The sequence below is a fragment of the Furipterus horrens genome, unplaced genomic scaffold, assembly GCF_987537825.1.
Source record: "Furipterus horrens unplaced genomic scaffold, mFurHor1.1.pri manual_scaffold_2, whole genome shotgun sequence".
In the NCBI taxonomy this organism is placed as follows: domain Eukaryota; kingdom Metazoa; phylum Chordata; class Mammalia; order Chiroptera; family Furipteridae; genus Furipterus; species Furipterus horrens.
In genome coordinates, this window is record NW_028327172.1 from 170,334,983 (window position 1) to 170,623,340 (window position 288,358).

Here is a 288,358-nt window from a genome sequence, read left to right on the forward strand (position 1 = left end):
CTGTTGCACAGTATTCCATTGTGTAAATGTAGTAGTTTTTTGATCCACTCATCCACTGATGGACACTTAGGTTGTTTCCATCACTTGGCTATTGTGAATAGTGCTGCTATGAATATAGGGGTGCATAGGTTCTTTTGAATTGGTGATTCAGGATTCTTAGGGTATATTCCCAGCAGCAGAATCACTGGGTCAAAAGGCAGTTCCATTTTTAGTTTTTTTGAGGAAATTCCATACTGTTTTCCACAGTGGCTGCACCAGTCTGCGTTCCCACCAACAGTGCTCTAGGATTTCCTTTTCTCCACATCCTTGTTTGTTGACTTGTTAATGATGGAAATTCTGACTGGTGTGAGGTGATATCTCATTGTGGTTTTAATTTGCCTCCCTCTGATGGATAGTGATGTTGAGCATCTTCTCATATGTCTATGGGTTATCCGTATGTCCTCCTTGGAGAAGTGTCTGGTCAGGTCCTTTGCCAGTTTTTTAATTGGATTGTTTGTCTACCTGATGTTGAGTCTGATGAATTCTTTACATATTTTGGAGATCAAACCCTTATCCAATGTATCATTGGCAAATATCTTCTCCCATATGGTCAGTTCCCTTTTCATTTTGATGATGGCTTCTTTAGCTGTGCAGAAGCTTTTTAATTTGATGTAATCTTATTTTTTCCCCTTTATTTCCCTTGCCATAAGAGATGTATGGCAAAAATATTGCTGCATGAGATATCTGAAATTTTACTGCCTATGTTTTCCTTTAGTACTTTTATGGTGTCACGATTTGTATTTAAGTCTTTTATCCATTTTGAGTTTATTCTGGTGTATGGTGTAAGTTGATGGTCTAGTTTCATATTTTTTCATGTACCAGTCCTGTTTCCCCAACACCTTTTATTAAAGAGGCTATTTTTACTTCCTTATATGCTCCTGCCTCCTTTGTCAAATATTAATTGACCATAGAGACACAGGTTTATTTCTGGGGTCTCTTTTCTGTTCCATTGATCTATGTGTCTGTTCTTATGCCAGTACCAGACTGTTTTAATTACAGTTGCTTTTTAGTATAGTTTGATATCAGGTATTGTGACACCTCCAACTTAGTTCTTCTTTCTCAAGATTGCTGAGGCTAGTTAGGGTCTTTTTTTATTCCATATAAATTTTTGAAATATTTGTTCTAGATCTTGAAATATGCCATTTGGTATTTTAATAGAGATTGCACTGAATCTATAAATTGCGTTGGGTAGTATGGACATTTTAATGATGTTAATCCTTCCAATCCATGAACATAGTATATACTTCCATTTATTTGTATCTTCCTTAATTTCTTTCTTCAGGGTTATGTAGTTTTCCAAGTATAGGTCTTTTACCTCTTTGGTTAAATTTATTCCTAGGTACTTTATTATTCTTGTTGCTATAGTGAATAGATTTTTTCCTAGTTTCTATCTCTGATATTTCATTGTTGGTGTACAAAAATGCCTTCAATTTCTGAATATTGACATTATATCCTGCTACTTTGACAAATTCACTTATTAGGTTGAGTAGTTTTTGGTGGGGCCCATAGGGTTTTCTATGTGCACTATCATGTCATCTGCAAATAATGACAGTTTTACTTCCTCCTTTCCAATTTGGATGCATTTTATTTCCTTTTCTTGTCTGATCGCTGTGGCTAGAACTTCTAGTACTATTTTGAACCAGGGTGGTGAAAGTGGACACCCTTGTCTTGTTCCTGATCTTAAGGGGAAACTTTTTAGTTTTTGCCCATTGAGTATGATGTTGGCTGTAGGTTTTTCATATATGGTCTATATTATATTGAGGTATGCTCCCCCTAGTCCCACTTTCCTGAGTGTTTTTTCTTTTTTTATCATAAATGGGTGCTGAATTTTATTAAATATTTTTCAGCATCTATTGAGATGATCATGTGATTTTTGTCCTTCGTTTTGTTTATGTGGTGTATTACATTTATTGATTTGAGACTATTGTACCATTCTTGCATCCCTGGGATGACTTCCACTTGATCATGGTATATGACTTTTTAATGTATTGCTGTGTTCATCAGAGATATTGGCCTCTAGTTTTCTTTCTTTGTTCTATATTTACCTGGTTTTGGAGCTAGGATAATACCGGTTTTGTAAAAAGACTTTGGGAGTCTTCTCTTTTCTTGAATTTTTTTGGAATAGTTTGAGAAGGATAGGAATTAGTTCTTCTTTAAATGGTTGATAAAATTTGTCTGTGAAACCATCTGGTTCAGGACTTTTGTGTGCCAGGAATTTTTTGATTACTGCTTCAATTTCACTAGTTGTTATTGATATATTCAGGATTTGTGCTTCTTCTTGATTCAATATTGAAAGATTGTATGTTTCTAGAAATTTGTCCATTTCACCCAGGTGGTCAAGTTTCTTGGCATATTGTTGTTCATAGTAATTTCTTAGACTCCTTTGTATTTCTGTGGTACTAGTTGTAACTGCTCTTTTTTCATTCCTAATTTTATTTATTTGGGTCCTCTCTCTTTCGTTTTTGATAACTCTGGTCAGAGGTTTGTCAATTTTGTTTACCTTTTCAAAGAACCGGCTCCTGGATTCATTGCTCCTGGATTCATTGACCTTTTTAATTGTTTTTTAAGTCTTTATGTCATTTAAGTCTGCTCTGACATTGATTATTTCCTTCCTTCTACTCACTCTGGGCTTTGTTTTGTTGTTCCTCTAGTTCTTTTAGATGTAAGTTAGGTTATTTATTGGAGATTTTTCTATCTTCTTTAGGTAGGCCTGTATTGCTATGAACTTCCCTCTCAAGACTGCCTCTGCTGTGTCCCATAGGTTTTTGGTTGTGTCATTTTCATTTGTTTCCAGATACTTTTAGATTTCTTCCTTGATCTCATTGTTAACCACTCATTATTTAATAGCATGTTATTCAGTCTCCATGAATTTGAATGTTTTTTGAGTGTTTTTCTTGAGGGTGGTTTCTAATTTCAAGCCATTGTGATCTGAGAAGATGCTTGATTTGAATTCAATTTTCTTGAATTTGTTGAGGCTTGTTTTGTGTCCTACCACGTGGTGTATCTTTGAAAAAGTTCCATGTGTGTTTGAAAAGAATGTGTATTTTGCTTCTTTGGGGTGAAATGTTCTGCAGATTCAATTAAGTCTATTTGAGCTAGAGTGTTGTTCAGTGCCACAATATCCTTGTTAATTTTTTGTTTGGAAGATCTATCCATTGTTGACAGTGTGGTGTTAAAATCCCGTACAGTGACTGCATTGCTGTCGATATCTTTCATGAAATCATCCAAGATTTTCCTATGTATTTACATGCTCCTATGTTTGGTGCATATATGCTTACAAGGGTTATATCCTCTTGTTGGCCTATCCCTTATGTATTATGTAGTGACCTTCTTTGTCTCTTGTTTTGCTCTTTGTTCTGAAGTCTACTTTCTCTAATACAGGTATTGCTACCCCAGCTTTTTTTTTTTAATGTCTTTTTGCCTGAAATGTTTTTTTTCATCTCTTCACTTTCAGCCTGTGTAGATCTTTTGTTCTGAGGTGGGTCTCTTGTAGACAGTATATATGTGGGTTGTGTCTTATTATCTATTTACCTACCCTATGTATTTTGATTGGAACATTTAATCCATTATATTTAAGGTTATTATTGATAGGTACTTATTCACTGCCATGTTTTCCCTTAGTACCTGTTTTCCTCTCTCTCTTTGTTTCTCTCTCTTTCTCTTTTCTTCATCTTTTTAAAGCAGTCCCTTTAGCATCTCTTGCAATGTTGGTTTGGTGAAGATGTACTCTTTTAGCCTTTTTTTTTTTTTTTTTGTCTGAGAAGCTTCTTATTTTGCCTTCCATTTTAACAGATGGCCTTGCTGGGTAGAGTAGTCTTGGTTGTAGGCCTTTGCTTTTTATTACTTGGAACATTTCATGCCATCCCTTCTGCCTTGTAGTGTTTCTGTTGAAAAATCTCCTGATAGCCTTATCAGAGCTCCCTTGTATGTTACTGGCTATTTCTTCCTTGTTGCCTTTAAGATTCTCTCTTTGTTTTTCAATTTTGCCAACTAATTGTGATGTGTCTTGGATTGTGCCTCTTTGGGTTCATCTTGTTTGGGACCCTCTGTGCTTCCTGGATTTGCGTGACTTTTTCCCTCACCTAGTTAGGGAAGATTTCTGTCATTATTTTTTCAAACAGGTTTTGTATCCCTTGCTCTTTTTCTTCTCCTTTTGGTATCCCTATGATACAAATACTATTACATTTTATGTTTCCCTGCAGCTTCCTTAAACTATCTTTGTTCATTTTGAATCTTTTTCATTTTGTTGTTCTGTCTGAGTGTTTTCTTTTCCACCTTGTTCTCCAACTTGCTGATTTGATTTTCTGTTTCATGTAGTCTGCTTTTAATTCCTTCTAGTATATTCTTCATTTTAGGTATTATATTCTTCATTTCCTCTTGGGTCTTATTCATGGTTTCTATTTCCTTTTTCATGCTGGTGTAGGTCCAGTAAGTTCCTTGTAACTTTCCTGCAGTTCTTTGTAGTTATCACTGAGCTCCTTGAGATCCTTATAACCATTATTTTGAACTCTATATCTGATAGGTTGCTTGCTCCAATTTCACTTAGCACTCTTTCTGGGCAGTCCTCCTTTCCTTTCATTTGGGGGTTGTTCTTGGTCTCCCCATTTTAGGTGACTCTTCTTGCTTGTTTCTGTGTATTAGATTGATCTGCTTTGACTCCCTGTCTTTGTGGGGTGGTCTTCTGTGATAGGATACCTGTGGGACTCAGTGGTGTAGTCTTTTTGATATCCTGAGATGGGTGTTCTTTGGATGCCCTTTATGCCATTTATGTGGGTTTCTTTTACGTAGCTGGGTTTTGGTTGTTGTTGGGTCATTCTTTGGTGGGTTATTCCCTCTTGCTGGTTGACTGAGAGTCACAACACCCATCACATCTTGTATGCTGTTGTTCAGGTGTTGCCAGAACAAAGCAAAACAACCCAGGAAACAAAACTCACACTCATAAAAATTATCCCCACCCACAACCACACTATTAACAACAAATGAACAAATGTTAATAAAGGTGGAAAGAGATTAAGGCTACTATAAAAAAGGAAAAATAAATATGAGATGGCTAATGGAGATAAAAATGATTTTGAGAGGGTAGAGGGAAGAGAAATAAGAGTAGGGAATAGAAACAAGGAAAAGAAAGAAAGTAAAATTTACATCGCAAATAAAAAAGGGAGAGAAGAGGGAAAAATGGAGTGAGCACAGGGAAGAGTATAGTATGAGGTTTAAAATTTTTTTTAAATAGTGAAAAAATATGAACAAAATTGAAGAAATATCAGCAACATCAATGACAAATGAGCAAAGATTAATACAAGTGGAAGAGGATAAGAAGGAAAAAAGAAAGAAAAATCTTATGAGTTGTCAAAAGGAAACAACAGTGATTTTGAGAGGACAGAGAGAGAAGAAATAATAAGCATAAGGAATGAAAACCAGGCTAAGAAGGGGAAAAAGTAAAATTTTAAATTACAAAAAAGAAAAAAAAAAGATCAGGAGGAAGGCAAAATGGAGTAGGAGAGGGAAACAGTAAATTTTGAAATACAAAAATAGAGAACATCTAGGAATAAAATCAAAGAAATGCAACAGCAGCCACCATGTCAACAACCAACAAGCAAAGAGTAATAAAGGCAAAGAGAGATTAAGGGTATTATAAGAACAAGAAAAAGAATGTGAGATAACTAATGATAAGAAAAATGGTTTTCAGAGCTGGAGGAAGAAGAAATAGTAAAAGTGTGGAATTGAAATAAGACTTAGAAAGAGAAAAAATAGAATTTAAAACAAAAATAAGAAAAGTAAGGAAGAAGGCAAAGGAGTAAGAGAAGAGTAAAATATGAGATTTGAAATAAACTAATATAAAAAATAGTGAAGTAATAGGAACAAATTTGAAGATAAAGAAAAAATATTAAAGAGCTATGCAGGAGAAGAAATACTACAAATAATGAAGAAGACTGCAATGGAATTCATCTCAGCAGAGTCTAGTGTTTGCTACTATATTTTCTTTCTGGATCCACCCCTGGCAATGTCAGATGGTATCCTAGTCTGGCCCTAGGCAGCCTGTTTGAGACTACAAGCAATCCACAGTCTGTGGCTGTCTCCTTCAGGCTAGGCTGGTCCCCACTGTTCTGCCCTGCCAGCTTTCCAGCAGCACAAGACTCAGGAGTGGTTCATCTGTCAAGAGCACTGCCATCGGGAGGTTGGAATCCCTGGGTCACCCCCTGGGGGCGCTGTTTAGTCTTCAGGGAGGATCGTGGGAATGTTTCCCCTCTTCCTCACCACATGCCTTGGTCTGTCCCAGATTATTTCTACTAATGTATGGTTTCCGGTGAATTAGCTGTCCATTTCCTGTGAGGGGCCAATGTGTGTAAAAGGGGCAGCTCTTTCATGCTTGGTGCTGGCAGCAGTTCTAAGATCTAAGGCTGGGAGGGGCCCTGAAAATGCCTTCTTGCTTCTGTCTCTAATCTCTGTTCTGCTGGTTTCAGTGGATCAGGGCCTGAGGAAACAGTGTAGCTTGTAGTGTCTGAAAAAAGTTCAGAAAGAGTCCTTTCAAGCCTCTCCTTCCTTCCCCTGTGGATATGTGCCAAGCAGGGAGCACCTGAGCCTGGCCACACTGATCTGCAGAGCCTGCAATCTTGTAGGTGGGGGTTGGGCACACCTGCTTGTGAACAGGCCTGCCTGGCTGCAACGAATCTCAGGTGTTCATCTCCTGGCTATCTAGTCCCCATCCTGCTGCTCTCATAGGAGACTCAGGCCCAAGATCTCTACTCTGCACAGGCCCCTGCTCACCAGCCATGCTGCGTTGGGTTCCACAGACACCTTCTGCACTTCCTGTGCAGCAGGACTCAGGGGGACTGAACTGAGCTTTCACTCTGGTTTTTTTGTTGGCAGAGTCACTGAGCATGCACACGTGCAAGCACAGGGTCCCTGCCAAGTCTCGAGTCTTGCCTCAGCTCCTCTTCTAAGAGTCTCTATGTGGCCCTCTAACTGCAGCACTGAGCTTTGGGCTGGTTTTCCACGCTCTACCTTCCCCAGAGGCACAAAGTCTCTCTCAGTCATGGCTGATCACAGACTGCCAGTGCCTCTGACAGGTTTTAGATAAAGAGTTTCTCCCTGGAACTCACCCAAATGGCTCTGCAGCTATGGATGTGCTGCTCGCTGTGTGTGTGTGTGGCCTTAGTCTCCCAGACTTCGCATACCCTTCCAACTCGCTCCTGATTAGGGTTGGTGGTTTCCCTGCGTGGGACTAGGACCCTGTTCTGGGAGGGGAGGGAGCCACTACGCTATGTTTTCTGACTCATCTCTCCTGGTCTGCAGGCTCCTCGCACGGGATATTTCCCCCTGAACTTATAAAATCTCTTACCAGATGGTGCAAAGCACCCTCTGTACTCTTTGGCTTCAAAAATTCGTAACAGCTGAAATTCCGTTAATTGTTCAGGTCACTTGTTGGAAGATCAGTTGAAAATCCATTCTGAGGACACACGCAAGTGAGTTCAGCTTCCACCTACTTGGCTGCCATCTTCAGTTCCTCTCAGGTTATTCTTATATATCTAGAAAGGAAGGGGAGGAAGAGGAAATGAAGCAATTGAGCCCCTGCCATGAAAGCAAATCTGTGTTAGACTTGTTTACATATTCTATAAGTTAGATATTAATAGACCCATTTTCTGATAAATTTGGAGGCTCAGAGACATTAAGTAACTAGGCCAAATCATTGTACTAATAAATAATGGATACCTGAATCTACAGCTTTTGAACACCCATGTTCTAGCCACTATTAATACTTGGAGTTTCTTTCAAGAATCATTTAAACCTTTGACAATACTTAAACTTCAGATAATAAAAATCTTAGAGAATAGGAAAGAAATACTTTGTTTATATTCAGCTTTTAATTTTGTTTTCTATTTACAACATGAGCCATCACTACCACTCATTACTATAGTCTGAGTCCCCATTTCTTCTCCTTGATATGCTTATTGTAATCGGAATCCACAGAAATCATTTTTTTTTCTCTACCTATTAACTTAAGTCTCATTTACAACATCGTCCTATCAGAATTGTGGAGGTTATTAACTTGGACTTTCAAGTCATATTTTTTGCAACATTGCTCAAGGCAACCTTATTTTCTCAGTAGAACAATCATGTATTTTCAGTGAGTGGTCATAAATATTGAAGAGTTAGTTCCTAGCTAATTTAAAAGAATAAAGAGTGAAACATCCTTCAGATTTCATTCTCATCTAATTTTGGTCGAGTAAGCTGTTTGCAATGGTCACATCTGGAAAAATGCCATAAAGAGCTCTAAGGGGAGTGTTTACAGGCTTAGCTGTGTGTGTGTGTATGTGTGTGCACTCCCACATTTGTAAAAGAAATGATAAATTAAAGGATGAGGGCATTAAACTAACCAGAGATAATAAAATGCCAAATTCTTTCTTCATAGTACGATGTGGTAATTGTAGATATGCCACGAACTACCTGAAGCTCTGCAAGCTTCTGAGGGTTTCTGAATTATCAAAGAAGGAATAAAGGTCTTTTTACTTGGTTTTATGGTCATTTATGTTTCCTATGGTCACAAGCCCTGCAAGTTAGAGCTTATGCAGATCTTATAGGTTTAGTAATATTATTCACAAGAAAAATTTAAAATCTAGATGACCTCATCCTACAACTTTTTTTGGATTAAATTGGGGTTTATTAAACCATGAATGAAAGTGTCATCTGACTTATATTTCAGTATTCGAACTTTTCTGCCTTTACCATATTGCTGGGGGTCAAGTGTTATGAATGCCAATTTAAATGTTTCTCTCCTTTAGCTTTTCCCCCATTCTACTGCTATGTACTTAGTGCAAACACTTCTCTGTGTGTATATGTTTGTGTTTGTGTGTTTTAGTTGTAAACAGCTTCCTGCCTGCACATACAGTTCCTTTGCTGGAATTAGCAAAAGGTGCCCTCTCTGGGTGGACAAATTAGAAAAAGTTGCTCTTCCTTCACTTCTTCTCTCAGCTAGGTCCCTTTCTGTGAAACCTGTGTAACTGTGTGCATTTGATTATAACTGTGAAATATTCCTAAGTCATTAACACTTATACCTGAATTAGTAAACAACCTCATAAGTGGTCTCCTTGCCTTCAGCCCTTTGCCATTCCAATGTATTTTCACAAATGCTTTCTTATCGGTCATCTTCAAATTGCTTTGCCTTTGCAAAGTGTCTCCCTATGACTGGTAAGAGGAAGTTCCAGTACTCACCTGAGGTCATGTTTGTGATTATATCAACATTGAGGAATGAAGCAAGTCCTGATGGACTTTTCTGGGAATTGGATTCCAATGCAATTGTGAAAATAAAGAGATTTTATTTTTAAAGTACTGTACAAGATTTCCTCTTGTACTAGTTTCTAAGAAAGTTTTCAAATGTCAAATGACTTGATAGATTCTCTTTTTTTATACCTGACAGCAACCACTGCAGCTTGTTATCCATAACATTCTGCTTCAAGTGCTCTTATTAACTCTCTTGCTGTTTGGATGCTTCATTGTGCTTCCTGCCTCAAGCAGAAGTTGACAGAATTAATGAGGCTGGGACCTGGTGGGTGACTCCAGTGTCCTCAGCTCTGTGGGCTATTGACTTTCCAAAGACCTGGACAGCCCTTGGACAGGGAGCTGGCACTTCCCTTTTTCTAAAACATCGTAAGGTACCTGACACCACCATGGTTTCCTGGAAACATCTAGAAAATCTGATAGAAACCCATCCAAGGCAGGTGTTTTTCCACTGCATTTCAAGTCCATCTCTTTTGTCATGGCAGAAATTTGACTAGAAAAGGGGCAGGGAGGACAAGTTGCTCGTTTGCTGGTTTAGAATGCTGAAGTACACAGTAATGGGGAAAATAAAATTCTGCCTTGGAGCTATTTCAGCTTGTTCTCTGTGACTATTAGATCTTCAGGGTGATTTTATTTATTTATTTTTTAATTCAATCTTTATTGTATTTTTTCCATTACCTTTTAGTCTTCTTATACCCCCTGCCCCCAGCAATCACCACACTGTTGTCCAGGGTGATTTTAAACTTTGCTTTTATGTACCCTGTATTTCTTTCATGAACCCTGGTGAGAGGATAAAATACATAAGATTTTTAAAATTACTCTTTTGCTGAGATAATGCCAAGTAGGCCCAATGAATTTTCCTGAGACAATCTAATCATGTATGTTTAGTTTTAAATCTTGCCTTTTAGTTAGTCTTGGGTCCATTACAGTGTCATGTGGTCATCCTATCTTATTTAGTGAGCTGATGATCAGAGTTCTCAAAAGTGACATTGTACACATAAGAGTGCTAACCTGAATATGTACTTTTACTCCCCTACTCACTTCCTTTCTTTTACCTTCCTTTCCCCCACCCCTTTTATTAAGAATTAGCTTCTTTTACAGGAGTTGGTATCTTACTCATAGGAGTAAAACTTGAATTGTTTGTCATCAATTTTGGTTAGATTCTTTCAAGTATCCAGCACTATAGTATTTAGAACATAGTTGGCTCTCATTAAACACTGGTTGAATAAATTAATCACTTCAGGAATGAATCCTGGCAACCAAGTATAAGAGAAATACTTGCATTTACATACCTCTGCCTTCCATGCCCACCTATTTTTTTGAGGCTGTAATGCTAAAACTGCATTTATCAGAGAAGATTGAGAAGGTTACATTCGAATTGGGAAATCTGAGGCTTCATATCTGAATTTATGATCAGATATGGAAGACTTGAGAACAATGATTTGCTTTCAGATATGCCTTAAGAAGAAGATTGTACATTTGATAGAAGTCAGAAATCTGTATTCTAGTCTTGATTCTGTGACTAAAAATCTATGACTGCTTATCCTCTGGGGCTCTTATTTGTAAAATGAAGACATTAGCATCAACAACCTGTCCTGTCTTCCATCAAAGAATCATGACTTCTTAATCTTTAGTAAAGAACAAGAAGAGACAGGCTTTTAAAATTCTTCTTTATGAAAAATGTCTAGCTTTCTGTAAACAAAAAGGAAGTTACTAACCCAGTATAATCAGGATAGTTCTGAATTGTTCTTCTACATGACATATATGTCTTTTTAGTCACCTGCATTAGAAGAATGTGGTTTTTATCCCTGTACTGTTTGCTAATTATATTGAAAAACTGGGAGGGAGAGAAGAGCAAAAACCCTGTTTCTTGAAATATGTCTTAAGAGGAAAGGAGAAATTAATTTGCTCTGTCCTATTACTCTTACTTTTTTTCAGCTTCATAGTTCTGCTTCAGATACTCAAATGGAATTTCCAGATGGATGTCTTCTCTAACGTATGAAACTTCTTTCCATAAGCAATCTTTACCTCCTTCCCTCCCACATGCAATATGTTTCTTACATATTTGGCCTTTAAATATTTTTTTAAGTTTTAAAAATAATAGCTGATGGTTTCGATTTGTTCTTCAATTAATACCTGACACTGGTGAGGGTGTTTTATTTCTATATCCCAAGTGCCAACACCTTCTCAGTAGAAATCTACTTCTAGAGGTTGACGGATATTTCACTACGTCAGTGGCAGTGACAAATCCAACATACTTGTCCTTAATTTTGATTTGATTCAGACTCCACAGCATTCCTTGGTCCCTCAGCTTTTGTATAACTTGGGTTAGAGAGAGGAGAGACAAGTGTGGCTTGTGCTCCAAGCCATAAAATGGACACATTTCATTCCATTGACTAATGCTGCCCATAACTCTGAAATCAGCACATTCCATCTTTTCTTAAAGGATTAAGGGAAGGAATTTGCTAAATATGTGGGTGATGTTTATCACAGTCCTTCAAAGGACATCTGTCACTGAAGTGAAGGTAGAGAAATGAAGCTAAGTGAAACGTCATGCTATGAGCGTTTCTTAGCAAGATTTACAGTATTCCCTCACTTATCACAGGTATTACATTCCAGACCCCCCCTGCGAAGTAGGAACCTTACATTTATTCTACACTCTTAAACCTTTGTAACTTTAAGAACATATGTATACAGTACCGTAAAATTCCACAATATAGTAAAAAATCTGCAATAAATAATTATATATAATATTTTAAAAAATCCCATGATACAGCGAGGCTGCGGTAAGTGAAACACGATATAGCGAGGGACTACTGTACTCTCTTAGACCCTGGTTTTAAAATCCATTGGCTCCTCTATAGATTCACAATACACCACCATCACCTTGGCCACTCTATCTGCACCAGAACTCCCACCTTTTTCAATCCCACAACCATCACCTTTGGCCATGGTATCATTACTATCTACTCTTCACCTACAATCTCAATATCATATAAGTCTTTTCTTTTTTCAGAGCACTATGACAAAAATTTTATTATGAAAGTCTAAAATAATATCTATTTAGTGCTTATGATGTGTCCGTAGTACTTTATACATGTTAACTCATGTAATCCTCACAACTTTAAGAACTAAGCAATATTTATTAACTGCATTTTTCAGATATAGATATTGAGGCTCATGAGAGTAAAGTAACCTACCTAAAGTCATACAACTTGTGGCAAAACCTAGATTCTAATCTGGGCCTTTTGTTCACTGGGAATACTTGGATTTGAAGTTAAAATGAGTTGTCACACACAAATGCACAAAACCATTATTTGGGACAGTAACTGGTAAACTTGTGCAATTTATATCCCTTGAGTTTGTCAAATTAGGGTAAACTGAGTATCAGGAACAAATGAACTCTAAACTATCAGTGGCTAAGCATTGCACAGGTGTGTGTCTTGCTTACGTAAAGTCAAGGGCAGATTGCCTGATGCTCCTGGGTAAGGTACCATGCTTCAGTGGCTCAGGAACCCCAGTTCTCTGTAGGGTTGCTGATGCAGGGAGGGAATGGATGGAGAACTCACCTACTTTTAAATACCTCAAATGAAGAGGGACACATTTCACATCTGTTCACAGCCATTGGGAGAACCAGGCACAGGGTCCCATCCTAACTGGGATGGAAGCTGGGAAGTGTAGGGAGAGAGGGCACATAGCATATTTGAGAGTACTGCCATCTCTGTTGTATTGCTGGAAAATGCAATCCATTTAAGTAAATAACTTGGTCATAAATTGATATATCCATATTTGGAATGCCAGGAGACCCTGGACAGTCCTGCTTTAGGAATTCAAGTCTTATTGACTTGTGACAGTTCTTTTATCCAGAAGCATATGGACTTGATAAACTCTCATGGAATCTCATAGTACCCCAAGCCTTGGGTTGTTGCATTCCTAAGCTATATTTTATACAACTAACAATAAAGAAAGGGAAAAAGGCATGAAATCTTCAAAATCTTTATATTTTGGTCCATGTCATGTCACTTGCTACTCCTTCATATTTCTAGGAATTAGATAAAGAGGAAGTCCCACCTCTTAGTGCTCAAGTGAAAAGAATTGTAATGGAAACTCATCACTAATGTTTGACATAAAAGAGGGTGATGTCATCTAACCTATAGGAATAAAGAACCAGGTTATATCTATAGAGATTGCTGAAGGATGGACCGCTCGCTGTTCAACAGTCCTGATATGCTGTCATGATCTTTATTATTAAGCTTTTAGAAATAATTCAAGAAAAGAAATTTCACCAACAGAAGGCTAAAAACCTAGAACTGGGGATATTTGATTATGATTTAACATTATTTTGAGTAGAGAATAATAAGCATTGTAAACCTCTCTAATACCTGTATCTTAGAGTTCTAAGGCTTTTCTTCACTGTCTTAAACTAGAGCCTGGCAAAAAGAAAGGAGCTGACTCCAATCTTTGGGTAAATAAAAGGCACTGGAAGTTCTCAGGGTGTATTCTCAGGCTTTGTGGAAAGTAGAGCTACTGTGCTTACACTCTAGCTATCTCCAGGCCAGGCTGCCTGGATTACTGAACGTGCCCTCTAATGAATCTGCCATGTTCTTATGTCTTACATCTCATTCTTATGTGCTCTGCTAAGAAGAGAAGGCATGTGCCTCCAAGCTTTGCTCTAGGCCTAGAGCCACATATCTTGGTTTAAACCCAACAACCTGGAGTACTAGCATTCCTCAAAAAATGATATAGCATGATCTCAGGCTAAATATGCCCTATCTCCTAAACAGAGAAGTCCCTAGTTCCGCCTCCCCAAGTTTCTTTCTTAGAGACAGATTTTGTGAATGCACAGTTCCTCATTATCCCCATTTCCATTTGGTTACCTGGCCAGAACACAAAAATGTTTTCTGTACTGTGAAAACACCTCACGGCAGAAAATTTTTAGGAATGCAAATTATACGTGTGTGGTCATGTACTTAAACAAGCTGGCTATCTTTATCTTAAGGCTGTTCTCTGTAGACATCACATTGTACATGCCTTTCCAGTTACTCCATAATAGCTTTGTTTTCCCTTTTGCCACCTATCTTTTCTTCCAGAATTGCACAAGAATCTCCAGTCCTCTGTCTTGTTTACTCCTAGTTCGTCAAGTCGGGTTATTCTCAAGAGAAGTGCTCTGACTACTGATTATGTCAAGCTCCTCTTTACAGTGCCTGTTGCATGAGCATGCGCGCACACACATTTGTTTACAATATATAAACATTATAAACAATATACTGCTAATAATAGACAGTTCACCAGTCTTTGTTGTAAGTTAGTCTTAAGTTGTTTCAGTACCTATGTTAGAATCACTTGCAAGCTTTAAACACTGTAAAAGGAGCCAGGGAGACCAGAGACATGCCCTGTAGCTGGGAGGGAGGAAAATTTGAAAGTAAGGCCCAGGAACTGGAATAGAGGAAACAGTCTTCCTTAATGTCCAATGAAGCTAAAAAAGAAATAGTTTTTTTTTCCCCTTTAAATTTATTGAGGTATAATGGACAAGTAAAATTATAAGATAGTTAATCTGTACAATGACTATTTGATATCGAACTCATAGAAACCGATTGTAGAAAATTGGTTGTCTTATCTGAAAGCTGCATAATTTTATTAACCAATGTCATCCCAATAAATCAGGGGGTATAGAGAATAAGGAGAGATTGGTTAAAGGTTACAAACTTTCAGTTATAAGATGAATAAGTTCTGAGAATCTAATGTATAACATTAGACTCTAGTTTACAATACTCTATCATAGCATAGAAATAACTTTAATTGTTTCAGAATAGTAGTGTGGGAAGAACTAGTGATGGAAACTTGGGATATCTAAGTAGCTGAGGTTAAAGAAAAAGCTTAATTAAGATTGAGAAATAAAATAATAAACCAGTAAAGCTTGATTTAAAAGTTTAGCTGCTTCAAGCTTGTTTAAATAACAAGACTTGATATTTAATAGTTATATTTTTTGTAAGTAAATTAAGATTTTTATTCTGTCACTCTAGTTGCCTGTTTGTTAGTCAGAACTTGCCTAATCTGAAGCCCAAGGATCAAATCAAAACAAAGCCTCTCACTATAAACTTTAAAGTGGACACAAGGAGCAGTATTGTGCTTGTCTCCTGACTAGGGCTAACTAGGGGCTGGCAGAGCCATAGTCCTGTGCAGTCAGCCCAGGAACCAGCTATTCTATGGCATAATTGAGGCCACAGATAGTCCTGGGTTTCAGCCAGTTACAAAGCCAGGTAGTTTAACAATAGCTGATCAGTTCATGAGAAAGGCCCGTTGGAGGAATTCTTTAGGGAATGATTTGCCACTGTGTATGCAGATATAACATAAATACTGTCAAATATGGTTATTTTATTATCATTATTGTTTCTATGGTCGGCCTTATCTCTGGGTCTGGTTTTGCATTCCTGTTGGTTCACGGGTAGCTCTAAGCTTCAAAAATTACTCTGCAAAAGAAAAAAGTGCCCCCTTTCATTTATTGTTTCATTTCCTTAAAACTGAGTTCTCTTAGTTTATCAACTAGGGATTCTTTTTCTGCAACAGGAAGATTAGTTAACTGACTTGGTCATATTTTCCCATAAATGGCAATGTGAACTCTACTGAGATATATTTTTAGATACTGGATTAGTCTTAGAATGTGAGTTCTGCACTGTGGGAAAGAATGACATGACCCTGCTAAGATTTGAACTCTGCTTTTTGTCACCATGGTTACCATTTGATCATCTTCTCTAGCGTATATGGAATCCTCTGCAGAAGACAGGAGTCAAAATATAAAATATGTTGTTCTTTATATGAATAAATATGAATCATGTATGGACTGTAGTACAAAAATACCTGCTGACAAAAGAGAACAGAAGTATGTTTTGCCAGAAAATGCAAAATTTGGGTTGGTCTTTATAATTTATTATTTAGAAAATAAAAGTTACAGAGCTGCTTAACAAAAGTAAAAATATGATAATAAATGCAATGGTTCAAATATTTCATGGAGTGGGCCATATGGAGCATGTTTTATCTTCATCTTGTTGCTTTTTAAAAATCTTCTATAGCATCTAATCCAATAACTTGTTATCTGAGTGACTATCTGCACAGGTATTCTATTTCCTTAACATTCTTTATTTAAAAAATCAACCTGAAACTGAAATAAGTATAGTATTTATTAAAAGCTATAAAACTGATCTTAAAATATGCTAATTGTAAAACATCTCAAGCATGATCACCATTTTATAAGCAATCATCCAGTCCCTATCTGTTGTGAGCACGAGTCTATGACATTAATGGCAAGATTCTTATTCTCTTTAAACTACTTTTACAGTCATTGAACTTTAGGAAAAGAAAAAAAAATCATTTTAATACATCCCCCAACCAGTAGCAACTTACAAAGAAGCAGTCAAATTTATATCTATACAATTGTTAATGTTGAAGGATTCCTGACAATCATCACCTAACATTCTTCTTCTTTTGCAGAGTAGACCTCACCCCCTTTGTGGTAATCATAACAAAGCTGCATAAGCAAACTTTTTTTTTTTTTTTTTACATTTTAGATTCTTCTTTAAACCTAGTGAGTAGGCAAGAAGCCATTTTGAGAGTGTGATTCTGCTTTCCTGAAAAGATAAGCTTTTAAATTCCCCTTTGTTTCAGAGATTATTGAAGTTCTAGTTGGTAAACAAGTTGAGTAGACTGGCTCCATTCTGCATCATTTGTTTACTGCGGCATTAGCATGCATTCATGCTGGTGGGGCTGTGGCTCATGATGAAGTTTAAATGAATAAGAACCTTGGCTTTTCTCTAAGGAAGGAGTTTGATCTTAGAACACATGTTGTAGGCTGAGCCAGGATTTCCTCCACTGGGTTTAATGGCTTTCATTCAGCAGGCAGTGGTGCTGGACAGTTCCTTCCTAAACAAGCAATGAGTGGCCAAGGACAAGGCCCAGGATTGGGGGATCAGAATAATAATAAAATGATGCTATTGTGGTCTTGGATAATAATGTTCTCCTTTCATTCATCATCAAGTCAAAATTATGTTTTTTCATTTTTATCTGATTCTAATTTATTTTTGGAATCTTGTTCAGTAATTAAAAATTTGAATTTTGGAATTAGGGGTTTTGAAACAGTTCCTGTAGTTTCTGGTCTGACCAGGCATTGGCTTTTCAGTCCATGCTTAGGTTGTCTTAGTATACAGGACACTTAACACACTTGACACATCTCCAAGGCCTGTGATTCCACAATTCCTTTGGGTTTGGTATAGTTGCTCTAGGATCATTGTGTGCATGTATGTATGTGTGTGCATGTATAGAAATATAAAGTGTTACCAGTGCAGGCAGTAACTGAGAAACAATGATATGTAAAGAAAGTATTTCTATTTTGTATTTGTCTATTCTATCAATGAGATTTTTCCAATTACTATTGCAGTGCAACAAACTACCCAAAAATGTAGTAATATAAAACAGCTGTTTTAGTATCCTCATGGATCCTGAGGTTCAGAAATTCAAACTGGGCACAGGGTCAATTTTCTCTGTTGCATGATGTCTGGGGTCTTAGCTAGTAAGATTTGAAGGCTGACGGTGACTCTACTTCTTTGGGCTGGAATCTTTTGGAGGCTTCTTTGTTTATATGCCTGATAGTTGATAAAGGCTGCTGGCTAAGACCCTAACTGGACTGTTTGTTGTAATATATTTATATGGCTTCTCCATCTGTCTTTTAGCATGAGATAATTTGGGCTTCCTCACAGCATGGCAGCCGAGTTCCAACAGTAAATGTCTCAAGGGAGAAAGTTGGGAGTGTATGTTATTTTGGTAACCTAGCTTAGAAGTCACACAATATCACTCCTATCATACTCTATCAGTTTGAGGAAGTTACAAAGTTCTATCTAGGTTTGTGAACTGTCAGGGTCACATTATAAGTAAAGCATGTGGGAGAGAAGTGTTGTGGCTATCTTTGGAAAATAAAATTTGCCATAAAAACCAATCATTTAATTGAAAACTGTCAAAAAATAATGACAGAACCTTCCCGTCAAGATGGAAGCATAGACAGACACGCTGCATCTCCCTCCACAACTAAGAAGGAATACAACTACCTCAAAACTAAAAACAACCAGAAGTTCCCGAAAATCAAACTGCATGGAAGTTCAGCAAACAAAGATGTAAAGAAGAAATACTATCCAGATAGGTAGGAGGGGCAGAGCCGGGGAGGAGAGGATGCGGTGTGGTGGTGGCAGCAGTGATGGCAGTGTCAGGCTGGCAGAAAGTGAAGTCACACATTTTAAAAAGTCAGGAGAAACACCTGAGAAGTGTTCCCAGCTCCTCACCAGACCTCACAGCTCACGGTCTCAGCACCAGGGAAAATCAAGCCTCATTGTTTCTGACTGTGCAGAGCAGTGGGGGTTGGAGGGAAGGCAGATACTGCCAGTCTCAGCAGAGTCTGCTTGTTTAAAGGGTCCCCTTGGTCCTAGAATGTCTGCAGACACACCCACTCTGGGAACGATGGCCAGGGCAACAGCTAGAGGGGTGCCAGACCAGTGTGGAAGTGGGAGAAGTGCCTGGAAATGGGGCGAGTGCTGAGCGGGTGGCATTGTTCCCTCTTGGACCCCTCCCCCACCTACAGCACCACAACGTGGTGAAACAGGTCGCCCGGTACTGATGACTCTCTAAGGCTCCACCGCTTACAATGTAATAGGAGCAACAGCTCTACCTGGGACACGGAGGCAAACAAACACAGGAGCCTGTCAGAATGAGGAAGGAGAGAACTATGACCCAAAAGGGGGAACGGATCAAGGTTCCAGTGGGAGAACTAAGCGACAAGGAGATAACTAACCTAACAGATGAGGAGATAGAAAACCTAACGCATGTGGAATTCAAAACACTGGTGATAAAGATGCTCACGGGCTTGACAGATATGCTTGAGTACAGCAAATGCATAAGAGAAGAAGTGAAGTCTATGCTAAGTGAAATGAGGGAAAATCCACACAAAACCAATGGTGAAGAGAAGGAAACCAGGGTTCAAATCAATGATCTGGAACATAAGGAAGAAAAAAAAACAGTCAACCAGTGCAGAAAGAGGAAGTAAGAATTGAAAAAAATGAAAAAGCTTCCCAAATTTTGCAAAGGAGATGGACATACGGGTCCGGGAAGCACGGAGGGTACTGGGTGAGCTGGACCCAGAGGGGACCACACCAGGACGATTCATGATTGAGATGCCAAAGGTGAAAGATAAACACAGAGTCCTGGGGGCAGCAGGAGAGAGGCAGAGAGTTGCCTACAGGGGGTGCCTATAGGACTATCATCTGATTTCTCAGAGGACACTTTGCAGGCAGGAAGGGACTTGCAAGCAGTATTCAATCTGATGAAAGGCAACGTGCAACCAGGATTACTCTATCCAGCAAAGCTATGATTTGGAATGGAAGGGCAGAGAAAGTACTTCCCAGACAGGGTAAAGCTAAAGGAGTTCATCATCACCAAGTCATTATTATATGAAATGTCAAAGGGACTTACTTAAGAAAAAGAAGATCAAAACTATGAACACTAAAATGACAACAAATTCACAACTATCAACAACTGAATCTAAAAAATAAAAACAAAATCCAACTAAGCCAGTGGTTCTCAACCTTCCTAATGCCACGACCCTTTAATACAGTTCCTCATGTTGTGGTGACCCCCAACCATAAAATTATTTTTGTTGCTACTACATAACTATAATTTTGTTACTGTTATGAATCGTAATGTAAATATTTGATATGCAGGATGTATTTTCATTGTTACAAATTGAACATAATTAAAGCATAATGGTTAATCACAAAACAATATTTAATTATATATGTGTTTGCCAATGGTCTTAGGCGACCCCTGTGAAAGGGTCGTTCGACCCCCAATGCAGTCACAACCCACAGGTTGAAAACTGCTGAACAAAGCAAACTGGAATAGGAACAGAATCATAGGTATGGGGATCATTTGGAGGGTTATCAGCTGGGAGGGGGGAGGGGGAGAAATGGGGAAATGGTATAGGGACTAAGAAGCATAATCAGTTGGTACAAAATAGACAGGGGGATGTTAAGGATAATATAGGAAAGGGTGAAGCCATGCATGATCCATGGACATGAAGTAAGGGGAGGTGGGATTGCTGGAATGAAAGGGAGTGCTGGGAAGAGGGGAGTAAAGGGGAAAAAATTGGAACTACTATAACAACATAATCAATAAAATATACAGTACTTAAACAAACAAAAAGATAACTAGAAGCCCAATGTGGTTGAAAACCACATTTCTTGCTATAAATGAGTTAAAATCTCCTCATCCAGATTAATTATATCTCAAAGTACTATTAAAACTCACAAATCATATCACTGAGAAATTTCACCAGTCTTGAAGAAGTATGGAAAATCAGAAACATTGGCACACTGGGAAATTGGTATTTATCATTTTGTCAACAGGAGGAAAAAGATGGACTCTATAAATGGCAGGCCAGATAAGGTTTTAAAGTATAGTAAATTAAGGGCTAGATTTAATCCAGACCAAGGATGACATATAATTATGTTACAAGAGTGATACCACTTTCTTATCTTATATATTCATGAAAGATATTACTAAATAATCGGTCATAGCATTCTTGACTGTTATGTTTGAACAGGACCTAGAATCATTGTCAAAACTGTGCTCTAGGCTGCCACTAACAATGAACTGTTTTTTGGCACATGAGTTAAAACCTACTCCTTATTTAGAAACAAAAATCAGAGTTTTCTAATCTTAATATCATTTTAATAAAAATAAATCATTTCATACAAATTGCCAATAGACATATGAAAAGATGCTCAACATCACTAATCATCAGAAAAATGCAAATTAAAACCACAATGAGATACCACCTCGCACCTATCAGAATGACTATCATCAATTAATCAACAAACAATAAGTGTTGGCAAGGATATGGAGAAAAGGGAACCCTCTTGTACTCTTAGTGGGAATTTGGAGAATCCACTGTGGAAAACAGTAGAAAAGTTTCTCAAAAATTAAAAATTAAACTACTTATGATTCAGTAGGTATATATCTGAAGAAACCCAAAACAGTAACTTGAAAAGATATTTGCACCCTTATATTAATTGCAGAATTATTTACACTAGTCAAGACGTGGAAGCAATCCAAGTGCTCATCAATAAATAACTGAATAAAAAAGTTGTGGTACCTATACGCAATGAAATATTACTTGGTCATAAGAAAGAACGAAGTCTTACCATTTATGACAGCATAGATGGACCTAGAGGGTATTATACTAAGTGAAAAAGTCAGATGGAGAAAGGCATGTGATTTGCATATATGTGGAATCTAAAGAACAAAACAGAAACAGACTCATAGATACAGAGAATAGACTGATGGTTGTCAGGGGAGAGAGGAGTTGAGAGTCTGGGTAAAAAATGTGAAGTGATTAAGAAGTACAAAATGGTAGTTACCAAATGGTCACAGGGATGTAAAATATAGCATAAGGAATATAGTCAGTAATATTATAATAACTATGTATGGTGCCAGGTTCATACTTGAAATATCAGAGGAATCATTTTGTAAATTATATGATTGTCTAAATACTATGCTGCACACCTGAAGCTAATATAAAATAATATTGAATGTTAACTGTAATTTTTAATAAAAGGTTAAAAATATTCATGTCATACTAATTTTCCTTTTATTTATTTTTATAAAAATTGATAGACTGACAGAGCAAGATACTATAATAGACATGGTATGCTTTGTCCTGTATCAAGGAATTTGACACATTCTTGCTCATGGGAAAATAGGAAACCACTGGTTGAATGCAACAACAGTGGAGGAGACCAGTCATGGCTATAACCTCTCACAACTGGGCTGGCACATCCTGGTCAACAGGTGCGGTCAACATTTTATCAAAACAAAATGAAAATCTTAAAGGTATACTAATCACATTTACGTATGATATGCAGTTGGAGAAGAGCAGATAGGTTACATGAGGAAAAAGGACTCATGGACATGGACAACAGTATGATGATTATAGGGGAAGAAGAGGGTATAAGGGGACTAAACAGTAATGGGAAAATATAATAAAAAAATAAGAAAGCATTAAAAAAGAATTCAACTATATCTTCATTTGTTGTATTCAAGAAGATGAAATTCAACAGGATATATAATCTTACAACAGATTCTCTGAAAAGTTTAGAACATAAAAATTTGACTTTACAACAACACATGTAAAGAATACTTTTGTATTATTAAGAGTAAGAACAAATCAATCATGTGTGTGATCTCAAAAAATATGCCGTGAGTTTAACGTTTGTAAAAGTTCTTCCTAGAACTTTCTAGAGCAATGACTACTGTAGTTCTGTTCTAAAATTCCCTTCTCAGATCACAACAAGGAGCTTCTTACCCAGTGGTGAACATTACAATATAAAGTGGTATAGATAAAGCAAATCATTACCTAGGGCATTTGTTTTCTAGAGAAAACTAAGGATATTCCAGATAAATTTAAATCACAATATGTACAAAGCTGTGTACCAGGAACTTTACTTGTATAATCTAAATGAACTAGTACACTAATCCTCTAAGCTATGTATTATTATGACCATTTTATCTGTGAGGAAACTGAATCACAGTTTTTAAGTAATTTTTCCAAAAGTGTATAGCTATAAAGTGGAAGAGCCAAGATTCTAAAAGAAGGCTGTTTCCCTCAGAGCCCCTATAATATCTGTGATGGTGGTTTACAAAATTCTAGTGTGCACAGGCATCGCATAGGAACTTGTATAATAATGCAGATTTTCAGGTTCAAATATGCTGAGTCAGCAGGTCTTGGGTATTTTCTTTAAAGTACTTGAGCAGAGACTTTGTGATATAAACATGTATGTCCGTATTAGTTTGAATCTGTACCCTTGTTGTGGTTAGTTGTCTTAGTCAGAAATATACACTTCAGGGGAGGTGAGTTAACTAGCATTTAACCAAAAGGCTACAACCCAGAGGCATTCGATTATATTCATTTCGAAATAATACCAGGAAGTTTGATAATTTGTCTAGTGTACATTAGTACTGGGCATTTCTTGGTGAAATTAGTGATTTTCATTATATGTGAATGTTTTAGAAATGTTGTAAGACCCTCTCTGCCCTTGCCCACACAGGATATTAAAGTGTAGCAAACAGGCCCGGTAGTGTACATCCCCAGACATGGCACCCAGAACCTGCTTCCTCAGTGGCCTGTTTCAACTGCTAATTTGGACACTTCTTGATCTCATGACTTGAACTAGATAGTTAACTAAATCTTGCTGTCAGAATGTTGCTTCCTTTGTGCCCAGTGAACTGTCCATGAAGGTTCTATTGGGGCACCTAGAGGGATTGAGAGCTCCAACTCCACTGGATTTTGCCCAGCTGGTGGTATGAGTGTTGCATGTTTGCTGAGAAATGCTGGTGTGTGTGCTAGGATTTAGACTCAGATTTTCTTACAGGGGGTTGTGGAGAGGAAACCCATAACCCTCACCTATGAATAACTGTTGTAGGTGCCTGATGATTACCAAAAATCTCCCGAAAATTGTGCCTAAACAAGTTGGATTAGGTCAGAATCTGAATTATGAGAAACACCTTAGGTGATTCTGTTTTGAAACATATTCAATTAACTTGTATCTCCTTCCCTGTTTAAATGAAGGGCAGTGAATGTAAAAGTGTGTCCAGCACTTCCTTTATAATTTTGATATTTAACCAATTTAAAAAGCCGATTTAATAAAATATATTTATTCTAGGTAATATAAAGTAATAAAGCTTTGACATCCTTAGCATCTGCCTAAAGCCCAGAGCCAGGTTAGATTTTCTGGTAGTGCTTCAGAATAAACCATTGCAAAGATCCCTCATCTATGATCCAATGACCTTTACAAAGTCATAATAATTTCACAAGTAAACACAATTAAATGAGTCATATGCTTAAAAAATTATTTTCCTATCTTAAAGTGGTATCAGGAAGCTAGATATATCTGACAGAAAATAATAGGTTTCAATAAAATGCTGTGCTCATAATTCTATTAGTGTTGTTTATGACTGAAATTATGTTAAGTGTGACTCTTCAAGGCTAGTCTAGAAAAAAAAATATCATGGCCTAACTTTGTTTGTTCAAACTTTCTCATGATGAAAAAACCATAGGAATGGTTGTGTTTTGGAATAAATCTTATAGGAATAGATAAACATCAATTCTTTAAATATTTAAGTCTATTTCTTTATACTCAGACAGTAAGTGCAATGAAAAAATGTGCTTTACACATAATGAGAACTACATAAATGTTTGTTGACAAACTTTTTGATTGACATAGAGGAAACAAAATGCAATAGTAAGTTGAATAGGCAATGGTGTTACAAAATTAGTGTGCAAGGCTTCTGAAAATAATATAGAAGCTTCTGAATCTTAAGAAATTAATGACAGTGAAAAGATTTTAGTGTAGAAGACAAACTCATTAGGGGAAAACACCTCTTCATCTCCAGATGGAAAAATAATAGTTGCTGAAAGCCAGGGAGACCATCTTGTGCCTCGGAATCACTAAGAGAGAAATGGAATCACTAAGTTGATAGCAGGGACTTTAAACAATTTTAAAGTGGCACCCTTTGCGTTTCACAAGGTTACAATAGGTTCCGTTGACTCTATTAAAGCCATTTAGCACAATATCACCACCATTTGCATCTAAGCACTATTTCATAGCAAATGGGGACATGCCTATCTTTGTCCGAGACAGAGCAAAATTTTATGGTGGTTACTAAGTCACCAAGTGTGGATAAATTATATTGTGTGTAGGATTAGTACATATAATGATAATACACTTGAGTTATTTGGCTGTTTCAATCTAAGATTGAATTGAGCTCTGTCATGATTGATTAGCCTAAATATCCTCTGGATTTCTCAAATACAGATGATGGTGACTACATTTTGTTTTGCAATTGTTCCTTCTTTGTGGCCTTTTTAAACAATGTTTACTGCTCCTAGAACTAATGTACATTGAGAAAGACCCTTCACAAAATGGTTAAGGTTGCTGATTTGATATAACAGTCTACTCACGTAGTTGGTATTTTAACACTGATTATACCTCTGATGTTAAATAACAATCATTTTAGTTTACTTGATGAATAAAAGCATGCTGGTTATCTGGTGACATGAAAACCAAACAACACTTTGATTGAATTTTTTATTTAGTAATCAGTTGCTTGGGTTTTTCCCTTCTAAAAGTATAAGTTATATTAAAGAACTTCCTGTTTTGTATGTTGTTGTTCCCCAGAGAGCAGAGCATTAAGAACAAGAATAGCTTAACAACGAAAAGAGACCAGGAAATGAGGAGGTGATGTGGGTATATTATGTCAAGAAAATGGCAGAGATACTGGTTAGATTTCTTGGTTTATAGAAAACAAAATATATTGCTTACTCACACTATTCTATGAAATATTTCATTTTTTAAACAAGTCATGACTGTATTAAAAAGATTTTTCATTTTAAGCATTTTCTCTTTCAAATTATTTCTTTGTTTATGTTATATTTAATAGAAGCTGTGTTTCTAAACAGTATTTATAGAGACTATTTATGTAAACTCCCTACTCTGCCATGGCAGCCTGATTATTCAGATGGCCCCTGTTGTTTCAAAGATTAGGGACTGAGAGCAGTTCTGGAATCAGTCAGCTGTCAAACTCATTGGGACTTTGGAGGTGATCTTGTCCAACCCCATTTCACAGATGATGAAACTGAAGATGAAAGAGGTTGAGCGACTTGGCTCATGCTTTTTATTGCAGACCCTGGGCTACAGCCTGATGTTGTCAGTCCCAATCCAATGACTTAAAAATAAAATAAACTTTCATTTTGAGATTGTTATATATTCATATGAAGTTATAAGAAATAATACAGAGGTCGCTTGTATCCTTTATCCAGTTTCCTCTAGTGGTTACATCTTGACAATCTACAGCACATTATCACAACCAGGATATTGACATTGATGCCATCAAGATACTGACTAGTTTATCACCACAGGTATCCCTCATGCTGCTCTGTTACTGCTTTACCTACAATATTCCTGCCCAACCCACTCTTTAGCCATTGGCAGCCACTCCAATCTGTTTCCCAGTTCTGTAATTTTATCATTTCAAGAATTTTATAAAAATGAATCATACAGTATGCAGCCTTTTGATATTGGCTTTTTTTGTTTCACTCAGCACAGTGTCCTGGGAATTTATCTAGATTGTTGCATGTATCCATTTGTTTCTTCTTATTACTGAGTAGTAGAGGTGTACCACATCCATGCTTTTTTTTTTCAAAGATGATTTCTCTTTCAGTGTTGGGAAATCTAATCCATCTCTACTTCTAAGGTTAAGGAACATAATTATAAAGAAACAGGCAGATTTTGACAATTCTCCTGTTATGTTTGGAGAGACTTAGGAAAGGTAGTTGTCCAGACAGCAGAGATTCAAGCAGTGTAAGAGGTGTTTTGGTGGCGTCTCAACTTCCTTTGTTTCATGCTGAGACTGAGAAGGAGGCTTCCATACTCCAGGAAAGATTTCCTGATGGCTATGCTTAACAGGAGGTTCTACTAAACACCATGTCCACGTGAGGCAGCCTCCTCAGGGGATCAACACCTCAGCTCTTAAACAGGGCAAAACAATTGCAGATCTCATTTCTGTGCCATGAAAGGAATTTTCAGGTGTCAATTGTCATTACTGAAAGTGGAATGGGGTCAGAAGGCACAATTTAGCACCTGTCCACTCTCTAAATGTGCTATGGGTTTTAATGACCTGAAATAGTTGAGATTTGGCACTTGCATGAAACCCTAAAGATAGACGCATTAGAAAAGCAAAATGTTTATAGGTGAAAAATGTGTTTCAATTCTCGAATTAAATTTTAGTTCAAATCACAGTGGGCTGCCTGACATTTGTCCTGTGGACATTTGTAGATACATTCAGCAGTGCAAAAAACTTTCAGAATTTCAAAACTGTATTAGGAGATGGGTGATCACAAGCCACATCCTGCGTCCCTCAGTGTATTTGTGTGTTCTAACCATTTGAAGATGACTTGAGGAGACTAACTATAGTGGGAAGGGAAGAAATGGCTTAGAGGGTATTGGAATTAAAGTATGGAGTGAGGTAGGCACAGTTATTTGAAGAATTATTAAGTAAAAGGATAAAAACTTTGGAAACATAAACAAATAAAGAGGGGAAGGAATATGACATATCTTACAAAGTCTGACACAATTTTTTAAAGTATATTTTATTGATTATGCTGCTATGATTTGGGCCCCCTGGCTGGTTTGGCTCAGTGGATTGAGCGTCGGCCTGCGAGCTAAGTGTTGCTGGTTCGATCTTCCAGTCAGGGCACATCAGAGAAGGAAAACTCTGATTCCAAAAAACCTCCGCTGCCTTGCGGCATACCTCTTCAGGGGAAAGGCTAAGGGAGTAAACCCCGACAGAAAATCCGGAGCCGGAGTCCCTAAGGCGGTTTGACATTGTAGTCAACACCGGCAACTCCTGCGGCGCACCTGAAGCCAAGCTGTATTGACTCCGTCTTTCCCTTGGACCCTTCAGCTGCGAAGAGAGGGGGGGTCTGCTGCATGGGCAACAGCAGACCCTCCATATCACCCTGCCCAGGCTCTGTAGCTTCAGCTTCACTGGAGAGGACACTCCAGCGTCATCGCAAGATGTCGATTCAACACGGGAGGAGACAGATACCGTGTCACTCCCGAGTCGGACTGCACAGCCATTCTCGGCGGTGCAGATAGACTCTTAAGAAGCTACACCATCGTCTCTCAAGACGGACGGCTGCCGACGACGACGACGCTATGATTTGGATGTTGGTACATTTAAAGTTGTCCCAGAGGTTCCTAAGCCTCTTTTCTTTTCTTTCTTTCTTTCTTTCTTTTTTTTGCATTCTTGTATCTTTTTTCTGTTCTGGGTGAATGTTTATTTCTTCTTTTTGTTGCAAATTGTTGATTTGAATCCAGGCTTTCTTCCCATCACTGTCAGTTCATTGTGTATTTTTCTTCATTTCACTTTGTATAACCTTCACTTCTTTCTTTAGTTTTTGGTCATACTTAATTATTTCTCTGAGCATCCTGATCACCAGTGTTTTGAACTCTGCATCTGATAGCTTAGCTATCTCTGTTTCGTTTAGTTATCTTTCTGGGGTTTTGTTCTGTTCTTCATTTGGGCCATATTTCTTTGCCTCCTCAATTTGGCAGCATCCCTGTGTTTGTTTCTGTATATTGGGTAGAGCTGCTTTGATGCCACGTCTTGGTAGTGTGGCCTAATATAGTAGGAGTCCTGTAGGGTCCAGTAGCATAACCTCCCCTATCACCCAAGCTTACTAGAGGTGTGCCCTTCATGTGGGCTGATTACATCCTCCTCTTGTAGTTGAGTCTTGGTTGCTGTTGGCAGATAAGTGGGAGGGATTTACCCAGACCAATCACCTGCAAGGACTGGCTGTGACCATTGACCACCAATCCCCACCTTCTTCTGTGCAGGGGCAGGGCGGTGGTGCTCCAACATGGTCTGCAGCTGTCCACTGGGTGCGCTGGCCCTGGGGTTTTCTGGGTGGTAAAGGCCAAGTTCAGCTCCCACCTGTGTTTTTCATCCTGCCTGAGCTAGAAAGCAATCTGAGAAGGCTGCTAGTTGTGCTGGGCTTGGAGATTCCCAGGCGAAGCCAAGCTATGACTCTAAACTCTCTGCTGGTAGTGCTGGGCCTAGAGCTCATTGAGGCCAGCTGTTGCTTGTTTGATAAGATTTAAGAAGTTGTGAAACTTGAGCCAAGACCAGCCATTCAAATACAAAAGCAACTTGGGTGGGCCCATAAATTGGGTGGGGTGGAGTCTGTGGGGATCTCCAAGATGGGTCCAACAGAGTTAACCAGGTTGATAAAATCCCAGATATGGCACCAGCTTGCTGGCTCTTTGTCGGGAGGGTTTAGAAAAGGGACAATGGCCACTGCTCACCTTGATTCAGACACTTCAATTCCTCCCTGTATGCCACTGGTGCCTTTCAAGCTGCTACCCCAGTGCTGGAGCTCTGAGTAGGTGAGTTTGTGTCTGGATTCTTTATGAGGAACTGCTTGGGGTTCCAGGAGTTTCTTCCACCAACTCAATCCCCACTGGTTTTGCAGCCAGAAATTGTGGGGACTTATTTTCTAGTCACTGGAACCCTGGGCTGGGGGGCCTGTTGTGGGGCTGGGACTGAGATAGCCCTCCCGAATTTTTACCCACCACACATGGGTGAGAGACCAGCTGATTTGATGTCTGTGCCCCTCCTACCCATATCGACAGATGTGGTTTCTTTAATTCCGTTGTTGTTAACTTCCATTCAACTCGATTTCTGATGGTGTTCTATATTTTAGTTGTAATTTTAATGTGGTTGTGCAAAGGGGCGAGCCATGTCTGCCTATGCCGCCATCTTGACCGGATGCAATCTGACACGCTATTTTAAAGAAATGTTCCTTAATGTAAAGTGAGATATGGATGTAATGTGAGCCCTGGGATGTTTGGGAGTGAGAGGATGGAGCTGCGGCAGGTATGGGAGAGGGTTTGGCAAGAGCATGAAGGCCTCATAAGGCTCAGTTGGATAGATCTTAGGCACTACAAGGAACTAGAAGGAAAGTACTGATTCATTTGGATTTTTATTTTCACACCAGTAGTTTTAATTTGAAGTTGCCTATCTGAGACTCAGTAATTTAATGTCCTTTTTAATGCTGATAGATTTTCCTGCCAGTGCTGTAAAATCCATGTGAATCTCAAGGGGTAATCAAGACTGGTTTAAAAATGAACAGTTTGGAGTCATTGCGTCACTTCTGAGGAAAGAAATAATTTATTCTTCAGAAAGCCAGGCTGCTGTATCTCTGCCTACTCTGGTTTCAGCTAGCTGTCCCCATGGTGCGGGCTGCCTTTGAATTCTGTCCACAAACACTTAGGTGTAATATTTATGTAACTTGTTCCTTTTTCCAGCGTCCCTCACTCCAAGAGGTCTATTCTCATGAAGGCAATTACATTCTTTCTAGAGTACAAAGCATTACAACTTGTTGTCTGGGGCAGCCAGGTGTGAAGTTTCAGGTGATATTATTACAAATTCCTCAGTACTTTTCAGGTTATATGGTAAATACAAAGGTGTGATGTGACTTCTCTCTGGGTGTCATAACCAAATCACTCTATCCTGGTCCAGTGGGCCACTTCTGGGCCTGCAACCAAGTATTGTGGAATTGCTGCTGAATATTTACACAATTCCCATCTTCAAGCCTCAGCTTCCCCCCTAAAAAAAAAAGAATTCTCACCTGAGGATGCGATTATTGATTTTGAGAGAGAGAGAAACATCAATGTGAGAAAAACATTGTTAGGTTATGTCCCATAAGTGCCCTGACCAGAGATTGAACCTGTAACCATGGTACGTGCCCTGACCTGGGATTGAACTTGCAGCCTTTTGGTGTATGAGATGACATTCCATGCAGCTGAAAATGGGCAAATGGATTGAGCGCCTGCCTTGCATACAGAAAGGCAGGGGTTCAAATCACAGCGTGGCTGATCTCAACATTTGGGTCTGCTGCATGGGCAACAGCAGACCCTCCATATTACCCTGCCCAGGCTCTGTAGCTTCAGCTTCACTGGAGAGGACACTCCAGCGTCATCGCAAGATGTCGATTCAACATGGGAGGAGACAGATACCGTGTCACTCCCGAGTCGGACTGCACAGCCATTCTCGGCGGTGCAGATAGACTCTTAAGAAGCTACACCATTGTCTCTCGAGACGGACGGCTGCCGACGATGACATTCCAACCAACTGAACCGCTGGCCAGGACAAACTTCAGATTTAGCAATGAAGCTTGTTGTTTATTAAAGCACCCTAGAGAAATTGCTGTTCTCCAGTGCTGCATTCTATAGTCAGGTGGCGGGGTGGAGGTGGGGGTAAATCTTTCCATAAAGGAGATGAAGCAAAAGGGAGTGGAGTGCAGTGAGTGGCTTCCCTAGAGCCATGTCCAGCACCAGCACCTAGTATTGCAGGTGTGAAAAGGAATGGGTGCCAGTTTCCCAAAGAGGTTTGCACATGCCCAGTCTCCCAGGTAGAGACATATGATAGCTAATGGCTAAAGGAGTTTTGAATTGATGGAAACCACTTGCATGAAAGAGGAGCCCCTTTCCCATCCTTGTTAGTACTGATTTTTCAGTTTTTCTTGCTATAAGTGCCTTTTTATAAAGAAAAAGAGCATAAAAGAATAACTAACTTGGAACAAATATTTTGCATCAGTAAAAAAAAAGAAAGAAAGAAAGAAAAAGAGCATAAAAGAAACAGCATAGGGTATAGCTTAAGAACATAAGCTATAATAAATCAGACTGCTTAACTTTGAAACCAAGCTTTGCCACTTACCTGGGCAAATTAGTTAACCATTCAGTGCTCTAGTTTTCTCTCATCTAGAAAGTAAGATAATACCTATTTCACTGGGTTCCTATAAAAATTAAATTTATAAATGTATTCCAATTATATAATTACTGCATAATAAGTCCAAACAATGTGTCAAAACAACAATGATAATTTTACTCTTATTGCTCATGGTTCTAGTAGTTGATTTGGGCCATTTCTATTTAGGGTCTGTTATGTACTTGCTGCGGTAGCTGGTGCTGGCATCATATTGACCTCAGCTAGGGCTGTGGATTGCAACACCCGCATATGGACCCTCCATGTGGCTTGGACTTCCTTACAGCATGAAGACTGGGTTCCAAGAGCAAGTGTTCTGATAGAACTAGGTGGAATGTGTACCATCGTTTATGAATTAGCCTTAGAAATCACATGGGTTTATTTTTTCCCTATGATATTGGATGAAGGAGTTGTAAAGGTTCCTTCCAGTTCAAGGGGAAAGGTCACAGATAGGAGTCATGTCAACATCATTCTGTAAGAAAAGCATATGAGATGAATGAGTTAAGTTACAGCCAATTTGGAAAAACCAATGTGCTGGAGAATGTGGAACACTCAGAATGGTATCTGGTTCATGGTGAATGCTCAGTAAGCATTAAGTATCATTTATTGGATTCTAAGCATTATGGTCCCTAAAATGAGACACTTAACCAATTCTTATCCCAGCCTTATTTCTAAAGTAAGTTTGCAGGAAAGTTATTTTAGCCTGCGGTTTTAGTGATGCTAATGTGCACCTGTGTCTGAGGCACTACAGGGAAGACCTCCTGGGTCTGAGGATGTTGCATTCATTGGAAGTAAGCCTTAAGGAAGAACAAGGAAGAAAAATTCAAGCCAGCCTGGAAAATGTGCCTGGATCATTTCATCATAGCATGGTCACAGCAATGTTGGAAACAAAGTGCATTTCACTCCAGCACGATTCACCCATAAACTCCCCAGGTGACCAGCATAATTAATCTTTATAAGATGCTGGCTATGGTCCCACCCTCTTGTTCATTGAGACCTGTAAGCTTTGTATGAAGTTGAGTAAAATTTTCCTTGGCGCTGGGCAGAATCCCTCTGACAGCGAATGCCCCTGAGGCCAACCATCTCATGGAGATCCTGGGAAGTGTTCTTTTGACTTTGAGTTGACCCTCATTTGAACCTGAATCTCAGAGGCAAGTGGATTAGATAGCTTAATTATGGGAGTACCCATCCAAAATCAGAGCTTTAGGGCTTTTGTTGTAAGCAAGTGAGACATAGGAAAAGGCTTCTTGTGTGCCATCTGCTTCTTTATAAATGAAATAGCACCAACAGCAGTCTTTGGGCCCCAGGCAGTGTTGATTGGAGCAGTTTTCTCCAGATGTGTCTGGATCCTTTAGGACCCCCTTCATGTTTTCCTAACAATATCTCCCAACTTAAAAAATTAAACAGTAGTTTTAGTCCTCTTCTTTAGAGAATATAGAATCAACATGACTCAGAAACAATTGAAAAAGCAATTGAAAACTTTCGAGTGGCCCGAAAAATATCCACTCAAGGGAGGCCTGCAACTGCCTCTGTAGTTATCATTCAGCTATGTGTAAATTTATGTAGGGTATTTATCACTTATATATGTCTCTTCTAAAGATCTTAAAGGAGATTTTAGAATTAGAGTAAGCCTCCTGTTAAATTTTATGGTAACTCAGTAATTCATTTTTGTTAAGTCCTTGTGGATGGATTATATTGCATTGATACTGATATGTAGGGGGAGAATAAAAGCAAAAAGCCTCAACCTCTAGACCTCCAGACTCAGAGTCTCTCATTGGCTTGTTTCATCTGCTGATAGTACAGAAAGGTGTCCTTGGAAGAACTGTCTTTCTGCAGATTGGCTAAGGAAGAAATGAGAGAATCAGTGGAGGTCATAGATATGTGAATCATTTTAATTAACTCATGCTCATAGAGCAGAGGCCAACAAAAGATGAGAGGGAAATAAGGAACAGGACTGAAAAGATAATGAGAGTACATTTATGAAATGGCATTGCCATCTGAAGGCTGATGGCATCTTATTGTCCTAGCTGAAACTGACTGAAATCTCAGGCTGGAATTCTTAACCCAAATCAAAACAAATATTCATTATGTAAACATTTTATAGAATCTGTGTCTTGGTTTGGATTTATCCAAAAGCAACACTGACATAAGGACTTGTGTGCAAGTAGTTTATTTGAGAGGCTGTAAGCACAAGTGACAGAGTAAGAAAAAGTCAATGAAAAGTGTGTTAAGGAGCTGTGGGACTCTGGATCTCAATCCTGCTAGAGATCCTTTGAGGAGCCATGTATAGCATATCTCAGAATCATCCCACATAGGAATAGGAAATCTGGGGCATTTTGTCTTTTATTCCATCTCTGTTGGCTGAGGTTTGATCCTGAGGATATTAATTTCCAAAATTTCTTTCTTTCTTCCCCTCTCCTCCCTCTCTCCCTCCCTCCCTTCCTTGCTGTCTTTTCATCCACTCATCCATCCATTAACCCACTCTTGGCTTCTGTGTTAATTGACTAAATTTTAGTGATAATGTGGAAACCATGCCCAGTAGAACTTCTATCAAATATATCCAAATGATAGATAGATAGAGAGATACATAATACACACACGCACACACACACACACACACACACACACACACACATATATATATGTACATATATACATAATTGTCAATGGAACTGTATTTAGAAATGCATAGTTGGCCCGTCTAGACTTTATCTTATGAAACAGTATTATCTCACCTATCTGAAAGAAGGGGAGGATATATTTTGTACTTCCTTCACTGTCTGGTTCCTGAATAAAAGTTCCAGAGTTTGTTCAAAAAGATAACTAGCTATTCATTCCTGTACTCCATGGACTTTGCTTTTGAAAGAACCAATACACTATTCCTTCTGAAGCTCACCTTGTTCTTTCTGAATTCTTTCAGAACCCAGAGCTCCTAGAAAAGCACATAGCAGACTTAGGGGACTGAGATAGTACATTAAATATTGTTAGATTTGGTCCTCTTGAATAAAACTAGAGAAGTAGGGGTAGAGACCAGGTAGCCTTATATCCTGGGTATTGTCATTTTTTAACATACTGCAGTAATTCAGGGTATAAGAAAATCAAGCAATGGGATTAATGGGCAATTTTAATTCAGAATAGTAAAACTACATATGACAAAGACCTGCTCAACACAAGAAATGAAGGAGGGGCTTTTGCTTACTGTCTTACTTTTCAGGTGTGTATGTAAGAACCAGCATTCAGGAGGACAGATTTCTGGCAAACGTTGATAACTCTTTCCTCATTTGATGATGAATTCAGAAAGAGAAAAACAAGAACAATATAGGCTCTATGGAAAGGATGAGGGAAGGGAAATATTCTGGAGTCTCAGAGAAAGTATATAATGCTGAGAACAGACAGTATATACTAAAGGATATTTAAGGATAAGGAGCCAGAAGTTAAAAAAATAATGGAGATTCTCAATGTCATTCCAGAAGACTCAAACTCTATAAAATAGAAATAGAAACTCATAAGGAGAGATCAGACTGAGAAAGAAAGAAAATGCATGGCTAGAAAAAGTAATATAAGCCCCTCTTTACAAAGGAAACATATGAAATCAGAAATATGTGTCTTTTTTTCATAAAAGTCAACTTAAAAAAGAACTCTTTTGAATCTAAAAACACTAAGTTTATTTAGAAGTTATGCTGTAAATTGCCTGCCCTGTTTTATAAGGACACTGAGTTTATGAATTAGCAAACCATACAAGAGACTTTGTTAGCTAACTAGTTAGCTAGAGGTAGTGTTCACTATTAAGACTCAATTTGGCTATTCTCTGTTTTTTTTTTTTTTTTTTTATCATAAGTGACAAAGCCCTCTATTATGTTTTTCTGTCATTCAAAAGAAAGCAAAGACAATATCCTTGTCAAATTATTCTATTAGAAAGCTTGAATTTATCAGTATGAAATTTAAACATTCCCATTTTTATAAATCAGGGGTGGGCAAAAGCACTATTCTATGCCTTTAGTCATTATATTGATATGAGCACCAAAAATAAAGAAATAATGTTCTAGAATTCAAAAATTATATTTAGAGAAGAATTTAGTCAGGTCATTGAGAGATGAGTGAAGTTCTGATATAAGTCTTTGTGATTTTGTTTTCTTCTTGTATATGTAAAAGAAATTACCAACCAACATTCATGTTGGAACCACACTCATTTCTTTTCTCTTTTTTTTAAAAGTATATTTTATTGATTATGTTGTTACAGTAGTTCCAGTTATTTCCCCTTTGCTCCTCTCCACCCAGTACCCCCCTTTCCTCCAGCAATCCCACCCCCCTTAGTTCATGTCCATGGGTCGTGCATATAAGTTCTTTGGCTTCACACTTTCCTATATTATTCTTAATTTCCCCCTGCCTATTTTGTAGCAACCAGTTATGCTTCTTAATCCCTGCACCATTTCCCCATTTCTCCCCCTCTCCCTCCCAACTGATAACCCTCCAAATGATACCCATTCCTATGATTCTGTTCCTATTCTGGTTTGCTTAGTTTAATTATGTTTTTATTTTTTAGATTCAGTTGTTGATAGTTGTGAGTTTGTTGTCATTTTAGTGTTCATAGTTTTGATCTTCTTTTTCTTAAGTAAGTACCTTTGACATTTCATATAATAATGGCTTGGTGATGATGAACTCCTTTAGCTTGACCTGGTCTGGGAAACACTTCATCTGCCCTTGCATTTCAAATAATAGCTTTGCTAGATAGAGTAATCCTGGTTGCACGTTGCCTTTCATCACATTGAATACTACTTGCAAGTCCCTTCCTGCCTGCAAAGTGTCCTCTGAGAAATCAGCTGATAGTCCTATAGGCATCCCCCTGTAGGCAACTCTCCACCTATCTCTTGCTGCCCCCAGGACTCTCTTTTAATCTTTCACCTTTGGCATCTCAATCATGAATCGTCCTGGTGTGGTCCCTTCTGGGTCCAGCTCGCCTGGGACCCTCCGTGCTTTCTGGACCTGTATGTCCATCTTCTTTGCAAAATTTGAGAAGTTTTCCTCATTTTTTTCAATTCTTACTTTCTCATTCTGCACTGGTTGACTGTTTTTTTCTTTCTTATGTCCCAAATCATTGATTTGAACCCTGTTCCTTCCCTTCACCATTGATTTTGTGTGGATTTTCCTTCATTTCACTTAGCATAGCTTCATTTCTTCTCTTATGTATTTGCCATACTCAAGCATATATGTCAAGCCTGTGAGCATTTTTATTACCAGTGTTTCAAATTCTGCATCTGTTAGGTTGTCTATCTTCTCATCTGTTAGGTTGGCTATCTCCTCATCGCTTAGTTCTCCCACTGGAACCTTGATCCGTTCCCCCTTTTGGACCATACTTCTCTGTCTCCTCATTCTGACAGGCTCCTGTGTTTGTTTGCCTTCGTGTCCCAGGTAGAGCTGTTGCTCTTGTTACCTTGTAAGGGGCGGAGCCTTAGGGATTTGTCAGTTCAGGGCAACCTGTTTCACCATGTTGTGGTGCTGTAAGAGGGGGAGGGGTCCAAGAGGGAATAATACCGCCTGCCCAACACTTGCCCCTTTTTCAGGCACTTCTCCCACTTCTGCACCGGACTGACTCCCCTCTAGCTGCTGCCCTGGCCGTCGTTCCCAGATGGGTGGGTCTGCGGACATTCTAGGACCATGGGGGCCCTTTAAACAAGCAGATTCTGCTGAGAGACCGGCAGTTTCTGCCTTCACCCCAACCCCCACTGGTCTGCATAGTCAAAAGTAATGAGGCTTGATTTTCCCTGGTGCTGGGACTGTGAACCTCGAGGCCCAGTGAGGGTCTTGGAAAGCTCCCCAGGTGTTTCTCCTGACTTTTTAAAATGTGTGACTGCGCTTTCTGCTGCTGCCACTGCTGCTGCCACCACACCGCATCCTTTCTGCCCCTGCCTCGCCCCTCCTACCTGCCTGGATGAGTATTTCTTCTTTATATCTTTGTTTGTTGGACTTTCATGCAATTTGATTTTCTGGAACTTCTGGCCATTTCTAGTTTTGAGGTAGCTGCATTTCTTCTTAGTTGTGGAGGGAGATGCAACATGTCTGTCTATGCCTCCATCTTGGCTGGAAGTCCAGAACCAGACTCATTTCTTGATTGTCACCATAGGATGTCTATATAACAAAAGTTTAGTAAAAATCAAGAAAATCATTTAATGAAGGTTAATTAACTACTACATGGGACTTAGAATAAATAAAATTGTATATTTTAAAATATTTATTGTTTGTGTGCTACATATCAACTTATCAGTAAAATTCATAGCAAACATATATGTAGAACACACATTCTTTTTTCGACAGCTTGTTTTTAGACCAGTATATGACTGCCACATCCTCTCAATTTTCATGGGCTACATGGACAAGGAAAACAAATCCTCAAGCAAAAAGTAATGCGAAACATAATACTAATAAATGAAACAAAAACGATGCTTTTTCTTTGGAGACCCCCAAATCTAAGAGACAATAAAGGCAGCTACAGAGTTTTGAGAAAAAAATATGTTCCAAGAAGAAACATCCAGTCAGGGTGCATTTTGCATGTGAGGTCACAGAATGTTGACATTCTATGATATCCAGCAACTTCTTCTTGAACAACTCACTTGACTACATAGTCTATCTGGACAAGAAACATAAAAAAGAGCTCAAGAATAAAAAATACTTTAAAGAGGCAGCACTGAAGCAAGATAACTACAGAAGAATAAATAATTGCTGTAATTTTTGGTTACAAGCCAAGTGCATCTAAAATATTTGAAAAATTCTTGAATTAGAGTATATAATAAAGTAACTTAATAATAATTAAAGAGAAAGGAATGAAATAATGATCATAATTTGTTAGTGGTTATACTGACTCAAGATTTAGAAAGAGCCAGACTTTCTAAACTCCATAATGTTATTTCTTGAATGTTTTAAAAAAGAATTTGCTCTATTTCATTAGTTTCCTGAGAAATATAAAATTGTTTATCTTGTTCTGCTCACCATTTTTTGTCTTGGATTGTTTGTAAATTAAGATAGTACTTCTACCTCCTACCTTTGTTAAATAACTTAATTTCCTTCAATTTAGCACCATATTGTGCTCCTATGCTCTTCCATTTCCAAATATATATATTTTCTAGGTCATGCTTATTAGTTTTTAATAAACTTTTTCAGTTATTATGTAAAAAAGTTTTATTAATACTTTATTTTTAGAGTAGTTTCAGGTTCACAACCACATTGGGCAAAAGGTACAGAGATTTCCCATTACCTCCTGCCCCCACACATCATAGCTTCCCTCAATATCAACACCCACCATGAGGTGAGTAGATTTGTTACATTTGATGAATCTACGTTGACACCCAAAGTCTATAGTTTACATTATGTTTCGCTCTGGTGTTGCACCTTCTGTGGGTTTGACCAAATGTATAATGACATGTACCCATCACTGTGGTATCATACAAATTTGTTTCACTGCCTTAAACATCCTCTGGGCTCTGCTTATCTGTCTCCACCCTATCAACCCCTGGCAACCACTGATCTTTTTACTGTCTTCATAGTTTTGCTTTTCCAGAATGTCATATAGTTGGAATCATACAGTATATAGCCTTTTCAGATTAGCTTATTTCACTTACTAATATATATTTAAGATTCCTCCATGTCTTTTCCTGGCTTGAAAGCTCATTTCCTTTTGCCACTGAATAATACTCCAGCCAGGCCATACCAGAAGTTAATTATAGATTCACCCACTGAAGAAAAGCTTGGTTGATTCCAAGTTTTGGTAATCATGAATAAAGCTACTGTAAACTAAAAACATCCATTTGTAGTTTTTTGTGTAGACAAAAGTTTTGAAGTCCTTTGGGTAAATATCAAAGAGTACTGTTGCTGTATTCTGTGGTAAAAATATGCTAATTTTTGTAAGAAACCACCGATCTGTCTTCCAAAGTGGCTGTGTACCATTTTGCATTCCCACGAGCATTTGGTGTCATCAGTGTTCCAGATTTTGTTCATTATAAAAGGTGTAGAGTAGTGATACCTGATTGTTATTTTAGTTTGCATTTCCCTGATGACATGTGATGTGGAACATCTTTTCATGTGCTTATTTGCCATCTGTACATTCCTGGTAATGTGTCTGTTAAAGCCTTTAGCCCATTTTTTAAATTGGGGTGTTTTTTTTTTAATTGCTTTGGGTAGTGTGGACATTTTAATGATGTTGATTCTTCCCATCCATGAACATGGTATATGCTTCCATTTATTTGTATCTTCCTTAATTTCTTTCTTCAGTGTCATGTAGTTTTCTGAGTACAAGTCTTTTACCTCCTTGGTTAAGTTTATTCCTAGGTACTTTATTTTTCTTGTTGCTATGATAAACGGGATTTTTCTTTTAATTTCTATCTCTGAAATTTTATTGTTGGTGTACAGAAATGCCTTCAATTTCTGAATATTGACTTTGTACCCTGCTATTTTGCCGAATTCACTTATTAGGTACAGCAGTTTTTTCATGGAGTCTATAGGGTTTTCTATGTACACTATCATGTCATCTGCAAATAATGACATTTTTACTTCCTCTTTTCCAATTTGGATGCCTTTTATTTCTCTTTCTTGTCTGATTGCTGTGGCTATAACTCCCAAGACTGTATTGAATAGGAGTGGAGAGAGTGGACATCCTTGTCTTGTTCCTGACTTCAGAGGAAATGCTCTCAGTTTTTGCCCATTGAGTATGATGTTGGCTTCAGGTTTCTCGTATATGGCCTTTATTATGGTGAAGCATGCTCCCTATTCCCATTTTGCTGAGAGTTTTCATCATAAATAGGTGTTTTACTTTATCAAATGCTTTTTCTACATCTATTGATATGATCATGTGGTTTTTGTCTTTCATTTTGTCTATGTGGTGTATTATGTTTATTGATTTGTGAATATTAAACCATCCTTGCATCCCTGGGATGAATCCCACTTGATCGTGGTGTATAATCTTTCTAATGTGTTGCTGGATCCGGTTTGCCAATATTTTTTAAGGATTTTAGCATCTATGTTCATCAGCGATATTGGCCGGTAGTTTTCTTTCTTTGTTGTGTCTTGACCTGGTTTTGGAACTAGGGTATGGGGTTGTTTTCTTATTGTTGGGTTTTAAGAGTTTTTTTAATAGCTATATTTGTTTTTTCTTTCCCCCCTTCTTCATCATATTATCTGTAAGATATAAGATTATTATTTCTCAAATTTTATTTTTCTTACATGCCTAAAACCCTAGCAACACCTAATAAGTGTAATCTTAAGGCCTCTTTTCTATGAAACATTAGGTAGTATGTTATTCAGTTGGAAGAGATAAGGCCAAGAACCAAACATCACAACTAACTTTGCTAATATTCCTCATTCCGCCAATCAGTACTGTTAATGCAGGAAGACATCCTAGACCCAAGGATGTCCTGCTCTTGCTTTAGAGATAAGGAGATGAAGAGAAAGAGTTTCAAGGGAACCTTTTGTTTAATCACAATTTGAAGAATCTAAGGCTCTGAGCTCTCAGTTTACTGGTCAAAAATTGTGCTTTAGTTTTTTTTCTTATAAACGAGAACTATGAATGATGAAGCATTGGGTGGAGAAGACGGAGATGAGTCCTCTGTGTGCTCTGATTTAATCAGTAGTCAAATTAACTCATGTGCATCCCTCTACCTTGTTCATTATCCCTCCATTAAACCTACCATGTCAGGGCTATCCTTTTATATAAGTGACATTTTTTGTATGTGATGTTTTTACATGCTTTGTGAGAAATCTCTTTGTTTTTCCTGATAACTTCTATCACCCATTGCTCAGCCAGAGCTGCCTTATGTTCCTCTTAATGGGCTTATCTCTAGAGGGCATTAGCTAGATGCATCTTTGAATGTATGCCATGTGCTTTTTATTTCTCTTTCTTATTTTGATTTTTCAGGGTTTATTTCAATCCAACATTATTGGATCCTCTTCAGATTTAATAACCAATGCTTCCTAGTGTAGGCTTGATTTTTTTAAAAAGTGTATATAGAGTTCAGTCAAATTACATATGTTTACATTGTGCAACAAATCTCCAGAACTTTTTCATTTTGCAAACTGAAACTCTGTGCCCATTAAACAACTCCTTCTTTCCCCTTAGGTTTGATTTTGTCTTATGGGATAACAACACATAACAAGGCAATTCTCTAGGCTGCTATCAAAGAAGGAAAGAGCTGCCAGTTCCTAAGACTTAGTATTATATGAAGAGAAGGATGTTAAGATGGTTATCCTAAAATTAGGGGAAAAACATCATCCAGAAGAAACTTTCATCTTTTCTGGTGTAATATACATCTCTCTCTCTCTCTATCTATCTATCTATCTATCTATCTATCTATCTACCTATCACCTATCTATCGTTTCTCTATAATCTATTTGTTATCTATCTACCTACCTATTAGTCTATCTATTGAATGATACATGGCCTCTGAAACACCAATATTTTGAATACAGACAACTGTAGCCATGAGTGTTGTGCAGCACACAGGACCCTTTTTTGTGGCAATTCTTAAGTGCATTTGTAGTTATGATACCCACTTCTCCCTGTGTTCTAACTTGATGCAATTTCTATCTATGAGACAGTCCTAAATCTTTCCATTCCCTGAGGAAGTCTGCCATCTGTTCATCAAACTTGAAGTAGTTGGAGGGAGCAGCTGAAGCTCCTAACCGAATCTGAATGTGTATGTGTTAGCCATTAAGAAAAAATCTGTGCTCATTTATGTTTTGAGTCGTAACTATGCCATTAGTTGGTCCCAACAAAATTGTCAATGCCAATCCCAAGGGAGAAAGATCTTAATTCTGTTCCTAGAAATACTCTCCTGGTGTATTGTGGTCAATTCATATAAAATAATTTTCTTTGTCTTCATAGAATTTTTTTAAAAAAATTACTTCCCCCTTAAGAATAAAAAAACAGTTTTTTGATCTCCTATCTTATTGTTTCTGAGAAAGCAGTTTATGTTCAGCCCTGGGAGCAAAGTTCTTAAAGAGAATCTAAGAAACTATCATGGCTGAGGGCTGGGAAAGGTCTTGGAAATCTATTGGTTCTATGCTCCTTAGTATTCAAATTTGCTCATTTTTGCAGTATCTTTATATCACCTATTATTTACGTAATATATACTTAAAGTTCAGATTGACTAATTTTTAACACTTTATGCTATGTAAAGCTATCTAAATTATAGATATTTTATAATTATAATATATTAATCTCCATTATATATTAAAAATACAGAATTTATAAATATGCTGTTCCCATATCATATTTAAACAAACACACAATTCTTAAAATAAAAAAAAAATATCTGTCATCTAAAATTAGTGGTTCACATATTACTTCGGTAAACACTGATCTGAACCAGATCCATCAATTTGTACATGTGGAAACTGAGCTTCAGAAAGAATATGACTTCACAAAGTCCCTTAGCTAATTAGAATCCAGGGATTCTAACATCTAGTTCACTTTTCTAAGGCATAGAAATGTAAATAGAAAAGCATTCTGGGTGATGCATTTATCTGGGATTTAGTTAGGAGAATTTGGGGAGATAGCTTGGCAACACTTTGGAGGACTTTGGATGCTAGGCATGGGAGTAGAAAGTTCTCCCTGGGTTTCAAGGTTTGAACCTTGGGATCCAAAAAATATCTAAAAAATTGTATGTGATACTTATTGGATATCTGCCAATAGATATTTGGGTGGGGTGAGAAGAGTCCTCCATAAAAATTAGCAACCACTGCTCTTGGCAATGAGAGATACTTTGGTTTTCAAATAGGGGAATAAGAGTGTTTTAGAAGATCCCTCTGGTGCAATATAGGAAATGGAACAGAATGAGGATAGTCTGAAAGAGAGAGAACAGAAGGTGACTGAAGCTGCCCCAGCAAAGTGTGCCTGAATGGGGCTTAGGGAGTCCTTCTTTTAGGGTAGACTTAGGAAAACTGACATAAGTAACTGTGAACTAGAGACAAATCACATTGATTTTCTTCCTTTATCGGAGGGTCACTCATGGAAGCAAACTGTTCAGTGAAAAAGTTACATATATAAATATTATCCAAACAATGCCTGATTTTTGTGTGTGATAGGGTGAAGAAGTAAAGCAAAGGAGAGAGAGGAAAAGGTGGTAAAAGCAGAGGCTTCTGCACCGTTGAAGAGCAGCTTATGAGAGGGGACCCCCAAAACCTAAAATTTATTTATAAAAATTGTGCATTTTTACGTGTTTAAACTTCAGTAACCTTCGAAATACTCTCCATTTGATGCAATACACCTATTGAGACCTTTTCCCTGCTGTTCAAAACAGTTTTGAACTCATCAATTTTGATACCTTTTAGTGCTTCTGCTTTTTTTTTGTTTGTTTGTTTGTTTCACCTCTTACACATTGGCAAAACATTTCCCTTTGAGGACTTTCTTCATCCAGGGAAACAAACAAACAAAAAATTGTTCTGGGTGAGATCAGGTGAATAGGGAGGGTAGGGCAGAGGGGTCAAGCCATTTTTGGTCAAAAACTGCTGTGAGGGGTGGGCAGCTGCACTAGTAAATCACCCATAATGAAAAGAGCAAAACACATAGAATCTTCAAAGAAGTTCACTGAAGCCAAATGCAGCCTCTCACAACAACACCAGCAGGTACACTGACACAGATAGGTTCCTAGAACACTCACCTAGCAAGGGAAGCCTGTACTATAAGGGACCCACTGTCTAGAAGATAATTCCATTTTTTGGGAGTCCCATCTTATTTGCAACTAATAGGGGCACATGGGGAAATACGTTTTCTGTTACCTTTGCTCAGAGTTAATAATTTTAAAGCAACTGTTAGCACTTACCTCTCTTGAAAGTGTTACAGTGTTCCAAGGGTGAGAAACATATTTAACAAACAAAGCAGGCCCATGAGTAAGGCACTGTGCTAGGGCTTTTGCAGGTTATTTCACTTGGTAAACACAACTTAAGAAAATTGCTTCTATTGAACACTGAGCGATGCAGAATGAGGGTTTATTCATTTATCTACCAAATGTTTATTGAGCATCTATTGTGTCTGTGGCACTGATGGACACTAGGGTGACAGAGAAAGGGAAGTCATAGTCCTTATCCTTAAGAAGTTCACAATCTACTTGGAATAGCAAAACTAATGTATTTATCTATTATATACACACATGGAAATACTGCATAGCAAGTTAAATTAAGAAATAAAAATAAACATATACCTGATGATTAATTATATACAATCTCTTGATAGCTTTTCTAAGGAGGACTGCTAGTGATTTCTCCTCTGCAGAAATCATTCTTAATTTGTTCACTGCACTTTTACTGAAGACCTGAAAAACAGGGATAATAGAGAAGGGTGAATATAGAAGGAGACCATCACTTGGGGACTTATTGACTCATGCAACACCTTCACTTTGAATAAACAGCTTTGCATCTAGTTTAGGTTGCTATGAAAGGAAAGCCACCACAATTATTATTTAATACTTTGGAGGCGACATCTGTGTTCAAGAGACTTTCATAAACAGTAGGCTCCCATAAACAATGAAGACCTGGTCTGCTTCAGAAAATTGCAATTGAAAGTCATGTATGGCTCAGGAAGAGAAAATAAAAGATGGAACACTGAGGAAAGACACTCATGGGTGGGCTGGCTGGATTGGGAAGTGCTGATGGAGCAGACAGTGGGCCACAGCAGGCACAGAAAGCAAGACCGAGACTGGCGAAACTAAGGCAAAAACTCAGGTTGGAAAAATCAAGAATGGATTTTCTTTTTCTTATATATATGGCCAAATATCCCAATGAGCCTTTCTGACTTCTCAGCAATACCTTTAATAACTTTTGCAAAGATGGCATGTGATCTGATCTTCTCTGTTACAACCTTCATGACTGCAGAAAGCAAGACTTTCTAATGAGAGTAACATGGATGATGTCAAGTTCAATCTGTGGATAGCATGTGCATCAATTAGCTATTGCTGCAAAACAAACTTCCCAAACTCAGTGGATAACAATGACAGTCATTTAATATTATAGCTCTTATATCTACAGATCTATTCTGGGTTGGGTGGGAGGCTAGGGTTGGCTGTGGTGCTCTGCTACTGTGTCTCTCTTCCTCCTGCTCTAGTGGCCAGTGACCACCTGGACATGTAATTATCATGGTGATGGCAGAGGTCCAACAAGGCAAGAGGAAAAATGCAAGGTCCCTGAGGATCTTGGCACAACATTATTTGGTCCTTGTTCTATTGTCTCAAGAAGTTATATGGTTAAAAAGTGAAGGGGTTGCAAATATACTTCATCTACATACTGGGGTGGAGGGATGACTACGAAGTTACATGCAAAGAGTGTGGGTACACGGATGGTGAAGAATAGGGGGCTATTAATTCAGTCTCCCTTATTGTGCCAATATGAGAAAGATTTAGGTACAACTTTTACCTCTATTGTTTACTAATTACATGTTTTACAGAGGTTGGTTGATCTTTCTGAGTTTTTATTTACTCAACTCTAAGACTAAAATAATAAAATATTTAGATTTTGTTTGTAAAGCTTCTGGGACTTAAAATAAGTTATGTTTTTTTCTTTTTCTTATTCTGTGTATATGGGCATATGTTTGCTACCATCAAAATGTTGTAGTGATGCCCAACTGGCAGTCCCTTGTATCTCATCTTCCTTTGCTTTCTTTTCTGAGTAAATGCTCAGCATAACTTGTTGTCTGCCACACAACCAGGGAATGAACAGGCAAAGTTAGTGAAATAAAATGTGTCAATTTATAGAAAAGCAGAGAGTGGAGAAATATTAGTACCCAAAATATGCCAAATTGGGATGAGTTAACTACGACAACTGAGAACCAGATAATTTTCCTAAATGCAAATAGGGAGAAAAAATATTTAAAAAAAAATTCATGACATCCTTGCATGACACCCTGATCCTGTTTCTGATCCCTCTCTGACTACCATTCCTCAGTGTCTTTTGCATACTCTCTTTGGCTCTGCTTCTAAGTATAGGAGTGCTTAGGATTCAGTCCTGAGCATTCTCTTCAGTTCACTTTGCACTTATTTTTTAAATGAAATCTTTTCCTCCAATAAGATTTTATATATAATTTTATATTTCAGCAATTTCAGCTTGTTTTCCATTTCTAGCTTGGATCTTTCTTCTAAACTTCAGGTCCAGATATACAACTGTAAACCCAAACACCTCAACGGAGCTTCTTGGGCATCTGAAGCTCAACATGTTTGAAACTTGCTTGTCCCTTTCATCAGCTCCCTTTAGTCCATGCTGTCTTAATAAATGCAATTCCATCCACCTGGTTGCTCTTGCCAGACACCTGGGGGTCATTATTTTATTTTTAATTTTCCCTTTTAAAACAATAAAACTTACTCCAATTATAACATGGCTTCAGAGCCTATTACCAAGATATTCTGTTATACTTGTCTGTGTGGTTTATGGATCTGTGCAATTTCTGGCACTAGGGTATCATCTGAATAGGGACCAGATAACAGTGATAAAATGGGTGGAATAACTTTAGAAATGGTTAAAGCAACAGACCATGTGATTCTAACACAAACGGTCTCACCATTATTTAACATTTGGGTGATAAATTAGAGTCATTAACATTTGATTTAAAATATTATTTAAAATTTAATACTTTGTTAATATTTGGGTGATAAGTTCTTATTAAAAGTGCAATTGTCAAAAAGAATATACATTGATAAGGGCTGTCATTGTGACATTGATCAAGGCCTGTAATTGTAGCTTACCAATTTGTCACAGGTCAAATGGTTTAGTTCCTTATTTGTAGATTTTATGTCATGACCTGTGCTGTTTTGTTTCTTCACTCTCTCAGCATGTATGTCTGGCCATTCCTTACACTGCAGCCAAAGTGATCATTTTATAAACGTAAATCAAACTATGTCTTTCCCCATCTTAAAACCCTTTAATGAGTTCTTACTGAACTTACGATAAAATCCAAAATTGTTAATACGTGTTCCACACATATACATGTTGCACATAGACAGGCTGAGCCCTGCACACTCTGCTTCTCCAGCCTCCTCCCTTTTACTCTCTACACTCCAGCCACATTTTCTCCAGCACACCTGGGGCTTGCTCACTCCTTACTGGGTTGGGGGGTGGGGGGTCGGGTGGGGAGGCTGGTGAAAAGATGACAACATTGTTCTCTTTGCCAGCATGCTCTCCACCTATTTTCTGCTGAGCTAATTAACTCCTGCTTCTCCTTCACATCTAGGCTTACATGTCACTTCCTCAGAGGAACAGTTCCTAAACTTCTTGATCTAAATTGCCATTCTCTGCTATATTCTCAATAATACTTTTCCCTGCAATGCTTATCAAAATTTGTGATTTTATGTTTGTTTATGGAATAATTCTCCCCTACCAGCCAGTGGCTCCAGGGATGAGGAGCAATACCACTTTGTTATCATTAGCATATACAGTATCTAGCAGGTAGTAGATTGGCAAAAATATTTTTTGTAATACAGTAGTCCCTCTCTATATTGTGGTTCACTTATCACAGCCTCACTGTATTGCGGGATTTAAAAAAGTATTATATTTAATTATTTATCACGGATTTTTTGCTATATTGTGGGATTTTGTGGTACTGTATACGTATGTTGTTAAAGTTTCATAGGTTTAAGGGAGTAGAATATGTTTAAGAACATAAGTAGTGTTTATAAAAGTGTGGGAAAGGTTAATAAGGGGGTGGGAAAGGTTAATAAGGGACTGGGAACAGTTTATAAGTGTGTGGGAAGGGTTTAAAAGCCTTAAAATATATATAAATACTAAAATAAATGTAAGGTTCCTACTTCGCGGATTTTCACCTATTGTGGGGGGGGGGTATAGAACGTATTACCCTTGATAAGTGGGGCAATACTGTGGAGGTAATATAACTTTCGTTATAGATTTAAAAATATTTTTTCTGAAAAATCTAACTTTTAGGGGGACCAATTTATCCTTTGAAGACTCTATTACAAAAGTCCTCATATAAAAGACATTATCATGTGACAACAATGTATTCAATTAGGATTTATAAAGATATAAAAACATTCATTAAACTGATACAAAAATTTAATATTGGCTTTTTTAATCATAGAAAGAAATACTTGTGTAACTGGTAGCTTGGACAGGCAGAACTCTTGAGATATATTTAAAAACATATTTATTTTTTATTTCTCACTGTTTATAATACAGTCAGTGGAGGAAATGTTTCCCTGTTATGGTTCAGTTTTATGTAATAACAATAAAAAAGTGATTGTGCAATCAAAGTCTCAGTTTTAATTCAGAAATGAAGATACCCAACCCCAAATAATGATCTAAACTGAACTTGATTTAAAGTGTTTCCACTCCCCTGGCTGGTAGTTTTCTTCAGGTAGAAAGTTGGGGAAGAGGGGGAGTCCCTTTTTTCTCTCCTTTACCTAGATGAGCTTCCAGCCCTCCTTTTTTATCTTGCTAATTGTGGTTTACTATCCTTACCTGGCCAGGGGAGGTGTTGAGAGAGGGAGAGAAATTAGAGGGACAGGAAATTTCCTCCTGGATGGATATTGTCATTAAATGGCTGTGCATTCTTTGTGCTTGGTATATATTTAATATTCTCTCTCTTTCTTTCCTTTTGGAGGCCTCTTCTTTGAATTCTTGAAGGCATATTCTGTGAGGTGGGCAATGCACATATATGGGGGGGGGGTGGGAGGAAGGGAGAGGAAAAGGGAAAGAGGGTGGGGGAAGAAAAGCGAGGGAGGGTGGGAAAGGAAGGGGGAGAGAGAGACAGAGAGACCGAGAGAGCTGGTGCTGCTAGGATGGAAATTCAGTGAAGAGTTGATGTTACAGTCCTGACTCTGAAACTCAGATGGGGTTTCTATATTGCAGTCTTGAAGAGAATTTCTTCTTCTTTGGGAAACCTCAGTCTCTGCTCTTAAGGTCTTCAACCGACTGGAGGAGGCCCATCCACATTATGGAAAGTAATCTGCTTCTACTGACTTAAATGTTAATCCACAGCAATATCTAGACTAGTGCTTGACAAGATAATGGCCGTATAGCCTAGCCAAGTTGACATATAAAATAACCCGTAACATAGACTATTTCTGGTAAGTCCTGTATCACCTACAGGATACTGTCTTGGGCAAAGTTTAAAAAAATCTTCAGCCTGGTTTTCTCTCAATTGCCACATTAAATTGAAAAGAAACAATCATACCTCCTTTTCCCAACAATTTTTTGGTCTTATTTTTAGTAATTTGCTTTCTCCCCCCCCCCCCACTTTAAGGTATAATTGACAAATAAAATTGTAGATATTTGAAGTGTATATCCTGATGATTTGATATCTGTACACTTTGTGAAAAGATTCCATCTAATTAAGTTAATTAACACATCCATTACTTCACATATTTCTTTCTCTCTCTCTCTTGGTTAGAACAGTTAAGCTCCACTCTCCCAGCAAACCTCAATTATATTTAATACAGTGCTATCAACTATCATTACCATTAATCTCAGATCTAATCCATCTTATAGCTGAGAGTTTATACCCTTTTATAAATCTATCCCTATTTCTCTCACCCCTCAGATTATGGCAACTACTTTTCTACTCTCTGTTTTAATGAGTGACATTTTTAAAGTTTATTTTTTATTTTATTTTTTTCCATGCAAAAAATTATTTTATTGTTGTTCTATTATGGTTGTCCAATTGTTCCCCCATTGCTCTACACTGCCCCACCTACCCCAGCCCAGAATCAATCCCCACCCTGTTGTCCATGTCCATGGGTCATTTAAACTAGTTCCTTGACTAGACCCTTTTCTTCCCCCGCCATTCTGTCTCCCCCTACCCTCTCCCCTCTGATCATTGTCAGTCTGTTCCTTGTTTCCATGCCTCTGGTTCTATTTTGCTCATTTGTTTGTTTTGTTCATTAGGTTCCTATTATAGGTGAGATCATATGATATTTGTCTTTCACTGCCTGGCTTATTTCACTTATCATAATATTCTCCAGTTCTATCCATGCTGTTGCAAAAGACAGGAGTTCCTTCTTTTTATCTGCTGTGTAGTATTCCATAGTGTAAATGTACTCGTTTTTTGATCCACTCATCCACTGATGGGCACTTAGCCTCCTTTCAGCACTTGGCTATTATAAATAGCATTGCTATGGACATAGGAGTGCATAGGTTTTTTTGAATTGGTGTTTCAGGATTATTCAGGTATAATCTCAGCAGTGGAATCACTGGATCAAAAGGCAGTTCCGTTTTTAATTTTTTGATGAAATTCCATACTGTTTTCCATAGTGCTGCAGAGCTCTGCATTCCCAACAACAGAGCACTAGGGTTCCCTTTTCTCCACATCCATGCCAGAACTTGTTTGTTGATTTGTTAATGATGGCAGTTCTTATTGGTGTGAGGTCGTATCTCATTGTGGTTTTAATTTGCATTTCCCTGATGGCTAGTGATGGTGAGTATTCTTTCATATGCTTATGGGCCCTCTGTACATCCTCCTTGGAGAAGTGTCTGTTCAGGTCCTTTGCCCATTTTTAATTGGATTTTCTGTCTTCTTGGTGTTGATTCATTGAAGTTCTTTATATATTTTGGAGATCAAACCCTTGTCCATTATCATTGGCAAATATGTTTTCCCATACGGTTGGTTCCCTTTTCATTTTGCTGATGTTTTCTTTAACAGAGCAGAAACTTTTTCATTTGATATAGTCCCATTGGTTTATTCTTTCCTTTATTTCCCTAGCCCTGGGAGATATATCAGCAAAAATATTGGTGTGTGGGATATCTGAGATTTTACTGACTATGTTTTCCTCTAAGACTATGTCATGGCTTACATTTAAGTCTTTTATCCATCTTGAGTTTATTCTGGTGTATGGTGTAAGTTGGAAGTCTAGTTTCATTTTTTTGCATGTTCCTGTCCAGTTCTTCCAAAACCATTTGTTGAAGAAGCTCTTTTCAATCCATTTTGTGCTCCTTTCCCCTTTGTCAAATATTAATTGACCATAGAGACCCGGGTTTATTTCTGGGCTCCCTATTCTTTTTCATTGATCTATGTGTCTGTTTTTATTCCGGTACCAGGCTGTTTTGATTACAGTGGCCTTGTACTATAGTTTGGTATCAGGTATTGTGATTCCTCCTATTGTAGTCTTCTTCCTCAAGATTGCTGCTATTCAGGGTCTTTTTTGGTTCCATATAAATTTTTGAAGTATTTGTTCTTGGTCTGTGAAAAATGTCATTGATATTTTAATAGGGATTGTGTTGAATCTATAAATTGCTTTGGGTAATATGGACATTTTAAAGATGTTGATTCTTCCTATCCATGAACATGGTATATGCTTCCATTTAGTTGTATCTTAATCTCTTTCTTCAGTGTTCTGTAGTTTTCTGAGTACAGGTCTTTTACCTGTTTATCCCTAAGTATTTTATTTTCCTTGTTGCTATAGTAAATGGGATTTTTCTCTAGTTTCTATCTCTGATATTTCATTGTTGGTGTTCAGAAATGCCTTTGATTTCTGAATATTTACATTGTGTCCTGTTATTTTGACAAATTCACTTATCAAGTTGAGTAGTTTTTTTGGTGGAGACTATTGGGTTTTCTAGGTACACTATCATGTCATCTGCAAATAATGACAGTTTTACTTCCTCCTTTCCAATTTGGATGTCTTTTATTTCTTTTTCTTGTTTGATTACTGTGCCTAGAACTTCTAAGACTATGTTGAATAGAAGTGGAGAGAGTAGACACCTTTGTTGGGTTCCTGACCTTAGAGGGTAAGATTTCAGTTTTTGTCCATTGAGTATGATGTTGGCTGCATGTTTCTCATGTATGGGTTTTACTATGTTGAGGTATGCTTCCTCTATTACCACCTTGCTGAGCATTTTTTGTCATAAATACGTGTTGTACTTTATCAAATGCCTTTTCAGCATCTATTAATATGATCATGTGATTTTTGTCCTTCATTTTGTTTATGTGGTATATTACATTGATTGTTTTGCAAATATTAAACCATCCTTGCATCCTTGGGATGAATTGCTCTTGATTGTGGTGTGTGATCTTTTAAATCAGGTTTGCCAATGTTTTATTGAGGATTTTAGCATCTATGTTCATCAGCAATATTGGCCTATAGTTTACTTTCTTTGTTGTGTCTTGACCTGGTTTTGAAATTAGGATAATACTGACTTCATAGAGTTTGGGAGTCTTCCTTCTTCTTGAATTTTTTTGAATAGTTGAGGATAGAAGTTAGTTCTTCCCTAAGTGTTTGGTAAAATTTGCCTGTGAAGCCATCTGGTCCAGGGCATTTGTATGCCAGTAGTTTTTTGATTACTGCTCTAATCTCATTAGTTGTTATTGGTTTATTCAGGCTTTCTCCTTCTTCTTGATTCAGTTTTGGAAGATTATATGTTTCTAGAAACTTTTATTTCACGCAGGTTGTTAAATTTCTTGTCATATAGTTGTTCATCATAATTTTTTAATCAGTTCTTTCTATTTCTGTTGTATCAGTTGTGATTTCTCCTATTTTGTTTCTGATTTTGTTTATTTGGATTCTCTCTCTTTTTACTTGATGAGTCTGGTTAAAGGCTTGTTGTTTTGTTTATTTTTTCAAAGAACCAGCTCCTGGAGTTATCAATCCCTTGAATTGTTCTTTTAGTGCCTATGACTTTTGTTTTTTTAGATCCCACTTATAAATGATACCATTCAGTTTTTGTCTTTCTTTGACTGACTTATTTCACTTAGCATAATGCCCTCAAGGGCCATCCATGTTATTACAAATGACAGGATTTTTTTCTTTCTAAAAGCTGACACACACTATGTCACACCTTCTTTATTTATAGATATATTGATGGACACTTAGGTTGTTTCTTTATCTTGGCTACAGTAAATAATGCTGCAATGAACCTGGGAGTCCAGATATTTCTTTAATACTCTGTTTTTGTTTCCTTTGGATAAATACCCAGATGTGGGATTGCTAGATCATGTGATGGACTTATTCTTAATTTAAAAAAAAACTCCGTACTGTTTTATATAGTGGCCACACAAATTTATATTTGCACCAATAGTGCAAAAGGATTCCTTTTTGCCCTTATCCTTACCAACAATTGTTATCTCTCATATTTTGGTAATAGTCATTCTAATAGTTGTGAAGTGATATTTTATTGTAGCTTTGATTTGTATTTCTCTGATGATTAGTGATGTTGAGCACTTTTTCATGTACCTGTTGACTAGTTTCATGTCTTCTTTGGAAAAATGTCTATTCAGTTCCTCTGATCACTTTTCAATTGGTTTGTTTGGTTTTTGCTATTGAGTTGTATGAGCTCTTTATATATTTTAGATTAAAAAAATTTTTTTTGTTATTGATTATGCTGTTACAATTGTCCCAATTTCTTTCCCCCCTGCTCCCCCCTCCCTCCAGTTGTCCCCCCCTTAGTCCATGCCCATTGGTTGTGCATATAGTTCTTCTCAACATCTTCCTGTCTACTCCACTCCCTCCTACTATGCTTCTTAATTCCTGCATCATCTCCCTCCCTTTTCCCCATACCCCCTCTCTGCCGACCTCCCCCGTACTTATAATTGCTTTTCCCCTCTCATTGCCTACTTAGTTTGCCTTTGTTTCAATTCCCTAGCTTTTGCTGTTGGCTGTTGTGATACAGTTTTCATTTTAATGTCCATAGTTTTGATCCTCCTTCTTCTAAACCAGTCCCTTTAACATCTCATATAACAGTGGTTTGGATCTAACAAACTCCTTCAGTTTTACTTTGTCCTGGAAGCACTTTCTCTGCCCTTCAATCCTGAATGACAGCTTTGCTGGATAGAGTAATCATGGTTGTAGGTTTTTGATTTTCATTACTTTGAATATTTCTTGCCAGTCCCTTCTTGCCTGTAAAGTCTCCTTTGAGAAATCAGCTGATAGTCTAATTGTGACCCCTTTGTACATAGTTCTCTTCTTTTCTCTTGCTGCTTTTAAGATTCTCTCTTTATCTTTAACTTTTGACATTTTGATGATAATGCATCTTGGTGTGGTCCTCCCTGGGTCCAGCCTATCCAGAACTCTGTGTGCTTCCTGAACCTGTAAGTTCATTTCCTTCCCCAAGTTAGGAAAGTTCTGCTTCATTATTTTTTCACATAATTTTTCAATTTCTAGTTCTTCTTCTTCACCCTCTGGCAATCCGATAATTCAAATGTTCGATCGCTTATAGCTATCCCAGAGGTTTCTGAGCCTCTCATCATATTTCTCACTTTTTGTTTCCTCTTTCTGCACTGGTTGACTGTTTGTTCCCTCCATATGTTCCGATTTGTTAATTTGATCCATGGCTTTCCCTTTCTCACCACTTGTCTTGTATGTATTTTCGTTCATTTCAGCAGGACTAGCCTTCATTCCTTCCCTGTCTTGATTCAGCCCCACTGTTAGGTCTGTAAGCTTTCTTATAACTATAGCTCTGAACTGAGCCTCAGAAAGATTCGCTATTTGTTCATCAGTCAAGGTCTTTATTTGTTTTTTTGTTAGCTGTGTGATTGGTATTTCAATCATTAATTCTGCCATTCTGACTGTTTTGTTTATCTTTCCTTCTTGGGTGGGGCGCTGTCACACCTCCTACGCTGTTTTGGGCGGAGCCCTGTGTGCTCGTCACAGCCTGGTGACATTTCTCACCACACTGTGGTGCTTTGCTTGGGGGTGGGGGTCCAAGATGGATTCCTGCTGTTACTCTGCTGAGGAACAGGGCTGCCTCCCAATGCGTTCTGCCTTCCCGGCATTGGAATTGCGAGCTGATGGATCTGTTCTGCAGCCGGGGCTGGCTCCCAGGTGCTTCTCTCCTCCCCTCCAAATACAGATGTCTGCTTACCGGGTCCCGCTGTTCACTGCTGCAGCTGCCGCTTCCAGTACAGTTCAATCTTTCTCAGCTGCGGGTATGCACTTCCTACCTGTTGGATGAGCACCACTTGTTTATGACATCATATGTTGGACTTCCATGTAGCTTTATTTACAGGAACTTATTATTTTTGGTTTTGTAGTCGTTGTAATCCTTCTTAGTTGTAGAGGGAGACAGAGCTTGTCAATCTATGCCTTCATCTTGGCTGAAAGTCCCATATTTTAGATTTTAACCCCATATCAGATATATAATTTGTAAATATTTTTCCCGTTTAATGGGTTGCCTTTTTATTTATTGATGATTTCCTTTGCCCTGTGGAAACTTTTAGTTTGACATGGTCCCACTAGTTTATTTTTGCTTTTGTTTCCTTTGCTGAATCATTGAAAAGATCAATGTTAAGAAGCTGATCCTCTATGTCTTCTTCTAAGAGTCTTATGGTTTCAGGTCTTTATGTTAAAGTCTTTAATCCATTTGAGTTGAGTTTTTGCTTATGGTATAAGATATTGGTCTAGTTTCATTCCTTTGCATATGATTATCCAGTTTTCCCAACATGATTGTTGTTTATTCTAGGCTCCTTTGTTAAAAATTAATTGACCATATATGCATGGATTTGTTTCTGGGCTCTCTATTCTGTTTGATTGATCTCTGTGCCTGCTTTTATTCCAATACCACATTGTTTTGATTGCTATAGCTTTGTAATATAGTTTGAAACCAGGAATTTTGATACCTCCAGTGTTGCTCTTCTTTCTCAAGATAGTTTTGACTATTCAGGGTCTTTTGTGGTTCCATACAAATTTTAGGATTGTTTATCCCACTTCTATAAATGATGCCCTTAACATTTTGGTAGGAATTGCATTGAATCTGTATATAGTATGGACATTTTAACACTATTAAATCTTCCATTTATTTGCATCTTTTTCAGTTTCTTTCATTAATGTCTTATAGTTTTCAGTATTCAGGTGTTTCATATCCATGGTTAAATTTATTCGTAAGTATCTTATTCTTATTTCTTGTATTCTAATTTATTCCTTTTTTCTTTTTTCTTAAATTTATTGGGGTAACATTGGTTAATAATATTACATAGGGTTCAATTGTACAATTCTGTAATACATTATCTGTATATTGTATTATGTGTTCACCATCTCAGGTCAAGTCTCCTTCCATCATCATTTGTTCTGTCCTAATCCCTCTTCTACTCCCCCTCCCACCTCTTTTTCCCTTTGGTAATCACAATAGTGTTGTTGGTTTATGGAGTGTTATTTTCTTAATCACTTTACCTTTTTCACCTTTATTTTATTCTTTTTGATGCAGTTGTAAATGGGATTGTTTTTTTAATTTATCTTTCTGATTGTTATTATTTGCATATCTAAAAATCCAATTAAAGGTTGAAGTTGTCTGGATGGGGTTTACAAAGGCTAAGGTAATTTGGAGATTAATAATATTATGAGCAAGACTAAGGGATGTAGGTTATGTGGTTGTCGTCTTAAAATTGTGGTGCCATTGATACAGTGACTAAAAATAGGACACTTCCTATTAGGGTAACAGACAAAGACCTAACTTTTTTTTTTAATGCTTACATGCACATATTATTTTATTATGCTAAATCAAGGCTTCTGGGATCTCAGCTTAACATTTGATGACTTAATATGCAAGTTTACAAAAGTCTCAGCCAGTTGTCCTACTGCTCAGTCATCAGGTACATAAGCTTCTAAAGTGTCTTCCTGCTTTAATCTCTTTTGTTCTATACTCCTTTTTAATGTGCCTGTTTTCATTAGCTGGCCTGTATTTTTACTGTCCAGCTAAATAGACCAAGTCACTCCTAAACAATACTTCTATTATTGAGCTTAAGGAAGTTAAAAAATAAAATCGAACCTGCTGCTCGAAGGCATAAGTTGTGAATTGTCAATCCTCAGGAAAGCAGCTGCCAGAAGTAGTCTGCTGGATATTCCTGGCAGCCACGATTAAGGACCTAATCTTATCCAAGACTGATGTTCTCTGGTCATTAGGAGACTTTAGCAAACTAAGAGGACGATGCTTCTTTTTCCCTATTTTTGTTTTTGTTTTGGAACAAAACATTTGCTTTCTTACTGGGTAAGCTGGATATTCTTTTATTCTCTTTTTATTCTTCAAGGTTTATTCTTCTCATCTCTCCACCTTTCTTTGTGCCCCAGGAGGTTGACATGTATCATCTGGATTAGTCAGGCTTCCTTGCTTCAAGATGTCCAGAGGGTACCAGAGGGGATAGAGGCAAAGTATTTATTTGTATGTCTCCCTCCCTGCCAGGCTTCAGGTTGATAGCGGCACAGTTCTCCTACTAAGGCTATGGCTCCTGTCAGATGACTGTCCAATAACTACAGGTCTTACCGCATTATGATGACCACTCTGTCTCTTCAGACACAAGTGTAGTATTCAATCCCTTTTTGCTAGCAGTGGCTCTTCACCATTCTTGGTGGTTTCTACCACATTTTTGTCATGGTCCCTTAAATAAACTCCTCTTCATTACCCTTTTTAAATGTGCCATCTTCATCATGCCAGTACCCTAATGGATTACTTAAATGGTACCAGGAATGATTGTAGAAATAGACCTTTAAATTGAGCATCTGACTTATATGATGAATATATGAATGACCTTATTTATTTATTTAGCTTGGAAAATAGGACATCAGTAATCCATAGCATGTGGTACCATCATGATTACTCCAAGTATCATTGGAGTAATGATAGAGTACAGATGGAGTGCAAGATAATGAGAGACCAAGTTATTTAATTCTTCCAACACCATGTATTGAATAACCCAATCTTTCTTTACTGATTAAAATAGTCTCCTTTACTGTAAACTATGTAAACTCATATACATTGAGGTCTGTCCTTGGGCTATTTTGTTCCATTTATTTGGATGTCTCACATGATCACTTTACTTCATTAACCATCTATGTGAGTCAAGAACATAACACTGATTCATAATAATAGCCTTTACTTCAATAATGCTTATTCTGTATCAGGCACTTTTCTTAGTGCTTTATATATATTAATTCATTTCATGTTCACAACAACGCTATGAACAGAAGTTGTTATTATCTATATTTTGCAGGTGAAAAATGAGGCACAAGGACATTAAGTGACTGGGACCAAGTCCCATAGCCAGAAAGCAGAGGATCTGAGATTTGAACCTAGGAAATCTAGATTTAGAGTCAGTACTAATAATTACTATGCTGTACTGCCTCTAACCCTGAGGTGGAGAGAACATTTATTTTGGGAATAGAAAGATATAGTCCAGGTGTACTGATGATCTAAATTAATTAGATAGAACTTAGATAACCTAGAAAAATTGATAGTTACTACATCTCCTAGACTGTCCCTCTCAATTATCTGGTTTAGAAGTAACCTTCTAGTTACTGTCAGACTTTATCTGCATCAGACTAGCAAATCAAGTCCAAAAAATTTTATACCTGTCCATCTTTCCTGCTGTTTATACGATGGAGTTAGCCAAATAAATTCAATTATTTTCTGCTGCTGGCTTCTCACAAATTGTGACTGGCATCCGTATATTTATAAAGGTTCTATTGCATTGCTAGATTCTCACTGTATTATTATAATAGATCACAGATTGTATTGATGAATGCCATAGTGAGACATCATAAACACAGTCCATTTCAACTGGGTAAAATTCTCTTCAATTTCCTCATCCATAAAACAGGGATAAGAACAAATGATTTGTAGTGTGGAGTGAATATTATAATAAGATCATGTATGTGAGAGCAATTAATAGTGTCTAGCATGTGGTGGGCATTCAAGTCATGCTGGTAGGATCTGAATCATTATAGGCTACGGCTAAGTCTAAAGGAGATGGGGAGTGATGTGTATATGTATGGAACATTTTCCATAGTCCAGACACTGTGCTTGGTTGCTTACATGTGTATAACTTGATGTTCTGGAGTTAATATATATTTTTATAAAATAACTCTCGTATGTGGTATAAAGCCTTAAATTAAGGTTCAATATTATATGCTGCCTTGACATCTGGTGAAATCAGGCGGGTGGGGGAAGGGCCCTCAAATGTCCTAACCACAGCTTCCCTCTAACTCAACTCCTGTGGATAAAATCCCCGAGCCAAAAACCCTCCTTATCATTAAATGGACTGGGTACAGTTCCCACTTATTCCTCAGGAGCAGGTTTCCATTCCCTGTCAGCCCACAGAGTTATTCATACAAGCCAATCACATCTTCCTCTCAGGTAATGCAGCTGCTCCTCAGACCACACGTGAAATAATAAGGCCTTAAGGGACACAGAATCCAGGCCGTGGAGACCTGGAACATTTACTGTATCACTTATCAATGACCTAGTCATCTAGAAATCTGGCACATCCAAGAGTGACTGATAGTACCTTCCAGAAACTGGAACATTCAATCTACAAGATTGGAAACTGACCAGGATCTGTATAAAATGCTAAGATGGAAAAATCCACTGGTACCAGAAGAAATAAAACCCTTAGGAAACACATGACGAGGAGACCCACCTGTAACCAGGAGAAAATGTACTTACCAAACTCTGTCTTGCTCTAGCCATTCTGTGATCAAAGAACATTGCTATTTTGAAGAAGGAAATATTGGTCTCCATAAATCTTATCACTAGACTTCTTAGAGTTAAAGAATTTTGTTAATTGGGAGAATATCTGACTCAGGGGAAGAAGGAAAAGAGGATTTGTTGCAGAGTGACAGATACTTCTTATTCGAAAAGACAACTGGAAAAGGAGAAAACCAGAAGGAGAAGGGCTGGATGAAATCAAATCATGGGTTCTTCAGGAAGCCTGACCTCTGTGCAAATCCCAAAGCAGAAGCCCCAAAGGAGCCCTCTGCTCCCAGGAGACAGTACATATTAGATTGGCCTTATGCTTAGCAGACAGGCCTTGATGATAATTTCTCTTGACCTTCTCATGTGATTCTTGTCAACCTGGCCCTCATTTGTTAAGCTTGCTTTAATTGTATGCATAATGGTTCATTATTTTTTATACAGGAAGCAGCAAAGGAAACAATTATGCAAAGAATGAGGTTTGTTGTTTGATGAGGGGTTGTGGGCTAATTGGGCACTGGTACAAAAACACCATTACCAACTAAGATAAACTTAATGCCCAAGAACGAAGATAAAATGCCAGAACTTACCTAAAGGGCTTTGATCAGAATAACAAATCTTCTTTGCTAAGGTTGAAGGCTTGTCTAAGTTGTCCAAGATCAAGCTTCTCCCAGTAGCATCTTCTTTTTAGTTTGGTCTTCAGTTGTTGTCAAATGGAAAAGATTTGTGTTTTCAGACCTAGCATTCTTTCCTCTGGTTTTTCCTTTGAAGCATCTCATTCATTCGTTCAGCCTGTTTTAATTCCATATAGTTACAATCTTTATCAAAAAGTTCCTGCATGATTTGGCTCCTTTGTGATTTAACCTGTATCACCTCTTCCTGACTCAGTTTATCATAGGTGGCCTTTCATCCTTAAATAATCAGATGTTCTTCTGTCTTTTACTTAACAATGAATTAACAACCTCTCCATAATGTACCCCTAATTCTGACTTAGATTAGATCAGGAAGTTCTAATGCTTCCATGCTACCCTATTTTTCTCCCTTAGGGCATTTAAAATATTTGAAATTAATTGCTGTTGTAAAATGACCTAAGTTAACTCGGTCATTTATAATTATTACATCTCAAGAACTCATCATCACCAGCAGGGATATTACACTGAAGGCAAGTCTCAAAATGGATTCTGCATTGCAAGTATCATCAAGCAGACACAAAGCCCATCACACAGCCTATTTTGGAAACTCAGTGAAATCCTGGATTTCTTTTTATGCACCCAGATGAGCTTTTAATTAAAGGGTTCATTTGAGGCAAATGTGAAAATATTCTAGCAGCAAGATTCAGCTGAATTTTAAATCACCATCAGATACTTCTAAATGGTAGAATATGGTACCAGAAGAAATACCAAGGCTTTGGTCATCATTTTACAACATATGAGTCTGTTGGCTTTACTAGGTTTCTATATTTGTTTATGCAAGTATGGAAGTGACTATACAATATTTTTAGTCATTCCATATAACTGGAAGATCATTTATTTCACCAAAGAAGAATAATTTTCAACATTTATTATACTAAGTGACAAACCTGCTTTTGATCAGATAGTAAGGTAACTAGAGTCTATGGTAACTGTCCCTGGATTGTATATTTCTGGTTAGGGTAGTTCAGGTATTAACCAACCACTCTTCAGTGTATACATTAAAGTACCCACCTGTATATGACAAATTATTGTGAAATAACTTAAAAGTAAATTGCCGACAATACAGCAATGGTCAGGCTTGCAGGTTAGTGTCTGGTTTACTTGCAGAAAGGTACGTTCCATGGAGTGGGAGGTGATTTATTCATATTACATACCCAGAGTGTGCACAGTTCCAGACCTGGAACAGGTGACCAAGAAATGTTTTTGTAGTAAATGGGGATCATCTGCCAACCTCTCCCCCTTCCTCCCCAATTCTGCTGTTTTGTTTCTCATTTTCTTTTATCACTCTAATTTCTAGTTCTTTTTCTTTCTGTCTCTCTCTTGTCATCACTTCCCCTCTCTTTTTCTTTTTCTTTATTTGAGAAAGTCATGTGGCTTTTTCAGAATTCTGGATGAATATTTTGCTATTAAAGAGCTAGAGTGTTCAAAGACTTGCTTAATCTGAATTTAGTTGCTTTGAGGCTTTATGCTTTCTTTGTTTCCTAATCTGTAAAAAGAGGAGAGCAGTACAGCAGTCTACCTTAGAGTGTTGTTGGGAGAGTTTGTGGAGTGCTCCCAGCATGCTTAATTCTCCCCCAACCCACCTGCTTCCTGTTTGGCCTTAGGCCCCATTTCACTAATTATTTGATTACTTTAATTTCCTTAGCCCTGAAGTCATTCATTTCTTTCTCCATCTGGTCTTGAGAATGTGAAAATGTAGCATCTCCTTTGCTGGGTGTGTATATATGAGTGTGAGGTGGATGGGGCAGGGAATGGTAGACCAAGGAGAGCTGCTTTGCTCTCCTCATCTTTCTCTTCTGGTGGGGTTCTCTAGGATGAACCAGTAAATCCCTTGCAGCTCTTTCTATCCATAAGGTTGGGTTATGATGCCAACCTTACATAGATGTCATGAAGATAAAATGAAATTAGAGATGTGAAGACAGTCAGCCCAAATATATACTCAAAAATGTTAATGGAATTGAACAGTCCTTTCTAACTAATTGTAACACCACGGTTCAGTTAAGAAGCTGACCTCTCTGAGCTGTGAATATAGGATGTATTGCAGGAATTAGATCCTATTTAGAAGTGGAAGGCTGGAGTAGTGAAGGTCTGAAGGCTGAATTGGAGGATCATAGAAAACACCAACCAGTCAATCTGAAAGACAAGCACATTTAGCTGCCGAAGTGAGACCAAAAGGGAGGCTGGGAGAGAGGTCTATGGGAGACTACTGCCTGTCTGGATCCACAGCCACATATCTGTTGATGAACCTGGGGTCTCTGTTAAATAGCAGGATGAGTAGTCAGGGGAACGAGCTTGACTTTGAATGGAGGAGCATGAAAACAGCTCGGAATCCATTGGCACCTGCATATAGAGCATATTTTTCACGTAAATCTAAGCTTGATGACCTTCAGAGAATAAAGGCTGCTGTTTCATTTTCACTTCCAAATTTCATGCAAATTCCAATTTTTACCATTCTTAACTCTGTATCATATACAAGCTTAAGAATTCTGGAAAACGTAGTTTCAACTTTACCAAGTTGACCTGGAAAAACCAACATATCAATATTTTCCATTTTATAGCTAACTCCTTTTAGCTTTAAGCTACTGCTTTTCCCTCAAGGAATGCCAAAGATTACCCTTTATCCATGATCTTAAACTTCTGGAATTATATAAAGCAATATCTAAAGGGGTCAGGCCTTCTACTTCACACTTGAAAGGCATTGTCACATGAGAGAAGGATTTTAATGTAATCATATATTAATTTCCTTACAAACTGACAAGAGGAGATTTTATTGATCATAATTCGGGTTTAAATTTCAAATATATACTAGCAATTACAATGTCCAAGATTTTTACAGTTTATTCAATTGTTTATTTGTCTCCTCCCACTAAATTTTAAGTTTCATATACTATCTTGGTATCTCTCCTCTTAGCTCCATGGGACTTTGGCACAAGAAGGCTGAACTCTTTTAGACCTGTGCTTATATATTGCCAGTGGGCCCAAAACACTCACAACAAGTATCACCTCCAATTTGTTGAGGAGAAATATGTGTTAAGGTTCATGAGAACCTAGGGTTAGGTTCCTTAAAATTTTCTTAATAAAATTCCCACCCTTCTCCCTTGCCGCTTTACTCAAAACTACTGGGTGTGTGAGGCTGCTCACTTGAGGAGTTCAGTGTAGTTTAAAGCATTAATCATCTTCCTTGTTAAGCATTGGGGAATAGAAATATGGATAAGATGCTGGCACTGTCTCAAGAGATTTAAAATCTAATGTGTTTGGGGGAAAGGGGAGGTAACTTTATGAGCAAAATACTCTGGTGGAAGACATGGCTATTAGGGAGGAAGGGGAAGAGATCTGGGAACTCAGACTGGAGAAGGTATCGACCCTTCCAAGATTTCATTGAGAAGAAAGTGGGCAGGGTGTTTATTCCCAGTAGAGGAAACTCAAGGAGACTGAACATTTAATTAATCTTTTATCAGCTCTGGTTGAGTGAACTGAAAAGTTTAGATCTTATTTTAACAAATTGAAATCTGACAAGAATGGATATAGGGAAGATAGAGAGCAAGGAAAATAGAGTAAGTTTGTGATTGCAGAAGGTAAATTGTTACGGGGATGCTTATTTTTAGCAACTCCATGTATCCTCTAGGGCCTCTCTAACCCCCCTGCACTGGCCATCTTATTGTTTCTATGGTCACTCCCCCTACTTTAATACCATACCGTGGCTAACCATGACTCTTCCTCCTGTTAAATCTTACCTGTCTTTATCAGTTTTTGTGCTCTGTTGTTTATTAGACTAGTACTTCTTTACCTAGACATTCACTATCATGCTACCTTACATTGTAGCATTCCTTAAGATTTTCTAAGTGCTTTTAACTATTTCATGTCAATTTATTAGATCAACTTACTAGAATGGATTAATGTGTTAATAAGTTAGTTCCTCTAGGTAACACAGTGATATGTGAACAGGGGGCTACTGGAAACAATATCATACTCCCTAAAATACCTTAGATCTGCATAGTTCTTTATCCTTTGTAAAGTGTTTTCACATCTGATTTTGAAGAAGTCCTAGAGTAGTGGGCATTAGGTACTAAGGTAAACTGGAAGAGGAGAGATCTTAAGGCAGAGGGGCCTCTGGGGCCAGAATCACCACACTGTGCAATCCCAGGGATGCCATTGACACTGTCGAGCCTGGACATGGTAACCATGCCACTGTGCAGGGCATCACCTATGAGCAGCTAGATGCAGGAACTCTGTTTGTATTCTTTGATTCAGTCCTCTGGTTCCTTTGCCCATGCCCAAGAAGATGGCTCACACCTGCTAGCCAGTAAGGACAATGAGGTGCTGGGTGGAGAGAATCCTAACTCAGCACTTCCCAGGATGGAATAACTAGAGCCACAATACATGCTTCTTCCCCCAGCCCAGGGGCAGTCATTAAACTACACTTGGCAGATAAATTTTTCTCTCAATGCTCAGAGTAAACCTGCTCAGAGTTACGAGTAGAGTAGAGGCCAGAGATTATATAAGAATATAAAGCACAACAGGATTTGTTTTTCCTTTTAGCATATAGCCCCTCTCCTAAGCAGCTGCCATCTACAGCTCAGTGAGTACACTCATGTTGCCAAGGACCTGCAGACAGGCTGCTGTAATTTTCAGTCTTCCTGCTGAATTCAGAGGGTACTCCAATTTTAGAAATAGTTTGTTTCTGTGATGTCAGAGCCAATTCTTATCAATCTTTTACACCAAAGTGATATTTTCAGGGCTCCATGTTTCTTCTGCTATAAACTAACTTTCTCACTGTGACATTTCCGCTTCAGACATACAGGAGATCTGAATGTGCTCCCAGGACCACTGTTATCCCAGAAGTTTATCAAAAGTCCTCCAAAAGTGTGGCAATTTTACAGGAAAAAAAGCAACAAACATTTTGTTTATATATATGTTACATATTTGCAGTATAAGATGAATTTATAGTCTTCAGAGAAATATTGTTCCATTCCTAACAAACCAAAACATTCAAAAACGTTGCTTCTTTCAAAAGGACATGCGGGTCAGCTGTCCTTGCTAACATGCAGTTCATCTGCATTACTGTGTTTGTGTTGGTATGAACTTTTAAAGTTTGCAATCACTTCTCCAGACACAGACACATTTTTGTTCCAGACTATAGGGCCAAGAATAAATGGCAGAAGCAAGATTTCTTTACATATTTAGGCATTCCTTCCTTCCTCCTTTCTTTTGGCTCAGGTAAAGGATGCAGAGGAACGTGACCTTTTCTTATCATTTGTTGGAAGTGTGGAGATCCACGGAGATAATGTGACAGGTTTGAGCAGCCACGGGGGGCTTATAACAAAAGAATGTGCAGTCGGAGATGCTCTTCACAAACACTTGCATGTAACCTGTTCAAATCACCACTTTATTTGGGGGTAGTTTTAAAGACTGAAGGGAATAGGATCTGCGGGTTATAGGAGCCGAACCTCCAATCCCAGCTGTCATACCCTAGGCTGGAATGGAGGCTCTGTCCTCCTGTATTGGTTCACAACTCATTTCTTTGAACTGTACTCTCACATTTAGTTCCTGCCAAAACTTAACAGTGGTTTTGACTTATTATTATACAATAGATTTTTAAATATGTAAATGCTATCTTAGCCTCCAAGTTATGTCTCATTCTTTGTCATCATCTCAGGTAGTTTACAGAAATGAGCTTATATGACATATATGTGCATTCATTTGTGCTCTCACACCAATAACCTTTTCCTTTACAGCTGTCACACTCATAAGCTCTCTGTCCATCTCGCACCTAAACTGGAGGTGAGGCCATTGCAAACTATTGTGCATAGAAAATCTGGCAAGTTGAGTACCCTCTCTACCATTCTATTTTATTTGGTGTCATTGTTTAAGTTTGCATTTTTTAATTTTGGTTGTTGCATAATATCTTGATTTTATTAAAATGACTCAAAGGCTTAAAAACATTTATAAAAGTAAAAATATAATGATAACAATAGTCACATAAATACTGTAATTCAGAATGTATGAATAGAACTCCTTAATATATAAAATGTGAATATAATGAACATATACTGAATTTCCATTAGCTGGAACTAGAAAATCATGGGAATGATTTTGCATAAAAGAAAAAGTATTATTAGAAAGCATAACAATAAATATATGAAATATGAATGTTATTGAACTGACAGCTTAATTTTCCCTACTACTTAATACATTGTCTATTGAACAGTATTGTCTAATAAGGCATGAAGACATTATAGCTCTTGAATTATTTAAAAACAAAGTATAATATGAACAATTTCAGCGGCATTTAAGAAATTAACATTAAAATAACAGGGACTTGAAATGAGTAGAGTTTAAGTGGCCTCTGAAACAACTTCAAGTGCAACAATATTTGTGTTATGGGGGTGCCAGAAGGAAAAGAGAGAGGGCAAGGAATTGAAAACTTACTTGAAAACTTCCCTAACCTGGTGAAGGAAATAGGCATTCAAGTACAGAAAGCATAGAGAGTTCAAATAAGATGAATTCCAAGGGGCCCACACCAAGACATATCATAATTAAAATGTGAAAGGTTCAAGGCAAAGAGAGAATCTTAAAAGCAGCAACAGAAAAGCAGTTAGTTAACTACAGGTAGCTCCCATAAGACAGTCAGGTGACTTCACAACAGAAATTTTGCAGGCCAGAGTGATTGTCATGAAATATTCAAAGTGATGAAAAGCAAGCCCTACAACCAAGATTACTGTACCCAGCAAAGCTATCATATAGAACTGAAGGGCAGATAAAAGCTTCCCAGACAAGAAAAAGCTAAATGAGTTAATCACCACCAAACCAGTATTACAAGAAATGTTAAAGGGTCTTCTGTAAAAAGAAAAAGGAAAGAAAGATAAAAATGTGAATAATAAAATGGCAATAAATACTGATCTATCAACAATTACTTTAAATATAAATGGATTAAATGCTTTAATCAAAAGATATAAGGTGGCTGAATGGATAAGAAAACAAGACCTGATTCACTTCAGATCTAGACACAAAGAGACTGAAAGTAAAGACATGGAAAAAGATTTTTTGTAAAAATAGAAATTAAAAAAAGCTTTTTTAGTACTACTTATACCAGACAAAATGGCCTTTAAAACAAAGGCTATATAACAAGAGACAAGGAGGATCCAGCAATTCCACTTTTGGGTATTTATCCCAAGAAACTCAAAACACTAAATGGAAAAAATATATTTATCCATATGTTCATTATAGCATTATTTATAATGGCCAAGATATAGAAGCAACCTAAGTGTCCATTAATAGATGAATGGATGAAGAAGTGGTACAAAAATACAATGGAATATTACTCAGCCATAAAAAAGAGTGAAATCTTGCCATCTGCAACAACATGGATGAGGGTATTGTCCTGAGTTAAATAAGTCAGACAGAGAAAGACAAAAGTCATTCGATTCCACTTATATGTAGAAGCTAAAAAACAAAATAAACAAACAGAACAGAAACAAACCAGAGATACAGAAAACATTTTGACCGTTGCTGATGGGAGGGAGTTTGGGGGAAAGGGTTAAAAAGGTGAAGGAATTAAGAAGTAAAGTTGGTAGTTACAGAATGGGGATGTAAATTATATCATAGGCAATATAGTTAATAATGTTGTAGTAACTATGTAATGATGTTGGATGGGAGCTGGATTTATCAGGGTGATCACTTTATAGGATATGTAAGTGTCTAATCACTGGGTTGTACACCTGAAACTAATATTATTTGTATGTGAACTATAATTAAAAATAAAAAAATATTTTAAAATAATAGTGACTTGAATAGGGAAAGATTAATTTCTCTTTTTCAAAGATGTCTTGGGGCAGACATTCTAGGGTTGGTGCAGTAGGCCCATAGTATCATCTAAGCCTCAGGCTCTTTTCTCTTTATTCTACCATATTAGTGTGTTTTTACAGCTACTTCATGGTCAAAGTCAAAGATGGCTGCTGGAGTTCCAGATACCACTACTCTAGCTAGCAGGAAATAAGGAAAGGCACATCTATTCTCTTTCAAGGTGATTTCCCAAGAGCCCTACACAAGCACATCTACTTATACCTCAACTTAGTCACATGACCATCCTAACTGCAAGGGTGGTGGGGCTGGTAGTCCTCCATCTGAGCAGCATAGTGTTCATCTAAAATTTGAGGTTCTGATACTAAGTGAAGGGGAAAATGGACACTGATTGTGTAGCAGTTACTTCCATAAATGACTTCCAAGCACACTAATCAATTTTCCAAGAATAAGCACAAAATGTTTTCGAGTATACCAAAAGTTAGTTGCTAAAAGCAAAGAAGAGACTAAAATAGAAGATCACTCTTTTAAAATTGTACAACTCAAGACAAAATGAGTATTTGTCACACAAATAATAAGACTTGTAAAATTAATCACAAAGTTAATGATAACATTAATATTTGAGGGTAATTGGTAAGATTCTTTTATGAAATGGCTCTGTTGTGTATTGCTCAATATAATGAAATAAAAGATGAAGGGTCAATTACTATTACAAGCACATAATAGTAAATATTTTTGCTTGCATTTCTGTAATACCACAATTTCAGCATTTCAAATAGCTGCTGACATTTGTCACATTATATCTGAGGGGAAATTGCTTCAGAATTTTGTGTTCTATTTATCCCTGAAAATCCATGATACAGGAGATTTTGTTCGTTTAGTTAATAATAACATTGTAAGTCATAATATAGATAGGAAAAGGTACATTGAGATTAGTTCTAAAGGAGGACTAGCCATATCTGCAGCAATTAAAAGAAATTCCATTGAAATGTGAAGTCACTCAGTGTTTTATTCACATGGAATGGTTGGTAGTGTGTAGGCCACAGGCTTTAATTTTAGAGGGAATAGTGGAAGTTGTAAGTACAAATAGTGGCTACTTAGTGCATTATGTTTAGTGTATTATGTGAAAAATTGGACAGCAAATAAAATCTGCTGATGGTAGGTAGAACACAGAAAGCCTGTGGCATGTGGTGGTGGTGCAAATGTTAAACGTTTTAACAGTGGTGAATTGAGATGGTATACAGCCAACACCTTGACTTTAGCCTTGTGTGACTAAGCATGGAATCCAATTGAGTCTACCTGGTCTTCTGACCTATAGAACTGTGAGGCAATACATGGGTGTTGTTTTAAGCTGTTGCTTATGGTAATTTTCATGCAACAACAGAAAATCAATACAGTGCGTTCTAGAGAATGGGTAATAAGCCCTAAGAAGATTCAGGGCTCACAGCATTAATGCAATTTTTAGCCTAATGGTCTGAGGTATGCTGGAGCATTCTCTTTGAAGTTAGGGGCAGATTTTTGCATTTTTCCTATCACCAGGAAAAAATTGCTCGTAGATATCTATGGTTTCTGGAGGCAGCATATCTATTGAACCTTTGTGAATATTGATTCAATTCATTTGCTGAGTGACATATAAGATTGACAGCTTTGTGTGGTTTCTGACCTGTGACAGAACATTTGTGTCAAATTATATCCTGTTAGAAATATATGAAATAATAGTTTCATTACAGAACTTCTGGTATTGGACACTTTGGCTTTTAAAATGGGGGATTTATTTTCTGTTGTCTAAATGTATTACACAAAATAGTGCATTAATTTTATATAGAATTTTGAAAATTGCTAGCAAGGTTGAAAAAATTTTTACATGTTCATTTGTAAAATATCTATAGGCACGAATATTGCTGGACCTGGTCTTTATATGTCATCCAGATCAATGGTCATTTCTTTTTCACTTTTCTATTTCTTTCACATGTTGTACAGCAGAGATTTTGAAGTATGCTAGTCCGGCTTACCATAATAAGACACTATTCTGTCCTCCCACATTCCTAGAAATGTCAATTAATGAAATAGGGTGGAGAATTGGGTTGGAAATATGCTAAATATAAATAGGTTTTAAAAAAATTAAAACACTATACATATACTTCATGACTTCTCTTTGTTTGCTTAAGCTTTTCAAGCTTGTGAATTCAATTTTTCCAAGGCTGGGCTATTTTTTCTGGATGAAGGACCACATATTTTAGGACTAAATGTGCAGACATAGCTCTCAGCATCCATGGCCCTGTATTGGAATCCCCTTCACACTGACAGAAACTTCAGCTTTTATCTGACTTCATTAGGCAAGTTAAACAAACTTCAGGATATTTGGAAACTTTTTCAAAAGTTAGAAATACTTTAGTGCCCTCCAAACTGCTACTGACATTTTAAAACTTGATTATGCAAAGAACTTGTCTCTGGAACATGGAATTACCTACTGCCAAAAATAACTCAATTGAGACTTCGAATCTTTTTCTAGCTCTGAGAGAAGTGATGTTAGCAGGATTAGTTAACAGACTAGAATCCTCATTTTGAGTAAAGACATCATATGTGATTAATGGAATATTTGGAATAGGCACCACCTGACTTAGTATGGCTTAACTTGAGAAGTTCAGTCTTAAGTGCTATCATAAGTAGCACTTTAACAATAATGAACAAACTTGTATTTATGATTAGCTAAGAGTTGAAGTCAATGTGCTCCTAGGATAAAGTCAATGCAAATAATTAGTGATAAGACAATGTGGTGTGTTGACCTGAGAGGTGAAAATAACTTGATGGTATGGATTCAGGATTGACTGAGAGGCGTGCCCAATGCTAGCAAAGGCACATTGATTGTCATTTGTTATTAAAAGTGCTTGGGAAACAATCAAGAACAGGTGATAAGTGGGGTAAAAAATGGTTTAATTACTCAGAAAGAGAGCTAGCTAAAAAATTCTCAGATCTCAGGGGGAAGCTGAAAGAGCTGATATAAAAACCTGGACACCTATTCCAGAGAAGTTGGCTGAAGTCTTCAAAGATGAGTTAGGTTACTGTTCAAGATAGATGTTTCATATTTTTGGAAAGGGGGTGAGAGATTGCTGTGAGAGAAGTCACTTTTGAAACTCCTTCCTTAGAATTAGCCATTCACATTCATTAACTCATCAAACAAAATTTTTACCTCCAGTGAACCAATATCCACAATTTCCAGGTTCCCTAGAGCAGTGAAAGATAATGATTCTGCCTACAAGGAAAGCAGCAAGAAAAGGCATTTTCAGTCCACATTTCATTGGATTCATATTTTTTAGGAACCAGTTAGCCTATGCCCACTCTCACCCCCAGATACTTCCAAATATAGATTTATATTATGTGTTTGGTTATACATGTTAAATATGTTTTCAATGTATCCAAAACATGAGCTTTTTCTTTTTATGATTATTTGGCATTTAATGATATGAAATGGATTTTCAGGAACAAAACTCCAATTCAGGAGTCAATGGGGACTCTTTGAGCTGTCATTTAGAAGCTTTATTATAAATAATGTGTCAACAATATCTGCATTTCTAATTCCAATTTGTCATTCCTTCTGAGGTACAGAGAAAGAAAGAGATAAAGTTCATAGTTGCTGACTACTATGCATAAAGGATCTTATGTAGTCTTTATAAACACCATTGTTAATTATGATCCTCTACCTATTTTTTTTAGGTATCTGAGGTATAGAGAAATTGAGTAATGTGCCCAGAGTCATTAAAGCTAGTAATGAGCAGAATTGAGACTTAACTGCAGGTTTATTTACATATAGTACTGCTTTGCCAATAAGCTATCCTACAAGAAGATAAAGATATGTCATTAAATTATTAACATGAAAGTAACCATTGTGACTTTTACTTCCTTTTACTCTAAAATATGCCTCGCTCAGTGCTGGGCACATGTTAGATGACCAACAGGAGCAGTTGGGGAAAAGAATAAAGCATGCAACTGAGAACTGTGTCACCCCGGCTCCAGAGCCAATGCCCCCCAGGCTCAGTTCCTGGATTCACCAATCACCAAATAAGTACTCTCAGGCATAGGGATAAAAAGACCTATTTTTTAGGGTGGTTGTGAGGAGTAATTCAATTGAAGCTAGGAAGTCACTTAGAATAATGTCTGGTACATAATAAATTCTGAGTGAATATTAGTTTTTATTGTGGTTAACCAGACATATTCCACTACAGTATAGCTGTGTGAACGTGGGTAAGCCTCAGTTTCCTCATATGTAAAATCTGGGAAAATAATTGATCTTGCACAGCTATTTCATTTAGCAAGCATGGTCTATTATACCTTTGCTCTGTGCTAGGTACATTCTGTGCTATGCATTCTACATGTATTAATTTAACTTTCGTAGCAGCCTAATGAGGCAGGTAGCATTTCGATTCCCATTAAACTGGTGAAGAAAGTGAGGAACTGTAAGGTTAAATAATATTTTTAAGGTAATACAATTAGTAATTAACAAAAGCAAAATTCAAGCATGCTAGCTCCATAGTCTGAGTTTGTACTGACTATTCCATGCTACGGATGTGGTGAAATAATATTTACAAAGCATTTGTCTAGTTTCTGACACATAGAAGGAGCTTAGTAGATGTTAGCTCCTCTGACATCTTTTCAATAAACACTTTTTGAAATTCTCATGGAATGCAGAATGATGTGAACTTGTCAGCTGGTCTACATGCTTTCCTAAAATATCTAAATTTGTGTAATAACAGCATCCTTGTGCTCTTTGAGGGAGTCCAGAAATATGTAACCTCTGATTAGGTCCATCCTGGATCATCTTCTCTGTGGACAGGTTGGAGTTCCAGGAAGCAAGACATCAGCATGCACTCCTGTGTACAGTGGCATACTGGAGAGCAGCTGTCAGCAATGACAGTTTGGAGCAGAACACCTGGAGGGCAGAGCTGATGTTTCTAATGACTGAGAACAAGTAATGGAGATAAAACAGTAGAAGAGATCACTCTGACAGCAGTGTGCCCCGTCCCACGCTGCTGTTCAGGGTTCCTTTATGAGAATGCTATAAGAATTTTAGGTGGGGAAACTCTATGCTGTGAAGGACTGTCCCAAGAAAATCAACCTGGATTATCATGCATTGAAGTATTTGTAGCATTCTTGATTCCCAGGTACTAAATGCGAGTAATTCTACGAGCCATAGTGACAACTCAGAACCAAACCCAAAATATGCTGCCCTGGGCTAAGAGATGGTGGTAACACCTGTATTGAAAACTGCTCCCTGTCAGATGCCTGGGTTTACCTGGGATTATGAGGAAAAAGCTGCATCTTCTATGACCTTGCTGCTCAAAATTGGGGCAGCCAAGAAACTCTAGCATCAGCAGCATGTGGGAGATTATTATAAATCCAAAATCTTAGGCTCCGCCTCAGGCCTATGAACCAGAATCTGCATTTAAACAAGATCCCCAGTGATGTGCATGCACATTAATGTTTAAGAAGCACTGCTATACCAAATAGAACATGGGCTTTGGAGTAAGAAGGTCCACAGTTGAAAGAGAAACTCTGTCTCTTAGTGGCTACATGAGCCTCAGTTTCCTGGTTTCTAAAAGATCTTACTGCCATCCTCATGGTGTAGGCACATAACAGGCATTCAATAAATGTCATTTCCCTTCTCCCCTTCTCCCTGCCATCAGAGGATACAATCAGGAAAACCATTGCGGCTCTTTGATGATCATTAAGAAACTGTGGCAAGGTGAAGAGAGGATGATTTTTCTTCTCTTCTCCTCTCCCCTCCTCTCCACTCACTCTCTTGTTTTCTTTCTGCAATTGGAGACACTGTATTTGTCAGGTTCTAGAGGGGACACCACTGGAAGAGGGGTTGATCTGAGTGTGATCAGGGTTGGGAAAGGCCGATCTCCTAGTTCCAAAGGGTCAATTAGGAGGAGAAAATTAAGTTACTAAGATAAAAATCTCTGACCTATTGCAAAGGGTGGAGCTTCAAAGGAAGAGCTCAAGGGGCTAGTTCAAGTCCAGGAAGTTGATAAGGAAGCCAGCATGACAATGAAATTCAGAAAAGCATCTGGGTTGAGGAAGATGAAAATAAACTTGTCAGAACACTTCCAGATCCGTTCAAAACATTTTTTTCTGTGCTCCCTGTGTACCCTGCACATTACTCTACCAGGGTGCACATTACTCTGTATGGAATCACATATTTGACCATTTTAGTATAAGACTTGAGAGCATTTTGAAGATGAATATTAACTTAGGGGTTGTGTTTTGTTTCACTTGTTTACACATCTAGAATGAATAATGAATACTGTTTTTTGAACGCCGAATGAGTGAATATAGGTTTTGCTTTCAATGCTATAATTCGATCACAGTCCATTTCTTAGAAGAATTCATGGGGTCTTTAACAGAGCAAACATTGACGTTCTCTCTGAGCAAATGAATCCATTTTGGCCTCAAATCCTGCAAGCCTCTGTCAGGTAGGAGCCTGTTTCTCACTGCCCCACTCCCCCTTCTTACAGCTAGTATCCTAAGCATAGAGAAGGAGCCAAGGGGAAAGAACAGAAAGTTGGCAGAATCTCTAGCCTACCAGTTCTCCTTTGCTTATGATTGTGACTGTGGTTGGACTGAGAGCCTGTTACTTTGCAGGGAACCAGCTGCCTCAGTTTCCAGGATCTCAGAGAGGGTAGGAAAGAATGATTGTGATTTTCTTTATTGAAGAGCCACATGTTAGTCCCCTGAATGACTCAGGAGATCAGTCCCCAAGAAGCTAGCTCAAGGATTTTCCTGACCTTGTCAGAGCATTAAAACTGACCCATGGGAGACAGACATAAATCCAGTCTCTCCACCTGAGATGTTATATGGAGAACTCTTGGAAGGGGTCAGGCTAAGGCCTTGAGGTCATACCACCTTGAGTAGGGCTGCTTAGTGTGTTTGGCTGCTTTCCAGAAATGGCTGTTCTGGAGGAGAAGGCATAAGCCCTCCAACAGCCCCTGGGCCCCATGTCCTAAAATTAATTACCGCTGGTGATTACTTATCCTATAACAGTTAAATGTATTTCATTTCACTGCCTATGAGCTTGAGAGTTTGCTCTCATGGTTCAGCCTGGAGTGTCCTCACAAGGAGAGGGATGGGGAACAGGGAGGATATGAAGGCAAGAATGGTCTGTGGGACTTTCTATGTGGAAAGACAATAAATTAAAGAAAACCCTGCTCTTACTCTCTCCCACTCTTCCTAGTAGGTCTTTTATCAAACTCCAGCTTTCCAAAGAATGTATTATTCCTGAGAAGACCCCAAGCAGAAAAGGGGGAGCTGGGAGGACTGCTGGGTGAACAGAGGTGTGGAATGATCCAGGGTTCTGCATGCGGCAAGCTAAGTGCTTAGGATGGTTTTGTATCCCTTCTCTATTTTCTCCCTTTAACCTTAAAAAAAAAAAATTATTGGGGGTGGATAAGGTTGGCTGGAGGGATTGGGGAGGAGAGAGGAGATAGCAATGGAAGTAGGGAGGGGAGAGTATTTGGCACATTATATACAATGTGAGTTCCTCCCTCCCTCCCTCATCCCTCCTTCCATTTTTCCCTTCCTTCCTCCCTCTTTTAAATTTTGAAATGGTAGAGTATCCAGTTTGGTAGCGTCTTTTCTCTTTTTAAAATAACAACATGGTCACATGACTAGCTGCAGAAAGGAAGTCTTTTGTAACTGCTTATTCTCATTCTTGCTTTGATATATATGTATGTACATATAAGATTGCATCTGAACTAGGAGTGAATGTTCCCAGAGCTAAAGCAACATATGGGATACTTCTATTATAGGGGGTAGGAGAGTGAACTCTCAGTTGTGTAAGACAGTTGTATCACATTAGGGATAATGTGATGTCCTTATTGTTTTTTTTGGAAACTTCTCATCTGGGGTCAGAAAGGTAGACTGTGCTCATTTGCTTCTTTTCAGCTAAGCCTCATTGCCACCCTTTCTAAGATCCCATTTGCAATACAGAGGTGCAACCAAGAACCGCATTTCTTGTAATCCTGTCCTGTGTGGTTCTGACTATAGCTTGTTCCATGAGAGCTTCTTAGGTAAGACATGGAAAAGGCAAAGCCATTTTCCAGAAATGGCCGCCATCAAGTGCGGAGGCAGCTGCAACCTGAGGTGGTGGCAGCTTCCCAGTGACCCAAGAATTTCAGCAGGTGCCAGCTAGTGGCTTCCCTCATCTTTTCTTTTCCTTCTCTTGCAAAGTTTGTGTGAGATTCTAATTGGTATATGAAATCCTTGACTTTGTAGCAAGCCTTTAGTATCTACCCCAGGAATACACAGAGAGGTATTTTGTTTGCTTTTCCTGATGAAGCGCTGTTACAGAGATGAATGTCCTAGCTCAAGGGCTGAGCTGGGCATTTGTCTCTCACACCACCTGATAACACCTGGCTTCTGACCGACTTGAACTTTTCAACACTCTGCCCAACAGTGTTGCTGTGAGTTCTGTCCAGGTGCCAAGGGAGAAATGGCTAGTGGGAGGACAAGGCAACAGTCTGGACTGACTCATCACAGCTACTGCATGCAGCTGAGGACAAGGGCAGGGTCATCCTGGAGGTCCCTGCTGTTGAGTTGGTGGACGTTGAGTGGCTGGAAGTGCCAGAGTCTAGAGGCAGCTCAGAGTCTGCCAGGCTGGGTGCCCTAAGAATGACCCCCCACCTTTTGGCCACTCTAGACACCTTCAGGTAGGGACCGTACTTTTGGTGGGTGCCCAGCCTTGGCCTCAGGTTGTCCCACACTGGGTTCAGACATGGATGGACCTGTGGCATAGAGTGAGAACTTTCTGGATGTGTGGTCAAGAGAATGGACTGTGGAGGCCAACCACTGACATTTGAATTCTGCCCCATCACTTACTAGTTGTGTGACATTGGGTGAATTTCTATACCTTTTTAGCTTGTAGTTTTCTCATCTGTACAATGAAGATATTAACATACACCTCATAGGGAGGATAATTCATGTAAAGTGCTTAGAACAGTATCTGGCTTATGGTAAGTGCCATGTGAGAGTAAGCTATCATTTTTATCATGATACCAAGGACAGGCAAGTTGGCACAATGATGGAAACTTTGGGTAAGAGTGATTTCAAGGGCAGTGATATACTTAGACCAGGCTGCTGTGGACTCACACCTAACTCCTGTGGAGACCGGGGAGGACACAAATGGGAACTAAGAGAGAGGTGTTCACTAAAACTCCGGAAGACAGAGAGGCCCTGCGTTGGTGCCCCAACAGAAGGGGGGGGGGGGTTGTCCTCCTTTTGGCAGAGAACACAGCCCAGCAAGGCAGCAGGAGTCAGCAGACATGTGTTTAGGAGCTGACTGGCTTTGCAATGGGCTGCATGCCAGATACCTTCAGGACTGCCCAAAATAGCTTAGGGGGACTTTGCAAAGGGTAGAGTTCCCATTTTAGCAAGAGGTGTGAAAGTCTTAAGAACTGGTTATACTTACATCAGAGACTCGTCCTTTGGGCAGGAAAAGACCAAGGGCTCTCGTGACAGAAGAACCTGGTTTGAATACCACCTCTGACACTTACTAAATTGCAAATACATAGAGACCAGGAGCCATCTGATTCATTATGGAGTACATAGGGTTCCGTACATGAATGAATGAGTTTAATATACTGGAACCTCAGTTTCCCCATCTGTAAGATGGAGAGAGTGTAATGACCATTATAGCTGATGCTGGGATTGCATTAGACAATGCCCAGACGCCCTAAAGTCCATAATGAATATTAATTAGATTCCTTTTTTTAAATAGTAAATATTCAGTGTCTTGCTTAAAACAGAAGCAATTATTTGTTGACACAAATTGATTAATATTGTTATAATGCAGTATTCTGCATTTGCCAAAAACTAGATCTTTTAAGAGAAGAGATCATATCCCTTACAAGTTTTTCCCCTCAGTTTGATCAGTACTTTTGAAGTGTCATTTATGACTCAATGCCTCTGACAACAATAAAAAAATAGCTAGCGATTGGTTAGTACTATTGAATTTCAGGAGAGTAAAAGATTGTAGATAGGTTACTAAATAATCAGAACAAATTATGATCTGACTTGAAAAAGCTGTCATGCTGGGAAAAATATTGATTTGACTCCGAGAACTCATAATATTTGAACACTACATATTATTATTAAGCTCTTTCTTTCTATGTGCATTTAAAGTGCTTTCTGACCAATCCTTTACAGGCAAACTTGGGATAATGGAGCCTTTGTTTTCATGTCCATGGTAGGTCCTCAAAAAATACCAAATAGTCTGTGCTTTCTTCCCACTCCATCTTGGTCTTAACTGTTCTCAATCAATCCTCCATGCTGTGCCCCTGGAAGCCAGGTACCTAAACTTATTATGACCTGATGTTTCATGCATTGTGAAATCAATAAACTCTAGTTTGCAGACAGTTCTTCTCCTATGTTGCAAAATGCATGAGCTTTGGGGTTGCTCTTTTCTTCAGAACCATAATAATCTTTGGTTAGCTTCTAGGGGTTGAAGTTATATTTTGTATGATTGATATTCCTTGCCATTTAACTGCCAGATAAAGATGGGTATGCTGAATGTAATTTTTTGAAGGAGAATGAACCAAGTACTATCAAATGTACTGCTAATGCCAATATGCTTTTATATTACTTGATTATGCATCACCATCTATTTATTGAATCTAAGTGTTTTTCTTTTCTATACCTATTTTATAAGGCATAGTATATAGTTAAGAGTAAAATCACTACTTGGAAAGTTTCTTAAGTTCTGATATTTTTCAATTCTTTTTCAAGATCAGAGAGACTTCTCTGCTCTGCAGAAAATATTATTCATTGATACGAGATGAGCTTTCTATAAGAACAAGCCAGGGCTACTTAATATAAGCAATACTGGGCACATCAACTAAATGGCTTGAGTAATAAAACATCAAAATGTGAACCACCACTGTCAGATGCAAACGATTAACTATTTTAATTGATATAACTGGTATGCAATATGTCTTACAACAAATATAGATACAATTACATCAAATATCAAAGAAGTTGCAGGTCTTTCCATCTTTAAATGATGTTGGCTAACTCACTCCAAGAAAGCAATCTGGCATTAGTCTCTTGGTTAGCGTTATTACCAATATCAACTAGCACTTTAAAATCAAAGTTGAAATGGTACATTCATTTGCCAAAAAGAGGTTAAAGGCAAAGAAGGTGAATCAACGTGCAAAATCAGCATCTGGCCCAATTGCAAAATTCATTTCCCAGATGCAAAGGATTGAACCATGCACCCTTGCAAGCAAGATGAAGGGCAAACAGATGACACCAAACCAAAATCAACTTCACAAAGAACCCTAAAAACCCCTGATGGTAAAGGCCAGAGGCCTATTGCTATTAGTGCTCAGGTGTCCATACTGTGCTACCCTGACCTCCTGGATCCCAACTCAAAAGTCTGTGAAACCTCTGTCTCAGGCCATCCTTCATTTGCAGATGGAAACTAACCTTTGTGGTTCCAGGCATGGTTATCCCTCAGTCAGTTGGCTGCACTGGGGGGTAGCCTGGAGCTGTAACAGCTGTCTGATGTGGCTACAACACAGCTGTAATTTTAGAGATTGAAGTAAAAACAACACACCAGTACAGTAACAGACAAGAAACTGGGATCACTTATGTATCTATGTAATACTTAAAATACTTAAAATGTCTATAAATATACTTCTGCAGAAATGGAAAACACTGTAGACATGATTTCATTAGTCCTCACAATACATCTGTGAGGTAGCACGGGGTGAGGGCAATATGAAAGCATCACCTCCATTTAAGAAATGAAGACAGATATTCAAAGAGGGCAGGAGACTTCATTGGGGCCACGGGAAAAGAAAACAAAGTTGAAGCTCACTGTTTCATCATTTGCAGGCTAGAGTAGAAGAGGCTGCTTGCCTCCCTCCTGCTCTGACATTCCTCTCATGCTTTGATAGCCCTGTCCCTGGATGGTTGTTTAGATCCACTGGAGTCATTTCCCTTGGGTAGAGCTGGACAGTCTCTCCCTGAGGTAAATGTAGTCAAAGATGCACATATCTCATGTGTGCGTGCATGTGTGTGTGTGTGTGTGTGTGTGTGTGTGTGTGATGTATAGCAACGTTTGTTGAATTCAGTTGCTAAAATCTTTTGGCCAATTCAAAAATAGAAAAAGATGCATTTGGCAAAATAAGGTTCTAACCACTGATATTTTATACTAACATAACAAGGAGTGTGAGAGTTTTTATAGGAAGCTGTCACCTGTGTGATGGGGGCCGGGAGATGTAACACGGCCTGCTGGTTGAGATCTGCTTTAGGCCCAGATCCCTGTCTTTTTCAGAAGGATTTGGAAGTTAACAAAAGCAACAAATGCATCAACTGTTCTTGCACCATCACAGCCTTCGGTAAGGGAAGATACTGGCTGGGTCCAGGACTTATAGTTGGTCAGAATTCCTTGGCAAGAGGCTGTGTCCTCTGATCCAGTGTTTATGACGGACGCAAGAACAGAAGCGCACCTCTACAAAGGTGTTACATGGACACTTTGTCAAAATATTTTTGACTGAGAGACAAAATATGGAATGTTCTGTTTTTATTTTTGCTAAACTGAAAGCCCAATGCAGGGAGTGAGACTAGGGAATAGGGACAATTACTCAGGTCAAGCTTGGCCAGAGGCAGCATCGCTGGTCATTCCTAGCCAATTTTTTTTAGAGAACGACACTTAAATAAAATTTAAAAAAACCGGAGACAGCAGAATTATACTCCTTGTTACCCACTCCTTTTAAAATACCTCTGGAGGTTGTCCATTCTCCTTTGGTACCTAAGGAGTTCAGTAATAAATTCTGTTTAGAGTGTTGGATGGCAGGTTTGTAGAAATGGCCCAGATCCTGGTGTCATTGACACCAGAAGGGTTTAGGGCTTCACAGCAGTGGTGATTTACGTGCCAGTACTTTGCTGGCCACAGTAAGTGACAGAATGAGCTGAGGGTCAAGTTTCTAGAAGCTAACAGAGTCATGGCAGCAGGTCCAAGTTTAGAAATAAAAGTTGACCAGTGTCAAGATCTTTATGACACTATCAGACAATATAACACATTTTGAAACAGAATCCAGTGTATGTTTTCTCCTCCATGAAATCAGGACATCAGATGCTGGTTGCTAATATCCGGTATTAGAGGAGGACAGAATTATGGCCATGGAATAAAGCTACCTAGAACACAAAAAGAAATAAAAAAGGCAACATGCATGTCCAAAACAACCTGTCAGCTAACAAACACTTTGAGATAAAAATCTAGCAAATCATCTTATTTAATTAAAAATCTGGGAGTGTTTTGTTCTATCACGATGGGCACAGCAATAAATTATGAATTCGCAAACTCAGCACTGTTGACACTTTGGGCCAGATAATACTTTGTTGTGGTGGACTGTTCTGTGCATTGGAGGATGTTTAGCACATCCACAGCCTTCTACCCACCAGGAGCACCCCTAAGTTGTGACAATCAAAAAATGTCACCAGACATCTTTATATACCCCTTCTCTGTGGGGGCTGGGGCGGGTGGGTGGAAACTGCCTGCTGGTTGAGAACCACTGCAATAAATAGACACCTGCAAAAATGATCAGTTCTTTCTCAAAATTTGCTATGTGGGATTTTAAGACTAATCTACCCAGGGAATTTGATTTATTAAAGGACAGAATTATTAAGGTAAGTGTATGGGAATAATAAATGGCTTAATCACCATGTCTGTTTACTATGGAAATGCCTCACTGAGCAATTACAGATAAACTAGTGTCTTATTCTTTTTTTAAAAACCAGTTTATACCCATTATCTAACAGATGGTAAGTCAGTGAACCAGTTGCTTTGTGGGTATTAAGCAGGGAATCTATGGGCTCCTCCAAGTAGTAGACCCCTCTGACAGTTACTGAGAGCTGATGCCCACTTTACCTATGAGATGCTCAGTGCAGGCCAGCTCCCTTCATCCCATGCTCCCCCCACTGTACAACTCCCTCCATATGCCTGCTGCTTTCTCTTCTCTAACTAAGCTCTTCTCCCAGCCTTCTCCGTGGAACTGCAACTCTGCAGATATCTTGTGAGCTGGGATGCCAGCTGTTGTTGACTAGAACGGGCATCCTTAGCAGGAATAGGAGGCCTGGAGGGCAGAGCAGGTAGAAGGTACGCTGACAGCAACCAGCAGTGCTGCCCCTCTGCCTGCTGGCCTTCTTGGGGGCACTTTCTAGTTTCCTCTTTCATCAATGAGACAGCTAAGAAGCTGGATGCAGCTTGTGGAGCCAAGCAGGGATCCTGTCAGACATGACCAGAGGAACAGAGCTTCAAAGAAATCTGAGCAATCCCTGCTTCCTCATCTACAGGGTGAAATCCTCCCAGTACTCATTTCCTTTCCACTGATGGAGATTTAATGTAATTTCCTGAATGAAAGTTTTAAGAAATGCCACAGACAGAAAGTTCCCCTAAAAGTAACCTTTGACAAAACAAGCGGATTCCTCTTCCTCAGTGCTCGCAGTGGGTCCTGCGGTGGGTACAGGAACCTCCACCATGGTGGTCTGCCCTGGCCCCCATGGTCGGCCCATTTCAGCTGCAGATCAGCCTCCACACACCTTTAAATATGTTCTTTTTGTACCAGAAAGGGGAAGTTGTAGCAGCCAAAGGAGAGAGAAGAAAATGAAACAACCAAACCAATAAAACAGGGCTTTAAGATTGTCGTTCAATGTGCATCAGGTACTTGTTATTAAATCTACTGGATAAGCACTTATAAATAAAGAGCGGGAATCCCTCGCCCTGGTGACATTCCTTTGTTAGGAGTCGTCGTACAGAGGGTTGTTGTAGTTTCCCCAGGAGCCGTAGTCGTGGTCATCCAGGAGCCTTCCGTAGGTGGAATGCCTGGTGGAAAGAAGATGGCTATGGTTACTTGGAGAAGTTGCCCATCTGAAGACAGCCTAATGCCCTGCAGCTGAACTGGGGAGGCTCATGGGCACATGGAGAAAGCTGTGATGTTTCACCAGGACAACCTCCTGGCAACAGACCTACCAACCAGTCTACAAACATCCTGAAAGTTATGACTGATCAGCTGGGTGCCCAGATGGCACCTTCTGTTGAGATCAGCAGGGTCCTGTCTCTCTCCTTGACATCCAGTGCTGGAGAGAGAGAGGCCCATTTCCATGGCTGTTTAAAAAGCAGTAAAGGGAGAAAGGGAAGGCTGCCTTCCTGGCATTTGGACTTAGGTCCTGGACTTAATTTTTCCTGAAATAAGAATGCTATAACCACAGCTGCCTAAGGTTTATATAGTGTGTTACAGTCTACAACGTGCGTCTATGGTTTGTTTTCACTTGAGCCTCAAAATAAAGCCCTGGGGCAGTTATCTTTTTATCTTTATTTCTCCAGTGAGAAAAATAGGGCTCAAAGATGGGAGCCAAAGTCACCCAAGTGAGCCATGAGTCAAACCTCTACCTCCTGGATCTAAGTCCAGTGCTCTGGTCTCCGCTTCCCAGAGTCTGATTAGCACCTTAGTTCAATGGCAACGTGGGTTTAACAGGCTTTGGTGAGTCATTCTGGGAACCTGTCCCACAATTAATATTATTTCTATGAGAAACTGAAGTTAGATTGTTATCACTCCTCCCTTCAGACCTTTAAGTGGCTCTCATGAGAAGAAGCCAAAGTTATTACAAAAAGTTTGTGAAGCCCTACAGGATCTGGCCCTTGTTACTTTTCTGAGCACATCAGCTATTATTCCAGTTCTCCTTGTTCCCTCTGCTCCAACATGCTGGTCTTCTTGCTCTTACCCCTCATGACTGGCATATTCTTGCCTCAGAGCCTTTGCACTTACTGGTTCCCTCAGCTCAGAACAATTGTCCTCCAGAGCTCCACATGCTCATTCCCTCATCTTCTTCAAGTCTTTGTACAAAAGTCACTTTCTCAGTGAGGCTTTCCTTAAGAACTCCATTTAAACTTGCAACTCCCCTTCTCCCAGCACTCCCTGCTTTGTTTTTCTCATAGCTCTCATCACCTTCTAACATTCTATACTCAGATAATTCACTTACCTATTTTGCTATTACCTCTTTCCCCTAACTAGACCATAAATATGAATTATTTGCCTGTTTTTTTTTTGTTGTTGTTGTTTTTGTTCTTAGCTCCAACTCCAGAGGAATATCTAGCACATAGTTAGTCGTCAGTAAATGCTGGTGGAAGAAACTGATTGGAAAAAAAAATACACCCTGAATGGCCAATCTGTTTACAAATTGGGAGCTTTTTGGGAAGTATTATGATTTCATATTAAAACTAATGTCAGGACTGGGAAAACATCACAAAATGTGCATGTGGTACCTCTGAGGTTCATGCTAGCGTGTGAATTATTACACCTTGCCACTGGAAATCAGCTATGCTATATATAGTGCAGATAAACATGCCCAGTCCCCCTAATTTTTGTCTTAACTAGATATGAAAATTAAACAAAGTGGAATCTGAGAAGCACAGAAAGCATATGCTATACTAATATTTGTCGCTAAAATAATTGTTGTCACTTTATGAAGCTTATTACCATCTGCCAGGTATTTGAAAAGAGGTATCTATTGAAGAAAAACCAGACCCTTGATGTGCTGGTTTCAAACTCAGCCTTCAAAATCCGGATTTCTGTCCTGAAGGCTGGCTCAGCTGACCCAGTTATACACCTGGAAACTTGAGGATGTTCCACAATATGTTTTGTTTTCACTAAAGGTCCACATTCATTTCTGTGGGTGTGAGAGGGAAAGAGATCACACATAATACAACACTGATCTTCTGATTGACCTAACGGAGAGGCCAGTTTTGGTAACTAAGGTCACCAGCTACCCATTGCAAATATCCCCCCATGTTTTAAACTTCCAATTCCAATCAAATCCTTTAACAGGATGGTTGAAAGATGGAAGCTGTAGAATGGACAAGTGAAAATCTGGGGATAATAAGACTGGAGCTGAGCCTTAATTTCAGCATGACTTAGTGTTGTAAGCTTGGCCAATATCTACCTAATAAGCATGTTCCTTTATTGATAGGGCATTCCTGCCTCGCCTTTGCATGGTAACTTAACTTCTCACACCATTTTTATTTCTATCATATAATTTTATTCCCTTAAGATGGCAGTAGGACCAATGGATGTATGTCCTCAAATGTGTTTTTAACACCCTGTTTCTTCATCTATAAAATAGAGAAACTTAGAAAAAGTTGCATTAGGGTCATTGGGAGGATTAAATGAGGTAATGCATATAAAAGGCCTGGCACATAGTAAATGCACAATAGGTGTTGGCCCATATTGCTTTTTAATTTTTATTATAATGAAACTTACACAAGCCCATGGCAAATCTGTACATAGTAAAAAAAAGATGTTGAGTGAAAAGTGAGCCTCCCTCCCACCAGGAACTCCTGAAACTATGCCCTAGGCACATTTATAAGACCAACTTCTTATATTATTGTTATTTGAATTGTTAAAAATTATTATGGTGTTGGAATGAGGTTAGGGGATTAAAAATCTCTGGTCATCAGATTTTACTAATAATGGCTATTTTAGGTAAGCTTCTTTGATCAGAACTGTATCTGAATCTGCTGTATTAGAGGAGACATCTACTGCACACACAATAGTAAAATAAAGGAATAGATAGATCTTTCATTTTTCTCACTCTTCTCATTTGATTAAACAGTGAGTTAAGCAAAATATTGATAAATGAGGATAGCAAAACAAGAGATATAGATAATCCATATTTTGGAATGTACTTAACCAACTCATAGAACATGATAAATATATTAATGAGCCTTAACAAGAAGATTTGGGTGTGTTGAGAATCAAGCCAGGCTTATTTAAATCTGACCATATATAGAAAGAGTAAGACAAATGCATTTGTGTGTGTGTGTGTGTGTGTGAGAGAGAGAGAGAAAGAGAGAGAGAGAGAGAGAGAGAGAGAGAGAGAGAGAGAGAGAGAGAAAGAGAGAGAGAGAGAAGAGGAGAATAATTAATGATCCCTTTAAACTATTTCACTAGGTCAAAACTTCTTGCATCATGGCATGTTTTAAATGGAAATGGGAGAGGTTTTCAGATAGGCATTTGTGGAGTCTAAGAGGTGAAAAAGCTCCCATTCCTAAAATTTGGAAGCTAGTGCTCAGGGAACCTAGATGAGTTTTTCCATGTGATTTAATGGTAGAGCTGGTACTAAAACCTAGGTCTCCCCGTTCTAGAATGCAACACTGCTTCATCTCATTTCAATCTGAACTGCAGTCTGTACAAATGACATCATCGTCAGGTCAAAGCAGTTTTGTTTACTCAGTGTCTTAGTGAACACTGGCATGTGTCCAACATAGCTGTTTCTACTTGCTGTGCCTTGGCTCTCCTTAGATGGTAAACCTCTTGGGGACAGACTGTCTTATGTTTCTTCTTGTTTTCTGAACATCTAATAAGTTGCTCTTGATGCAGTGGTTCTTTTATAAATATTTGATGACAACTGCACATATTTAGTAGCACATACATAGTATATGTGGAGTTTGCTTGGGTGTTGCCAGCAGCGAGTTGTGTGGCGCGTGACAATTCATTGTACAATATACCTAACTGTGGCAAAGTGAAAGATCTCATTAAAGAACACAAAGGGTCAAAACTACTCCGTTGAGCTTAAATATAGGAAGAAGAAAGAATTAAAGCTAAATTTCTTCCATGTGATGACGTGGCTTTAAATTGCTCGGCACAGTGCTCACAGTCCCTGCTGATCAATGGCACTGTACTTAACGTCAATGTTACCTGACTGTATTGTATGGTTTAGTTAGCTAAGAGCAGAACACAGGGGACAAAACAGATGAATCCTTGTTGATGACCATTGGTACATGTGGTGGTGTCATTGGGGGTAGGGACCTTCTCCACAACAACAAAATGGTACCTATTTTAAGATAACTGTAGCATCAATACTTAATGGAAACTCAATTGTCTTTGAAAATGAATGAGGTTTTACTTTCCTGTGTTGAAACTAACATATTTAGAAAACACCGTCTCCTTTATAAGGGTCAACCACAATTCCCCATCAAGGCTCCAACTTCACTAACTTTGCTCTGCTCTTTAGTCCATTATTAGTGCTTACTATGTGCCAAAAAGAAGGGGTGTATAGATGAAGAAGACATGGCTTAGTGCTGTGAAACTTGCATCTCATTCGTTGTTAGTAATTAAGTCTTAGATTTTCATCATCCATTAGCAAAGCTAGATTGGTGCAGCTGTCACTGTCTCTCTCTCTCTCTCTCTCTTTTTTTTTTTTTCATTTGTGGCTTTCTTTGATTGTCATTTCCCTGTTTGGCTCCTTTCATTTAACAACCCATTGAAAACTTAGGTTTATCAGTCTCTCTTCTGGGGCCTGTAAAAGGGAACACCTGTCTATTTGTAAACAAGTTCAGAGTAACGAGGTAACTAGTGCAAGTATGTGGTTTCTATGACTTCCCATTGTCTAAACCTAGTTTCTCCTGATTTGGAGGAAACAAATACTGCTTCCCCTAAACTTTCCCACCCAGAATCATTCACTCAGGCAACAATGCTTATAAAGCAACAATTATATTCCAGGTACTGCCAGGGGCTTTATCTCCTTGTGGTGGAGGAGACTGGCAGAACACACGGTTCCAGCACAGGGAAGTGAGCGGTACAGAGGAGTTACGTGCAGCAAGGAACTCACCATGGGGAGGGTCGGGAGGAGACTTTCGAGGGGGTCCCTTTAGAGTTAGACAACCTAGAATCAGCCAGATAAAAAAGAGGTGGGCCAAATACCTCTGACAGGGATCAGTGTATTCAAAGCAACAGAGGCATGAAATAGCAGGGCAATCTATTTGGGAAACTCTAGAGTAAAGTGTGTGTTTGGAGTGCTAGCAGATGAGGGTAGATCAGGCCAGCAGCATTGGCATCACCTGTGAACTGGTGAGACATGCTCATGCACCGGCCCTACCCCAACCTACTGAAGAACCTATGGGAACGAGGCCCAGGAAACTGTGTTTCAGATAAACTCTCTCATTGATTCCTGTGCACACTAAAGGTTGAAGTAGCAGGTCAAGTCACTTAGACCTTCAAAATGCCAAATCTGATCTGAAAAAGACAACCTGTAGGTCACAGATTCTAGAACATCTTAGCCTTTACGACTGGCCGGAACTACTTTTTAAACCTCACGACAACCAGAAAGAATCCAGTTGTTTAAAATATAATTACCAGAAGACTTAAAGCAAAACAGGTGACTTCTAACAAGATGCCTTCCAAGAGAGGCCCTGTTGTGTCTATAAATCAGTATCACATTTATTTTTGTGAAGGGAACAGCCGTGTTGTCTGCCTAGGCTCCTAGCACACCTAATTATAGCAGCATCCACGTTGCTGGCGACAGCAGATACGGTCTCCTATGCAGAGGATTATCTTGTGGTTGAACGGTTTTGAGCCAATTTAAACAAAACAAAACCGACTTACCTCATTCTTCAATCATCACTAATTAAAGGCGCCCTTCTGCAAGAGGCAGGCAAGGCCTCTGCTTTCGTTTAAACTTGCAAACAAGCCTTGGAATAAAGACTTCTCAGAGATAGTTTCTATTTATGCACTATGACATGGATGCCACTTTATGGGCATTTAGGAAAAGCACTACTGAACCTGCCAAATGGAACATGAGAAAACTGAGCCGCTGTGCATCTCTCTCCTCCTAGGACTCCCCTTGCCTTTGATTTCCTGGTGCCTACTGACTGTTGGCAGTCACTGTTTTACTAAGCGCTCAAGTAGTAAGCATTTTTCTTTAAAGTATATTTTATTGATTATGTTACAGCATCGCAAATTTTTCCCCCTTTGCTCCCATCTGCCCGGTACTGCCCTTCCCTCCAGCAATCCCACCCCTCCTCAGTTCATGCCCATGGGTTGTACATGTAAGTTCTTTGGCTTCACCCTTTCCTATATTATTCAAAACTTCCTTATGTCTATTTTGCACCAACCAGTTATGCCTCTTAATCCCTGCACCATTTCCCCATTTCTCCGCCCCTTGCCAGCTGATAACCCTCCAAATGATTCCCCAAACCTATGATTCTGCTCCTATTCTGAGTTGCTTAGTTGGATTTTGTTTTTATTTTTTAGATTCAGCTGTTGATAGTTGTGAGTTTGTTGTCATTTTAATGTTCATAATTTTGATCTTTTTATTAACTAAATGCCTTTGACATTCCATATAATAGTTTGGTGATGATGAGTTCCTTAAGCTTTACCTTGTCTGGGAAGCACTTTATCTGCCCTTCCATTCTAAATGATAGCTTTGTTGGATAGAGAAATCTTGGTTGTAAGTCCTTGCTTTTCATCACCTTGAATATTGCTTGCCAGTCCCTTACGCCTGCAAAGTTTCTTTTCAGAAATCAGCTGAAAGTCTTATAGGCACCCCTTTGTAGGAAACTCTATGCTTTTCTCTTGCTGCTTTTAAGATTCTCTCTTTATCTTGAACCTCTGGCATTTTAATTATGATGTGTCTTGGTGTGGTCCTTTTTGGGTCTAGCTTGTTCGGGACTCTCTGTGCTTCCTGGACTTGTATGTCTATTTCCTTTGCCAAATTTGGGGAGTTTTCCTTTATTATTTTCTCACATAAGTTTTCAATTTCTTGCTCTTCCTCTTCTCCTTCTGGCACCCCTATGGTTTGGATGTCGGCATGTTTAAAGTTGTCCCAGAGGTTCCTAAGCCTCTCCTCATTTTTTTCAATTCTTGCTTTCTCATTCTGTACTGGTTGACTGTTTTTTTCTTTCTTATGTTCCAAATCATTGATTTGAATCCTGGTTTCCTTCCCTTCACCACTGGTATTGTGTGGATTTTCCTTTGTTTCATTTTGCATAGCTTTCACTTCTTCCCTTATGCGTTTCCAATACTTAAGGATATCTGTCAAGTCTGTGAGCATCTTTATCACCAGTGTTTTGAACTCTGTGTCTGTTAGGCTGGTTATCTCATGATTTGTTAGGTTGGCTATCTCCACGTTGCTTAGTTCTCCCACTGGAACCTTGATCCATTCCCCTTTTTGGGACGTACTCTTCTATCTCCTCAACTTGACAGGCTCCTGTGTTTATTTGCCTCTTTGTCTTAGGTAGAGCTGTTACACCTGTTATGTTGTAAGGGGCGGAGCCTTAGGTATTTGTCAGTACAAGGCAACTCATTTCACCACATTGTGGTGCTGTATGTTGGGGAGGGGTCTGAGAGGGAACAATGCTGCTTGCTCAGCACTTGCCCTTTTTTCAGGCAGTTCTCCCACTTTCGTATGGGACTGGTGATTCTCTAGCTGTTGCCTTGGTTGTTGTTCCCAGATTGCGTGGGTCTGCGGACATTCTAGGACCATGGAGGCCTTTCAAACAAGTGAATGCTGCTGAGAGACCAGCAGTTTCTTCCTGTGCCCCAACCCCCACTGGTTTGCACAGTCAGAAGCAATGAGGCTTGATTTTCCCTGGTGCTGGGATCGTGAACTTCGACGTCTTATCTGGGGCTGGGAACACTCTCCAGGTGTCTCGTCCATCTTAAAATGTGTGACTACGCTTTCCCCTGGTCTGCCGCCGCTGCCGCCACCGCCACCGCCACCACCACACTGTGTCCTCTCTGCCCTGGCTCCACCCCTCCTACCTGTCTGGATGAGTATTTCTTCTTTATATCTTTGTTTGTTGGACTTCCATGCAGCTCAATTTTCTGGAACTTCTCATTGTCTCTAGTTTTAAGGTAGGTAGTTGTATTTCTTCTTAGTTGTGGAGAGAGATGCGGCATGTCTGTCTAGGTTCCATTTTGGCCGGAAGTCCAGTAAGCATTATTTTAATGACAAGTGCAACAACAGCAGTTAGCCCTTCCATCACCCTCATCTCATACATGGCACTGTATGTTTCTTTGTAGCATAATTTAATCCTCGTAATCATCATGAGTTAGGTATTAGTTTGGTCCCATTTTACAAAGGAGGAAACTGTGCACAGAATGACTAATAAACTTGCCCCGGGGTACATGTTCTTAACCGCCATGCTATCTGGTCTCTCTGGGTACTCTCCATTTATTACTTGATCTTCAAAACAAGCTTGAAAGATAGGTTTCTTTTTATGAATATATGTATTTTTTAAAGTAAATTTCATTGATTATGTTATTATCGTTGTCCCAATATTTTTCCCTTTGCCCCCCTCTACCCAGCACCCCCTTCCTCCAGCAATCCCCTCACTTAGTTCATGTCTGTGGATCATGCATGCAAGTTCTTTGGCTTCACCCTTTCCTATACTATTCTTAACATCCCACTGTCTTTATTGTTCCTACCAATTATGGTTCTTAATCTCTGTCCCTTTTCCCCCTTTCTCCTCCTTGCCCCTCCAAATGATCCCCACACCTATGATTCTGTTCCTATTCTGGTTGTTTCCTTAGTTGCTTATTTTATTTTTAGCTCCAGTTGTTGATAGTTGTGAATTTATTTCCTTCTTAATGTTCATGGTTTTGATCTTTTTCTTAAAGAAGTCCCTTTAACATTTCATATAATAATGGCTTTAAAACTATCAGCTTGTTTCTCAAAAGAAACTCTGCAGGCAAGAAGGGACTGGCAAGCAGTATTCAATGTGATGAAAAGCAAGGACATACAACCAAGATTACTCTATCCAGAAAAGCTATCATTTAAAGTAGAAGGGCAGATAAAGTGTTTCCCAGACAAGGTAAAGTTAAAGGAGTTCATCATCACCAAGCCATTACTACAAGATAGGTATTATTAGCTCTATTTTTGCAGATGACCATATTAATGATCAAGGAGACTATAATTTGCCTGAATGGCAAATAGAACCTAATCACACTGCTGCTGGCTAAAACAGGGGTGGGGGTCGATAGATAACAGAGAAGAGCCCTGGAAGGTTCAGGGCAGTTCATTTCTAGAGGCCACAACCAAAAATGGCTTACATCTCAGAGATATGTGGTTCTCTAGGCAGGGGACACTGTGACAAAACCAGCGGTCATGGTTCCCAAAGAATAGAAGTATGAAAACAGGTAGCTAATGAGTTTACTGATGCCTTCAGAGGAAGGTAGAACTTGGGCGCAAAAGTGAAACTCTAAGATCCTGTCAGCAGAGCCTGCAAGGTGTGCCCTTTTTCTGGGTGTGAGGCTGCCCTCTCAAGTGTCATCTTCTTTTGCATTTGCAGGGAGCTAGCCTGTGTTTCAGTCTAGAAGCTAAGGTTCCCTCATGGATTGTGATTTCAGTTGCTTGGTACTCCAGCCAAGTGAGCTAAATGGCCACAGATGACAGATCTCTTGTGATGTTATTGTTCTCAGAAATCTAGGATGATAGGAATAAAATACAGCCAAGGCAAAACCCAGCCTTAGGTACACACACACACATGCATGCACACGCACATGCATGCACATGCACATCTGTCAGTTAAGCCAAATGTATTTTTGATGAATGATTAGCGGGGCTTTCCAAGAATCTAGCAAAACTTGAAGAGGTTTTAGCACAGCCTCTTTCTGTCATCATTTTGCCAAAATAATTAACAGATCAACAGAATGGGGTTTTCCATAGGGGGTTTTCAAACAGAGACCTGATCATTTTATTCACTCCTAAGTTTGTAGTGCCAAAGATGAAGAGCAACCCTTATACTACTGAGGTCCTGTCGGTATTTTAGAGGAAGGACCTATCTGGAGGAGAGAAACCATATCTAATTCAATTTCACCACTCACCACGTTTATCTAGTGTTGAGAATGCCTTGAGAAAATATAGTTTAAAATTTTAGAATAAAATGTTATACAATTTTAATCAGCACTCATTAGGACCCATTTAAATAGCCTCCTAACAAAAATGTCCAAACATAGTCAGTTCTGTGGTGGCAGGACTGGGTCTCATCACTGACGTGATCCCCCTGCTCCCATGCTCAGAGGGGTGCCTGGCATATGGCCAATACTTTGTAACTATCATCAAGCAACTGTTCTACTGTTGGGGACCCTTCCAGTTGACCACTTTGATGATGATGATGGCAGGGCTATGTTCTTGGGAAGCACTACCCAATGATCCTCTCAGCAATGTTATCAAAGAGTTAAATCATGGCCCTTGTTTTACAAGAGATGGAGGAGAGGATGAGTGAAGCCCCATGACATGCTCAGCTCACACTGGAACCTGCTCCCAAAGGTAGAGGTCCCCTGCTGGTGGGGTCTGAATTCTTCCTTAAACATTGCTCTAGACTGTCTATAGTTGGTGATAGGTTTGAGATGGTAAACTTGAATGTTTGCTTGAAGTCAGGAAAAGAGTCCTTATGTTAGTTCAACATCATTTTGGCAAGTGTGTGGCAAGAGGGAAGGAATCCTATTTCAAGCCACAGTCCAGTGGAGGTCATATTTTTGGTGACATTGCCTTTCAGAAACCCAGCAGTGATGATTCCAGAATGACTCTAAATTAATCTGTAGTTTTCTTTTTATGAGCATCCCCTCCAACTCAAAGAGAAACTTTTTTATAAAGTGGGAATGAGGTTCTTAGACTAGTTGATAAAAGCCAATTTAACTCACAATTAAAATACAGTATATCTGCAATAATAAACTAGTAATTAAACCAGATGAAAAAGTGCCATTCAGTAAGATATGATTCCTAAAATTAAGCCTGCTGCTCTAGGAAATATAGACTTAATGAAGAGAAAGATTTTTGCTTTTTGTTTTTAATATGAAGGAGTCGTAAGTATGCTTTTATAAAGGCTTTAAACACAGGTAATGCTGGCCCTTTAATTCCAATTTCTCTTCCAAGCCTGGCTTTCCTGTTCTTTGTACCTTAGATACAGGTGATATTGCAAGGCACTCTTATACTTGGTGCTATCATTTGGTTGATTTGGTACACATTTAGAACAAAAGGTGGAGGGAGATAAAAGGGAAGGAGTGGGGGAGAGTTCCCTGTGTTGGTCTGGGCAAGGTGACAGGAGTTGATGAGAGAGGCCAGGAGAGAGGGCAGCAAAGGTGATGTGTGCATGGGGATGAGAAATGGAATACATGAGCTCCACATGGGGAACTAGGACATGAGGGAAGGACAGGGTGCACATGCCCCTTGAAGAAGAAGCACAGCTGTGTGAAGAGAAGTCGGTCAGGAGTGTACGTGTGTGCACACAGCAGTGCCCGAGTGACTGCGTATACTCATGTTCAGTTATTCACTTATTCAATTTTTTAAGCATCATCTTTGTGCTCAGCACTACCTCATAGATAAAGCCTGGGTCCTTGTGGCGCTTACATATTTGTTGGGAAGAGACATCAAACAAATACATAAAAAGCAAATGAAATAGTAGACAATGATATAACAGCCAGCATAAAAATAAGAAAATTAATGACAGGAGTCAAACTGGAAGGAAAGTTCCGGAGGGTGGGACATGAAAGCCACACACGAGGAAGAGGTAGAAGGAAAGAATTTCAGGGAGAGAGACCAAGAAGAGCCAAGGGCTTGGAGAGAAAACAAGCTGTGCATTTTGTAAGCACTGGCCAGAAAGCAAGTGGTCACAAAGGAGAGACAGATGTGATGAGGGAGAAGAGGTGGGCAGGGGTGGATCCCTGAATGAGTTCAAGGGCCAACCTGAGAGATTAGGATTTAATTCCAAGCTCCAGGGAAGCCACTGGGGACTTTTAAGGGAGGGAGTGATAGGGTCAGAGGAACATCTGTAAAGATGGCTCTGGCTGTTGGGAGACAAACATCAAGGAGTGGCTGTGTTCACCCTGGTGGCACGTGTCCTTCTGTCCTTTTTTAGGCACACTGCACAGGCTGGCAAATAAGACTGTCACTTGTCACTTGGCATTTTACAGCTGGAAGGACATTCAGGGTGAGTAATGTGGTTCTGAGATTTTGGGATTTCATAGAGCAGCAGACAAGAAAAGTGGAGGCTCACAGGGTTTTCCTACTTTCTATTTGGCTCAAAAAGGTAAAAACTCAGCAACCATCTGTGATGACCTTCGTTTCACTAACAAAAGATATTTTAAAACAATAAACATAAGGCCATAATTTCGGGGGTGGGGTGGGGGTGGGGACAGTTTTATGGAAAACACTACACATTTCTTTATTTTCAGCATTTTGCTTTAGTACCTGTGAAAACTTCCTTACAGACTGGATACAAGCCCAGACATCAGTGTTCAGAAGTTCAGTATTTAGGCACCACTGAGCCACCCCTGTCCCCCATTTCACAGATGAGACAACTTGAGGGTCAGGAGTCATGTGGCTCCTCCGTCAGTGTGGGGAGGTGAGTTAAGGGCAGCGAGGTGAGGCCTCAGTCTCCTGATCCAGGTTCATCCTCGTTCCATTACATCATCATGCTGTGTATTTCAGCTCATTTCCTCTGCTTCGCCAAGGTTCAGACACTGTAGCATCTATTCCTGTCCATTGTGGAGAACACTGGCCATCTTCACTTTCCTGCCAATATACCTGAGAGCTATGATACTGATTAAGAAACAAGCTTTCAGCAGAACAACTCTCAGCCTAGAGCCCAACCAAATGGAATCCTTTTCTTTATAAAAAAGAGTGAGGTCTCACCTGATCTTCAGATACGCTGTAATTGCAAACACCAACAGCACCATGGCAATGACAGCCACCGTGATGGTGGCGATGCTGCCTGTGGAGGGAGAGAGGCACAGGAGAGATGAGAAAGGTATTCATTGCAGATCCTTTTGCATAGAAGTCAGACTGAGAACAAAACTAAGGGTCTTAATTCTATTGCCAAAATGCTTTTCATGCTAGGTGAGGTTTTGATAAATGGCCGATACTATTCCCTCACTTATCGCGGGTATTACGTTCCAGACCCCCTGCAAAGTAGGAACCTTACATTTATTCTACACTCTTAAACCTGTGTAGCTTTAACAACATACATATACAGTACTGCAAAATCACGCGATATAGCAAAAATTCATGATAAATAATTAAATATAATATTTTTAGAAATCCCACAATACAGTGAGGCCAAGTAAGTGAACCACAATATAGCGAGGGACTACTGTATTTGTAAGATCATTTGGCTGGCCTGGTGATCAAAGAACAGTCCACAGTAATATTTGATTATCTTTTAAATAATGGCACCAATTTGTTGTTGTTGCTGTTGTTCACAGGGATAGAGGGTTCAAAATGTCCTGAAATCCTATTTTCTTCTTTTGTAAGCTCTGGTTCCTCTTTCTATTATTTGCAAAATATTGGGAGACTTAGGATGTTTTATTCAAGGGTTACTACAAACTAATGTGATTGGTTTTTAAACAAACCAGAATCACACAGCTATATTATTCATGTCCACGTCAAAAGGATCATCTTGGTAGGAGATGCACTGATCTTAATGATGCCATCAAATCAAAGCATTTTTAAAAATTCCTCATTGGGAAGTGTGTCCAGTTTTCATCCTTGAAAGGTAAATCTGATTTTGTAGAGAATAAAGTCAAATTTGGTGTAAAAATAAGGTCAAGTCTGGTAGGTAACAGTATTTTTTGTTTGCAGAATTAATCTGGTGCAATTACAAAGTAATATGAATGTTTTATTGTGTAGTTTGAAATCCAGCTCCAAAGGCAACTATTAATGAACAGTTAAAAAATAGAACAACCTTTGAGCATGTAGCCTTGGAAGAATTACCACACTGCTTCCAAAGACTACCACTTTGAAGCACAACACTCTTTTTGTGTGAGCTTTGGACTAATAATGTATGTACTTTAGTTTTATTTCACCTTAGAAATGCCAAGAATAAATCGAGCTCTTGTCCTCTATAGTTAAAGTGACTTCTTGGCACTAATGCAGATGTTAGGGACCCCATTTACTCTTTCAGACCACTGGGAAATTATTTACTACTTCAACAGATGAATAGGACTCTGAGACACATTGGAAAGAGCATCAGAGATGTGGAGTCTGAATATGTAAATTCAAGTGTGGTTCCCCTCTGATTAGTGGTGTTGACCACGAGATATTTAACCCTGTCCACTCGTATACTACTCACCTGCAGTGACAGAGAAAGAAGAGCTGCTCTGCTCTTGCCCACGATTTTCATAGGATTAAATGAGATGCCCTGTGGGCCAAGCTAAAGTCCTCTCCAAATGTACCATGCTGGACTGGTGCCCATCTGTCCTGAACTAGGTCTCAAAGGTGACAGATCAGCCCCACATATGTGGAGCTTTATTACTGTAGATTATTTTGCCATTTCTCCTTTTATTTTTCCCACCTTTAGTATATTGTTCTTATTAGCCCTTCCACCAAAGGAATTAGAGTAGAGCTAAAAAACAAATCAGTCTACTAATTAACTCGTTACTCCCCAAAAGTTCTGGGTGAAAGAAGGCTATGTCAGATATCCATGCCTATAAATTCTAAAAGAGAGCCCAAAAGGTTCATTGCTAGCATAGAGACTAAACCCAGAGCTACACAGATTGGTTGTATTGCACCATTTCAGAGCTTTCACACTTCTGGACACTCACATGCCCATCTCCTTGCTCCTGGAATCCCTTAGAGCAGGATAGGTATAATTCTTAGAACATCCCCCCCCCCTTTTTTTCCATTGTCAAGATGGAATTATGGCACCAAATGCTCAAATGTGCAGACTGTATCAAAAAGAGAAAGTTTGAAGTCAGATTCCCCTTATGAAAAGCTCCTACGTTGAATGACTGCACTTAGCTTCCCAGCCTCCAAACTGTGATGAAATTACAACAATCCAAAGTTCACGGAAACTTCTTGACAGCTCTTTTAAGAGTTAGTGAGAGGAGTTATTACTGCAAGGTAAGTTGTTGGGAGTATTTCAAGCTTCAAAAAGATACAGTGATTGCAATTAGGAACATTTAAAAAACTGACCTTTTAATTCATTTCTTTAAAAAAAATGGGATATAGTTGATTTCTCTATAACTTCTTTCTTGTCCCAGGGATAGTTTAATATAGGAAATTGTAGGTCTGACCTTTTTCAAGGTTTCTTCCCTAACTCTGAGCAGTTGCATCTCTTCCAATTCTGTATTTACTGAATTTATTTATATACCACTTCTTTCTAAAGATAAATCAGGCAGTTCCCCAACTAAAGTGCTGTTCTTTCTTTTAAAAAACATCATGTGATAGAGTGATTTGGTTCTCCTCGGTGTGACTGGTGGCTGTCCAGCTCTCAGTTAACCCCAGTCTTCCAATGGGGTTCCTTAAGCCCACCTTTTCTTGGTCATAGATAGGCTGAGTGACCAGAGCTGAAATTAGCAGGTGATTTTCCAGTTGATGGGTCCTTGAGGGCAGCTGAGCAAAGGGGCACTTTTGAGGGTTGGCAGTGCCCATTATGAGGCCAAAACATGTCAGGGAAAATTGTACTTTGGACCATCTTATTAACTATTCTGCCACCTTCTGGCTCTTTTCAGAGGGTGCCAGCCTTGGTAGCAAGGGTCCTCTGGAACTAGAAGACCTTTAGCAGACCCCTAGCCTAGGATGGCTTGTGTCCTGAACTTCCTGTCACCTCCACAGCAGTTGCTACTTTCAGAAGCAGCTGGGAACCTCACCCTGGGAAGTTCCACCCCTCAGGGCATTAAGGCTGAACATATGAGGGGGTGGCTGAGCCAACATTAGCACAACTTTATATGGTAACAGAAAAGGCTTTAATTTCCTCTTTGTGAAAACGAATGTCATTTCCTACTGTATTCTGTTTAAACTAAACTGGAATTCCCCTTCTCCTTCTACTCTTTATTTTTTCAAGGTGGGGCAGGGAAGGAGAACATGAGGAAGGTGTAGCTGGGGCAGGGGCAGCTTTGCCCTGTGAAGGAAGCTGTGGATACTCGGTGGGTAGTGCACTGGCTAGTGGGGTGGCATGGTGGCTGGCATTACGGTTCTTCCTCATTGGGATCTGAAGTTATAAACTGAATGTGACTCACTCTGTAAAGCCCAGGAGCCAGAAGAAATTAAGAGAGGTTTGGAGTAAATTTATCTGTGTATTTCGTAATCCAAGATACAAGAACATTCCACTGTGCTAGCACATTCCACTATGCCAACATGTTCTGCCTGCCCAGGAGGCTGTCGAAGATCCATGAGCCAAAGCTTTCTTGAATTTGGGCCTCTCTGAGGCTGGGATTCTCAGGGTGCCATTTTACCACTTTCATAATAACCCAAAACAACAATAAGAACAAAACCAGCATAGACTGGAGAATAATCTATGCTACATTTGTGGATGATGACTTTGGGCTGGCACTGTGCCAAGGAGTTTACAGCCATCATCTCATTTCATTCTCTTTATGAGCTGAGTAGAATTATTCCCACTTTATGGTTGAGCAAGTTAAGACTTGGTGAGATTACAGACTTGATTCAAGTTTTATACTCTGGTAAATGATTAAGCTAACATTTGAACCCAGAACTATTCCATTCCAGGGTTTGCATTGGTATACTGGTTACTTTCTAGCCCTTTTCTCAGCTTGCGCAACACCTACTCTTTCTCTCTGACAACTTTAAGAAGCTTTTCTGACACCCCCAAGCAGAGGCGGATTAAGGTCGCTTGAGGCCCCGGGCGCAGAAGAAAATATTGGGCCCCTTAAAAAAAAGAGAGACAGGGAAAATAAAAATACATGTTAACCATATTTTTAAATAAAAAAGTGTAAAGTTGGGGTTTTGCGGGCCCTTCAGAAGTCGGGGCCCAGGGTGCATGCCCTGTGCACCCACCGTTAAATCTGCCTCTGCCCCCAAGCAAATCACAGGGTTGCTGTGTGTGTTAGCTCTTCGTATCTGCTTCTTTCCACCGTTCTGGGTCGAGCTTCCCCAGGAAGATCCTAATCATCTTCATGTTGCAATTCTTCCCCCTTTTACCACACTCTTAGCCCCAACTACAGTCTCTACCCCACAGTGGGTACTTAACTCACTCAATGTCAAACAAATAAATGTAATATGGACACACAAAAAAAGAAGATAACTGGCAGTTTTTGAGCTCAGTCACTGTGCTAAGAAAGTGCCCACAGCATCAGTTTCCTCTCCTATCTATCATGGGGTCCCCAACTCCAGGTCGTACCTGAGTATCTATGTATTCCTATGACTCTACAGTTATGGTCCAACCACTGCAGCACACGTTTTTGAGTCTCTGTGGATGATGGAGCCAGAGGAGAGTTATTTTAGCAATTACTTTCTGGATACAGTGTATACTCTCAGATGGTCATGCTTCTTTCTGATCAGACCTGGTCAGATTACTCAAGGGAGGAGGTTGACCTGGAGGTCATCTCTTGACCTGCTTTGACTCTGTTCTGTGCCCTGTGCAGTCCTGGGATAAACTGTGGCATAATTATAAGGTATATATCTCCCCATATCTGCCTCTCCCACCACAGATACACCCCCCCTCTTTGTTACACACCTGTTAGCCCTTCACAGACACAGAAAGTCTCCCAAACTCAGAAGGGGCTCTCCTGTCCAAACTACCTCTCCCTCGTGTGACCTAAATGTGCCCTTCTGTCTTCCTGGGCTTAGCAATATTCCTAATTCTTCAAATGTTCCTCTAGGGACTCTTCCCACTGAGGCATTTTCTTTTTTCCTCACTTAAACATGAAAGAAATGTTTTATCTGACCTCTTTGGCAGGATACTTGCCAGTCATATCCAAAATGACAATGTTCGGTTATGATGGGGTGAACCCGAACAACATCTGAAAGAAAGCACTTTACTAGGCTCTTTTAGGTTTTTATTTATTTATTTTTAAGTTTTTAATAGTAGGATGATGTATTTTTATTTTTAAATCTATGAACTAGTTAGTGGACAATATTTTAATAATCTGGCATATTAAATTACAAAGTAACATTTAGCAAAATTTTGCTTTACAGATTCACTCTTTTAGAATGACAGGAAATATGTAAAACTTAGATGGCATATTCAGACAAATGCCCTTTTCCGTTCCTCAAAATAAAAGCTTTAAAAAGCACAGTATAACAGTCATAGGTATGAAGGCACTGCGTAACTCTATAGCTGATGTTCTGCTTAGCAGCAAGAATAATGAGAATATCCTACCCTTAATTTAATGGAGCATAAGAAACTTTTTGAGGAAGCATCTAGCTCTCCTCAAATGAAAAGAACTTTTAGGCTCAGTTAGTTAATGAATTCCTTTCCAAGATTGCTTTTAAAAAACTTATCTTGAAAAGCTATCTAGAATGTGCCTACTACAAATATGCCTAATCCTCTTCTGCATGAGTGCTAGAGGATATGGAGAAGTGTACACATATGTGAGAAATATACATGTTTCCAAGATTAGAAACTTATCTGTTATGATAAAGCTAAATATACCTTCCCAAATCCACTGTGTTTATGTAAATGCTGCCAACAGATGATCTACGTAAACAATGTTGAGAAGTTTATAGCAATTTATAAATCTAAGAACAGGTCTAAGTCATTATACTCCCCTATTAAACTCAGTGAGTTTGTATTTCTCTGGGCAGGTTGAATTCACTGGATAATAATGATGTATAATTCAGGGAGAGTTCCGATGTCCTCAACTGTTATAAAAACAAAAACCATAACCAGAGGACTTTATAAACGATTAGCCACATTTGTTATTATCTTAGAAACCAAATTGAATGCTATCTAACAATATGTGAACTATAGTAGAAGCCATAGGAGGCTTCGGCTGGCCTGGAAAATCAGATCCTAAAGTTCCTGGTAGTATATAGCGGACTTCAGATCCCTTCTTTAAGGACATATAAAAAAATAATGGAAATTCACCTTTAAATTAAACCAAACTATATGTTATTACAGGAAGAAACATTTTATGAAGTGAACTTTGTTTTTTAGAAGACCAGTAAATGAGTGGTTCAAAGATTATTGTCCAGGAGGCTAAGAAATCCTTATAACCTAGTCTAATGATTTGTATTTCTTTATAAGTGCTTTAATTACATATAGAGGAAAATAAAATAATATATATGGTTTATAAGATTAGTTTCAGAACCAATGAAATAACACAGAGAAAAATTATTTAAAAATAGTTGTATTTCTATTCCAGAAGTTACTCGAATACTGGTTTTCTTATAAACTTTCTATAGAACATTTTTAAAACAAATTCTTCACATTGTGTCTGTGACTGTGACTTACAAAACTTCAGGGAAATAGTTCTATGTGTTTTTATAGCTTAATTTGTACTAAAGGGATGGCAGATAGTCACATGCAGTCCATGTGGAATTCAAACATGACATTTAGTGAGTTTCTGACGTGGGCTATCCCTTTGATGCTGAAGGTAATGCGTTTGTAGGAAGATGTGATTGTAGATTTAGATTACTGCTCTTTGCGTCTTCCAGTGTTTTCCGTGTTATCTTCCTAATTAATGTGGACTCTTGTGACTCTGCGATTAGATGCCAAAATGTTTCTTTGAAGCTCAGAAAAGTCTGGTTTTACTTGTGGATTTCCCCTTAATTCTGTCAGTATATTCATTATTTACATACTAGCCAACTCTAGTAAATTCTTGACCTCGATAGGTGCATGTGATTAGCACAACTATTACATCTACTGCATCTGCCCCTGGAATGAGCCTTGGATTAGGTGTATCAGCCTGAGATACAAATATTTGCCTTCCTGCAGGCACAGGGCCCACGAAATGAGTCTAATATGATCCTTCACATTCTGCAGAGCCCACATAGGTGATTTTTCATTCCAAGTCTTCAGGCAGGTCCTCAATGTACTCAGAAGTGACCTTGAACTGGAATGTGTGCTAGAAAGGAGAAGGGTTATCTAGCACTACCACACTGTTCACCTGAACCTTTGCCATATTGTGAAAAGCATGCAAACAATGGGAATGGGGGCTTGTTGTGGCACAATAAGGCCCAGCACATGGCTGCTGGGGAGAGTGCAGACCCCACCCAAGTGCAGGCCTGGGGTTTTGTAGTGGTCCTACACTCTCTGAAAAAGTTGCTACTGCTCTGAGATAGCGGGAACAGAGGATTGATGGTGGGAAGTTTGCAGGGGTGACGAAAAGGAAGTGTCTTGCTCCTCTCTGTAGATGGCTCCTGAACCACATTCTCCTTGGAAATTCCACAGTCAGCTTATTTAGAATGCACGAGTAAGGACAATCCTTTGACCAAGTTCCTGGGTCTGTGCGCATCTGATCTATTTTGAGAAGAGTCTTTAACAATGCTCCTGACTATTTTTTAATATTCTTGCTTTTTTCTTTCCTCTTTCTGGTCCAGAGAGTATGTACAAAATGGAGAATAAGAACAAGTGGCCATTTTGGAGTGTGTGGTGGCTCCTTCAGTCAAGGTCACCCAGAGGAAAGGAGCACTTTGTCTCAAAGGAATTTTTTCTCTTTAAAGGCATGCGTCTATGCATGTTCTGGAGGAACGAAGGGTCGACTGGTGAGAAAAGGGGGTTGAAGGTTAGAACTCTGTGTGTGCCCGAATCTCTATTATGCTAGGAGAAGCCTCCTCCATCTTTACTGCAATAGTCTCCCTTTGCAACTCCTTCCTCCAAACAATGATGATGATAGTAGTAACAGAGTTACAGATAACAACAATGATAGCCACAGACACTTTCTTGTTACTTATCCTGTTCTAGGGACTGTTCTATGACCTCCAGTTATTTCAATTAATGTAAATCTCCATGAGGTAGGTAACCTTGTTATGTTCATTTTACAAATGAGGAAACTGAGGCACAGAGACACTAAAGGCCAAGAACCACATGGCTGGTAATTAGAAGAAGTGGGACACAGGTCAGACTCCAGAGTCCATGCTGTTACCCACGTGGCTCTCCTTCCACTCTGGGCTCTAGTGATAGCTCAGCGTCTCCTTGTGGTTAAAACCTGCTGGTCTGGTACAATCTCTGTCTGCCTTCTGTTGGCTGTCTGGAAACTAGGCCTAATTTGGGGCTGGGTGATGACTTGGGTCTTCTTGCAGTTATGGGTGAAGGTGGGTCAAAGTTCAATAATTTAGATTAATTGGGAGAAAGACTATTTAGAAACAGATGATAATCACACAACAGTGGCCTAAGATGGCCCATATCATTGGTTTCTAGCATGTATTGTGGTCCAAAATCACTGCCAAGGGTGATGCCAAATGCTGTGTATTACAGTGTATTAAATAACTCAGGATCTGTTGTTTTTTGTTTTTTTGTTCTTTTGCTTTGCATTGTGTATGCACACATGTGTAGGCTGTGATATGGGGGAGAAACAGCGAAAGAGAAAGTCTCCGTTTTTGGATACCACTAACTAGGTGGATCCTAATTTTAGCATTATTGAAGGTTGCTTTGACTTCTGGCCTTGAAAGCTGCTTAAATTTTACTCCTGTTTTCTTCCCACTCTACCTCACACCAGGGGAAGCTAAGCTTCTCTCTCTCTGACCCCAAATTAATGCCACAAGCTTCTCCTAAATGAACTCCAAAGGCTCCTCTGGAGTGAGGACAGTGTAGGGTGTAGAGAGGTAACAGGCCAGAGCGTTGAGGTCTCATCGCCCAGCTGCAGAGACTAGTGTCAGGCCTGGGACCCATATAGGGGAGTGTAGGACTGGATGGACAGACAGGTAACGTGGGTGGTACCACACTCTGCATTTTTGCCTCTAACTAGACGTGTGTGTATTTGTGTTCGTGTATGTATCTATAAAAGCTGGAGCAGTCTTACTGACATGTGTTGCTGGGGGTAGTTATGCATGTACATACAACAAGATAAAGATGTATGAAATACACTGTTATACTAATGGTTTTATGTGAACATGTTCCACCTCCTCTAGACTGAAAGTCCCTGAAAACCAGGGGTACCAAGGAGACTTCTTTATTTGTGTAGGCACAAAGTAAGAAATCCACAAAATAACTGATTTCTTCTAAAAGTGTAGTTACTTTTTTAATTGAACTTTTTTAGTAAAGATGCAAAAATAAAACTTCTTTATAAGATATACAGCTTGCATACAAATATGCTACAGAAATATTTTTAATTAAGACAACCTAGTTTGTCTCAGTAAATTAGTCCTTCTCCCCACTGCCTATCCCCCCAAATCTTTAAATCATTGAAGGATCACTTAGTCATCCTTTATACAGAGTGGCAGAGATAAACTTTATCAAAATGAGCCAAATATTATTGGAACCAGAATCTTTTACCTCATGTTTATATTCTTACCTAAAAACTAGTTAATGGGTGAACTTGGTCAATGAGCAGACTCAGGATTCAAACTTTGGGGCAGGATCCCCAGTATCTATACTTTTCCACTTCCTGTAATCAGGGGACCTGATTTGGGGACTGGCTTTACTTTTATCTAAGAGCATTTTACCTACATAGGTAGCATAGTTAAAAATGTATACAAAAATATAAATCTCTGGACTTTCCCCCGCAAGTGCTCGTTTTCTCCCCCTGCATTTCTCTCTCATGTGGGAATATCAGCTGTACTTTAAGGACACAGGGAGCTCAGGTGTGCAATTAATGCAACCTGGGGCACCCACGCCAGCCCAGTCCCTGGTTATCACGATTTTAAAGTTCCTCCACTTCGCTTACAATTACAATCTTTGCCAACACAAATAAGGCTTCTTTCCCACCTGGAATTTATTATAACTACCTATTTAGGTCACCCTGTCCCAGCTCTCCTTTGACACCTGTAATGTGTGAACTGGACTGGATTTCTAAGAATAGAAAAAGGGGAGCCTCATTTGTTTTCCCTTAGCGTTAGGACAAGCCCTTGACTGAACAGTAGCCCCAGGTCAGTGTCAGGGAGTGTTCCTCTCCTTCAGTTGGCCTGAAGGCACTGTCCAGACCTAAGGGAGCCTGTAGGGAAGGAGAATTCCCCTTGAAACATGGTCACCACTCCATCTGAATGCTATTAACGGACTCTCCTCAAAGACAGCTCCAAATTCAGTCTTGGCTTAACGACAGTTCCCAGGGGACATCTGTAGTATTGTGCCAAGAACAGTAATGGAAACATTAGGAAAAGCAATCCTGGTCATAAATGTCACAGAAGCCATCATGACTATGGCTAGGCAGAGCTGGTTGGATATTTCCATTTTGGAGTTTAGGAAATAAAGCAGTTTTTAAAAAATCTGCTTACCTGGTTAGTAGGCAGAGATAGGACTCAACCATGGAGGCTGGGTTCCCCCGGTCTATGCTTTTCTGCTTTCTGTGATGAGAAGACCTGTCTTGGAGACTGGCTTAATAAACACATTAACTGAAGAGTTTTGGGCAAGTCACTTTGTACTCCCAGACTCCATGGCCTCATTTGGGTCCCTCTCACTACCTGTGAATCCCCATTCAGTCATTCACACAGCTGATGTTTACTGGGTGCTGAACTTGATGAAACACTTGCTTCCTTAAAGAGTGCTTTTACAAATTAGCATATTTTAAATGCTTTGTCCATCAAGAACGCAATACAAAGGTCCCACTTAAATTATGGGCACCTCTTACCCACAAAACTCTAAGGCCAGGAAAGAACCTTGAATCCAGAGGAGATTTGAGCCAACCTGGGTATTAGAAATGAGTGAGGATCTCAAGTTCAAGTTTTTCTTTCAGCAAGATCATGACCAATGGAGTAATGTAATTTTATTGTTGAGACAAAATTCTAAGATTCATTGACTCTAATCTCTTTATTTTACAGATGTTAAAATGAAAGTCTATAGAGATTAAGAGATTTGGTTGAGATCACAGTCCATTAGTGACAGAATTAGGACTAAAACTCAGACCTTTTGATATCTGATTTGCATCCCTTTAAATTCCCTACCCCTTGGTCTCATCCCAAGTAAAAGCCATAAAACACTGGTAGCTGAGGCAGTAAACAAGGACAATGCACCAGCCTCAACTTCAGGGCAACGTTTCCAAAATTCAGACATCTCCATACCACTCTCACATTTTTTTTTGCCATGTCCACACCACTTGTATTTTCTTAATGTCTGTCTTTAAATCAAGTCATTGTTTTTCTTTAGATACTACATATAGCCTTACCCTGAGCAAAAAATAGCTATGAAATCATAAATTTAACATTTTGTTTTATTCTTTTCTAAAATTCACATGAAAACAAAATCAGTTTCTATTAGAATAAACAAGTTCATCATTTTGCATACTACTCACGTAGAACACTGCTCCCAGGAAAACAAGATTCACAAAGGGGCTGGAGGGGGGGGGCAGGAGAAGCTGGGCTGGGGGTAAATAAGCTGCCCCCAGAGACCCTGGAAGAGGCCAGGAAGAATGGGGGTAAAAAGTTGGGACCAGCAGTGCCAGTGTCAACACCTGCCACTGGTCCAGGAAATGTGGTCGCTTCATGAATCCTGCTTCTTGGTGGAGGCCAAAACTGAAGAAAATGTAGCACAGGAGGGACGACTGTCCTGACTCAGCCTCTCCCAGGAGTAGCAGTGCAGACTTGAACAAAGACTTCACTTCTAGGTTCACGATGTTAAGAGTCTGTCCCTTGACATGCTCCATGTCAGTTTCTGCCCCTTCCATACCTCTCCTGTAGGACATATTCGCAGTGCCTGGTATTATTAGCCTATCACAACTATTTCAAAATTACTTTCTATAATGAATGTCAGCCTGTGCTGAATTATAACTTCTACTGGGCTAAGAAAAGCACACCTGGACACAGGTGGGAATCTCAAGACTGTATCAGCCCTATTCCAGATCTGCTGGGGATGGAGAGGAGGGCAGGGTTGGAGAGATTATTGGAGCATAAGTGAAAAAAAAAAAACCAACACAGAGAATCCTCTCTATTGTTTGTCCTGGATGAGGAGAACTTCCTTGCTCTTCTGAAAATTCATATCTATAGCATGAGTGAATTGGCTGTGTCAAGTTAGGTCATCTAAATAAATGCCTTGGCTGAAGAACAGATACTTCTATTCAAAAGTCAAGTCAAGAGGGAAAAAGATCCCTGAATCTCTCAACTTTCTGAGTATCCTTAATGCAATTAATATTGAAGTTATACAAAAAATCATCCTCGGGTATTTTCAGTTCGGAACAACCAGCTGCATGGCAGCGGGCAGAGGAGGTATGTGTAGGCCGAGAAGTCAGCCTTCTACAGCATCTGGCTTTCAGCATTAAGGGCCAGATTGGGGATCTCAACTCTGAAGTCATCTCTTTGTGACTGTCACATTGAGGCAAATAGTGTATCGCAGGAAGCATGCCACTGTCTTGCTTAAGAGCTGCCATTTATCTGCATGAACACTGAAACAGGCTTTGGTTTTTGGTACCTCCTCCTCTCTCTCTCTAGTATTGCAGTGATGAAAAGGAGGCATGGTCATGGATCAAACAATTCTGTGGGGAGAAGTTGGCATGTGCCCTTTGCGAGACTCATCCAGTCTGCAGGTGAAGGCTCTGAAGGCTCAGATTTCTTTGGTGTTCACCAGTCTTACCAAGTAAGACCTTCCACACTGGTATTTTCTTGGTTCAGAGGACATGAGCGAGAAGGAAGGGAAATACGTCTCAGAGCCTGAGACAGTCTTAATGCCGTTTGCTAAGTGGTATGCAAATTTATCATTTTAATTATGGAACACATGTGGAGCAGAGTCAGTTTCAGATCACCTGTCCTAACACCGTGGCCAAGGGCAGTGACATCAGTATAATTATTGCAGCCCAAGGACTCAGGGATCTTTGTGGAACAATTAGTTCATTTAGCCTTGCCTCCGTGTAATTAATCACCAAGGCCAGGCAGGAACCTGCTCTTGGATACTATATTTTACCAAGTTTTAATTTCTTCCAGACTCAGGCCCCCATGGTTTTAGAGTTAAAAACTCCGTAAAGAAAATAATTCCTGAATTTTGATGCCAGTTAAGGGAAGAGGGCAACCTGTAGCTCTACCTGGCATCCTTAGGGGCAAGTGGGGCCTAGGCCAAGCACTATAGCTCAGTCTTTGTGTCCTCCCTCCGCCAAGATTTCTTTCCTGCCAGCTGGAAATCTCTAGTTATTTGCACTCTTTAACCCTTTGCTTTGGATTTCCCAAGTTTCATGAAGGCATTACTATTACAAATGTGAATGTAGTTATTTTTTTTCTTTCACACTTTTTGGATTATCCTTTTCTGTATTGTGTTCTTGGTCGGTGCTTATATAGACCTTTATTACCTAATACTTATACTAATAATCCTTTTGGGAGTTTTAAAATGCTTTACAAACACTGAGTTTTCTTTTTCAAGTTAAGAAAATCAAAGTGTAGAAGAGTCAACTGTTACTGGTATCCGCACCAAGAATTAGAGAGCCAACTGTAATAATAATAACAGCTAACATTTATTTAGTGCTAACTACATGAGACACTTTACATACTTGTCTCATTTAATTCTAATAAGAATGTTATAAGGCAAGCACAGTATTATTATTACCCTCATTTTATAGATGGGGAAAATGTGACACCCAGTGATGAAAAAAATGGCCCAAGTCTCCCATCTAGCAAATGGCATCAGTGTGATCAGAACCAGGCAGTCCGATGCCCATGTTTGTACTATTAGTAACATTCTTGCTTTCCTGGAGCCTGGCTTTGAAATGATCCCATAATTTCTCCAAACAGAAATATGGCAAATTGTTTTTGATGGCCCACTTCCATGAACTTATTAAAATCATAAAATTTTAACCTAAATTCACATTCATTTTTAGGCCTGTGGTCTACCTTGAAGGTGAGTCTACTGATAAAAGCAGAGTGCTATTAATTAATTTTTTTTTCTTACTGGCCAATATTTTTCTTTTCTAGGACTTGAAAAACAAGGCATGCTAAGGAAAATATCAATGTAGTATGCATTATGTATTCTCTAAAAACAGTGCACCTGACTGGGGTGGGATTTTTTAGATCCTTTTCTGATAAAAATGATGGGTGGGTGTTCACTTTCCTGTTATTATTTTGTGACTAAAAAGAAATGTTCTTGAGTCAGAAGGTTACAGCAAGGATTCAGTCTGGATATGGAATCAGTAGAGGCAGATCTAATGGCGGGCGCCCTGGGCCCCGATTTCCAAAGGGCTCCCCAAAACCCCAACTTTACACTTTTTTCTAATAACGCCAAGTTTGGGTTCATTACTATGCTGCATAAAATGTGGTTAACATGTATTTTTATTTTTCCTGTCTCTCTCTTTTTCCAAGGGGCCCAATATTTTCTTCTGTGCCCGGGGCCTCAACCAACCTTGATCTGCCTCTGGGAATCAGACATATTCCAATCGGCTTTCTCAATGAACCAACAAGGCATAGATTCATTAATGATATTAGCTTTGCTTATAAGCTAACTCTCGCTTTCTCAGTGAAGCACATCCAAAATCATTTTAGTCATATATAACTGATGAAAGGTTTTGAAGCAGCAAAAAGACGTTGTTCCAGAGACAGAACCTCTCCAAGTGTAAGGAAACGCGATGCTGAAACAATTAAGCTACATTGTATTTATGTTGTAGGGGATTGTGATCTAGTAGATAGCATAAATGGTAACTGGCTGATTTCTTTACCTTGTCATATGTTTTTAAAAGGTTATTTTTATAACAATTTCAAAACCAGATTAAGCTTTAAGTAGTAAAAGTAAATCAAATGATAAATTAAAATATTGGGGAAAGAATTCAGAATAATTTTTATCTAAAATAAAACCTGACTGTTGGGGCTCCTTATGGGAGTTGGCATTAGCAAGCTTTGAGGCTTAGTCTAAATTTAAAGAATTGAGTACAAAAGAAAAAAAAACGTGAGTGAGAGTTTATAACAATTTATGACTTGTCAGTCCTTAAGTCCACGGAGACCAAAGCTGGAGTCATCATGGTGGGGGAGGAGAGGTGGTGGGGGTGAGGGAGGGGCGGGGGGTGACAGGAGGCTGGGAGAGCAGGCAGAAGCTCCACCCTGTAGGCTTGTGGATTTAACCCTAAAAGCAATGGGGTGCCCCAGAGGGCCTGGGGTGCTGGTGGCAGTGAGATTATGTGTGACCTGATCCGTTTTGTCTTTAATTGTTATTCTGGCTGCTGTGTGGAGAATGGGCAAGATGTGAGATGGGTGCAGGTGAGGAAATGAAGGGGCCAGGATGCGCTCCTGAGAGGATTAGGGGAGTTTTGACATTAGGGTGAAAGTGACAAGAGTTAAATGAATTGAGAGCTCCTAAGAATTCAAAATTAATAGTAGTCAGTGATGGAGAGGACACGGGGACGGAAGGACAGAGAACTGAAAAGATAGTGGCACCATTTACTATAAGAGGCTGGGCCTGGGCAGGTACAGTGATATAATATTTGAAAAACTGAGCCTAATATAGATATAATACTTTTAAGAATTATTGCTTCTTGATATGTATTCTGGACATTCCAAAAGAATCTGATCAGTAATGTTTATTGACATTGTTTTACATGGTATTCTCATCTATGATTTTTTAAATTAAATAATCATTTTCACCTTTAAAATATTTTAAATATTTCATCTAAATATGATGGTCCTTAAATACTATAATACATATTTTTTACTAAGTTTTTTCTATGCCTACTTTGAAAGTTATTTTCACCATTCCTATGAGTTCATTCTTTTTTCAAATTTACATTCATTTTAAAAGTTAATCTGGAATAAGGAGATGTCATGTGGAGCTGAAAGTCCCTTGCAGGTACGGACGCAGAGATATCTACATGTCTGTGCCTGCTTAGTGCCCTTTTAAAAAGGGTATTTATTAGAACAGTTCCTGCTGAATAAATACTGGGGTTCAGATTAGCAATTTAAAGTTCAAAGGCCTTTACCAATTTTCACAACTATGTGTCCTTTTTGTAATGGAAAGTATAGGATAGCCTAAGACTAGTGGAAACTCAGATTTTACAGACAAAAGAGAATATCTACTTTGCAACAAGTGGAGTGACTATAACTTTAAAGTTTGCATGTGCAAGAATTGATGATGTTTTGAATATAACTTGGTATGCAACATCAGTTAATCCCCAAAGCATTTGCTGAGCTCCTAACTGTTCACAGCACCTTTCAATTTAGTTCAAGGAGTCAGAAACATTCCAGAGTCAGAGTTTCCACCCTTGAAGAGCTCTGATTTAATAACACAAGACGACCCAAATTTAACACATCACAGTTCTCTCTCTTCCTTTAAAAGCAAAACAGAGACTGAAAAACAAAAATCAAAACTCATTTTTCTGGACAGCTGCTTTGGGGTGACTGCTACTACCATCTGCTTCTCCCCGCACAGGGCAGCCCCACACCCGAGATCCAGGGGGCAGCACTGGGCATGTGACAACATCTCATGCCACTCATTTCCACGGAAGTTCTGGAGATCACTGGTCCTTCCCAAAATTTTTGTTTCTATGAATTCAGGTAGGATTGGTGTAGTGAAAGGAACACTTGACTCAAGGACAGTTAGGAGAACTGAATTTGAATCCTGGCCCAGTCACGTAAGTCAGAATTTGAGTAGTCACATGATCTCTCTGGGCCCATTCTTCACCTGCAGAACAGATAGCTACAAGCTCACCTCAGTCTCTAGCTCCATCCTTGGAACATGTATATACTCAATGAATCTCATGTGAATAGGAATCTCATTTCTTTTGCACAGGGTAATTGTAATAAACAATTTGCATGGTGTAATAAACTAAAAGGACCCTGAAAGATTGCCTCTCTTGCACCTAGTTTATACCTAAGAGCTCTTAAAGTCAGAGTAGTTAAGTGACATAGTCTGTCAGTGACAATGGCAGGCCCACACCAAGTATAAACTGGTCTACATGTTTTTAGGCCTGAACTTCCTGAAACTTCCCACATATATTTCTGCCAGTTGAATTTTTAGCATTTCCTTCCTCTGATCAAAAGCCTTTTGTGACTACCAATGACCCAGTAAATAAAGTAAGTCGTCTCATCCTCTTATTCAGGGTCCTCTAACACTTATCCTGAAACCTTCCTTCCTGCTTTTTCTTCAGTGTTCTGCTCCAGGCAATCTGGGATCCACCAGACTAGGTTATTTGCCATGCTGGGTACATGCTAAATTGTGAACTCCATGAGGAAGTGACTATTTTATTTGTGGACAAATCCCCAGTACTTAGCCAGATGCCCGACCCATCGTAAAAATTCAATAAACATTTGTTGAAGATGGTGGGCATTCTTCATTATGATAACTATAACAACAACAAAAAGAACAATAGCAAAATGGTAATACTAATGATAACAGTAAATCATAGTAAAGTAACAACCATCAAGATCAACTGAGCCATTGCTCAATAGCTACTTTGCTGCAAATTTATTATCTCAACTAAATTTGACAATAACACTGACATATGGATACTGTCCTTTCCCTATTTTACTGATGAGAAGGCCGAGACTCAGAGAAATTAAATAGCTTCCCTGGAATTGGCTGGCTGACTGTCATTCACTTATTCAACGGTTGTTATTGAGGCTCTGTTCTAGGGGTTGGATGTAACGTACATCTTCCCCTTTCCTTGCTTTCATGGAGCTGACAGCCTAGTTGCAGAAAGGATACACCTCCTCACAAAATAAATAAGAGAAAGTAAGAAAGTGGTAAGTGATTTAAAGGAAAATAAAGCAGGGTGAAGGGATATATATGCCTTTAGTTCAATGAAACAAAACAGGGGTAGAATTTTTACATGTCACGTTTATCAGCATATAGATGGCATTTGAAGTCATGAGACAGCATGAGATCATCTCAGGAATGAGTGTGGAGAGAAGAGAGAGTGTGAGTGTAGAGAGGCCAGGGAGAGGGGAGGGCAGTACTGGCCCTGGGGTGCTCCCATGTAGGAAGATGAGGGTTGAAATACAGCAACAGAGATAAGAGGGAGCAATCAGCTAGGTCAGTGAAGAACCAAGAAAGAATATGTCCTAGCGTTCAAGTGGAGGCAGTGTTTTAAAGATGAGGGCCGTGACCATCAGTGAGAAACGCTGCTGATAGGTCAGGCCAAGCCAGGCCTAAGAATTAACCTCAGTTGTGGCAAAGTGAAGGGCACTGGATACTTTGACAAGAGCAGTTTTGGTGCTTACAACTGCTGAGTGCATTCTGAAGCCAGGTGTGTACAGCATTAACTACCATGCCACTGGTTCCCGACCTTTGCACACAGGGGTCCCAACTGCCTCCTTAGGCCCAAGTTTCCTTCATCTCCTACAACTTGGCACCATCATGAAATCTTCCCTATTTCCTGTACTCAAATTTAAGGCCATTAACCTTGTTTTAGAAATACTCAATGAGTGAGTGGATGAGTTCTTGGATTAATAGAAATATGCTGTGTGAACCCACACAGAATAAGACAAGATACTAAACAACTGTGTAATATTATTACTGTCACTGTTAAGCCAGCACAAAATCTCTAGACAAAAACATCCCCAAATAGTAACCTGTGAGCATAGTCAAGGGTGCTGCTCAGTGTGCAGGGCTGAGAGAGGAGCAGGGTGACAGTACTGGGTGCTCAAAGAAGACTTGACTGTGATTTTAAGGGTCTGAACTCTGGGCCTAGCCCTGCCACTAAGTGGTGTGACTGTGGGTGAGGCACTCCAAACTTCTGGGGCATAATTTCATCACCTTGGAAATGAATAGACTGTATCACATCTGCTCAAAGATCTGTCCATCCACCTTGGTTCATTCTCATTCATATTAAGAGTGACTTAAGCCTTTTTTTCCTACTTAAACTATGAAATCTCATAAGATAGGTCTTAAACTTCTTATACTTCTTTGCATCAAGCACAGGAGCCTGGAAGATGCATAATAAATTATTTTTCTTTTAAAAAGCTTTTATTAAAGGTCTTTATAGTGCCATATCGAGACTCCAGATCCAGCTGCCAATGAGACCCTGTTATGCTGTGGGTACTTGCTGCGGCATGGCAGGCAGCTCTGGCTTCCCACCCTTCTGTTTCGAGATGGGGGTGGTAGGCAATATCTCATCTTTGAGTTGCACAATGCTCACGCGGTCGGCAGGGGCTTCTTGGGGCCTTTCTTACCACTTGGGTCTCAAGGAAGCATGATCCTCACGTTGATGCCCAGCACTCTCTGCCTGAGCAGCCCATGGTGCATGGCAGTATCAATGCAGTAAACAGGGTCCCCACTGTGGATCATCAGACCATCAAGAAACTTCATGGATTTAGCCCTCCGTCCTCAAAGTTTCCCAGACACCATGACCTTGCAGTCTTTGGCCCCACTCTCTGTAGCAGGCCCTCCTGGAGTTTGTAACTCAGAGACTACCTGGGCAATGCCATATAGACCTGGCTGGCCGCCTTTTCAACATAAAGCTCTACACTCTCCTCAGGGAAGCCAAGCCTCTTCTGAACCACAGCAGTCAATTCCTGTATCCATCGGCCCTTCTCACCAAGAATGTTCTGCATCCTGATGGCCAAGATAATAATTTCTGCCCTGGTTAGGGTAACTCAGACCTCAACTCCAGAGTAGCCATCTTCAGCCAGTTCTCGAGTGAGAAACTTGTTCGGTTCACTTTTGAAGATGCCATCAGCAACAAACTTCCTCTTCCTGGAAATTTGCACAGCCGTCTTTATAATAAATGTTTTTTGATTTACTAGATCATAAGGGATAAGTCCTGTTTGGTCTATGAAACACAGTCTGGCTCAGTGATCTCTCTTTAACCTGCCATGCTTATCTTTCCTCCTATCCTTCAATCATTCCTTCATTCATTTACTCTGGAGTTCCTACCGGCTACAATATTCCTTAGAACTATAAAAGGTCATGATGCAGCTCTGACGCCAATTTTGTGCCTCTTGACCCTGCTGGCTTAGAGTTGAGGAAGTCAAGACTCATGGTCTAAAACACAAACCAGAATATTAGAACAGAAATGTTTTGGATACTCTGGGTCATGAGATGACAGCACTTGCAAAAAGCACTAAGAGCTATCAGATTATGGAGATTCTTGCATAGTGAGCTCAGAGTTTGTATCTGGAGCACAGTGGAGTGGGCAGAAAGCAAAGGGAGGTCAGTTAGAAAAGTGAAGCAATGGTGCATGCAGGTGGTGATGAGGGCCTGAACCAGGAAAGAGAGATGGGCCACTGCATGCAAGCCTGAACTTTGATAACACCTTTGTTAGGGACAGTGCTTCAGACACTGAGCCAAGTGAACACCCACTCTGCTCCAGGTTCCTAGACTAGACTAGAGATGTTACCTGCATGCTGGGAGCATGGAAAGTATCAGGCAGAGGCGGGGGTGTGAGGATTGGGACAGGGGCAGAGACAAAGACAGAAACACATCTAAATGCAGTGTGCTAAGTGCTGGCTGGGGGGTATAAACAGGTGCTAATGGGATGGGGGCTGCACAGAGGAATCCGCATTTGTGTCTGGTGTGCCAGGTTTCTTCCCTTTGCCTCTCCAGATCCACTTTCCATTCCTCTCCATGATGCTCTATGACCAGGCCTCTAGGAGTCTGACCCATTTGGACCATGTCAATGGATTTCCTTGTCCTTGGCTTCTGGCTGCATATCAGAGGGAACGGGAAGAGTGAGGGCAGAGTACTGATTCCCTTCACTCTCAGGAGGTTAAACTTGGGTGACTTGTGTCTCTCAACTAAGAGTCACCGCCCCTTCTCAAGGTAGTCTGTTCTATTCTCCAAGACCCTCTCGTCTGAATTCTGGCTACTCTTCTCTTTTCCTAGGCCTGTCTCATAACAGCTCTGCTGTTATGATCCCCTGTGGTTCCCCTGTACCCCAGCCAAAGCTTTGTAATTAATTCCTTTAACTCTCTTTGATAACACCTCCCTTTCTTCTTGGGACTTTCACTGATAAACTGGGTCTTTGAAATAAGAATTTGAAATTCTTTGGGACTTTATTCGTTAGTAAACTGTGAACTCTTCTATGAGGAATCATGTCTTGTTAATCTTAGCTTTATCTCTCCCTCCACGGTTGACTACAGTTTCTATTCATAGTAATTGTTTAATGTTTGTTAAAAGATATTAATTCCTCCTTACAGCCATTCTTTTGACCCCAGGTGGTCATGCTGTGGCTCTGTCCCTGCAAATTCCCCTCTCAGTCTAAACCCCCAGACAGGACTACCCAGGGGAGGGGCTGCAGCTCCGTGTTCTGCCTTCACCTTCTGGCTGCTCTCATTTCACTGTTTCTTAATCAAGATTCCAAATGTTCCCACTAAATCCTTTTCCTGCTCAGTGCCCTAACGATTATAGTCACCATGCCAATGCCAGATGCAAGTGACCTCAGAAAAGATCCTAAATCTCTCTCTATCATAATTTCCAAGATTGTAAAATCAAGATAAAAAAAATACTAACTTCATAGGGTTGCTGGGAAAATAAAAACAAATGTGACGTCCTCTAAAATTTATTGTCTTTCCCATGGAATAGATCAATGACTACAAGGAATAAACAAGTTCTCTACACCTCTACCCTACTTTTTTGACTGGTTTCCATTAATACTTTGTTAGTACATTGAGCAAAATTATAACAATTGACATCTCCTGAGCACTTACACCCTGTCAGAAACTGTTCTAAGCACTTAATATATAGTTTCATTTAATCTCCACGAGAACCATAAGCCAAAGAACCTATTTTATTCCCCTTTTACAGAGAGGATGAATAAGGGCACAAAGAGATAAAGTAACTTGCCCAAGGTCAGGATTCAGAATTGAAACCTAGGAAGCTTAACCAAAAGCCGTGCTATTAATCCTTTTACTTACATAGTCTTATTCATTTACATCCCCTGTGACATATGTAAAGAGAAACCATAAAGTTGGCAATTGGCCACAATTAATGAGCTATCATGTGGAAATTACTGTGTGACTATAAATAAAGTTTGCACTCTTGTGGAAATTCTTGTGAATTATACTTCAGCTCAGATATTACACTCCAAAATCCGAAGTTTATTGATTGTGTTTGGTTAACTGAACTGCTTTCTTAACATCTCCACATAGCCAAGAATGCTAGCAGTGTTCTAGGCTGAGACTCACCTGAACTTAGGGCATGCTCCATTTCTCGCATAATCACCCTGGGCGGGGCGGGAGTGGTCTCCATATCTACCGTAGTACAGGTGGATTTGGCTGGCACAGTTGTTTGGGGTGTTGTCTCCATGGGCACCAGCTCTGAGTGGGCATGTGAAGTGGGGGTGCGGCTAGAGCTGTGCTCCTGTGCTGGGGACTCTGGTGTGGTTGAGGCTCCTATGGTCATGGTGCTGGTCTCAGTGGAGTTCTGGTCGGTGCTATCAGAGACAGAAGGAACCTCTGGTGGTGAGGTTGATAGGGCTGGAGGTGATGAAGCTGGAGCCTGAGGGGAGGTGAGTGCAGGAGACTCAGTAAGGGACTGTGACCCTGTGGCTGGCTCACTTGCTTCTGGAGTGTCTGAGCTGTATTTCGTGGGCATGGGTGTTAAGTAGACCTCACTGCTTGCTGAGAAGGGATCTAGGCTTGTGCTGTCCCAAGTCAAGGTGGTCTGCTCTCTGGGCTCTTCAGAAACATCCTCAGGGGGTAGAGGTGTCTCCAGTGACGACACTGGAACTGGGAGCACCGAGTTGCTGGGTGTGCCACTGGTAGAAGAGGCAGAAGGGCTTTGTGGAGAGCTCGTCCAGAAGGCCGTTGGTGAGATGATCTTTTCAGGCAAAGAAACAGGCAAGAGGGCTGATGTAGGCACGCTCTGTACCCTCAGTCCTGTGGAAGAGCCAGTACAAAAGTGGTTAATGTGTGAAAACTCGACAGGAAAGGCTAGCTTACAGCATGTCCACAGGTTTTTTTTTTTTTTTTTTTTATCATTTTGCATTGTGCTTCCTCAATTGTGAAGGTGACTCTTGAATAGGTTTCTTCCCACTAATTGCTCTTCCCTTCCTTTGTGGCTATCAGTAAAAAACAGCCTAGGGGCTCAGTAGGAGCAATTAGTGGATCAGTCAAAATAAGTCTAGCCAACCCATGAAAGGAACTAATCTTGTCTCCTACTTGCTTCAAACCATGCCCTTAAAAAGTGAGACTCTCTCTGGGGCTGACTATGGGAATTTGTCTGGACTGCTGAGGGCCCTCTTCCACAGATCTGTGGGGATGCCTGGTGAGTCTGTTGGGTTGGGGAAAGCATGGTTGGTGAATGGAAAACTGGAGAGCTTACTGACTGGCTCTTTACTGTCAGAGGAACTCAGTCATTGGCTGTTTTCTGCCCCAGTTTGTGAAAATATGTTTACGCACAAGGATGCAAGGTCTCTGAGCTTGCTTGCTGGGGTGAATAAAGGTGTGAGCACATTTCCCCTGCAGAGGAGGAAAGGTAGGAGGTTCCAGAATAAAAGCTGAGAGGCGAATCTGAGATTTGGATATATTTTCTGAAACTGGAATTCAGTTCTTCCAAATTTTAGCCTGGGGTCTTTAGGATCATATCATTTTGCAGAATGTTCTTCATATTTTGTAAAATTTAGAATTAACTTTCTTCTTCCTTCCTCCTTCCCTCCATTTACTAACTCAGTTCAATTAATTAATTAATATAAGTATTTAATAAATGGCTTGTATGTGCTAGCACTCTGCTAGATACTGGGTTTATGATTTGATTTCTTTTATGTAAAACATTCTTTGATTGGCTCTCCCTGTCCCTTACCATTTCCCAAGAAGCTTTTCCCCTAGTCACTACCAGTCAGTGGATGGCACCCCCTTTCACTCTGCTGCTCAGTTAAAAACTGAAACATCACTCTTCACACCCCATATCAAATCCGTCGGCAAGTCATGATGACTCTACCTTGAAAATATATCCCAATCCAACCACTTTTCATCACCTGCCCCATTATCTTAACATCACCAGTCACTCACCTAGACAATTGCCGGTCTCTTAATTGGTCTCCTGGCTTCCAGGTTTCCTCCCTTTGAATCTACTTTTCACCTAGTAGCCAGTATGAGCTTTCAAATTGGTGAATAAGATCATGTTCTTTAATTAATCAAAATCCTTTAAAGGCATTTTGTTGCAGTTTGAACAAAATCCCAAAGTAATCCCCTATGTCATCTCATGTTAAAATATACATAATATGACATTTACCATTTTAACCATTTTAAGTGTTCAGTTCAGTGCCATAAATATATTCACATTATTGTTCAGCCATAATCATCATCCATCTCCAGAACCTCTTCACTTTCCCAAACAAACTCTGTACCCTTTAAACAAAAAATCTCATTCTTTCTTTTCCATATCCCCTGGAAACCACTATTCTACTTTCTATCTCTATGACTTTGACTGCTCTAAGTATCCCATGTAAGTAGAAATCATACAGTATTTGTCCTTTAATGACAGGCTTATTTCACTTAGCATAATGTCGCCAAGATTTATCCATGTTATAGCATCTGTCAGAATTTTCTTCCTTTTTAAAGCTGAATAATATTCCATTGTATGTATAGGCCTCATTTTGTTTATCCATTCATTCACTGATGGGCTTTGAAGGGTGCTTCCACCTTTGGGCTACTATAAATAATGCTGTTATGGATATGAGTGTACAAATATCTCTTTGAAGTCCTGCTATCAGTTATTTTGGGTCTATATACACACAGAAGTGGAAGTGATGGATCATATAGTAATTGCGAGTTTATTTGTTTAGGAACTGCCATGTTCTCTGCTCCTTTTTATTTTTCATAAAATCATTTATTACTGAAATTACAAATAATTTATTTACTTAGTTACTATCTCTTTCTTCTACCAGAGTGTAAGCTGCATAGGGTGCAGGGACCTTGACCATTCACTACTATTGTCCCCAAGCGTAGGACAGTTCCAAGGTCATAATAAGTACTCAGTAAGTACTTGTGGAAGGGAAGAAGAAAAGAAGGAAGGAAAGAAGGAAGGAAGGAAGGAGTGGACAGGTAGGAAAAATTAATTAATAACTTCATTAAAAATTACTCCAGAATCTCTAGTCTCTTCTACATACCACTCAGTGTGGTCACATCCATCAGAGTGGCCTCAGGGATGACTGCCTACCTGGTGTTACATGAGGTCAGGAAACTTGCTTAAAAAGTCAGGGGGATTGCTGGAGGGAAGGGGGCCAGGCAGAGGGGGGCAAAGGGGGAAAAAACAGGACAACTGTAACAGCATAATCAATAAAATATACTTTTAAAAAAGTCAACCTCACTCTGTCACTCTACAACAACAAATCCCTATGTCTGCTGTCTTATTAGGTTTTCAACTATTTAACCCTCTGCACCCTAAGAAGATTTCTTTGGTAGCGTATAGAACATGGCCAACTATGATCAAGATTCAAGAAATAAAACATGGGCTAGATTCCAGCACAGAAGAAGGGAGAAAAGATGTATAAGGGTCATTCAGATACTTGGGGTAAAACTGCTTCCTTCTTCATTCAGCCACACAATAGATTCAGTAACTGATAGAAAGTTCTGCCCAGAATCTATGCTGAAAACATAGTTTGCTCATTATTTAACTAAATTTAACATTTGGATTGTTATCAAAATAATTGGTTTTCTTTTATTTAAAAGGAGTTGGTCAAGACCATAAACTACAAGAGTCATTCTCTAGTAAACATGAGGGTGATCCTCTCAAATTAGGCCTCATAATAGTCCATGTTGCTATGGTAGACTTTTTGCAGCTGTGAAGTGTCAACAATCTTAGAATGAATATACAGCAAAAGATTTTTGAAATATGGGCTGAACAACAATTGGAACAAATGTAATTAAAATAATAAGGTCACATATATCTTTATTTGTGACATTTAGAGCTTACTGACTCTGCATCCCAGTAGTTCTCATGGCTTATTAAATATTTTGAGGCCAAAGAAACAAAAATACAATGTTTACTATTGTTGATAGTATATATAATAGATGGACAGATGGAGGGAGAGAGAGCCTCAGTCTAGTAGCTGAGTCAGTCTTTGGAAATCTAGGGTAAATGAGAAATGGATCATATACAAAGGAGCATTCATTCATTCATTCATTCATTCATTTCATTCATTCATTTCATTCATTCATTCATTTCATTCATTCATTCATTTTCATTCATTCATTCATTTAAGCCTCTATTAATGTCTGTGGCCTTCCCCTCAGAGAGTTCACTATCTAGGCAGACAGAAAAGGCACCATCTTTTTGTAATATGATATGACAAATGCCTTATGGAAGTCAAAGCAAGGTGCAATGAAAGCCCTGAGGGAAGAAGAATGAATATATTCTGTAATGGGACTATGGAATGAAAAAATATACAAATATAATTTAAAAATGATATTTAGAAAAGTCACAGAAGAGAAGACATTTGAGTTGGTTTTGAAAGGATGAGAACATACAACATGTCATCTAAGATATATGATGTATAGAGTGACACTTGCATTATCATTTCCAGTGGAACTAAAAGTTGTACCATGGAAATTATTATAGTGCTAAAATGACATGCTTCAGGAATTCATTTTTCTGCAGAGGACACTCATTTTCTTATTTAATTCTAACTAATATACTTTTAAATCTCCTACCCTTCTTACTCCAAAGCTGGTCATTCATTTTCCATGACTACCTCATACGTACTTATTTAAAGTACTTTACAGTTTAGTTCAGGCAATTCTTACTCCTAACAAAACAACCATGTGTGAAATCATGTAACAATATTGGTTATCTTCCCTTGAACAATTAACATCAAAACTTAATGTTTAATTAAACATTAAAAATATGGATGCCTCTGCTTTTCCTTATTTGATGACACATTCTGTTCCTTTGACTGCATGAGGGTCATCTTCTTTCAGTATGAAAATATCCAAGGCTCAGGCATCATGGTTATCCTGGAGAATGCTTGCTATACGAGTTTGCTCTGGCTGCCAGTACAAAATACTGTAGACTGGGTGGCTTTAACAACTGAGGTGGAGGACAATTTAGTTTCTAGTGAGAGCTCTCTTCCTGCCTTCTAAGTGATTGCCTTCTAGCTGTGTTCTTGAGTGGCCTTTCCATGTGTGTTCTTGGGGAGGGAGGGAAAGAGTGTGCAACCTCTCTGGTGTCTTTTCTTATAAAGACACTGATCTCATCATGAGGGACCCACCCTCATGACCTCACCTAACCCCAATTACTTCCTCAAAGCCCCATCTCCATATGCCATCACATTGAGTATTGAGGCTTCAACATTCAGAATCGCTAAGAAAAAATTATTTCTGCCTTCTCATATGTAGGACTTGTGTTTCTATAGGAATACCAAACTGAATAATCAAACAGCAAAGAATGTATATATTTCTTTTGGATATCAAAAAAAAAAAAAAGAAGAATTAGAGCTAAAGAGGGCTTAAGTGATGAGTGAGTATAGCCCCTTATTGGATAATGAGGGAACAAACATAGAGAGGGGAAGTTATGTGATTGAACATAAGCATCTAAAAATATTTGGGCAGTGTTGTCTGGAAAAAATTGTGTAAGGACAGGGTCAGAACTAGAATTCCTACCCCCTGACTCCTACCTCTCACCTCCCACCCCACACTGTGCCCTGGGCTTGCAAAGGCTGGTAGAACATACTGTAGCAACTACCATTACAGAGCAAGCAAGGAGGAGCCCACATGAGACTGGGCCACTGAAGAAGTTAAAATAAGGTAGTACCCCATACACCTTCCCACCCAAAGTAGAGTCACCTTCCTTTGAAGAAAAGAATCAGTTCTAATATTTCCTTGCGAAATGGCAGAAGAAAGAAAATGAATAAATTGAACCCATTAACCTCTAAAGTAGAGGTGAATGAGCCTTGTCCCAAAACAGAGAGACATTGCCAGATATGACATGCTCTGTCTGGGCAGTGACAGACCCACAGGCCTGAAATAGATTGACTCAAGGAAGGAAATCTCTTTGACTTGCCCAAATGAGAGATCAAGGGCTATGATGGCCAACTACATCTGAAACTTCTCCCTATAAGTTTACGAATGACCCTTTTGCCTGAAGTTTGGTCAGCTTTTATGTTGCAAGAATAGCTGACAAATTGTTTGCTGTTCAGAAGAAAATCAGATCTGTAGTTGTATAGAAAATTATTCATTTCCATATATATTGATTGTCCTTTATGAGGGAGACCAGTATCACAGTTTATGTCTCTCTGATAATACGAAAGAATTGTGTCTGGCTTGATCCTTGATTTCTTGCCTTGCCAGGAGGAGGGATTTGGGGGCTGATGACTGAGACAGGTCGGTGAGTTCTCCCAATGATGAGAGGACTTACAGGACATTCTAGGCTAGCGAGTCTGCATTTTGCAAGTGTTCTTGGTCAGACTGGTTGTCAAGAATATGAGTCTGCAACACTGACAGCCGGTGGACAGTGAGTGCCTTGAACTGTCACCTTTTCCTGGGTTTCATCAGCAGCAACCTGGACCAGCGCCAGTCCCAGGCAGCCTGACTACCTGTGTTGCTCTTCATCTGTTCTCTCTGCCCCCACCCCCCCACCCCCAACATGTCCTTTCCTGTCCTTGGCTTGTCAAGTACCTGAGAAAACATGTGATAAAGCTTTGGCAAATTCAGTGAAACTCGATCAAAACGCAGTCAAAGCCTCTACTGTTGCTGCCAAGTCAGCCCCAAGTGCTGCCTGTGGTCTCAGTGGATCGTGCCAGGCCAGCCTGGCAGAGGCCCCACAGATGCTGGAGGTCTTCATGCTAAGTAACTACTAACAGTTACTCCACACAGCCACCCTGGGAGCTCCTTGAAAGGCCACTGGACCATATTGCTCCCCTGCGAGAGCTGAAGGGAGGAAAGGAAGCCTGAACTGGCTTCTCCTTGCTTTGAGGAAAAAACTTTAAATCCTCGCTGAGGCTTAGAGGGCTCTCTGTGATCCAACCCCAGTCTGCCTCTCCAACCTTGCTCACTACCAGGTCCTCAAACACACTAGGCTCTTTATTTCTTCTACCTAAATAACTCTCCCTCTTCTCTTTGCCTGAGTTATTCCTATTTATCCTTCCAGTGTTAGTTTAAGGGCCTTTGCTGATTTTCCTGCTAAACCCGCTCCTCCTTCCCTCAACCCTTATGTGTTCAAAGCATGTTGTATAACTCCATAGCACTGAAACTGGCATGTATCAATAACTATGTAATTGTTTATAAGAAGCTTTGTTTCATTCTTGCCTCCTGCTATAGAATCTAGGATTCATGCAGAACAGAGACTTAGGGATTTGCTCACCATATATCCTCATTGCCTGGCCCATGGTAGAAATTTAAATATACAAGGTCTGTCCAGAAGGTATCCAGCCATGTAATATGAAAAAGAGACATTTATTGAAGAAGATAAAAGAAACATTGTATATAGGACAATGGAAGCTCAGTCCTCTTCAAAGTAGGCACCTTGGGACCTCACACAGTTCCCCCAATCACCATTAGCTGCCCTGTTTTATTTTCCTGAATCTCATCAATGGTCTGAAAGCTCCTCCCTTTTAAAGGTGATTTTAGTTTTGGGAAAAGTCAAAAGTCACAGGGCACCAAATCTGGGCTTTAGAGGGGCAGAGTCACCTGGGTGATTTGATGTTTTGCCAAAAAACTCGGCACGAGATGTGATACATGAGTGGGCACCTTGTGATGAAGCTGCCAATCACCAGTTGCCCATAGCTGAGTCATTTGAATAGTTTCCATGGAGAAATGTTCAAGCTTAATGCAAAATTTGATTCTTTGCTCTATTTGCTCAGTCATTTTTAATGTGACAGCCACATAGGACACATGCTCAGTCAATGGCATTTACCACCCCCGCTGACTAGTAGAGTAAAGTCATCATTGTTCACGCATGCACATTCCAGTCCACTCTCCTTGGCTGTCAGGTTATATGGATGTTGCACAAACTGTTCTCGTTATATTAACAATGGCTGGAATTTTTCTGGACCCACCTCATATTTTTGTGAATGAGCTAAGTGCTGTATGCAGGGCACTACGCTAAGGACTTTACTACATCATCTCATTTATCATAATTACCATTATTCTCTTGGTTTCACAGAAGATAAAACAGCTACTACATGGTATAGCTGAAGCTTGAACCTGAAACTATCTGGCTCCAGGCTAACCTTGTAATCACTCTACTGTATTGTACTGGGAAATGCAGGGTCTTTTTGAAATCTGGGCCCCATGCTTCTAAGGCAATCATCAGTTTTTCTTATTCTTCCCTAATAAATTCTCCGTGTGGGCCAATAGAGTGATCTTTTCAAAAGCTATCTGATCATACTGAACCCTTCAACTTCCCTTTAGTCCTTTAACAGGCTCCCTAATGTCCTACATATGAATCCTGAGCTCCCGGGCATAGCATATGACACCTTTCATGATTCCCTGACCCCACCCATTTATGAGCCCTACAATCTTAGTGATTGGAGTCACTGAATGTTCCTATCTGTCTATAGTCTAATAATCCAACTGTCTACCCGCCTTTGTACCTACTGTTCTTGCCACCCCAATTATGAGAATTCTGGAGCTTTACTGTTTTATGAATATTCTCTAACTTGACAGAGAACTTCTCCTTTGTGTGGCTGTGCACTTCATACAAACTTTAGTTGTAGCACATATTATACTGAGCCAGAATTTTTCTTCATTGTCTCCTGTCAGGCTGGCAGCCCTAATAATAGGGACTGTGTCTTGTTTTTTATGTCTTTTTTGTGTTTTTTTTTTTTAATGCCTGGGACAGAGAAGGTACTCAATAAATATTCACTGAGTAACAACATGGGTTTTCTACCCTTTGGAAAACAGGAGTGTTCTCTGGCTTATATGCTGGGCCATGATAGCAGAAATGCATCCTTCCTTTCTTTGTAAGTTCTGTAAAAACCACCAGCTAATGTGAAATTTTGGATGGGTTTCTAAAAAGACTTTTGCTATGTTTGCTTGCTTGTTTCTACTGCAGAGATTTCTTCTTTCTGTGCATGATATAGACCAGAGTCACCAGCTCTTGAAATTCTTGAAATGCTGACTATTAATCAGTTGGCTCAAACATAGGCTGGACTTACCATCCCAGCACTAAATGGACTAAACTTCAGCAAACATTTCTGAGAGAGAGAGAAATTGAGTAAATGTAATTTATATATATATATATATATATATATATATATATATATATATATATATATATATATATAGTCTTAATATTAAAGCTAGGTCTTAGCATTCTTTAGGTTGACTAAAGACACTTCACTTTTTGGACTCCCACACTTAAAAAAATTCCCTTTGTTGCCTTTGGTTGGGTTGGGGCTGCTAAGGGCCTCCAACACTCCAGAAGGTTCATCTAACATTTGCAAAACCATTACTAATCAGTCTGGTCCCACCATATGGTATTTGAAAGCTATCATATGTCTAGACAGAATGTGTATGCCCCAAAGCCATTTGAACTGTGTTTAAGAAGACACTTATTTGAAGTAGAAAAGCCATATTCTCCTGAGTTTTTTGTTTATGGAAGTGAGATACAATTCTAGTCCAGAAAAAGGAAAAGTGCTCTGTGTTCCAGCTGCTGAGTCAGAGCCTGCAGACCTGGTGTAGGGCTCAGGTTTTCCATCCACAAAACCGGTACTAATGGTATCACAAGGCTCCTGTGGGTGTTGCAAATGCTAATGAGAGAATAAGATTTGGGAAGAATGTTGTACTTCCTGGGAAAAAAATACACCATTTTCTTTCTTTTCCCCAGAAGCAACATCTGTCTTCATCAGTCAAATGCCCCCTACCCCCACCCCTTACCCCAAACTCATTATTGTTAGCTTGGTGGGACTGTGGTAGCCGGAGCCGGCCTCAGGAGGAGGCCCTGCTGAGCAAGGATGCCAACAGATGCCTGAAATTCTGAAAGTATCACATCAGCGGTTCCCAGGGTGGGCAGTGGAGAGAAGGAGAGACCACATAATGGGGGGCTAGTACCTTCTCTTCAACTGCTCTGTGGCTGAAGGTGAATATGGGTGACTGCCTTGGGTAGTGGAATGCCATAAGAAGGCTGGACGCATCCTTCAGGTAGAAGGGTACTTCTGAATAACAGTCAGGTTCTCAGGTTCCCTTTCATGGGCCCAGTTCCAACATTTGAGCAGCCCAGAGCAAGAGTACACACAAGGCCCACACAAAGAATGTTTAAATATAGAACTATTATAAATTAAGATGTATTTGTGACTTGGCTTATGCTTCACCCAGGGCGCTGCAGCCCACTCCCAGAGACCCCTCTAGTGACCTCAAGACTCACAGAACCTGGTATCTCCTGGGGCAGTGCAGGGCAGAGCCAGGCTGGAGCCAGCCTGAGCCCAGGATGGAGGCTGGTGTGGACTCATTTCCCTGGCAGCTTTGGTGGGAAGACTCCTCTTCCTCACGCCTTACTTTTCTGGCAGGATTTTCAGGCATTGCTGAGCATGAGGGCGTGCAGGTAGCACTGTGAGTGACTTGCGGTGACCAACTTTAAACAAAGGCAGGCACTCCTCTGGTGACCCAGAGCTGAGGCTGTGATTCTCTCTTTTCTACACTCCTGTGCTCACTGGCTACACCCTCTGGCCCGGGGACCCAATTCAGCTCCAGGGGCCTCTCCTTTTTGTTCAATCAGTTACTGAAATTTTAAAAAATTTCTCATGAGATTGAAAAGAAAAAAAAAAGGGCTTTGTACTTGGGGGTTTGTAAAATGCAGTCTCTGGCCTGGTCGAGGGTGGGGAGGCATACTCTTCCTTCTATAGCACCTCCTATAGGCCCAAATCACACCATCAAGTCATTTCTCATACCCTGCAACCACGGAAACTACTAGAACTTAAGAAAGCCCATAATATCATCCTGCTGTGATTCTGAGCTTCTTACTTCAAAGGTCTTTGTTTGAGACCTACAATTGCCCAAATGGCTGAGACAGCCCCGCTGCAGCTGTACCACTGCCTCCTCAGAATAAATGAACTTGCTCACTTGTTCCCTCATTTCCTTCAGCTCAGCTGAGAGCCCTGTCCATGACTTCTTGTTCTACAAAGAGCTGTAGGTCTTTAGGTGGTCAGCTGCATGGCAATCTGCCTCTGGAAGGACAGGACTTAGGGGCACCTCAAGCTGATGCTTCCTGGCATTCTTATTGGAGAATTAGTAGGCAGTCTGACTAATTACAGGAAAGTGTCAATGAAACGCAGTCAGATAAATGAAGCTGCTTGCTTCATAACATCATAGTTAACACTTTTCTAATGCTGAATTCTGAGTATTATATAAGCGTTAAGTCAGTCTCCACAATCAACCTAGGGTAAGTATTATTATATATAGTCCTCATTTTAAAGGTAAGCAAACTATACATAAGAATAAACTCAAACTGGATTAAAGACTTAAATATCAGTAATGAAACCATAAAAATCCTAGAGGAAAGGATAAGCAGTAAAATTTCAGATACTTCTTACAGAAATATTTTTGCTTATAGATTTCCTCAGGCAAGGGAAACAAAGGAAAAAAAAAAGAAAAATATCAAACTAAAAAGCTTTTGCACAGCAAAAGAAAGCATTATTAAAATGAAAATAAAACTCATTGTATGGGAGAATATATTTTTCAATGATACATCTGATAAGGGGTTAATTTCACAAATATACAAATAACTTATACTCGTCGTCGTCGTCGGCAGCCGTCCGTCTCGAGAGACGATGGTGTAGCTTCTTAAGAGTCTATCTGCACCGCCGAGAATGGCTGTGCAGTCCGACTCGGGAGTGACACGGTATCTGTCTCCTCCCGTGTTGAATCGACATCTTGCGATGACGCTGGAGTGTCCTCTCCAGTGAAGCTGAAGCTACAGAGCCTGGGCAGGGTGATATGGAGGGTCTGCTGTTGCCCATGCAGCAGACCCCCCCTCTCTTCGCAGCTGAAGGGTCCAAGGGAAAGACGGAGTCAATACAGCTTGGCTTCAGGTGCGCCGCAGGAGTTGCCGGTGATGACTACAACGTCAAACCGCCTTAGGGACTCCGGCTCTGGATTTTCTGTCGGGGTTTACTCCCTTAGCCTTTCCCCTGAAGAGGTATGCCGCAAGGCAGCGGAGGTTTCTTGGAGTCAGAGTTTTCCTTCTCTGATGTGCCCTGACTGGAAGATCGAACCAGCGACACTTAGCTCGCAGGCCGACGCTCAATCCACTGAGCCAAACCAGCCAGAAATAACTTATACTACTCAACACCAAAAAGACAAACAACCCAATGAAAAAATGGGCAAAGGACCTGAACAAACACTTCTTCAAGAAGGATATACAGAGGGTCCATAGGCATATGAAAGAATGCTCAACATCACTAGCCATCAGAAAGATGCAAATAAAAACCACAGTGAGATACTACCTCACACCAGTCACAATGGCCATCATCAACAAATCAACAAACAACATGTGCTGGCGAGGATGTGGAGAAACGGGAACTCTAGTGCACTGCTGGTGGGAATGTAGACTGATGTAGCCATTGTGGAAAACAGTATGGGATTCCACCCCACCCCAAATTAAAAATTGATCTGCTTTATGACCCAGCAATTCCACTTCTGGGAATTTATCTGAAGAAACCCAAAACACTAATTTGAAAGAATATAAGCACCCCTATGATCACTGCGGCATTATTTACAAGAGCCAAGCTGTGGGAACAGCGCAAGTGCCCATCAGTGGATGAGTGAATAAAAGAGCTGTGGTACATTTACACACTGGAATACTACATGGCTATAAAAACAAAACCAAACCAAACCTTACCTTTTGGGACAGTGTGGATGGACCTGGAGAATATTATGCTAAGTGAAATAAACCAATGTCAGAGGAAGACAAATTTCATATAATCTCACTTATATTTGGAGTCCCATGAAAAAAACTGATGAACAAAATAGAAATGGAGGCATGGAAACGTGGAACAGACTTATAGCTTTCAGAGAGGAACATTGTTGTGGGCGCAGATGAAAGAAGGTGAAGGGATGAAGCAAAAAAAGAAAAAAAAATATATATATATATAAAACACATAGACACAGAAAGCAGTGTGGTGATAGCCAGAAGGAAAAGAGGGGCGGGGGGTAGGTGGAGGTGGGTAGAGGGTGGGAAAATGGGGACAGAGAGACTTAGCTTGGGGCGATTGGCACACGATGCAGTGTGCAGACGATGTTTTGTTGTAGTATACACTTGAAACCTGTATGTTTTTTTGAACCAATGTCACCCCAATAGATTTGATAAAAAAATAAAAACATTACTCTTAAATAGAAATAAAAGTAAGCAAACTGAGGCAGAAAAGAGGTTAAATAATTTATCATGACATATAACTGGAAAGTAGTAGAGACTGGATTCAAACCCAAGAAGGCAGTCTATTTCAATGACTTGGCCTCTTAACCATCTTGCTATATATATCCATACAGCTAAGATTCATGGGATACAGGCTAAGGGACTTTGGAAAAATTTTTGCTTACCTATTAGAGGAATATAGAAGAAAGGGAAGTTCTCTTGGTGCCTATTCCTTCCCCCTCCTCCCTGTCTTTAATGTGGATGTGATGTCTGGCACAGTGGCAGTCATATTGTGAAGCCAAGGATGAAAGTCAATCCACTAAGGATCACAAAAGTGAAAAAGAGAAAGAGCTTTCTTCTTGATGTACTGTTGATTCTGCCAAGCTAGGTCTGGGATGCCTGTCTCCAGACTTCCTGTTAAATAAACAGTAAATGCCTTTGGGGATTAAGGCACTGTTGGTCAGGTTTTCTTTTTCTTATAGCATAGATGGAAGGCCATGTACAAAACTTATCACAATGCCTGGCACAAAGTAAGAGTTCAATGAATATTAGGCTATTAGGCTATTATTTTGACCTCTAAGCTCCTTTAATCTGATAACAATTTTCAAGAGGCACTTTTTTAGACTATGGTATCAGCTGTGGCCTCAGGGATAGAGTGCCCCCAACATCCTTCAACAAAGCAAAAGGCAGCTGGACCTGTTCATGCACCCAGACATATACTCTAGGCTGATGCTTATGAAAGCTAAGCTGTCTCACAAATGCACAGAAGACAACAGAAAGGAAGAAAAAAACCCAATGCATGTGATTTTTATTTTTCTGTTTTACTAAAGAATTGTTCAGAAACTTCTGGGACATTTTTCACTATGAGTCTTAGAATGACATGCCTGAGATTGAGTGGCTTCAGTGGGCTGAGGAAGCAGAGGAAATAGCATCCAGCAACAATCGGGGACCTGCACCTTGTCATTATTAGACAAGCTGGCCTGCTTTTATCAGTACTATGAGATACAAGCAAGAACACGCTCACTAGAATGACATCCTACTATTATTTTTAAATTTTAAGCATCACTTATGACTTTACATTTTAAATATTCTATTAGACTTTTTTTTTTTTGTTTAGGTCTAATTCAACCAATACGTATTGGATGCCAGCTCTGACTAAGAGACCCAGGTATTTAAGTGCTATGGAGGAGGGCATACTGGAAGAAAAAGAAATTTGTTTTACATTTCATATAGCCTTTTCATTGACAGCTGCAATTGGGCTTTATTTTTCCCTCATGTATGGTTATGCTTAATGCCTTCTGTACTTGCCCTTTCTGAATAATGACCTGTGATATTGGCACAGTCATGTTTCCTCATCTACCACCTTTCCTCACACAGATCATCTGTTTTGTCAAGTATTGCCTGAATGCTTGTGTTTCACACCCCATGCCCCTAGATTCATATGTTGAAACCTAATACCCAGTGTGATGGAATTTGAAGATGGGGCCTTGGGGAGGTGATTAGGTCTTGAAAGTAGGGCCTTTATGAATGGGATTTGGGCCCTTATAAAAGACACCTCACTGAGCTCCGCAGCAAACTTCCTCCAGGTGAGGACGCCGAAAAAGGTGCTGGCCTTCAACAGAATGAGACCAGGCTTGTGTCTTGATCTTGAACTTCCCAGCCTCCAGAACTGCGAGAAATACATTTCTGTTGTTTATAAGCCACCCAATCTGTAGAATTTTGTTATATCAACCCAAACTCATTAAGACAGACTGGGGTAAACGAGTAGGTGAAAGAGCTTGGTATGCTATTAACTAACGCATTAAAGTAAGGTATTAATTGATTATAATTTCTGCCTTTTAGCTCTTTTTGTCTTCTGTAGACATCTAAATGAGAATGAGTTTTGTTATTTACTTGAGTGCTCCAGGCTGGAAGTGCTGAGGAAGACTATGGAACCCTGAAGTCTCTATCTGGTTTTGTGGGTGTCGTGGCCATAATACCTTCAACAAGCTGCTTCTCCTCTTTAAGATCTAGTTTCCCTGATTATTAACCCTCTCCCCCATAAAGGACCCTCAATCCTGTGCTGGCTGGCCTTTCTGCTGAGGGGGTTTCATTTTCAGAACTAAGACCGGGTGGAGGACGGAGGCTGTGGATGGAGCCATAGTGTACAGCAAGACCCCACTCATCACCAGAGACTCCAGGGGAGGACTTTGTGTTTCATTTTCTTGTGCAATGTGGCCCAAGTCCTGGCATGTTGTCTAAGATAGGCAGACCACCCTAGGGAAGAAGGGAACCATGTACCCATCCTTTCCCTGAATAAGGAGAAGGGGTCCAGGAAATGGGAGCTCAGTGATTAGGAAGCTCCACTTAACATGTGCAAGCTTGTAGCTCACACAAAGGTTTGAAGAACATAAGCTAAGTGGGGGTGGGGAGGGACAAATCTTATTTCCCATTTACATGCCATTAGGGTAAACTATTAAGTTTATGGAGTGAATCCCTTCTGCAGAAATGTTCCTCTTAATGAACTAAATCAGTTGAAATCAATATGAGGAACCATGCTCTATGTAAAAGATGTTGTGGGTAATGAATTTTAATCAAATACTTTTCGTGATGAGGGGAACTGACTGTTTGAAGAAGTTCCATAGTGAATCCTCATTTAATGTGATTAATTACCTCCTAATTTGTCACCTGTGAAAGAAGCTTTCTGATTTTTAATTTGCCTGAAAATCTGGACTCTCTTATGCTCTTGTTTCCTAACACATTCACTACTCCAGAAAGAAGCTGCTTGCTCTCCTTACTCAAGGAGTTTGCATCTCACCTTAAAATAACATAGATCACTACTTGGTCTTCAGGGTTTCATTTGTTAACCAATCTCCAACTGCTGCCCCCCTCAGTATCTCTTAAATGCCTGCAGCACGGCCACCTTGGCTAAGGAAAGTGTCAGCAACACCAACTGGGGAGGTGCCCCTGGCGCTGTTATTGGAGTACAGCATATTCCGATGAAAATCTTTGGGATCTATTAAAATGCTGCTCCACAGCCACTGCTGGCAGATGCTATTAAACACATCAGTCTGGAAGGACAGAATCTGGCAACATGAGCTAACTTGGGTGAATTATGGAAGCTGTATAAAAATTGGCTCTGCTGATAGCTCAACTTGAAGAATAATTTAGAATAGCTTTATAAATGTTGCTACTTAGAAAGAAATTATTCAGAAAGTAACTTTAAAACCTTCCACGTTCCCTCTGGCAGTGTTGGGGTTATACAGTGACACCCTAAATACACACATACTTAATTTGAGGCAAAGGCAGTTCTAGCTCATGAGTTAATTTAAAATGTGATTGCTGGGTTTAAATATCTAGGCTTGTATCCTTTCCTGTGTTCCAGTCTTGTATCTCCAAATGCCTTTTGGGCTTTGCACTCAAAGTCAGTAAGTCTAGCAACTGTTTATCTTTCTCCATCAAGCCAACTCCTTGGGGCTTCCCCTATTTTTGTCATCACCCGTCTCCTTATCCAAGTTATTTTTATTTTATTTAAAAAAAATAAAAAATGGATGTAAAAGAGTGAAACTAGGCCACTATGTTACACCAATGCACAAAATTTAACTCAAAATGGAATAAAGAGTTCAATATAAGACCTGAAGTCACAGAATTTCTAAAAGACAATATGGGCACTAAGCTCCTTGACATTGGTCTTAGCAATGTTTTTTGTGGCTCTATCTCTAAATGCAAGGGAAACCATCATTAAAATGAAAAGGCAAACTACCTTATGGGAGAAGATATTTACAAACTCTACATTCAATAGGAGTTAATGTCCAAAATATATAAAGAATTCATACAATTATAACAACAAAGAAACAACCCACTTAAAAAATGGGCAGAGGATCTGAATAAACATTTTTCCAAAGAAGATACACTAATGGCCAACAGACACATGGAATGATGTTCCACATCACTAATTATAACGGAAATGCAAATCAAAACCACAATGAGACATCACCTCACACCTGTTAAATGGCTATTACCAAAAAGAAAAGAAATAATAAATATTAGAGAAGGTGTGGAAAAGAAGGAACCCTCATGCATTGTAAATTGATACAGCTACTATGGAAAACAGTATGGAGATCCATAAAAATATTGAAATATAGGTATCATATAATTCAGCAAGTCCACATCTGGGTATTTATCTGAAGAATACAAAAATACTAATTTGAAAAGATATATGCACTTTTATGTTCATTGCAGCATTATTTACAACACTCAAGGTATCGGGACAACCGAAGCGTCTGTCAATGGATAAATGGATAAAGAAGATGTAGTATATGCTACATACAATAGAATACTACTCAGTTAGTAAAAGGAATGAAATCTTGCCATTTTGCAATAGCGTGGATGGACCTTGAGGGTATAGTGTTAAGTGAAGTAAGTCAGAAAGAGGAAGAAAAATACTATATGGTTTCATTCATATGTGGGATCGAAAACAAAACAAAATAAAACAAACAGATCTTAAGTACAGAGAACAGATGTTCATTACTAGAGGGAAGGGAGTTGGCAGTGGGCAAAAGGGGGAAAGGGGCCAAGTGTATGGTGATGGATAGTAAGTAGACTTCTAGAGGTGATCACTTTGTAGTATATAAGAAATTAATTATAATGTTGTACACCTGAAACTTACATAATAATAAAAATAAATTGTATATACTTAAGGTGTAGACTGTATGATTTGATATATGTATATAGTGAAATAATTAATAGTCAAGCTAATTAACATGGCATCTTCTCCCATATTTACCATTTGTTTTGTGATGAGAATTCCTGAAATGTACTCTTATCAAAATTTCAGCAACAATATAGTATTATAAACGATACATATCATGCTGTACCTCTAGAAGTTATTCATCCTACATAACTGCAATTTTGTACCCTTCGACCAACATCTCCTTATCCCTCCACCGCCCTACCCCTGGCATTCACCGTTTCACTCTCTGCTTCTATGTATTCGACTTTTAAATTCCACGTATGAGTGAGATCATGCAGTTTTTTTCCCCTTTCTGTTATCAGGCTTATTTTACTTAGCATAATGTTCTCCAAGTTCATCCATGTTTTTGCAAGTGGCAGGATTTCTTTCTTTCTTTAAGGCTCAATTTTATATATTTATATATACTGTATATACCTCTCACAATTTCTTTACCAATTCATCCAAAGCCACACAGCTCATGAGAAGCAAAGCTGGCGTTTGGGCCCAGGCATGTCTGACTATTCTGGTAATCCTTTAGTCTTTTTGTAAGGAGGATCTTATTCCTGTACATATGAAGGCTACCAAGGAAAGCACTTTGTCTGCAGTGAAATGTTAAGTGACACATGAACACACAAAGGCAGAGACACACACAGACGCACACACACCCCCTTCTAAATGATCCATCAGAGAGGAAGAACTTTTGCTTGTCCAGTCAAACATATGAGTTGGAAGTTCCACATGGAACTAGACAGAAGAAAATGAGTGGGTCATTCTTCAGGCCATAGGATGCCCACATGTCCTTTGGCAGGAACTATCTGACAGCCAGACTACTGACACACCTTTTCCCTAGCTCCAAGGCTGCTTTTAGCATGACAGATTCACATCTCACCCTAAAAGCACTTACCCATTGTTAGGTCTCTGAGGATTGAAGCAAAAGCACTCTGCTTGGTATGACCACGGAGGTAATTGCATTCACAAGTCTTCATCCAGAAAATCTACCTTTTACTAAGTCCTTATCAAATAATGATATACAGAAAAGCCAAAATTATTCTTTGCAAGATCAGAAATAGCATTTCTATTTGCTGTGTAATTGAATCGAGAACATTTCAGCTTTGGCTTCTCTCTCTGAAATCCACCCTTTTGTTCATGACTTCAGCAAGAAACAGCAAAATAAAAGAGATTCTGAAATCCTTCTGAACCACAGAGAGAAAATTATTTCTCCTTTCTATGTATAATAATAATTTTGGTGATAATTATTGGTTATTTTGGTAATAAAAATAATTAATGGTAATTAATTTAATTACTTGGTAATAATTTTTATTTGTTTTACTGTTATAAAGACACAATCAGTCTAGGTAAACACTACCAAGAAAAAAGGAGGAAAGCAAAATTATATTTAAAAAAAAAAAAAAGTAAACTCTTCAGAAATTAGCAACTCTGAATCTCCAGCTTCTCAAACGAGACCTGATTCCATCGTTTCAGCTGCAAATAGCACATTTCTCTTTGGAACACATTTGATCACCACATTCATTAGGTCCCAATCTAAACTGAGCAATTCCAAAACAATTCCCTCAAATGCTCCCTTGATGCTGCCAAGGGCGCTAGTTAGGTATAATGTATTAGAATAGTGGTTCTCAACCTTCCTAATGCCGTGACCCTTTAATACAGTTCCTGATGTTGTGGTGACCCCCAACCATATAATTATTTTTGTTGCTACTTCATAACTGTAATTTTGCTACTGTTATGAATCATAATGTAAATATCTGATATGCAGGATGTATTTTCATTGTTACAAATTGAACATAATTAAAGCATAGTGATTAATAACAAAAACAATATATAATTATATATGTGTTTTCCGATGGTCTTAGGCGACCCCTGTGAAAGGGTCGTTGGACCCCCAAAGGGGTCATGACCCACAGGTTGAGAACCACTGTATTAGAAGAAAGTTGGATTTCTTTCTCACTTTTGTTTCCTATATCCTGTCAAACTCAATCCTTGTGTATCCTTCAATTAAAAATTATTTAGAGCCCACCATGTACTAGGTACCTTGCTAAGTCTTGATATAAAATAATAGACAAGGTCATTGCCCTCACAGAGCTCCATCTTCAGTGGAGTGAGCCAGTGATTAAGCATGAGGTTAGAATCCTGTACAGTTAGTGATGATCCAGGGTACTGTTCAAGCACATCAAAGGGGTCTAAGGCACGGTGGGCCAGGGGTTCCAGTAGACTTTCTGAGGGAAGAAGGGGGAAAGGACAGCATTTAAACTGAAAAGGCATCATGTACAAAAATCCCAGAAATGAAGCCTTATGTCTGGAATCTAGAATGCAAATGATCTGGGACATATCATGCAGGGATGTATAAGACACGTATGAACTTTGGACTTTATCCCAATGACTTTGAACAGAGGGGTGATGTGATCAGCGTTAGGCCTTTGGAAGAGACTCTGGTGAGGGTAGAGACCTGATTGGAGCCTGGCAAGTCTGGAGTCTGGGAAAGCTGCTCAAGACTGTTTCAGAGAACACAAGCCACTGTCCTGCATGATGGTAGTAGCCATGGACATGAGAGAAGTGAGTGTATTCAGGATCTCTCTTGGACTGGGCTCCTTGAATGCCTCTCTCAGTACCTGTCATTGGACCTGCACGCTGTGACTACTTGAGGGTCTGCAGAGCAAATGTGGAACTCTGGAGCCAGACTGCGCTGTTCAAACCCTGACTCTGCTCCTCGTTAGCACTGTGTATTATATCTCTTGGTGCCTTAGTTTTCTCAATTATAAAAGATGGATAATAATAGCATACATCCTATAGTGAATACCCAGCAAATGCATGGTTAATATGTGTAAGCACCTAGAACAGTGCCAGGCACATAAGAAGCATTCAATAAATACTAACTTTTTATTATTAAATGCGTTTGGAATTGCACTGATATTTCCTTTATTCACAGCCGTATCACACCTTACTCTGTCAACCCCGTGATGGCATCTTAAATAGCCTTCCCACCTTATTATTTCCTTGCCTAATTCTACTCTGCACATGACTTCTAGATTAACCTTCAAGGCATCTTTCATCACATCGCTCCCCTTTTCCAGCTCTCACATGCCTCCCAACTAAATCCAAAATCCTTAATCTAACAACTAAAACCCTTCCTTAACCTGGTCTTACTTACTCTTCTCTAAGTTTATTTTCCATTATACTTATATCCAGGGAATACCCTTTTGGTTTGTAAGAATTTACATTTGCAAGGAATTTCATGTACTATCTGCTTTGGCTTATGCTTATGGATTTATTCACATGTGTGAGAACTGTTTTGGACGGTGTGTACCTGCCAAGGAGCTGAAAGCCAGGAAGAGAGCCCCTATGAGGTCATCTTCCTAGTGGTGAAGTACTCCTAGTATTTTTGGTTTCCAAATCTATAATAGAGGCAATCTTATGCACCATTTGCTTTGCTTTTATTGATTTATTTTGTCTCTGTGGGCTAAAGAAGGAGAGGACAGTAAAGGCTTAAATGTACGTTATTCAATAGCCATAAATGAGTCGAACAAAGGCATTTAGCTTTATCACAGAGTAATTAATGAAGGGCAATTGCCTTGGAGGCCATGCCGTGACAATTAATGTAATTTACTGAAGTGATAGAGTCTGTCGGAAAGGTGATTTGGTGGTGTTTTGGTATAAGTGGCTTAATTTCAAGGCTCAAGAAGCATCGTCTCTTGAAATTAATAGTAGTTATGTTTTAGACTTGTAGAAATCTGCCTTATGGAGGTTTTCAGGAAAAAATTACCCTTGAAAGATTAAGGAAGACTGGGCATCGGAGTATTTATCTCCTCCATACATCATACCAATTCCTATCTCATTTTGGAAAATTTCTATTGCTTTGTCTTCAAATATACTAATTTTTCTTATGCCATGTGAGGTTCTGTTAGTTCCATTCAATACGTTTTTCATATCAGACATAATTTTCTTCTCCATAGATTTGATTTGGCTTTAAAAAATCTCCTACATCTCTCCTTAAAATGCTCATTCTTTTGCCTATCATCTTGAACATATGGAGTATATTTACTATAATTGTTTTAATTTTATTTTCTACTAATTCTATCATCTGTATCATTTCTAGGTCTGGACCTATTAATTACTTTTTTTCTCATTATGAGTTGTATTTTATTGCTTCGTTACATGCCTGGTGATTTTCATTAGGTAATACACATTGTAACTTTTTATGTTGTTGGGTGTTAATTTTTCTCTATTATTTTAACTGCTTTTGAACTTTGTTCTGGAACATGGTTAAATTACTTGGAAACATTTTTATCTTTTCACAGCTGATGGCTTTATCTTTTTACAGCTGATGGCTTTAGTTAGTATCTTTGGAAAATACTTCATGGCAAATAAACAGCACCAGAGGGCCTCAAACTGGAATTTATGTGCCAAATATTTTAAAGGTGAACAGAGGTGAAAAACTGCCATCTGGCAAAATCAGTCTGATTATCCTAATTACTATGCTTGATTGACACTCATTATTTTGGCTATCTCCTTACTTTCCGATCTTAAATTCTCACACTCTGCTATGATTTCCATTGTCTTCTTAATTCAGCTGGTAGCAACTCGGGACTTTCCAAGGCTTTCCTGGGATGGTCCTAAGTCTCCATCTCTCAGATCACAGACAGAGCCTGAGGTTTCTCACACTGCTCCTACATATCTGAGTTTCATCTCTGGTTAGATCTGTGTTGATCTGAGGCCAATGGTATTCTGGAGGAGTTTACCAATCCCTACTTACACTGTAGTTGCAAAGTTCTTCCTCCTTCCAGCTGGAAAAACTAGTTTTATAGATGAAGATATCAGTAAAATTGTATCTTGTAGATGAAGATCACTCCATTCAGGGCCAATGGCTATGGCTCCCTGGTCTTGCTTGAATTAAAAACGCTGTCAATGGATGTGGTATTCATTTCCTTGCAGTTTCCTTGCTCTCAGCTCAAGCTCAATATATTCACCTTCTCATTTTCCCTGCCAATCTGATTCTTCCCCTGTGGTCCTTATTTTCATTAGCAGTGGCTTCAATCTCCTGATTAGATAAGCATGAGGCTCAGGAGTCAACTTTAACATCTTGGTTTCTTACTGTATTCACCCAATCTGTTTTCTAGTCCCAACAGTTTTACATTTATGGTGCCTCCTGTATGTTAATGAATTCCGACACTCCAATGGCTCTCTTACTCATTTTTCCTCTACATTTCTATTATCACTCCCTTGCCTGTAGCATCATCACCGATCCATCCCACATGGTATTTCCAGGGATGGTCTGTTTAGGTGGATTTCTCTTCCAAGGTTTCAGCAGTTCCCCACTGTCTACAAAAAAGTCCAAGCCAATCTTCTAACACTGAAGGTCCTTTTTTCAGGCCTTTTGGCTTCAGCTATCTTTGTAACCTTAGCCATCTTGCCTCACCCACACCTGTCATCTCCAGCCAAACTGAACTTCTAGCTTCTCCTGGAATTCTCTCAGGCCTATTTATGCCTGTTTACACCAATGAATCTGATCTTTAAGGTCTCACACACATGCCAACTTCTTTATGTCATTTTGTTAAAGTTTCTAGCCAGAAGTAATAGCCATATACTTATGCTTAGAACAGTGCCTGGCAAACAAGACATATTTATTTGATGAATGAATGACTCTTTCTCTTTTATACTTTCATAACATTTGGTACTTGTTCAATAGCACGTTTATCATCCTGCATTGGTGCACCAATTAGTTAATTCATTCAACAAGAAGTGACTGACCACCCATGATGTGCAAAGTGTCAATGCTATGGAGTTAACTAATAATGGTTGTTTCTCCCATGGCAGTGTGAATGCATCCAGTGTATACATGGGCATCTCTCTCACGGCCATGTGAACATGTCCAGTGTATACACGGCCTTTTCCTCCCACAGTGAGGTTTCCAAGGGGAAAGACCACAACTTACTCCTCCTGGACTGATTCATGGAGCCCAGCATGGGACCTTGCATGACACACAGTAAATGCTGAATTGAATAGAAATGGATTTTTTTCTGAATTAATGAAATAAATGCAGTTCAGACAAGAGTCAGCATCCTGACAATCTGTTTATATCTCAAATAATTGAGAGGAGGACAAAGATCTTTTAATATCCCTGGAGGAAGTAGGTGCTGACTTGCTTCTTTGTATCTGACTTTAATTCCTTTCAAAACAGAACAGAACTCAGTTCTTATTGATTAATTATAAGAGAACACCCAAAACAATACAAAATCTGTCAAGTTTAGTTTTTTCAAAAGGTAATCAAGCTAACTGAGCAGCAGACTTTTTAAAAAAATATATTTTCCCTGTGCAGTAGACTTTAAAACTGCACAATTTTATCTCCTGATCTTGACATAACTTGGCTTAAATAATACTAAAATATTTTATTTTTAAATGTACAAAATGAATAAATTAATATTTGGTGTAGCTATTATTTCAAATTTAAAAGGAGTCTTTACAAATAATTTTACTTCATGATATTCTTCTATACTACTTATAATAGGATTTGATTTCCACATATCTTTCCTTAATATAATTACTGTTTATGAATAAAACTACTGGAACATTCATTCCCTTTCATTTATAACTATGAATATTTATAGTAGATACAAAAGAGTTATGAAAATTCTGTGTCATTTCAAAGGAATGGGTTCCTGTAGTCACACCCAAACACTGTGGTCCTGTCCTTTAACCACAGCTGACTGGGCCAGAGGTAGACACTTGACCCGTTGACCCAAGCTGGCCCAATCAGATACCTTCCTCCAGGAAATTGTGCTTGAGACTGAGATACCAGGTAGTCTGTTAGAATTAATGCTTAACTTGGGAGGCCATCTTCCCATGTATGTAAAAAAGAAGAGGAAGTCAATTTTCAGTTGAAAGGGAATGAAGCAAACATAAAAGAGAAGCACAAATAATACTGAAAATTTAGTATGTGTTAGGTACTATCTCATTTAATTTTCAACTCACTCAAGTGCTTACAGTCAAGAGGCAAAGAGAGATTGATTAATGGAAGTGGCAGAGCAGGGATGTGAACCCAGCAGTCTGAGTCCAGAGCCCAGCTTGTTAGGGTGACATTACTCCAGCCTGGACAGTAGAGTGGGGGCGGGGCGGGGGGACGTTATGATTCAGGGGGCAGAGTGCTGGCTTCCTTATCAAGAGATTTCTTCATCTTGCCTCAGACTTATCTGAATTTTTTGCCTTTGGATATTATAAGGAAGACCAATTTCTTTTACTAAATTCTCCCCCTTAGCTTAAAAAATTTCAGGGGTTTCAGTTACTTGCAGCCCAAAAGTCACAAAAAACAGCCCTGCCTTCTTTATGGACAGCACCTTTGCTGGACCTAGCTTTGTTATCCAAGTTCATGTGCACATGCTCCTATTCCCAATTCTACAACCTCCTCTGCTGTTTGTGCTGCTTTCTACACATAGGCACACACGCACAGCATGTCTTTGCACCTGCTTCTATACTATACATATAAATCAGTTGTTTGTGAAAATGTAGAGAGAAAAATGTATAAGAGTTTGGTAGAAGATTTCTGGGACTTGGTTTAGTTGATGGACCTGGTTAAATTATGAGGAAATATTTTATTATGAGTTGCTGTTCATAACATCTGCAATTAATGCTTTTAGTGTAATTAGGCAGTTTGAACATAAGCTGGAGAAGGGTAATTAAATCTGTATTTTGCCTTTCATACTGCAAAGGGAAACTTTCAAAGCAACTGGGAGATGTTAAACCTGGCCAAATCCTTTTTTTTTTTTTTTTTTTACCAGAAAAGTTTTTAGCAAACTGTTGCTGGCATCTAAACATTTGCAAATCTTTAAATGGATTATGCATGGCAGGCCCTATGCATTGTAAAAATGCCATCTTTTAGCATCATTGTTATTAAAAGGAAGAAAGAAAAACAATGAATTATTTTATCAGCATATAATTTAAGTCTAGTCCTTGTGGTTCTCGAATTCTTACTGAACAAAATGAGGCAACTGTACATTGTCTGGGCTCTGCATTTAAACTGCTCAGGGTTAACTCACTGCTTTCCACCCAGTTGCTATGAAACTGTGAGCAAATTACTTTTGACCTTGGGCAAGTTACTTTGTAACTTTCCTTCCTCTGAGCCTTGGTTTCTCCATCTGTAAAATGGGGTAGTAGTCATATTTACTTCACAGGATTGTGATGAGGATGAAAGGCACAACCCATTGTTGGAACAGGCATTTGTACCCTTCTCACTGTGTGGGCCCAACTACAGGGCCGAACAATCCTCTGCCACTGAGCCATTTCTGTAGCCAGTCACACAGCCAATTAAATAGGTCAAAGGGACACAAAGTGACTGCCATCTGACTTCTGGCTCCACGGGGGGAGCCTGGCTTGCTCACTGCTTGCCATAAAAGGTGCTGAGCCTTTGGTTCTGGATTCCTCAGCTGCAGCACAAGTGCCAGCATGGGCACGATCTGGTCCCATTGTGTCCTGTGGGATTTAGCGGCAGGGGAGCTGGCCCTCCCATGTGATGCTCTTGGCTGTTGGCTGTGCCGTAAATAAAAATCATCTTGCTCTTTTCCATTGAGTTTCATTGTCTACATTCAGCAACTATGGAGTTTTTGCAAGCCGGTCTTCCTCTTGCTGCTTACTCATGTCTTTTGAATGTTTTTTGGAGTCTTATTTACCTCTTGCCATCCTCTATGACAGGAGTTGGCAAACTTTTTCTGTAGGGAGCCAGACAGTATTTTAGGCTTTAGGCATTTTTGTTTGTTTGTTTTTTAAACGACCTTTCAAAAATATAAAAACCATTTTAATTTGCAAGTTGAACAAAAGTAGGTGAGGGCTGAATGGGACCCCCATTCTTACGAGGCTGGGGTTCTTCCGTTAGCCAGGTAAAGCACTCAAGACACGATGTACTAGATTGGTGAATATTCATAAAACATGAGCTATTCTCACACTTCATGAGTTTTGTTTTGTGATTCTCAACCTAAGGAAACCTTGTTAGTACTCAAAATAATGCTCCCAAGTAGTGGAAAATGTTCTGGTACACATAAAAGGCACATATAATACTTCTTTCTAGTCTGACAAGTGAATTCTGCTTATTTGGTGACAAGACAATTCCTTATATCAGTCTTCCCAATGTGGTGCCAAGAATAGATTTACAGGTGTGTGTGTGGACATGAAGCTCCTCAGTTTCAGGCAGCTAGGCAACTGGCCCTAGACATTGTACTTTGTCAATTGCAGTGTGCTATGCAAATATTATCATTTCCTAGGTATACCAAGGTTGTGACAAATGTTGTTAAGTACTGCTTCAAGTCATGAAGTTATTGTTTTGTAAGGTATGGCTTTGGTGTATAATTTAAGAGGTATTACATGTTTAGACCACTATTTTCAACTTGAATGTGGTAGGCATGGAACTCAAAAAGGCTTGAAGGTCTCTCCACTGACCCCATATGACTGTGGAAATGTTTCTCCAACAGGACAGGAGATACTACTGTCATACTAACTGGTTAGTTCTTCATGGTCCAGACAGCCTTTGAAGAGTAAATGAAAAGAAGCAGGCAGGAAGACATAAATAACATAAAGAATACAGATAACAAAATAGGTTGTAGAGGATTGCTGAACTGGAAGGTGAAGGGTTAAGGGACAAAGGGAAGACACAGCAAACTATAATTCAGTGTCCACAAATTTCCAGGCACTGGTTCTAGTTAAAAAAGCAAACTCTCCAGGGCCAAACCTAAAAAAGCAAAGCGAGGAAAATTTGTGCGAGAGCTACATGGCACTGCCTTCAGCTTGTCCCCACTAGTCTCTATAGCTCCTCAGGTAGGTGGTGCAGGCAGCCCTTGCTCCACGGGGCATGACTCAGGAATGCCAGTGTTCTCAGGTCTGCCCTGCTTGGAGATAGGGATGCTTATGCTGCCCCATACCCCTGTTCATCCTTGCACAACCCCAGCCAGGCCCCCCAGAGACCTTGAAGAGCTATGTGTGAATAACGAAGTACCTGTCACATGAAATCATCATGCCTATGGCTGTACTCTGGTCCTGGCAGGGACTGGCACCACCCAGCCAATCGGCACTGCAGGAAGAATGTTCCAATACCTCATACTTCTCAGAAACCTTGAGGACTTTCTCCTGGAAAGAAGCATCTAGACCAGCCTGAGAGAAAATTGGGACCAGGAGTAAGGTCATTAAAAGGTTGAGCTAACTCCTCACTAACGTGTCGAATGAATGAAAGCCACAGAATGGGCACTTCAGCAAAGCAGAACCCAGAGCCTTAGTGCTGGCCTCACTCAGCCACTTCACTTTCAGACAAGCAAACCCAGCTCAGAACCTGACCTAAAAAGTAGGGATGATCAGATGTACCATTATTTTTTGTACCATTAAGAGAGAGGCAAATACTGCCAATAAACTACAGTCAGAGGTGGTAAATGTAAAGAAAAAAACAGTGGGTGCCTGAGCATTGATGAGATGTAGTAAGCAATTGCCCCAAACACTCAGTACTCAGTCTTCGGTCTCCTGTTCACTGCTATTCTCTGTAGCCTCACTTCACAGATGAGAGACATAGTCTGGAGATTGGGGGACTTACTCAAAGTCCCGAGCTTCTAAGGAGCTGAGGCAGGAAAGGAGACAGATGACTCCTACCAGGTGGCCCCTACAACTCTGCGTGGCCTCTCACTTCAAGGTATTTATCTCTAGCTCTGGAAAACAAGACCGAAATTCATCTGCAGATCATTGGCTCCTGATTAGGTTTTACTTTTGACTAAATAAAAATCGAATGGCTGCCTTGAACACAGGCAGACGGGTTGGGAGCAACCTGAGTAGGTGTTTGCCAGAGGGGAAGATGGTGCCTCTGGATTTAAAATGGGCTCAGGAAAATCTGTAAAGTAGGTAATCCACGTATGTGCCTGGCAACAAAAGAGCTACTTGTGGCAGGTAGATTTGATGTTTTACTCAATCTAGAATTACTGTATAGTGAGAGGGTGGTAAGAATATTTTATTTCCCATAGGCCTAGCCCTTCCTTCACCCAAAGCGAGCATCCTAAGATTCCTCTGCAACTCCTGTGCCACCACGTAGGTGATGGAAGCTTGCTATGTCTGTCACTAAATGCTCTGGTGGCTGTCATGTGAACTCTTCAGCCCCAGGTGGCCCAGAAACCCCTTCGTCTTGAGAAGATGGACAGGGCCACACAAGAAGACAGCCCCCTCTTCAGTGCCCAGTCTGACCAGGCTAGTATCCAGGCACAAATTAGGTTTGGAAGAGAATGATCTGGAATTCTCATCCGGCTGGTGCCCCAGGAACCCCAGATATACTGTGAGCCTGCTGTCCATGTCCTGTCAATTTTAAGTTTAGCTTAGGGAGGCATTGCCTCTACTTCCTTGTGTGGAGATAACCATCCTTTAACTCAGAGCCCTCCAACACCCGGATTATAGGTGTGTGGACACTGGTCCTCTGGCTGGGAACTGCCCTGTTTTCTGAGTCTGCCAAGTGACTTGGGCAGTAAAGGAGGGCTGCATGCCTTCACTTGGCCCCTGTTAGCAGCCCTGGGAGCTCGGCCCACAGATCTTAAGATGACAGTGTGGTGCCCTATGATCTCAAAACCTGTGAGAAAGAAAATCCGCTGCTCCCTGGCCACTCTCTTCTTGCCCAGATCCTGATAGCCAGGTGCTGCAGGGCACCCAAAAGAGGAGGAGCAGCCAGCTGCCTGTGCTGGGGGAGGGACAAAGGCATTGCCTCCTCACAAGGTATCTGGTTGCATCACGCCACCGTCCAGTCTTCTGGCCTTCATTTCCATGTGTGTGAAGAAAGGAAGCACTCTCAGAGCTGTGCCTTCAGACCCATTGCTTGAGAAAATGCATCATTCCTCTTGAGACACAGATGCTTTCACCAGCAAGACAGGTGCTTTAGCTCTTGTAATGAATGACATGTGGGGCTGTCTGCCCTCTCTGTCTTCCCCTGGCTGTGGGGGACCACTGTGGCAGTATGGAAGGCAAGGGACATGTGCTACTCCTGGGTAAAATGGGGGCGGCAACCGCATCCAGATTCGGTGCTTGCATGGCAGCAACATGGATGATATATCACTTTGGGTGCAGTGCTACGTTCCCAGCATGTAAGCCCCTTCTTGTGTGTTAAGTCGGAGTTTAGGTTTGTGCTTTCCCTCCAGGAAACTGACCTAATGTAGCCAGAAAGGGGCCCTCAACACCCAACACCACCACAAGGGGCCTGTGAGCTTGGTTCCCTCTGGGTGCTCCTGAAAGTGAGACAGACAGTAGGAGGACATCAGCTCTTCTTCCTCACTCTGTTCCTGTCATCAGGAGAAGCCCTGTGCGCACCCTCTGTGGCTACCTTGCTGATAGCTACTAGCAGGAAGAGACTGGAGCCAAAACAGGGTCTATTACCTACCTGTATTCAGTCTAGTCTGGTTGTCTGTCTAGAAGGTTATTTCTATTGTTGAATATGAACAACTTTGGCAAGCCAGCTCATCATCTGCTATTGTCTTTCACTGTATTTCTTTTCTTCTTTTACAAAGAAATATTTTTACAACTGTGGTTTTCACTCCTGTGTTGTACATTAGAGTAGCATCCAAGCTCTATGCCCAGAGTTTCAGGCTTATATGCTCTGGTACAGGACAGTGACGTTGGAATGACACAAAGTTAATCATGTCATTGGACACATTCCCAGGGCATCACAGTATTTCTTAAATATTGGAAAGCACAGCTACTCTCAGAATAAACAGAAACCAAAGATCTGACTGTTTTGTCTGTTTCTAGAATACAAATTTGACACCTTCCCAAACTTAACCTTGCTTGATTCTATCTAATAAAATTATGACATGTATTTTGCTATCTTTGAATAATGGGGAGATAGAAGTAAATGATCAAAAGAAAAAGTTCTTTCTTTTGTTCTAGGAAAAAGGGATGAAAAAATTAGCAAAAGACAGCCTTTCCTCTCTGCTGTCAGCAGAACACCGTCAGGGGGATGGAGGCCGTTTCACAATTAATTACTGTTTCAGTTCACTGAAGGGCCAGTATTATTTTTCTTTCTTCTATGCACACCAACAAATAACTAGGGAAGGACATGTAAAAATTTCAAACCTTACTTGAGGTTGAGATGGTATGGAATTCAGGAAGAACAAAAGCCTTATTATACAATATAGCACCCACATATAGGGTGAGGCATAAAACCAGAATAAAATGACTTTTTTATTCCCTGACCTGTACAAACTTAACTATCTAGACCTGATGTTTTAGTAATCTGATTTCCAAATAATGCAGTGTTTTTTTTCCCTTAATTTTTCTTGAGACAAATGCTCTAATTTTATTTGTAGCATTTGGGAGAAAGTAAAGTTCAATGTCTAGTTTTGCTGATATATTTAGAGCTATTTTCCTGTGCTTTCTAGGAGACAAAATAGAAAAACAGAAATGGGATAAAATTCTATAAATAAATTATAGTTGGCTTGGCTTTAAATATAAACAGCTGAAAAGAAATGAAATCACACATATACATTAATTTTATTTTGAAAGCTAGCTAGGACATGGAGTTAAAATTAAAGACTTTTGCAAGAAGGGAAATAAAAGGAAGGGGGGGGGTGTACACAAAACCCTGCAAAGCCTTCAAAAATAATGAAACAGCTCTATTTTCTTGCCAGCCTCTTCCAAGACATCAGAATCCTGTGTTTGCTCCTTTGTCCACTGTGCTGATGGGAGGCTTAAGTAACTACCAGAGTTGGGGTATTAACTAACTGTCTGTCAGCGTGTTGCTTAATAATGCTATGTTTTGTTCAATATTCTAGCAACTGTTTCACTTTCTCCATATATCACTCTATCCCCCAAAGAAAAACCATAAGTTAAATAGCTGCTGAACAAGAGGACCTTACAGGACATGGATTCGGTTGGATTTTATGATCACATTTCATGTCCTTTCAAAATTTATTTAAGAAGTTGGGAGAGTCAAATGTGTTAGTTTATGAAATTTTATTTGGAACTAAAATTAAAAAAAAAAAAAACTTTGAATTTTAGTTTTCACCAATTCAGCCCATGTGCCAATGTCAACCTCCCCCACAAGCTGGCCCCACAAATGCTCCCCATGACACAGTCTGTCTCATTGCAGACAGAGCTCTAAGGTGCCCCACAGCCTAAGCCAGCTGGAGAAGTAGGGCTATTGTGAAGATAATTTTAGGTTAGAATACAGGCCAAAAACTGAAACTAGTTCTGCTTGGAAGTTGCCTGGCTGTCCTCATTTTATCACTTGGCTTTACATGGAGAGACACTACTCCAGGACCTACCCAAATGACAAATAACCACGATATTCTACACCAAGAGGAATGCAAACTGGAGAGAGATCTTATCAATTTTTGCAAAGCCCTGTACACCTGGATATGTTAATGTGAACAAATGTGATGGACAGGGAAATAAAGCCCTAATGTAGTTCATCTTCTTCACCAAAACTGGCAGATTCGTAGGATTTGTGTTTGCATGCTTTGTAAAGGTCTTACACCTGCCTAAGGATCTTTTGACTGGGAAAAAAGGACTTCTGATGAGGAAAGAACAGTTGTAGATACCAAAGCATCTGCAAAAGTACATGCCAAATCCTCAGAGCTTGCTGTCTCCAGACCCACCAGCCAATCAATTTAGGAAGAAATTGGGTCATACAACATTAACCTGGCAATATAAGTGGCCAAGAGCAAGATACTGGATGTGAAATCAGGTGGAATCTGCTCTTGAGCTAGAGCATACCAAGGTTAGAGATGCAACCAAATCATCTGGATAAGAATCAAGCAAGGCTGGTAGCACAGGTGCCGCCACCAGTTGAAATCAGGTGATATTAGTATGACTGGTGATAAAGACTCTCCTTAACCAAACTTTAGTCAGGCTCCTGTGAGCCCTCCTCTAGACTAGACCTTAACCTTGAGGCTCCCTTTCCCCTTTCCCCATTCTGTCTTTGGCCTGCCCAACCCAGTGTTAGCAAGAATTCTGCCAAGTCAGTTTATTGAGAATCCCCTGCCCCAACTTATATCTGATCACCTTTGTTACCTGACCAATTTCCTCACCCCCCACCTTTGATATGATACCCATTAGTATCTTTTATCAAAACTGAGAAATCGCAATTGTTACACTACTATTAATTAAACTTTTCATTTTAATTAATATTATTACTAATTAGACTCTACTTTGATTTCATCAGTTTTTTCCATTAATGTTCTCTGTTTGTTCTGGGATCCAATTGAGGTTGCATTCCATTTTCATGTCTTCCTAGTCTCGTCTGCTCTGTGACAGTTTCTCAATCTTTAAAAAAAATTTTTTTATCATCTTGATAGCCTTAAGGAATACTGGTCAGGTGGACAGGAGAATGTCACCAAATCTAGGTTTGTCTGATGTTTTTCTCACTAGACTGGTATAATGGAGTTTTGGAAAAAACGTCACAGAAGTGTCCTTTTTATCACATTATCATATTCGGGGGGATTATTTTGACTGCAGTGAGACCTACTGTGTGTGTGTGTGTGTGTGTGTGTGTGATTTGCAGGGTATTTTTTTTCCTCTTCTTTGTTCTTTCTTCCTTTTTTTTTTTTGGTAGGGTGTTAAAGGAGCTGATTTACTCTTTGAGAGTAGAAGTTAGGGAATGCTTATCAGAAGGACTAACATTTCTAGGGGATCTGAAGAATGAGTAAGAGTTAGCTAAGCTGAATGTGAAAAGCACAGCTCAGGCTGAAAGGAGGACCTGCTGGAATATTCTAGGAATTGCAGAGGACAACATGAAGCATAGAGACTCATGTGACATCAGCGCTCACGCAGAGCCAGGTTAAGAGCACGTTCAGGATTGTGGGGCTGTCTTTGATACAGGTGGCAGTGAGAAGTGCTGGAGAGGACAAGAGTTAAGTACCTCCTGCACTTCATAGAAGAGCATTGTGTGAATAAAATGCTAAATGGCCTGTCCACACCTCCCCAGCTCTTCACCCTGCCCATTCCACACCCACAGCCCCATCTGGGGAAGGGGGAGAGTGAGGCAGCAAATCCGCAGCTCAGCTCCCTGGTGCCGCAAGCCATTCCTAACCAGGGTCTGCTCCAGGTAAAGGTGAAAACTACTCTCTGCAGAAGAGTACAGCTACACTTGTAGATCAGGTACCACCATAGTCCCTTCAGCAGATCTGCCCCTGAGTTCAAGGATAACTGACCACACTGGTTGTTGCAAAGACTTGTGTTTGAACCTGATCATCCCTTCTTAACCTGTAACTCTGTTAAGTGGTTTAATCTCCTCAAAATTCCAATCATACAGAATTCGGGCTCATGTTTTATAAATAGTATGAGGAGGGTCATATTTTTGTTGACACTTTGGTTTAACACCCAAGCAAAATAAAAAATAATAATAGCAATAACAACAACAAAAAGTACTAGTTATGAAAACAATGGTGCTGGGCATCTTGTACTAAATGAACTGCTTGCAATACATAATGTTCCCATTAGCATTTATGAAAACTAGATACTGTAGTACCTGTTAGTGAGTTGTGGATTCTTACAGACCTACTGGATGCAGCCTGTGTATTTGAAACAAAAGGAGCAGAAATGTGCGTGGTGGGGAAAGAAGAGGAGGCCAAAAGGGACCCATGAGGCTTGGGCATTGGGAACTTTCTAGAAGTGGAAAGGACAATTCAGCCAGACTTCAGGATAATAAGAACCTAGCCACAGAACCAGAAGACCTGTTGGGTTCTACTGTTTGGCCTGTCATTAACTAACTGTGTGACCCTGGGCAAGTCAATTTCCCTCCCTGAGCCTCCATTTCCACATTTGTAAAATGGCAGTGGTGAGGGAGAATGAGGAAAGTTTACATCAACCTTTAAGTTCTCTTATAAGTTAAACATTTTATGATTCCATGACTCTAGACCTCCACGGTCTAATATAATATCCAGTAGCCATTTAAAGTAAATAAAATTAAAAGAGCAGTTTCTCAGCTGAACTAGTCACATTTCAAATACTCCATAGCCAGAGGCAGCTAATGGCTACTGAATTGGGTGGTGCAAACAGAGAACGTTTCTGTTGCCACAGTAAGTTTTATTGGATAGCCCTGTTCTAGATCTTTTTCTTTAAAAAATACCCTTGAGAAGCCTAATGTGAACACTATTCATGTTCTTAGTTATTGATTGTATTGTAAAATTGATTAGTTGCCACAAATACTGCTAAGTGTTGATACTTGCTGTGTACTATTATTGCTAGGACTGGACTAAGGCTCACAACAACCCTCTGTAATAGTGATTGAGTTGTTCAGGGTCACATTCTAGAAGTGGCAAAGCCAGGACTTGAGCCCACTGACTGTCTTAATCCAGAGCTCAGATATTTCACTGTGGCCCCAAGCTTGGTATCTAGTCTCATTGTCTTATGGCCACGCCTCATGAATTCCTCACAATTCCCTGGTGTGGACACAGAGCCTTTGCACATGCATTGTCCCAGGATGCCCTCCCTCTCCACCTTCTCTTTGCTTGGTAACTTCCTATTTATTTTTTAAAAACTAACTCAAATATTGCTTCTCCATCAGGCAGAATTGTTATCCTGATTGCTTTGGATTCCCACTATACTCCATTCTTACCTCAAACACAGAGCCCACCAGGCTGTGTTATACTATCTTTTTTGCAAGTTTGATATCCCACCAGACCTTGAGTGCATTCAAGATAAAGTCTATGCCTCTATCATTTTTTATACCCCCATTTCAAAGAAGGTGCTGAGTCAATATTTGCTGAATGAAAATATCAGAATATCTTTCTGAGATTGCGTCACCACCTTTTTCAACTACTCTGGCTTATCTGGAAGCTTTCCATTCCCCCTGGAACTTATAGCTTAGATAGTTCATTACCTGTAAGCAGAGGTTCCAGGGCCTTCAGATAGGGAGTAAGTTAAATATATACATACATAATTCATTAATTATTATTTTGGAGACTGCTAGTCCTACCTTAGTAGCAAGCAGGTTTTCATTTACAGGCAAGGAAATTTGCCACTTTCTGCAAAGTCTTGTGAAGTCCTGTCCCCCTTGTCCATCATGTACCAGGCCTGGGCAGTGCTCTGCCATCCCTGCCTACCTGACAGAGGCCACTTGGAAATACTGTAGACCTGTCAGGGTGCAGTCAGCTTGGCTGTTGTCTTGCCGCAACTCCTCCCACAGCAATGGGACTGCAGCTGCTTTATGAAGGGATGTTACAGTTATTCACAAGGCCTGGTGCACAGTTAAAGAGACACCTGCAAACTGCACACATCCTCCCTGGGAGCAGAACAACACCATCCCACTCCTTGCTCTGCAGCTCTTCCCCCAGACACAAATGGAAGAACAAAAAGCTATCGCTGCCTTTTTCATCCTTTAAAGTCATACAGGCAGCTCTATTTAGAGGCATCTTTTTGCTTCTGTATTTTAAAGAGTTGAGCTATGTTCAACTGAATCAATAAATCTAACAAACAAATCAACAAACAAAATCAGAACTATTACCAGAGCAAAGGGTGGGAAGAGAAATACTATTTTTTGAAGCCCTCCTGTATATCAAGACTATTCTGGGTAGATTAACCTTCTATAATCCAACAGTCCTAAAAGGTGTGTTGAATGATCACATTTTACATATGGAGACATTGAAGCCCAGAAAAGAAGCCAGGAATGACAGAAAGAGCATGGGTTTAATGGTAGAGAGATCTGGGTTCAAATTTGGGTCCCAATAGCTCTGTGGATTTGGATAAATTATTAGATGTCTTTAAGCCTATTTCCTCATTTGGAAATAGAGACCAGTAGTACCAACCTTCCAGGGCTGTTGTAGAGTTGGATAAGAACATGTCTGTAAGGTGCCTAATATATGGCTGGCACCTTATTAGATTTAATGTTAGTTCCTTTCCCTTGTATTCTAAATGACTAAGTTGGAATTTAAAAGCAGGGTCATAGGCCCCAAACCCAAGTCCTTTGCAGCTGCGGAATGAGAACTTGTCCGAGCTGCTCCTCTACCACTGTGGTGATAGAATCAGACTAGCTGAACCTGAGTGTCTTTTTCCTTTGTGCTGGCAAAACACGCTATTATTTTATATATCTATGCCCAGTTCTAAGTCTCCTAGAACTGAAAATCAAAATCCGTAAATCATGCAACTTCCAGTGCATTATAATGTGCCTTCAGCACAGCCTGATCATATAAATATCTCTGCCAATTATTTAATGTCATCGAGAAAACAGACAACTAAGGAAAATCAGGAAAATGATGCATGAACAAAATGAAAGTATCTTAAAAAACTTCTCTCGAAGTTCATTGAACTTATTTAAGATGGTCGTTTTTATTTTTGTCTCATAATTATTAGGTCTTCATTTCTTTAAGGTTGTTTCTGTGCTGGCTTAGGGGAGGGGCTCTCATGGGTGAAATAATTTTTTTAACCATTTTAATGTAGCTGGTTTTGGCTTTGCACTTTCCTGGGATATTATGACTTTTTAACTGGTTTCTGGAGTTCTCTTAAAGCGTTTTTAGACAGTATATTGTTAAGTTCGTGTCTCTGTGGAAGAACAAAGTGTGGGGCTTCCTATTTTTCTAAAGGATTGGGCTGGCCTGGCAGAGGGTCCCTGGTTTATTCTTTGGGTGTTCTAGAGGGAACAGGCAACTTTCTTCCAAAGTTGTGTAGTTTTTGTATTTTATGCTGTTTTAGTTTGTAACTAGCCCTATAGAAATAAGGTGATTAAAACAGGGGGAAATGATAGCAGGGCCCAGGTGTTAGAGTTTAGCCTTAATTGATAGGCTTAAGTAATTGAAGCTGTGACTGGATAGACTTTCTTTATCACCAAACCTTTGCTTCTGGAATTTTGCCTAGAGGGTGGCGGCAGGCAGCAGGACCCCAAATTGCTTTTCGGTAGCATAACTACTATTGAATCAAGATTAAAGCATTTCCATCTCCCTAAAAATTATCCTGTGTCTTGTTGTATCATCCTTTCCTCTAGCCCCATAGCCCAAGGCAACCAGTGATCTACTTTCTGTCTCTATAATTTTGCATTTTCTAGAACTTCATGTAGACTTTTATGCTTTGCTTCTTTCACTTAGCGTAATGCTTTTTGAGATTCATTTGTGTTGTTTTGTGTATCAGTATATTGATCTTTTTTATTGCTGTGGATGTCTGTGACGCAATATTCTAGCGTCCGCATCGTTTAGAGCTGCGACTCAGAACATGGCGCGTTCCTAGAAGCCGCTTTCGGCATCAGTGGGCGGCGGCGCGTGGACTTGCAAGCGTGGGGCGCGGGACCAACCGACGCCACTTCGTGTTGGACAGTGGAAGCTGGAGAGCCGGGCTATTCGGACTGAGCCAATTGGTTTCCATGGATCTCAATAGTGCCAGCACTGTTGTTCTTCAAGTCTTAACTCAGGCCACCAGTCAGGATACTGCTGTGTTAAAGCCAGCTGAGGAGCAGTTGAAACAGTGGGAAACACAGCCAGGTTTTTATTCAGTGTTGCTGGTAAGTTGCTTAAAAATAGTTATTATTTTTAATAAAATGAGACACTATTCTATTGTTTTAAAAACCTACTTGTGTTGGTGGTTTACTTAGTGAAACTGATCCAAATGTTTGGCTGCCATTGCACTGCCATTTACTAATTCGAGGCATGGCACTTGGAGGATATTTAAGAGATGTTTATTGTTGGGTGAGTATACCCAAGCAGGGTATTGGTAGTATCTGCTTAGAAGGTTACACTGCCAGTTTTCTATTTTAGCCTGTAAATGCTGCCCTCAAGACTGTAAAGGAGGAAAGAGGAAGGACATCTCTAAAATCAGAGAAGGAAAACTCTGACTCCAAAAAACCTCCGCTGCCTTGCGGCATACCTCTTCAGGGGAAAGGCTAAGGGAGTAAACCCCGACAGAAAATCCGGAGCCGGAGTCCCTAAGGCGGTTTGACATTGTAGTCAACACCGGCAACTCCAGCGGCGCACCTGAAGCCAAGCTGTATTGACTTTGTCTTTCCCTTGGACCCTTCAGCTGAGAAGAGAGGGGGGGTCTGCTGCATGGGCAACAGCTGGCCCTCCATATCACCCTGCCCAGGCTTTGTAGCTTCACTGGAGAGGACACTCCAGCGTCATCGCAAGATGTCGACTCAACACGGGAGGAGACAGATACCGGTTATAAGCTCATCCGATTGGCAAAGGAAACGAGTGCCAGGGGTCTCCTCTGACGGTGGGAGAGGTCATCGCACCTCACTGGACAGCTACCGTCTCGCCATGGCTCGCCTGCCCCACTGGGTGCGTGGGGATCAGAGAGGCGCCTCTCGAAAAGTGGGCCACAAAACACCCGCACCAGTTAATTCCAAGCAAACAACAAGAAAGAAGCCTCCGGTTCTTCGCCTCGCTAGCTGGAACATCAGGACCATGTGCCCCGGACTTACTGCAGACCTTCCGTGGATCAAGGGTGCCAGGAAAACCGCTGTCATCGATAGGGAACTGGCACAACTAAACATCGACATTGCGGCTCTACAGGAGACCCGGTTGGCCGACAACGGAACTATCAGAGAAACCAACTACACCTTCTACTGGCAAGGGAAGTCTCCGGACCAACCAAGACAGCACGGTGTTGGGTTCGCTGTGAAGAACACGCTTGTTAACTCGATAGAGCCACCCACAGGAGGCACAGAGAGATTACTTACCCTCCGATTGTCAACAACTTTCGGCCCAGTCAGCATTCTTAGCGCGTATGCCCCAACCCTCTGCGCCACCACCGAAGAGAAAGAACAGTTCTACCATGCACTGGACGAAGCGTTATCCAAGATTCCCAGAAGTAACGCTCTCTATCTCCTTGGAGACTTCAACGCAAGAGTAGGAGCCGACCACATGGCCTGGCCCACCTGCCTTGGAAACTTTGGGAGAGGAAAGATCAATGAGAATGGTCAGCGACTGCTTGAGCTTTTGTGTCACCACGGCCTGTGCGTGACAAACACATTCTTCAAGTGCAAAGAGATCCACCAGGTGTCATGGAGGCACCCCCGCTCCCGCCACTGGCACCAGCTTGACCTCGTCATCACCAGAAGAACGGATATTGGCAGCACCCTCCTCACCCGCAGCTACCACAGTGCAGACTGCGACACGGACCATGCCCTCGTGGTAAGCAAGGTGCGCATAATGCCGAAGAGGTTGCACCACTCCAAGATGAAGGGTCGCCCACGCATCAACACCAGTTGTGCCAGCAACCCAGTTAAGACCCAGCAATTCATCAACAAGATGGAAGATGCACTCGGCGAGGGAGTGGTGGCAGATGACATTATCGAATCCAATTGGCCACGTCTCCGCGATGCCATATACAACTCCGCCATTATTGCTTACGGGAAGAAAGAGCGGAAGAACGCTGACTGGTACGAGGCTCACTGGGAAGAAATGGAACCCGTGATCGAGGCTAAGAGGAAGGCCCTACTGGCTTACAAGGCCACGCCCACTCCCAGTACACTTCAAGCTCTACGGGCTGCCAGGAACAAAGTCCAGAAGACCGCCCGCCACTGTGCCAACACCTATTGGCTAAACCTGTGCAGAACCATCCAGGAAGCCGCCGATATAGGCAACGTACGAGGAATGTATGAGGGTATCAAGAAGGCAACAGGCCCAATCCCCTCCAAGATCGCCCCCCTTAAGTCCAAGACAGGTGAGGTCATCACTGACCAGGAACAGCAAATGCGGCGGTGGACCGAGCACTACCTCGAGCTGTACGCAACGAAGAACACCGTAACAGACACTGCTCTTAAAGCCATCCCAGACCTACCAGTCATGGAGGAGCTAGACACCCCACCTACTGCGGCAGAGCTCGGCAAAGCCATCGACCGCCTTGCTTGCGGGAAAGCACCAGGAAGCGACGGAATCCCTCCAGAAATCCTAAAGAGCGGGAAACCAGTCCTGCTACAGCCGCTCCACCATCTACTCTGTCTCTGCTGGAAGGAGGGTTACATCCCCCAGGATATGAGAGACGCCAACATTATCACCATGTACAAGAACAAAGGAGACCGCAGCGACTGCAACAACTACCGGGGCATCTCTCTCCTCAGCATCGTCGGCAAAGTATTCGCCCGGGTCGCTCTTGCCCGCCTGCAGACCCTTGCTTCCTGCGTCTACCCAGAGTCCCAGTGTGGCTTCAGAGCTGGCCGATCAACAGTGGACATGATCTTCTCCCTACGCCAGCTGCAGGAGAAGTGTCATGAGCAGCATAAACCACTCTACCTCGCCTTTATTGACCTCACGAAGGCGTTTGATCTGGTCAGTCGAAGCGGACTCTTCAGCTTGCTATGGAAGATTGGCTGTCCACCACATCTGCTTGCTGTGGTCATGTCCTTTCACGACAACATGCACAGCACGGTGTCCTACAACGGCGCAACCTCTGAGGCCTTCCCAGTCAGCAGCGGAGTAAAGCAGGGCTGCGTCCTCGCGCCTACGCTGTTCGGAATCTTCTTCTCCATGCTCCTCCAATACGCCTTTAAGGACTGCAGCGAGGGTGTCTTCATTCACACCAGATCCGATGGCAAGCTCTACAACCTGGCCCGTCTACGAGCCAAGACCAAAGTCAAAGAGGTGCTCATCCGTGAGATGCTCTTCGCCGACGACGCAGCTTTGACATCACACTCCGAAGAGGGACTCCAGCAGCTAGTCACTTGCCTTTCCCACGCATGCAAGGAGTTCGGACTAGCCATCAGCCTGACGAAGACGAATGTTATGGCTCAAGGCACGGGGACTCCCCCATGCATCACCATCGACGGATACACCCTGGAGGTTGTCAACGACTTCACTTACCTCTGTCAGTCGACTTGGAGGTCAACCGGAGAATCGCCAGGGCAGCCACAGTTATGGCCAGACTGAACCGGCGAGCGTGGAACAATTCCAGCCTCACTGAGAAAACCAGACTGCGCATCTACCAAGCCTGCGTACTCAGCACTCTCCTCTATGGCAGCGAGACGTGGACCACCTACGCAAGGCACGAAAGGAAACTCAACAGCTTCCACATGAGGTGCCTGCGACGCATCCTGCAGGTCGCCTGGCAGGATAAGGTCCCCAACACCGAGGTGCTGAAGCGAGCCAATATGAGCAGTTTGCATGCAGTTCTTAGCGAGAGACGCCTCAGGTGGCTCGGCCATGTCAAAAGAATGGATGCAGGCCGTATCCCCAAAGACCTCCTCTACGGCGAGCTAGCAGAAGGCAAGAGGATGACAGGGCGCCCAAAACTGCAGTTCAAAGACATCTGCAAAAAGGACATGACACAATGCTCCATCAATCTCAACACATGGGAAGTTCAAGCAGACGACCGCCTAGCCTGGAGGCTCGTGGTCAGGCAAGGTACATCACGCGCAGAGGCTGCGCGCAACTAGGAGGCGGTCCAGAAAAGATCGAGGCGGAAGCAGCGTCAGCAGCAGCAACAACAGCCATCTGTCTTCACCTGTACCAAGTGCGGCAGGGATTGTCACTCCCGAATCGGACTGCACAGCCATTCTCGGCGGTGCAGATAGACTCTCAAGAAGCTACGCCATCGTCTCTCGAGACGGACGGCTGCCGCCGACGACGATTTAATGTCATAGAATTGCTTAGGAAAAAGGTTTAATGTTGCAAAAGATAACAGGATAATTATTGGGTTTTGGTTCCTGTGGAATTTGCAAAAAGCCAGTAAGACATAGAGAGCAACAATAACCTTCCTTTTCCTAAATCTCTCTTTTAGTTCCCTTGCTTTGAAATAGGCTTTGTATTCTTTTTGAAAGAAAAAACATGTAAGTCTACAATGTGTGTGTGTGTGTGTGTGTGTGAAAAGGTGTGGGCTGTATTTAGAACCAGGGAGGATTTCAGTCTCAGTAGATTTCTTATAGAAATCTGGAGGCCTTCCAGTCTCAGAGTTGGTCAGAGATATATTTGTCTTTCAAATCTAGATTCCAGGAAATGCACTGTTATCTTACCATAGAATTTCTTTTGCACACAGCACCCCCTCCACTGCATGAGTCCATGAAAATGATCTCACCGTTAAACATACAAATATTTCCCAGCCTGTGCACCCTTACACTCCCCCTGCCCCTGCCCAATGCTCTAAGAACATTGTAGAGACAGCTGTGGTAAAATGAACAGGTGCAAAGTTGGGATCAGCATCAAGTTCTGGCTCTTCCCCTTTGTCTGTGGTTTTGGTCACATGCCCTCACTTCTAGGAGTCATGATTTTCTTCATCTACAGAATGGGAGTACTAGCTGACTGTCAATAGTGTGAAAGGACTGAGGGGCATTTTATACCTGAGAGCTCTGTGGAAACCACAAGGTGCTATTCAAAGGTTGTTATTAGAATTTAAGGAGCAAGAGCCTGAAAAAAATGTATGTTCAGAGTAGTGTTTTTCCATTTTAAAATTGAAATTCATACTTGCCACTAGTCTGATTAATTTTGCATCAGCTTTTGGGGGGGCTGAGAGTTTGAATATCTTAACTAACAAGGAGACTTCCAAAATACTGTGTGCATTAAAATGTAGCTTTTTTGGGACTTCCGGCTAAGATGGAGGCGTAGACAGACACGCATCTCCCTCCACAACTAAGAAGGAATACAACTACCTCAAAACTAGAAACAACCAGAAGTTCCAGAAAATCAAACTGCATGGAAGTCCACCAAACAAAGACATAAAGAAGAAATACTCATCCAGACAGGTAGGAGGGGCAGAGCCTGGGCAGAGATGATGCAGTGTGGTGGTGGCAGCAGTGGTAGGCTGGCAGAAAGCGCAGTCACACATTTAAAAAAAGTTGGGAGGGACACCTGGGGAGTGTTCCCGGTTCCTCACCAGGCCTGACAGCTCATGGTCCCAGCACCAGGGACAATAAAGCCTCATTGCTTCTGACTGTGCAAACTAGTGGTGGTTGGGGTGGAGAAAGAAACTGCTGGTCTCTCAGCAGAGTCTGCTTGTTTAAAGGGCCTCATGGTCCTAGAATGTCCACAGGCCCACCCACTCTGGGGACGATGGCCAGGGCAACAGCTAGAGGGGCACCAGTCCCATATGGAAGTGGGAGAAGTGCCTGGAAAAGGGGCGAGTGCTAAGCAAGTGGCATTGTTCCCTCTTGGACTTTTCCCCAACAAAAAGCACCACCACGTGGTGAAACAGGTTGCCCTGTACTGACAAATCCCTAAGACTTCGCCCCTTACAATGTACCAGGAGTGACAGATCTACCTGGGACGCGGAGGCAAACAAACACAGGAGCCAGTCAGAATGAGGAGACAGAGAAGTATGGCCCAAAAGGGGGAATGGATCAAGGTTCCAGTGGGAGAACTAAGTGACAAGAAGATAGCTAACCTAACAGATGAAGAGTTCAAAACACTGGTTATAAAGACCCTCACAGACATGCTTGAGTACAGCAAACGCATAAGAGAAGAAGTGAAGGCTATGCTAAGTGAAATGAAGAAAAATCCACACAAAACCAATAGTGAAGGGAAGGAATCCGGGGTTCAAATCAATGATTTGGAACATAAGGAAGAATAAAACAGTCAACCAGTGCAGCATGAAGAAGCAAGAATTGAAAAAAATGAGGAAAACTTCCCAAGTTTTGTGAAGGAGATGGACATACAGGTCCAGGAAGCATGGAGGGTCCCGGTTGAGCTGGACCCAGAGGGGACCACACCAGCATGCATCATGATTGAGATGCCAAAGGTGAAAGATAAAGACAGAGTCCTGGGGGCAGCAAGAGAGAGGCAGAGAGTTGCCTACAGAGGAGTGTCTATAGGACTATCAGCTGATTTCTCAGAGGAAACTTTGCAGGCAGGAAGGGACTGACAAGCAGTATTCAATGTGATGAGAGGCAACCTGCAACCAGGATTACTCTATCCAGCAAGGCTATCATTTGGAATGGAAGGACAGATGAAGTGCTTCTCAGACAAGGTGAAGCTAAAGGAGTTCATCATCATCAAGCCATTATTATATGAAATGTCAAAGGGACTTAAGAAAATGAAGATCAAAACTATGAAAATTAAAATGACAACAAACTCACAACTATCAAAAACTGAATCTAAAAAATAAAAACAAAATCCAAATAAGCAAACCAGAATAGGAACAGAATCATAGGTATGGAGATCATTTGGAGGGTTATCAGCTGGGAGAGGGGAGGGGGAGAAATGGGGATATGGTGCAGGGATTAAGAAGCAGAATCGGTTGGTACAAAATAGACAGGGGGATGTTAAGAATAATATAGAAAAGGGTGAAGTCAAAGAACTTATATGCACGACCCATGGGCATGAACTAAGGGGCGTGGGGTTGCTAGAGGTAAGGGGGGTACTGGGCAGAGGGGAGCAAAGGGGAAAAAATTGGATCTACTATAACAACATAATCAATAAAATATACTTAAAAAAATGTAGCTTTCATGGCATTCTACGTAACAGATTATAATGGAAAGAACATTCAACCAGGAAGTAAGAACACCCATGACTGATTCCCAAGGCTCTCTGTCACTGAACGCCTCAGTGACACATCCCTGAGCCATTCCCTGTTCCCCATTTCCTGAAAGGACATGCTTTGCCTTGGCTCTTTGCAAGAGACACCTGTAAGTTGAAAGCCATGGCCCGAATAAACATGAGCCAGTACTACTGTTAGCATAAGGATACCCTCAAGTACAGACCATCCTGAGGAGTTTTATGAATTTCCAAGGAAAGAGTAAAGCACTTAAGGGTCAAATTCATTGCAGAATGAATGTTAGATATTCTTAACCTTATTGGGTACCCAGAGTTCAAGTACTGGATACAATCTATGGTTCTTCTCCCAAGCAAAAAAGGCACATAAGTATATACATGCAATATTGGATATAGTTTTAGGTGTTTTGTGCACTTCTTGATGCTCCTTCATGGGTCATGTATGTTTTGGTTGACCTCCGATTAAGAATCTGTTTTAGATCATAAAGAGCTGATACCAAAGCACATGTGATTTGATACCATTATTTAACAGATGACAAACAGAGACATGGAGCTTATCAGTGATTTCACTGTAAATGTTAAATACAGTTTTAAATATGTTGAGTTTTTTCCCCCATTTTTGAAGAGTGGCAACCTACCTTATACAGTGAAAGCATATTTATTTGGAATATTTTATATACCAGAATATTGAATTCGTCATCCCATTAAATCAAGACAAGTCTATGTATATTATACCCATTTTTCCTTATCATAAATTAAATTTATACCTTAAAAGACTGCTTTGTAGCAAGGAAACACAGACAGAATTAATCCACTGTCCCATTTAAAGCTAAACAGCTAATGCTTTTAGAAGGATACTTTATTCACCAGGGCTTAAACCTAAATTTTTAGATAAATTTTGATTTAACCGTTGATCAGTTTTCCTGAATTTACTCAGCTCTTGCATTGCCTATGTTCTGCCAAATTCCTCATCAAAAACAGGAATGAAGTGTTGCTTAAGTCTGATGCTAAGAAAAGTGTATTTTTATAAAAATAAAATCAAGGAAATGCATGTGCACTATAATTCTCAATTCAGGAGTCCAGGTGATGAGGGCCGACACTCCCGTCGCAGATGGGGACTTGGTACCTGTCACTTATTCACTGTCATCACAATCAGCAGAAATTGCTCTCCTGCAGGTATAGGGGGATTTGTTTGTGTTTCCTGAGCACCGTGCTAGAATGGCCATGAGTGTAGCAAGTGAAAAGAAAATGAGTTTGCCTCAAGGTCTGGGCTACAGGGTGGTTGCTGTGTAATGTCAAAGTAGCAGCATTGTTGTTGTTGCTGTTGGGCATTATTAGTCAAACATGGGGAAAATCTGGGTTGTTAAAAACCTTGCAGTAAGTGCTATGCAAAAAGCATAGGTGCCCTTTCCAATCCAAGCTGTCAGTGAAGTTTGAGCAGAGCAGGCACAGCTTACGGAAGAAGATAAATGATGTCACTTTGACTAGCAAAGGCTTAATGGGGTATTGACTGGTACACGTCAATGAACTTTATCTCTCTAGTTCAAATTTTCTGTACCTTCCTAGAAACCCAACCCCAATTAAGTCAAGAAGAAGTTGAGTCTTTTCCCTAGAACTCCTGTCCCTTTATACACTGTCTCAGAAGGGTCCCCCCCCCCAATCCCCCGCCCCAGTGGTTCTTGCTTAAATAGTGAACGATCTCTTCTCAGTAATTTTGAGAACTTATTGTGGGCATTGAGCCTTAGAACTTCAGAGGATATATTCCAGATCTACATCTAGTTTCTACCTTTAGTGCCATGGAAAGTCTCCAGCAGCACCCATGCCACCTTTGGAGAGAGGTCTGGAGGTGGCTAGGTCAGCCACGGTAGAGGCGGCAGCCTCCACATTGGCCAGCTTGACTTGCTAAGGCAGACAAGCTGCTTCACCAAACGTGACCCACTTTCCTTCCTCCTCCTGTCCCTCCCTTCAGGGTTCGAGCCCCAGCTGGCTCATCTGCTTTCCTCAGTCGGATGTCTCTGGAGAGGCCAGGATGTTCTCAGATGTCGGTGGTGGTGGGGATCACTTTTCAAACTTTAATGTTTCTTGTCACTTCTTTCATTCTGGAAGAATTATCATCAAGTACAATCTTCCATGGAAAAGTTTGGTCATTGCAAGCATGTGCCCCAGACCAGATATATGAGCTGCTTGACCTGCTCACCCTTATATAACCTCAGATTTCCTGATTAACTCTTTTAATCTTAATTGTGTTAGAAAAAAATTCAAAGCTTCTAAAGCTTTTTACTCCTAGTCTCCTGGGCACTGATGTTGGGTCCCAGGCTGTCTTACCACATTGCTTTGGCAAAACAATGGCTTTCCCTGGGATTTTAAAAATATAATGAGGCTGTTCTCTTGCTTTGTAACTTTTTATCTCAGCATGAACTCAGTTCTGATCAGGCAGCTTTGTTTTTAGTATCAGAGCTTAAAATTTTTTTATTCCTTAAAGAATAACCCAAATCAATAAAAACTTTAGACAGTGGACCTCTCACTTTTGCTAGGATATTTCTCTTGCTTTTATGAGTGAAACTGTCTAAGCAATTAAATCTCCTAATAAGAGAAATTGTATTTTTTTCAGGGGAAGGAATTTCAAATGTTGATTTTCACTCTATCTTATAAGGGAAGCTATGAAACATTAAATAGGTAGCTATAAAACCAAATAAATATCCATGTTCTACCTAATAAGCATCCTATTTACTAATGAGAAGATATGGATGTATATGATTATAGCTGTTAAATATATATAATACATTGCTTTTTGGATGGGAAGGGAGAGATGAATTTTAGATATTTCAGAAAATGTATGAATCCACTGACTATTAAATTTTCCTGAAACAGACATTCTTTCTAGAGCCACTGGTCTCCCCCTTTTAAAATTCTTCTAATTATTTTAGTAAGGAAGGATGCAGGTATACATCCCACCCACAAATATCCATACAGGGGTGGGCAAAAGTAGGTTTAGAGTTATAATACAAATAAACAGTACAATAATTAATAAATAATAATACAAGAATAAACTCTGTTTTGCATACTCACAACTGTAAACCTACTTTTGCCCACACCTTGTATATGGACATCACACACACACTGGCAAACAGAAATCCACTGTTCTAGAATGTCATATGTCATGATTTCTACATTTTCCCATGAAAGATTCCTGTGACCCCTCTGTCCCACACCCAATAATAATTATACACCTGAAACTTATAACTGTTACTAATCGATGTTACCCCAATAAATTTAATTTAAAAAACTGAAAAGATACTTTTTTCATGAGTGGATCACTCCCTCCCTGTGCAGAGGAAAGGCATCATATCCTTAGTGCAAGGAGCTATACCAAAAAAGAGCAGAGGCTATTTTTGCCTTCTGCAACTTTTTTATTTTTCGATTCTCTTTCTGACTCTACCTCATGTATAATGTTAAAAACAATACAGTATTAAACATGGCAAAGAAGAAGTGAAAGAGTGTCTTAAAATTTTCCACATGCCTTCTAAACAGTACATATGCTACAAGCCATGTCTAAATCAGAACGTCCCTGAAGCATCTAGAGAACTCTCACAGCTGGCAGACTGGCTGAGTAATCAGAACTGCAATATGCTTAGTGCAACCCATTCTATGTGGGGCTCTAACTGTTGGTTTTCAATGAGTCTGGTAAGCTTAGAAATAAATGAAGGCATTTTCCCTCTCCTACTTTCCTCTCTCTCTCTCTCTCTCTTTTTTTTTTTAAATATTGCTTGTCATGATGCCTGTAGGGGTCCTACTGTTATTAGTGTTCAGGGACCAAGGATGCTGTCTCCATGTGTTATGTTACCTCCAAATGCCCACAGCACTCAGTTGAGAAACACCTGGTTTAAACCATCTCAACCAACCTTCTATCATCATGGTAGAAGGTTGGTTGAGACTGGTAATAACTAAATAAATAAACAAGTAAACAAATAAAAAATACTTGGGGTGATAGTAGCTGCTATCTTGAATATAAAAGAAACTCATAATCAATTACATTATTAACTTTCTTTCATCAGTGGGGAGGAGGGTCTTTCATAAGCATGGTTTAGTTGTGAAAATAATATAACTGGTTTGGATTGTGTCCCTACTACAAAAAAGATATGTTGAAGTCCTAATCAATTGTGCCTTTGTATGTGACCTTTTACAGAAATCTGATCTTGGCAGATGTAACCAAGTTAACGAGGTCATACTGATTGAGGGTGGGTCCTGATCCCACATGGCTGGATGACCCGTGTCCTTATAAGAAGGGAATCTGGATAAATACAGATTTGGGGGAGGAAGGCCACTTAAAGATGGAAGTAGAGATTCAAGTTAATACATCCACAAGCCAAGGAATGCCTGGGGCTACCAGAAGTTGGAGGAAGCAAGGAAGGATGCTCCACTCTAGGCTTTGGCTTTCCAGGGAACATGGGACTTCTGAAACCTTGATTTCAAATTTCTAGCTTCCAGAACAGTGAGAGAATAAATTTCTGTTTTGTTTTAAGCCATCCAAGTTTGTGGTAATTCTTTATGACAACCCTGGGAAACGAAGAACATAGCTAGTCTGAATTTATCCCAAGCTTGGAAGGTTGACATAGTTCAAGGGGAGCAAGCAGTTTGCAGCAGTGATGTTTGGGGACAGGACACTTACTGGCAGCCTAGACTGCTGGGTAACTGAGAGGGCAGGAGAAAGTTTTTCTTTCTATCTAGGATGGCACACTTCCTTTTAAGTTCTCTCTACCTGTGATTCTTTAAAAGATGATCTTTACTGGATTCACTTATCTCGAGTGAAATATTATTCTATAAAGATGTGCAGGTGAGGGTTGTTGCCCAAAGATGGCAAGCTTGTCTGGAAGTGATTATAGTTCCTTTTTAGATTTCATGTGCTGAGGTGTGACCATGTGAAGGTGGCCACATGGATCTCCTCTCCTTTCCTTTCTTCTCTGGGGTCCTTTGAGAGTTCAGTGCATTCACAGTGCCTCTCACATTGCAACTCCTTTATCCTGGTGGGGGTCCCAGCTCCCAGGCTGCTTTCCATGATCAAAACATACTTGTCCCTAGGCCACTACCCGGAGGTTCTATGCTTTCTACCTGCTAGGGCATGGCAATAGAGAAATAACTTCAGCTATTCTAAGTTAATGTGTTATTTTCCTTAGAAACCATGCATCTTAAATCCTAACTCTCAGGGGAAGGAGTGTGGTAAACAATGCTGAAGGTGTATTGGAGACTTTGATGTTGGGGACTTAACATTCCTATGTACATGAGATTTTTAGTCCAAGTTCATCTGCTCAGGAGCTGGGAGGCCTCAGGGTCCACATCTTTGAGCCTCAATTACCTCAGGCCAATTCAACAAGTACTGAGCACCCATGGTGTGTGCACTCATGTGTACATGGGAAGGAGGGACGTAAACTAAGACAGGACTTATGGCCAAGATGGAGGCCTAGACAGACACGTTGTGTCTCCCTCTACAACTAAGAAGGAATACAACTACCTCAAAACTAGAGACAACCAGAAGTTCCAAAAAATCTAGCTGCACGGAAGTCAAACAAACAAAGATATAAAGAAGAAATACTCATCCAGACAGGTAGGAGGGGCGGAGCCAGGATGGAGAGAAGCTAGGTGTGGTGGCAGTAGCAGCAGCAGCAGCATGCCAGTGAAAAGTGCAGCCACACATTTTAAAAAGTAGGGAGGGACACCTGGGGAGTGCTCCCATCCCCAGAGCAGACCATGCAGCTATGGTTCCAGTGCCAGGGAAAATAAAGCCTCATTACATCTGACTGTGAAAACCAGTAGGGGTTGGGGCAGAGGAAGAAACTGCCGGTCTCTTAGCAGATTCTGCTTGTTTAAGGGCCCCCACAGTCCTAGAATGTCCACAGACCCACCTACTCTGGGGACAAAGGCCAGGGCAACAGCTAGAGAGGCACCAGTCCCATATGGGAAGTGGGAGAAGAGCTGGGAAAAGGGATGAATGCTGAGCAAGTGGCATTGTTCCCTCTCAGGCCCCTCCTCCCCATACAGCAGAACAACGTGGTGAAACAGGTCACCCAGTACTGATGAACACCTAAGGCTCTGCCCCTTACAATGTAACAGGAGCGACAGCTCTACCTAAGACACAGAGGCAAGGAAACACAGGAGCCTCTCAGGTTGAGGAGACAGAGAGGGAATGGATCCATTCCCAAAAGAGGGAATGGATCAAGGTTGTAGTGATAGAACTAAGTGACAAGGAGATAGCCAACTTAATAGAAAAGGAGATAGCCAACCTAACAGATGTACTGTTTGAAACACTGGTGTTAAAGATGCCCACAGACTTGACAGATATGTTTAAGTACAGAAAACGCAGCTAAATCAAATGAAGGAAAATCCACACAAAACCAATGGTGAAGGGAAGGAAACAGGGGTTCAAATCAATGATTTGGAACATAAGGAAGAAAAAAACAGTGCAGAATGAGGAAACAAGAATTTTTAAAAATGAGGAGAGGTTTAGGAGCCTCTGGGACAACTTTAAACATGCCAACATCTGAAACATAGACATACCAGAAGGAGAAGAGATGCCAGCCAGAAATGGAAAGCCTATGCAAAAAAATAATGAAGGAAAACTTCCCTAATTTGGTGAAGGAAATAGACATACAAGTCCAGGAAACACAGAGAGTCCCAAACAAGATAGAGCCAAAGAGGACCACATCAAGACACATCATAATTAAAATGCCAAAGGTTCAACATAAAGAGAGAATCTTAAAAGCAGCAAGAGAAAAGAAGAGAGTTACATACAAAGGGGTGCCTTTAAGACTATCAGCTGATTTCTCAAGAGACACTTTTCAGGCAAGAAGGGACTGGCAAGAAGAATTCAAAGTGATGAAAATTAAGGACCTACAACCAAGATTACTCTATCCAGCAAAGCTATCATTTAGAATGGAAGGGCAGAGAAAGTGCTTCCCAGACAAAGTAAAGCTAAAGGAGTTCATCATCACCAAGCCATTATATGAAATGTTAAAAGGACTTATTTAAGAAAAAGAAGGTCAAAATTATGAACATTAAAATGACAACAAATGCACAAATATCAACAACTAAATCTAAAATATAAGAACAAAATCCAACTAAGCAAACCAGAATAGGAACAGAATCATAGGTATGGGGATCATTTGGAGGGTTATCAGCTGGGAGGGGAAAAGGGGGAGAAATGGAGAAATGGTGCTGGGATTAAGGAGCATAACTGGTTAGTACAGAATAGACAAGGGGAAGTTAAGAATAGTATAGGAAAGGGTGAAGCCAAAGAACATATATGCATGACCCATGGACATGAACTAAGGGGGGTGGGATTGCTGAAGGGAAGGGGGGTACTGGGCAGAGGGGAGCAAAGGAAAAAGAAATTGAGACAACTGTAACAGCATAATCAATAAAATATACTTAAAAAAAAAAAAAAAATGGATCCCTGCCCTTGAAAGACTGGAAGTCTACTGGAGCTAACATATGCCAACAACTTCAGGGGAAATTTGAGCTTGCAGGATGAAGAGAGTTTTGGTGGCACAGAATGAAGGAGTATGATGCTGTAGGATGAGGACTGGCATGGACAAAGGCCTGGAGGTATGTGGCAGGTGGTTCTGTCCTGGGGAAGATTTTCCAAATAAGAATGACCCAACTTCTTCTCCAGCCTCTCACATAGTAATTACTTGCACCTTCTTTCTTTTGTTCTGCATGTAATTCAGATCTTAAGCCACTTGCTAGGTAGTTTGGACTTGATTTTCTAAGAAATGGGGAATTCTGGAAGATTCTTTTTACAAGTTGTTTATAATGGAAAAAGTTAATCATCTACAAAATAAGAGATAATAGTATAATGAACACCTAGGTTCTCTCTGCTCAGTTTCAAGAATTCACAATAATTTTTTCTCTAATGATCCCACCTATTATTTCACTCCCATATTATTTTGAAGTGAATCCTAGGCATCCTAGCCTTTTTTATCTAAATATAACCATATGAATTTCTAAAAGATAAGGACCTTAGTTGAAAACATAAGGGCTACATCATTATCATGCTGAAAATAATAATACCTTACTATCATAAAATATCTAGTCAATGATTGATTTCACAATTGTCTCATAAATGCCATTATTGATGTTTAGAGTTTAGGTTTTATTCAGGACTCCAAAAGGTCCATGATTGCTATGTCTCTTAAGTCTCTTTTTAGTCTTTATGTCCTGCCCTCCCAATCTCTCTTTCATTCTTGCTCTTTTTTTCCCTGTAACTTATTTGTTGAAAAAACCAAGTAGCTTATCCTATAGAGCTATCTATAGTCTGGCCTTTGCTGACTTTATTCTTGTGGTGTTATGTAACATTTTCTTGGTCCTCTGTGTTTCCTATAACTAGATTGTTGGATGCGGAGGCATGATCAGATGTAGTTTCCTTTCAATACGGCAAGACTATTTTATAGGGGATGGTGTGTTCTTCCATCAGGTGATATATATAGTATCTGGTTGTTTCATACTACATGGTGTTGACAGCCACTGATGGTCAGTGCCAAGAGTTACTACCTTATTAGGTCATGCAATATGGTGATATTCTATTTCTATTGTGCCATCTTCATTTATTCCCTGAAATACTTGTCTAGAGACAGTCTGCCATCTCAACATTTAATATTTGGTCACCTAGTGGTGTATCTCATAAAGGCAAAATAAGTTCAACCAATCAATCCATATTACTTAATTCTTTCTATTTATCTATTATTTGAAAAAATGTGTTGGTTTTTCAGCATCTTCCAATGGGATCATTAAGTTTTATGGCATCATTGTTTTGTTTCTTGTATCATTATGAAGTCATGAGTTTAAACTATGTGATTCAATATTGCAGTTATTCTTACTGATGCTCAAATTGTTCTATATTTGGCCAATGGTAGTCTTATTAAGTGGTTTTGAGTTTTTGTGACAGGAGCCTGGTAGTCTTGGATAGCAGCCTTACTATCTGATATAACAGGATATTCCAGGCTCATCATACACATTTCTTAACCCAGACATGGAATTAGCCACTTCTCCCAGAAGCCTTCATTCCTTTTAGTGGAAATGAAATTTAGCAACTATAATCCAAACACCTGGAATACTCTGCAGCAGATCCAGGTTGCTTCTCATTCTTTGGAGGGTAGCAGGCAATTTGGCCTTGCCTGATGAATTTCAAAAGACTGGCAAGGGGCTGTGAGAAGAAAAAAGGGACTATTTAGGAGTTACTGTAACAGTCCAGGAAGGGATGATAAGGTTCTCAACCAAGACAGTATCGATGGGATAGGGAAGAGGATCAGAATTGGGAGAAATTCTAGAGACTGGCAGTTTAAGGAGTAGGGGTTGGGGTCAGTAAAAGGTAACCCTGGGTTCAAAGCCTAGGTCTCTCACACTAACGTGTGGTCTCCAGCTCATTACTCAATTTCTGAGCCTCAGTGACCTGAATGACTAAGTGGGAAGATCACTGTCTACCTCATGGGGCTATTGGAAGAATTAGATGAAGCTGCAAATAAAATGAACATAGTATAATGTGTGATACTTAGTACAACTAAAAATTAAAAGTGTCAGATCCCTACTCCCCTTCATTTGTAATATGAAGGGATTGGTCTAGATCACAAAGCCTCTTCCAGTCCTCTCTGCTCCAGCCCTCTCTCTGGTCACTCTTGTATTGTTCTCTGGTAATGTCATGGAGTATTAATAATGGATCCTCCAGCATTTGCCTAAACCACATCTTATTGATTATTTTATAGAAAAGATGACATAACAAATTTAATGTTGCCTAAAGAATGACAAATCATGTATTCTTCTGAGGGCTGTTTTTCTTATTCGTTATCTAAGTCGACAAATTTCATTTTAGAAAAGCTTAGAATGATATTTTAATTTAAAATTGCCCCCTGAAGTGACAAATGTTGAAGATATTAAAAAGTAACAAAGCAGCTTACATACTGATCAGTTAGCTCAGAGCCTCTTAAAATACTATCCAGGATGGTTGTCCCGATCAATGATTTATGCAGCACTCTGGTTTTAGAAAAGAGATTAAGTCAATTTCTTCCCAGAAACTTCCTTGCTCATTACATCAGTGATATCCTGTAAACCTCTCTGAGATTATTTGCTTTTCTAAGATCTTATGTTTGAGAGCTCTGTCAGAAGGATTTTTGAATCAAGGTTTGAAGATAGAAATAGCCATCTAGCAGTTATACAGCCATACTAACTGTTGATAAAAAGGGATTAAAACATTATCTTCAATTATGAAGGGAATGCAAACTATTAAAAAATTCAAGCAAAACAAAAGAGCATAAAAAGTGAAACTGACTCAAAGAAAACCACCATATCCTTCTTAACCATTTTCTCACATAAACATAATGCCTTAACTATTTCATCACAATGTACATTTTATTCCATAGCTTACTTTTTCAATATATTGTGAAATATTAGTTTGCAAAATTAGTTCAATATATTGTAACCATTTTTACCTGTGAGTACATGAATGAACCAACTTTCTTTTAAGCAGTTGCTTAGTGCTGCCTCGTTGAATAAATGTTGAATGTATTCTAGTTTATCCGACTAGCACTTTTTGGTTAGACATTTACATTGTTTCCAATGTATTAATATTTGTAAAAGTTCTAAACCAAAACAAACTCTATATCAGGTTTGGACAGATGATAGATACATTCTTGTCAATTTTTGAGTATGTTTATAGTTTCCATAACAATTTTAAAAAATCAGTGCTTGAATGCTGCTTTTAAAAACTTATAAAACTAAAAACAACTGTCACTTGATGACATTTCAATTTATTTTTAACAAAAAAATTGGCTGTAAATTTCTGAATCTCAAAAACCACACCTCCCCTTTTTATGATAACCCTCAAAACTGAAACTCCATTCTCAGTAATGTAGTCTTTTTTTTCTCCTTCATTAGCCTTCTCTGTTCAATGCGTGTTCCTTTCCCTTCTAGTGAGAACTTAGGTCCTGCTTTTCATTTTACTCAGGGAACACGCTGTCTCCTCTGGAGGAGAGGTGGGGGAATGCTCACCCGTCCTCAGTGTCACACCCACCACATCAGAAACATTTCTCTGTCAGTTACTCTCCTTTGCCACCCACTCCTTTGCTTACAGTCAATGCTGCTGCATTTCAAGGTGGCAGCAGCATTGACTGTAAGTGAGCACCTTCTCACTTCAGGAATGGACAAGTGGACCTCAATGAATAAGCAAGGCACATGCTTTTAATATAAAGTATTATCTTTTCCCTTTTTTGTGTTTATAGGCTGCTCTTCAAGTTGATATAATCTGAAAAATTTTACCACTATCCCCAGGGCTTCAAGATGAATATGATGTTATTTTCTAAGCTCATGTTCTTTTTGGCAGCTACTAAATAATCAAATGTTCCTAGTTAAGTCAGAGAGTACCTTGAGAATTTGTACGATCGTGAGGATAGTTGATTTTAACAGCAGCCATGTCAAGGGGTGTCAGCCCTGCAAGGTTGATCACAGTGCTCAGAGGATATAGGTTTGGTTTTAGCCAGGACTTGACTTGTATTGATTGCTTGGACTAAAACACAATTTATGTTTTAGAATCACCAAAGAAAGCAAAACGCAAAGCCTGTAGGGCTAAGAAAACTCTCATTCTATTCTTCAGCTTATTAGTAGCTGACTCACACTCCCAACACTCAGTGTCTGACTTTACTTAACTTTCTCACATGTGACTGGGAAATTGCTGGTGCTGCTTCCCTCAGACTCAAATCACTTTTCATCATCAGGCTATTTTCAGTTATTCAGAAAATGCTCAAAAATGTTCAAATAGTGGAGATCTCTTTATCTTCTCTAGCTGAGCTCAAAGGTGACATTTTCTTAATTGGCCAGAAATTTTCAGGAGTTTCAGCTATTTTACAGTGATATCCATGGCAAAAAAAAAAAAAAAAAAAAAGTACATTTTTCTTAAGAAGTGTTTGGTACATGCATAGCTCCCCCCAAAAAGCTGATTTTAAAGTTCCATTTTTGTAACCCTCAATGAAAACTCAATACCTGGCTCATTTTTCAAGAAAGCATCCAGAAACATTAGACATAATCACCTGAGAGTAAGCAAGTTTACCAATGTCTCATTTTGGGGTGATCTAAGAAAAATTTTGGATTAAGTTTTAAGTTTGCCAGCCCTCAAAAATGAATTTTAATCATTATGCTCAACAAATACTTTTGGGGAGCCCTTAAGTGCCACACAGTATTTAGCACTGGGGATACCACAGTAAACAAGAGATAGCATCCCAAGGGGCTGGGGGAGGTGAAGGGATGTAGAGGGATTCACATTAAAAAAAAAAAAAAAAGGTAAAGGCAAGAGGCAGCTAAGGGGTGTTGGGAATATGGTGTTGACAAGTGAAGCAGAATGCAATTTTAAAGTGTTGGTCAGGCTATGTCCCACTGGGAAGGTGACATTTGATCACAGGTTTAAGGGATGTGAGGGAATTAGCCATGTGGATATCGGGAGAAAGTATGGTCCAGACAGAGGAACAAGCCACTGCATGCTGTAAGGAAGCGAGTGCAGGTGCTGTAGGGTGAGCAGAGGAGAGGTAGATGGCCGGAGAATGGATGGGGTGGCAGCTGAAGCAGGTCTTGCCTGTCATTTTAAGGATTTGGAATTTTACCCTGGGTGCAGTGGGAAGCTATTGCAGAACTGTGAACAGAGCAATGACATCATCTGATACATTTCCACTGGATCAACTCTTGCTATGCAGAGGACAGACCTTGGGAGGGAAGGAGTAAAATCTGGTGGATCTGAGAGGAGGCCACTGCATTATTCCAGCAGAAGGATGAAGGTGGGTCACACCAGAGGAGAAGCAATGGCAGCAGCAAAAGGGCTTGAATTTTGTATGTATTTTAAATGTAGAACAAACATTTTTTTTTTTTTTTGAGGGATTAGATAAGGGGTGTTCAGAGAGAGACTCAAAGATGACTCATGATTTTCAGCCTGAACAGCTAGAAAGTCGGAGTTGCTGTTAATCGAAATGGAGAAGGTTGAATTCAGGTAGAGCCTCAGGGGAGGGAAATCCAGGAGCCCAGATTTGGACATGTTGAGTTTGAAATGACGATTAGATAGTCAACTTTTGGTATTCTTCTGACCAGGTAAAAATGAGTCATCCTCAAAGAATGTAAGCTCCCTGAGGGTTCATTCTTGTCTATTTTGTTCATTGCTGTATCTCCAGAGCCTTGGACAGTGTTTAGCACATGTAGGTTCTCTTGTAAAAAAAAAAAAAAAAAAAAAGAAACATTAACTTAACTAGTATTTGCTAATCACTTATTACATGTCATACTCTGTTCTAGGTGCTGAGGACAATGCTTAGACAAAATAGTTAAAATTCTGCTTTCATGCACCTTAAAATTTAGTAGTGGGAGGCAGACAAGCAAATGAAGTAAAATAAAATAAACCTTCTATCTGTCGGTATACCTGTTTAATAATGCTTGTTGAATGTTTGCTCACACAGAGCTCCATGTATATTATAACCCTGCAGGGGAGAAAACTAAGATCCCAGTGTTGGCATTCTATGCCAGCCTATCTTAGTCCAAAGCCCCTTATACCCATGTTGCTTCTCATGTAAAGTAACACAAATCTCATTCTAATCTGAGAAATATCAGGGCTATATTTCTCTTCTTGTAAGCACTTAAAAGAGAATATACTTAAAACAGGACTCTTTTTGAAGTGTAGTTCTAGAAAGGCTGCCTAGAAGTGAGTGGCCCCAGGCCATGCTGCCTCCATAATGGATTCCAATCATGCAGAAGAATTCCTCTTGACTTCTCAGGGCATTTTCTCATTCTTTGCCCCCTTTCACAATGCTGAGCGTACTTTAATCACCTGCCATTAAGGGCCATCACATTTTTAAATCTAAAAGGCTCCATTTGCAACCTTTCATAAGGTGTACTAAAAAGGTATACTAAAAAGTGTTTTATATTCATATATATTTGAGGAAGAATCTCTTATCCTGTTCCCTAAAAATGAAACAATTTTCTAATCCCAGCAGCATCATCCAAGGGGGTGGTTTGGTCTTTAGTAGCCCCAAATGATTTCTAGTTATCACTCCCCTCCCATTCTGATATTCTCTCTGCCTCTCCCATATATCCTATGCAGAATCTCTGAAACAGTCATGGCCTCTTTCTACTGTTCATTTCTTACTCAGTTTCCACAAATAATTTGATATCACACTTCCTTCCTCACCAACACCTCTTAGAATGTAAGTGATGAATGATCATTTTGTCTCAAAAACTGATAATCCTTTCTCCTACTCAGACCTGCCTGAACAGTTTTCAAGCAGGAGAATTCCAGGGGTCTTTCCACTTGCATGCCCTTTCCATCAACAATAGTGATTTTTATTTTTTATGGAGGACTCAGGACTCCTCCTTTTTTGTTTCTTATTTATTTAAATAATTTATTTATTTGTCTCTTTATTTATCTGTTTTTAGAGACAGGGGAAAGGAGAAAGAGAGGGAGAGAAACATCACTGTGTGGTTGCCTCTCACTCATGCCCTCAACTGGGGACCTGATGTGCAACCTAGTAATGTGCCCTGACTGGGAATCGAACCAGCAACACTTGGTTCGCAGGCCGACGCTCAATCCACTAAGCCACAGCAGAAAGGGTAACAATTGTAATTTCTGAGACAAAGCATCCAGGTTTCCCCATGGGTTGGATGATGGCCATATCCATCTTGATTTTTACCTCTTACTCAGTAGATCCAACAAGACCAAGAACTGCCGTGACCAGAAGAGTGTGTGATCCATCAATAATTTGCCTCTTTTCCTAGGCAAAGTGAACACTGTTCAGTCCACCAGATTTCTTTAGGGCCCTCTGTTGAGTAAATAGGCATTTGGGACACCCTCATGTTGTAATTGTGAGATGTACTGAAGTCCTCTCATAATATGACACATGGCACTGACTCAGTAGAATGACCGGAGTCTTAGCTCCCTAAACACAGAGACAGTGCATTTATAGCTTTTGCACAGTAAATAGGGACAGCATCATTTTTATCCTCATAATAGTTGTTATTGTTCTTTCTAAAGGATCGAAATCACAGCACAAAGCAAAAGTCATATAGTATAGTATGTAACAATCAAATAAAAGTTTAGTGCCAGTATAGTGGTGTCATCCTGCTGTCTATCTGTGGATCACAAAAGCTTTTCCACCAGAAACTGGAAAAGTTTTGTAAGGGGCAGACAGCCCAGCAACAATCCATCATGAATAAAGCAGTGGGTGAGTGAACTCTGTAATGAGGCTATGCTTCTGGATTACACAAAGCTGGCAAGAACATCATAATTTAAAAGATGATGTACAGAGGTGGGCAAAAGTAGGCTAAATTACCAGCTATCATTACCTAAAAGATAAATCATAAGTAATAAGAAATAAAACTATTAATGATAAAATGACAATACAGATAAATAATACAATAAATAATGAATAAATAGTACAATAATAAACTCTATGTTTCATGTACTCACAACTGTAAACCTACTTTTGCCTTCCCCTGTATATTTGAATAACCCCATGTAAGAAAATATACGCTCTAACTAATGGGAAGTTGAAATGAGAGCTGGAAGTTTATAATCATGGCCAAGAAACAAACACACAGAAATAAGGAAAACCTTCTCGCCTTTAACTCTTTTCATGTTTAACACCTGCAATAAAGTTCCCATGTCCTTATTTTCTCACGAATGGAAAAGAAAGTCAGGTGTCAGAATTTGGACTCTAACTAGAAGATATTATCATCAAAGTTGTATTCTACCATTCAATTCATCTTATTTGGTATTGAATAAAAATGTTTCTAAATATCACACCTGGTAACTTCACACATTTTTTTCTCACTTAACAGTTACCTACTCACAGATTTTTGCCTTGGGTATCAAAGGGACAAATTTCCACCACAGTCTAATAGCTTACATGATTTTTTTTAAAAATCTGCCTTGATATTCTGTCAGATATCTGCTTCAGGCTCCATATAACCACAACTTTCAAGTGATACAAACAGACTCCTCCTGGAAGAATTATGTAAACCTTATCTAATTAATATTTGTGAGATGTATCAAGATCCTGGCACAGAAGAGATATTTGAAATCCAAAGCTCTTCTATAGCTTTCTTTTTTAATCAGCTGCCAGCTGGATTCTAGAAGGCTTCTAGTTCCAGCTCCTATGCAAGAATGTTGCTACCCTTTAAAATATACTGTTCTGTAAAAAGGAAGGGTTCCAAGGGGGTCCAGTAATGTAGCCTCAGGGAAACCACAGAAATCCCACCAATTGTTCAGAAACACACAATAATATACTGTTACTGCATAAGCAGTCAGATTCAAAATATTTCATGGGAGAGCTGCCTCTGAATCCTAATCCTTGTAGTTGCTATTGGAGAGAGAGCTGCTCTGAAATCTATGCATCTTCCCATTAACAGATTGTTGTTGATGAAATGGTGCAGGGCAACTAAAGCTGGGTGAGGCAGGGTTCACAATAAAGCTAATCATGTCCTGGCTGGTGTGGTTCAGTGGATTGAGCACCAACCAAAAGATTGCTGGTTCGGGTACCAGTCAGGGCACATACCTGGGTTGTGGGCCAGATTCCCAGTTGAGGAAGTGTGAAAGGCAACTGATCTACGTATCTCTCACACATCAATGTTTTTCTCCTTCTCTTTCTCCCTCCCTTCCCCTCTCTCTAAAAAGAAATAAATCTTTTAAAAAATAAAGCTAAATGTAATATCAAACCCATTGCATTGATGAACTGCAGGTGAAAGGCCAAAGGTAGGGTTTCTCGATAAATCACAGGATGCCCAGTTAAATTTGAATTTAAGGTAAATAACAAAGAATCATTTAGTTTATGTGTGTCCCAAGTATCGCATGGGATATACTTAGAATTCACTGTTTATTTGAAATTCAAGTTGTATTGGGCAACCTGTGTTTTTATTTGCTAAATCAGATGGCAGTAGTCCAAAAAAAATTAAAACAGCTTATTTTCAATTGGCATTATACCACCCTGCACCAGTAGGAAAAATGAATTATATAATTGTCTAGTTTGTTTTAAGGATTTCTATAACTTATAAAATGGCAAAGATTTCAAGATTTATAAATGATATTAAAACAGATAAAAGAAATTGGCTATGCTATGGTAAAGGATTATGGTGAACATGTAAAGATATGCAGGACAGAAAATCTGATGTTACGTCAATTCTTGTCATTTAAATAATTTAAGCTGTGACTATAAAAAGTAATGCCATAAACTACATACACAAATCACTTATTTTATTGTCACCCTGCTTGCACAGTAACAAGATGATAACCTATTAGCCCTGCATTTCCAAGTAAAAGTAGTGATTGCATAAGGCACATGAACTCATTATTTGTCCACCTCTTTTTAGAACTGCCTCTGTCTTCTAAACGAAACATTAATTTTTCCAAGCAACTATTTCATTCAATTTCTTATTAGCAAAGAAGATATTTGGTTCCTAAACTAACATATCCAATTTCAGTAACAGATACTTCTAAAAGAAAGCAAACGGTTGTAAATGCAATGCAGGATTCCTTTCATTTGGGTGTTAAGACAGCCAGTCCTCTTGAAAATATTTTTTAAACATTTCTCTCCATTTAAATGTCTCTCTGGTGTATGCTATACTGCCCCCCACCCCCACAAAGCCCCAGGGAAAACTGTTGCTTAAAAAAGACTTCTCCAAGCCATGAAAATGCTTGGTCAACATTTTTCTTATAAAAAACACACAAGCTTAATTAGATCATGTCCAAATGCTCAAGTTAAATTAGTGATTTGGTCAATATGATTTTGGTAACTGAAGAGAGCCATTCTGGATCATTCCAATACCATGAACTGTCTTTTCTTAGGTTGTTTCATCTGAATTGTCTAAAATTTGTGTCTCTGGGAACATGACCTTAAGGTTTAGCTGAGTTGGGCTTTTGAAAGATACCAGTTTGCAAATGACTTTGTGGAAGAAATAAAGTCCTTGGTAAGACTTTACTTCTGTTTGTTACAAGCATTTTTCAGACTGTTGTGCTAAATCTGAGCTGGCATGTGATTAACCTTTTCAAATCAGGCATTTAGTAGGCTGAGCTAAATCTTTTCTTAATTTGTACATTAGGGTTTGCCTGAACAGCTGGCACTGTGCCGGAATATTAGTTGAGCTCTTTGATTTACATTGTCTAAGGGCAAACATATAAACTCTGCTTGTGGAGAGGATGATCTAGTCAGTGCCCAAAACAGTAAATGTTATTAATAAGAATAATAGCAACAACAATAGCTAACATTTACTGAGTACTTACTATGTCCCAGGTATTGTAGGTATCTTCAGTCATCTAACACTTCCAACAACCTTATGAAGTTTAATCCCCCAACTTTGTAGATAAGGAAACTCAGAGGGGTTAAGTTACTTGCCCTAATTTACACAATCAGTAAACAGTAAAACTCAGCTTTGTGCCTAGGCAATCTACCTGCAGAATCTCTGGGCTTTACCACTTTACAGCTCTGCCTCAGTAAATGTATCAGATAACAAGGAAGAACTTCCACCTTCTCAGGTAAAGGAGGTGTCACTTCTTGAACTGCTACACAGACTTTAAGGGAACAGGAGGTAACCAGGCTAAAGGAATGCAAACGACCCTTTTACCCTCACTCCCAACCAAACACAGGCAACCTTGCTGTTCCTGTAAATGTGTGTGCACATTTTTAGTTTATTTTTCACATGTTTATGTTAAGAACTATGATAAGGCTTTAATATGCTTATGATCAGGTCCTGTCATATGTCAGGACCTGTGGTAAGAACAGAGCCATAAATGTGTAGGGCGGAGTCTTCCTTTAAGGACAAGGGCATTCTAGATGTTAGTCACTTGGAGAAGAGCTATGACAGGCCGGGAACACACACAGGATCTCTAGCAGGGTGGCAGATTGGAATGTAGCTCCTGGCCTTGATCATCAAAGGACCAGTAAGTAGGCCTGCATAGCAAGCTGGAATGCAGCCTTCTCCCTGGGGTGGAGACAAGGGGCAGACAGAATGCAACCCAGAGCAGGAAAAGTTGAATCCCTGGGAGTTCTGTGTCTCTTACCTATGCTTTTTTCTCCTTGTCCTTCTTGAGTGTTTGGAAAAGGCCTTTTGAAAGTTCCCATATATTTCAGATGTTTCAGTGAGGGAGTTTTTAAAAATAAATTGGGTCACAGAACATGGAAGGGTGGCAATGATGGTGGTGGAAATGGTGGAGGAGAATCCAGAGGGGAGAGGGAGAGGGATGAAGATGGAAGCTTCTCGTGGCCAGCCATCCTCTCTTGCTCCAGCTTCTGCTGCCAAACCTGGTGGGTTCTGGCCTATATTTTAGTTTGTAGGCCCAACTCCTGTATGCCTGTGTGCTCATCAGAGGTGCTGAGGAACGGCATAGACAATAGCCATGCTAGTTTTCTACCACAATTAACTTGGAGGGAACTGAAGACATTGCACATGTTTCTCTCTTCCTTCTTTTAAAAATGCAAGTGAGTAAATATAGAGATCTCCTTCTGCTGGGTTGACAATGTACACATATTTGCAAATGTCCATTATGTAGGTTGGAGGAAATGCTATGTATATATTGATTTATTAAGCTAAAAAAATGTCCTCTGCCAAACCCCATTCCTGGCTCAAGATAGCATCACCTTTAAAGTTTTGCAGAAAATCTCCTGAAGCCTCTAAAGCTGGAAGGGACAGAGTAGGGTGGGGGAAGAAAGCAGAAAAGAAGCAACTGCTTGCTGAAACAAATTAGAGCTTTGCGGAAAGAACTCCAGGATGAGCCACTGAAACATGCGTTCCACTTTCATTTCAAGAACACTCAGCCCTCTTTCCTTTACCAACACATCTATTTATTCTTTAAAGAGTGCTTAAAAAAAAAGTTTCTGTAAACACTTTACTTTGGGATGCAAAGAACCGCAAGAGGTATTTATGTCAAGTAGCTTTAACACCACCCTGACCCCCTAAATAGACTCCTTCAGAGGTGCCAACTCAAAGGAAAGAAGGACGCTTCACTACTCTCTTGGGGAGATGTACACAGAAACCTAACTGTCTTCCGGGGTCAGGAGCACCCTTGAGCTGGGAGGCTGTAATCTGCTTGGCCCTGACCTCTGCAAGTGTGCAGAGACGGAGTTGAGGCTGCTGGCTGGCCGGCTGGATCCGGAGCCACCAGCCTCCTCACTCTGACAATGAGCCAGGGCAATATTCCTGTCCCCGGAATAGTGGGACTAACTCTAAAACTAGCTATAATAACAACAACAATAATAACAACAGTAATAAAATAATAATATAATAAAATCTTGAGCTCCTTGGGAAAAAAAAAGTCACAGCTCCCACCCAGCCTGGTAAGATCAATCCCACTTTTGCCAAATGCCAGTGCTGTTAAACAAACTAACAAATTAATTAATTAATTAAAAAAAACAAGCCAAGAAACAAAATTAGCAAACTTATCTACTAGCTCTACTGATTCACTCAGGGTGCTCTGAATTTCTCTTGAGCCTCATGAAAGGATTTCTAGTGAGGAGAGAAAGACACCTTTCATGTCACTTTCGAAATACCTCCTGTTTGGAGGTTTGCGGGAATTGCCACGCAGGACAATCCTGGGGCTGGATTCTGCTGTTACACCTGCCGGATCCGGGAGCTCCTAGTCCCGACTAGGGCTTCGCAGACAAAGTCACCCGAGACTGTTTGGGAGCCGTCGTGCCGACGCGTCTCCAGACTGTGCAGACACCAAAGAGAAAAGGGAGTTTTTCTCAGGCGTTCAGCAAGCAGTGGGAAAACGCATGCTATAGCCTCAGGCTGGGAAACTTTTCCGCAAAACTGCATTATCCTTTGGGAGCTGCCAGGAAACCACTAGCTTCTTTTCAAAGGATTGTAGCGTGGACTTGTGTCCACAATTACGACAACCCAAGCAATTCAGGAGGGAAAATATACACGGGCTACCAGCAGGAGTCAATTTGGCGTGTGTATGTGGCTTTGGAATGTTCTTATCTAAACATACCAGTGTCCGCGCACTGGAGCTACTGTTTCCACACGTGCCTTGTCCGTAATCAGCTGTCCCTTCTCGGGCTGCATTTTCTGCAAAAACTGGATATCACAGCTCTGGGCTCAAAGCGTTGTTCCGAATCTCTCCCAGGCCCCACCAAGCCAAGCTCAGTCCTCCTGCTCATCTCCCTCTAGTACTCTGCTGTCCGTGCTCGAAAGACTTGCACGGGGCTAGCAGGGAAGCCGCCCAGAGGCGGTGCGTGCGTGTTGGGGGGCAGTGGGTGAAACGCGGGAATGCTAGTTTTAACAAGTTAGCAGTTTCTGCTATGGCACATATTGTTGGAGGCTCCGGACAACTGGATAAAATTGCGAACCCTGTCGGGGCAGCTTCGGTGGGACTTGAATGTCGCATCATCGTCCCTAGGAACCAATGTCGGAGACCAGAGACCGCCAAGTATTGGTGAACGCAAACCAGCTCTGCGGGTGCGCAGTCACAGCTTAGAGCTTTCCGCGATTCGATCCCCATCCCCCCGCCCAGCTTCTTCGGCTGTTCATTTCTCCTCGGGTCCAACCGCGTCAACAAGTGTGGGTGCCCGACTCTGGCAGGAGGTGCGGGCAGAACCGCGAAGCCCCGAGTCGTAGTCAGTGTCGCTCACCCGGGGCCCGAAGGGGTAGCGCAGCCACCTGTTCTACAAACTCAGCGCAGAGTTTGTGGGGACACGGGCTGCTGCAGGAAGGACCCTGTCATGCCCTCCGTTCGGTCCGGCATGCTGCTTCAGGATCTCCAAAGGTGCGCATCACCCCACCCCAAGTGCGCACATCCCTTTCCGAGACCTCGGAAGCCTGCGCTGCTCGCGCCACCCGTGCGCGGGAACTTAATTCCCAGTCTCCCCGCTTCAGCCCCTACCCCAGCGCTAGCTGCAGGTGCCTATTCTACTCCCGGCCCCTCCGGCAGGACGGCGCCGCAAAGTACCTGCAGTGAAGATGCAGAGAGCGAAGAGAGTCTTGTAAACCATGGTATCCCAGTGCTTGGTGCCCGTCTGGCAGCGGGAGAGTTTGTCAGGACTGACCTAGCGCATGGAGCGCGGACTGCTCCTCTTCCGCCCAGAGGGCTGTGTTGGGAGCCGGCGAGGATCCCAAGGCGGCGGAGAAGCCAGACAAACGCTGCGCGGCTCCGTCAACTGTGTGTCCTGCAGCGCCCAGCGCGTTTTTTCTCCATCCCAGCCTGGGGCCGCCTCTGCCTCTGCCACGCCAGCCGCTGCTAAACCCCTCCCACCTGGGCCCCACCGCAGCGACAAGGCCACCCCCCGGCCTTCCCTCTCCCAGCGCTCGGTCCCCGGAGTCTCGGCCCAGGGCGGCCTCTGCTGGACAGTCAGGGCGCCCGAGACCGCCTTTTGACTGGGTTCAACAAATGTTTGGAGTGACCATATGCCATCTTAGCCGTCACCTCAAAGAGCCAAACCCACCATTGTAAGACAGCACACACATGCACATTTCTTTCTAAGTACGAGAACCTTTTCCTTCATTTCCCCAACGTTCCTGCCTGTGTATCAAATTCTCACACACATTCAACCCCACTGCCCTTCCTGGTGCCTGAACCAGGATATCTGCTGTTCTATTTAGTTTCTCACTAGAAGAGATGGTTCTATTGTCTGGTAACACTGATCATAGGATTACTATGAGCAAGGCATCATACTAGGTGTTGTATAATGACTCTATCTAACAACCCTATGTCATAGTAATAATTATTCCATTTTACTTATGACAAAACTAAAGCAGAGAGAAGTAATGTGCTCAATGTTGCATAGCTGGTAAGGGCTTGGCCGGTAATTAAACAGTTTGTATGCACCGGGGCCATAATAGCAAAGGCTGCTATTTCCCAAGTTATTGCTGCATGCTGGACAATTGTTCTGTACATGTTTTAACCAAGTCAGGTTCACACAACAATCCTTGGAGGTGGGCACTGTTACATCTTCATTTTCAGGGGAAGGAAGTGGAATCCCAGAGAGGTTTAAGTACTCATCCACGGTCAAACAACTAGCTAATGATACAGAGAAAATGCCTGCCTAGGCACCCTGGGTCATCCCCTGTACTCTACTCTTTCTTCAAAGCCCAAAAGTTCTATGCATTCACACAGATCAAAGCTGACCTTTTGCTTAATCCTCCCCACTGTCCTAGACATGCTTATTTCTCACACTTCTGCCAGGCCAGATGTCTGAGCATCACCTAATGTCTATGTGACTATGAATCTGGTGATCCCCAGGTCACTAGAGCTAGGAAGCTGCAGGAATTAAAAAGCATCCCAAAAGAATTGATTTGTTCAGGACCATTAATAGCCCTGGAGAACAGTTTTATTTTTCTGTGACTTCTTTCTCATACCAGAGCTTCAGGTTTTATCTTTTCACTCTTTTTTGGGCCTTATCACTTTATCTGCGACACGGTCAATTGCTCTGCCTGGTCACCATTACCACTGCAGAGCTTGTTAGGCTTCTACAACCAGAAAGAAAAACAGGGCTCATAATTTTTCTTTCGTTTTGGTTAATTTATTGATTCCTTTTGGAATGAGAAGTAAAAGATATCGGTATAGCCAGTGCCCATCCCCCTTCCCCCTTCCCTGGCCAGAGAAACTGCAAATTTGATTTGTTAAACCCATTCTGTTCTCTGAATGCTTTTGACCTTCTGGCTTCTGCTGTAATCTACGTGATTATAAAGAGTTTCTGCATCTGGGTTGTGGTTGTCATGGAGGCAGGACCACACGCAGATGGATTTTTGCAGGGCCGTTCTATAAGGAACAGGGGCCTTTAAATAGGATCATTGAAGTAAGTGACTCTATGATAGATATAAAGGTTTTTTTCAAAACCACAGAAAAAATAATTCAATTAAAATTCAACAAAACTTTAATGAAGTCCCTCTGGAGTGCAAAGCATATGTGATTCTGACTTTGATATCTAAGATGATTGTTTGGTACTCAAAGGATGATGATGGCCACATACTAATGAGTTACAATTTCCAAGGATTTTTATTTTATACAGAATAAAGTTGAAGTAATTTCTTTAACAAAGTCATTTATTTTTATAAATGATTAAAATTTTTAATTTAGCCCTGGCTGGTGTGGCTCAGTGGATTGAGTGCCGGCCCGCAAACTAAAGATTTGCTGTTTTAGTTCCAGGTCAGGGCACATGCCTGGGTTGCGGGCCAGGTTCCTAGTTGGGGGTGTGTGAGAGGCAACCACACATTGATGTTTCTCCTCCTTTCTCCCTCCCTTACCCTCTCTCTAAAAGTAAATAAATAAAATCTTAAAAAAAAAACTTCTAATTTATCAATTTAGTGAAAACACATTTGATCACGTAATAGGTGCCAGACACTATGCTAGGCTGTGGGAATGTATAGGTTGTAATAGACAGGGTAGGCTAGGATATCCTGCTATAATAAACCATCCCAAAGTCTTAGAGGCTTAAGCAATAATGGTTTATTTCTCACTCATCAAAGTCTGCTGTGGATTCTGGCTATTTCTCAGACTAGCTATTCCCTATGTCCAGATTCAGGGTTGTACCTCCATATCAAAACCTGCTTCCTCACTCACTGTGATAGAGAAAGAGAGAAGTGGGGAGTCAATGCAACATTTAAATCTTCCACTTGGAAGTTTCTGATCATATTTTACTATCTAAAGCAAGTCAGCAGTCAAGCTTAACTTCAAGAAATTAAGGAAGCACAATCTCCTTGTGTGTTCAGATGGAGAGGAGAGCTGGATGGCAGGGGACAGCTGTGATGTGTGCCACGGTGGTTAATTGGCCTTGCCATTAGGAAGCTTATATTTTAGTAGTTGGGAGTCAAACATTGAATGAACAATCACAAAAATAAATACAATAGCTTATGTTAAATGATATAAATAACAACACCCACTAACATTTATTGAGTTCCTGCTATGTGTTAGGAGTTAATCCAAGCATTTTATGAAATCTGTTTAAACTTAACACTAGGAAGTTGCCCCAATTTTACAAACAAACAAACAAACAAAAAACAAGAAAGAAAAGAAGAAAAGAAGGAAGGAAAGAAAGAAAGACACAACCCAAAACTCTGAGAGATACCTAAAGAGAGTTTAAGTAAGAAGGAAACCAAAAGATGCTGTGAGATACTATAGCAGGGTGACTTGCACTCCTCGGTGTGGTCAGGGATGGAATTTGCATGCAACCCTTTAGTTACACCTTACAGCAAAAGCTAGTGTCTTTATAGAATTTTATTGGGATAAAATCTAAAATAAATCTGCCTTATACTGACTTACACTTAGTTCTGTTAAAATTAATTTCTAGTGTTGTAGACTTTCAACACCTCACAAAAAATTGTGCTTGGTTGACTTAGTTTGACATCCTGAATTTATTATAATTTATAGATAATGTCATGTAATAAATGTTAGGTAATACAGAAGCATTAGCTTTGGACTCTGGGATGCATCATGGCCTCAGAGAGGCAGAATATCGAGATTGAGGGAGTTGGCTGAGGCAGCATGTGCAGTGGTTAGAGGCTGGGTGCTGATATCTAGCCCATGGCCCCTGAAGGCTCGATTCTAATCTGCCCTCTGCCATCTACTGAGTGACTCTAATTACTTGACACCTCTATGCCTCAGTTTCCTCCTGGCATTATTGGGAAGATTAAATAGATTACAAATGTGAGAACTTTGACATGGCCTAATGGCCAATAAATGTTCACTGTTATTAGAGTATGAACTTTGGAGTACCTTTAAAATTTTTTTGGATCTAAAATACAAAGAGAAAAATTAATGCCTGCTGCAGCCACTTCTTCACACACACAGTTCTGGGACTTGGGCTCTGCATTTGGTAGTTCCTCTCCTGCTACAACTGAGCTGCAGGAGGAAGCTCTAAACTGTCTCCTGTACCCCTTGCACACCTCCCATTCTTTCGCAAAGGCAGGTATGCAGCAGCCTCCACACTCTGGTTTATTCTGCCTTGGTTTCATTCCTCTTCCCAGGTTGCATTGCAAAAATGTCTGTGTGAGCTCTGCTATATTTCCTCACATTGCTTTGCTTTTCCCTTCTTAACTCTCTTTTTGAAAACATTAATGGCAAAAAGATTAAAAACAATTATGCAAAATGTGCAAAAGTGTTGATTTGGAACTTTGCCAACAAATATTTGAACAAGGGCAATTTTAATAGGGTATGATGAAACATGATTTCTTTTCCTGATTTAAATAAACTTGTTTGGAGCTACATGAGCTCTTTGAGGATACTAAACTGCAGGTCACTAATTTTTATTTTAATTAAGAAGAAATCCCCTAAATAGCTCATGAAGGAAGAAATAGGCTTCTAGGAGGTGATGCACACAATGAAACCTCTAATTTAAACAAGTCTAAAACTTCAATGAGTTAATACTGTACACCTGTGTTGTCCATGGACCTAACATACAAGCTTAAACATTTCTAGAGGTCTTATTTTTAAAAAGGAGAAATAACAGGTGAATTTACATTAATTAATCAAAGCATATTTAACAATATGCTTTATTTACCACAATATATCTAAAGTATTGATCACTTCACATGAAATAAAAGTAAATGTAATAATAAAGTATTTTTCATTTTTTTCTTCATCTTTCTTTGATATCCAGTGTGTATTTTATACTTATATGACATCTCAGTTCTATACCCAGCACATCTTGGTTAAATGTAATTAGTAAGTATCACAATGGGCAGAGCAGCTACAGAGCATTGGCCCAGTCTGCCTCCTTGCCTGGTGGGACTTGCTTCACTGACAGTGGAGTGGTTGGAAGTCTAACACTTGCTAATGGTATAGCTTCTAGCCCTCATTGACATCTCTGTTTCCTCTTCTGTGGAGTAGAGGTGATGATTATAATAATGATACCTTGACAATAAAAGGATTATTGTCAAGATTAAATACATGGAAAGCATTGAGAACAGACCTTAGACAGAGCCTCAATAATGCTGTTACATTTAGTAGGAGTAGTTATGATGAAAAATGGTTATGAATAGTAAAATCTTCTCATTGTCATTGTGATATTAGTGGCTCCTTACTATTCAGAGCCCAGCAATTCATCAACAAGATGGAAGATGCACTCGGCGAGGGAGTGGCGGCAGATGACATTATCGAATCCAATTGGCCACGTCTCCGCGATGCCATATACAACTCCGCCATTATTGCTTACGGGAAGAAAGAGCGGAAGAACGCTGACTGGTACGAGGCTCACTGGGAAGAAATGGAACCCGTGATCGAGGCTAAGAGGAAGGCCCTACTGGCTTACAAGGCCACGCCCACTCCCAGTACACTTCAAGCTCTACGGGCTGCCAGGAACAAAGTCCAGAAGACCGCCCGCCACTGTGCCAACACCTATTGGCTAAACCTGTGCAGAAGCATTCAGGAAGCCGCCGATATAGGCAACGCACGAGGAATGTATGAGGGTATCAAGAAGGCAACAGGCCCAATCCCCTCCAAGATCGCCCCCCTTAAGTCCAAGACAGGTGAGGTCATCACTGACCAGGAACAGCAAATGCGGCGGTGGACCGAGCACTACCTTGAGCTGTACGCGACGAGGAACACCGTAACAGACACTGCTCTTAACGCCATCCCAGACCTACCAGTCATGGAGGAGCTAGACACCCCACCTACTGCGGCAGAGCTCAGCAAAGCCATCGACCGCCTCGCTTGCGGGAAAGCACCAGGATGCGACAGAATCCCTCCAGAAATCCTAAAGAGCGGGAAACCAGTCCTGCTACAGCCGCTCCACCATCTACTCTGTCTCTGCTGGAAGGAGGGTTACATCCCCCAGGATATGAGAGATGCCAACATTATCACCATGTACAAGAACAAAGGAGACCGCAGCGACTGCAACAACTACCGGGGCATCTCTCTCCTCAGCGTCGTCGGAAAAGTATTCGCCCGGGTCGCTCTTGCCCGCCTGCAGACCCTTGCTTCCCGCGTCTACCCAGAGTCCCAGTGTGGCTTCAGAGCTGGCCGATCAACAGTGGACATGATCTTCTCCCTACGCCAGCTGCAGGAGAAGTGTCACGAGCAGCATAAACCACTCTACCTCGCCTTTATCGACCTCACGAAGGCGTTTGATCTGGTCAGTCGAAGCGGTCTCTTCAGCTTGCTACGGAAGATTGGCTGTCCACCACATCTGCTTGCTGTGGTCATGTCCTTTCAAGACAACATGCACAGCACGGTGTCCTACAATGGCGTAACCTCTGAGGCCTTCCCAGTCAGCAGCGGAGTAAAGCAGGGCTGCGTCCTCGCGCCTACGCTGTTCGGAATCTTCTTCTCCATGCTCCTCCAATACGCCTTTAAGGACTGCAGCGAGGGTGTCTTCATTCACACCAGATCTGATGGCAAGCTCTACAACCTGGCCCGTCTACGAGCCAAGAACAAAGTCAAAGAGGTGCTCATCCGTGAGATGCTCTTCGCCGACGACGTGGCTTTGACATCACACTCTGAAGAGGGACTCCAGCAGCTAGTCACTTGCCTTTCCCACGCATGCAAGGAGTTCGGACTAGCCATCAGCCTGACGAAGACGAATGTTATGGCTCAAGGCACGGGGACTCCCCCATGCATCACCATCGACGGATACACCCTGGAGGTTGTCAAGGACTTCACTTACCTCGGGTCCACCATCTCGAGCTCTCTGTCAGTCGACTTGGAGGTCAACCGGAGAATCGCCAGGGCAGCCACAGTTATGGCCAGACTGAACCGGCGAGCGTGGAACAATTCCAGCCTCACTGAGAAAACCAGACTGCGCATCTACCAAGCCTGCGTACTCAGCACTCTCCTCTATGGCAGCGAGACGTGGACCACCTATGCAAGGCACGAAAGGAAACTCAACAGCTTCCACATGAGGTGCCTGCGACGCGTCCTGCAGGTCGCCTGGCAGGATAAGGTCCCCAACACCGAGGTGCTGAAGCGAGCCAATATGAGCAGTTTGCATGCAGTTCTTAGCGAGAGACGCCTCAGGTGGCTCGGCCATGTCAAAAGAATGGATGCAGGCCGTATCCCCAAAGACCTCCTCTACGGCGAGCTAGCAGAAGGCAAGAGGATGACAGGGCGCCCAAAACTGCAGTTCAAAGACATCTGCAAAAAGGACATGACACAATGCTCCATCAATCTCAACACATGGGAAGTTCAAGCAGAAGACCGCCTAGCCTGGAGGCTAGCGGTCAGGCAAGGTACGTCACGTGCAGAGGCTGCGCGCAACGAGGAGGCGGTCCAGAAAAGATCGAGGCGGAAGCAGCGTCAACAGCAGCAACAACAGCCATCTGCCTTCACCTGTACCAAGTGCGGCAGGGATTGTCACTCCCGTGTCGGACTGCACAGCCATTCTCGGCGGTGCAGATAGACTCTCAAGAAGCTACGCCATCGTCTCTCGAGACGGACGGCTGCCGACGACAACTATGTTTTTTTCCTGGCTGGTTTGGCTCAGTGGATTGAGCATCGGCCTGCGAGCTAAGTGTCGCTGGTTCGATCTTCCAGTCAGGGCACATCAGAGAAGGAAAACTCTGACTCCAAAAAACCTCCGCTGCCTTGCGGCATACCTCTTCAGGGGAAAGGCTAAGGGAGTAAACCCCGACAGAAAATCCGGAGCCGGAGTCCCTAAGGCGGTTTGACGTTGTAGTCAACACCGGCAACTCCTGCGGCGCACCTGAAGCCAAGCTGTATTGACTCCGTCTTTCCCTTGGACCCTTCAGCTGCGAAGAGAGGGGGGGTCTGCTGTATGGGCAACAGCAGACCCTCCATATCACCCTGCCCAGGCTCTGTAGCTTCAGCTTCACTGGAGAGGACACTCCAGCGTCATCGCAAGATGTCGATGCAACACGGGAGGAGACAGATACCGTGTCACTCCCGAGTCGGACTGCACAGGCATTCTCGGCAGTGCAGATAGACTCTTAAGAAGCTACACCATCGTCTCTCGAGACGGACGGCTGCCGACGACGACGACTATTCAGAGACACTGACAATATCATTTGTCTCCAGAAGTCTCTGTATGCATAGTTTAGAGCAGCATTTCCCAAACATTTTGGTCTCAGGATGTCTTTATACTCCTAAAATTGGTTAAGAACTCTCTAAACCATTTGTTTATGTAGGAGGGGCATTTTAAGGACCCTTTCAGATAACTGTAGTTTTTTCCCTTTTATTTTGTACCAAAATTCAACTAGTAGTTTCTTAAAAGTTAGCAGCAATGTCGAATGTGAAAGCATGTCAGTGAAATTTTTGTATTTTTTTACATTAAAATGCTTTGGTCTATCCTGTACTTTGGACATATCTTTTATCCATGTATGATTTTTGCAACCTCATGCATTGGTCATATAGAAAATATTGGTTCACCAAGTTATGAGATCTTCCAAATTTCAACACGTTTTGTTATATGACATCAAAAAATTAATTTGTTAATATCTCCACCTATATAATCAGAAAAGTCTTTAAATATTGGGAAGCTGTGAAGTTAATGGTGGAGGATACAAGTTTGTCAAAATTTTAATTTTCACTCGAAAGCTTTAATGTTATTATTGGCACCAAATACTGTCAATTGTTTTCCTTGAAGTGATAGGCTAACTTGATGGAGAAAATGCCATACAAATATCTAAGTCTAAATAACCATCGTTTGTCCATTAGTCATTCTTTTAAGTAAAAATTGTGTTCCATGAAAAACATGCTCAGTTCAGATTGCAAATGAAGTCATCACATAAAGTGCATTTCTTTGAAGCAATCATCTCATTTTGGTATACAGCCAACATGCTTTATGGATAACATCCCAATTATTTACATAGACATGAAAAAATGTATACTCAGGATCAAGATTTATTAAGAATTTCTTAAATGAAACTTGCCTCTCCCCCCGTTAAACTGCATATGCATAGTGGTGAAGAATATATTGACTACTAGTACAATTTGGTGCCATTACCTTCATTTATGTTAAGACCCCAAAAGTTTTACCTACAATTACTTTTGCACAATCAATGCATAAGTCAACAAGTAAATTGAATCTTTGTATTATTATGGAAATAGCTTTGACTTTGCAGACCTGAAGGATCTAGGGGATCCCTAGGAGTCTGTGGCTCACATATTAAAGACTTTGTTTAATGAAATACCTTATAAGGTTACTAAGGAGAGAGAGAGAGAGAGAGAGAGAGACCTATCTATGCATCTATGTGATAGAGAGAAACATCCATGTGAGCTGGAGAAACATTAATTGGTTGCATCTCATATGCTCCCTGACAGGAGATTGAACATGCAACCTTTTGGTGTCTGGGACCATGCTCCAACCAACTGAGCCCCCTGACCAGGGCAGGACATTAGCTGTTTTACCTGTCCATAGCAGACCTTATTTTCAGGGAAAGCTCTTTCCTCTCTTCTATGCAGGTGGTCCCAGTGGTGGCTGCATCTCCCTGTGCAGCCTGCCTCTGTTTCCACAGTGAGTGGTATGGAGTGGACATCATACTCTGTTTGCCCTACTGAGTGCACTTTCCCAGGATTTTTATACTTGGAACTAGGAAATGCCAATTTCCAATTCCTCTCTGGAGATAAGGTATGGAATTCTGCTACACTGGTGGGCCACTCCAGAAACTGGCCAGAAAGGGTATATAACAGCGAGCCAACTTTCAGAGAGAAGGAGAAATGGGAGAAAGACATCTGTGGCATTCTACTCTCTAGTCACATTTTTCTCTTAGGTGCAACCGCACCCATGCTCTTTTCACCTCTCTATGAGCATTTTGATAAATTTCCCCTTTTGGCCAAGCTGGTTCAAATTAGGTTTCTGTCACATGCAACACAAAGAAATTGACTATTGGGACTTCAGGCCAAGATGGAGGTGTAGACAGACATACTGTGTCTGCCTCCACAACTAAGAAGGAATACAACTACCTCAAAACTAGAAACAACCAGAAGTTCCAGAAAAATCAAAGTACATGGAAGCCCAGCAAACAAGGATATAAAGAAGAAATACTCACCCAGACAGGTAGGAGGGGTGGAGCCCAGGTGGAGAGGACATGGTGTGGTGGTGGCAGCAGTGGCAACAGCAGCAGGCTGGCAGAAAGTGCAGTTACACATTTTAAAAAGTCAGGAGGGACACCTGGGGAGCATTCCCATCTACTCACCAGAGCAGCTTACTGTCCCAGCTCCGGGGAAAATTAAGCCTCATTGCTTTTGACCATGCGAACCAGTGGGGGTTGAGATGGAGGCAGAAACTGCTGGTCTCTCAGCGGAGTCCACTTGTTTAAAGGGTCCCCACAGACCTAGAACATCCACAGACCCACTCACCCTGGGAATGATGGCCAGGACAGCAGCTAGACGGATGCCAGTCCAGTGCAGAAGTGGAAGAAGTGCCTGGAAAAGGGGCGAGTGCTGGGCAAGCGGCATTGTTCCTTCTCAGACCCCTCCCCCACATACAGCGCCACAATATGGTGAAATAGGTCGCCCGTTACTGATGAATACCTAAGGCTCCACCCCTTACAATGTAGTAGGAGCAAAAGCTCTTTCTGGGACATGGAAGCAAACAAACACAGGAGACTTCTGGCCAAGATAGTAGTCTAGACTGACATGCCCCATCTCCCTCCACAACTAAGAAGGAATACAACTACCACAAAACCAGCAATAATGAGAAGTTCCAGAAAATAAATGGAAGTCCAACATATGAAGTTATAAAGAAGTGGTGCTCATCTGGACAGGTAGGAGGGGCAAAGCTGGGGAGGAGGGGTCAAGCTATGCTGGTGGCGGCAGCAGCAGTGACAGCAGCAGGATGCCCATATCTAAGGGGAGGTGAGAAGTGCCTGGGGAGTACCCCTGGCTGCAGACCAGACCCATCAGCTTGCGATTCCAAAGCCAGGGAAGGCAGACCCCCATTGCCTTGGACTGTGAGGCCCAGCGGGGTGGAGACGGTGGAGGAGGATCCCAGTCTCTCAGCAGAGATTGAAGGGCAGGAATCCATCTTGGACCGCCACCCCCACAGAAAACTCCTAGTTGTGACGTTGCACAGGGCTCCGCCCCCTATAGCATAGGAGGTATGACAGCCCTGCCCAGGAAGCAAAGGTAAACACAAAACTGTCAGGATGGCACAGATCATGATAGAGATCCCAGTGATGCAGCTGACCAGACAGCAAATTTCTAATCTAACGAAGCAGCAGATAGGAAATCTTTCTGAGGCACAGTTTAGAGCTTTGCTTATAAAAGTGCTTACAGACCTAACAGCATATCTTAAACAAGACAGGGAAGGAGTGAAGGCTAGTCCTTCTGAAATGAACAAAAACACATACGAAACTAGTGGTGAGGGCAAGAAAACCAGGGATCAAATCAACAAATTGAAACAGAGGGAAGGAACAAACAGTCAACCAGAGCAGAAAGAGGAAATGAGAAGTGAGGAAAATGAGGAGAGGCTCAGAAACTTATCAGACAGTTATAAGCAGGCCAACATCTGAATCATAGGATTGCCAGAAGGTGAAGAAGAAGAACTAGAAATGGAAAAATTACGTGAAAAAAAATGAAGCAGAACTTCTCTAACATGGGGAAGGAAATAGACTTACAGGCCCAGGAAGCATAGAGAGTTTCAAAACAACTGGACCCAGGGAGAACCACACCAACACACATTATAATCAAAATGTCAAAAATTAAGGATAAAGAGAAAACATTAAAAGCAGCAAGAGAGAAAAAGAGAGTTACATACAAAGGGGTCTCAATAAGACTATCAGCTGATTTCTCAAAAGAAACTCTGCAGTCAAGAAGGGACTGGCAAGAAATATTCAAAGTAGTGAAAAGCAAAAACCTACAACCACGATTACTCTATCCAGTAAAGCTGTCATTCAGAATAGAAGGGCAGAGAAAATGCTTCCAGGACAAAGTAAAATTGAAGGAGTTCATCAGATCCAAACCACTGTTATATGAAATGTTAAAGGGACTTGTTTAGGAGAAAGAGGATCAAAACTATGAACATTAAAATAGAAATTGTATCACAACCAACAATAGAAGCTAGGGAATTGAAACGAAGGCAAACTAAGTAGGCAACAAGAGTGGGACAAGAATTATAGGTATGGGGAACATTATGGAGGGAGGTCAGCAGGGAGGGGGAAAGGGGAAAGGGAGGGAGATGGTACAGGAATTAGGAAGCAAAGTAGGAGGGAGTAGAGTAGACAGGAAGATGTTGAAAAGAACTATATGCACAACCAGTGGGCATGGACTGAGGGGTGGGACAACTGGAGGGAGGGATGTCACTGGGTGGCGGGGAAGAAAGGGAAAAGAAATTGGGACAACTGTAACAGCGTAATCAATAAAGCATATTTTAAAAAAAGAAAGAAACTGACTATTGCAGAGAGCAGCAAAAGCTAATTTCCAAAGTCATTTGGTGTTCAGTGATAGTGAATGAGGACAGGTCTTTTTATTCAGGAAAATTTCATTCTCATATCTGAGCTAAAAAAAAAAAAAAAAAAAAAAAAAAAAATCACAATAAAACCACACCCCTGCTAAGTTATTTGCACTAATGTATGGTACAAGTCAGGATATTCAGCTCCTATTTTTGAAAAAAATAAAAATCCTTGGAACTAAAAATGGTTAAGTCTGTGAAAGCAAATGAATTTCACCACTGACACCACAAATAATGTAAAAATACATCAGATGACCTTGGCTTTAAATGCCTCACATTTTTATAATATTTGTAAATTTATTCAATTAAGCTTTTTTTCTGCTGTACACATATTTTTGCTACCATCAGTTGTAATATATCTTAGTAGATTCATCTCAAGTGCTCTGAATTCATGTTTATTTTTTTGTTTTTGTTTTGTTTTAATCTTCTTTGAAATGTTCTTAATTATAGTTTTACTCAGACCATTCATAGAGGCTATTTCATCATTTCAGACTCGGTATTGAATCCTCAAATAACCACAACTGAACTGTATTTGTAACGTCTGTCAACTCATCAAGAGCCAAGGAAAACCATTAGAAACCATTTTAAGTTGATTTTGATGTTTTTAAGTTGATTATTGATGTTACTTCTAATGTCCTCAACTCTGTGAGAAACAGAAAGTCTAATAGTTCAAACAAGTTTATTTCCTCTGGACACTGTTTCTTGGCTGCTGCAATTAAATACAATTTAATTAACTCACAATTGGTAAGCAGTTTTTCTTGCTTGGCTAAGAAAAACGAGCCACTTAGAAAGTTTCTTTGATTGTAGCTTCATTTTGATTTTTAATTCTTGTGGAAAAATTCTGATCTAATGAGATATTTGTTTTACATTTACTAATTTTTGTGATTGTTTTGGGAATACTATCCATTGACAATGGTGTGATAATTATTAAGTCTCGCAGTATTAACCTATATAGTATTTTTACAGCAATAGTATAATGGTTTGCAGTTTTACTAGATAAAATAATCTACTTTCCATTGTGTCTTGAAAGTGTGATACTCAGAGTCTACTTTTTATTTTCTTTTTAATTTGTTTTGACATGAGGGGTAAGCCATAGTAAAAAATAATGAAATAAAATGTGGTGGTATGCTGATATGTGTGACACTCAAAATACTGCCAATCTATGACATCATCACTGTGATTTGTAGTGCACTGAGCAGCGCAAGAAGCTATGAGTTTGCCATACACAGTGTCAGTCACAGCTAGTCCATGCTAATACTCTTGCTGTAACATGAAAGCAGCTATAGGCAACACATACATACATAAGTGTAGCTGTGTTCCCATACAGATTTACTTATAGACTGAAATCTGAATTTCATACAATTTTCATGTGTCATGAAATATTCTTCTTTTAATTTTTTTTAAAGATTCTGAGCTCACAGGCACTACAAGAACAGATCTTGCCTACTAGCCATAGTTTGCCCACCTCTGCTCTACAGAAGATTTGCATTAGGTTCTGCTAGATATCTTGCATGGGTTCAAACCTATGAGAGCTCAGATTATTAGCTTGGGGTTTCTTGAACTATGTAATGTCTATTCAAACTCCAAACCCATGTGAGGTTAGGGCTATGGTTCTGATATCCGAGGAAAGCTATTTTCTTTATTATTATTATTTTTCGTTTTTTACATGGAGCTCACCTGAGGCCCTGACAGATATATTATCTTTTGTGTCTCTCTTCATCATCAATCATATAGTTTTGTATCCTACCTTTTTATTTAAGTTGTAATCAGCTTTCAAGGGCCCTCACTTTATGCAGGGAATCTAATCTCATTACTCCAATTTATGCAAGCCAAGCCCTTATGGCTTATTCCCAATTTGGCCATTAAACCCAGGGCATCTACAACTCTAAGAACTGCTGACCACTCTAATTACAACTTGATTCTCTTTTTGGGGGGGCAAGGGGAGCTGGGGATTTCCTTTGCTTTCTTGTAAGTCCAGTACATATTTATAAAAAGTTTGTAGTTCATTTAGCATGTTAAAGATATTTGGCATCAGGAAGTGGTATCTTAGAATAACTACATCTATATATTTTACAGATGTGAAAGTCCCTCGTATTTTCTGAATCTCCTTCCCCTCCCACCCACCACCCTTTTCTTTTTTCTTCCCTTTACTTTCTCTAACCAATTTCTATTTTGAGCCTTCCATCTCATGAGGTTGGTGAACTTTAACCCTAGTCATTACAATTTACTCTCAACTTTCTGGGTTTTTTCTCTCAGAGTTCCAGAATCTTATGCCACGTTGAAGTTTGCAGTGGAGATGAGAGCAAGTGCTCATTGCATCATCTATTTTGAAATCCAGGTTACTATTGAGAATCAGTCAATTACCTCGACAGGTCTTCAAATCCAGGGCTCTCTGTTGGGGATGGGGAGTGGGGTGTGGGAAGTTTTGCAAGGCTGCCTAAATTTTCACAGAAGTAGGGCTTTCATTACTGAAGTCTTTCCACTCCTGTAGTGGCTTTGCCTAGAAAGTCCTCTCTGTATTAAGACCTCAGACTGTAACAGAACCTCTGGGCTGCTCCTATTGAAACAGAACCCACAGGCCATTTAGTTAGGGGCCTGATTGCCCGCCGCCAGAATGACAACTCTCAGTACTAGAGTTTAGTGAAAAGAAAAAGAACTATTTATTTAACAGTTAAATAGATTTAGGTTATTTGGGGATTTCTGCTGTTGAGTCTTATGTTCTTTAAAATACCCACAAACACATAGTTCTGCCACCCCCTACCAAACCAGGCCAGCCTTATAAAAGTCGGAAACACTGTTTTCCTACTTCCTAGGCACAGTTCAGCTTTACCAGTAGCTGCCAATCACTCAATTCTGGGTGATTGGGGAGGTCCTTTCTGTGCTATGGTGCCCTCCAGCTCTCAATGCAGAACTGCCTGGATTCTCAGCCTTCTTGTAAACTGCCTTCTTCCTGCAAACCACATGGATCTCCTCTCCTTCTCAAAACTGCATGGCAAGAGCCTCTTAAAGCAGCCTGGAGAACCCTCTCAAAACCGCATGGAGAACTCAGCTTCTTTAATCTGCATGGAGAAGGCCCCTTCACCAAGCTGCATAGAGGGGGGCGCGCGCGCGAGAGAGAGAGAGAGAGAGAGAGAGAGAGAGAGAGAGAGAGAGAGAGAGAGAGAGCGAGTGAGAGAGAGAGGGAGAGAGAGAGAGAGAGAGAGAGAGAGAGCGAGAGCGAGTGAGAGAGAGAGGGAGAGAGAGAGAGGGAGAGAGAGAGAGAGAGAGAAAGCCAGAGAGAGTGTGAGACCCAGCTAAAATGTCCGCAGCTGCTTATATATCCCTGACTGTGTCCTCTGATGCAGTGGGTGTTACAGCCAGTTCTGAGCATTCACAGAACCTTACGCAGGCTCAGAAGGCTCCTTCTATACCATCCCACAGTTCAAGACTCCTCCCATTTTCTTGGGCCTTGGAAGTATCAAAGCCACTTTGCATAACAAAGACAGTATCAACTAGCCCCAGGCATGCAAAGGTGTCTTAAATGCTGCTTCCTTTTCCCCATCCCCCAGTTGCAAACTCTGGGGTTTGTTTTTGGACACCCCTGTTTCTGTAACAAGACCACTCTGTTTGCATGATTTAACCTATTCCCTAAAATCCTGGGAGGTTTTTCTTGTTTTAGGGAAATTATTTTTCTTTCGTGATTCAAGTCTAGATACTTTGTCTATATTCTACTTCTCTCCCAGCTTTAGGGATTAGGTTTCTGGAATCAAAGGCCTGGGGGATTACTAAACTACTTCAGATTTTTGCCCTGCTGAAGTCCTTCTGGCCCTGCCTCCTCTCTGTCAAGCAGGCAATGAAAACTGGATCAAGTATTTGCTTGGAGTGGGGAAAGAAAGAAGTATAATAACAGCAACATTTTAAAAAGATTAATAGTTTAAAGTATTCAGGGCCTCACATTTGAACTATCTATCTATCCTGCTACCATATATTTTTCTGGATTCTGTCAATGCAACTTTATTAGGAGTGTTGTTTTGAGCATAAAAATATTCTATTTATTAAAGTTACAAATGCCCAAACTTGTATATTCAGTTTATAAATTTTATTTTATTTATTATTAGTCAAATTATATGTATAATTTTTAAAGTTTTTGGATAATAGCCTCCTACACAAAGCAAGTTGAACATCTGAAGACATTTGAAACTACAATAATAGATTTAATATTTCTAATTTCCTTTTAGGTGTCAGGCTTAATGAAAAAAAAAACCCTCTAAATTCTAGAGTAATGCTTTTAAACATAATAAATTAAATTTGCAAATAGTGACAACAAATTCTTTCAAATACTCTGACAACATGTAAACTAAGAAATTTTTACTTATGATTACCAATCTAAATTACTTATTTATGTATTTTAAAACAATTTTAAAATGACTATATAATAGGCCAAATTCTCTGAAATAGTGGAAGTACATAAAATATAAAATATGTAGATTCCTAGATCACAATTATATTATCATTATTATGACATTATTATTTTATTATAGATATAATCCTCAAAAATATTTTAAAAATTAATTCTAAATCTTCCTGGGTTCAAAATATGTTTACCCATTACAGAAACGCTTATAAAATTCTAAGACATTTTAAGGATACCTTCTTACATATCTAATGGCTAAATTTATTAGCCAAGGTGATGACTGAATTCTTATTTGAAATGCCATTTATTAGAAGGACTTCATAATGTAAAGAATTTAATCTCCTAGTCCATGTAGTTCACTTACTTCCTTGCTCTGCTCATGGAAATCTTTATTCTCACGTAGGTGACATGACTAAATTTGGCATTTCTTTGGCTCTTAACATAGCTGTAAATTCTTTGAACTTGACAGCCTTTCCTTCATATGCTTCTATTTGGTAGAACCGTTCAACTCTTAAAGCTGTAAAAATGACATTCAGTTGAATCCTAGAAATCTTGTGTCTTTGGGTGACTATTTAATCACAAATTTTAGAGTCTTTTCATTGTCAAGTTCTTGGCTTCCAAGCCACACAAACTGATTCTAGCTAACTTAAGTGAAAAGTGACATTATTTGAAGGATATGAGTAGTTCAAAACAGAAGGAAAAGTTAAAGAGCAGGCCTCAAGGACCAGGGGTCCTCCTGAGTAGCAGAAACTAAAAGACTTTCTTTATTAAGACCCCCTTTGGAAGATCAAGAAGAATGATTTCCATCCATTTTTAGTTGTTCAGATTATCAACACAAGCTTAAAAATCTTAGGTGGACAAGTCTGGTTGGTCTGCTTTGTGTCAAGTGCTACCCCAAAGGAAAACAGATGCTACTTCCTGAGAAGTAAAAATATGAAACTGAGCAGGTTGATGAAAATGGCTCTCCACTCTTTCAAGGATGGGAATTGTCTGGATAGCTCTGATTCCTTTAAAGCTAATAAAAATAGAACCTTTTGAGTAATCTCTGGAATACCAGAGGTATTATAAAACCTAATCTCAATATTTAACTAATTTTGGTGTTATTGCCATCCTAAACAGAACTCATGCTAGAACGCACTCTTGTAGCAGTGTAGCTTTTCAATTAAAGTTTTCTCCAATATCACTTAATCCTTAAGTAAATAACAAGTCGCTTGTCTGGAAGGATAATAAGGCCACATAAATGATTAGGTCAACCCAACTGCCTTTGGCTGAAGAGCATAATAAATCCACTCCCTGAGGCAGAGAGGGTGTGACACGAATAACTACTTCACTGCATCAGCAACCACTGACTGGGGGCATAGTGATTATTCAAGACAGCAGGAACAGTCATCACAGTAGCATCCTTTATAGAATTAGCATCACCTACTTTTGATGGTCAGAACCAAACATCTGATGTATTAAATCAATGTGACCTCACAAGAATATTATCTTTTGGAAATATAATTTTATTGACATTTGCATTAAAATAAGACTCCATTTCCCTGTAGTCCCTCCAAGCAAAGACTACAATCTTCAATAATTTTGTCTTGACTATTAATTTCAATATTTTTTTGTTTATTCCACTTGGCAGTGGGCATACACTTGCTGTTATTTAAGTAATATTTTGTGCTTATAAAACATCCAAAGAGATTAACTAGTAATTCTTGTTTTTAGATGTGACGAGAATCCACTAAAATCAATTAGGGATCCTTGTATTATTTCTTCTCTTTCATGGTAATAAAATATACTGAGCTATAATAGTTTAAAGCCCAGAGTTATTCTACTTTAAATTATTTATAGTTTAAAATATTGTTACAAAGTTATTTCTGGGTATGCAGTCATCTAACTTAGGTTATAACACTGATAATTAAATAAGGGTGGACTTGGTGATTAGAAGAAAACTTTGGCAGCCAAAGCAACATTGAAAACACTTAGGCATTTTTGCTATGTGTAAAATTTTGACACACTATTAAATAAAGCTATGACAATAACACAATAAAGCCGTAATAGCTCCAAGGAAACTAAAGAGAGCTTTGTGGACTTTACTCAAAATAATTCAAAATATCAGTCTTAGGAAAGCCTTATTAAGGCTTTACATGCAAAATGAAGTAGAAGGTTGTGTAATTAACTAGTGATGTGCAGACCAGAGAATTTGGGTTCCTATGTTTTCAGTAGGGAGGGTTGTTTTAACTTGAATTATCTGGATTGTTCAATTGTATGTTTATGCTAATCATATGTTAGCTGTCCAATAAAAACTTGGACTCACTTTTTCACGTGTGCTGTTGTCACTGGGAGGGGGATGCCCAGAAAAGACCCTCCTCCTTGCTTCCCGATGTGTGGTAAATTGAGTGTGAACACAAGTGATCTGTGTCCCTTCCAGGCTGGGACTTTTAAGTAGACGAGGCTTCTCTGCTGCCCCTTCTCCTCCTTTCCTAAGACAGAGGGACCCTGGGCTTTACCCATGGAGTAATCCTCTCACCAAGTAGGAACACCTGCATTGAATTATTCTGTGAGCAAGCAACTGACTTCTACTGTATTAAAGCATTGTAATTCTGGTATTTAAAAAAAGTCAAAGCTAGTGTTATTCTGATTAATATACTGTCTTTAGTCAGATACTTGTATGATTCTTTCCTTCAGTCTGCCCTACTTATCACTCATCCATCCATTCAACAATCAATATTTATTGTTTGTTATGTGTTAAGCACTATCCTAGGTGTACAGCAATAAAAACACAAGCAGGATTTTCTGTTGTTTATGGTGTAAGGGGTGGATTCATTGGAATAAATAAGGAGCAGGAGAAGACAGGTATTTTAAAAAGTCAGTTGTAAGTGAGATAAGTGAAAGGAATATAGGCTTCTATGAAAGCATATATGCAAGGAACCTCATCCAGTGTAGGGAGTCAGAACGCCTTTCTGTGAATGTGACCCTTAAGCTTTAGTTAGAAACTTGAGTAGGACTAAACCAGACAAAGGCTGGGAAGCGAGGGGTGGTAGTAGAGGTGGGGAGATGAGAGAGAATATTCTAAGCAAAGACAACACCATGTGTGAAAGCCTGTACACTAAGGAAAATCTATGGCATTTAGCAACCAAAAGAAGATAATGGCTGATATTTATTTATTTTTTTAGTATTCTTTAATAGACAAATTAAAGCACTAACATTTTCAAAGGTGTTTGCTGATGAGATCATTAGTGTGGTCTGATTAGCTATGCCTCCGTTTTGTAAGTTGTCCTATTGCTATGTCAGATTAGGAACAGCTTTTTTATTTTATTTTTTCCAGCTTTTCTTTATTGATTATATTGTTACAATAGTTCCAATTTTCTCCCCTTTACTCCCCTCCACCCAGCATCTCCCTCCCCCAGCAATCCCCCCCCAAGTCCATACCCATGGTTCGTAAAAAATAACTATCCTTCCCTCTCAGATATTAAGACCCTTTGTAATCTTGTAGAGGACAGTGGGCGAAGGTCTCAAGCTCCTCTAGCTGCTTCAAGCTGGACATGGTCATCGTCCTACCTACCCTTGGGTCCAGAAATCCCTAATAGAGAGGGGGTGTGGAGGGGAGGGTGGCCTTCCCACATGGGGAAGGATCGTGCAGACTCCAGGTCAGTTGGCTGTCTCCGGACAACGGTGTGCTTGGTTTAACAGGCTGGCATAGGAACAGCTTTTTTAGCAGCTGTCTTTTTATTTTATTTTATTTTTTTTTACAATGGTGCATCACTGATAATTGAGTAGTATTTGTTTTAAATATTTTGTGCTATTATTTTTTTATTGTTGTCCTATTACAGTTGTCCCATTTTCCCCCATTGCTCTCCCCTGCCCCCTCATCCCCCTCTTGTGTTATTATTATATATATATATATATATATCTAAATCAGTACCAAAATTGGACACCATGTGGATCCCACTTTATTTATTTATTTATTTATTTATTTATTTATTTATTTATGTTTTCCCTTTATCTCCACCTCTTCCTCCTCTCCCTTCTGAGAAACAGTTACATTTATTTGGATAAAATTATTGTAGGCAAAAACATACCGAATTACTACATTGTACATCTATAGAAACTCATGAAGAACAACAACAACAACAAAAAAAAACAGTTAATAATAAACCATAAAAGCCCCTATAACACCTAGTATCTAGTGTTCAGTAACATTGGATAACTGTGTGCTAGAAGTATTTATTATATCAAAAATACTCCTTCTTGGGATCCCCCTCCCCCAATCACTGTTGATTTCCTTATGCATAAAACAGGCATAGAACCCAAGGGAAAAGCAAATCAATTTGGCCAACATATATACTGAATCATACTATAATTTTGATACCTATAAAAGCACAAAGCAGCTGAACTATTTGTCTTTCAAAAAAGAGTCAAGATAAATTTTGTTAGACTTGGATTAGATTTAGTTAATTGGGAGAAGCAGGTTGATTATCTATCAGCCTAAGAGAATTACTCCTTAGAGAAGTCTCCTCTAATTCTCTATGGTTCTTTGGGTATAGAAACCACAGGAATAACATCTACTAGTGATTACTTTTCTATTATGTTGCAGGTCCTGTTAAATTTATTTCCTACAACAAAGCAGGTTGTTTCTACAGAACTGTGTTGATGCAGCCTGATTGGGAATAGGCTGCGGGTCACTGACTAGACAAGGAGATCTGCTGCTCTGATTACTACTTTCAGATAATGTAATTATTTTACATTGGATGAAAAATCACTTGTTTGGTTTTAATCATTTTTATTTTATAGATGAAGAAACCAAGGCCCAGAAAGGTTACATGGCTTTTGCTGAAGCCACACCTCTAAGGAGTGACAGAGCCCAGAAAGTTCCTAAGCCCTTACTCTTTCCTTCAGCACTGCTGCTTCCTAAAGCTGCTATTTTCCAAAGGCCTCCTACATCCCTGTCCCTCTGTTACATGCCTTATACCTCTGCAGTCTGATTTAATTCCTACCCATCTGGCACTGCCAGAACCGATAAAAAATGAGGCAGTTGGTCACTTGCCAAATATGGGGTTACTTCCTTCTTAACTGGGCTGTTTGCAGCACTCTGTGACCACAGCACTCTTGCTTTTTAATTGAACAACTTTTCAGTTTGGCTACTTTAGGTTTCTCTTGCTGGGATTTGGTTACTCAACTTCCTCCTGAGCTTCTTGGTTCTTGAACCCATGGTGTTATTAATTTGATTTTGATTTTGGGTAACCCTTTTGTGGGTTGGATGGCCTGGCCTTACCCCATAACTTGGAGACAAGACTCTTGTTCTGGTTTCAAAGTCCCAGGATGTTGGCTTATCTGGCCTCTTGCTCTTTCTCATCCCCAGCTTTGAAATTCCACTCACTTCCTTCCCTGCACTCGCCAGGAAGGGAGCAATAGCAGGCTGGTGAGATAGGAGAAGGAGCTTGGAGTCAAGGTGCTTAATCTTTTTAGAATTCCACTTGTCATTTTAAAAAGAAAATAATAGCCACTTTACCAGATTATTTTGAGGATTAAAGAGGTAATTGTAAATGGATCCAGCACATAACAGGCACTCAATAAATGTTATTAGAATCACATTAAAGAAGTTTACCTTTTTAAAGAGCTTAGAACTATGTCTGGCACATATTAAACTTTACACAAAGGTGAGCTAGTCATCAAAGTTGAGGGGCTAAATGAGATCTTTGCAACTACCAAGTTCAACCCAGTTTTATTGTAGTAGAAAATAGTTTTTTGTTTAAATTCAAATACACCTTTTGTTTCCCTGCCTTTATGTAGTAATTATAGTAATAAAATGTTGATACTGTTGAATAGTGTGCATTTTACAGAAAAATAATCTCACCAACTTATTACCCTTTACTCACATCGTTAATTATTAAAATCATACAGAATTTCATATAATTGCATAATATTTGCCTATGTCACATTTATAGTGAGTCCTCTTTTATTTAGACTAATGAGGTTGGAGAAACTGATAAATGTTAATGAAAATTTTGATTAATGGCTCATTTGCAAAGCATATTTTCTGGCAGTGATGTCATCAAGATAGCAATATAAATTGTTCTTGACTTCAGTTCCTCTTAAAAGAAGAACAACTAGCCCTGACTGGTGTAGCTGAGTTGATTGGGCCACTGGAAAGGTCACTGGTTCAACTCCCATCCAAGACACATGCCTGGGTTGTGGGTCTGGTCCCCTATCACGGCATGTAGGAGAGGTAGCCAATCAATGTTTTTCTCTCACATGGTTGTTTCTCTCCCTCTCTTTCTTCCTCCCTTCCTTTCTCTCTAAAAATAAATAAAATCTTTAAAAAAGAAGAAGAACAACTAGCAACCATCATTAGAAAAAACACCATTGTGAAAAATCCCAGAACATGGATGAGGGACACAAATTATTGGATCTGCAGCCAGAGGTGGTCAACCAGTAGGTTAGAAACTCAAGACACTAAGTGCATAATGGTTACTTTTGGCCAAATGTTGCCAGCTCTCATTGGGTCATTTACGTCTAAATACTCTGCTCTTTCAGGAAAAACTTTTGCACTTATATGCACTCTCCTTATCATCATTATTTATACAACGATATTTCCAAATGGCATAACTTCACTAAGAATTATTTAAACCTTCAATGACCACTCTGTAGAGCATTTGACTGCAACAAAATTGTTCATTGAGAGTCATGTTAGAAAAAAAAAGAGAATAAAATTTCTCAGGCCCAATGAGTAGTATTTTTAAAAAATTTTATGCAGAGACTTCCAGATCAAATTATTTTTTATAAAAAAAATAAAATCTTTAGTAAGTTAGCCCTGAGGTTGATCATGGAAGTATAACCTTAAAATCCACAGAGTAGACACAGGATTGAATGCTCTGAAGACTGAGTATACATTCCATCTTGTCTGTTCTCTTACAAGGCACAAGGCAGTTATCTCTAAAATTCTTGCTGAAGATCCATGGAGGCTCCACATACTTTGTTGTCATTTTGAACACTCTTCCTATTCCTAAACGTAAACTTCATAGCAAAAACATAGATTCTGATGTACATAAAAATGTTTAGTGGTGTAGAAAAACATTGTTAATCCAAACATGTTGAAAATAAAAGGGCAAGTTATAGAGATTCATATTTAGATATGACATTTACTCCCAGAAAGTAGTACTTGTTTGATATTAAATAATTCTTGAATAAATTCCAAACTCCATTATCATTAATGGTAATTGAGAAAGTAACCTATCAGTTCTGACAGTATATTTAAATTTAATTACAATTTTATTTTATTTTTATTGTGATAAGATCACTTGAGCTCTACCCTCGACAAATTTCTTAAAATTTTTAAAAATTTTATTTTTTAAAAATATTTTATTTATTATTTTTAGAGAGAGAAAAAGGGAGGGAGAAGGAGAGGGAGGGAAACATCCATCAGTTGCCTCTCACACACACCCCAACCAGGAGCCAACCTGCAACCCAGGCATGTGCCCCTGACTGGGAATCAAACCAGTGACCTTTAGCTTTTTGGGTTGATGCCCAACCAACTCAGCCACACTGGTCAGGGCAATCCTCAACAAATATTTTAGTGCACAATGCACTGTTGTTAAGTATTTCAAATCAAATTCTAATTTAAAAATTGTTCCACCAAAAGTTTTTAACCAAATCTAATGAGCAATTTGAGCAACTCAGCAACAGCAAATTAAATTCACTTCCCTAATAAGTCCTCCCCCTTCTCCTCCGGTTGCCTCCCTATATAAGACATAACTTATTTAAGGACAGAAAAATATTTTCTCTGACAATTGAGAGGATTTCTAAGTTTAACTAGATATCATAGCCAATGGGTGCCATTTTTCTTCTGAATTATAATACTTATTCATAAATTGACTAAGTCCTCAGTAAGAGACTCTCTCCTCTCACAGCCCAAACATGAACACATCTGGAAACTAAAGGAGGTTCTTCAAGATTCTCCTTCCCTGGGGATCTGTATTAGTTTCTTGTGGCTGCCATAGCAAAGTACCATGCCTGTATGGCTTAAAACAACAGAAATTGTTTCACATCTGAAAGCTAGAAGTCTGAAATCAAGCTGGTGGCAGGGTTATGTTCCCTCTGAAGCCTGCTTATTTCTGGTTTCTGATTTTGCCATCAAGCTTTGGCATTTCTTGGCTTGTCGATGCAACACTCCAATATCTGCCTCCATTGTCCATGACCATGTTCTCATTAATCATAATGGATTAAGGACCCACTCTACCCCAGTATGACCTCATCTTAACTAATTACATCTATAATAACCTTATTTCAAAATAAGGTTACGTGCTGAACTATGGGGGTTAAGATTTCAACACACCTTTTGGGGATAAAAATATAATTTAACTGCATTTCTAATTACAAATAGCCCTTTATCTATTTATAAATGAATAATATGGATAAGCCCTATGATTTTAACTCAACTTGATGGAAACCATCAAAATCATAACTTATCATAGTCTTAATCTTGACCTGGTTGCAAAGGTTCTCTTGTCTTAGGTCTATAGCAAGCACTAAAAGATTTATTGATGCTTCTGTTGAGCTACTTCTAGGTTCCCTGAACTGTTCCACACACAGTGTAGACATTACTACTGTCTGAGAATACACAATAATTTTCAGACAGCCAATTAACCTCTTTTGAGGTTTGTTATTTTTATCTTCTCACATTATTATTCACTGTTGCAACACCATGTGTATTGTCACTTTCCTGCCTCTACCAGAAGAAGGGGAATCTCACATTGTCTGACTTCAGTGAGGTTATTTTATGTACCTCACTTAGCTTTATTAGAGACTCCCATGGAGAACTCTGGCCTAATGTTATTTGTTGATGGATTGATCCTACATTAAAACTGAAACCAGAGATTATGAAGCAGGCTATGCTGTCACTAATTTAAGGTCTCTTTTAGAATATTGTCCTCAATCTGAAGTTAAGTCAGATCAGATAGCAGATTTTATCATACTCTGGAGCTTGTGAACTATACAAACACTATACAAATAACAGGTAAGCTTTTGGAATAGTATGATACTTTGAGATGTTTTGGTAACAAAGGGAATTTTTCACTTCTGCTGGAATCCTAATAAAAAAATAAATAACAATTAAGGAACTTGAAATGCATTCCTACTTCCTAGAGTGGTGACTAACATAAATGTTGAGGCTATGTCAAAAGAGATAACAGAGAAGCTGAAGGAAATGCTCTAACAGATTTTGATGCCAGACAAGCAGTCTTAACCAAAGTTATGATCTTAATTAAACCCCCAAAGTATGGGACTCAAAAAGGCAATTATAAAATATCAACATTTAGCTCCTGATTTGGAATAACAAGAATAGAAAATACATGGTTGTACACTTCACTCACATCATCTCTGGTACTCTCAAGTCAGCTACTTAATAATATCATATGATTTCAAATGGTTATTAGTTACATTTATCCATGAAAGTACTTTATACAATACAGACAAATTGGTTACTATTATCTTAAATCAACATTTATGGAAAACTCTAAAAAGATAGCTGAAAGTCATGTGTTACCTATCAAAAATAAAGTCTTGGGAATTGAGTCTTACATGCCCTTACTGAACACCTCCAAATGGATTTTATACAGCTTACATCTTCCCTTGGGTTTGAATATGTTATAGTTTTTATATGTCTATTTTCAGGACAGGATGAATCATTCCCTGGTCAAAAAGTTATAGCTCTTATGGTTTCTAAAATGCTGCTAGACTTTGTGTTTTCAATCTGGTTATACCATCTTTTATATGAAATTATTATAAAATAACTCAGTAAGATGTTACTGCTTCCTGAGAAACTACATTACCTTTATCACCTACAATCTTCTGAAATGGTTGAAAGAACCAATGTCATTTGTAATTTCAAATTAACAAAGTATTTGTAAATGCTTCAGCTCCCATGGCCAATGGTATTCCCAACAGCACTTATGGCCATCCACTCCCTTAGGGACACATTGGTGATCCCCGTATGAACTAGTAACTGGAAGGCCCATACTTTGAAGAATTTCACTTCTGCTACTAGACTCATCCTGCTGTAAACAGACATGAAAAAATATTATAAGGGACTCAGATACTATACTCAGTCCCATCACCAAAAGGTTAATTAAGGCCACCAGGCTACAATTTCTTCTCAAAGAGTCTCTTCATGATTTTCAACCAGGTGATTTTGTCTCTTGGAAGAGACATTAGAGGAAAACTGCTCTGAATCTCATTGTACAGAACTGTATCAGGTGTTGTTAACAACACATATAGCAGAGTAACTTGAGCAAGTCAATCCTTGAGTTCCATATTTTATAACTGAAGAAGTAATTATAATCCTACACAATTAAAAGTCTATCCCAACAGGCAGTTTGAAACTGAAGATTCCCAGAGATTGTTTTGAAGCAGCTGATCTTCAGATGTAGTCAATGATCTTAGAGAGTGGATAGAGTTACCCAAGATGTTGGACCAGAATACCTAAACAACTTCTGTTTTGCTTTTCAATGCTTTCTTATAATCATCCTCATTTTCTATAGACTGTTGGTTTTCATTTAAAAGAGTAGTCACTGACTTCAATCTTACTGACTTTTGAACATTTCATCCATCACTGGATTCCCATGATAAGACTTCAGGTAAATTGTGGTTTTATCAAATGGGATCATAGGGCATTATAACCAATGCTTGTACCTTAAATGTGGACAAATGACCTTAAATCAATCTGTAACTTCGCCATGTCTCTCTCTTAGAAAAAAAGGACTAGTTATTACAAACTGCTGGTAAAAAACCAATGTTATTCTAAATTTAGACTCAACAGCCTTCATAAGGTGGTGATCAAATCCTTGCCACCTGTAAGAGACCAATAGAGATTCAAATACGTGACACAACTAATATAAGATTTTGATTCTGACCTTCTTCATGAACCACTTCTTTTTTTCCTGGCTCTCCATGTACCCCTACTAGATACTACTTCCTTTGTGTCCAGGATACCTGGTCCTATTTGTCTCAGACTAGCACTTTGCACACTTTAGAAGTAGTACTTTGAGACTTGTCTGTGCACAGAACCTAATTCTATAAGTCACTAAGGCTGGAAATTCTGATTCAGACACAAGCTCCAAAACAATGCCATCCTAATTATTCAGCTATTCTACTTGAGGGATTACTGACTCATTGTTTATGCAAACAATCAGAGCAGTGTTCCCACCTGTGGGAATCATAAAGTCATCACTAATTTTGACAGAAGTTATTAATGATACCACATCTGCTTTAGATAAAAAATAGATCATTCTCACCTCATTGGCACAAGTACTGATGGACAACTTTATCACTCTAGATTTCTTGTTGGCTAGTCATGGTGGCACCTGTGCCATTGCTAATTTTTGCTCTACTTGTATTAATGGTAGAATATAGAAGAACAGTTTATACATAACCATAATAAAAAAAACTACTTGTCTCTCTAAGGTTGATCTTCATGGTCTACAGAATTTGTTCTTGGCCTGTGTTGGGTGATTGGAATTCCTGGTTTCATACATTTTATAGAAACAATTAATTGTTCTTGTTTTGTTGTTTTGGTCATAATGGTTGTTGTGTTGGTCTATTGCATTCTGCCCAGAATGGTTGCTCTCTCATCAAATGATCACTGTGATGATACAAGAAAAATGTCAAAACAATCTTGCTAGGCAGTTATGAAGGTGGCTGAACAATCGGAGCAACGAGCAATGGTTGGATCTCTAGCCTTTCATGAATTGGTTAACCTCTCACAACTAAGATACTGACCATGAAGGGGGATGAGAGACTGAATATACAAGCACATAGTGGCCAGATCATATGATATATGACAATAAAACTATGATCCACAACCCTCAGCAAACAGGCTGGGACACCAAAACCACAACCTTCCAGCAATTGTCCCACAGTGGGCAGCACACAATCAGTTCTTGCTAGTTTCCTTTTTTTTTTTTAATCTCCTCTGCTTCCAATTCAGGACTGACAAGAGGAAGCCAAATATGCTCCCTAAACCAATTACATTTGATGGTCTTCTTTTATTTTAGTTTTGCCTCCTCCAATGCCCCAGTGCCAACAACCTCCAGTCAGGTCAGAACCAGAGATCCCCCCACCCCTTTTTCCCCACTATCAAGCTTTCTCACTTTTCTCTCCATTTTTGAGTCTCTGCAAAATTCAAGTGATAGTGGCTGGCTTTCTTGCTATAGTTAACTCTGAATTGCATAGAGTCTTGTTTATTTCTGCAGTTAGCAATCAATGACTTAAGTTTTGTTTTAGGATATCTATAACAATGGGCATGAAGGTAGTACAATTATAAAGTCAGTCTCACACATGAAAGGTAACTATGAGAACAGTGAGGAAAGGTTCTTTTGTTCAAAGGAAGAACAAGTGGTTTCTGAAAATGTGCTTAGAAATCTCCTGGAAAATATGAATGGGAAGAAAATAAGCAATTTGTTTGGCTTTGAAAATGACTTAATCAGCTGGATGGAGTCCTTTTTTACAATAAGAAGAGAAAGAAAAAATGTTTAGTGCTTTGTATCTGAGAGCAATCCTCTTACCTAGGCTCTAAAAGCACTTTTCAAAAGTCATCTAGTGTCAAGTATTATAAATGCTTTTTCAAAAATGAGAAGTAGGAACACTGTTGCTTTTTTTTGGTAGAGCAGAATACAGATTTTGTATTTTCTCATTAAATATTATAATAATTATTTCAGTACCATATTTTTCCATAAATCAGTCGTATGGCAGGCTTTTATATATTGTATATGCTATGTGAACTCTGCACAATGAAAAAAACCCAATAAACAGTTTTTGACTTTTAAATTTAGTTTGTTTCTTTCTCCTATGTTTAGCAGCAGACTGGCACTGAGGTTACATGTTTATGTGGAGTGATTTTATGGCTTGAAGTAATTCTCGCGCCTCAGATGCACTTTGTCGGCAACACTTTCTATCATCTTGAATTTATTCTCCTTGCCTTGATTCTATAAATAAAGAAGAAAAAAAAAAACCCTTACCTTAATCTTCATTTTTCTATTTTAGTCTGGAAGAGTGCTTTAATGTTATAACTGTGATCCGTAAATCTAATTCTTGGAAGCAAAATTTATTTCTTTAGATTTCATTGGTATGGAAAACATGACTTAGTTGTTTGAAATGAAAGTTGCTATATATTATTTTTAAATTGCAATTTACTACTAATATGATGACTCTTAATTTTCTAGAATGTCTCCAGTGTTACCAGAAAATTCTCAAAAGGTTACTGTTAAAAACAACAGCAAGTATATGCCTTTTTTCAGCAGAGATGTGGACAGTAAAATAAAATACCAACAAGGCTCCTAATTCCAGGGAGGCTGATAGAGAATTTTCTGATTTTTAAAAGTGATCTTCCTTTTGTAGCCTTCGTTTCCTTGTTGCCAGTATTAGGATAGGACCCAAGGCTTTGGACACTACTCCTGACTTCCCAAACATCAGAGACATGTTAAATCTTATTAAAATATTTTTTTTTCCTTTGATTTCTGGTTTCTGCTTGCTTATAGTGTTGCTGTTGTCTGCCTTACAGAGATGACATAGGAATTAATTACCTACATAACACTGTAGTGTCGAGACTAAACTTGTCAACCTGGTCATTATTTATTCCCTATAATCTTTGCAGAGACCTATGTTCTTTCATAAGAATTTCATTTCCCCTTGTGTTTTGCCTTCTCTCAATAACTGCAGTATTGCCATTCCAGTTTTATTATTCATATTTTTCAAGAGTAAAATATGACATGTAAATATAAGAGTCCCTTTTCTATTACAGGTCTTTTGAACATAAAATTTAAGATTTGATCTCTTGCTTTTTGAAAGTTTTCTCACACCATCTAGAAACTATCTGACCTTCTTGCCTAATAAAGTAGAACTGTTTTTAATGTATGTATTATAATTTATCCATTCATTTAACAAATACTTATTGAACACTTACTATATGTTATACACTGTAGATAATGAAGAATCACTATAGTAGCAGCAAATTATGATTTAAAAATACTGTATTATAACTTGTGTTTCATTTACCTAAAAAATTTTTTTTCATACATACACTGACATATAGTAAGTGGAATGTATATATAGTCATGCATATATCCCAGATGGCAGCTGGGATCTCTTTTCCTTGGACATTTATGAAAAATTATTCAGATCCTTATTACACATCCCAGAGAAGCCCATCACCCTTAGTAAGATTTTGTTATTATTGTTTTAGAGTCCATGGGCTTATATTCTTATGGTCACCTCATTCCAATTTTCTGATGATTCAGATGACTTGATTTACCTTGTGTCCTGCCTTCTATGGCTATTCTATTTTCTATTCCCTGAACAGATCCAGATGTGGAGTTCAGCATCTTCACTGACCATCCCAATCATGTTCTGGAGGTCACAGGCATGGGGGGCTATGAGCCTAATTTGTTAAATAGAAGATTCTCCATAGAGAAATCTTACCACTTCCCTAGGAACAGAATTGTCTACAGTTGGCTTTGGTTTTAAAAAGCTATGTAGTTTCCTTCCTTTACATGTATGAACAATGTACTGTGATAGGAATCACTATGGAGATCTAGCAGAGTGTGATTTAATTGGTCAGAGGAGATATCTGGAAAGGCAAGAACGTTTCACAAAGATGAATTTGGACTGGTTTTTAAGCATGAGAATGAATTTGCCAGTCAGAAAATTGGGGGGAAAGTACCAGAAAATTATTTATTCCAGGCCACAATATAAATATTGACATAATTAGAGGAACCTATTACTTATAAAAGTGTAATAAATTATTGTTTCACTCCTCATAGTTAAAGGGATGTTGTTATCCTTTCTCAACTCACCCTCTTATCATTTAGCCTTTTCAAATCCTTACTCTCATTGAATCTAATATTTTTTTATTTTAACCTCTGCTTCTTTTCTTCTTCTACTCTTGGACCCACTCCTGCCTTGATCTGCCCTCCTACTCTATGTTTTGCTCTTTTCAACTATGTTCTCTTTAACAGGCTCAGCTCTGTCAGCATCTTCACCAGTATTTTACACAGCTTGTCAATTCTTAACTCTGGATAATTCCACATTTTTCCTGTTACTGCAGCTCCTTTCTTGTTATCCTCTGAGAAATTTATAAAATGAGAACTGAATCCAAAACAATTTCTTGTTTCTATGCTAAGCAATAACTGAGTATTCTTTCCTGCCCCTTTGTTATGCAGTTCTGAGAATAAGCACAAAATAACTTTACCCCTTGTTTCAGGAAATATTTGCTACTGAGAAATAAGACTGACAAGTTGATTATCAAGATTTGCTTCAAGACCCTTGCCCTACTGTGCACACCATTCCAAGGCTATTTTGTAACAACTGCATAATCCCAATCTGCCTAAAAATGACCCAGCAATTCTACATCCTGTAACCGTCCTCCCCTAATTTTCCTTTTCTAAGATGCTACTAAGACTGTCAAGGTGCTCTTCTCTTTTACTGAACTCTAATAAACTTAGCTTGATAAAGACATTTTCCTGGTGGATTTTAAGGGAGTCAGCAAGAGTTATTCCTATGTGATGTCCTATAGCTTCATGCTATAATTTCAGTTGCATCATCTTCATTTCCCAGCAGTCCTTTCATTCATCTATTACTCTTTTTAAAATTTTGTCCCTAAGTGTCAGTAGCAACATTATATCTTTTAGTTTTGGCAAATAACCTGATTTCATTTTCTCTGTCCTTAAAAAGATAGGAAATGACTACAAGAGCAGTTTCAATGTGGTCTTGTCTCTTGGAACTATCTTCTCCATTGGTTCTAGAGCACTTGTGACCTTCCCCTCACTGCTGTTCTTTATTTTCTTTCTTACTCATCTTTTGCCATTTTTCCCTTAAATACAAGTGTGCCACGGGGTTATCTTTTCTTTGTATCATTTCTTTGGGGCCAGTTGTATTCAGCTTTATAGCTTTGGCAATAACCTCTATGCAGATAGATAGTTTTACTAATCTGCTTTGCTAGGTCTAACCTCTCATAGGAACTTTGGGTATAAAACTGTGACAAGAATGAACCTCAGTTTCAACATAACTCATAATCCTTCCCTCTCTCAGATCTAAGCTTTCTCTTATATTTCCCACCCAGGTTCACAGCTTTCCTAATGACCATTCTCTGCCAAGGAAAGCAAACAAATAAAAAACAAATTTAAAATAAGGAATATCCGCCCTGGCTGGTGTGGCTCAGTGGATTGAGCACCAGCCTGCGAACGAAAGGGTTGTAGGTTCGATTCCTGGTTGGGGCACATGCCTGGGTTGCAGGCTGGGTCCCCTGTTGGGGGTGTGTGAGAGGCAACCACACACTAATGTTTCTCTTTCTCCCTTTGTCTCTCCCTTCCCCGCTCTCTAGAAATAAAATAAATAAAATCTTAAAGTAAGGAATATCTCACTGCGGCAAGATTTTTGGTTAGGTGGAGTTCATTTTTTTTTCCTGGCAAATGTAAAATGGAATTATAATCTTTCTTGCTCTGTCATTCAGGTGTGCAAAGAAAATGAAGTTTGTTTTCTATTTTAGATCAGAAGGAATGAGAGCTGACACTTAGATATATATCCCTAAGTTTAAAAACTGACTTGCTCCTTTTGACAAAATTACAGATGTTTGCATGCCTTCTTTCAACACATTCCCTTCCTCATTCTCCTCACTGATGAAGTACAGAAAGAGAAACACAATAGATTAACATCATGATAACACTGTCCAGGAAGACTAACTGCCCTGTCTCCCTGTCTGCCCTGTTGGAGGGATGAGGTTAAGTAGGACTTAGTCTTATGTCTATAAATTGTAACTGGTGCATGAATAAGTTAGACATGGAGGAAGCCAGGTTAGGAAGCTACTATGTATGGTTGGTTTTTCTGGATGAGAAGGTTGGAGGAGGGGAGGAGCTATATATCAATTCAACATAGCTCTGAAGCTGTATCATACAACTGGGCAGCTGAGTTTTGTTAGTCCATTCTGTTATATGAGAACAAAAGACTGGTGTGCTGACCTAGGGGCCTTCCAAATCTCTTTTTAAGTCTTCTGTGTTATCACTTTTACTTGGCTCTCTTGGTATCCTGTTACTATTATCATGGGGCCACACAAAACTTAAATCCCACCCGAATTTCAAACAGAACGTGTTATGAGAATCCTTTAGCACATTTTCTGCCTGAGGTATTGTGGGGCCACTACAAAGCACACAAGCCTGACTCCTACTTACCTCTGTACATTCTGCTTCTCACAAATTCCTGGATCCGTGCTGAATGGACTTTTTCTTACTTCCCTTTCTCTCCTTATACTTATTTGTATTCATTTTCAAAGTGAATGCCTCTCTTCACCCTTCCTCAGAGATATAATGGGAGAATGGTTATTAAAAAACATGCTCTATGAGGGAAACAAAATTCACATCAGTTTAATACATTCAGATTATTATCCCTGGACCCACAAAAGTTGTTGATATTGTTAAAGGAAAATATACAAAGTCTGGCCAGCCATGTAGTATGAAAAATAGAGACATTTATTGAAGAAGATACAAGACACAAGAAACATTGTACTTAGGACAATGATACCTCAGTTCCCTTCAAAGTAGGCACCTTAGGACCTCACACAGTTCTCCCAGTGTCTCTTTTACTGTTCAAAACACTCTGCAAAATCTTTTGTTGGAATTTGTATTTTCCTGAATCTCATCGATGGTCTGAAATCTTTTCCCATTCAAAGGTCATATAAGTTATAGGAAAATCCAAAAGTCTCAGGGCACCAAATCTGGTCCATTGGTAGCATTTTGAATCAAGTCATTAGCAATTGCAGCATGATAGAATGAATTTTGCCATGACATGTTTTGTGCCAATATCCTGCATCAAAATCTCAAGCACATTAGTTTATGGAATCCCAAGATCAGCTTCTAGTTCTCGCAGTGTCAGTCACTCATCTTTGCTGATTACAGTCCGTGCATGTTCAACATTCTCAGGTGTTCTGCTTGTTGCAGGCCTTCTAGAATGTGGATCCCTTTCAACATGTTCTTGACCATCTTTGAAGTGTTTGTGCCACACTTTTATTTGCACTGCACTTGTTACATTGTTCCTGAAAGTCTTCTGAAACATCTGAATAGTTTCTGCAGAGGAATACTCAAGCTTAATGCAAAATTTGATGTGGATTTATTGTTCTACTCGCTTAGCCATTTTGAATGTGATGACCACACAGTACACATGCTCATTCAATGGCATCTACAGCCCCCCTGACTAGTACAGTGAAGTCATCATTGTTCATGCACATGCATTCCAGTCTATTCTCCTTGGCTGCCAGGTTACACTGATGTGGTACAAACCATTCTTGTTATATTAACAATAGCTGGACTTTTTCCAGATAGACCTCACATGCAATGACACCTGTTTAAGGTGGTAAGGCAGACTTTATTCAGGACCATCACAATGAGTATAGAGACCACTATAATGGGTTTTTACAACGGAAGAGACAGATTGGGTTCAACTCTTGATATAACATGGAAAAGTGGGAATTCATAGCTAAGAAGCAGGATGAAATTCAGTGGATGGAAAATGACTAAGAGGAAACATCAGGAGTAAGTGGATGGTTGTGGCTAAAACACCCTGATAGGATTCTTGCTGAAGACAGGCCAGGATGCTCACACATCACCTGGAGGATGATGGAGAATGAGTAACCTGATCAGGTACGGAGGGTGGAGGGTCCTCGTTAAACTGACTCTATCAGGGTTCTTGTTAAAACCAGATTTTACAAGGAGATGCACAGGTGGGCCTAGGAGATGTTTCAGGTTAAGTAAGGAATCTTTGTCAATATATACAAGTTTTCTGGGCAGGACAGTGACAGATTTGCAAAAGGATCCTGGGGGTATTCTAGCAGTAAAAGGATTGAGGTCAATTCTTTCTGCATGAATTCAAATTCATAGATATTTGTTAGGGCAGAAGGAATGTCTCTGACTAAAACTTAGCAGCAGAAAAAGGCAATCAGGACAGAGGTGATGCCAGTGGAGAAAAAGAAGCTGGTTCTTTACCAAGACATGCGACTGAAGAGAAATGTGGTCTGGGACTAAAGGCAAAGACATTGGACAGGTCCCAACCCAGGCTTCTGGGCATGCAGGTGCTCAGGAAAGGGATAATGCCTGGAGTCTGAGGCCCACTTTGTCATGTAGGGAAAAGGACGACACCATCTGTCGCACCTGGAAGCTTCCCTATGACTTGGGTCAGCTTCCATGGCTGTGCCTGAGGTAGGAGGCAGAGGATTTCTCGATTTCCTGACTATGGGCTCAAACCCTGGTTCTCCAGTGGGAGGCTGAGGGTTCCATTCTAAACTGAGTCCTAGGGATTTTCTAATTTCTGGTTTTGATAGCAACTTGGGAGTAAACAGGATTGGTTTTTTGGACACAAGAAAGCCCCTGGGAATTTCTGGGGATTACCAAGGAAGAAGACAAAGATGAGATCCTAAAGGGGAGATGAATTTTGGGGACATTTAATTACAACATAAATGGTGTGACAATATCTTGTATTCTCTGCTGGTGAAATAGGTCATTTCAGTTGTCCTTTCACTCACTAAGGCCTCTTGCTTTTCCTGATTCAATAATGTTCACATTTACCTTTCTTTCCTGTTCTTGCTGCCCTAGTTTAGTCCCTACTGTTCTCCATCTCTGTTATTGCAGTAGCCATGGAACTTGTCTCTGTCTCTAAAGTTTTGCCTTTGTGATCCAATATCCACAGTGTCAAAGGACTTATCTGCCCAAGGCATAGGAAGGAGCCTGTATTCATTTTTACTGACCATTATAATGTAATAGTGTCTAACTTTCTCAGTGTTATTCAAGACCTTCCATGATCAGACCACAGCTCACTTCCCAGCCTCAACACACATTGCATCTCTGCTTATATTGCCTCTTCCCACATACTGTTTCCTTTAAATACCCTTGACCACTCCCTTTGCCTCCTCCCCAAATATGCCCCCACATGTTGACCTCTGTCTTTCTCATGCCTCATCAAATTCAATGTTTTCTAGCTTTCCCAAATACCAGTAATGCATGAATAATGTGCTTCTATGGTATTCTGCACTTCTGATATAACATTTCTTTAATTCTACCACCTATGGATTTACATCAATGACTGTCTCACCTTTGAGGTAAATTCTTTGAGGAAAGATTCTATCTAAGTTATCTTTAGGTATCCAGCATGGTCTATATTATGTCTACTGAACGATAGGTACTCACAAATTTTAAAATGAATTGAATTGAATGGTCAGACATAATGCATGACTGGTACTGATGTAGAGATTTGAAAGGGGCAGATAGACAGGAACAAGGGAAGGTGTCAAGATGCTAGGTAGTCTGGAGCAGAATGAGCACATTGGTGCATTTCACCTGGGGGAGCAGGGAGAGACAGATATGGTCAATGAAAAGCTTCCTTTATCTCAGTTACCCAGCTTTTCCTTCACTGGCCTCTTCCTCCTGGTTTTCTGAGAACTGACTGCGCAGCCTTGGCTTATGGCTCATCAGTTTCTCACAGGTGCTCAATTCAGGAGAGAAGAGATACGGTGCTCAACTTGGAGGCAGGGACAGGCCGAGGGTAAAAGGACATAAAATGGCTTGCTTTGCTGTCACTGTTTACCTCACCTGAAAAGAGTTTCCTAAGGAGTCTAAATAACTATGGAATAAAATATAATCATTTGTTGCCCCCAACATCTAATGAAACTGATTTGTTCGGTTCAGGTAGCTTTCTGGTCATCTGTCACCGGTACTCCATTCTCTGGCATTAAGAAATCTCTGCAGCCCAGACAACCTCTGCTGTTCTGTCTTTCCTAATTCTTGAGCCTGGAGCCACTAGGCTGACACTGACATTTGGGTTCCCTGAGAGAGATGCCGCCAAAATCAGCAGTGGACCTGCCAGGATCTCTAGCCCTTTCTGTCAGACAGCTTGGCCAATCACAAGTTTGTCACTTCATCTGATGGCTGGTACCTGCTAATGAAATTGTTGGGATTTTAGAAATGTAATTGCTACCCAAATAGGAGTTGAAAAGACCAATGTCCTTTGGTCACGCTGTCAGATTTTATTATAAAAATATAAGCTATACAGTTTCTGACATGGTGGTGGGAATGGAGTACGAAGAGACTACAGAGTTTTTGCTGTATCACCATCTTTCTCCTTTTCAAAAGCTCACCATCAACCTAATAACATATTTTTACATAGAAAAAATTATACTGTTTCCATAACATTAAATGTACATATTGATTGCAAGGTGTACCCTGATTTCAGAAGCATTTCACTGAGAGGAAAACCTTCACTTAATAATCAAGGCAATATAAAGACTTCATAGGTATGTAATAATTGCTTTAGCCAAGCAGCACTCATGAAACGTGATGAGAAGACAACTTAATTTCTGTGCGGTGCATTCAAGCCTGTACCCTGGCTGGTTTGGCTCAGTGGATTGAGCGTCGGCCTGCGAGCTAAGTGTCGCTGGTTCGATCTTCCAGTCAGGGCACATCAGAGAAGGAAAACTCTGACTCCAAAAAACCTCCGCTGCCTTGCGGCATACCTCTTCAGGGGAAAGGCTAAGGGAGTAAACCCCGACAGAAAATCCGGAGCCGGAGTCCCTAAGGCGGTTCGACGTTGTAGTCAACACCGGCAACTCCTGCGGTGCACCTGAAGCCAAGCTGTATTGACTCCGTCTTTCCCTTGGACCCTTCAGCTGCGAAGAGAGGGGGGGTCTGCTGCATGGGCAACAGCAGACCCTCCATATCACCCTGCCCAGGCTCTGTAGCTTCAGCTTCACTGGAGAGGACACTCCAGCGTCATCGCAAGATGTCGATTCAACACGGGAGGAGACAGATACCGTGTCACTCCCGAGTCGGACTGCACAACCATTCTCGGCGGTGCAGATAGACTCTTAAGAAGCTACACCATCGTCTCTCGAGACGGACGGCTGCCGACGACGACGATTCAAGCCTACTTTAAAGTTTTTAAAAATAACTCCCTTCATCCACTTAAATGAAACTTAAATGAAGGCCCATGAATTTTCTGGTTACTCTTTTGTCCCAAAATGCAGTCTAAGTTCAGCACTTAATATGTCCAAACCACATGCAGAATTAGGGGGCCCCATTAACTAGACTCTCTTGCCTGAAGTCCATTTAGCACAAGGGAAGGCAACTACTTCATTTGATTAGTATGACTCCTTCTTTTACTCCCATGGGGCTAGTGGGACCTTTCTAGATTTTTTCTGCTAAGGTCCCCTTGGGCCTTCAAATACTTTTTGTAGGCAAGATCTAAGAAAACTTTATATTGGTTTTCTCATGCATGAACCACATCTAATTTATGGGGAATACTTGTGCTTTTTTTCACCCTAACCAACTCCAGGAATACAGGCCCATCCCAATACAGCCAAGTAGGAGTAGTAGGACCCAGGAACTGAGATGAAGTAGTCAGGACTTATTTTCTTTTTCCTTTCTTTTTTTTCCATCTTCATATCTATGATAAAATAAAATAAAAATTTTAAAGGAAAATCATGACTTTTAGGCAAATGTTGAGTGAATTTCTGTTAAATATTTTATTTATGAGAGAACCAAAATGATATTAAAACTGGTTAAAAAATTATTTAAGAAGCTAGGCATTTATAGGCAACTCAATAAAAACATACTAAAATAAGATTGCTTGGTAAATATATAAACTGGTTAATATCTAAGAGAGCAATGAACTGGAACCTTTAGGATGATCTGTTCTATGGGACAGACATTATTTGCCTCTCTGCCAGACAAATATTTACAAGTTAACAAGGGACTTCACTACTTCTGGATCTTTAATCAATAGTGAAGAGTGAATCCATCTAAGTTAATTTCCCTAGATAATCCTTGGGAGGCCTTTATCCCTGAAAGGATATGTAAAGTAACTCTTTGCCTTATCTCCAAGTTTTGCATAATATTTTGCAACTCTTGGCTCTACTTCCCTCTATATTATTTTTTCTGAGGCAAGCTTTTACCATTACCAATATCCTGGCAGCTTTAGGCTTTCATTTTCCTTATCGTTTGTAATCCTAGTGAAAAAAGAATGTCACTTTTTCAAATATTCCGTAAAAGTCCTGTATTTTCATTTCATGGCTTGACTTTGGCCATGGGCCAGTCCGTACTACATTCACAATGGCCAAAAGGGTGGAATATATCAATTAACCTTTCCTGGAACTCATGCTCATCCCCAAGAGCTGGGAAATGGGTCAAGTACTTCCAAACCACAAAGCCTGAGAGTGAAGTAGGGGTGGTTTCCTGAAGAAAAATTAGGCTTCTCTTAGTTGAAGAAGGACAAATGCATGTTGTGCAATCAAGAACAGTATTTGCGCACCATGCTTGTGCTCACTCAGACTCTCTAGCCTGTCAAAGTCTTTGAGAGGTCAATGGGAATCCGTGGAGATGCCTTGTAAATAGCTCATGAACTACTCTGCTCAATGCAGGAAATGCCAAGGACTGGGGCCCCTCTTGCTCTGAGGGCACCCTGTGCTCTCTGTGTGCAGCCTTGCCTCTTCCAAGCACCAGTGTCAAAACACTGGAGGCCTCTTGGTGCTAGGATTCTGCCCTGGCTCTGGCAAAGTAAAGAAATACCCACTCCCTTTTTGTGATAGTTTGTTAGAAGGGTCACCTTATATTTTCTAGATTTTTTTTTTTTTTTTTTTTTTTAGTAAACCTAGTCTTTCAGTTTTGAATAATCTATTATTAATTCATTAGCTCTTCATTGAACTTAAGGAGTTCGGAGACAAATAAGAATGATAAACACTGTTACACATTAAAAATAACTACTTTTTTGTTTTCTATCCGGCTCCTGGAGTCTGCCTTCTCTTCTTTCGGGACACATACTCCCAGGAAGCATCTGGGTCCCCTGGCCACGGCCAGCAGGTCAGCAGCCACAGAAGTCTGCTGAACCTGCCCAGACACGTCCACATGTTCTTTGTCCTGGAGCTGGGAACCCAGTTTCCAGTAACAGGTTCATCAAGTATCCTAACAAAAAAAGAAGCTTATGTATTCCGATATTTCTATCATTTGGCAGATGTAGCAACCAAGGTTGAAAGAGGTAAGATGACAGGACTATAAGGCAAATCTCAGACCTTCTAATACCTTGACAAGTAATATTTCCACTTCAGATTTCTGCCAGTCCTTACCAGACTGTACTACATTGAAATTATATAGAGAGAATATTATGTTCAGAAAATAACTTCCATTATATACCTGATACATTAAAAGAAAAGTCAGTAGAATTTAATTCAGAAGTATCCTATACATGTGGAATGCCTGCCAGTCCTGGATGATACTGTTGTCAATTGAAAAAATTTTCACAAGCAAAGAAAATATTTGTTCTCTTTCTCCTTTCTTTCTTCTCTTTATTCTGATTACATTATGGGATTTTGCAGTAGTTCTACCCAGATCTGAGATAAAGTTTGGAAGATTCAGAATTATTATTTCCTTCATTATTAACCCATATGAGTGGAAGCCCTTTAGTAAATTATGGAGGGGGCGGTTAAATAAATGGGAGAGTTTCTGGCTTTTCAAAAAGTAATCAAAGAGAACACTAGTCCTGCAGATAAGCTCCAAAACCTTCACATGTTTGAATAACAGTTGCTATGAGAGATGTCTGGGTGGATGATTTGAAGGCATCCCCACAGGGTCCTGAGCACCCCAATGTGATGTGGGAATGCAGATTAGATTCCCTGAACCCCAATGAGTAGGAACAGAGGTGGCTGACAAAGACCTTAGTGGTGGAATAAGCAAGACAGAATCATTGGACTGAGAAGTGGAGGGTCAGTGGGCTGAGGGTCTCAGCAGCATGAGCTAAGAGGACAGTGATTAAGGCCTAAGACCAATCAAGATAAACTAGGCTTCAATGGACGTTGGAAAGGACTGACAAAGAGTCTCCTTGATCAAACTTCAGTCAGGTTCCTTTGAACCCTCTTTTTGACTTGGTCTTGAACTGTTTTTGGTCTTCCCAGTACAGTCTTAGCAAAGAACCCTGCCAAGTCATCCCCTAACCCATGATATCTGACCAAGTGCCTCATCTCCCACCTTTAAAGTATAGCCCTTACCTACCTTTAGTAAGAGTCCTGTTAAGTCTGTTTAACAAGAATTCCCCTACCCTTGATTTCTTCCCTTAGTAATTTTCCATCCATAGACTCCCTGCCCCATCCTTGGCTCTAAATCTCCACGTGTCCTTGCTGGGTTCAGAGTTGAGCCCAGTCTCTCTCGTCTATTGCAAACCCCTATTACAGTAGTGTGGAATAAACTCCTTAACTTTTCACAAGTGTCAGAATAAGTTTTTCTTTTAACAGGACAGAGGAGAGCACACAGACCAAATGCACCCACCTACCCACCTCCTGCTGCTAAGATGCTACATGATCTACCTAAATCCAGATGCCACCTGGGAATAAGGAGAGGGAGAAAACCCTGGACTGAAGAGAAATAAATCAAGAGAGCTTGAATAGTAAACTACAAGAATTCACTTTTCTTGAAATAATACTTTTAAATATTTCTCTTTGCCATGAAAATTGGGGCTGCTAAGCCAAGTTCAGGTATAGAAAAGTTAAGAAAGTTGTACTAAAAAACAAAACAAAACTCAGTTGCTTTACTTCATTTGAATACCATATATGTCTAGGATAATTTAATTTTTTTGACCCCAGAACAATAAAATATACCTTTGGCAGAGGCTGATCATTGTCTATTAACACAGTTATTTGACTTCTCATATAGAACCTCTATACTTCAAACTTAGTTATTTCTGGGAGTCCTTCATGGGGAGCATTTTCCATTAAAAAAAATGAGGCATTTATGGTTTCAGCTATTTTTCATCACATAATTTGAATTCACTTATCCAGAACCTTATTTTTTATTCTACAAAAAATACGGTTGAAATGAAAACCTGTGTTAATGAGCTCTCCAACTAATAGCCAGAGAGGTCTGTCACACTCAGTCTAGCTTTCCGCAAAATGCAGCAAGTGCGGTGCTCATCAGGCAGTAAATGTCAAGGTGACAAATTGCCAGATCCAGAGAGGCTTCGTCTGCCAGCAGTGAGCACTTTGCAGATCATTTTGCTTCTAAATTCTTTTCCCTCTTATTTCACATAGAAGGTGTGTGTGTTGGGGGGTGGGGGTGGAGATAGTCATGTGCTTTGTTCAGTTAGACTTCACTGTAAGTCAATAGCTTTCCCCAATGCAAAGAAAATGCTGTTCTCTTTATAGCTCTGGGTCTGACAGATTTCTGGAAGTCCAGGGAGCACGTCAAGAAATTATGCCTCACTCTGGAGGTGTACTTTTTCCTTTCTTTTTCCCCTGAAGGGCTGTGGTACCATTTCAAAAAATTAAGGAGTAAAATGATGTGTAGTAAACATATATTCATTACTGTCTTTTGAAAATAGTAGATATTAGCTCTCTGATAACCTAACTCTTTTCTGAGACATTCCCTCTGCAGTGTGCCAGTGTATATGTATAGTCACACTGCAGAGGGACTTATACTGGAATCTGAAGGAAAACATTAGACTTTAAATTGGATGTTTTAAAAAATAATCGGTGGCATCAACATATTTTGATCAATGTGTTACCAACTGTTTTTTCACTCACTCTATTCTCTCACATACAGTCACTTAATCAATGAAAACTTAGGCCAGGGATAAATCTCCAACTTGAGATGAAAACTCAATGATGAGTAGTACCCTTGTACAGGTGTGAGATTGAACTAAATGGCTATAAAATCCCTTTCAAATTTGAGACTCACTTATGCAGGTAATTTAAACTCCTAAATTTTACTTGGCATTACTTATTTGAATAATTCAGGTAGCAATATTTTGAGGTGTATGAGGTCTGTCCATAAAAAGTCCAGCCATTGTTAATATAATGAGAATGATTTGTGTGACATTGATGTAACCTGGCAGCCAAGGAGAATGGATTGGAATGCGCATGTGTGAACAATGACAACTTCACTTTACTAGTCAGAGGGGGTGGTAGATGCCATTGAGTGAACATGTGTATTGTGTGGCTGTCACATTCAAAATGACTAAACACGTAGCAAAATGAATCTGCATCAGATTTTGCATTAAGCTTGAGCATTCCTCCACAGTAACTATTCAGATGACTCAGAAGGCCACAGCTATGGGCACCTGGTGATTGGCAGCTTCATCACAACAACGAGCCTGCTCATGCACCACATCTCATGCAGAGGTTTTTGCAAAACATGAAATCACCCTGGTGACTCAGCCCCCTTACAGCCCAGATTTTTTGCCCTGCAACTTCTGGCTTTTCCTAAAACTAAAATCAGCTTTGAAATGGAAGAGATTTCAGACTGGTGATGAGATTCAGGAAAATACAATGGGGCAGCTGATGGCATCTTGCAGAGTGTTTTGAACAGTGAAAGAGACACTGGAAGAACTATGTGAGGCCCCAAGGTGTCTACTTTGAAGGGGACTGAGACATCATTGTCCTATGTACAATGTTTCTTGTATCTTGTACCTTCTTCAATAAAAGTCTCTTTTTCATATTACATGGCTGGATACCTTCTGGACAGACCTGGTATGTGTCATCCAAGTTCAAAGTCACTGTTTCACTGTGGCTTTCTTGAACTAAATGGACTCTACTTGCCATGTTTTACCTATCATAGGCCTGGAGACAGTATTGAAATTTTATCAGTTGTCAGACTGTCATATGTCCTTCTAAACCATTACTTTTCATCATTCAAGCAAAAATCTTCCTTCTCTTGATGCTCCTACCCTAAGATCTTATTACCTTCCTTGGTGTCATTCAAGCCTGCTCACTCCTGGTCTTTCTTTGTGGCCCCAGTCTTGCTATGTTATGTCTTCAACACATCATCATGGGTGACTTCAGAGTTTATTGCTTTTAATAATATACCAACCTGGCTTCAAAGTTTTCTGATATCCTTTACTTCAATAATTATTATCTAGACTGCAGAAGTCTATATGCATGAGCACACTTATGATCTTATCATGTTGTGCCAATGTTCCACTTCTGGAATTTTAAATTCAATTTTACTCTAACCTCCAAACTCACACTGTATCTTTGATAGTCCTGAGAATAGCCCAGAGACTCCATTTAGTTTCACACCAGAAAATTATAAGGGGATAGAGGCAACTGTAAAAACTACACAGAAGGGCATAGAGAAGCAGTTGTGCTTAGAGTCCTGGGTTTGACAATGACAAATTGGATGGATGCAAGTTTTACAAGTACCTCCAGTGAAGCTATGAAGTAGCACCTTTTTGTATAATTGATAGCCAGTTGGAAATTATCATGTTCAGGTCTGCATTACTACACTCTGCATGCTCAAAACACTCATAGCATACTGGAAGCCATGTAGAGAAAGCTTGAAATAAAGATAGGAGAGATTACACTGACAAGCTTTTCACTCTTTGCTAATAGCGAGAATGCTTACACACATTTACTTGCATTAGCTGAGTAGTGTTTGTAACTCAAGATTAGTAAATAAAAAAACTTGGCTTTTGTTTATGTCTGAGCAGATATTCTCTTTTAGAATACTAATAATTTATAAGAGGTGAGAAATAGCTCTAAATTATATTTATGTATGTATGTATTAAAACCTAGTTAAGACCCAATTACATTTAGATTCTCTTGTTGGAAGTGCAAAATTCTTCCATCTTCCTGACTCATTTATAGCAGACATACTTCATTAAAGCCAATTTTATTCCAGCCATGAGAGTATGTATTTTCATAGTTTGTATGGTATTTTGTGTTTATTTTCTCAGGCTAATTGTCTGTGCTATAATCCCATCATTGTAGGAAAGGCTGCTTCCTGCATATTCTATGTTCTTAAGTTTCACTTGCCCATGAGATTGTGATATTTTTTCTTTCACCCTTTTCTGCAATGGAAAGCAGAAACTATCCATGCTTAAATAAACTCTTTTTAGCAAACCTGTGAAGTAGGCACTATCTACCTGAGGTCTATTAATCTCCATTTATCTTCCTGATGGTGTTTTTTCTCCTAGCTTCCTCTATCCATCCTCTCCCCTCACCATGTATGTGCTCTGTAATGTTATTCTCTACCTTTAATAGCAAAACCATTTCCAGCTGAGGAGATAGTAAAAGTGAAGGTGATCACTGTTATGGGCTCAATTTTTTACCACCCCCTCCCAAATTCCTATGTTGAAGCCCTAACCTCCATTATTTCAGAATGTGATTGTATTTGGAGATAAGATATATAAAGAAGCGGTTGAGTTAAAATGAGGCAGTTAGGGTGAGTCCTAATCCAAGCTGACTGGTGTCTTTATAATGAGGTAACTTGGACATACGGAATGACACTAGGGGCACTGCTGTACAGAGAAGAGACCTTATGAGGACACAACAAGAAGACAGCCATCTGCAAGCCAAGGAGAGAGGCCACAGGAGAAAACAACCTTGCAGAAAACAACCTTGATCTTAGATTTCTAGTCTGCAGAATTGTGAGAAAATAAAATTCTGTTGTTTAGGTCATCCTGTCTGTAGTACCTTCTTATAACAGTCCTAGCAAAGAAGTACAGTCATGATGTAGGAAATAGCTGGCATCTTCTATGGTTGGAGAGTGGTAGCTGAGGAGGCTGGAGATGAAGGTAAGAGCCAAGTCATACAAGACCTGGCTAAACATTTTTTTTTCTGGCTAAAGATTTTAAACTGTATATAAAGAGGAATGGGAAGCTACTTGTAGTATAAATATGAAATGAATTGGATCAGATTTATGCTTTGAAATAATCACTCAGACATTAGTGGGATGGACAGAAGGGGTAAAAGTGAATATGGGGAGAGCAGTTGAGGGCTCACTACCACCTTAGTGGTAATTATAGTTTGACCAGAAGGTTGTCTGTGAAGACAGAGAAAAGTGGATGAATCTGAGATGTGTTTAGGAGATATATCATGTATCTACTGTCTGTTGCATCATAGCAAATTACCCCCCCCCCAACTTAGTGACCTAAAATAACAAATATTTATTATCTCATAGTTTCTGTGGGTCAGAAATTCACAGGCAGTATAATCAGGGAGGTGTAGTTCAGTCTTTCATGAGATTGCAGTGATTGGGCCTGTGATTACCTGAAACCTTGACTGGGGCTGGAGAAACTACTTCTAAGAAGACTTGTGGAGTCTCTGTCAGGAGGCCTCAGGTCCCTGCCAATTACTGGTCAGAGGCTTCAGTTCCATGCCTGTTGGACCAACCTGTAAGATAAGCTTGAGGGGCTGGATGGCATGCCAACTGACTTCCTCTAGAACCAGAGATCCGACAGACATCATTCCTAAAGAGTAATGAGGCTTTAATGACCTGATCACACACTGTCACTTCCATTGTTTTCTATTCGTTAGAAATAACTCACCAAGTCCAGTCTCCATTCAAAGGAAGTGTAATTGGGTTTTATCTTTTGGAGGGAGGAGTGTGAAGAATTTGTGGGTGCATTTTAAAACCACCACAGCCAGGGATGTTGTGGTATAGTTCAGGCTAGAAGCTATGAGGCTAGAGATAATACAGTGGCAGCAGAATAAAAGGAAGGAGGCTAAGATACATTAGGAACTAGAATTAGTGGAACTTGGTGATTATGGGTATTGTACATGAGGAAGTTGGAGGGAAATTAGAATATATTTGTGTTTTTGGTTAGAGCAATTGGTTGAATATGGTGCCCTTATAGGGACATAGTCAGTATAGCAAGAAACACAGGCCTTTGTGCTTTCCTGAAGGGCGTGCTGAATTTTGGTGCCTGTGGGACATTGCAATGGAGATGTCCAGCAGACATTTCCTTATACCAGTCTAGCCCGGAGATTTGTTTTTAAGGAGTTACTGCCATTAAAATGGTAGTAACAACCTGAGATCAGTTTTGTTCACCAGGGATTGCTTGGGGAGGAAGAAGAGCCATGGGCACGAGAAGGAACCCAGTGGGATATCAGTGTTAAGAAATGATCAGTGAAATAGAAGCTAGGAAAGAGATTGAGAATAGCTGTTGGAGAACCAGGAAAGGGCACAATTGTGACAAAAAAAAAAAGTGGAAAAAAAATTCAGCATGAAGAGAGTGGTCCTCTATTTAAAAGCTTCAGTTATTGAAATTTAGGCATCCAACAGTGGTTTAAAGAGGTCCTTTGCTACACATAGGGCTTTTCCCGGTATTCCAAAAACCCTTGTGGAGATGGCTTGGTTTCTTCTTTCATTCTGCATTCTTAAATCCTGATTCTACCTGACTTCAGCATGGTTCTTCCCTCCTCATTCATCAAAGCTGCATAAATCCCCTGTCCTCTTCTTCACCCATGAAAGTCTACTTACTCAGGCTTATGGATCAGGCATCTTCATATAAGCCAAGGCACTAACGGCACTCTGACAACAGTTGTTTCTTTAAAACTTCATTATAAAACTCTTCTCTTGGATGTGATAGCTTATATGTAGAATTTTTGGTCGGTTTCTGTTTTGTTTTTTAAGGAATTATATTTTAGAGTTGGAAAGATTTTCAGGGATCTGTTTCCTTCTGGGTTCCTAAACCAGATAATATTCTTGCCAAAATGATTGTGCAGGCTGTTAAATACTTTCATGAGCTCATTGCACTCATGCAGCCCTTCCATTGTTGGTTGGGTCTCATGGTAATTCTTGAACATGGCCTTAATGCAGTGTGCCTTTGTGGGAAGTAGAAATGGGTACTCCCTGTGGGAATGTGTAAGGCTTAGCAAACTGAAGGCACTCATTTGAGGAACTGCTGTTGTGATGCTCCTTCTGGGCTGTTCATACTGTAGTTGTAGGGCTTGCTGCATCATTCGCATCTCGGTGCAAAGATAAAGGTGAATTGAATGAGATGTGTGGTCCCACCTCATTTTTTTAACCAACACCCATTTGTAGAGCACAGACTACAGATCTATGAGCTCTGACTCTTTCTCTGAATCAATCTCTCTGACTTTCACATATTGATTCTAGTTCTGTGAACTTGAGAGGATGTGATAGATTCTATTGCCTTTCTTAATATGGCAGTCATTCAATATTTCAAGAGAACTATGACATTGTCATCTAAGTCTTCTCTTCAGGGAAAATCATTTTTTGTTGAAAGGACATGGTTTTGATTCTCCTCTCTGAACTGAACAAAACAGTCTATATGTGTTCTTGTTAGTGAGGTGAAATTTTCCTTTGACAGGACACTCACTGGATTTCTAAAAATGTAGGCTAAGGGAAGATTTGCTTATTTTTTTTTCTGCCAGCTGCATTACCCAAATATCTAAAGTACTTGAATTTAATGTATATCTCATTTTATGTAATTTAATTACTTGAATATATATATATATATATATATATATATATATATATTCAAGATATTTTCTTTTCCCAATTTAAAAAATCTCTTTTGCTTATATGAAAAGTTTATTACTCAACAGATATTAGTGTCTTTATCCTCAAATTGTGAACCACTGGTTTTTTGTGCATACTTTTGATGTTTTTATGACAAAAGCATCATTGTTGATAACAAAGCCTTTTAATTTCCTTGGTATATTTTAGACTAAAGCCTCAGTTAATTTTAATAGTGTTAACACTAGTGTGAGGCACTATTGTATTTTCTTCCTTTTTCTCCATCTTTTCCTCAGGTAGTTACATTAGTACATTAATTACAATCTCCAAATACATTTGGCTGGTACCAGCTGTGGCATTACTGTGTTGCCTGTAGCAAAGTTTACCGTCTGCACCAAGCATCAACTGTGTCTGGTAAACCCAAATGCATTGGAGTGTGAAACAAAGGAAGTGAGGAAGCAGCCACAAAGTCAGAAGAAATAATGATGACTCTCCACAGTCAATGTGGAGGATTATCTCATAGTGGCCACTCTTCCTTGAATTTTTTTCAATATATTTTATTGATTATGTTGTTACAGTAGTTCCAATTATTTCCCCCTTTGCTCCCTTTTGCCCATACCCTCCTTCCTTCTAGCAATCCCACCCCTCTTAGTTCATGTCCATGGGTCATGCATATAAGTTCTTCAGCTTCACCCTTTCCTATATTATTCTTAACATCCCCCTGTCTATTTTGTACCAATCAATTATGCTTCTTAGTCCCTGCACCATTGCCCCATTACTCCCCCTCACCCCTCCCAGCTGATAACCCTCCAAATGATCTCCATACGTATGATTCTGTTCCTATTCTGGTTTGCTTAGTTGGATTTTGTTTTTATTTTTTAGATTCAGTTGTTGATAATTGTGAGTTTGTTGTCATTTTAGTGTTCATAGTTTTGATCTTCTTTTTCTTAAGTAAGTCCCTTTGACATTTCATATAATAATGACTTGGTGATGATGAACTCCTTTAGCTTCACCTTGTCTGGGAAACACTTCATTTGCCCTTCCATTCCAAATGATAGTTTTGCTGGATAGAGTAATCTTAGTTGTAGGTTGCTTTTCATCACATTGAGTACTGCTTCCCAATCCCTTCTTGCCTGCAAAGTGTCCTCTGAGAAATCAGCTGATAGTCCTATAGGCACCCCCCCTGTAGGCAACTCTCCGCCTATCTCTTGCTGCCCCCAGGACTCTCTCTTTATCTTTCACCTTTGACATCTCATTCATGATGCATCCTGGTGTAGTCCCCTCTGGGTCCAGCTTGCTCTGGACCGTCCGTGCTTCCCAGACCTGTATGTCCATCTCCTTCACAAAATTTTGGAAGTTTTCTTCATTTTTTTCAATTCTTGCTTTCTCATTCTGCACTGGTTGACTGTTTTTTTCTTCCTTATATTCCAAATCATTAATTTGAATCCCGGTTTTCTTCCCTTCACCATTGGTTTTGTGTGGATTTTCCTTTGTTTCACTTAGCATAGCCTTCATTTCTTCTCTTATGCATTTGCCATACTCAAGCATATCTGTCAGGCCTCTGAGCATCTTTATCACTAGTGTTTTGAATTCTGTGTCTGTTAGGTTGTCTATCTCCTCATCTGTGAGATTGGCTATCTCCTCGTCACTTAGTTCTCCCACTGAAACCTTGATCCATTTCCCCTTTTGGGCCATACTTCTCTGTCTCCTCATTCTGACAGGCTCCTGTGTTTGTTTGCCTCTGTGTCCCAGGTAGAGCTGTCACTCCTGTTATGTTATAAGGGGCGGGGCCTTAGGGATTCATCAGTACAGGGCTACCTGTTTCACCACGTTGTGGTGCTGTAGGTGGGGGAGGGACCCGAGAGAGAACAATGCCGCCTGCCCCACACTCGCCCCCTTTTCAGGCACCTCTCCCACTTCCATACAGGACTGGAACCCTATAGCTGCTGCCCTGGCTGTCATTCCCAGAGTGGGTGGGTCTGTGGACGTTCCAGGACTGTGGGGGCCCTTTAAACAAGTGGACTCTGCTGAGATCAGAAGTTTCTGCCTCCACTCCAACCCCCACTGGTCTGCACAGTCAGAAGCAATGAGGCTTGATTTTACCCGGGGCTGGGACCATGGGCTGTGAGGTCTGGTGGGGAGCTGGGAACACTCCCCAGGTGTCCCTCCTGACTTTTTAAAACATGTGACTGCACTTTATGCTGGCATGCCAGTGCCGCTGCTGCTGCCACCACTGCTGCCACCACCACACTGCGTCCTCTCCACCCCGGCTCCTCCCCTCCTACCTATCTGGATGAGTATTTCTTGTTTATATCTTTGTTTGCTGGACTTCCACATAGTTTGATTTTCTGGAACTTCTGGTTCTTTCTAGTTTTGAGATGGTTGTATTCCTTCTTAGTTGTGGAGGGAAATGCAGCGTGTCTGTCTACACCTGCATCTTGGCTGGAAGTTCACTCTTCCTTGTTTGGTGACACTCCCTGTTCAGCTACTAAGTAGAGAAACTCAAAGACATGTAATTAAATTATTTCATTTTATCTCAGGAGACAGTCTCATTGTTGTCAGTCTGCCTTTGCTCTAAGAAATCACCCAGAGAACAGTCTAGGATTTTACACCAGGTTTGTTGAGGAAAGTGGGGGAAGGGGGTTGGAGGAAAGAGGAAACTCCTGGACCAACTTGAGCACCCATTGGAGCAAAGGGAGAAAAAGGGAGAAGGAAGGGGGAATGGAGACCCCTGGCCACCCAGAAGGACCAGTAGGAATTGCTTATGTGTGTGTTTGCTGGCACCAACTCCATACTTTTCCAAACATTTTGGTTAGGCTGAGTTTACCCATCAACACATTCAATAGGTTATTTACATCTCCCTGCTTTTTCCTAGGCAATATGTTGTACTATGTCCATCAACATTTTTTCTGGGATAGAGCAAAGTCCATTTTTATTTCTTATAGGAGAAACTGGGACTAGGTTAATTTTCATAAAGTTCATTTGCATACATCAGAAGTCCAGATGGATTGTCCAGCTGCCGCCATGTTCTGACAATTGTGAGTTAGTTGAACAAGTACATTCATTGGCATAAAATGTTTGGCTGTTTCCAAGGAAACCAATACATTTGATACTGAAAAGATTCAGCTGAGAGGCTAGTGTATGTAGATTTTACAAAAATATAGAGCAAAACACATTAGTGGCCCTAAATCTGTAGTGCATTGAAAGACTTGGTCCTCCAGTGTCCTTGTGCTTTATCTAATTAACAATATTCATTTGTTTGTTTGTTTATTTGATAAGGCCTAATCTCCCAAGGAACCTGAAGAAAACACAAGGTAGCCAAGTATATAAGGCTAAGAGTGGATTTCACTTTTCTTCATCTAGGTCTAGTTCAATTTGCTCTGCTTTAGACTGACATCTGGTGGTCATGAAAATCAAACAAGTGCCCTTGCAGTGAAGAATTCTATCAAAGCAAAGGTGTGGCCATTTTGTGCTAAGTTTTTGCCAGTACATATCCCATAGAATTATTTTTTTCATTTTCTTCTGTACATAAATCAGAATGGCAGTCTGAATTTGACCACAGAGATCAAAGTCTTTAAAAATACTTAAAGTATTTTGACCTAGCACTACCACTTTTAAAAATGTATCTCAAAGAAACACAGACAAACAGATTGGTGTATAAGCATGTTCTTCAAAGTGTAATTTACAATAGCAAATTTGGAACTAACTCGAATGTTCAAAAATAAGAATTGTTAGAATTAGACTGTTCCATTAGACTGCACTTTAGAGGAACATTTAATGATACAGGCAATTGTTCATGATACATTACAAAATGAACAGAACCAATTGAAAAACAAGTAAAACCTCATGATTCTGGTTTTGGTTTCTGTGTGTTTTCTCTTTTCAAAGGCATGGACATGTAATATTTTTGGAACCAGAAAGAAAAAAATTGTCACCAATACTATGCATATGAGTATATGGTTAGGGGAATAGTAGAGTATCAGCACCAAATTTTTTCAAAGTAACAAGTTCTTTAAGGTATCTCTCCTAAATCTTTGTCAAGTAGACATGCTTCTATAGAATATGGGTGCAAAAGGTTGTGAATAACTGCTTCACTATTGAAATCAGAAATAACCCTCGAGCATGTAGCTGCCACTTCACGTTTGCAAATGGTTTTTGTGGCTGGGATAAAAGCATGCTATTTCTTGCATAACCCTAAAGACTAATGAATTCATTCTAGGCCTTATATTTTATTTCCAAGAGCTGTTGGTGGGATGTGGAACAAGGTTCCATTCAAATCACTGTTCAGTATGTGTGATACCAGAGCTCTCTTTTATAAATGGACACTTCATTTCTTAAAGCGTTTTTAGCATGTAGCTTTGAGACTTTCCTCGGTACAATGAAAAGGCATACATAGACCACTCTGCTTGCTTCTCTGGGTGATTAGTCCAAAAAGAGAAGGTTGAAGGGATCACACAGGTTTTCTTAAATGGATCTAGGAGCAGCCACCTGTGAGTCCTGGGAGCAGTTATGTGGCTGGCCGAACCAACCTAGGTGTTCCTCTCATGGGACTTTACACTTCACATTTGTTTGCTTAATAAATTTAGACATGATTTTCACATACGTGTTTAACATGTTGCTTTTGTCTGCCCTAAAATTCCCAGGTGGCAAATTCAAAAAGAGGAAAATCCCTTTTAGAGCTCCCTGCTTGCTCAATTAACACTTCTCAGTTCTCCTAATAAGATGGTTAACCTCTTTTTGATTTAGCCACTTGGTCAACAAAACATTGATGGTTATTAGAGGAGTAGTTTATGATTTTCACACTTATAGGTATTAACACCATTGCTGTTAGATTGACAAATAGATAGTCAACTAATCCTCTAGCTCTAACTGGAAACATATCTCCTGATGGATCACTCATTGCATTAATTTTGCTAAATTCCTGGCTGGGGCATAGTCAATGTTGCTCCTTAGTTATTTTCAGTGAAATAGAAATGAATTCTGATGGTGTGTGCTTCTTAAATAATGTGCAAAGATAAATTGACAATGATTCATTTATTATCTTACCAAACTTTTAAAATAAATGTGCAAAGCAGACTATGGTTAAGTAAATATTAAAATTGTTTTAATTATTTTATTGAGTAGTTCTCTTGCTGGTCATGTTTTAGGAGTTAAATAAATATTCAATAGTCCTTTTATGTATTGGTGCTATTTTCTGTTAGCTAAGTAGAACATTTTCAAAATAACATTAACTAGGAGGTATGATTCACTTTACACACTGTCTTTTGGAAATATAACACAAAGTCAAGTTCTGCGATCATAAGGATCTTTAAGACATGGTGGATGGAGTATACCAGGGCCAGAGTTACAGAAAATCAAGAACAGAAGAATTTTTTTTTTCAAAGTTAGACCTTTTTTAAGTCTCATGTGTTCTGACTTCAAATAGAAATTTAAACTTTAAGAAATTACTCCCACTATCCTTTCTGCTTAATGCACTTGGCTACTTGCTGAGATTTATCATTCATCAAAATTTTAGGAAGAAATTTTTTCTTCTTTTTCTTTTTTTTAATCAAGGAACTGTGCAGAAAAAAATTATCTTTTACTTAAGGATGTTAAGCCTAAATTATTAACCAAAAAACTCAGGTATTAGTAGCCTGTGATTTAGAAGTAAAATAAATATAAGCTGCATTTAAATGAGTCTATCCCCAGGTTTTGTAAATCAAGTGATAAAGTGAGAAAAAAATATGGATAGATAGATATGTTAACACAATAATAGTCCCCGTTTTATTTCCTCAATTCACAGTTGTTTATGTATATTAAAACATCTAGTCCCTAGTCACAACTTATCCTTGTCACTCTAGTAAGCAGTGCTATCCAATAGAACTTTCTGTAATGATAAAGAAATTCTACATCTGAACTATCCAATATGGTAGCCACCGGTCACATGTGGCTATAGAAGATTTGAAATGTGGCTACTGTAACTGAGGAACTAAATTTAACTTTATTTAATTTCAATCAATTTCAACCTAAATAGCCACATGGGCCTAGTGGTTACTATAGCTGATAGCATGGCTTTATTCCATTAACTGGTTTTATTATCCTCATAGTATTTAGTATGAACTATAACAATTATCTTTTTAGTTTATTTGTTCTTTTGTTGTCTATCTTCTCATTACTAGGTTGTAAGCTCCATAAGAGACCTGATCTTTTTCCAAGCTATGTCTTTATCACCTCGACTAGGGTTTGTTGTGTAGTTGGTACACAAAATATTTATTAAAATATACAAGGATGCTAGTATTACGCATGTTCTACATGTGATCAGTAGCAAAGGGGGAACATACCTTGCCAAAGGTGACAGAAATTTGAACCTTGAACTATGTGACTCAAGCTCAGAATCCTTCCCCTTTAATAATTGGCCATAACTGTATTCTGGGCTTCACTTCAGATTCCTGATAGCCAAGCCCCCAGGATGAAAAGTGTTTTGATTGGATTAACACCAACAGCTGAGTATCCCCTGGTCTGCTTTGGTTGCTGGCATTATGCTCAGAAATCTTTCAAGTCTTTGGGTTAAGGCAACTGTTCCAGAAGTTTGAATGAACATATGCTATTATTGAGTGATAATACTTCAATTTAGAAGTTCCCAGGTTGTTCATACCACTGAAGAATTCTAGTGCTCTGTGAGATATTATGAATTGCTCTTCTGGGATGGGTCTGGTGGGGGAAGTAAGGTTCTGGAAATACGTTTTTCCTAAAATGTAGTTATATGTGTAAGGAATAAATAAAATACCATTTCTCAACAGTAATTATTATTTTGATATAATCTGTTTAAGAAAGAGTGAGTCAAAATTCCTAAGAAGACCTGAGGTTGACCCACACTAGAGACTTACAAATGAATCTTCAGAGTAATGTGGTAACCATTAATTTACCTCTGCTTCTCTTTGTTGTCTGATGTGGTAAACTTACAACATATTTGTGGTATTATCCTTACTTTTGGTTAAACACTCATACTATGCAAATGTACATTTTATATATTTGTGTCTGAAAGAAAGAAGCTTTAAATACAGAGCATTCAAACTGATTTAAATAAACAAGTCAAATCCTTCAAAGAAAAAGTAAAAAAAATGTAGTCTCTCTTTTTAAAAACTGAGATGTGCTTTACCAGGTGAAATAAAGACTTTTTCAATGGCCAAATGCAAGACTACCTTATTATTGGGAAACCTCAGTTTTATGTTCTTCTCTTTGCTGCATATACCAGTGCAAAACAAAATGTTCATAGAATGTTGTAATGTAAAATAGAGTACTAGGTCTCATACATGATCATACATGGCAACACGTTTCTAATATTAAGCAATATATAACTGACATAAAATACTATGTGCATTTTAAGAAATAACAAAAATATAAAATTAATGATGTTTCAACTTGACATGTATTTTCTTTTTTGTTAAGAGAATCAATATCATTTAACATAGTTAGCATACTTAATATAAGTAAAATAAATAAGTTTAATATAAATATAAATTAAATAATTTTTAAATTTAATATATTTAATTGTTTTTTTTTTGTTATAAAGTATAAAGAAATGCACATGAACTCAATTTACTCATTTCTTTTTTGTAAGTATATTTTATTGATGATGCTGTAATGGTAGTCCCAATTTTTTTCCCTTTGCTCTCCTCTACCCAGTACCTCCTTCCCTCCAGCAATCTCTCCCCACCTTAGTTCATGTCCATGGGCCATATGTGTAAGTTCTTTGCTTCACCCTTTCCTATACTATTCTTAACATCCTCCCATCTGTTTTGTTCCTACCAATTATGCTTCTTGATCCCTGCGCCATTTCACTCTTTCTCGCCCTTTTCCCCTCCCAGCTGATAACCCCCCAAATAATCTCTGTACCTGTGATTCTGTTCCTGTTCTGGTTGTTTGCTTAGTTTGTTTCTGTTTTTAATTTTTAGGTTCAATTGTTGATAGTTGTGAGTCTATTGTCATTTTACTGTTCACAGTTTTGATCTTCTTTTTCTTAAACATGTCCCTTTAACATTTTGTGTAGTAAGGGCTTGGTGATGATGAACTTCTTCAGCTTTACCTTCTCTGGGAAGCACTTTATCTGCCCTTCCATTCTAAATGATAGCTTTGCTGGGTAGAGTAATCTTGGTTGTAGGTCTTTGCTTTTGATCACTTTGAATACTTCTTGTGAACCCCTTTTTGCCTGAAAAGTTTCTTTTGAGAAATCAGCTGATAGTCTTATGGGAACTCCTTTGTATGTAACTCTTTTCTTTTCTCTTGCTCCTTTTAAGATTCTCTCTTTATCTTGAACCTTTGGCATTTTAATTATGATGTGTCTTGGAGTGGTTCTCTTTGCATCCAACTTGTTTGGGACTCTCTGTGCTCCCTGGACTTGTATGTCTATTTCCTTCACCAAATTAGGGAAGTTTTTCTTCATTATTTTTTCAAATAAGTTTTCAATTTATTGCCTTTTCTCCTCTCCTTCTGGCACTCCTATGATTTGGATGTTGGTACATTTAAAAGTGTCCCAGGGGTTTCTAATTCTCCCCACATTAAAAAAAAATTTTTAATTTCTTCTTTCTATTCTGGGTGAATATCTATTTCTTCCTTTTGTTCTAAATTGTTGATTTGAATCCCAGCTTCCTTTCCATCACTGTTCGTTTGCCGTATATATTTTTTTATTTCACTTTGTATAACCTTCACTTCTTCCTTTTTTTGTGGTTGTACTCTGTCATTTTTCTGAACATCATAATCTCCTGTGTTTTGAACTCTGCATCTGATAGGTTGGCTATCTCCATTTCGTTTATTTCTTTTTCTGGGGTTTTGTTCTGTTCTTTCATTTGGGCCATATTTCTTTGCCTTCTTAATTTGGTAGTCTCCCTGGTTTGTTTCTGTGTATTGGGTAGAGCTGCTTTGATTCCATGTCTACCTGGTAGTATGGCCTAAAGTAGTAGGTGTCCTGTAGGGTCCAGTGGCACAGTCTTCCCTATCACCCAAGCTGGGAACTTGAGGAGCACCTTTCATGTGGACTGAGCACAAAAGGTGTACCTCTTGTAGTTGAGTCTTGGTTGCTATTGGATTTATCCAGGCCACTCAGGTGCAAGGATTGGCTAGGACCACTGACCATCAACCTCCACCCTCTGTGGAGGATCAGCTATGCAGGGACATGGTAGTGGTGCTCCAACATGGTCTGTAGCTGTCCACTGGCTTTGGCATTTCCAGAGTGGTGCGGGCCAAGGTCATCCCCCACCTGTATTTTGCCTGCGGCACCCTGCCTGAGCTATAAAGCAATCTGAGATGGTTGCTACATGTGCTGGGTTTGGAGATTCCCAGGCAAAGCCAAGTGGGAAATCTAAGCTAGCTGCTCCTATTGCTGGGCCTTGAGTTCACTGAAGCCAGCTATTGTTTGTTTGATAGGATTTAGGAAGTTGTGAAGCATGAGCCAAGACCAGCCATTCATATGGAAAAGCAGCGCTGGTGGTCCCATAAATTGGGTGGGATGAAGTCTCTGAGGATCATCAAGGCGGGTCAAACAGTGTTAGCCAGGTTGATGGAGTCTCAGATACGGTACCAGTTTTCAGGTACCAGCTTTCTGATGCCAGACACTTTAGTTTCTCCCTGTATACAGAGGAGGATTAAGGTTGGTTGAGGCCCTGGGAACAGAAGAAAATATTGGGCCCCTTAAATAAAAGAGAGAGACAGGGAAAATAAAAATACATGCTAACCGTATTTTTAAATAATTAAAAAATATTATGTACTATTTATTTATTAATTATTCATAAACTACAAAAATCCAGGCGTTGATGTAACACCAGGAATTAATTTTATCTTTTTTTTAAAATGTTTTTTATTGATTATATTGTTACAACAGTTCCAATTTTCTCCCCCTTGTTCCCCTCCACCCAGCACCCCCCTCCCCCAGCAATCCCCCCCAAGTCCATACCTCTGGTTCATAAAAATTAACTATCCCCCCCCTCTCAAATATTAGGACCCTTTGTAATCTTGTAAAGGACAATGGGCGAAGGTCTCAAGCTCCTCTAGCTGCTTCAAGCTGGACATGGTCGTCGTCCTACCTACCCTTGGGTCCAGAAAACCCTAATAAGAGTGGGGGTGTGGAGGGGAGGGTGGCCTTCCCACATGGGGAAGGATCGTGCAGACTCCAGGTCAGTTGGCTGCCTCCGGTCAACAGCGTGCTTGGTTTAACAGGCTGGTGTCCTTGTTGTGTTCTGAGGGCAACAGATTTGGCGAAAAGGGTTAAAAGACATCATTCAATCCATAACTACTAGATGACAAAAGGCAGGGATTAATTTTTCAATGTTCCATATTAGGGGAAAAAAAAAAAAAAAGGCTTCTTTGTAAGGTGTGCTAGGCACATCTCGCCTGTCCAAAACCCTTTTGCCCATTATACTTAGTTTGGGCTGAGGTAAATAGTTTAGGTTTTTCCCCCTCTCAGACCTCTGGGCCTTTTCTGTCCAAGCCATTAGGATAGAAAAGAGAAACCCATTTTAAAGTGAAGCCCACAGACCACCCCATTCTTCCCCAACCCAGCCATTTAGTTCAGCCAAACCGTTGAGTCTCAGGAGGCAGTGCTGCAGAGAGGATTAAGTGAGGCTTATGCATACAGATAATCACTCAGGTAATGCGATCATAGGCTTATGTCCTTTGAAAACAAAATACACGTGTTAATTTATGTAACATAACCCACAAACAAGTCTCTAAATCTGGAGAAGAAACTTTTAAGACGGTTAGTTGCCCTGTTTTATACTCTACTACTGATCATTGTGATTTTCCTTGAATAATAATTTTTCTCCCTAAGGTTACCCTCCTTGTCTTTAAAGGGACTACATTAAGTCCATTTTTAATTTATCCTGTTCATTTGCATAAACATAACAAGAGCAGCAAATGATCACTTATGATCTTTAGTTCTGCTTTGCTGGAACTTACCCAAGGAATATTTGGGGTGACCTTCAGTCTGTTCTTCAGGGCACAGAAGCTGTGCCACATATCTGGCATTCATCCTTGCCTGTACACACCTGTTTTTTCCAAGTCTTTCTGGTCTTTCCTTGTGCCTTAAGGTCCCTTCTAGCCATCTTTCAGGAAAACAACCTTCGTTCCTTCCCTGGAAAGATTGCTGTGGACCGCACAACCAACCATGGTACCAGGCCTTTTATCTCACGGGCTTTTATTACCTTTGAAAGTCATTCCCAGTTCCTCAGGGCTTTCTGGTAACAATCTGAGCCCAAGTATGTTTCCTTTAGGCTTGACATTCCAGTCAAAGACTTGGTCAAAAAAAAAAAAAAGAACCTCTGTTGACAACTGGTCTTATTAGTTCTATGCAAAGGAACTTATGTCATTACTTACTTGTTTAGAATGCCAAACTCTGGAGGGATCAAATAGGGAGAAAAATATACAATGTGAAGGAAAATCTTTGTCCTAATATTCACTGAACTGGCATTTCCATTCTTCATATTTTCATTTTTCCCCCACTAAAAAAATTTGGTTTGTTTTTCCATTACAGTGGTCTCACTTTTTTAGCCCTCTTGTTTCCCTGCACCCTGTCCCTCCCCTCCCCCACATTTAGTCCCCACTCAGTTACACCTGTCTGTGGGTCATTCATATATATATATATATATTTTAACTTGACCCATCCCCTTACACCTTTCTTTTCCTCCCCCCCATCCCCCTTGTTACTGTTAGTCTACTTCTTGTTTACATACCTCTGGTTCAATTTTGCTCATTTGTTTGTGTTGTTCATTAGTTTCCTGTAATAGGTGACAGCATAAGGTATTTTTCTTTTGTTGCCTGGCTTATTTCACTAAGCTTAATTTTCTCTAGTTCCATCCATGTTGTTGCAAATGGTAGAAGTTCCTTCTTTCTTTCTGCTACATAGAACTCCATTGTGTAAATGTACCACAGTTTTTTGATCCACTCATCTACAGATGGGCACTTAGGTTGTTTCCAGCACTTGGCTATTGTAAATAGTGCTGCTATGAACATTGGAGTGCATAGGTTCTTTTGAATTGGTGTTTCGGGATTTTTTGGATATAATCCTAGCAATGGAATTGCTGGTTCAAAAGGCAGTTCCATTTTTAGTTTTTTAAGGAAATTCCAAACTGTTTTCCACAGTGGCTGCACCAATCTGCATTCCCACCAGCAATGCACCAGGGTTCCCGTTTCTCCGCATCCTCTCCAGCACAAGTTGTTTGTTGATTTGTTGATGATTGCCATTTTGACTGGTGTGAGGTGGTATCTCATTGTGGTTTTAATTTGCATCTCTCTGATGGCTAGTGATGTTGAGCATACTTTCATATGTCTATGGGCCCTCTGTATGTCTTCTTTGGAGAAGTGTTTGTTCAGATACTTTTCCCATTTTTTAATTGGGTTGTCTGTCTTCTTGGTGTTGAGTCGTATGAGTTCTTTATATATTTTGGAGATCAATCCCTTGTCTGAGATGTCATTGGCGAATATATTTTCCCATATGGTTGGTTTCCTTTGCATCTTGCTGATGTTTTCTTTAGCTGAGCAGAAACTTTTTAGTTTGATGTAGTCCCATTTGTTTATTCTTTCCTTTATTTCCCTTGCCTTAGGAGATATATCAGTGAAAATGTTGCTACGTGGGATATCTGAAATTTTCCTGCCTATTTTTTCCTCTAGGACTTTTATGGTGTCACGGCTTACATTTAAGTCTTTGATCCATTTTGAGTTTATTCTGGTGTATGGTGTGAGCTGGTGGTCTAGTTTCATTTTTTTGCATGTCCCTGTCCAGTTCTCCCAACACCATTTGTTGAAGAGGCTCTTTTCACTCCATTTGATGTTCTTTCCCCCTTTGTCAAATATTAGTTGACCATATGAACCTGGGTTTATTTCTGGGCTCTCTATTCTGTTCCATTGATCTATATGTCTGTTTTTATGCCAGTACCAGACTGTTTTGATTACCGTGGCCTTGTAGCATAGTTTGATATCGGGTATTGTGATTCCTCCTACTGTCTTCTGCCTCAAAATTGCTGTGGCTATTTGGGCTCTTTTTTGGTTCCATATAAATTTTTGAAGTATTTGTTCTAGGTCTGTGAGATATGTTGCTGGTATTTTAATAGGGATTGCATTGAATCTATAAATTGCTTTGGGTAGTATGGACATTTTAATGATGTTGATTCTTCCCATCCATGAGCATGGTATACGCTTCCATTTATTTGTATCTTCTTTAATTTCTTTCTTCAGTGTTATGTAGTTTTCTGTGTACAGGTCTTTTACCTCTTTGGTTAAGTTTATTCCTAGGTATTTTATTTTTCTTGTTGCTATGGTAAATGGGAATTTTCTTTCAGTTTCTATCTCTGAGTTTTTATTGTTGGTGTATAAAAATGCCTTCGATTTCTTAATATTGACTTTGTATCCTGCTATTTTGCCGAATTCACTTATTAGATTGAGTAGTTTTTTGGTGGAGTCTAAAGGATTTTCTATGTACACTATCATGTCATCTGCAAATAATGACAGTTTTACTTCCTCTTTTCCAATTTGGATGCCTTTTATTTCTCTTTCTTGTCTGATTGCTGTGGCTAGAACTTCCAAGACTATGTTGAATAGGAGTGGAGAGAGCGGACATCCTTGTCTTGTTCCTGATCTCAGGGGGAATGCTCTCAGTTTTTGCCCATTGAGTATGATGTTGGCTTCAGGTTTCTCATATATGGCCTTTATTATGTTGAGGTATGCTCCCTCTATTCCCATTTTGCTGAGAGTTTTTATCATAAATGGGTGTTGTACTTTATCAAATGCTTTTTCCGCATCTATTGATATGATCATGTGGTTTTTGTCTTTCATTTTGTTTATGTGGTGTATCACGTTTATTGATTTGCGAATATTAAACCATCCTTGCATCCCTGGGATGAATCCTACTTGATCGTGGTGTATGATCTTTCTAATGTGTTGCTGGATCCGGTTTGCCAATATTTTGTTGAGGATTTTAGCATCTATGTTCATCAGCAATATTGGTCTGTAGTTTTCTTTCTTTGTTGTGTCTTGACCTGGTTTTGGAATTAGGGTTATACTGGCTTCATAGAACGAGTTTGGGAGTCTTCCCTCTTCTTGTATCTTTTGGAATAGTCTGAGAAGGATAGGAGTTAGTTCTTTCCTAAATGTTTTGTAGAATTCACTTGTGAAGCCATCTGGTCCTGGGCTTTTGTGTGCTGGGAGTTTTTTGATTACTGCTTCAATTTCGCTAGCTGTTATTGGTCTATTCAGACTTTCTGCTTCTTCTTGATTCAGTTTGGGCAGACTATAGTTTTCCAGGAATCTGTCCATTTCCTCTAGGTTGTCAATTTTCTTGTCATACAATTGTTCATAATAATTTCTTATAGTTCTTTGTATTTCTGTGGTATCAGTTGTGATTTCTCCTCTTTCATTTCTGATTTTATTTATTTGTGTGCTCTCTCTTTTTTTCTTGATGAGTCTGGCTAAAGGCTTGTCAATTTTGTTTATCTTTTCAAAAAACCAGCTCCTACTCTTGTTGATCTTTTGAATTGTTACTTTAGACTCTATGTCATTTAATTCTGCTCTGATCTTGATGATTTCCTTCCTTCTACTTGATCTGGGTTTTGCTTGTTGTTCTTCCTCTAGTTCTTGTAGCTGTAGGGTTAAATTTTTTATTAGAGATTCTTCTAGCTTTTTTAGGTAGGCTTGTATTGCTATGAACTTTCCTCTTAAGACTGCTTTCGCTGTATCCCATAGGTTTTGGGTTGTTGTGTGTTCATTATCATTGGTTTCCAGGAACTTTTTGATTTCTTCCTTGATGTCATTGTTAACCCATTCATTATTTAATAGCATGTTATTCATTCTCCATGAGTTTGAATGTTTTTGAGTTTTTTCCTTGAGGTTGATTTCCAATTTTAAGCCATTGTGATCTGAGAAGATGCTTGATATAATTTCAATTTTCTTGAATTTGTTGAGGCTTGTTTTGTGTCCTACCATGTGGTCTATCTTTGAAAATGTTCCATGTGCACTTGAGAAATATGTATATTTTGCTTCTTTGGGGTGTAAACTTCTATATATATCGACTAAGTCCATTTGATCTAAAGTGTTGTTCAGTGCCTCAATATCTTTGGTGTTTCTTTGCTTTGAAGATCTGTCCATTGTTGACAATGGGGTGTTAAAGTCCCCTACGATGAGTGTGTTGCTGCCTATATCTTTCTTGGAGTCTTTCAAAATTTTCCTTACATATTTGGGTGCTCCTAAGTTGGGTGCATATATATTTATAAGGGTTATATCTTCTTGATGGATTTTTCCCTTAAGTATTATGAAATGCCCTTCTTTTTCTCTTTTTATGGACTTTGCTGTGAAATCTGTTTTGTCTGATATAAGTATTGCTACCCCGGCTTTTTTTTCATGTCCATTTGCTTGGAATACATTTTTCCATCCCTTTACTTTCAGTCTGTGTAGATCTTTTGTTCTAAGGTGGGTCTCTTGTAGACAGCATATATGTGGGTCATTCTTTCTAATCCATTCAGCTACCCTATGTCTTTTAATTGGAGCGTTTAATCCATTTACGTTTAAGGTTATTACTGATAAGTACTTATTCATTGTCATTTTCCCCCTTTGTACTCGTGTTCTTCTCTGTTTCTCTCTGTTTCTTTATCTTTTTAGAGCAGACCCTTAAGCATCTCTTGCATTGCTGGTTTGGTGGAGATGTATTCTTTTAGTCTTCCTTTGTCTGAGAAACTCCTTATTTCGCCTTCCATTTTGAATGAGAGCCTTGCTGGGTAGAGTATTCTTGGTTGTAGGCCTTTGTTTTTCATTGCTTGGAATATTTTTTGCCATTCCCTTCTTGCTTGTAGTGTTTCTGCTGAGAAATCTGAGGATAGCCTTATTGGAGCTCCCTTGTATGTTATTAGTTGTTTCCCTCTTGCTGCTTTTAGGATTCTCTCTTTGTCTTTGGATGTTGCCATTTTAATTATGATGTGTCTTGAGGTGGGCCTGTTGGGGTTCATCTTCATTGGGACCCTCTGTGCCTCCTGGATTTGCGTGACTCTTTCTCTCCTCATGTGAGGGAAGTTTTCTGTCATTAGTTTTTCAAAGAGGTTTTCTATCCCTTGCTCTTCTTCTTCTCCTTCTGGAATTCCAATGATACGGATATTGTTACGTTTCATGTTGTCCTGCAGCTGTCTTAGAACCTCTTCAGTCTTGTTCAGTCTTTTTTCATTTTGTTGCACTGTCTGTGAGTTTTTGTCTACGTTGTCCTCCAGCTTGCTGATCCGATCTTCTGCTTCCTCTAGCCTGCTTTTAATTCCTTCTACTGTGTTCTTCAATTCAGAGATTGTATTCTTCATTTCCTCCTGGCTCTTATTGATAGCTTCCATGTCCTTTTTGATGCTGGTATAATTCTCAGTAAGTTCCTTATAGTTCTTCTGGAGTTCACTGTAGTTTTTCTGGAGTTCTTTGTAGTTTTCGCTGAGCTCATTTAGCTTCTCCATAATCCATGTTTTAAATTCTGTATCTGATATTTTCCTCCCCTCTATTTCATTTAGCACTCTTTCTGGGGATTCTACCTTTCCTTTTGATGGGGGGTTGTTTCTCTGTCTCCCCATTTTTGTGATTCCTTTTGTTTGTTGGTGTTTCTTAGAATGATCAGTTCTTCCTGGATCTGCCTCTGGTAGCGTCAGATCATGTACCAGACTGGCCCTAGGCAGCCTGTTGGAGACTTCCAGGGATCTACTGCCTTTGTCTCTCTTCTTTAGTTGTTACTATACTCAATCTGTGATCAGCCGTCAGGCTTAAGGACCGTGGGTGTGGCAACTTAATTCCTGTAGGCGGGCTTTTATTTCCCCTTAGTATGACACCACTTGGAGGGGGATGGTCTGTCTGCTGTACTGGGGCTGAGTCAGCACTGGCTGGTCCTGGGAGGGGGTTAGTGTAGCTTCCACTTACTCCTCCGCCCTCCTGGATCTCCGTCTGTGTTGTCCTTGATGATATTTCTTTAATCTGTCTGGTTGTATTTCAGCTACTTTTTGGTGGATCTTTTTCTCTGGTTAGTTGATTGAGAGTCACTCTGCCCACCTTGTTTTGAGATCTTTTGTGAAGGTGCTGCTAAAACATAATTACACAACCCAGGCAAGAAACCCACACCCTCCAATGTCTCCCCCAAATACAATCCCACTATAGGCTGCAAATGAGCCCGTGTTAATATACTTGTGGAGATACTGGGACTCTTATTTCGTAGGAGAAACAGAAAGGAGTTGTTTTAAATGAAGGAAGGGTAATTTTTGAGCTGGAAGTTGATAGAGTATTAATATTAGCAATTGGGATCAAGGTTATGTAAGAGAGCAATTAACACTTACACTGTCTGTTTGAAAAGGAGGGGAGGGTTACAGTGTGGAGTGTGAAAGTGGAAGTGTATAGTATTAGGATTATATAATCGGTATATACTATATCATTAGCGTGGGAGGTAGGGTAGACACAACAGACATCCAGGTAGACAGACAACCAGAAATTGAAAGAGAGGGCTGGGGAGGTTAGAAGGTAGGAAATAGATTGAGAGAGAATTTTTTAAGGATAAAAATACAGAGTAGAAAATAGCAAGACAGGAAGGGAGAGAGGAAAGAGAGAGAGAAAGTAGAGAAGAGAAGGGTAGGAGAGAGAACAAAAGAAGAAGGGGAGGTAGAAGAGAGGGGACTGAATTAAAATTCTTTTTTAAATTATATGTTATAAAAAAGATTAGGAGATTAAAACATGATATAAAGTTGCAAGATAGAGAGAAAAGGTGAATATAGAGAGAGAGGAATAGGAGATAGGAAAGCAAGAGGGTTTGGGAGGAAAAGAGCTCAGAGGAGGGAAGGAAATCAGGAGGAAGAGGAGATATTAGGGAGAGGAGGATTGAAATTGAAGAGTTGGCAAAAGATAGGATGAAGGAGAGAAATACAAGAGGTAGGGAAAGAAGTGGGGGGGTGGGGTAGAAAAAGAGAAGGGGTAAGAATAGGAGAGTAAAGGGAGAGGGGGATAGATTAGAATTATAATTTGAATATTAAGAGATTAGAATATAAAGTGTAATAGGGAGAGAGAGAGATTATGTATAGGGAGAGAAGGAAAATAAGGACAAGAGATGAAAGAAAAATGAATGTAGACTGAAGGGGGACAAAATAAAGAAAGAAATTTAATAAAGTTGAAGGTGCGTAGCACAGAGAAAGGAGAGGGTGAGAAAGGGAGAGAACTTAAAATTATAAAATTAACTGAGAATAGGATGCAGGGGAGAATGCTAAGGGGAGAGAAGGGGGGGAAGGGGAGGGGAGAAAAGGAGCGAGAATAAGAAGGGACTGACGGTAGGGGTAGTTAGAGAGTGAGAGATAAAAGAATGAGGATTTTAACTCAATTCAACTTTTATGCACAGTCTCTGGGTATTTTTGGTTTGTTTGTTTTTTGGTTTTTCCTTGCTTCCTTCCTGAGTCTGCTCCTATTCAAAATTCCATGAGTTTCAAATCTTTTCTGGTTGGTTGGCTGGCTGTGGGAGGGTTCTGCTTGATTCTGGGGTTGCTAGTTTTTTTTTCGTGGGCCTACCACCGCTCTGCTGTGAGCTGCCTTTAGTAGTCCCCTCCTGAGGCACCCTCAGCCCTCCTCAGGCTTGTCCAGCTACTCCTTCCCTCTGTTGGTCCAGCCTGTGCCTGCCAGCAATCCCCGCCCTGCCTCCAGTCGTGTCTCTATTCCCAGGCTACAGCTTCTGCTCTCTTTCCTGTCTATATGCCTGCGCACCCCACCTCTCTCCCTGTCTCAAGATCGTCCTTTTGTTCTGCAGGACTCTGGCACAGTCGGTCAAAGTGCCGGGCCCAGTGGCCCTTTCCTGCCCAGGGCCTCTCCCCTAGTCTGGAGCTTTGCAGTGGCTTTCCTGCCTGTGCTCTTCTCCTTGCCCCAAAACTTTCTCTATTCCGAGGTACCGCTTCCGCTGGCTTCCCTGTCTATCGGCCTGCGCGCTCTATCTTTCTTCCCGCCACAGCACCGTCCCTTTGTTCTGTGGGACTCTAGTGTGGTCGGTCAGCGCAGCACTCTCCTTCCCCGGAGCTCTCTGCTGGTCTGGAGCTCCGCTGCAGCCCTTCCCTGCGGGCCCTTCTCCTTGCCCTAAAACCGTCTCCCCTCCAGAACCTCTGCCTCTGCTCTCTTCCCTACTTACACACCCTGCACATCCTATTTCTCTCTTAGCCCCAAACCTGCCTTTTGTTCTGTGGGATTCTAGCGCGACTAAAGAGCAAACACTGATTTCAAGAACACAGTTCTCTCCTGGTCCGGAGTTTCGCAGCAGTTTTTCTGTGCGGCCCGTCTCCTTGCCCCAAAACTGCTCCTTTGTTCTGTAGGGCCCTAACGCTAGTGCTGGGCGCGCCCGGGATGCCGAGTTTTCCGTCGGAGGTTGCAGCTGAGGATGTTTCTCTCTAGACTCAGGTCACACAGTTTCTCCCAGTCCTGGTTGTTCACTGTTCTCTCCCTCCTCTGGCTTTTTCGGCCAAATCCTCTCCCTAACTCCCTACAAGAATTCACTCCCGGCTAGTGAGCTCTCCGGCTTGATACTGCAAACACACGGAGTCTCAGAATGACTCAGTCTGCAGTTTGTGATAAACCCCTCCACCCCCCTCCACGCTGCTCCCACGATCTCCTCCCCGTTCACGTTATCAGATATTCCCACTCACTCAGTCATTCCTCCCCGAGTTTGTTCCTCCTGGATTGTCTCCTTAACAGGAGCGAGCTGAGAACACTGTTCCTACTCCGCGGCCATCTTGGTCCCCCCAGGAATTAATTTTATCTTAATATAATTTCAACAATAGGAATTAATTTTATTTTAATATAATTTCAACTTACCTGAATATTTATTTATATGCACAGAAAACTATTTTAAAAAATGTAAATGAGACAGCTCCGAAGTCCCAAGCGGTTCCGAACCTAGTTCTGCGTTCTCCCGCTCCTTCTTTCCTTCAACATGACAGATGCTGCTGTGTCCTTTGCCAAGGACTTCCTGGCAGGTGGAGTGGCAGCGGCCATCACCAAGACAGCGGTAGCGCCCATCGAGTGGGTCAAGCTGCTGCTGCAGGTGCAGCATGCCAGCAAGCAAATCACCGCAGATAAGCAATACAAGGGCATTATAGACTGCGTGGTTCGTATCCCCAAGGAGCAGGGAGTCCTGTCCTTCTGGCGCGGTAACCTGGCCAATGTCATCAGATACATCCCCACCCAGGCTCTCAACTTTGCCTTCAAAGATAAATACAAGCAGATCTTCCTGGGTGATGTGGACAAGAGAACCCAGTTTTGGCGGTACTTTGCAGGAAATCTGGCTTCCGGTGGTGCCGCTGGGGCCACCTCTTTGTGTTTTGTATATCCTCTTGATTTTGCCCGTACCCGTCTAGCAGCTGATGTGGGCAAAGCTGGAGCTGAAAGGGAATTCAAAGGCCTCGGTGACTGCCTGGTTAAGATCTACAAATCTGATGGGATTAAGGGCCTGTACCAAGGCTTTAATGTGTCCGTGCAGGGTATTATCATCTATACAGCTGCCTACTTTGGTATCTATGACACTGCAAAGGGAATGCTTCCAGATCCCAAGAATACTCACATCTTCGTCAGCTGGATGATCGCACAGTCCGTCACAGCAGTGGCTGGGTTGACTTCCTATCCATTTGACACTGTTCGTTGCCGCATGATGATGCAGTCAGGGCGCAAAGGAACTGATATCATGTACACAGGCACGCTCGACTGCTGGAGGAAAATTGCTCGTGATGAAGGAGGCAAAGCCTTTTTCAAGGGTGCATGGTCCAATGTTCTCAGAGGCATGGGTGGTGCTTTTGTGCTTGTCTTGTATGATGAAATCAAGAAGTTCACATAAATTATTTCGTAGTCTTTCCCCCTCTCCCGTGAACAGGCATGTTGTATTAAGTAACATATCTTGAGCATTCTCGACAGACTGTTGGCTGTCTATTTATCAGTGGCAACTTTTTACTGGTTGAAAATGGGGAGCAGTAATATTCATCTGACCAGTTGTCTCTTGAAGCCATTTCCATGGTGATGGTGGGACTCAATTATATTTTTTATTTCAGTCACTCCTGCTAAATGACAAATTTGAAGAAATAAAAAATACCTGAAATATAAAAAAAAAAAATGTAAATGAAACAAGTGCATATCCACAAACTAATTTACATCCCTGCGTATTTGCATATATCATAAGTCTGCACTGCAGGAGAACCTTTGTAAATTCACAGTAGCAAATATGATTCTATTGCTCCGAAGAGTGGTAGCACAGCCATGCGGGACCTATGTAGCATAGTATGTGTATAGTATGCAGCGTAACAATGAAATAATGAAAATAAGTGAATATAAACATAGTATCAGGTTTTACCACCGATTGTAAACTTGTCCGTAATTAAAATTGCACATATGAAACCAAACTTGGTGCCATTAGAAAAAAGTGTAAAGTTGGGGTTTTGCGGGGCCCTTCAGAAGTTGGGGCTCAGGGCGCGCGCCCGGTGTGCCCGCCATTAAATCCGCCTGTGCCTGTATACCACTGGTGCCTTTCATGTGCTACCCTGGTGCTGGAGCTCAAAGGGAGTGAAATCTGAGTAGATGAGTCTGTATGTGGGTTCTTTAAGGTGAACTGCTTGGGGCTTCAGAAGTTTCTTCCACAAGCTCAATGCCCACTGGTTTTTGCAGGCAGAAGTTGTGGGGATTTGTATTCCTGACACTAGAACTCTGGGCTGGGGGGCCTGGTGTGGGGCTGGGACTCCTCACCCCTGAGATAATCCTCCCAAATTTTTATCCACCACACCCTGGTGAGATACCAGCTCATTCTCCACCTGTGTTGTTCCTACCTGTCTCAATGGATGTGGTTTCTTTAATCCCATAGTTGTCAGACTTCCATTTAACTTTATTTCTGATGGTTCTGTGTGATGGTTGCTTTGTATTTTAGTTGTAATTTTGATGTGGCTGTGCGAAGAGGCAAGCCATGTCTGCCTATGCTGCCATCTTGACCGAGTTCTCCTCATTTCTTGAGGATTCAAATAATGAACATATTTGACCATCTTGGCATTCTTTTTAAATCTTTTTGTGCATTTCTTTATTTTTCAAGCTTCTTTTTGTGTTTTGCCAATAAATTAATGAATGGTATTAAAATGTTTTATAAGAAACTTTGTTTTATCTCTTCTACGCAAAGTAATTCAGCAATCCACATTAGTATTTTGTCTAGCTTTTCCTTTTCAGGGAGCATGACTCTGCAAACCAAGATGAGACTGTCTGAACGGAGACCAGAGAAAGTCGACTAGCAAGTACTGATTAGAGGGACAGGCCTTGGGGGACATTTCCCAGTGGGAGGGTCTAGAATGCTAAGGGGACAGCATGTCAGCACCTTTGGGAGGGATACAGAGGGAAGTTTGTTCTGGCCTATGTTCTAATCCCTCTTATAAGGCAGCAGGGACTGGATTCAGGCTGAGGTCCTGGAGTTCTGAAGTTGAATATAGTGTACAAGGTCACCAAGAGTGTCTTTATAGCTGGAGGCTGACTGTCAGTCAAAGTCTTGGAGTATATGATGGTGAGTCAAGCAAGAAAAACCATATTTGGTAATGTCAAAGATAAGAGCAAACCCCCGAATTAGAGAGAGCCAAAAGAGTGAAGCAATTCAGTGTAATGAACCAAGATGAAACATAAAGTAGTTTGAAACTAGTTGGGTAAGTGCATGGGCTTGGAGTGTTTTATTTTAACTTGAAATAAAAATGTAGAAAGTGGCAGTATTGGGAATGAAATGAACTCTAAGATTCAAGTTTTTCCTCCTCTTATCACTATAGAGTTTAAATCCTTTCTCCTTTTCTCACCAAAGGAGCCTCTTTGAGGCTTACTTTTTCTTTTGTATATAATGCTGATAATAGTAGGCTTTACCTCATGGGGCAACTGTAAAGATTAAGTGATTATAATGTCATAAACCATTTAGATCAGAGATTTCCATCCCATATGCCGCAAGAATGTTTAAACATGCAACACCTGACTATTTAGTCAAGGCACTGACCTCTTTTCCCTTAGATTGTCAAAAAAAAAAAAAAGACAACAGCCAACACAGCAATAGCCATCTGTTGTGAATGCCCTGTCTTAAACCATACATATATAGGTCATATAATAGCGTTGCATCTTTTTGGTCACATTGCATAACAGGGTTACATTTGATTGGTTAATTCTTGGTACTAGAAATCCTTATCTACAAGTATAGACACCTGATTTTTTAAAAAGTCACTTTGGAGCAAAAAGTGTAGGTCGTCGTCGGCAGCCGTCCGTCTCGAGAGACGATGGTGTAGCTTCTTAAGAGTCTATCTGCACCGCCGAGAATGGCTGTGCAGTCCGACTTGGGAGTGACATGGTATCTGTCTCCTCCCGTGTTGAATCGACATCTTGTGATGATGCTGAAGCTACAGAGCCTGGGCAGGGTAATATGGAGGGTCTGCTGTTGCCCATGCAGCAGACCCCCCCTCTCTTCGCAGCTGAAGGGTCCAAGGGAAAGACGGAGTCGATACAGCTTGGGTTCAGGTGCGCCGCAGGAGTTGCCGGTGTTGACTACAACGTCAAACCGCCTTAGGGACTCCGGCTCCGGATTTTCTGTCGGGGTTTACTCCCTTAGCCTTTCCCCTGAAGAGGTATGCCGCAAGGCAGCGGAGGTTTTTTGGAGTCAGAGTTTTCCTTCTCTGATAAAAAGTGTAGGTAATTACCTATATATATAGTAAATCAATGGAAATTATACCTTTTTTGTAAGATTGAGGAAAAATATGTATTTTGGTGTGCTGTAGAATTTTAATCATTAGTTTATGTGTGCCATGAGACGAAAAAGGTTGAAAATAACTGATTTAGACCAACATCTGTTACAGGTCAGTGCTCCATAATATGGCCATTATTATTAAGGCTAGGAAGGCACTGGGCCATGAACATGAACATGAACAGATTGAAATGAAGGTAGGTGACTATAGCGGTAATACATGTGCTTTGGAATCAAGTTCTGGACAAGTTACTTACCCCTCTCTTCATTACTGAGACTGAAACCGGAAAAGCCGATGTCTGTGCTGCCTGTAATCTACCAGACCTGCTAAGGGGAGACAGGGATTGAATCTTTATGGGCGCCTTATTCAGATGGCTGGCCATCTGAGAAGACAGTGGGTTTGTACTCTAACACACCATCTTAAATTCCATTTTAAACAGACCCTTTTTATAAGGAGAAGAAAAATGTGTGTAAGGGGAATTCAGGGAAATAGTTAACTAGATCAAAGCTGCAGCGTTCCTTCATCTGCGTCTTGGGCAGTGGTCCCTGTGCCCTGGGAGTTGTTCTTTGTGTCCTGGGTGGTGGTCTCCCTGGAGCACAGTGGCTCAGATACCATCTTGATTGCTTGCAGTCCTCCCAAGGCACAAAGGTGGAACTGCTTATGGTTTCCTGGAGTCAAGGTGGGTCACACCCCAGTTCCTGAAACAATAGCTTTTACACACATTGATTACTAAGCTTATTAGCTATTACCTGAAACTAAAATTTTCCAACATTTGAGTCCTTCATCAAAACAGAGACAATCATTACCTCATTGGTTTGCTGTGAAGGTGAAGTTAAATTATATATTTTAAAACACTGTTGCTTGTTACAAGGCTGTGGCTTCATAAATGCAGGGCCAGTGGCCTGATTTCACTGGCTATCTGCCGGAGGGTGAATGGGCTTAAAAGTAAGATTAGAGCAGCAATTTTCAACCTTTTTCACCTGATGGCACACATAAACTAATTACTAAAATTCTGCGGCACACCAAAAAAAAAAAAAAAAAAAAAAAAAAAGAAAGAAAGAAAGAAATCATATTTTTTTGCTGATCTGACAAAACAATGGGTATAAATTTGATTCATTCACACTGGACTGCTATTGTTGTGTTGGCTGTTGTTATTTTTTAATTTGATAATCTAAGGGAAAAGAGGTCAGTGCCATGACTAAATAGACAGGTATTACATGCTTTAAAAATTCCTGTAGCACACCAGTGAGACTGTTGTGGGACACCAGCTAAAAATTGCTGGATTAGATCAACATTCACAACTTTGGCAAAAGCCAACTTTTGTGCTGATCCATGGCTTCGATAACTGAATATTTAAAGTTCTTCATGCCAATATGCCAGTGCTGTACAAATGTATAGGATATAAAATACTTATGATTGCTAAGGATACAATAACTTCTCATTACTGGACTTGTATTTCTTAAGCCCTACCCTCATGCAGAGTTACTATTCATTTGAGCTGCATAAAAACAATACCAACACCAAGTTACCAAGATTACAACTTAGGGAATCCTTTTAGAAATGCTAATAAATGTTTTAACATTGATAAAAAGGATGATTTTTATTTAAAAGTGCCTGGTGAAAACATATAGTTGCTCCTTTTTAGTGAGTGCTGTTTTTTGCTTCCATTTATTTTAGGCAGTTCATGACTTAAAAGGCCAGAATAAATTGGAAAAGAATCATGAAAATATGAGGAGTAGTTTTCTGGAGACCAAAGTCTTCGTGGTGAATTAAGGGAAATAAGATGTTATGTCAGACATTAAACCTAGAACCTTTGCATCTGTGGAAGATGCACAGAATCCCACCTTTGAGTATGTGAAAATATAGAAAATTATAAGGATGTGTCATTATTATACCTGTCCTTTGGCTGAGGGACTTTACTTAATTCTTTAGATGTTTTCAGCTATTCAGCCTTCATATCTTTTTTGATTTTGATGGTTTATCTAAATCATTGGCTTGAAAATTAACAGTGTTATGACAGCCTTAAAAGTAAATGATTGATGAAAGACCTGTGGGTGGCTTCGTAATGTGTCAGCTTGACTAGGCTGTACATTTTCCAGGTTTGCTTTCTTTATGCTTCTGCTTAGGATGGGTTACAAGAGAGATTCTTGTGTGATATGTGGTGGGCAGAGGAAAGCAGCAGCCATTTTGCATCTCCTACTCATGTTGCTGATCTGCTGATTCACATATGTGGTGGAATGTGTATATTTATATGTAATTATAATGTATATATTTTTTCCTAGTTGTCTGCTTTTCTGATCGAGCCCTTTCTGATTCCTTTACCTATTCTCGGCCTTTCTCCAAAGAAAGTGTGTACTGTTACTAATGTTGTGCCATGATCTAGATTTTTTTCATGTCCTGGTGCCTAAACAACACAGATACACCAACCTGTTTTTCACTGTACCAGGTGCTTTCATGTGACTTAGAAAAAAGAATGGAGACTCAGATTGTTTATGCCTTCGCTTCTGAAGCATCATTTAATTGATATGAAGATGTACTTACATTTATCTCTTTTCTGTGCTAGTAGTAGCTGTTCTCCTTTTTGTTAACAGCTTGTATAATTAAGGTTTTCTTTTAGTAACTTAGTTAAAGCTTCTCTTCCATTGTTTGAGAATTGTTTATATAGTTACTTTTACAATCACTGAATAACATAGGTCATGTGGTTAAGAATGAGCACTCAAAAAACTCATCCATCTATGTTAGCCTTCTCTTTTGGTTGAATGATTTATATACTCCCATTCACCTTCAAGTTTTACATTTCCCATTCTACTTTTTAGGTCAAGGGTGAACATTCATAATTTTAGATCAGGAAAAGCATTCATATGTTTCTTACTTTCTTTGATTTATATAGTTTCCAGTTCTGTCAGCCTCAGTGGAGGTACATGGTTTGGGTGCAAAATAAAATCAAATTACTGAAAATTTAAATTATGTAAGGCATAGTAGTAGATATTGTGGGAAAATGTAAGGAACTTTAAGAAATAATCTCTGTTTTCTAGTTCATAATGTAGTCAGGAATGTAGGCATAAATATGTAAAAATCTAATCATAACAAAAAAATTAAGTTACAGCTCAAACATTGTGTTGTCACACATTAGAGTAGAAGATTTAGAGATGCTGTCTTCACTGGTGTTGGGATGGGATGAGAGGGGAATAGTTGAGAAGCTTCTTTCAAACTCTTCAGCTGTCAGTCCATTTCCCCAGCCTAACTGGTTGAAAGAAAAGTACATCAAATCTTTTTTTTTTTTTAAATCAAAACCAAATTTCTTCTCTTGAATTGTGTTTCATCATTGCTTCACATCTCTCATAGCATCCTCCTATATCCTGGGTCTTTCCCCAAATACCCAAACACTGTCTCAACAGCACACATTTCAAAACCACTTTTAGTTATATTTAGCCATTAAATCTTGCTTTTGATGGTATTTTCTTCACAATTATTTCTGAATTTACTACTCATGCTTAAATTATGCCTATGCTCCCAGTTTCAATTTAATTATTTCTGGACTGTGATTGTGACAATATTTTTATAAGTTTCTGGGTGTTTTTATGTGCAGCCAGGATTGAGAACCACTGTACTAAGCATACTGTTTTGATAAAAGTTGATCTGACTATCATTGGTTGTTTACATCCCTCTTATCCTGTTGCCCCAATTAGATTATATGCTTGTCAAGAGAGGGTCCAAGTCTTGTTCACCTTTGTGATTAATGTAAGTACTTTGGGAAAGGGAGGCACTTGATTAACTCAGGACTACAATTCCATGATTCCAAAATCTCAAAACTCTGCAAGTAGAAAAAGGTTTAACTCATTTGAGAATAAAATCTGACTTTGACTCAGATGAAGCTATTTATAGTCTATTTATATAACTTAGTATAGATGTTTGTTTCACTTTGGAATGTCAACGTGTTTGATTATAGGGTGTTGATCCAAACTCTTCTGAGGCTATTACATATTTTAAAATACACACACACACACACACACACACACACACACTGGATATCCCTCCAAAATTCTGAAACACACCTGACCCCAGATAGGCTACAGAGAGATGATGTAGAGCAGCATTTACTGGTGTTCCACTTGGAGATTTTAGAAAGCTGAGGTCTTGAGGGGGCAGGGTAGAATTTAGAATTTATGTCAGTGGTTCTCAAAACTGATAGGTTCACCGATGGTGTTTTTAAAACCTAGCAGTGCCCTTGTACTGTAATCTCCAGAGATTCTGATATCTGGTCATCAGATCTTTTAAATACATTCATGTTATCCTATTGTGTAGCCAGAGTTTAGAACCAGTGCCATAGACTAATGATTCTGTGAAGCCTGAGGACTAAGAAGAGCTCCTGATGGATAACTGGCAAAAAAAAAAAAAAAAAATCCCCCCAAACAAAATAAAACCCAGGCCTAGAAGCCATTTCTGGCACAGGGCTCTCTCACACACAAATTGCACTTTCGGGAGAAGCCTCTGTGCTGACCTGCCTGACCCCTCACTGAACTGCCTCGCTGCACTGTTCCTGCCGTCTGTGCCTGCTCTTATAAAGGTTTCCTGGAGTCCTATTGCAACTGATCGGACTGCTAAAGCTGCACTTTCCCCATCCAATTGAGCTGTGCAGCTCTGACCAATCAGAGCAGCTCTATTCTGACCAATCAGGAACCAAGAGTGGGGACTTCTGGCTGGGGGAGCACCCTTTTCACCTAAGATTAAAGACTGTTTCTCTGGCTGGAGCTGAAATACCAAAGTTGTCTCCAAGGAGCAGAGCAGAAAAGGCCAACCAAAGCAGAGCAGTGCAGAGCAGCCCAAAGTAGAGAACAGCTGTGCTGTTTCTACAGCCATGCTGTATTACCGGCAAGTGGTTATCACTCAATAAAGTTTCTGTTTCCACCACACCCCAAATTGGGGACTCCTGTTGGTGTTTGGATTGATGCCAATGACCATGAGTGGACAATTCAGTTCTCACTTGGGAGCTTGCATGCATGCCCCTTACCTTAATCTAGGGCAGTTTGTCAAAGACCACGTGGTTCCTTGGAGATAAGCCTCCACGGCTTCACAGTGCTAATGTGAGCTACTGTTGCCCATGAAGAGTGTGTAGAAGCCCTTAATTGCCTCTGTCTAGAAAAAAATTGAGAACCACTGACCAAGGTATGAGGAGAGAGAAAGGGAGTTCCAGGTACTGAGGGTAGTTTGGGTAAAGGGACAAAGACTGAAAATCCAAAGGCAAGAAGGGAGAATAGAAAATAGTTTGAATTAACTGAAGGGAGGACTGGAAAGGCATTTAGGCGGCTGATGTAGGATCTTATATGTTTCTTTTGTTGTCATTAGAATACTTTTGTCTGATTCTTTACATACTGTAAACTGTCCTTTACTCTACTCATTATTTAAAATAAACCTTTACAGTTCCTTTGCTTTCTGAAAATAAATAGGCTCCAATTTTCAAAATTGGTTTAGCAATGTGTTCTGTTTCCATGGTGTTCTTGCTGTAAGCATCTCTGGTACCAGGTGTGGGATTTTGATGAAATGCTTTGAAAATCTACAACAGACAAGAATTACCCACTAGCAAGGGTGGGAGAGGTGTCTCTGTCATGAAGAGAAAGTGTTGCATGCCAAGGAACACAAGAAGTTATCATACATCAAGTCTTACATGTCATGCTGGCTGCTTTCCACCTTTGAGAATTGTGTTTCATGAGTGCAGCGTCATTCCTGTGAGTTATGTTGGACACCCACCCTGTTTTAATTTAGAGTGGCATGTCAGAGCCATAAATTATAAGCTTTAAAAACCAGCCTCAATAATGACAAATGAAGGGTCATGCAATGTGCATTAACATGTTCAGCCTGTATATGTCTCCTGATGATGTGTGATTTAAAAAAAAAAAAAAAACCTATGAAGAAGGTTTTTACTTAACTTTTTGAAATCTTAAATAATGAATGAGTGCTTATAAAATTAAACAAAAGTGCTTGGCTCAGATTAAGTGTTCATAAACATTAACTGTTGTCATTGTTTCTGGTATTGTTGTTGCCTTTCTGGGGTATTGGGGAGGTTGGGGTGGTCTGGGGTAGCCCTCAATGCCTTGGAGACTTCGCAGAGTGCACTTCAAAAATGGTGCAACTTCCTCCCTGCAGTTGTCATGTTTCTTTGCTCAAGTTTACCATGTCATTCCCACCAGTCTTTGCATTGGGACCAACTATGTGATCAGGCCCAACTTTGGTAGGTATGCTTGTGCACTTAAACTTGAGTAGTTTGGTTTTGGGTATTTGAGAAGAATTGATCTGTAGGATTCATTTTAGCATAAAGGAACAGGTCATGAATCAGGAGTTAAAAGAACAGGGTTCCTGTTGGGGTTCTGCTACAGAGAAGAGCTAAAGGACCATGGGTAAATTGCTGCATAGCCCTGGGCCATTTTGCTGTGGGTAAATGGAAAAATCAAACCAGATGACTGCTCTCATCCTAACCATCTATAACAGTAATTTATTATGAGTTTAAAGCAAACCAAGATTAAGTTTAAATGGTAGACTTTGAAGGACTGCTGTCTGATGACCTATGCCAGGTGTTGGCATGTCATTGCCTGAAGAGCAAATTAAAGTTGTCACCTGTATTTATGCCATTTTGGAGCTAAAAAAATTTTTTTTTAGAATTTTAAGTGATTGTACTTTTAAAATAATTATATAAGTCTCTACACAACATTCTTAATTATGCCTCTTGTTTGCAAAGCTTAAAGTATAGTGGTGGGCAAAAGTAAATTTATAGTTACAATACAAATAGTTAATACAATAATTAATAAATATAATACACAAATACACTCCGTGTTTCACATACTCAATATAAACCTACTTTTGCTCACCCCTGTATTTGCTAACTGGCCCATGACCATGAAAGTTTGGTAACTCCTGTAATATTTGCATCCTACATAGGAAGTTGAAATACAAATCCATGAGATGATCTTTAGTTACCAAACAGAGGTTCTGCTCCACCCTTCACTTCAAGATGGATGACTAGCTTAGATTTGCCCTAAGTTAAATTAATTGTTCCCTTGCTTTTTTTATCAGTGCTTTAAATAGCATTAAGTTGTTATTTTACTAAAAGAATGACAGTCATTTTTATAAAGAGTTATCAACAAGTCCAAGGACATACCATTTCTGTTTGACTTTTTAGATTACAATGGCCTCAGTCTTTTCTATTTCTTTTGCCCATCTGAGGAGAACATGTATTTTCTTTATGATTTATATAGCACAGCTTGCTTTTTCTGGGATTTTCTGGTCTGTAGCTGGGCAACATGCCTCTTTGTTTTCTGATCATGTCAGTGGCCCTGTGTCCAGCCCTGGGGAGTGGCCATTCTACAGGTATAGAGAAATGAAACTGACATAGAGGCAGGACAGAATGAATGAGAAACAAAGAGGGAGAAATGAGCAGCAGTATTGGGGTTCTACTTCATCATACTACTCCCCTTTCTGTTTATGTGAGCCTCGATTGCCCCTTTTGTCTAGGTTAGCTCAAGTTGGGTTACTGTCACTTGCTACCAGAGCTGTTCTTGACTAGGAAGGCCATTTTTCTCAGGATGTGAACCTTAGAACCACAGAATGTGTAACATTATTTGGAAGGAGTGTCTTTATAGATGTAACTAGTGAAGGATCTGCAGAAGAAATCATCATAGGTTGGCTGATGTACTTATAAGGTGTCCTCTCCTTAGAGGACACAGAGAGACACATGTAGAGGAGAAGGCTATGAGAAGATGGAGGCAGAGATTGCAGTTATGTTGCCACAAGCTAAGAAACTCCAAAAGCCACAAAGATGAAAGAGGCAAGAAAGGATCTTCAATTAGCACCTTGGGAGGCCTGGCTGACACCTTGATTTCAGACTTCCAGCCTCCTGCATGGTGAGAGAATAAACTTGAGTTGTTTTAAGCTACCCACTTTGTAGCCACTCAGACTATATAATGGCACTTGTCAAAAATTAATACACATCTCTAGTATCTGGTCAAAGAGAACAAAAGCATCTCTTGCTTTTGTAAGAACTTAAGGAAGTTCACGGCGCTTCACCTGTTATTGTAGCAGTCATCGATCACTCTTCATGATAATGATGAGCTCACATCTCCCTCTTCTCTAAGCCTAGGATGTCCTTTGGATCTGCTCCTCTCCTGGTACAGTGCCCCATCCATTGGTGCTGCCTGATAAACGTTTGTTGTATGAATGTATGACTATGTCCAATACTGTGTTAAGCATTGAAGGGGAGAAATATTAATATGAGACTTCTCCAGGAGTTTGAAAACCTAGATGGAGAGGAAAGCCAGACCGGAAGCAGATACCCTGCAGCAGTGCTAATGAAAACCAGTCTAAGTGTGGCTAAGGAAAAGACCAAACGTGTATTTACTGTACCACAAAATCCCGCAATATAGCAAAAAATCCGTGATAAATGATTAAATATAATATTTTTTAAAAATCCTGCAATATGGTGAGGCCACGATAAATGAACTGCGATATAGAGAGGGACTACTGTAATTCATAAAGCTCTCTGCACCTGGTCCTGCCCCTGGTATCTGCTCTGAAATCAGATCGGATGGCTCTGTTTCTTGTAAAGCTCTCTGAGTCTCCCAGTCAGAGTTTCCTCACTGAGATCTGGTTTTCAGGGGTTTTATGTCGGTCAAAGAAGATAATATATGCAAAGTGCTTCTATAGTGCCAAGCAACTAGTAAGTGCTCAGAAACTATTTGTTGGTGATTATTATTATTATTATTATTCCAGTCCTTTCTCTCCAGGCACTGCTGCTCATTTCCACAGAATATTCTGTAGTCAGTGACCTTGAACATGACATTTCTAAAACCCAGCATTAACCTCCCTCCCCAAATTGGCCTCTCTCTCTCCTTTCTTAAGAGTGCAACTTTTCCCAGTTAGCCATACTAAAAACCTTTTGTTCAGATGACCACATCAGCAAATTCTATGTAATGTCTTTCCCACCTGTCCCTTCATTTTAGTTTCTGCTACTACCATTCTAATTCAAATTAGAGTCACCAGGAACTCACATGGGACTCAGAGTGTCTGTACTGAGAAAGGTAGGTATAAATCATGGTTGAAATTGTGTGTGTGTGAATGCCGATAGACAAATCTGTGCATGTACTGTATATATAAACAGTGCTATTGCTTATGCAACATGTTCCTTGAAATCTTGAATATTTACTACAAGATTTCAATTTCATTTGATCCTAAAGCAAAGGCTATTTTAATTAAAAATTCAAATGCTATTTATAAGATTTCAATATATGGGAAGCATGTCTTGTGCTTTGTTTATCTCCTGTAGAGCAAACAGCAGTGCTGGAAATATTCTAGGGAGTTATTCAGGCCCAAACTCTAGGCAATCACCCTCTATGTAACTTGACCTGTGACCTCACCTCAAAAACATCAGCAAGACCTGTCAGCTCAACCTTCAAATATGTGTCAAATGAAATCACTTCTCACCCTCACCACAGCCACATGCTAGGTCAGCTCACCAACATCTCTTGCCTAGACAACTCAAAATATCTCTCACTGGCAATTGTCCCTACTCTTGTCTTCTTTAATTCTAATCCTCATAGAGCATCCAGAGAGATCTCTTAAAAACTTCATCTTAAACTCCCACCAATTGCATTAGGAAGACATTTCAAACTTGAACTGCTCTGAGTGGCCCATGAGGACTGTATCTCTGCTCTCTGACCATGTGTCTAAATATTCTTTTCCTGCCATGTATTCTGCCTTATCTATTCTGGCCTTTCTTTTCCCACAAACATTCAAGCTCATTTCTGTTTTATCAGTCACGTGTCTACTGCATTAATGCTGTCTAACCCCTACCTTCCAAAATCTCAGTGGCTTAAAATGAAAACATTTTTCTTCCTCGTGACTTTGCGGGTTGGTTGGTGGCAGCTCTGCTTCGGGCTGTGGGTCAGGTTCAGATGTGCCCCGTGGGACTCTTGTTCTGGGAGTGGCCACCACTCAGGGCATGTTTTTCTGATGACAGGGTAGGGATGCCAGAGACCAAGCCAAACTACACGGGAACATTCAGAACTTCTGGACATAAGTGATTTTATTATATCTACTCCTATACCATGGGGTTAAAAGCAAAACTCACACCCAAGCCTAAAGTTTGTGAGGGGAGCAAACTCTACCCAGACTAGAGCCACAGCAAGGTCAGGGAGGGAAGAGCTGTATCAAATAATACTCTCTACGTATTGGCCTCAGGGACTTTGCTGTTGGTACTACTTCTGTCTGGGCTGTATTTCCACCAGATTCATTTCTGTACTTTACACAGGTCCTTGTTCAAATGTTACTTCATTAGACAGACCTTCCTTGATCTCCTCTGAGATAGAATCCCAGAAACCCAGTCATTCTCTAACACTTACCTTGCTTTATTTTTCATCTTAGCACTCATCTTCCCCTGGAATGATGTGCTATATTTATGCATCTACTCGTGACTTTGGTGCACCTGTGGGAGCAGGAGCCCTGTTGATCTGCATTTCTGTAGCCCCAGTAGGTGGAACAGTGCAGGACCTCAAGTCAGGAGCGATACTGATGATAGCTTTTTTCCTCTTGGAAGGAAGATTAATTGGATGGATAAAATTATAATCACAACTTGTCATGCCAGGGAGATTATATAATTTTTCCCTTTATGTTTAAAGGTCTCTGTGTGTATCTACATGTGCATTTATTTTTTACTTTTATTGGAAGGTGACTTTAATACATCCTAAATTCCCATCCAGAGTTTGGATTTGATATGCTTAATTAATAGGACATTTATAATTCTGTAAGTCCCAAAGATATTTTATAAACTTTACCCTCAAAATTAATCTTTTCTCCTGATTTTTCTCCCCATTTTCCTGTAGTGATATTAATGTTCTTCTAAACTTAAAAGAATATATGTTTGACATTTAGCTTTTTCTTTCCCTCTTCACTTAATTAAGGCCTGGGCATGTAGACTCACTGCCCCAATGTCTCCCACACACTGTTTCGTTCTTTTCTATTTGTGTTTCTGTCTCTGAGTTTCAAACCTCTCTTTTTCCTAACAACATTTTAACTGGTTTTGCTAACCCCTATCTGCTATATATATTACATGCTAGAAGTCTCACCCTAAAGTGAAGTTCTGCTTATATGATTCTCATATTTAAACACATCCAGTTCCTTCTAGTTGCAGGATATATTAAGAAAAAAAACCAATGGAGAAAGTTAGGTTTGCTGCTGCCTTAAATTAAGTCATTCCTCTTTCCCCAAAACAGTTATATGAAAGAATTTGCTTTGAATTAAAACAAAAATCAGTGCTCAACTCTTAAAAACACTAAAAAATCATTTATTATTTATCTGAAATTCAAATTTAATTATGTGTCCTGTATTTTAATGTCAAATCTGACAACTCTACCTTGAAGGCAAGAGCAGGAAATGCTTCAAGCATTCTTTAAAAATATATAAAAATAAAAAGCAAACAGACAATAGATTCATACAGATCTATACAAACTCCAAACCCAAAGGGCTAATGGCTATTTGATTTCTGAATTATCTGTAATGGCCTTCATGCTCAGCCCACTGAATTATACACATACAAATTTTCATTAATGTGTTTCTGAGCAAACACCGTGGAAGTGGTGGTGGCACCGTCAGCACGGTCTCTTGCATTGCACAATTAAGTCAGATTTTGTAATGCCTCCCAGGAATTCCAAGGATAATAAAATAAAAATGTCCTCATGCCATCACACAGTGTCTTTCAGAACAAATCCTTACATAACCTTATGGATGAAACAGTCACATAAATTATTCCCAGTTTGCAGATCGCAGAGGGCTGAAGGTGTCAGAAGGGGAGGATAGATGTCTGGCTTAATCTGTCCACTTGGCAACTTCCAAGCATATTGCTTCATGGACCATGAAAAGGGCCCCACGATGACTTGATTTCAAAGCATAAAGTGTGTGTGTGGTCTGAAGCGAATGGGCAACAATGACAAGAATAATAACAAAGCTTTACATGATCTCACTGGATTCTCATAAAGTGCTTGTGAGGTAGGTATTACTTTCTTTTTACAGAGGAGGGCATTGAATTCAAAATTGGAGAAATATATAGTTAAAAAAATCACTGGAATAAACACCTATATGATTTTGTAAGGAGAAGCAATTAAGTGACGAATACTAATTTTCTTGAAGCTGATGTAACCTCTCCCCCTATATAACACTAGTGACGCAGCTTCAGTGCCTAGATGGCAGATGCCCAACTTTTTAATTTGCCAATGAGTAGCAACCGAGGATACTATACTGACCTAATTTTTAGCATGTGGACACTCAAATACAACTAGTGTTTGTTTGATGCTCTACTACTTATCTAGTGTACTAATACCCATTTTTTTTTGAGCACTTCTGTGTTCTGGATGCTCCCAGTTGCTTCATAACAAATTATCAGAGTAAGTTCAAAAGGTAGGTAATACTCATCACTATTTCCTTAATACTTATTACTTTAGCCAGGATGATCTGTTTAATCAGCTTCATAGAAATAATGGACCAAATATCTTTTATTTTTAAAATTAATCTCTGTAGAACTCCATCCAAGTGGCCCTGTTCTCTATTCTCCCCATCCCTTACAATTGTTCCATAATCCTGAGGGTCTATTTGGGTTAAAGAAGACCAGTTCAGCTCTCATAGTCCAAACAGAAAGAGAAACTTGCTAAGCTTTGCCAGTCCACAAGCACCAATGCACTGATGTTTTTGTCCCAACCCCATGGTGCTTATGCTGTTGAACACTGATCCTCAATGGTCCCATCTGCAGGCATCTATTCTGTGGAAAAGCTCTTGTTGACTCTTGCATGTTCAGCCTGTAGTCTTGCCCATGCTTGGGAGAAAATTAAGTTATCTAGTTGGTAACCTGAACAAAAGAAGAAGTCACACCACCAGGAGAACTTGCTGATTAACTGGTGTGAGGAGCAGTATCATAGCAGTGTAGCATGGACCTGGGTTCAAATCCTGCCTCTTGCACTTACCCGTGTCTCTGTGAACTTAGGCAAGTAACTTACCTTTATACCCTTCAGTGGAGCATTCTTCCCTTGTGACAGTCTCAGCCTGCCTTTCTAACACTGTTGGTTTAAGCTCTTTTTGTTGTTTCATTCCCCCCCAGATCCTTAGTGCCCCTCACATCTCTTCTCTCTTTAAATCTTGGCTCACTAACATGCTGTCAGGGTCATGTGGATTTCTCACTAAGCCTTTCCTCTCTGTCTTCATAATGATTCTTTGTAATTAAATCCTGAGAACTAAATTAAACAATTTTTTTTTCATGCCGCGCTCTAGAATATCTGGTCTCTGTTATTTTCTTTATATATTTTTTGACCTTGTCAATATCTATTTTCTGGATCCCCAGCAGGCTGCTGTCCTGGCTTCACATTTTCTGCCCTCTGGATGATTCTACACCCTTGGGCACTAGTAGACACCAGCAGCTTGCACACTTCCTCTTCACCACAAGTGAGATGAGTGGGTCAGGTTGGGATGGTGTTGGGTATGGAATGAAGACTCTGAGAATAGTGGGCAAGAGGAACGAGAGATGTGACTTCAGGAAATAAACAACATGAGCTCATAACAGAGCACAGCAGTGCACATATCTATGTACTAATGAGTGTGTACATGCATGTTCTCCCAAGTGTGTGATGACCACATGTTCCAGTACAGGTTTATGTAGGGTGAGTTCCTGCCTTCTGATTCAGGGCTTGGCTGGTAGACTGAATCTCTACATTGGCCAATGTGCTCTCAAATGTTAATATGTATACATGATGTGAATAGTGGCCCCTTAGATGTGGCATCCTTGTGCAATGCACAACCTGAACATATGTATTGGAAGGGCTGGCTGGTTTTTCAATACATACAAGTAGGGGTCTTAACAAGTAAGCCTTTGAGTATAGTAGGTCTGTTACCTAGACAATTGTCTGTGTGAAATGAAAACTTACCTAATAACTGTTTCTTCAGTGATAACAGATCATATGGCAGATTAGATCTGGCAGCCTGTGAAAAGCATATGTGGGGCTCTTTTTTCCATTTGGAATCCATGTAGTGTGTATTTTCCTAATTGCATTTAGACATTTTCAGAACTGGACAATACCAGAGATATATATCCAGGTATCAGAAGTATAGCCTGCATTTCTTAATTTAAGTCACAGCAGCAATCAGAAAAGCCTATTATTCCTAACAAAAAGTGTGGTTAATGATCTGGCACCATAGGGATTTTCCAAGCATCCTTAGCTAAGATAACTCAGTCTTGGACATCATTTCTGGGCCACTTGGAGGAGGCACATCTCTCAGGTGCAATCAGCTGCCTTCTAAAATGACTATCACCCTACAACCATAAAATAACTAATGACATACTGCTATCCAATATGCTACTTAAGTCAGTGTGATTTTAATTATTTCCCTTGGGGTGAGCTCAAGGGCTCAGAGAGTCTCAGAAATCATGAAACAACATTCTGACTTAATATGCAAGCAGACAGGGTGTGATGGATCCCCAGTAGAGTTTAGCAGCTGTGGTCCATCTACTCAAAGCTATGATGTACACAGATGTTGCTATGGTAACCTCCATAACTCAGAGGGTGTGGGAATTTAGGGGTCCCCAGGGGAAAATGGCAGTTCCTCTCACCATACCCTTATAACCTGGCATTCATAAGCTTTCTTTTTCTACATTTTCAAAATGTTATTGATTATGCTATTATAGTTGTCCCAATTTCCCCCACTTTGTGCTCCTCCACCCAGAACCCTTCACTCCCTCAGCCAATCCCCACACTATTGTTCATGTCCATGAATCATATGTAGGCTCTTTGGCTACTCCATTTCCTATGCTATATTTTACATCTCCATGGCTATTCTGTAACTACCTATTTGTACTTAATCCCCTCACCTTTTTACTCATTCCCCCATATCCTTTCCTATCTGACAACCATCAAAACCCTCTCCATATTCATAATTCTGTCTTTGTCCTTCTTGTTTTCTTAGTCTGTTTTCTAGATTAAATTTTTGATAGGTATGTATTTATTGCCATTTTATTGTTCATAGTTTTGATCTTCTTTTTCTTAAATAAGCCCCTTAAACATTTCATATAATAATGGCTTGGTGATGATGAACTCCTTTAGTTTTTTCTTGTCTGGGAAGCTCTTTATCTGCACTCTGATTCTAAATGATATCTTTGGTGGGTAGAGCAATCTTGGCTGTAAGTCCCGGATTTTCATGACTTTGAATATTTCTTACCAATCCCTTCTAGCCTGCCAGTTTCTTTTGAGAAATCAGCTGACAATTTTATGGGAATTCTCCTGTAGGTAACTAACTGCTTTCTTCTTGCTGCTCTTAATATTCTCTCTTTATCTTTAACCTTTAACATTTTATGATATGTCTTGACATGGGCCTTTGCATCCATTTTGTTTGGGACTCTCTGTGCTTCCTGGGCTTGTATGTTTATTTCCTTCACAAAATTAGGGAAGTTTTCTTTCATTATTTTTTCAAGTAGATTTCCAATGTCTTGCTCATTCTCATCTTCTTCTGACACCCCTATGATGCAAATTTTGGACCTCTTGATGTTGTCCCAGAAGCTACTTAAGCTACTTACACTATGTTTTTTTTTTTTTTATTCTTTTTTCTTCTTGCTGTTCTGATTGTTTTTTTTTTTTTTTTGGTTCCTTATGTTCCAAGTCATTGATTTGATTCTCAGCTTCATCTACTCCACTATTAACTCCCTTTAAATTTCTGTTGAAGTCTTCACTAAATTCCTTGAGCATCCTTATAATCAGTGTTTTGAACTCTGCATCCGATGGGTTGCTTATATCCATATTGTTTAGTTCTTTTTTAGGAGTTTTGATCTGTTCTTTCATTTGGGCTGTGTGTCTCTGTCTGCTAATTTTCACAGCCTCTCTGTGTTTTTTACTGTGTATTAGGTAGAGATGTGAAAATACCTTTCAACCCAGCAATCTCACATATGAGTGTATATAGCCCAAATAAATTCCTCACACAGTTCTATAATTCCACTAGTAGGTATGTAGAAAACAAAAAATATGTATGTATGTTCACCAAAAGATTTTTATAAGAATACAGAGTGAGGAAAAAGTAGTTTTATAGTTGTGAATACACAAAACACAGTTTATTCTTGTATTATTAGTTAGTCATTGTATTATTTTCTATATAATCAACTGTAAATATATTTTTGCCTGTGTATTAATATAGACACTATGTATAATAACCAAAACAATATGTATATATGATTTTACAGTATAAATAAAAAAAATTATAATGTAGTCTCTGGCTGAAACCCCCTCACAGAATCTATCAAAGTTTTGAAACTGGGGCCATGCTCTTCATGGGCAGCTTCCAGTCAATAAGTGAGCAGGGTAGGAACCCTGGGGCCTTGCTATTTCTGCCTAGTGAGCTGGAAATGTCCCAGCGGGTTGGGAGAGATCTGTCAGACTTGCATTGTGATGCTGCTTCCAATCCTGTCCAATCCTGCTTCCTCCTCCCTTTTTTCTTACAGGTGATAGGTCAGTCTTGTTGTTGAAAGGCTCTTCCTCTCCAACCTTGCTTTTTTCCCCTCTTTGTCTTTTGTGATGGTTAATTTAAAAGGCAAGGGATGGGAAGAATATTCTTGCTTTTCCCCCAGTCTTTGTAATTGAGAAATACATCTCTGTTGACTCTAAGCCAGCCATTTTATGGTATCTTTGCTATTGCAGCCCAACAAACTAATATATCTTTCAAGGCTATTCTCCTCCTCCTCCACCCTTCCAATAAACTCCTTGCATTTCTAAATCTGCTTCAGTGTCTGTGGCCTGGAGAACCTAAATTGGCATTTCTTTCTAGTAACTACATGGTATGTCTACTGGATTCCATATTTTTCTCCATGAAGCAATTGCTGGTTCAGCACCATTACCCCAAACAAAACAATAACAACAACAAAATGAAAACAAACTGAAATGTTTTTTTTTCATAAATGCCACCTTATTTTTGTCACCTTATTTTTGCAATTGTCTTGACAATATAATCTGTCTTTACTTTCATATATTCTCATAACATGTGACAGTTCTTGAAATTCTAAGTTTTGTACTTATAATTTTAGATGGTTGTTTCTGGTTTTTCTCACTCTCATGTTGGTAACATCATCAATGACTTGCTGCCAGTCACTCTGAGAAGGATAAGAGTGAGATGGTGCTGTGGTTGGGGCTGTTGTGTGGTCTTGAGTTCTGATCCCAGTTTTTTCACCTACTGATGCTGAGGCCTTGAAAGAGTTACTTTACATCTGCTGTAAAGTGAGAGTAATATAATTTATAAAGTTGGGAAGATTTAAAAGCAATATGTATGCATATATAGTAGTGATTGGCATACTACTATTACTATTATTCTAGGAAGGTTTCAGCAAAATGCTGCTTTTGGTTACATTTAATTATAGCTTGTGTTATAGTCTACTTTTGCACTAGAAGTTTTTGGAATTTTATGTATTTCATTTCTATCTCACTTTTGGATCTGTCGGCCAAAAACTTTATATAATGAGAAAATGAAAACTGCCTTATTTTGTTTCTTTGCACTATGTTCTTATTGTCACTTATTTTTCCAAACTTAACCTGAAAAAAACACAAAATTTCATCAGTAGTTACCTTTAGGAAGAGAGCAGGGAAGGGGTGAGGTCATAAAAGATGCAGAAGAGGTGTTAAAAGTGCTCTTAATATTCCATATTTCAAGCTGAACAAACACCAAGTACACGGGTATTCATTTTATTGTTGTTCTTTTTTTTATTATACATGTTATCAATATTGTGTTATAAATATTTAACATTTAATTTTAAAAATTAAAAAAAGAAAATCTAACCTAAATTTAATTTGAGATTTTTAAATTAGGAGTTACAGAGTTTAAAGAGAATGTGTTTTGGCTAGAACAACCATATTATTTATATGTATTTGAGAGTCCAGTTATCTGCCTTTTCTTCACCTTTTGACTTTTATTAAACTGTTAGAACCTGCCCTGATTCCATGAATAAATTGCAATTGAGTTAGATAGTGATGCCAGCACCTCCTGCCCAGCAGTATGATTGCTTATGAAATATTCATGCAAAGTCCACACTAAGCCAGGCATAGCTCCAGAGTCTGAGAAGTGGTGAAGTTGTTTTAGATTTAGGAACAAGAAACAAGAAAGTTTGAAGTACATTCTCTTCTGCAGGCTTTTTCTTAATGCCCCGTGACTTCTGTGTGCCTTGTGTAAAGCAGACAGGCTACAATGTCAGGTGCTTCATCAGCGATGAGATGGTGTGTTATGGCTTGAATGTTTGTGTACCCTCAAATACCTGTATTGAAACCCTAACACCCTCCCCGACAGTTTAATGTTGTTAGCAATGGGGTCTTTTGGAAGCTAATTAGGCGGATGAGATCATGAGGGTGGCCCTCATGGTGGGATGAATGCTGTTATGAAAAGAACACTTGTTGAAATCTCTCTCTCTCACACTCTCCCTCTCTTTCTGACATAATCAGGAAGACAGTAGTTACCAGAAATCAAATCAGCCAGACTTTATGAAACTTTGACCCCACTCAGCTCTCTCCTTTGTCTACTTCAGGTTAATCCTTCCAATGAGTGAAATCGTCTCAATCAATTGTCCAAGCTAATTACAACCTCAGGAGTCCAAATGTTATTTGATAATAGAAAGGTAACAAAGAGCTCTGGGCAGCGGACTAAATCTTCAGAAATATATCAATGGGAATTAAAGGCAGTTAAAGATGAAAAGAAATCCCTACACCCTCTCCTTAATAGGTGTAGTCCCAGAATCAGCTGCCTGCTTCCTAAGCAGGAATGAGATAACATAAGATGAGAAGAAGAATTCAGGGGAACAATGGAATCAAGAGATGAGATACAAGCCAGAAGGCTGGGGAACCTTCATTACATTGTCACCTTAGTGGTTGTGACTCAGTGAGGGGCCAATAAGAATATAAGAGACACCATCTTTGGATCTGGAGAAAATGTCAGAGGATGATTACACTCCAAATGAAATCAAATTATAATTTGCATTCCTGACTAGGAGAAGAGAAGATGTGAGAGTGAATAGAAATCTTCTTTCCTAGTATGATTTAAGAGTCAGAACCAAATACCTGTATTAGTATCACCTAAGTGCATCATCTGAGTCCTACTGAAACAGAGCCCCAGGGTATGCATTTTAAACAAACTCTACAGGGGTTTCATAGGCATAATGAAGTTGGAGAATTAGTGGTTTAGATGATAACTAAGAATATAAAATTTCTTTTATCCACTCATCTAACTTGTATTTTGACTGGTGGGAAATGAAGTAACACTGAAGGATTCCAGGGCAAACTCAGAAAGTCTGTAAAACAGAAGCTTGCTTTCTTAGTGTGTCACTGAATGCCCCAATTGCCAGTGTAGAGGGCTGGTTGAGAGTCCTCATTGATGTGAACTTACCTAGTTTGAAATGCAAAGAATTATGAATTACAAAAATATATTAAGCTCATGAGTATAGAAGAGAGATGAAAGTATTTAGTTAAGATGTCAATATAAGCTTTGAATTTGTAATGTTCAGATAAAATAAACACAATCATTCTTGTCTTTATCTACTAATTGATGCTGGACTGAACTGAATAATGGTTACATAACAGGGTATTAAAACATTAGGTAACTGAGTTATTAGAGATAACACCAATTTGAATTAAAAAAATATAGTTGGCCAAGAATTAGTTGACTTATAATAAGAGAAAAGAGGGTTTGGGGAAGAAGAAGACGTTTTGGGGAAGGCTGTCTGTGTGCTTGAGTGCTTCTAAGGTGATCATTGAAAGTTTACTGGGATCATTGTGAGTTTCCTGTGGTGTGAGAGGTGCATAGTCACTGTGTGGCAATCCTGTATGAAGATACAAAGGGCGAAAGTCTAGCTGCTGATGGGTAAGCTGATGGATCAATGTCCTGGGATTGGCCTGTATCCCCAGGGGTGATGTGAAAGGATATCAGTGTGTTTCCCTTTTGCCAGATGTGGACTATATAAAATGTGTTCTGCATACAGTGAAGATGCTCAACTGGAGTGATTTTAGTTTCAGAAGACCCCCACCACCACCACCTACTGCTGCGAATGGGCAAATAGTCCTAAACAAAGAGAAGCTGAGGTTACAGTCAAGTTCCTAAGATGTAGGCAACAAGGTAGAATAGAGATGTACCCAAAAGAGTCAAGGAAACTTGGAGGAGACCATCCATTGAAGGACGGTTCAGGAACAATAAGTAAATGTGTCCTCCTATGGAAAAGCAAACTCTAACCATCTTCCAGGCTCTGAAAGTTCTAAGCCAAATGAGAACTTTCCTGCTTCCCTTTCCTTTTCTTCCTCTCATTATCCATACTCTCGTCTCCAACTTCAGAGGCATCAGTTGCAGTGGCTGGCTACCTAGAGGGAATATATGTGTGTGTGTGTGAGAGAGAGAGAGAGAGAGAGAGAAGCCAACCAGTGTGTGTGTGTGTGTGTACGAGAGAGAGAGAGAGAGAAACAGAAGCCAACCACAAGACCTAACTGGAGAGAAAGGGATTAGTCTCACTTTAGAATGAGGATCAGAAATATTGATTTGAATTGAGACTTCGAAACTTTAAGTAATCTAGTTTCAAAATATTTAAATGTATAAAAAAGATGTATTTTGAGTTTTTATCCAGAATTAAGGAAAAAAGACTAAAAAAACCAAAACAAAAAACCAAAACAAAACAAAACAAAAATACAATAAAAATAAGAACTAGAGAACAAAAAAAAATTGCTTTGTAATTGCATCCCATGCGATATTCTTGATCAATGTACCAATTATATTTAGTTAGTGTAGGTATAGAAATTGTGTGCCTTAACACATGATTTGAGCAACGTTTTTATTTGTTAGTGTTATTCATTTTGCCTGATTACTCAGAGTAAGAACCTGGAGCTAAGGGGGATTTAGGCATTCTGGAGCCTGTTTTTATGAGTCCTCTTTAAGGAGAAGGCTATAAAATCACAAGTATGAAATTTCTAAAGCCCCTATCAAATCCTTTGAAGTGTCCCTTTAGGTGAGTAGTCTTGAACCTTGAGCTTCTTTAGCTTCATGGTATATTTACTTCTCTCCAGAAGTCAGTTTTTCTCTCTCTCATTACATCATCCAAACTATTAACAAGTATCATCAGCTCTACTCTCAAAAATCCCATTACATCCCAACATCTCACTCACCCTAGGCCAGCCCACCATCATTTCTCATCTGGACAGTGTGGTTACCTCTTACTTTTCTCCAAGAGTCCACCTTTGTGCTCTCTTGCACATTCTATAGTCAAAGCGATCTTGTAAAAAGATAAATTATATTCTCATATTACTTCCCTTTTCTAATGAATTCCTGTCAAACTTTGAAGGAAACCCAAAGTCCTTACCACGTGTCATGAGACCCTTTGTGATCTGGCTCATGGCTGTTTTCTGACCTCATCTCCTGCCATTCTCCCTATTACTCATTCTGCTCCTGCCAAACTGGCATTCTTGTTGTTCTTCAAATATACACAGACATTCCCATTTCAGGGTCTTTGCATTTGCCACTTCCTATGCCTGAAATATCCTTGTCTTAGATTGCCTCATGGTTTGCATTTCAGATTTCACCTCTTCAGAGAGCCCTACCCTGAGCATCCTGCCTAATACACACACACACACACACACACACACACACACACACACACACACACACACACGCCAGCCTGATTTCAATCTCTCCTCTCCAATACTGCTTCAATTCCTTCATACCATGTAATAGTCCAAGTATGTATTAATTGTTCAAGTTCATTGTACAGGAAAAAGGAGATCATAATAAGATTGTGTTATTCTGGGTTCTTCAGAGGAACAGAACCAGTAGTATTTATTATGAGGGGTTGGTTCACATGATTATGGAATCTGTAAAGTCCCACCATTGGCAAAGCAAGCTGGAGATCCAGGAGAACCAGTGATGTAGTTCCAATAGAAGAGCAGAAGACTAATGTCCCAGCTGGGAACCAATAAGGCAGTTAGCAAATTCTCCCTTACCCTGCCTTTTGTTCTTTTCAGGCCTTTGATGGGTCAGAGGAAGCTTGCCTACATTATGGAGGGCAGTCTGATTTTTTCTGACTACTGATTCAAATGTTAATCTCATTTAGGGACACCCTAACAGACATACCCAGAACAATGTTTAACAAAATATCTGGGCACCCTATGGCCCAGTCAAGTTGACACATGAAATCAACCATCAGAAAAAATAAAGGGGAGATGACTTTGAAAGATCAGGGACTTGCCTAAAGGAAAGTGATGGGGGATTACCTCTGGTCTTTCAGGAATTCTGTCCCTCTACTGGTTTTATAAACTTCTCCCATGGGAAGTCTCCTTTAACCCTTACCATGAAAAATATACCCACTCCCTGCTCTGTATCTCTTTTGTACCTTTCTGAAAAGCTTTTAAAATATTTCCAGGTACATCATTTTACTATTGCATCTTTACATGGCTCTGTACTACATTTAAAACGTGAGTTTTTTCAGGCTTTTTGTATATCCAGTACAGTGTATGGCACATAGGAAATACTCCATGTATGCCACAGAAGGGTTTGCCAGTAAGTCGTGAACAGAAATTACAGGTAGATATGTATATCTCTGATAGAGTTAAGGAATGGGGTCCTGGGTGTAGGGATTCAGAATGAGTCATTCCAAGATGTGCTTCTGTGGTATGTGGATTATTTTGGACTAAAGACAACCAAGATGCTGCAGGTTCAAGATAAAATTTTGCTCCCCCTTAATTACTGAGAAGAATTTGAATTAGTGGCCTTGCCCATAATAAGATATTATTAGTGATGACCTTATTGACCTATCTATAAAACAGGGCAAACTACTAATTACTGTACATCTGCTCTTCTTTTTGTCCTGCAGAAGCCTTCTTCCCTCTGAAATCCTCAGGGAGCTTACCTCACCCTTAGCTCAGTTAAAATGTATGACTCATACTTTATGTCCCTGAACCTCTCATGTGTATGAGGTCTCTAACTCTCTCATGCATGCGGGGTTCCCCTACATATGTGTGTATTGTAATTAAGTTTGGTTATTTTCTCTTGTTAATCTGTCTCCTGTAGATTTAATTATTAGATCAGCTGAACAAATCTCATTTTTTCCTCCCCAACCTGGGTCTGTTTTTAATACCTCAGGGTTTGTATATGGGTTTCAATATAGGTGTGGCCCTTTATCAACTAGTTGAACAAATTAATCTCTCTGTGCCTCACTTTTCTCATGTGCAAAATAGAGACTAATAATAGTATCTGCCTTTATAGGGTTATTTGAGTTAATACATGAATAAGTTAAATATATGAGTTGATACATGAAAAGTAACATGTGGCTGGCACATAGTACACATTTAATAAATTTTCACAAATATTGTTATTCTTGTTATTGTCATTATTATTCTGTTTAATACTTTACAAAATCCTTTGATTCATGATTTTGTTCTTTAATTATATAGTACCTTCTGAGATCAGAGTCTTATTTAGTATGGTATGCTATGAGCCTTGCAGTGCATCTGACACATAGTGGGTGCATTCCCCCTAGTTGCTGAATGAATTAATTGAATGGATGTAAGTGTGAAGAAAGTACCCTGGGAAGAAGGCAAAGGATTCAAAGGATCCTCCTGGCCTATCTGTTTTGCTGGTAAGGTGTGGGTGGAGGAAGCAGAACTGTGTCCAGGGTGAGTAACAAACTCAGGGTTCAGACCACATTTTGGAAAGAACTTTCAGCAGTAACACTGAGGGCTTTTCTTATTCCTTATCTCTTAGCCTATAATTTGAAGTTTAACTGAACTTTATGTGCAAAATCCTAGTAATGAATTCAACTCTGAACAGAAGGCGATAAAAGTAATATTATACATCAGGAAAATAGGGAACTTAATGAAGTAATTAACCTCAGTCAGCATGTTATGTGAACTTAGCCCAAGAAATATATAACAAAAGAAGGAAAAATTTCAAAACTGAGAAAAGGGTTTGTGATTAATGGGAAAAGGGGAAGATACTTAAAAGTTATGCTAAAAAAGCAGCAACAGAAAAAGCTTTAGAGGATGAATACTCAAGGATTGTCCCCATAGAGAGGATATGGGTTGAAATTTGGTCTAACGACAAGTAGGACATTGCAAGGGCAATTTCTTAAAGAAAAAACACAGCAATTTTCACTTTATTTTATTTTATTGTTTTTCTCCCTCTCTGACTTGCTTGTTCCTGCCTCAACATTTTATTTAGCTTCCATTACACCGGAGAACACAATTTTTGTTAAGTTATATCTGACACTTGTTTTTGACTAACTTTTGGCATCTGAATCCAAAAATGACCCCAGTTTTTCTCTATCACATCAACTTTTTAAAGGTACAGGATACCCTCCCTTTGTCCAAAAAATTATACAAAATGTACATACAAAGGAAAATAAAGAAAAAATTACCTAAATATACTGTTTATTTAGAGTTACTTTATTCATATAAAGGCTATATATTGTTACTGTAAGTCAAATTATGTACAAGTAGTAAAGTTCTGCTACCAAACATACATATTAAGGTATTTTATCTTTTTAAACAAAAGGTTAGGAAATGCCAAAATGAGATACTTGAAACAGTCTCCTTCAGTTGGCAAAACTTTAACAAATTGCTTCAGGAGACCCAGTTTTATGTGCAGAAGTGGAAATATAATGTTCTTATGTCAACAAGTGGCTCATGTAGAATGTTTGGATCACCAGGTTTGAGGTCAGATCTTGAAGGCCAATTCGACTCCACCCAGTGCTTCTCACAAGCTCTGCTAACCCACATATACAGAAAATAGGAATATTTGGTGTATCCATGTTGCTGACCAAGAAGAAAGCAGACCATTTTAAGGTCAACACAGATGATCCAATTGTGCTTGTGATATTGCAACAGATCAATGGCTCTCTTTATGTTTCCATTTTCTTCATGAAAACAAACTGAATGGCCAACTGGGACTGCACCAAATCAATTGCCATGTGGAGGAGGACACACTTCAAGCTCCTCTTTGAGCTATTGATGAACAGTCGCCATTCCGTTGCATAATAGATTGGAATTCCCAATTCCTCCATTAAACCATGTATGTTATGGCAATACACAAAGCCACCATCACTTCAAAAATACTGCAGAAATGCACTTTCTCTTGATCAAAAGTAGGATGCTTTCGCTCCTTTTTCAAGCAAGTTTTTCTCATGAAGTCTTTTTTTTTTTTTTCAGATTTAATGTGTTTTATTGATTAAAATATTACATTTGTGCCAATTTCCCTTCCCTCTGCTCCCCTCCACCCGGTGGCCCCCCTCCCTCCAGTTGTCCCCCCCTTTTAGATTATGTCCATTAGTTGTGCATACAGTTCCTCCCAACCTCTCTCCGTCTATTCCATTCCCTCCTACCATGATCCCCAATTCCTATATCATCTCCCTCCCTCTCCCCACTCCCCCTCCCTGTTGACCTCCCCCCAATATGCTTCCCGTACCCACAGCTCCTTTTCCACTCTCGTTGCCTGTTTAGTTTGCCTTTGTTTCATCTCCCTAGCTTCTGTTTTTTAAACCAGTCCCTTTAACATCTCATATAACAGTGGTTTGGATCTAATGAACTCTTTCAGTTTTATTTTGTCCTGGAAACACTTTCTCTGTCCCTCTATTCTGAATGACAATTTCGCTGGATAGAGTATTCGTGGTTGTAGGTTTTGGATTTTCATTACTTTGAATATTTCTTGCCAGTCCCTTCTTGCCTGTAGGGTCTCCCTTGAGAAGTCAGCTGATAGTCTAATTGGGACCCCTTTGTACATAATTCTTTTCTTCTCTCTTGCTGCTTTTAAGATTCTCTCTTTATCTTTAATTTTTGACATTTTGATTATAATGTGTCTTGGAGTGGTTCTCCCTGGGTCCAGTCTCTTGGGAACTCTCCTTGCTTCCTGGACCTGCAAGTCTATTCCCTTCCCCAAGTCTGGGAAGTTCTCCTTTATTATATTTTCACTCAATTTTTCAAGTTCTAGTTCATCTTCCTCACTCTCTGGCAAACCAATGATTCTTATGTTGGGCCTTTTATAGCTGTCCCAGAGGTTTCTGATCCTCTCATTGTTGCTTCCCATTTCCTCTCTCTGCATTGGTTGACTGCTTGTTCCTTTTCCATATTCCAGTTTGTTGAAATGAACTCTGGATTTTATTTCCTCACCATCTGTCTCGTATGCGGTTTTGTTCCTTTCGTTATGAATGTTTTTCGCTTCTTTCTTATCTTTTTCCTGCTCTTTTGTGAATTCTGTAAGCCACCTGATAACAATGGCCCAGAACTGAGCCTCTGACAGGTTTCTTATCTGTTCATCTGTCAGGTTCTCTATCTGTTGCCTGGTGAGCTATGTCACCGGGATTTCTATAGTTGTCTGCCTCATTTTGACAGATGCGTTTTGTTTTCTTGGGCCGGCTGTCGGGGGCAGTGCCTGTGTACGCGTCACAAGTCAGCGACCGGCGCCTGTCTGCGACCTATTTCGCAGCCCTGTGGTGCTTTCTTTGGGGGCGGGGGTCCAAGATGGATTCACACAGTTATTCAGCTAGGAGACCGGGATCCGTCCTCCCGCCCCCCTGGGCCTCACTGTTCAAGGCGATGCGGTGGCTGCTCTCCCCAGCGCTGGGGTCGCGCACTGCCAGGGGCCTGACTGCAGCCGGGATTTCTTGCTGCCCCGCCTCGGTCTCAGGTGCCATCGCAAACAGCGCTGCCCTCTTTAACTCTTACCTGCCCAAATGGCTCCGCTGGTTTATAACTTCATATGTTGGGCTTCCGTGTAGTTTTATTTTCTGGAATTTCTAGTTATCCTTTGTTTTGAAGTAGTTGTATTCCTCTCTAGTTGTAGAGGGAGACCTAGCGTGTCCGTCTAAGCCTCCATCTTGGCCGGAAGTCCTCTCATGAAGTCTTGATGCTAGGAGTTCTGAAGCCTTTTTAGATAGTCCCAAATATCATGCCAAATCATTCAACTTGTGCTGATCAAATCCCTTACGAACTGAGTCATCTTCAATTTCAAAATCTTCATCGTTGCTGTCACTTAGTTCTTCACTATACTCCTGTTTTTTGAAAGAGGGTAGTTCAATGAAAACTGGCACTGGGATTTCAGCTGAATGAGCACTGGACGTATAGCTGATGGTAGACTAGGATACTCTATTTTACATTTATTTTTCTTGTTATATCTTGACATTTTCACTATACAAAAGTAACAGTCACTCGAATAATCTCTGGGCTCTTGACAAACCATAGGTAAACCAAATGGCAATTTATCACATGTTCCCTTCATCCATGTCCATAAACTCCTGACACACTGCTTGCAAACCTTGTGAGGGGCCCAGGACTTATCTTGATCACCAAGTTTTACTTTAAAATATGCAAACTCGGCTTGCCTGACAAATGCGCTGATGTTTGTCCTTTGACTGGGAATGGTGAAGCTGCCACAGATATAACAAAACAAATCAGGGTTGTTTGGAAACTTACAATGAGAAATAGCAGAGGCAGACATGATCTGAAGGAAAGGAAATAAGTATGTATGTAAATAAAAATAATAAATTCTGCTAACTCCTTGTATACAGACAAGAACTTGAACTACACTTCGGAATATAATTCACTATATAGAGCAGCACACAAGCTCTCACCACACTGTCTCATGTGTAACTGAATAGCCTAGACAAGTATGAACCTGTCGCTGGTCTCCAAGGCTGTCCCCCACCCCTCCCCACTCAGGGAGGTTTGCTCTCAGCCAATAGGAGAGCACTAGTGCTTCCCTCGATCCAGGCTCGATCCAGCTTAGAGTGGTCACATTAAGATAAGCTGTACAGAAAAAAACCTGACATAATAGAAGAAAACTAACTGCAGTTTTGAAATCAGCATGCCTATTTAAGTCTAAAACAGCTGAAAAAAATCAAACTTAACTGAAATTATATTAAAAATTGTTCCCCTGTGTTATTCGAGCTTCTTGGAGTAATTCTCCCATATGTAATTGCCTTTCCCTGGACCCCACACCTCAAGAGAGACTCCCTGGGGTTTAGGTAATTCAGAAACTACCCAGAGATTCAGGTAGTTCAGATATGACCCACATGGCTGCCTTGCCTCCAGCAACAACTGTGAAAACTGTACCCCAGGCCACTGTGTGCTCCGCCTGGTCAGACCCATGCTCTTTCTCCATGTCCAGTATTCTCCTCACCTTCATTATCATCCTTGAAAACAACAACACCAGTCCTGAGCTTGTTTGAACCACATAGGCAGAACCTTTCACCTGGAAGAATTTTCCTTTCTAACCCACCCTCTGCTATTAGACAGCATTGAAACTTGCAGAATCCAATGGACATCTTCCACTCATTCCTATAAATATACAGTGATATAAATTGAGGGTCTGTGATCTGTATGATGTACACTGTGCAAAATGCTGAGTATATGAATAAGTTCTTTGCCCTCATGTGGCCTATAATATGGTCAAAGAGGAAAGTCATAGAAACAAATGAAACCAGTACAGTGACTTGGCTGATGAGCTAGAATTCTCCTCAGGATACACTAGGGGCATAAAGTCAGGAGGAATACATTCTACCAGAAACTGGAAAGTCAAGAAAAGCTTCACAGTTGAGGTGACATTCTAAAAGGTAGGAGATACTTGCTAGGTAGATAAGATAGCACAGACATTTGCTCAACAGGTATTCAGCTGCAGGGCTAGGAAACTGCAGAGAGTTCAAATAGTTCAGAACCACTGTACTTGTGGGAGTGTGGAGACCACCATAAGAGACTAGAGCTGCAGGAATGTGAAGGAGCCCAACCCTCAGAGCCATTATACACTGACAAAGGAGTCTGGATTGACCTCCAGCAGTGGAGAGATATTAAAGGGTATTCAACAGGGTAGCAACATGTTTACCCACTTATCCATTCATTGTTTGATAGGATAAATGTGCTTTGAACAAGTTGATGCCAGTCACTCTTCCAGGCATTAGGGACATGTGAGTAAACATAAAAACTGCCCCTGTGGAGTTTACTTTCTACTTGCAGAAAACAATATATATTATCAATTAGTAAATGATAGAGTATGTTGATAGGCTAGATGTGCTATGGAAAAATATAGCTCAGGCTAAGGGGGGTAAGTAGTATTGGGGTGTAGGAAGAGTTGCAGTTTGAAATAGTGTACTCAAAGATTTGAAAGAACTAAAAGAGTAAATGACAGAGATTGTAGAGGCAGAAGGGAGAAGATGTCACCAGCAGAGGAAATCTTTGGTCCAAGGGCCCTAAGGTGGAGCAGGCATAGCTTGTGTGAAGAACTGTGAAGAAGCCGGAGGGGCTGGAGTAAAGGAAATTAGGGGGTGTGGAGATGGAAATGAGGTCAGGGAAGTAATAGAAAGAAGGTCATGGGCTGTGCACAGCCTTATAGACTTGGGTGTATATTTACAGTGAGATGAGCAACCAGAGAGAGAAAAAAAAAGGGGGGAGGGGAGCAGAGGAGCAACACGATCCAACTTAGAATTCAAAAGGACCAACAAAGCACAAGACTGTAGGGTCCAAGGCAGAAGCAGAAAAACCAATAAATAAGCTATTGCAATAATTTATGCAAGCAATGATACTGGCTTGGACCAGAATGGTTAACAATGGAAAAGATGGGAAGTGGTGGATTCTGGATATATCCAAATTTTCATTGTAAAATTATCAGTTTTTGCAATTTGGAGAATAAAACTTTACATGGGATTAACATTTATTTAGTGCTCACTACATGCCAGATACTCACTTAAACACTTTCTATATATTCAATAATTTATTTCCAACAACAATCCAGAAAGAGGAGTCATCATTATTCTTTGCCTTACATATGAGTGTCCTGAAGCAGAGAAATCATATTGGAGGCAGGGAAATCAGTTCGAAAACTATTCAGGCACAAGATGATAAGGGTCTGGGTTAATGCAATAGCATTGGAAATGAAGCAGGAAATCAGACTTGAAGAGGTTGGGGAGAGAAGGTAATATTTTCCATTCTTAGTTATTTTATTTCCTTCTTTCTGATAGGGCATTGTGTAAGTGACCATTAAGGTGGTACAGGTGGCTTGAATCTCTTCTCTGGACAGAGTGCTTTCAGAAACATTTTCTCTGTAAAGCCATGAGAGACACTTATTTTTTGCAGAGCTATCATTTTGATTCATGAAGAAAGGTATTTTCAACAATATTAAAGGAGAGAGTTGAAAATAACTGCAATGTAAATAGATTCTTAAACTGAAAAATAATAGAAATATAAAAATTGAGAGGGT

At 39.8% G+C, this 288,358-nt stretch overlaps 1 protein-coding gene and 3 pseudogenes across 2 annotated transcripts; 1 reads left to right on the forward strand and 3 right to left on the reverse strand.

Annotated features, from left to right (window-relative positions):
* Nucleotides 1–83,298: 83,298 nt before the first annotated feature.
* PARM1 (prostate androgen-regulated mucin-like protein 1) lies at nt 83,299–185,611 on the reverse strand. 2 transcript variants are annotated; one of them, XM_090266752.1, is made up of 4 exons: nt 185,336–185,609; nt 118,224–118,916; nt 96,063–96,141; nt 83,299–83,475 (listed from the first exon to the last, which is right to left on the reverse strand). In XM_090266752.1, exons 1-4 carry the CDS (start codon nt 185,376–185,378, stop codon nt 83,391–83,393), a joined length of 900 nt encoding a protein of 299 aa, XP_090122878.1. In that variant the 5' UTR covers nt 185,379–185,609; the 3' UTR covers nt 83,299–83,390. The 2 variants fall into 2 exon arrangements, with proteins under 2 accessions (XP_090122878.1, XP_090122879.1); XM_090266753.1 differs by lacking the exons at nt 83,299–83,475; nt 96,063–96,141 and adding an exon at nt 107,396–107,873 and having other exon boundaries at nt 185,336–185,611.
* LOC150019965 (histone chaperone ASF1 pseudogene) lies at nt 102,628–103,231 on the reverse strand (annotated as a pseudogene).
* Nucleotides 115,083–116,009, reverse strand: LOC150019966 (small ribosomal subunit protein uS3 pseudogene; annotated as a pseudogene).
* Nucleotides 185,612–254,243: 68,632 nt separating the features above from the next.
* Nucleotides 254,244–255,466, forward strand: LOC150019967 (ADP/ATP translocase 2 pseudogene; annotated as a pseudogene).
* The last annotated feature ends 32,892 nt before the right edge of the window (nt 255,467–288,358 follow it).

Coding starts and splice junctions, on each gene's coding strand:
- PARM1 (XM_090266752.1), bottom strand. CDS start 185,378: ATGGTTTACAAGACTCTCTTCGCTCTCTGCATCTTCACTGCAG. Junction 118,917..185,335: donor TCTCTGCATCTTCACTGCAG/GTACTTTGCGGC, acceptor GCTCTTCCACAG/GACTGAGGGTACAGAGCGTG. Junction 96,142..118,223: donor GGAGCATGCCCTAAGTTCAG/GTGAGTCTCAGC, acceptor CTCCCTCCACAG/GCAGCATCGCCACCATCACG.